This window comes from Crocodylus siamensis, chromosome 10 (assembly GCF_052110815.1).
Source record: "Crocodylus siamensis isolate JL-2025a chromosome 10, ASM5211081v1, whole genome shotgun sequence".
Taxonomy (NCBI): Eukaryota; Metazoa; Chordata; order Crocodylia; family Crocodylidae; genus Crocodylus; species Crocodylus siamensis.
The window spans coordinates 41,911,413-42,155,205 of NC_143404.1; the positions used below are offsets into that span (position 1 = coordinate 41,911,413).

Below are 243,793 nucleotides of genomic sequence, written 5' to 3' on the forward strand. Positions count from 1 at the left end.
CATATGTGGGATCATCTGCCAGGTCAAAATGATCCCAGACCACACTACCCCTTGCTTCTGGGGTGCAGATGTTGCCTTTTCCCCTTCCTCAGCAGGCAGAGGCACAGCAACAGGAGGAGTGGACTCCGCTGAGCCACTTGCCTCCACAACGTCTACCTCAACCTGCTCTGAAGTGCCTTCTGGGGAAGGAGGTCTGGCTCTAAGAGAAACTTCAGGGGTGTGGGCCACAAACTGAGATGATTCCACCTCCTTTCCCAGAGTTTCCTTCGCTATGGCACTCAGATCCAGCTCTTCCTCTGGCACTGGAAGACTCAGACTGGGAAGTGAAATGGGGGTGGAGAAGACTGTCATGCTAGTGCTGCTTGTTGTGGTGGGGGGGGGCAGTTATGGCTGGTGCTATTGTAGGGGATGCAGAGTCGGGTAGTGGCACTGCTCCCCTCTCCTTCTGCTAGTAGAACCAAAAGCTTCATGCCTGCTAGTTGTAGGAAAGAGGCTGTGTCTCAGTTTGGTGGGAAGGGTGACTTACAACTCTCCCTCTACCCCCTCTTCTGCTCCTCCCTGAAGGCTTGTCAGTTGCCTTTCCAGCATGCTTCATAGTGTATTTGGTGTGCTGGAAATCTGTGTGTTCTTCTGTAATGTAATATGTATTTATGTAAACTATGTAGATAACTGTATGTGTGTATTTATGTAATACATACATTTATATATTTTATTTATGTGTTCCTGTATAAATTGTGTATTATAATATGCAATATATGCTGTGCTTCCCTGCACAGTGAATGGAATGCACACTGAGAGAAAGCACAGATTTCTTTTCTGGGGGAAAAGAATCAAAATAGACTACAAAAACAAAAAGAGGAGTTTAGGGGAGGAATAAATTGGAGGAGGAGGAGGATGATCCCACTTGCTAGGAACAGACTAGCAAGTAGGAAGTGATAGCCTTTCTGATGCTGCTAAGGTGCTGGAAGACAGCTCAGTAAGCTGACCCCAAGGCACAGAGAAAACGGTGCTTTTTATGCTATTTTTTCCATCCCTCCCCAAGAGCACTGGGATTGGAAGGGACCTCAGGAAAGGATCACAGTCACTGGCCAGCTACACATGTTACTATCAGGGCAGTCCCTCCCTCTCCTTAGTCTTTGTTTAGCTGTAAGCAAGCCCACGTTCAAAACTTGAAACTTTTCAAATCTTTCAAAATGTTTTGAGTGCCATTTCATTCTGATTTCACTGTTTTGAGCTCAAAGCACATCCAAACAGGTTCAAAACAAAATAGTTTGTACTCTTAAGTTTCAAAACTTAGAGTAAAAGAGTATAGGCCTGAGAATGGAGCCTTGGGGGACACCACTGACCACTGTGTGACATGTTGATTCAGTTCCATCAACTACCGCTCTCTGGCTCTGACCTCAGAGTCAGTTCCCCAGCCATTGAACTGTGGAGTAGTTGAGGCCGCAGTTGCCCAATTTTTCCACAAGGACATTATGGGACACGATAGGCTTTTTTAAAGTCCAAGTATATGATATCAACCTCATCCCTTTTGTCCAGGTGATATATCACCTTAGAAATATTATTAAAAATGCATTATGAATAGTGTTGTTAGAACAGCACAGCTGGCAGCTCTCCCTGGTGGGGGCGGGGGGGAACTACCAAGAGCTCTTTGTATTAAGGTATCACTCTCTTTGTTTTGCAAATTTACTATCTCTTTGTTACACTAAATCATACTCCCTTTCATGCTCCCTTTACTTTCTCATGCAGATAAGAGAAATTGCAATTTTTAATGATCGTGTCCTTGGGAAAGAGTGGGTTTGAACTTTTGGTAACCTGGAGAGCTTTTCTAAGCATGCGTAATTAGCTAATGCATATAAGCCTATCTGCCCCACATACTTAAGTAGTTAATTATAATGCACATGGAACGTATGAAGTAACGTATTTACATATATGTTTGTATGAACCGGAAATGAGTTGTAAGAGTTCCTGCTTCTGCACACGTGCTCAGGAGAGAGAGGATAAAAGCCAGCTGAGAGTTGTCCTCAGCGGGCGGAGTGGTCCTTTGTTTCCACTCCAACCCTATTTGCAAATATACCTTTTGTGTTGCTAATAGAGTGTGTCTGAGAGTTCTTCGCCTCCCGAGAAACGAACCGCAGCATCTTTGCTTCAACATGGTCATAGAAGGAAATGAGATTGATCAGGCAAGGCCTACCCACAGCAAACCTGTGTTGGCTATCCCTCAGAATGTTGCCTTCTGTTAGACTGTCAGGAATGGTTTCTTTGATCATTTTTTCCAAAATCTTCCCGGGGATTAAGGTCAGACTGACTGGCCTGTAGTTTCCCGGGTTGTCTTTTCTCCCTTTGAGAGAGGTGAGAGACTGTAATCTTCATAACACACCTGAAGAAAGCCTGAAGAGTTCCTGTCACTGATCCAAGATCCTGTCTTGACATCAGACATGGGAGCCAGGAATCCCAGATAAGACTTTATGGACTGTAGGGGAAATTGGATCAGCTAGTGCGTAGCACCCATACACCGAAGGGTGTGCTCATATGCCGAAGAGCACTGATCTTGTCCCTTTTGCTGGGCTCGTTCTTAGCTGTGATCAATTAGGCAGAGAACGAGGGAGTGTCGGCAAGATGATTTATTTCTCTGCAGAGGGGTCACTCAGTGCCCAGTAGACAAAGAGCTCCCCCGAACTGAGTTCAGTAGCACCTTTTATACCATCAGGTCATACATATGCAAATATAGGCCATACATAGGTATATATGCGCGCATATCTTTGGAAATTTCTACTTGCCTTGGGTTTTTCCACTTGAGGTCACAAGGTCACTACAAAACAAGCTCCAACTTGTTCAAACTGGTGGTGACCAGCTTTGTGAATCTGCTAGCTGGCCATCCTGCAGACATGTCCTCATGCACATGGCTCCTCCACAAAACCCTCCTAACAAGTTTTCTCTTATATGGACTGATCAACCAGTGAAGTTGCATTCGCAACATTTAGGAGTAGTGAACATCTGCTTTGACTAGCTACAAATCTAAAGTTTTTAAACTGCTGCTTCTACTTTGATTTTAATTAGAATTGTATTTATTAGGGTCAATAAACTGGCTTTTAGTTTAGAATAAACACGTCTTAGTTTCCTTGCCTGGTATAAGACCCATTATAGTGTCATAGGGATGCGACAGGCAGCAAATGTGGATTTCTCATTTTACTGGAGAAAGCCATGGATTTTGCAGTTTTGCAATGAGCTCTATGTAGGCTGGTGGAGTTACAGCCTGCAAGGGGCTGGGAGGGAGTGGGAGAAGGGCAGTCAGGCAGGGGGCACCATGTGCATGTATATGCACAAGGCCACCAGGCAGCCTGGAGAGCAGCTCCCACAGATAAGTAAGGGAGGAATTGAGGCCCCCATAAGCAGAGAAGGAGAGAGCTGGGCTGGGGCTGGGGCTTTGGGCCCGGGGCTGCAATGTGCAGCCATGGGGCCCCAGTGGGGAGTGGGATGGGGCCGCAGGCAGCTCATCTGTGGGGGCTGGCTCCCCACTGCAGCATGCACTCCTGGGGTGCAGGAGGGGACCTGTGTCCCCCTGTTCTGTGCAGGGAGTGGGGGCAGGGGGGCTGTTCCCTGCCTCACTGCACACTCCCAGGGGGCCGGGGGACCTGTGCCCCGCAGATCTGTGTGTGGTGTGGGGGTGGGCTGCCCACTGTGGACTCGGGCCCCTGCCCTGCTGCCTTCCCCCAGGGCCTCTGCAGCCCGACATGTGTGACCCAGTACCGCAAAGAACAGTGCGGCTGCACAGGAAAGCTGGTTGCCACTGCCAGCTCCAAGCTGCCCTGGCATCCCTTATGCACGCAGCTGCAGCACAGGTGGTGGTACCGGGTCTTTTTTTTTTTTCCTCATTAGGGCTGGAAGGGACCTCGGGAGATCATCGAGTCCAGCCCCCTGCCCAAAGGGCAGGAAGTCAGCTGGGGTCATAGGATCCCAGCAAGATGAGCATCCAATTTACTCTTGAAGGTGTTCAATGTAGGTGTTTGAACCACCTCCGCTGGCAGACTGTTCCAGACCTTGGGGGCTCAGACAGTAAAGAAATTCTTCCTTATGTCCAGCCTGAAACGGTCTTGCAGGAGTTTGTGACCGTTCGACCTCGTCATCCCTTGGGGCGCTCTGGTGAACAGACGTTCCCCCAGATCCTGGTGGTCACCCCTGATAAACTTATAGGTGGCCATCAGATCACCCCTGAGCCTGCGCTTTTCCAGGCTAAAGAGTCCCATGGCTCTCAGCCTGTCATCGTAAGATCTGTTTTCCTGACCTCTGATCATGCGCGTGGCTCTCCTCTGGACTCTCTCAAGCTTCTCCACATCCTTTTTGAATTGTGGAGCCCAAAACTGGACGCAGTACTCCAGCTGCGGCCTCACCAAGGCCGAGTACAAGGGGTCGTGTGCAGGGGACTTGTCTCCAGGGGATCAAGGAGCTCACAGTAGCAAGCAGCTTTCCTACGTGGCCCCTCTGCTTTTTGCAATGCTGACTTGCACCTGCTGGGCTGCAGATGCCCTGGGAAAGGGCAGAAAGACAGGAGCCCAAGCCCACAGAGGGTACCCTGCTCCTGCCCTGCCCAGAGATATGAGGGGTATGGGTTTCCCTGCCCATGGTCAGGATTTCTCCCCCTGACCCAGGACAGCTGCAAGCAGACAGCATGGGGGGAGCTGGATTCTGCTCTGCTGCAGTAGCTGCTGCCTCCTGCCAAGTATCGACTCAGGTCCCTGTCCCTATAGCTCGGCAGCTGGGGGACCCCTCCAGCAGGGCTGGGGGAGCAGGAGCTGGGGGTGGGGGACAAAGGGCAGCAGCAGGTCTGGGGTGTTGTGGTGAGGAGTGAGGGGTACCAACAGGGCCAGGGGGGTGAGTCTTTAATTTTAATAATGGATTTGGGAGTTATCAGAGAATTTGTGATTTTCTGAAATTTTCTGTCCCTAGTAGAAAATGTAAGTCTTGAGCTTGATAGCATTCTAGTCTAAAATATAACTTTTATTCTCCAGCACAATAAAATTATAAACACAAGCTATAGCATATGCACAAAAAGCAAAACAACAATGAGATGTAGCATTAGATTAAGAAATCTCATAACAGTTGGACTCCATCCAAGTAAAGTTTCCTACCAAAAATACTGTCCAGCCTTCTGGACCTTTTCTAATACTGTTAGTAGTGGTTTTTGTTATGTTCAACCTGAAACATGGTTTCTTGGTTGTATTTCTTAATAGATTGAAATACAGTTTGTTGATCAGGGTGAGATAAAACTTGCTGTAAAAGTGGCAAATTCAATCCTAGTTGTATTGGGGTTATATCACGATATAGCCATGACTTAGCTTGGGTAGACTGCACAGTCCACCGAGGCACAAAATACATAAAATCACAACCACTAATCGATGAAACATTACAAAAACACTGATCATTAGGAAACATCATTAGATTCAGCATTTCTTGGTTAATTAAGACATATAGGTGATGAATACGTACACAAATACATCCCTTTTGAGTATATACAAGAACAGAAAGGTTTTCATGAACTAAATCAGGGCGGGCAATTATTTTAGGCAGAGGGAATAGTTTTGGCAGGCTGTTGAGGGTAGCATGGGTAGCGCCGCCCCTTGACAGGTGCCCTGCCCCCTAGTCACCATCTTGGGACCAGTGTCCCAATGTCTAGGGACCAATGTCCCAGGACCAGCACCAGTGGGGCCCAAAGCAGGGCACAAGCTGGCAGGGGTCCGTGGAGCCAGGCTGGGCTGCACTAGCAGGGAGATGGGGGAGGTGGCTCGGCTCCATAGAGTCCGTGCCAGCTGGGACCCTGCAGTCCTGCCACCTTGTGCTGGGCCCTGACCGCACTGGCCCCAGGACACTGTGCAGGCCCTATGCTCCTGCTGGCTTCTGCGCCCACTCACACCCAGTGCTCCCCAGCCCCACGGTACAGGTGGGGGGGCAGCACACAGCCCTGACCCCTGCTTGCTGGCAGGGATGAAGCTAGTGCTGAGCACAGGGAAAAGCAGCCCCTTGCCCACCCCATGGCTGGCACTCCCTGCTGAAGGTGCTCGCAGCCCATGCAGGTACAGGCAACCCCACATGGACTGCAAATGGCTACAGCATGGGGTGCTGGCCATGGGGTGAGCGAAGGGCCGCTTTTCCCCACACTCAGCACCAGGTTGTAACCTGGCCCCACTGCCAGCCTGGGCTCCGTGCCAGCTCTGGGCTTGCCCATCAGTGGCAGCAGCTGTGGCCGCCCTGCTTGCCACATCAGGCAGTGTTGGCTGCTGCTCACCACCCAGTACTTGTGTGCTGGGCAACCCACAGGCAGCAGTGGCAAACACTGCCTGGCACAGCAAGCAGGGGGGCCACAGCTGCTGTTGTCATGTGCAGCCCCAATGGGCAAGCCCAGAGCCAGCACGGGGCCCAGGCTGGCAGTGGGGCCAGGTTACAAGGTGGTGCTGAGTGCAGGAGGGGAAAAGCGGCCCTTTGCCTGCCCCGTGGCCAGTGCCCTGCACTGCAGCTGCTGCCTGTGCCTGCTCTGGACAGCCCTGAATGGGCTGCGAGTGGCTGCAGCAGAGAGCACCAGCCACGGGGTGGGAGAGGAGCCACTTTCCTCCGTGCCAGGTAGGAGCCAAGGGAAAAGCTGAACACAGGGGAAAAGTGGCCCCTCGCTCACTCCCTGGCCAGTGCTCCCTGCTGTAGCTGCTTGCAGCCCGTGGGGCTGTCTTGAGCAGGCACAGGCAGCCCTGTGTGGGCTGTGAGTGGCTGCAGCGTGGGGCACTGGCCATGGGGCAGGTGAGGGGCCACTTTTCCCCCCACACTCAGCTTTTCCCTGGACCACTTTTCTCCGGGTTCCTTCCCTGCCTGGGGTCCTCCCCTACCCTTCTCCCCCTTTCCCCTTACCTGAGGTTCCAGTGTGGGGCCAACATGTGTTCCCAGGCCAGAAGCCCCTGCTGGGGCTTCTGGCTGCAGGGGGCAGGGCTGGGTGGGCCCTGCTGTTGTGTAAATTTTTTAAGGATTCCATGGGCCGGATCTGGCCCGCAGGCTATATTTTGCCCACCCCTGGACTAAATCAAAGGTACGGTGTTGAACTTCATGTTGTTCATGCAGGCATTCATCTTATGCCTGAAGATTCTGGTCTTCACACATGTACCCCAGATTGTCATGAATTAGACATCTCTTGATATTAATGGTCCTCCATTTACTCTGTTGCTTAAATGCCCACTGATGATGGTCACAGGGGTACATCACAACACCTTTACTCACTCCAACATCCATGGATACCAGTGGATATATGGTGACACAAGAAGTGGCACTAACAGTAACATCATGAGCCATGATTCACTGTTTTGAGTCATTGTAGGTGAAAGAAACTAACTTCCACCACATGGAAAGGTCTTTTTCTCCTTGACTGGTGTTGTTCCAAATAATTTTTCTAAGCTGTATTGGCAAATGGCCCTGAAGGCGAGAGTGGATAAGTTGAGTGACTATGGTCTGGCTTAAAGCTTGAGCCTGGGTACAGGCCAAGGCTAGAGAAACATTATATTGAATTAATTTATCAATTGCTGCAACTATAATTTGGTGGTTGTCTTCTTCAATTTGTTGAGGTACTGGCAGGATATCTCCTACTAGCTGTTCCCCAATTCCCAGGCATGACAACTGGAAGGGGAGCAGTGAGAGAAAGTGAGAGAGACTCGGACTGGATGTGCGAGTCCCCCCTGCATGGAGGTGCAAGGTAGGAGCAAACTTTGCCAGAGCAGGTAGAGAGCCTGCACCAGAGGAAGACCTGTTTATATACTTACCCTCCTGGTTGCCTGAGATGTTGGGTAAAAAGACATCAACTCTGGTCATTAGACAAGGTGCTGAGACTAGCGGAAAATTACATATCAGCAAAAGCTGTGGGAGAACTGACAAAATGAGAGAAAAATGGAAGCACTACACCAATTCATAGAGCTGACCCCATTGATAGAGGTAAGAAAACGGAGGGAACGAGAGGGATAAACTGTGACATTCAAAGTTGGGAAACAGTGTGTTTCAGATGCTGTGAAAAGGGCCGTATGACACGGTTCTGCCCCCAGAAGAACAGCTATAAGCAGGGGCAGGAGTATCTGCATGATGAAAAGATATCCATCCAGTTTCAGACGTCACAGAGGTCCGTGAAAAAGGAATTAGCTTGTGATAGAAGTGAAGATAGGAGACGTAATCATTCTGGCCATGGTAGACACAGGGTATACACCCAAACAATGATTAAAGTGGATTTGATTCCTTGCCTGATGGGGACACCTGAATCAGCTGTCAGCATGGTGTGTATCCATGAGGTCTTGTATAACTACAAAAGGGGGAAGTTAAAATTAACCTTGATGGAGCACACTGAAGAAATCGCTGTAGGACTTGCAGAAACCTTGCCTTGTCCAATGTTGCTCAGGGTGGATTAAGTAGGGATTCCCTACTTAAGGGAAGTTGTGGAATGGGCCACAAATAATTTGTATGATAAAGATGAAATACCTCGATGAGGGGAAATTTTCTTTGGGGTGAAGAGAGAAGGAAAAGAGCAAGAAAGTATAAATGATGAGGAGCTAGATGTGATAAAATAATAGGTGAAGGTCAGTTTAGCAAACGGTAGCACAAGAGCAGTTGTCCCAAAACATTTTTAAGGATAATCTGGCCAAATTTGAGTTGGAAGTGGTGGACCCAGGGCTGATGAAAGTGAACCCAAGATCTGAGGTAAGAGAAGGCGTTTTATATCAGATCAAAATAGATAAAGACGGGGAGAAACTTAGCCACATTTTGGTACCTTGCTAATATTGACGTAAACTGTTAAAAGTAGCGCATACCCTCCCTATTGGAGTGCGTCTAGGGAGAGATAAAACCAAAGCTCATCTTAAGCAAAGAGTGTTTTGGCTAGGGATACATAAAATGGTGGAAAAGTATTGCCAGGAACGCCCTGTATGTCAGAAGTCTGGAGATGTCTGACCAAAGGTACCTTTAATACCCCTGCCCCTAGTAGCAAGGCCATTCGAGTGAATAGCATTAAATATAGCAGGGCCCTTTCCAAGGAGTAAGGCAGGATACCAGCTTGTGCTAGTAACAGTGGACTATGCAACTAGGTACCCTGAAGTGATTCCTTTAAGGTCAGTGACCACAACAAAGATTGAGGAGGAATTGGTAAAGTGGGTATCATGGATAGGCATTCCCCAAGGAATTTTAACTGATCGGGGAAAAATGTTATAATTAACGTAATGAAGGGGATTTGTAATACCTTACAGATCAAGCAGCTGAGAACAGCAGTTTATTATCCACAAATGGATGGGCTGGTGGAAGGCTTTAGTTGTACATTAAAAGCATGATGAGAACATGCATTCAAAGTGACCCTAGCAAATGGGAGGCCATAATACTGCCTCTGTTGCTTTTGATGTGGAAAGTGACCCAAATTTCTATGGCATGCACACCTTTTGAACTAGTGTATGGCCACAAGCTGGGGGGTTGTTGGATATTATTTGTGAGGGCTGGCTAGAACAAGAACTAAGAAGTAAGAGACAGCCCCCAGTAGTAACGGAATTCAGGGAAAGACTGGAAAAAGTGAGAAACATAGCCAAAGATAATTTGGGAAAGAGCCAGATGAAGCAGAAAAGAATCTATGATGAACACGTACATGAATGAGAGCTTAAAGAGGGAGATTGGGTATTGGTAATTTTGCCAGACAACAGCCATAAACTTCTAGCCAGATGGCAGGGGTCCTTTCAAATTACAAGAAAACTAGGGCTAGTGAATTATGAAGTGTTGAGAATTGAACCAGTAAAGAGGAGACAAAATTATCACATTAATTTGTTAAAGCGATGGCATCAGGAGGAAAGTTGGCTGATGCAAGCTGGGGTAATATCATACTTTCATAGTTTCATAGTTTGTAGGGTCGGAAGGGACCTGAGCAGATAATCTAGTCTGACCCCTGCCATGGCAGGAAAGAATACTGGGGTCAAACGACCCCAGCAAGGTGTTCATCCAGCCTCCTCTTAAACACCCCCAGGGTAGGAGCCAGCATCACTTCTCTTGGAAGTTGGTTCCAGACCCTAGCCGCCCTGACCGTGAAGTAGCTCCTCCTGATATCTAGCCTAAATCTAGCCTCTACCAGCTTGTGACCATTATTCCTGGTCACTCCTGGCAGTGCATGGGAGAACAGTGACTCCCCCAATGCCTGCTGATCCCCCCTGACTAGTTTGTAACAGGCCACTAGATCCCCTCTCAGCCTTCTCTTTTGGAGGCTGAACAGGTTCAGGTCCTGTAGCCTCTCCTCATAGGGCCTGCCCTGCTGCCCCTGATCATGCGAGTGGCCTTCCTCTGGACCCTCTCCATGTTGTCCACATCCGTCCTGAAGTGCGGCACCCAGAACTGGATGCAGTACTCCAGCTGCGCCCTGACCAGTGTCGCATAGAGGGGGAGGATCACCTCCTTGCACCTGCTTGAGATGCAGGTATGGTTGGCCTTCCTGACTGCTTCTCCACACTGCCGGCCCATGTTCATTTTGGCATGAATAATGACTCCAAGATCTTTTTCTGCCCCTGCACTGACGAGAAGGGAGTTCCCCAACCTATAGGTATGGTGCTGGTTCTTCCTCCCCAGGTGCATCACCTTGCACTTGTCAGTGTTGAAACCCATCCTGTTCTCATCTGCCCACCCCATAACCTGTCCAGATCTAGTTGCAGCCTCTCCCTCTCCTCTAGCATGCCCACTTCTCCCCACATCTTAGTGTCATCTGCAAATTTGAACAGGGTGTTTTTTACACCCCTGTCCAAGATGCTGATGAAGATGTTGAACAGTGCAGGCCCGAGGACCAAGCCCTGAGGAAACCCACTGCCCATATCCCTCCAGGTCAAATGAGACCCATCCACCACCACTCTATGGGTGTGGCCCTCCAGCCAACTAGTGACCCATTTGACTGTGTAGGTATTGACACCACAGTCTTCTAGTTTTTTAATAAGAATGGGGTGAGAGACAGTGTCGAAGGCCTTCCTAAAGTCCAGAAAGACTACGTCCACTGCTACCCCTGCATCTAAGGATTTTGTGACCTGGTCATAGAAGGCCACCTGGTTGGTCTGACAGGACCTGCCTCTAATAAACCCATGTTGGTTTCCCCTAATCATAATCTCCCCTGCTGGCTTCTTGCGGACATATGCCAGGATAATTCTCTCAAAAAGCTTACCTAGGATCGAGGTAAGACTGACTGGCCTATAATTTCCTGGGTCTCCTTCCTCCCTTTTTTGAAAATGGGAACCACATTGGCCCTTTTCCAGTCCTCTGGCACCACATCAGAACACCATGAGAGCTCGTAAAGCCGTGCCAGGGGTCCCGCAATGACCTTTGCTAATTCCCTCAGCACTCTGGGGTGGCAATCATAAAGACCTGCTGATTTAAATACGTCCAGTCCCTCCAGAAGTTCCCTGACTAGGTCATCACTGACCCTAGGCCTGGGTGCACCTCCCCTGGGTCCTACGGGAGTCCTTGTGGGGTGGGGGCAGTGACCTGGTTCCTGCTCAGAAAAATGGAGGCAAAGAAATTGTTAAATAGGTTAGCTTTGCTGTCTGGTTTGAGGACCAGATTTCCTAGCGTGTCCTGCAGAGGTCCCACGTTACCCAGTACACCTTCTTTTTACCCCCTATGTATTTAAAAAAGGACTTCTTGTTGTCCTTGATCCGGGTAGCTAGTCCCAGTTCCATCTCCACCTTGGCCTTCCTGACCACCCCCCTACAGCCCTGAGAAACCAAGGTATGTCCTCCCTGGTGATGGCTCCTCCCCTCCATTATGTGTACACCTCCTTTTTAGCTAGATGTTCCTGGATACTTTTGGTGAGCCATGGGGGCTTTTGGGCCCTCTTTCTCCCTTTTATCCATGTTGGGATTACCTTCCTTTGGGATTGGATAAAGCTTGATAAGGCTGTGTGTTGATTATAGAAAATTAAATGAGGTGGTGTCTTTTGATGCTTTCTCTATGCCCCAAATTGATGACATGGTTGAGAAAATAGGATATGCTAAATATATATCTGCCATTAATTTAATGAAGGGATATTGGCAAATTCCAGTGGTGGTGCAGGATAGAGAAAAGACCATGTTCAGGATGCCCTGGGGGCCTGTTCCAATTTAAAAGGATGCCTTTTGGCCCACATGGGGCTGCGGCCTCCTTCCAATGTCTTATGGATAAAATACTGACCCCACATCAAGGATATTCTTCTGCATACATTAGTTTCATAGTTTCTAGGGTCGGAAGGGACCTGAGTAGATCATCTAGTCCGACCCCCTGCCATGGTAGGAAAAAGTACTGGAGTCAAACAACCCCAGCAAGGTGTTCATCTAACCGCCTCTTAAAGACCCCCAGGGTAGGGGCCAGCACCACTTCTCTTGGAAGTTGGTTCCAGATCTTAGCCGCCCTGACTGTGAAGTAGCGCCTCCTGATATCTAGCCTAAATCTAGCCTCTACCAGCTTGTGACTGTTATTCCTGGTCACTCCTGGCAGTGCTTGGGGGAACAGGAACTTCCCCAGTGTCTGCTGATCCCCTCTGACTAGTTTGTAACAGGCCACTAGATCCCCCCTCAGCCTTCTCTTTTGGAGGCTGAACAGGTTCAGGTCCTGTAGCCTCTCCTCATAAGGCCTGCCCTGCTGCCTCCTGATCATACAAGTGGCCCTCCTCTGGACCCTCTCCATGCTGTCGACATCCCTCTTGAAGTGTGGCACCCAGAACTGGACGCAGTACTCCAGCTGCGACCTGACCAGTGTCTCATAGAGGGGGAGGATCACCTCCTTGGACCTGCTTGAGATGCATGAACATGAGCCTCCAATGCGATGCTGCAGCTAGTAAAGCGACCAAAATGCTGGCGTGCATCCATAGATGCTTCTCGAGCAAATCCCGGGACGTCATTCTCCCCTTGTACTCGGCCTTGGTGAGGCCGCAGCTGGAGTACTGCATCCAGTTTTGGGCTCCACAATTCAAAAAGGATGTGGAGAAGCTTGAGAGAGTCCAGAGGAGAGCCACGCACATGATCAGAGGTCAGGAAAACAGATCTTACGATGACAGGCTGAGAGCCATGGGACTCTTTAGCCTGGAAAAGCGCAGGCTCAGGGGTGATCTGATGGCCACCTATAAGTTTATCAGGGGTGACCACCAGGATCTGGGGGAACGTCTGTTCACCAGAGCGCCCCAAGGGACGACGAGGTCGAACGGTCACAAACTCCTGCAAGACCGTTTCAGGCTGGACATAAGGAAAAATTTCTTTACTGTCCGAGCCCCCAAGGTCTGGAACAGTCTGCCAGCGGAGGTGGTTCAAGCACCTACATTGAACACCTTCAAGAGTAAATTGGATGCTTATCTTGCTGGGATCCTATGACCCCAGCTGACTTCCTGCCTTTTGGGCAGGGGGCTGGACTCGATGATCTCCTGAGGTCCCTTCCAGCCCTAATGTCTATGAAGTCTATGAAATCTATGGATGCATGACAAGGTACGGTTGGCCTTCCTGACTGCTTCCCCACACTGCCGACCCATGTTCATCTTGGCATCAGTGATGACTCCAAGATCCTTTTCTGCCTCTGTACTGACAAGAAGGGAGTTCCCCAACCTGTAGGTATGGTGCCAGTTGTTCCTCCCCAGGTGCATCACTTTGCACTTGTCAGTGTTGAATCCCATCCTGTTCTCATCCACCCGCCCCGTAACTTGTCTAGGTCCGATTGTAGCCTATTGCTCCGTTCTAGAGTGCCCACATCCCCCACATCTTAGTGTCATCAGCAAATTTGAACAGGGTGTTTTTTATACCCCTGTCCAAGTCGCTGATGAAGATGTTGAACAGTGCGGGCCCAAGGACCAAGCCCTGAGGAAACCCACTGCCCATATCCCTCCAAGTCGAATGAGACCCATCTACCACCACTCTCTGGGTGTGGCCCTCCAGCCAGTTGGCAACCCAATTGACTGTGTGGGTGTCAGCACCACAGTCCCCCAGTTTCTTAATGAGAATGGGGTGAGAGACAGTGTCGAAGGCCTTCCGAAAGTCCAGGAAGACTATGTCCACTGCTACCCCTGCATCTAATGATTTGGTGATCTGATCATAGAAGGCCACCAGGTTGGTCTGACAGGACCTGCCACAGATGAACCCATGTTGGTTGCCCCTAATCATGAAATCCCCTGCTGGCCCCTCATGGATGTGTGCCAGCATAATTTTCTCAAACAGCTTGCCTAAGATCGAAGTAAGACTAACTGGCCTATAGTTTCCCGGATCCTCCTTCTTACCCTTTTTGAAGATGGGAACCACGTTGGCCCTTTTCCAGTCCTCTGGCACCACACCAGAGCACCACGAGTGCTCGTAAAGCCGTGCCAGGGGTCCTGCAATGACCTCAGCCAATTCCTTTAGTACTCTAGGGAGGAGATCGTCCGGACCGGCTGACTTGAATATGTCCAGTCCCTCCAGAAGCTCCCTAACTAGTTCCTCACTAACCCTTGGCCCAGGTGTGCTCCCCTTTGGGCCTGAGGGGGGCCCAGTGGGGGGGTGACTGTTCCGGTCCCTGCTTAGGAAGATGGAGGCAAAGAAATCGTTAAATATGTTGGCTTTATCATCTGGTGTGATGACCAAATTTCCTAACGTGTCCTGCAGGGGTCCCACATTACCCGGAACTGTCTTTTTACCCCCTATGTATTTAAAGAAGGACTTCTTATTGTCCTTAATCCAGGAAGCTAATCCCAGTTCCAGCTCTGCCTTGGCCTTCCTGACTGCCCCCCTACAGCCCCGAGCAACCAAAGTATAGTCATCCCTGGTGATGTCCCCTCTTTTCCACTGGGTGTACTCCTCCCTTTTAGCTAGGAGACATTCCCAGATGCTTTTGGTGAGCCATGGGGGCTTGTGTGCCCTCCTGCTCCCTTTGATCCTCGTTGGGATTACCTCTCTTTGGGCTTGGAGGATCGTCTCCTTCATTGATGATATAATTTTTTCAGAAGAATGGGACCAACATTGTGCACATTTGAGGGCTGTGTTGACTGCACTGAGGCAAGAAGGGCTTACAGTGAATCCAAGGAAACATGCATTAGGTAGAGAGGAAACTCAGTATTTAGGGTTCTGTTACCAGATTTGTCTGTCACCTTGGGGTGCGCTCATTTATTAGGGGTGCATTTCTGGGGTCTCTGTAATTCTATCAATGTGCTGCTTGTGTTACTTGTGTTTCTATATGGAGCTGTATCTCACCCTTCTGCAAGTCCTCACCCCCAATAGAGCTATTTTGCAGGACTCAGCCTTAATGGGGTGGGTTCCTCCAGCCACCAAATCAGTCAAACACACACACACACACACACACACACACACACACACACACACACACACAGCTTAACGTGACATGCCTGACCTGGCCAGGTTGATCAGCATGTACAGGATGACATCCTCATATGCCAGGAATCAGTTAATTAAAGTAACAATAACATGCAGTCAGACACAAGCATGCAGGTGAACAAAACACTTCTGAAACAGGCTGGGTGTCCAGCTGACATCCTCATGGGCCAGCATTTAGTTTATTAGGGCATGTTTGAGCCAAACTGGGTCAATCAGTCTATATAGGTTGATCCCTTTATGTGTTTCAAACTCAGCACATCCCAATCTTTTGCCCTAACTGTCCTAGTAGTGGTAGCCTCGTGATGAGCGGGCCCCACAGTATTTTTGGGCTTTACCTGGATCTTTGGCTTAGGTAAAAGAAGCAGTGCAGCAGAGCAAGTGGGGAAGGAGAAACACAAAAGGAAAAATACATTCAGTTACCACCGGTTTGACTATAAAAGTTATTTATTGCTAAGTACATGACTAGTAGTAATAGGCATACAAGGAAAAACAAACAAAAACAATTACAATATTACCCTGGTTCAACTGAATATTTGGGAAAACCTAGCTCAAGCTTAACCAATAAAATTCAGGGTTAGAAAGCTTTGCCTAGAGAGAAAAAGAGAAAGAGAAAGTGAGAGAGAGAGAATTGGGATCTCACCATTCCAAGGTACCCGAGTGTTTTGTTGACAGGCAAAGTTCCTAGCACAGTCACTAAAGGTTAAACAGGTGACGAAAAGAGACGATCCGTTTCTGCCAGCTCCTTGAGAACAATGTCACAGGGTGTCAGAGAGCTTTCTCCCCCTTAAAGCACCCACTGTTTGCTGCTTTACTGCTTGCTTATACCCTTAGTCCAGCCTCTTCAAAGCATTCTTTCAGTTGTGTAAATCAAGAGAGTCCCAAGCCGTAATTGACAGGGAAAAATTCTGTTATTTAAGCAGTTCTAATTTAAATGGATTACCTTTTTCAGTGACAAGAGCTTACCTGGTTTGGAAAGTCTCAAGAAACGAATTAACAACCAGGACAAACATAAGGTTTTAAGGAGTAAACAGACAATTAGGAGCCAGCTTAAAATTATTACAAATATAGAAGACAAGCTGGAAGGGATACCACATTATTTCTTCTCAGATGGCCTAGCTATACTTGCACTGTGAAGTCAGCATCAGTGTTTTGTATTTTGTGTGTTAGGAATAAGTCTCAGCTTAGCATGACTTTCAGATCTTACTGTAGTATTTTACTGGTGCCTTGATTTGGTCTGTTTTCTAAAACAGGAAATCCCAAGGGCATGTGGAACATACTTAAAGGGATTACTTGGAGTGTTCATAAACTTTGTGGGGAGGACTTCCACCAGTCATCCTAAGAAAAGTATGATGGCATTTGTGCTCAGGGCTCCAATGGGCTGGACATTTTGATGAACCCTTAACCATTGTTCAAATGTTACCCATACCCACTCTGACTCAGTCTCTTGCCTCAGCATTCCCTAACCCAGCAACCAAGTTTTAGTTAATCAAGTTTAAATAGACCTCCTATACTGGGACTGGGGAATGTATGGCTCAAGCTGCCTATTAACATTTTCTTCTGCTTAGTTCTGGTTAGGTGACGGGGGTGGGGGAAGAAAAAGTCCTTTGTAAGTCCAGCAACCTGAGTACCAGGGTTCCCTCAAGAACACAGAACTGACAGGTAACAGTTTTTAGTGGGTCAAGGGAAGATGACTGGTAGCACATAAAATCACAGCTATAAAAGAATACAAAGTACTTAGAACCCTAAGACAACTTCGGACCTTCCTAGGCTTTGCTGATTATTATAGATGCTTTATCAGAGGTTACTTGGAGCTAGTGGCTCCTTTAACCAATATGACCAAAGGAAAGAGAAGGTGCAGTGGACACAAAGGGCTCTGCAGGCTTTTGAGGCAGTCGAACAGGCCCTATGTGAGAAATGAGTGCTATATACCCCAGATTTCCAGGATACATTTTATTTGCAGATATATGTTTCAGGAACAGCATTAGGGGCCATACTGTTTCAGAAAGTGAGAGGGGAGGAGAGGCTAATAGACCATGCCGGCAAAAAATTGTCAGTTGCCAAGACTAGATATTCCACTATTGAGAGAGAATGCTTGGCAATACGCTGGGGGCAAAATTATTCTGATACTACGTGATAGGGAGGAAATTTATACTAGTGATGGATCATGCCCCTCTGAGATGGTTACAGATGGTCAAAACAGACAATGCGCAAATAATGCACTGGTCATTAGCACTGCAACTTTTTTATTTTGCAGTAGAGCACTGGCCCGGACAGAAAAATATGAAAGTGGATTTCTTGTCACTTTCAAAAGAATAAGAAGAGAAAAAGAATAAGAACCAGAATATTTTAGTTCAGCTAGGAGGGTCCAGGTGAACCAAAGAGGCAATGGCCTTTGGATTTTTGTTGTTGTTTATGAACTAAACATTGTTTATGGACTAAAGGAGGAGGTGCTATCAAAGCCCTGTTACTCAAAGAAATGGGGAATGAGACCCGAGCCGAGAGTGAAGGTGTGGCAGCTGTGGGATGAGGTAATTAGGCAACATTCCGCATCATGGGTCACCTCACCTGCAAAGAGTTAGGGATCTGATTCACGACAGGTGATGCAATGCGAGGATAAAAGTGGAGGTCAGCACAGTAACATCCCCTGGAAGGGGAGCCGTGACAGAAAGTGAGAGAGACTCATTGGAGGTGAGATTGCCCTCTGCATGGAGGCGCAGGGTAGGAGAAAACTTTGCCACAGCAGGTAGTGAGCTTGCAGCAGAGGAGGACCTGTTTATATACTTACCTGTCTGGTTGGCCAAGATGCTGCTGGATCAGTGGGCAAGACACAGTAACGCTGTGGAGAGAGAGAGAAAGAAGAGAAAACAGTTAACAGGTGAGTCTGGCCGATGAGTTTGTTCCATTTGTGGTAAATTTTCAAGTTTATATCATCAAAGGCATGGCAGATGAGAGCCAGAACAGGGCAGGAGCTTATCACTGGCACCTGTAACACCATAAATCCAGGAAATGCCTCCAACCTTCAGTGGCTTGCCAAAATAAATGGAGTAAAATTTGAAATACTAGCAGATATGTTCAAACCCCTTAAGTCTATATGAATTTCTTTGATGGATCATTGAGGGCCCAGAAGAACTTACTCATTATGGTCAAATTTGATTATATGGGGTCCAATTATATGTCATCCCATATCCTCTAACAACCTAGAGGCAGCTTCTGTCATATTCACCAGCAATGCAAAATTAATGTAGTTCCATTAAGAGATAACTGTATAAATCCCTTCTGGGACTGGAACATGTTGAAATATTCCCCAACAACAACAACAAAAGTGATCATAGGAGAATCGCAAGGACACTTATGGTCTTTAGCTAATATGTTCCACTGGGGTGGTCCTTCCAGGTACAGTATCATACTGTCCAGCTTCTGCTTGAACAATTTATTGTGGATAATGAAAATACCTTCTGTTTTCCTTGGTGTATGCAAAATTATATCTTTGTGTTGTTTTAACCAGTTTGCTCTACTAGCACCTGAAAACTTTTTCCCAACTATAACCTCAACAGGTTTATGCGATGACCATGCAAACCCTCTGTTGCAGAAGGCCACCTCTGTTTCTCCCCAAAAAATCTGCTCTGTGACAATTTGGTTAGGATGGGACCTGCAGAGGATACACACCTTTACCCTATCTCTTTAGGTAACCTGAGCTAGATACATTCCTGAGGGAGGGGGGAAACCTGCTCCCTCTGCCTATGTGACTGGTATCATATACCCGGGTGAGGGGCTTGGGCTCCCTGTGGAACTAGGAACTGCCAGTCTGCCCAGCAACTAGTGATGCATTTCAAATTGGTTGGCTGACAGCCAACAGGTGCTGGCCTCCATTGGACCAGGTAAATGAGGTCATAAGAGCTATACAAGTTAAGGACTGCCCAGGAGGGGGGGCAGCAGCAATGAGGAAGACTGAGAGAGACACAAGCTGTACCATCTGAAACTTGCTCTCTCACTCAAAACTCATGATCAAAGAACTGCCTGCCTCCAGAGGGAATCTCCACCTGCTTCTGGATGATACTTGTGAGTAAGCTACCTGAGATATAACTAGATATATAGATTGCAGTAACTCAGATGCATGATCAAAGGCTACCCAGCCATGCCAGTTTGCTCTGTGGGATTTCTCTGATATTGCTCTACCCCAGGGGAAGGCAATTATTTTCGGCAGAGGGCCGCTTACCCAGTTTTGGCAGGCTGTTGAGGGGTAGCCTGCCCCTTGACAGGAGCTCCACCCCTTGATAGGTGCCCCACCCCCAGTCACCATCTTGGGACCAATGTCCCAATGTCTTGGGACCAATGTCCCGGGGCCAGGACCAGTGGGGCCCAAAGTGGAGCACAGGCTGGCAGTGGGTCTGTGGAGCCGGGCTGGGCTGCACCAGCAAGGAGGGGGAAGCTGGCCTGGCTCCCTACAGCCCCTGCCAGCTGGGACTGTGCACTCCTGCCACCCTGCACTGGGCCCCATCGGCACTGGCCCTCGGACACTGGTGCAGGGCCCTGTGCCCCCACTGGCTCCTGGCTCACTCACACCAAGTGCTCCCCAGCCCTGTGGTACAGGCAGGGGTAGCACAGAGCCCTGACCCCCTGCTCGCCAGCAGGGAAGAAGCTGGTGCTGAGCACGGGGAAAAGTGGCCCTTTGCCTGCCCCATGGCCGGTGCTCCCCACTGCAGGTGCTGTCAGCCCACTTGGGGCTGTCTGGAGCAGGCACAGGCAGCCCCAGGCAGGCTGCAGGTGGCTGCAATGTGGAGTACTGGCAATGGGGTAGGCAAGGGGCCACTTTTCCCCACGCTCAGCCTGGCAGTGGGGCCAGATTACAAGGTGGTACTGAGCACAGTGAAGTGGGGAAAGCAGCTCCTCCCCACCCCATGCCCAGTGCCCTGCACTGCAGCCACTCGCAGCCTGCCTGGGGCTGCCTGTGCCTGCTCCAGACAGCCCCGTGTGGCCTGCGAGCACCTGCAGTGCAGGGTGCTGGCCTTGGAACTGGCAAGGGGCCACTTTTCTCTGTGCAGGGAAGGAGCCCAGGGAAAAGCTGAGGGCGGGGGGGATGCAGCCCCTCCCCTACCCCACAGCTGATGCCCCACTCTGCAGGTGCTCGCAGCCCACATGGGGCTGTCCAGAGTGGGCACAGGCAGCCCCATGTGGGCTGCAAGCAGCTGCAGCATGGGGCACCAGGCATGCACTTCCCCCCAGCGGTCCTTCCCTGCCTGGGGTCTGTCCCCCCCCACCCCACTTACTTGAGCATCCTGTGCCGGGGCAGCCATGTGCTCCCAGTCCGGAAACCGGGCTGGGGCTTCCAGCTGGAGGGTGGGGACAGGCACGCCCACTGTTGTGGGAGCCTGCTGGGCTTCCCCTGGGTGCTACTGCCCTTGGTTCCTGTCAATTTTCACAGGAACCAAGGGCAGAGAAATATTAATTTTCTACATTTTTTTAGGGGCCTCGCGGGCTGAATATGGCCTTGTGGGCTGGATGTGGCCTGCAGGCTATATTTTGCCCACCCCTGCTCTACCCTGTACCCTATTCTAACCCTACCCCTTGTACCCAATAAAGTTCTCCTTTGTACCTTGAGTGGGAGACTTACTGGGAGTGGGTCTAGATTATGCCTTGGGGTCCCCTTGGTCTGGCTGACTAAGGGAGACCACTACTTGTGCTTCTGACCAAAGGAATCATCCCAAGTTTCTGAAGTGAGTCAAAGGGCTACTAGGCCTGTGTTTCCCAGTGGATGCAGAACCAGAATCAAGCCCATCCCTGGGTGGTGGTAGTTCTACACCCAGGGTAGCAGATGTGCTTTAGGAAGGGGGTTGGCCAGATGTAAGGCATCTCCAGGAAGGCACTTGGAGCCTGGAAGGTGGTTGGGCACAGTGAGGTGGGTGGCTCAATGCAGGAGCACCCCCTACTGGCCCTCCACACCCTCCTACCATCATAACACCACATGGAGGAATAATTTCTAGGTTCTGGTCATAATAATCTTTAGGGCTGTGCAAAGCTTTAGGTGCTGATTCAATTCCGAGGAGATTTGGCCCTATTTGGTGGCCAAATCTCTGAATCCGAATCAAATCAGGGGTCTGAATTGATTCAAAGCTCTCTGAATCAATTTGTAAAAGATTCAGAAAGCTTTGATGATTTGGGCAGTCCCTGCCCACTGCAGAAGGGAGCTGGACCTGGACCTGGACCTGAAGCTGGCAAGTAAGGGGCAGGGGAGGTGGGGCCTGGAGGAGGGGGGAAGGAACCACGGGGGGATCCCTGCCAGACCCCATATCCTGCCTGCTCCCTCAGCTCCCCTGAGTGCCCCCTGCCCCCCACCTGCTGTCCCAGCCCCTGCCAATGGCTGCCCACCTGCCCCAGCTCCCGGCCCTTTAAAAAAAGCCTGGACTCACTGGGTGCTGCCTGGTGGGGGGGGGGGTGATTTCTGCTGCCCCCCAGTGCTCTGCACCACACGGGGTCTCTGCACAAGTCCCCCAAAGCCCTGAGGCTGCTGCAGGAACAGTGAATCTGGGGCTTTTCTCATTTTGTTTTTTCTTAAGGGGCCGGGGCTGGGCTGTGTGGGGCAGCCATGGAGGGGCTGGGGGAGAAAGCGGGGGATCAGGAGGCTCATGGAAGAGCCCCCCAAGCAGTGTGGGGCAGTGGAGGGCATCAGGGATTGTGCTCCTGCCCGGCAGCACCCGGTAAATTGGGGGGATTTCTTTTAAAGCACCTGGAGCTGGGGTGGGAGGGACAGCCATGAGGGTGCTGGGAGTCCTGGTAGGCGATGGGGCCTGGCAGGGTTCCCCCATGACCCCCTCCCCTGCCCCCTACTTACCAGCTCTGAGTCCGGCAGCGGGAATAACCCCCTGCTGGCAGAAACAGTGAGTCTGGGGTTTTTCTCAGGTTTTTTTCTTAATGGTCCGGAGCTGGAGCTGGTGTGGCAACCATGGGGGGGGGGGCTCATGCTGAGCACCCCATGCAGCATGGAGCAGTGGGGGGCAGCAGAAATCACACCCCCCGCCAGGCAGCACCCAGTGAATCTGGGCTTTTTTTAAAGGGCTGGGAGCTGGGGCAGGTGGGGCAGCCATTGGCAGGGGCTGAGACAGCAGGTGGGGGTCAGGGGGCACTCAGGGGGGCTGAGGGAGCAGGCAGGATATGGGGTCTGGCAGGGATCCCCCCATGGTTCCTTCCCTCCTCCTCCAGGCCCCACCTCCCCTGCCCCTTACTTGCCAGCTTCAGGTCCAGGTCCAGCTCCCTCCTGCAGCGGGCAGGGACTGCCCAAATCATCAAAGCTCTCCGAAGCTTTTCTGAAGATTCAGAGAGCTTCGAATCGATTCAGATGTTTTTACTGGTCCCCTGATTTGGTTGGATTTGGAGATTATGCCACCGAATCAGACCACATCTCCTCCAAATTGAATCACCATCCAAAACTTTGCACAGCCCTAAATACTAGCTGTTTCGCACAAGCCTAGTAATTTTCATGCTCCTCTTCTTCATTATTACCACTTATGGATGATGATAAGTTGGATAAAAACACACAGTTCTCATAGCATTCAAATATAACCTTGTTTACCCATTGTATCTAGAAGCCACATTCTGAATGGGTAGAATTACATTTAGAACTACAGTTAGAATACGTAGAATTACAGAGTTACTGTATCCCACTGAGAGGTTTCTACATGGGTTGAAGAGAACCATATGTTCATTGTAATTCCATTGTACTTTTCATTAATTCCTGTGACATTATTCCCTCCTCCCACATTAATGATAAAGAGGTGTTTACCTGTTTCAGCCTGGTACCATATCAGTGATGAGGTGAGAAAACCCTCTTCCAAGACCCCAATGGTAGGGGGAAGCAACTTACCTGCCTTGCCAGAGCCAGCAGCAATGACAGGCATGCAGCTGCTGCCGGAGCTCTGCCTTACCAGTTGCTGCTCCTTCTGGATTGGTCCTCCTCATAGCCTTTTGGTATTTCTGGCTCATTGCTGACACTGGAATAAGGAGAGGATGGACAGAGGAAGGAAGCACACTACCTAGAGTGTGGAGATGCTGGAGCCAAAACCCGAGGAGATGGGAAGAAGACTGATCCTTGCCTAGGAGCTCAGAGGAGCTCCGATAACCAGAGACATGACCACTGAGCTGGCAGTGGTGAAAGCTGCAGGAAGCCACACCACAAGGAAGTGATGTGTGTGGAAGAGCTGGTGACACATGAAAAATAAGGTTTTGTTTTAGTTTTAATTTACCTTAATTTTGAACTGTGAGACTCCTGTTAGATTGGTGTAACAGGGGCTCAGGCTGAAGCCCCATTACTAGGCAGACCTGGGGTATGCATAGCCAGAGGAGCCGGGACCACAGTGGTGGAGGGTTTATCACACCAGGGGAAGATAGGGGTAGTTAGGGATGCTGCCATGCTTAAAAGGTGGAATGAGAGAACCGGTATTTTGGCCTCAGGGCACCAGAGAAGAAGGAGCAGCCATGGGGAGCAGCAGAGCAACGCATGGAATCTCCAGGCAGATGAGTGAAGACTCTGCAGTGATGGGGTGAGACAGGGGATATTTACCCAGTGGGGTGTGGACAGCTTGGGTGACCAGCCAGACCCATGGGAGGCCAGGGAACTCCGTCCCAGGGAAGCTCTGGAGTCAAGTAACCCCAGTGGTGCAGATGGCAGCAAAGACCCGGCAATTGAGAAGAGTGTGGAAGACTCCACTCAGCAGGGTGGTGGCTTTGCCACTTCCTCATTAACTAGGCAATTAGGGTGGTGATAAGCAACTGTAACCAACTCACAGTAAAGATTCACACCTTGTTAACTGACTTCTGGGTGGTCTGTGATGCTTCAGCCCCTTCAGGGATTAACATCTAACTCTTTTTCTCACATCTCAAAAGTTGTGGCAGGACAGCCCTGAGGGGAAATAACAAGAGAAGCAAGCATACAGCTACAAAGTGGTACACTGGCCAGGAATTCAGTGCCACAGAGGAAGAACCAGAGAGCCGGGACTCCACGGACATTCAAACCCCAACCGACTGGCAGCTGGCACATAATATCACCCTACGACTTCTGCAGGGCCAGCAAACACAGCTGGAGGAGATAGTACAAATATGGACCCAAGAAGCTAAGGCACGGATCCAGCTGTTCTCCCAGCAACAGTATTTATGTGAGAAAATTGAAGCCCAACAGGTGTCCAAGGGGAGAGAGGGGAAAGGCACCCGATTCCCCAGAATGACCCCCCAGGATGATATAGAGATGTACCTGGAGGCCTTAGAGAGGATAGCCATGGCTGCTAAATGGGATCTGAGCACCTGGGTGGTACGAATAGGGCCTGTCCTCATTGGCCCCTCACAAGTAGTATACCAGGTGCTCACCCAAACTGAGGCTTGAGACTACGGGAAAGTAAAACAGGTGATACTATACCACCTTGAAATCTCTCCCGAGACCTACCGCCAACAGTTCTGGGCTTGAAAGAGGCTAGAAGGGCTACACCCATGTATGCTCACCCAGACTCTTAGGGACCTGGTGGAGCAGTGGCTCCAACTCAAGGCACGATCCATAAAAGAGGTGATGGACCTCATAGTATTAGAACAGTTCTTAGCTGACCTCAGGGGCAGCACCCAACGCTGGGTAAGACGGCACCAACCAAAAACCATGAAAGAAGCTTTGCATCTAGCTGAGGACTATGTCATGGCTGAGGCTGAAGGGGAGGGCACAAAGAAGGAGTGCCCTGGAGGGACTGGGGCAGGATCACACCCAGAAGGACCCAGCGAAGGAAAGAAAGGAGGGACAACCCGAGTCATGAGCCATGAATCCTGGGGCTGGGATGCCAGAGAAATAACATGTTACAGATGTGGAGAAAAGGGGTATGTATCCTGATTCTACCCACACAAACTCCAAGTTGAGATGGCAACAGACAGTACACACAAGAAAAGATGGACTGTAGCTTTGGTCAGCGCAACAAATGGTTAGGGTGTAATAAACACCCAGCCAGTATCCATGAACATTTTTCTGGTTCTGGAGCCTGATCTTGGAGGAGGGTGATGTCATGAAGACTTGGTGAAGACGATGGAGACTGGTCAGGTGGAATAGACAAAAACACAGGCGTAGCCTGAGGAGTGGAAATAGCTGCAGCTTTGGCAGCGGAATCTGCCAGAGCATTCCCATGTGTAACATCATCATAAAGTTTCTGGTGAGCTTGGCATTTAATAATAGCAACAGCAGAAGGTAATTGTATAACATTCAACGAGGCATTTACGTATGAATCATTACTAATCTTGGCACCTCCTGAAGTGAGGAAGCCTCTTTGTTTCCAAAGTTGACCATAATCGTGTACAATACCAAAAGCATAGTGAGAATCAGTATATATATTAACAGAGGCACCAGAGGCTAGGGTGCAAGCCCTGGTGAGGGCCACAAGCTTGGCAACTTGAGCTGAATACACATTAGGTAAGCGATGGCTTTCTATAACATCATATTGGGAACATACTGCGTATCCTGGAACAAGGGAACCTCTTTTGAGTTTCTTTGACACGATCCATCAACATAGAATACTAGATCGGGGTTCTGCAAGGGATTGTCCTTTAGATCAATGCAGGGCATTGTTAGGTGAGCAGAAACAAAAATGCAATCATAGGGTTCACCATCTGAAGGGGTAGGTAACGGGGAAACAGGGTTTAAAACAGGGCAGCTAGTTAGGGTGACATTTCCAGCAGAGAGAAGCAAGATTTCATACTTAGTTAATTTAGCATTTGAAAGGTGTTGGGTTTTTGTTTTTAGTAAAAAGGCTGCTACAGCATGTGGGACAGCAACAGTAAGGGGAGAACCTAATACAAGGGTGGAGGAAACTTCAACAGTGATGGTGGCTGCAGCTACAGCACGGAGACATGGAGGAAATCCGGCTGCAACAGGGTCAAGAGCAGAGCTATAATAAGCAACGGGATGGTGCTTGTTTCCATGTGTCTGAGTAAGTACTGCAAGTGCAAATCCGTCCTTTTCATGACTTCATGGTCAGGGTGGCTAGGATCTGGACCTACTTCCAAGGGAAGTGATGCAGGCTCCTACCCTGGGGGGTTTTAAGAGGAGGTTAGATGAACACCTTGCTGGGGTTGTTTGACCCTAGTACTCTTTCCTGCCATGGCAGGGGGTCAGACTAGATGATCTGCTCAGGTCCCTTCCGACCCTAGAAACTATGACAAAAGAGAATAAAAGGTTTAGTATAATTGGGAAGGCCTAAGGCAGGAGCTTGCGACAGAGCTTGTTTAATAGGACAAAAGTGGCTTTGATTTCTGAAGTCCAGGGTAAAGGCTCAGGGGTATTAACAAGAGTCAGTTTCGCAACAGCTTGACTATAGAGGCATAGCCGAGCATCCACTGACAGCAGTAGCCAGCCATACCTAGGAAGGTATGCATTTGGGACACAATAGCTGGTTTAGGGATTTTAAGAGTAGCTTCTATTCTGGAAGAGGAAAGCAGTTGTTCTCCAGCAGGAATATCATGACCTAAATAGCGGACATGAGGAAGACAAAGTTGTAGCTTTTCTTTAGATGCCTTACGACCTTTTAGGGCAAGAGAGGTGAGGAGAGTTAAAGAATCAGTTTTACAGGCTTCAAGGGAGGTAGATGCCAAGAGCAAATCATCAACATATTGCACAACCACAGAGTTTTCTTTAAATATTATGTCATCTAGATCTTTCTTCAGAATTTGAGCACAAAAGAGAAGGGGATTCAGTATAGCCCTGGGGCAATCACGTCCATGTATACCGAAGTCCTTGATAGGTAAATGCAAAGAGAAACTGGCTACCAGGGTGTCAACAACAGTAAAATAACAAGCATTAGGAGGAATATAGAAGAAGATAGTAGCTGGATTTGGTACAACAGGAAAAGCAGGTAAAACTGCAGAATTTACCACATGGAGGTCTTGTACAAAGCGATAGGTATTCTTTCCAGGTTTTTTTTACAGGAAGAATAGGCGTATTACAAGGGCTCTTAGTCAGGACAACGATACCTTGCTTTAAAAGGGCAGTTATAACAGGGTGTATCCCTTCTTCGCCTTCTGGACGTAAAAGGTATTGAGCAACTTTGGGTAAAGGCTTAGCTGGGTTTAATCTAATTTTTACAGGCTGGGCAGTATGGATTTGTCCTACTTCATTAGCATGTTGGGACCAGAGAAACAGAGGGACAGCTTTTATGATTTCTTCTTGCAACACAGAAAGATCAGGGAACTCAGGCTCAGGAGGTGAGCTAGCTAAAGCGGCAACTACTGCTATCTCATTATCACAGGGAACATCTAAATAAACACCATTAGGAGAGCAATAGATAGTACAGCCGAGTTTACAAAGCAAATCTCTGCCTAACAAATTAACAGGAGAACAAGGAATAAGGAGAAAGGCATGTTGATCAGAAACAGGACCAAGAGAAACATGAAATGGTTGGGAAACAGGATGAGGAACTATTTAATTTGAAATTCCTACAGCTTTTATAACAGCAGAGGAGAGGGGAGTTGTGGAAAATTCTTCAGCTCGAAGAGTAGAGTGGCTTGCACCGGTGTCTACTAAACATTTTGTAGAGATGCCATTTATCACACAGGAAATGAAGGAATCATCTTAAGTGGGAGAAGCAGGGCTGTGATGATGTTACTATTCCTCAGGCTGGCCTAACAGGACGTTCCCTGATTTGGGACAGAGAATTGAGTGAGAGGAGTTGGTGGCAGGTTAAATGTCATCCCTGGCTGGCCAGGCTGGTGAGGACATTGAGCCTTCCAGTGTCCTGGTTGGCCACAATAATGACAACTGTCATTATTTTGGGACTGAAATCCTTCTTGTCTCATCCCATGACCACATCCCCTGCCTCTGAACTGTCCTTGATGGAAACCTCAGCTTCTCCCCCTGCCTAAAGTCTGTAATTGTAATGACATTAGCTTAGTTTCCGTGGATTTCTTTTCCTTTTCCTGGCAGGTTGTACAATGATTCGCAATGGTGACTAGTTCTGCAAGTGGCTTAGTCTGCCAACTTACAGCAGTTGTGCACAACTGTTCCTGTACTTTAGAAAGAAGTCCGTGGACAAAAGTGGAAGCAACTGCTTCTGGAGCAGTTTCAGCTGCATTTTCAATACCAGAATGTCTTTCAAATACTAGTTTCAAGTGGTCTATATAGTCTGCTGGGGATTCTCCTTTATTTTGTTTACAGTTATGAATTTTGGCCCAGGCAGTTTTCCTGGGGCAAATTTTAAGCACAGCCTCAAGGAGGCATCTTCGGGCATCTGCTAAGTGATCTCCAATTCTGGAGTCTTGAATAGGTCAGGTAGCCTGTGCGATGAGGCGGTTGTGGACTTCAGAGGGCAGAAGAACACTTCTCATTAATTGGTTCAAATCTGCCCATGTTGGATCATAACAATGGATTACAGCTTCCAATTCATCTTGAGATTTCTGGGGTTCCTCCCTGATGTTGGGAAATTGTTTAACAAGGTTTAGGAGGTTTCCTGGGGTCCAAGGGGACAGGGACTGTGATTGTAGTTTCCCCATTTGGACCTTGCCCTGGAAGTTGGTGTAAAGGCATAAGGTGAGCCTTTTTAGATTTTAAAGAAGGGGCGGGACCATACTGGGTACCAGACCTTAAACAAGAGGAGGGGGTTGAGATTTCAAGAGGCAGACACCATGGCTCCAGTGGACATGGGCATGCCCTGAGGGCAGGTGACAGTTGTTGAGTGATAGTTTTTTGGTGAGGTGGGCTAATCCTGCCAGAAGAGCCTATCTGGTTACTTTGGACTTCTTCAGGTTCAGATTGTGCCTGGGACTGATATGGGGGTGGCACATTAAGAAAATCAGTTATATCTTCTGCAGATTCATTCTCAGTTATTTGTGGATAAAATTGTTTTGGAGCTGATGATACTATTGATGAGGGGCCCCCTTTCGGTGCACTTTTCTGTTTTAAGTCCTTTATCTGAGATTTCAGTTTCTCTTGGGAGTCCTTAAGACTCTGAACTTGAGATTCTTGATGTCTTTTGAAAGCTTCTTCATACCAATCAAAAAATGTGTCCCACTGAGTCTGTGGTATATTCCTATCTCTTAACTCAAGGTCTCTGAGGAGATGAACAATTTTACTTAAATCAAATATTACCTCCAGGAGAAACCACCAGCTAAAATCATCTCTGGTATACCAGTTCCATTTGTCTAGAAACTTACAACTTTTATGGCCATAGTAGGTGTACATGTACAATGTTGGAGTCCCTTTTGGCAGAACTGGTATGTCTTTAGACTCTCCGCTCCCCATATCTTTAAATTCAATTCACACAGGTCTTTCATACAGGAATGGCTTATTTAAGGTGTCCGGTCAGGTTGTGAGATTTGCTAGTGGCACAGAGATGCTGTGGCTAATGTCCAAAGACACACAATGCTGTTACTCATGGTTAGACACGGCTCATTTAGGAGGGTGGGGAAAGGGTAAACCTGTCCACTGGGTCATGAGGTTCCAGTTGGGCCCCCTTGCGTTCAAAACTGCCCTTCCGGACAGCCTTGGGGCGGCTGAACCCAACCTTAGTCTCAGACCTGGTCAGTGGCTCATATTTCTCAATTCATACTCTCAATTCACAAAAGGGAATTTCTGCATTGAGGCACAAGGTTCAAAAGCATTTCTTTAGTCTCAGCCTTGGTCAACGCTTATCATGGAAAACACTCACACTCTAAGAGTTTCCACCTTGCACCCTTGCTTTTAAAGAGCACACAGAACAAATCTGTTATCTTTGGGGCGGCTGCTCAAGGTTTCCACTCCTGGCTTCAGAAAGACCTCCTAGTTCTTTACAGAACTTAACTCAATTCACACGGGGAAATAATTTAATTGAGAACAGCAACAGAGAGTCTTTAACCTTAACTCTTTCTACTCACAGTTACTACTTACACAGTGGGTCTGACAGTTCTGGCAGAAAAAAAGTACGGATAGGGTGAGCCTCAAGCAGTGTATCAGGAAGACACAGAGACAGCCTCTCACTGAAAAGCCCCAACAGAGATTTCAAAAGGTCTCTTACCTTGGTTTGGTGCCAGGGCTTCAGTGAAGAGATGTCTGTGTCCCAACTGATCACTACGGGCATCTCTATCCGAGTTATGGCACCAAATTGTGGAAGAAATCAAACTTCGCATTGTGGTTGAATCAGAACTTGACAGAGCCAGCTTTTCTTTATTTAGGGCTATACTGTGATCAGAGGGAGGATTTCATACAGCAAGGGGAATCACCCACTTGTCTGTTTCAAAGGAATCCTCCTACTCTATAAGTTTACAAGCATATTTATACTTAAGACAGAGAAAGAGAGAAAAAAATATGACCTTCTAGAAACCAAAACAGACATGCAGGCAGTTTATTTAAATGAACATCTGTGCACAGGGTAATAAAGCATGCAGGATTCCTTATCTCAGGACATGTAACTGAAATAAGCAGTATCAGCACTTTTGGTCTTTGTCTGTTTTCCTAGTCAAGCAGGCCAGAAGCCTGACCAAATCTACTACTACAACAGGAGGTGGTCAGTTGACCATTTTGGGTTAGGAGTTAGTTGTTACAATAAAGGCTTAATGACGACAAAGAATCTTCCTGCTTCTTCCTAAGATCCAGAATAACACATAGGAGTGGTGAATCCTGCCACCAACAGGAAAATTAACAGGTAATTTGAACTGATGGATCTGATTCTAGCAGCAGCTGAATCCAGTGCAGAGCAGAGCTGGGTGCCTTTACCTGCAGCAGAGACCAGTACAGTGCTGAAGCTGTTTACAGAGACCATGCAGGCATTCAAAGTTGCACCGCCAGAACAGTTTGATTTCCCTGGAATGTGGCCTTGATGGATCAGGCATTTTAATTGCTTCAGAGAAGTGTTGGGCCTGGACAAACAGTTGGAAGCTTACTGAGTGAGTACTCTCATCTACTCTATGGGAGATCAGGCAGTTGAAATTCTGCTTTCACTGCTTCTTACAGAGGCAGAGAAAAAGCAACATGCTGCTGTAATAGAAGCATTAATTGGTCATTTTCTGGGCAAAAGAAATGTTTTATGAATTAACTAGATTCAACATCCTTAAACAGGAGCCTTCAGAACCTGTGGACACATTCATCACAACTTTGTATACAATAGCCAAATCCTGCCAATATGGGGAGTTTAAGGAGAAGCTAATTAGGGACTGCTTAGCTGTGGGGCTTCATGATGCAGAGCTCTCACAGAGATTACAGTTAGACCCTGATTTAACACTCCAGAAGGCTAACACACAGGCTTACCAATCAGAGCTAGTTAAACAGCAACAAAGAGAAATCAGGATTGATCCTCAATGCTGTCAGGCATTAGCTAATATGGATTCAATGCACACTAAAGAAACTACAAACAAATACAGGTAGAACTGACAGCCACAATGAACACAAGGAGTGGTAAAACCAGTTCCCACAGCAGCAAACAAGTGGGCATGGAGGCCAGTGCCCCAGGTATGGACAAACTCCAGGACATAGTCGTGCTCAGTGTCCTGCTACAGAAGAGATGCATCAGTGATGTGAAAAGAAAGGTCACTATGCTTTAGTTTGTTGCTCTACTACTGGAGTCTGTCAAGTCACAGAACAGGATGCAGAGGATTGCATAGTACTTTTAGATGAAGTTATGGAGTCTTCATCAGATCCAGGAGTCTGGATGACAGAAATTGAGTTCAATGGGCAGCCAATGGCATTAAAATAGATACAGGAGCAGCAGTTTCAGCTATCCCTGATTCTGACTATAGCCCATATAGGAGTGGGATTCTCCTTATCCCTACTAAACAGCTATGGGGACCAGGAGACACTACCCTCAAAGTACTAGGATCCTTTAATGCAAAGATGACACTGAAGTGGAGATGTATAGACCAGGAAGTCGATGTGATTGATAATCTTGCTGTGCCTTTACTTGCCTTACAGCTATACAGGCACTGCAACTTGTCCACCGATGAGATGAAATAGTGGACCAGAAATCCTTGGAGCAGTAATACAGAACCAAATTACCCATAGGTCTTTTCTGGTCTGGAAAAAATGTCAGGGGAACATCAGATACACCTAAAAGCTGATGCATTAACTACCCCAGGATGGGTACCTTTGCTACTAATGGACAAAGTTAAAGAAGAGCTAACATACATGAAGAAAATAGGAGAAATTAAAAAGCTTGAATAACCTACTCCCTCATGTTCTGGGATGACGGTTGTGTCAAAACCCAGTGGTAAGATTAGGATATGTGTTGCCCTCACACAGCTGAACAAGCCACTAGTTTAGTAACCAGGCTCCTGCTCTCCTCACTTTGCCCCTGCCAGGGCAATCCCATAGCTGGGTTCCACACTCCGTCTGCTGTGGTCCCAGAGCTCTCTCTTTCTCTGCTGGTGTGGGGCACACTTCTATGATGTCCATCCCAGCATGCCAGCCAATTTGCAGCTGGCACTAGCTTATGAACCAGGGCAGATGCGTGTCTGGATTTTTTCTGTTTGTACCAGAGCCGGCCCTGCAGGTAAGTACCAGACCCCAGGTGGCTTAGTGGTACCACACCTAGCCCCTGGTCACCAGCAGGGGTGCCTCTTGGGTCCTGACCACCCTGGCCTTGCTTGTCAGGGTACTCCACATTGCAACACATGGTTATCAGGTAAATCCATATTGATCCACCACTGCTGTGGCAGTTGCATTTGTCTGCGTGTCATAACAGAAAAGGGTGCAAACCCATGAGCCACTGGAGCTGCTTGGAATGCCAGCAAAATTATTGGTAATTTTTCATCCCAATCCTTTTCATCATATTTAACCATTTTTACCAACAATTCCTTTAATGTTCTTTTGGTTCTTTCTACTTGACCTGAGCTCTGAGAGTGCCCAGCAATGTGGAACCTCTGTTTAATACCTAATGTGGAGCATAGTCTTTTCATATCTTCTGCAACAAAATGAAATCCCTAATCCAAATCTCTCTCTTTAGGTACTCTCCACTGTGAAAACACAACATTGAACAACTGCTTTGCAGTTATGGTAGCAGTGTTATATCTAGTTGGGATGGCCTCAATCTATTTTGAAAAGGGATCTATTACAACTAAACAATATTTATTTCCATTTTTAGTAGTTGGTAGATGTCCTATGTAGTCTAGCTTTATCCTTAACCGAAGTCCATGAATTCTCTGATGTCTAAGTTATACCTTTCTTTTTTACTAGAATCATCATTGACCATGGCACAGGGCAAAGAAGAATCTACCCATTGTTTTACATCTTGCTGAACAGAGGGTCATCATCCATAGTCTTTTCCCACCTTATGTGTTCTTATGTACAAACTGTATTAACTCATTTCTGATTTCTTGTGGAACTGCCCACTGTCTAGCCTAGTAGCTTGGTCAATTCTCCAAATCATCCCTTCTAGTTGTGTCACATCGTTCCTGCCTAGAACATCTTTTAAGTCTCCATCATTTTCCTGCAATTACTTTAAAACACCTAGGCTCACCACATCTGATTTTCTTTGAGTTTGCCTAGTAAGCATTGCCACCTGCTGGCATTCTTTTCCCTTTTTAACTGCTTCTTTTGCCAGTGTAGATATCTGCCTGACTATTCCAGAATCCTCCTTTACTCTTTGTATTCTGATAGCCTTTAATGTGTTGGACTGCAGTCTTCCCTTGGAGATAATTACCAGTCTTCCCTACCTTTGTGGACAGTAGCACCTAAAACCTTGGTCACTGACTACCAGGCCTGGGACTAGAGGCAGTTTTGACAAGGGCCTGCAGATGTCCAAACTATGCTTGCTGTGTTACATGACTATAAGTGTTTTAAGTGTTTCTTTGGAGTGGGGCGTGGCCACACTGATGCTTTAATAGCCTCAAGCTTTTACAGAATCATAGAAAAGTAGGGCTGGAAGGGACCTTAGGAGGTCAGCTAATTCAACCCACTGCTAAAGGCAGAAACACCCTTGTCCAAACCATCTCATACAATTTCTTGTCTAACCTATTCCTAAAGCTACACAAACAACCTTGTTGTACAAATTCAAGGCATATGCCTTGATTCAATTTGCCCCCACCCAACGCCCCACCCATGGAGATGCAGCTATTGAGCGCCTTGTAGCCATCCAGCTCAGACTGGCTAGGGCAAGCTTCCATGCCACAACACTCCCAGAGACCCTCCCAAGCATCAGGGAGACCTGTAAATAAGAGAGTTGGGTCGATCCAGAGCCACCATACAGAATGTTTAGTGCAATTGCACATGCAGTGCAGTTTTCACAGTTCATTTGAAGAAATAAAGCTTGCACAGTTCATAGATTCATAGATTCATAGATGCTAGGGTCGGAAGGGACCTCAATAGATCATCGAGTCCGACCCCCTGCATAAGCAGGAAAGAGTGCTGGGCCTACATTACCCCAGCTAGATACACATCTAGCCTTCGCTTGAAGACCCCCAGGGTAGGGGAGAGCACCACCTCCCTTGGGAGCCCGTTCCAGACCTTGGCCACTCGAACTGTGAAGAAGTTCCTCCTAATATCCAATCGAAATCTGCTGTCTTCTAGCTTGTGGCCATTATTTCTTGTAACCCCCGGGGGGGCCTTGGTGAATAAATACTCACCAATTCCCTTCTGTGCCCCCCTGATGAACTTATAGGCAGCCACCAGGTCGCCTCTCAACCTTCTCTTGCGGAGGCTGAAAAGGTCCAGTTTCTCTAGTCTCTCCTCGTAGGGCTTGGCCTGCAGGCCCTTAACCATACGAGTGGCCCTTCTCTGGACCCTCTCCAGATTATCCGCATCCTTCGTGAAGTGCGGCGCCCAGAATTGCATGCAGTACTCCAGCTGCGGTCTGACCAGCGCCCGATAGAGGGGAAGTATCACCTCCTTGGACCTATTTGTCATGCATCTGCTGATGCACGATAAAGTGCCATTTGCTTTTCTGATGGTTTCGTCACACTGCCGACTCATGTTCATCTTGGAGTCCACTAGGACTCCAAGATCCCTTTCCACTTCCGTGCCACCCAGCAGGTCATTTCCTAGGCTGTAGGTGTGCTGGACATTTTTCCTCCCTAGATGCAGCACTTTGCATTTCTCCTTGTTGAACTGCATTCTGTTGTTTTCTGCCCACTTGTCTAACCTGTCCAGGTCTGCTTGCAGCTGCTCCCTGCCCTCCGGCGTGTCCACTTCACCCCATAGCTTAGTGTCATCTGCAAACTTGGACAGAGTACATTTCACTCCCTCATCCAAGTCGCTGATGAAGACATTAAAGAGTATCGGTCCAAGGACCGAGCCCTGCGGGACCCCACTGCCCACACCCCTCCAGGTCGAAACCGACCCATCCACCATGACTCTCTGGGTGCGACCCTCCAGCCAATTCTCCACCCACCGGACTGTGCAGTCATCCAAGTCACAGCCCCTTAACTTGTTCACCAGTATGGGGTGGGATACCGTATCAAAGGCCTTCCTGAAGTCCAAGTATACGACATCCACCCCTCCTCCTGCGTCGAGGCGTTTTGTAACCTGGTCATAAAAAGAGACTAGATTGGTCAGGCACGATCTGCCTGCCACGAACCCATGCTGGTTTCCCCTCAGCATAACTTGCCCTGCCTCTCACAAATGTGAGCCTTGATAATTTTTTCAAAGACTTTGCCAAGGATGGAGGTGAGACTAACTGGCCTATAGTTGCCCGGGTCCTCCTTCCTCCCCTTCTTGAAAATGGGAACCACATTGGCCCTTTTCCAGTCCTCCGGGACTTGACCCGTGCGCCACGAGCGTTCAAATATTCCCGCCAGTGGCTCTGCAATGATGTCGGCCAGTGCCTTCAGTACCCTCGGATGGAGCTCATCCGGGCCTGCCAACTTAAAGGCATCCATCCAGTTCTTCCAAGTGACCCTGCACCACCTCAGGGTCCACGCATGGAAGTCTAGTGCCTTGCTGCTGCCTCCCTACACTCCCAGTGAGAGACTTGTCATGCCTCTCGCTTAGGAACACTGAGGCGAAGAACTCGTTGAGGAGTTCAGCCTTGTCCCCTCTGTCCGTCACCAATTGTTTCTGCCCATTTAGCAGAGGTCCTATTCCTCCCTGGGCCTTCCTTTTACTCCCTATATATCTAAAAAACAATTTCTTATTGTCTTTTACTTGGGTTGCCATCCTCAGCTCCATGGTAGCTTTGGCCTGTCTAACTGCCTCCCTACAAGCACGAGCAGAAGAGGTATATTCCTCTTTGGTGATCTCTCCCTGTTTCCACTTTTTATGTGCTCCCCTTTTGGCCCTTAGTCTGCCCTGGATTTCTCTGGTCAGCCAGGAAAGCCTCCTGGCCCCTTTCCCTCTTTTACCTCTCACGGGGATCGTCTCGCTTTGTGCTCGAAGGATAGTTTCCTTAAGGCACAGCCACCCTTCTTGGGCTCCCATCATTTCAGAACTACTACTCTGTAGTGCGTCCTTCACTAATCGCCTGAGTTCACTGAAATCAGCTTTCCTAAAGTCCAGCACGTTCCCCTACTAGTTACCTTACCCACTCGACGCCTTATGTTGAATTGTATTTTTAGGTGATCACTGTCCCCCAGATGGCTACCGATCTGTAGGTCCCCTACTATGTCATCCCCCGTTGCCAATACCAGATCCAGTAAGGCATTCCCCCTAGTGGGACCATGTACCTCCTGCGTCAGGTGGAGGTCCTGTACACAGGTTAGAAACCTGCGTGAGCGGTGGGACTTTGCTGTCTGTGTCTCCCAACAGACGTCCGGGTAGTTTAGGTCCCCCATGACCACCGCCTCTTTAGCTTTTATGGTCTCCGAGAGTTGCCTCAGGAGCCCCAAATCTATTTCTTCCCCTTGATGTGGGGGTCTGTAGCAGACCCCTACCACCAAATCCTTTTCTCCTTGCCCCCCATTTAGCCTAACCCACAGTCCTTCTACTTCCTCATCCTTTGATTCTGTCTTGATGAGGGTTGATGTATATTGCTCCTTAACATAGAGCGCAACCCCTCCCCCCTTTTTCCCCACCCTGTCCTTTCTGTACAATCTATAGCCCTCAATATGTACCGCCCAGTCATGGGATGAATCCCACCAGGTTTCCGTCAGCCCCACTAAGTCATAGGCGTTTAGTGCAACCAGGAGCGCTAGTTCATCCTGTTTGTTCCCCATGCTCCTAGCATTAGTATATAGGCACTTGAGCTCTGCGACACAGTTACGTCATGTGCTTCCTATCCAGGCCTCAACTTGAATTGCTCACAACCCCAAGCTGCCCAGTGGTCTGTGCCTCAGTTTCCCCCATACTCCCAGTGCAGGCCCCTGGTTTCCCCATGGGTTTGCACAACAGGGAGTGTTAAGCCTAACAGTTAGCTTGAAAAATATTTTCTGAGCTGTCTTGCAAATGCATATGAAAGGTACAATGAAGGGTTCTCAATTACTCAGAGATCCTCTGCACCCCTTCCCACCCACTGGAACATTGTCTCATAAAGTAGTCAGCCAAGGCTTCCCTAAGCAAAAGCCTTGGAAGTGGTTCTGTATAAGACACTTGGCCAGGAGTCCTGGGCACCATCCCCTGCCAGAGGTCTATCCAGGAGGGCTGTGCAAAGCTTTGGACAGAGCTTCAGATCCGGAGAAGCTTCGGACACTTTAGGGTCCAAAGCAGCACATCCGGGTCAAAACGCTGACCTCTTTAGGTTTCCCAAAGTGGTTCGGATCCGCCTTGGAGATCCGGCCATAGGGTATAAGGGGGAAACAATAAAATATCTATAACTTTGTTGTTTTTTGGTTGATTTGGATGAAAATTTCAGGGATAGTATATTCTGCAGATAGGATAAAGCTTGACAAGTTTCAAGAATATAGGTGCAGGATTGGGGGGGGAACAGCACCCCAAATTCTTGAAAGCAAAACTCATGTTGTGTCTAGGTGTTACAACATAGCAGGGTGAAAACTGCAGGGGTGGTAGCTCTTACTGAGGGCACAAAGCCTGCCAAGTTTCAAGAAGATCAGTGCAGGGGTTTGGGGGGGAACTGCACCTCAAGCTGTGGACAAGCAAAACTGGTGCCATGGGTGATGTGGGACTATCTTGGGGCAGGGAGGGGAGACACTGCTGCAGACCTGGCTGCTGAGCTGTTGTGTTACCAGATACCAATCAATCAATCATGATTCACTCAGGGACCAGGCACTCAGGGACCAGCTCGATACACAGGACCTAGCTCCTACTTAACGACTTAACGAGCATCAATTAGCACCTACAAAACTAGGCTAAGGAGAGGAAAGAATCAATACAGACAATCAACTGCCCCAGGACAGACACAGTCTTGGCACCAGTTTTGCCTGTCAGCAGCTAGAGGTGCAGGGCCTCAGGACCCCCCTGCACCAATTTCCTCGACAGCTGGCAGACAGCACAGCAGCGGCCACCATCCCTGCAGTTGTCACCTCGTTGCGCCTTAACACACGCAGCATCACCCATGGCATGAGTTTTGTTTGTCCACAGCCTGAAGTGCAGTTCCCCTCAAGCCCCTGCACTGAACTTCTTAAAACTTGGAAGGCTTTGTGGCCTCAGTACGAGCTACCAGCCCTGCAGTTTTGACCCCCCGTGCTGTAACACACAGCTGTGACGTGAGTTTAGCTTTCAATAATATGGGGTACAGTTTCCCCCAAACCCCTGCACTGATCTTCTTGAAACTTGGCATGTTTCATGCTCTCAGCAGAGGCTACCATCCCTGCAAGTTTCATCCAGATCAGACAAAAAACAGCAAAGTTATAGATATTTTGTTGATTCTCCATTATACCCTATTGCCGGATCTCCGAGGTGGCTCCGAAGCTTCAGCTGGATCAAGGAGGAAACCAGGTCTGGAGCTGCAGGTCAGATCACGGCTTGAAGCGTCTGAATTCAAAGTTAGATTGGATTGCTGCCAACTCACACAGGCCTACTATCCAGAGATGGCTTAGTTTCCAGGAAGGCTTCCCCCTTCATATTGCACATATTGTGGAGGATTCAGGCAGCGTCCATAAAGCTGGGAATGTTCCTCAGCCTAAGTTCAAGACAGACCTCCCAGGGACCTCCAATATGCTTTTAAGCACCCAAAGGTGCACTCCACCACCATCCAACAGCTGCTCACCTGGTAACTGAAGAACTTCTTCCTGGGGTTCAGCCAGGGCATGTATGTCTTGTTGAGCTAGGGGAGAAGCAGGTAGGATGTGTCACTGATGATCAGTGGGGAAATGGTCAACTTTCACAAATCTATGGTGGCAGCATCAGGGGCAAACTCTCCCTGATCCATTATCTCTGAGAAATTGGAGCTCCTGAATATACAGGCATTGTGTACCCAGTTCAGCTACCTGACCTTGATGTTAGTGTAATGCCCCAGTGGCCACAGTTCCCTGAAGTATAACTGCAAAGAACTGCTTACAATTGAAGTAATCTGAGGCATGGTGAGGGAGGCACAGAATGGATATGTGGGTATCATCCATGGTCCCACACAGTCCAGGAAGCTTATCCACATGAACCCAGCAGTGACTTCCTGTAGATCCCCAAAGTGGATGAACCAAGGCTCCATATCCTGAAGTATTGTGTCACAACTTTTGTGCACAACCATCATTGCCGTTGTGTGCCCTGTGCCAAATTGGTTGGTGATGGAATAGAGGATGTCAGTGTGCATCAACTTTCAAATCACCAGGGCAATGCATCTCTCTGTGGGCTTTGGCATCCCATGTTGTGTCCTGGCACTGGAGCTAGGGGGCCAGCTCAGCACAAAGGTCCATGAATGTTCCACAGGGCATACTAAAGTTTTGCTGCCACTGCTTGTCATTCTAGATTCTCAGCATGAGCTGCTCCGAGCTCAACAGTAGTGCTTGGTAGCAGTGAGGTGGCATCTGATGCCAGGCCTTCAGCACCCTGGCTTATATGACCTCATGTTATGCCTCCTGCAAGTAGGTCAGCATGGCAGCATCACAGTCCTCCCAAGAGCTTGTGCTGCTGAAGCATGGAGTGCCTGTGGATTAGAAGGGTCAGGGCAAGGCTTGCTTGGTTCCACCACTTGTCGTCTGCAGGAAGCCCTGGAGGACAGGAGGAACATCTGTTCATCAGAGCGCCCCAAGGGATGACAAGGTTGAACAGTCACAAACTCCTCCATGACTGTTTCAGGCTGGACATCAGGAAGAACTTCTTTACTGTCCAAGCCCACAAGGTTTGGAATAGATTGCCGCTAGAGGTGGTTCAAGCACCTACTCTGAACACCTTCAAAAAACATCTGCGTGTTTATCTTGCTGGGATCCTATGATCCCTGCTGACTTCCTGCCCCTGGTCTTCTAAGGTCCCTTCCAGCTCCAATGTCTATGAAATCTATGAAATCTGATCCCATCTGGAATAAGCAGTCAAGGAGGGGTTGGAATTCATGTCCTTACCTCAGAGAGATGGTCAGCCAATAGGCATGTTCATCTGTGCTCATCTGTTTTCAGCCACTGGTAGAAACTTAGGAAAAAGTCACTCCAGTACAGCAGCCTGTGAGGCTTGTTCATCAGCCTTCTAGAGGCAGAGTGTGAGCTATGCATACAGAGTTAATAGTAAACATTATGATAGTTTACTAATAACAGTAAACATGCTTAGAAACACATTCTAACTTTAGTAGCTCATAATGTTCCATAGATTTAATACTTACTAAGCATCCCATATCAGAAGGCCTTTAGCTTACTAATGGGAAAATCATGAAAGAAGCAAGGGCTTTTTGGTAATCTCTTTTATTGTACCAATTGTGTAGTTGGGAGTGAAGATGGACAAGCCTTCTGGCATAAAGTTCTTCACTTGACCCTTGGGTCTTGCATATTTCCCGAATCACCACAGCTACTAATGTAGCTACACCACAACTACATTCCAACCCTACTAATGTGATACAAGATAGAATCAAAAATTGTAGGAGGAAATAGGTTGGTCAGGTATGACTTGCTCTTGATGAATCCACATTGGTTCTTCCTGATCATCTTGTTCATCTCCAGGTGCTTGGAAATGAATTCCTTGATGACATGCTCTACAATCTTTTCAAATATCAAAATCAACCTAACTGGTCTGTAATTCCTTGGATGTTCCTTCTTCCCGTTCTTAAGAACTGGTTCTATATTTGCACTTTTTCAGTCATCATCACCTGGCCTTCACAAGGTCTCAATGATAATAGACAATAGGTCTGCAAATACTTCAGCCAGTTTCCTCAGGATGCATCCCATTTGGCCCTGTCAACTGAAAACATCCAGCTTTTCTTCATAATCCCTAACCTATTTGTCCACTACTCTAGGTTGTTTATCTCTTCTAACATCCTTGCTGACTGTAATCCTGAAGACTGAAAGTAAAAAGGCATTAAATATTGCATCCTTCTCTATATCATTTATTACTAGATTGACCTACAACTTTTCTTGGTCTTCCTCCTACTTCAGATTGGTTTGTTTGTTTGTTTTTGGTTGAATGTTTACTGGGAAATATTCCAGCCTAGTTTGGTCTTTTCGCTTAATGTTAAACTACAATAAAAAATTATACAAAAAAAAAGTAATACATCTACAGAGCTGTGCAATATAGGCATCATAATATTAATTGTCACAATCACAGCTATCACAGTATTAAAGGTTAGGGACTGTTTACAAAAGCCGGATGCGTACAAGTCCCAGGGGTTCAATGCAATGCATCCAAGGGTGCTGAAGGAGCTGGTTGATGTGACTGCAGAGCTGCTGGCCATTATCTTTAAAAACTCATGGTGATTGGGGGAGGTCCTGGATGATTAGAAAAGGGCAAATATAGTGCCTATCTTTGAGAAAGGGAAGAAGGGGGATCCAGGGAATTACAAACCAGTCAGTCTCACCTCAGTCCCTGGAAAAATTATGGAGCAAGTCCTCAAGGAATCCATTTCTAAGCACTTGGAGGAGAAGAAAGCAATCAGGAACGGTCAACATGGATTCACCAAGGGCAAGTCATGCCTGACTAACTTGATTGCCTCCTATGACAAGATGACTGTTTCTGTGGATGTGGGGAAAGCAGTGGACATAATATACCTTGACTTTAGCAAGGCTTTTGATAACATCTCCCACAGCATTCTTGCAAGCAAGCTGAGGAAGTATGGGTTGGATGAATGGACTGTAAGGTGGATAGAAAGCTAGCTGGATCATCAAGCTCAATGGGTAATGATCAATGGCTTAATGTCTAGTTGGCAACCAGTATCAAATGGAGTACCTCAGGACAGGGGTTGATTTTGTTCAAAACTTAGGTTTAAGAATGCCATGTACTGCTACAGGTTTAGGACCATCTGACTAAGCAGCAGCTCTGCAGAAAAGGACCTGTGGGTTACAGTGGACAATAAGCTGGATATGAGTCAACAGTGTACCATTGTTGCCAAGAAGGCTAACTGTATACTGGACTGCATTAGTTCTGTAGATTGAGGAAAGTAATTATTACCCTCTGTTCTGCACCGGTGAGTCAGCAGGGCAGGCCCTACGAGGAGAGGCTAAGGGACCTGAACCTGTTCAGCCTCCACAAGAGAAAGCTGAGGGGTGATCTAGTGGCCATTTAGAAACTAGTCAAGGGGGACCAGCAGGCACTGGGGGAGTCCCTGTTCCCCTAAGCACTACCAGGAGTGACGAGAAATAACCATCACAAGTTGGCAGAGGGTAGACTCAGGCTAGACATCAGGAGGTGCTACTTCACTGTCAGGGTGGCTAGGGTCTGGAACCAACTTCCAAGACAAGTGGTGCTGACTCCTACCCTGAGGGTCTGTTAAGAGGAGGCTGGATGAACACCTTGCTGGGGTCATTTGACCCCAGCATTCTTTCCTGCCATGGCAGGGGTTGGACTTGATGATCTGCTCAGGTCCCTTCCGACCCTAGAAACTATGAAACTATGAAGAAACTGTGAATCTGACTATATATGACTTGCTTATAACCATGTAGGCACACTTTTCCAGACAGAAATGTAATATATTTCAAGCTAATGATGTTCCATGCAAAAGAAAAGTTTAAATAATAATGTGCACAATAATTGGAAACTGTTAAAGAAAAAATTGCTAGATGTATAAACAACACAATTCTGCAATCAAGAAAGAATTCATTTCTGGTTTAAAAGAACAATAACAAAATACAAGCTAAATAAAGGTGAAAGTAGCAAGGAAATGTTTATATAAAATAAAGATGGGGTAATTAATAGCAATTGCTATAAATGGATTAATTATAATGGAGACTATCTATTTGGAAAACTAAAAGTAATACCATATTTACTTGAATACAAGATGGTCCTGAATGTAAGATGACCACCCAATAATTAGACTCTACATATGGAAAATTTATAGATTTATTATAATTCTCCATGTGTGGAACTGAATTATTGGAGGATCATTTTCAATTCATACCCCTGTGCCCCCCAAATCACATTGCTGCTGGTGGGGGGGGGGAGAGAGATGCTGAGTGGGGTAGTAATGAGGCATGCAGTGGGGGACAGACAGTGGGGGAGGCAGTAGTGAGGGGCATGTGGGAGGTCAGCTGGGGGGCAACTGGGAATAAAGCAGTGGGGGCAAGTGGGGGGCAGACAGTGTGAAGGCAGTGGGGCGGGCAGTGAGAGAGGCAGGAAACTTGCCCCCTGCCCTCTGCCCTTCCCCATACACCCCCCAATATGCCTGCCCTGCTTCCACAGCTTAGATGCTCCAATTCCCCTTTCCCTTGTTCCTCTCTCCTCCCCTCTCCATGCTGCTTCTGCCACCCACAACCTCAGGTCCTTGCCCCTCTTCCTTCCACCTCCCCCACCAAATCTCTCCACCCAACTGTAGCTACCATTCATGGAGTCCTATATTATCTTCCATCTGTACAAAGCCATTTAAATAAATGATTTTTAGCATTCACTAATAAAGTTTTTTAAATCTGTCTTTATCCCATCAGTATAAATAATGGTGCAAATCTGCTATCATTTGATTAAGGCATTTCTGAGATACAGTGCCTTAAAAAAGACCTAAAAGTAATGTTTTCCAGTCCTTATAAACATTTTTCCACATACTAGGGCTACATCACTAATCTGTCACAAACTGGTATCAATTAATTGTGCTTGAACTCAGTGGGTGTGTCTACATGTCCATTATGGTTCCAGTGTCCCCAGCAGCCCTGATCTAGGTGTGGGTTGGCAGCAGGGTTTCTGCTGGGTTAGGGACAACCCACCCAGGGATCATGCCATCTTAGCATCTCTGGCAGCAGCCACCTGCCTCTCACCCCAGAGGTCCTTCCTTTGCAGCCATTCCTGGCCACTCTTAACTCCCCCGCTCTTACGGGGGTGGGCCATTCCTCCCTACCCAGGTGGTGGGGCTTCCAATTGCCTGCAGCAGGGGGCACTTCTCATTGCTCATTGTGGCTGTGCCCACCCCGCCTGCTTCCAGCTTGTCTGTGCAGCTGCATCTGTCTTGAAGAGGGATGGGGGGAAGGGGAGCTGTCCTGGGCCAGATGTGGCTTCTCCCCGCAGGAAAGGGCTGGGCCTTGTTATATACCTCTGCCCCTAGTTCTTGGCTTGTATGTTCACAGGGCCAGTGGCTTTTCATCCTCACTCTTCTGTGAGAAGTCCACATTGCAGTGCCATCATCTCAGGCATTACTCTACAGAAAAATCATAACCCTGTAGCCCTAAACTCCCTCATAATAACCAGGGGTTATCTAACTTGGCTTTTTTTAGCCACTTAAGTGGTGTGTGGTTTGCTATTACTGTAAACTTCTGTCCCATCAAATAATACCAGGAGTGACTAGAAATAACAGTCACAAGCTGGCAGAGGGTAGATTCAGACTAGACATCAGGAGGCGCTACTTCACTGTCAGGGCGGCTAGGATCTGGAACCAACTTCCAAGTGAAGTGGTGCTGGCTCCTACCCTGGAAGTCTGTAAGACAAGGCTGGACGAACACCTTGCTGGGCTCGTTTGACCCCAGTACTTTCTCCTGCCAAGGCAGGGGGTCGGACTTGATGATCTGCTCAGGTCCCTTCTGACCCTAGAAACTATGAATAATGGAAGCTATTATTTCAGGGACAAACATTCCTTTTCTATGGTGGCATACCCCTGTTCCTGGGGTGGCAGCTTTCTGCTAATATATGTCACCAGGTGTTCTCCATCATCCCCCAGATAGGAGACTACTGCTCCTAGGGCAGGGGTGGGCAAAATACGGCCCACGGGCCAGATATGGCCTGTGAGGCCATTCTATCCAGCCTGTGGGGCACCTAAGAATTTTAGAAAATTAATATTGATCTGTCTTTGATTCTTGTAAAAAATGACAGGAACCAGGGGCAGTAGCACCCAGGGGAAGCTCGGCAGGCTCCTGCAACAGCAGGGCCCACCCGGCCCTGCCCCTCCACCCAGAAGCCCCAGCAGGAGTTTCTGGCTTGGGACTGTGTGACTGCACCATGCCAGAACCTCAGGTAAGTGGAAAGAGAGGCAGAGGAGGAGCCCGGGCAGGGAAGGGATTGGGGGAAAAACTGAGCCCAGGGAAAAGTGACCCCTTGCCCGCCCCGTGTCTGGAGCTCCCTGCTACAGCCACTCACAGCCCATGTGAGGCTGATCTGCGCAGGCACAGGCAGCTGCAGGCGGGCTGTGAATAGCTGCAGCATGAGGCGCTGGCCATGGGGCAGGTGATGGGCTGCTTTTCCCGTGCTCAGCACCAGCTTGTAACCCGCCCCATTACCAGCCTGAGCCCCACACTGGGGCAGAGAAGCCCCGACAGGTGAGCCCAAAGCCAGCATGGGGCTCAGGCTGGCAGCGGGGGTGTTATAAGCTGATGCTGAGCACGGGGAAAAGCGGCCTCATGCCTGCCCTGTGGCCAGTGCCCTGTGGTGCAGCCACTCACAGCCCACATGTGGCTGCCTGTTCCTGCTCAGGACAGCTGCTGCTAGTGGCTGCATCAAGGAGTGCCGGCCATGGGGCGGGCAAGGTGCTGCTTTTCTCTGTGCTTAGCACCAGCTCCTTCCCTCCTTGCCTGTAAGCATGGGGTCGTAGTTGCGCGCTGCCCCCCACCTGTACTGCAGGCCTGGGTGCACTGGGAGCAAGTGGGCACAGGAGTGTGGGGCCCACACCAGTGTCCCAGGGCCAGTGTCAGCAGAGCCTAGAGCAGGGTGGAAGGGGTACAGGGTCCTGGTCAGCAGGGGCTCTATGGAGCCAGGCCAGATCCCTCTTCTCCCTGCTGGTACAGCCCAGCCTGGCTCCACAGATCCTTGCCAGCCTGTGCCCCACTTTGGGCCCCACCGGTGCTGGCCCTGGGACATTGGTCCCAAGACATTGGGACATTGGTCCCAAGATGGTGAACAGGGGCAGGGCACCTGTCAAGGGGCGGGGCTACCCATGCATCCCTCCACAGCTTGCCAAAACTTCAGGCCCTCTGCCTGAAATAATTGCCCACCCCTGCCTTAGGGCTACATCCAATACCTCTGTTTGTACCAGAAAGGGTTTTAAAAAGTCCAGGCTGTATGCACAAGCTGCATGCATAACACCTTCTTGACCTGCCAGAAGGCTCTATTGGCCCAGAGTTGTAATGACTCAAGTCAGTGACTCGATTTGAGTCAGACTCAAGTTGCAATTTTTGGTGACTCAACTTGAGTCACTGCCAACAAATAACTCAACTCGAGTCCCTGCAAGTAAAGACTCGACTTGAGTCATTGATCTAGGTTACCATACATCTAGGTTTTCCTTGACATGGGAGAACCCAAAAAGAGGACATCTCAGTCCAGGGGATTTTTAAAATATCAGCAAATGTCCAGGATTTTGCCCTGCCTCTGCTTTCCCACCTTCCCCATGAGTGGCAGCAGCAGGTGAGATGCTTGCTTTTACTACCTGGCTCAGACAATGGCTGTTCGCCCAGCCTGCCCCCAGCCCCTTCCCCTCCCTCCCAGATGTGGGGAGTGGGGCTTTTCCCACCTCTTTGTGCTAGCCTGAAGGGAGGTGGGCGGGGGGGGGACATGATGATAGGGCCCTGCTGTGACATAGATGAGGTTAGCAACCGCCCACTGGGGCACGGTTGTGATGACCACCTGGGCTTCTCTGCCTTCTCCTCTTCTGCTCAGGATTGTTGCCACGGTGGTGGGGAAGGAGGCAGCTGCTGCAGCTCTTGGCCTGAGCTGTGGCTCACACACTCAGCTAGGACCCTGTGTATGTTGGTACCCACATGCATGCCAGGCTGCAGAGGGGAAAGGAGGGTGATGCACTAGGAAACTTTGAGGCTTGTGCCCAGCACCGCAGGGCCCTGGGCAGGGCAGGGGACAGAGGCACTGGGGGAGCCCTGTGTGCCTGATCCAGCAGTTGCAGGAGTTTCTGGAGCCGCAACACTGTTGCATCCGTGCCTCAGCTGCGCAGGGGGCTGGAGCCACGCAGCAAGTGCTCAGGCTGGGGGAGGGGGCAGGGTTTCCCCAGGCCACAGGGGGTGCTGTGGTACGCTGGTGCCTGCGGGGCAGTGCAGCCATGGCACCTCAGCACCTGGGCACACTGAACAGGATGAGAAGGGCAGGGACACTTGCTGCTCCCTCCTCTGCTTTTCTTCCCTCCCCCCTTACTCCAGCCCTCTTGCCAGAGCCATTTTTATTTCCTTTTTGGAACTTGCCCAAGATTGGGCCCGTGTCATGCTGCTTCCCCCTGCAGTCTCCACCCCAAGCTGCCTTCCTTCTCCACCCTCCTGCCCAGGAGGCAGGGTTGGAGGGTGTTCACACCACTGATTCTCCGTCACGTGCAGCAGCAGCAGCAGCACCATGAGGTGCCTTGAGAGCCTTTCACAGTTGCCCTGAGGCTTTAGCTCTGTTGGGGGTGCAAACATGATTGACAAGATGCAGGGGATATCACTTCCCCATACAATCACATTCTCCTCCCCCACAACACAGGTATCCTCTTTTTTGGAATTGGAAATATGGCAACTACATTTGATCAAAAGATGTGAGTCAACTCAAGTCCTGACAAAAACTGTCCACTTAACTTGAGTCATTTATTATATTAATTTTTTTTCATTGCTTTCATTTGTTTCAATTTCATGCTTCAATAACAAATGCAGCCATGCTGCTGTTTTGTGGTCATTATGAGCATTGCTAATCAGGCATAGCCACACATTGCAACAAAATCGGAAGGTGGATGTGACAGGTGCGCCTCTTCGGGTCCATCTACTAGTGACCCCGCAAACTGATTATGGACCAACTGCCCACCTTCTCGTCTGCCACGCCTTGTTGTCACTTGCTTGATTGGAAGATATTAATCAAGCGGGAGGCTGCCCATTTTCTGTCTCGATGCCTGGGGCACTATCTGCGGCTCCTTTCCTCCCCTTACACCGCAGCCGAAGCCTCGCAGATGTACCTGATGTTATTTGGGTCTGTTCCACTCTCCATGCCACACGGACACTCTCTGGCTTGTCTCGCAGCCTGCACCCCCACCGGCACTCTCTGGCTTGTCTCGCAGCCTGCACCCCTACTGGCGCTCTCTGGCTTGTCTCGCACTGCCTGCTCCTGGGCTTCTTGCACTGCCCGCTCCGGGGCTTCTTGTAACGGCCCACTCTGGGGCTGAGATTGATACACCCCTGAGTGTTGTGTCCTCTCTGGCACCGGGGTCCCCACGCTACTGTGGAGCCCCTATGAAGCTTCCTCCAACCCCTAATAGCCTCACCCGGTCCTCCGGTATAACAACAAACACAAAACCCCCTGGGCTATAACGTAAAACTAACCCGTCCAGCCAAACAACACTCAAACCCTACTGGGGGAAATACTACAACCCCTCAGCAGTGCTCCGGGGATGCTCACAGTCAGAGTTGTCCCCTCTGTCTGCACTGGCTGAGCTCCTCCTTCCTTGGTTGCCAGAGGGGAACTGCCCTCCTGGCCTCCCGCCTGAGTTTATATGGGCCAGTCCCTGCCCCTTCCTGTCAGCTGGCTCCCCAGTGGTTGTCCTGGCAACCAGCACCTGTTACTCTGGCTGCCCAGGCAACTGGCAGCTGAACCTCCCCCATCTTGCCACTAGGGATCTCCCCGAGTTGTTTTTCTGCTCTCAGGCACAGGGCACCTGAGTGCTGACAGTAGAAAATTTGTACAGTGGGATTTTTTATGAGGATGCACAAGACTGTTACAGGGGGTCTGTGGTGGGCCAGTAGGGGGCGCTTCTGCGTTGAGCCGCCCACCTCCCTGCGCCCGACCACCTTCCAGGCTCCGAATGCCTCCCTAGGGGCGCCTTATGCTTGGCCGACCCCTCTCCCCAAGCACACTCACTAGTCTGGGGGTAACATCGCTGCCACCACCCCAAGAAAGGACTGTCTTGGCCCTGTGTCCTCGGGGAAACACAGGCCTAATAGTCCAACAGGTACTCGACCCAGTACAGGCACTTGGGGCACTTCCCCAAGTCAGGGGGCAAAAAGCAAAGTCTCCCTTAGTCCACAGACCTAAGGGGTCTCATAGGCATAATTTAGACCCACCCCTCAATAAGTCTCTCACACCAGTCAAAAAGGAGAACTTTATTGATTACAAGGGGTAGGGTAAACTAGGGTGTAGGATTGAGCAATATCTTAGAAATCCTAAAGAGCAAACAGTCTGGCTGAGGTAGCCTTTTGATTATGCATCTGTGTTACTGCCAGCTAAATATCTAATCAGATCTCAAGTAGCTTACTCACAAGCATCTTCCAGGGGTTGGTGAAATTCCCCTCTGTAAGCAGGTGGTTTCTAGCTCGTGAGTTTGGGGGAGAGAGACAACTTTAGATGGTAAAGCTCCTCTGTGTCCCCCACATGGCTGCTGCTTCACCTCATGGCTGAAGAGAGACCCCTCCTTCCCCCCTCAACTTATACAGCCCCTGTGACCTCATTCACCTGGTCCAGTGGAGGTCAGCCCCAGTTGGCTATCAGCCAACCAATTTGAAATACATCATCTGTCACCGGGCAGATTCCAGCTCACCAGGTAAATGCCCCTCACCCAGGTGGCTGATGCCAGTCCCGTAGGCAGAGGGAGCAGGTTTCTCCCCTCCCTCAGGAATACAGCCAGCTCAGGTTACCTAAAGAGACAGGCTGAGGTGTGAATCCTCTGTGCTGGCCCATCTAATCACATTGTCACAGGGCAGAGATTTTGGGGAGAAACCAAGGTGGCTTTCTGCCACAGGATCATCCCCAGGGCCAGTCACAATATCAACCTGCCCACCTATCTAAGCCAGTCCGCCCACCTGCCACACCTCTGTTGCAGTAAAATCAGTAGCTGTTTGTAAGGTGGGCATGTCCTGCCTTAATGCCAAAGGTGTTATACATGGCTGTGACCTTCCCTTTACCATATCCCATGCCTCACAGGTGGCATCCAAAGTACTCCCAACTCCCCTGGCCCAATTGCTGGGATGCAGTAGGCCACTGGCCCAAACTCTGTCTCAGGCATCTGGAGACTTACCTGAGCCACATGTCCCCACACTGGGGCCTCAACTCACACTCTGGGCACTATACCTCTCAACAGGCTTCTAGTACCTCACACTCTACCCCTCACTGGGGTCACTACTCTGCCTTCTTGCTGAGGCTACAGGGCCTTACACCCTTTAGACCTCAGGTGTTTGCTAACGTGCCTGGACCTCACTCTCAGCCTACAGCCCACTCAGGCCTCAGGTGTCTGTCGATGTGCCTGGACCCTGCCTCAAGCCCCCTCAATGGGCTTGGGTCCCTGTGCTTTTCTGTCAGGGTGCGCTCCCCTAAATTTTCCCTTCTACAGGGGCAGGGGCTGAGGCTTTCTGGTGCCCCTTACTTGCCCTTCACTAGGGAGGCACAGATGTGGCCTTTCCTGGAAGCTGCCCTACCACACCATCCAACCCCAGCAAGGTGTAGTTTTAGATCCTTCCCCAGGACCAATGCAAGCCTCCCTGCCATGGTTTTTCTTCACTGGGCTCCTATATGTTGTACCTGGGCTGCTCTCTCTCCTGGGTCCTCTATTAAAGCTTCCATCTGCTGGTTTCCTCTTATCTGGCCCACCTCTCTCTGACCCCTTTAACAGATGCCTCCCATCCAGAAGCTGCGCTTCAGCCTCCTTCATTACAGCCTGCCATCTCACTGATCCTGTCCTCCCTTTGGCAGTGATGACACCCACTGAAGGGACCATTAGCCTCTTTAGGCTCTGGCCCCACTTCCAGGCCAAATGGGGATGCCAGTTGGTGCTCCACAGCCCTGGCCTGCCCCTCACAGTGGGCTTAATTGCCCTTTGGCCTTACAGTCCTTGATCCCTTGCTTTGAGCAGCTGAGATTCTCTGGCATCAGTGCAGCAACAGCTGACCCTCTTATTCCACAGGGGTCCCCCTCTGGGCCCCACCATAAACAGCCATCTCTTACTGGGCTTGCTCAGAGCCCCAGAGATCTTGTATGAGGCAGCCCTTCATTCAACCAGGCTCACCTGAGCCCCTAGCCTCATCCCTGACAGTTCTAATCAGGGGCTTGCCTAGCCCCTGTGTAGGCCCACAAGCCCCTTCTTAGGCTGGGCCTTGCTCTCCTTAGGTCCAAAGCCTTCTCCCTGCGTCTTGGGACCCCACTGGCCCCTAGGAACCTCCTCCATCCCCATAGTTCCTACACTTAACCTCCAGATGTACCTGGGAGCAGCAGCTCTCAGGCTGGTGATGTTGCCTGCAGCAATTCCCAGCTTTGCCTCTCCAGGCCTGCTCTTACGTTGAGGCTCCACTACCCAGCTCCAATCAGGCAGCCTGTTAGTTGTCATATGACCGCCTGATTGGCTCTGCAGTCACCTGTAGGCTGCCTCACAGCCTGCTTAGGCCCTTAAAGTGATAGGCACCAAAGATGCACTGCCACAGACAGCAAGGGAAAAAAATCAAAGCAACTTTAATCAGAGAGCAGCATCATGGAAAACATTTCTAAAGGATGCCCTGCAGTAGTGGAGTTCACTTTTAAAAACTATGCTGTAGACAAAATGAGAAACAAGTAGTTTGCATCCTGCCAGCACTGTAAATCAACAATAAATCTGAGTATATCATCTCATTTCTCTCTACATTTGAAGACCAAGCACCCTGACCAGTAAGTCACTCTAATTTATGATAATTGTTGTGTAGCTAATGGTGATACTAACAATCTGTCAGGAATACCAGGATATCTGTAGTTTTTAAGGATCTTTAGTGTAACTGGAAGCTATTTTAACAGTTTAGGCCGTGAACGACTTGTGTCTCTGGTGGTTGGGTGGGCATGGCAGCAGTGGGAGTGTGGCTTTGGCAGGACCGTGGCAGCAGTAAGTGGGGGAGCTCCCTCAGATGCCACCAGTGCTATCAGTGGCAGGGAGCGGGTGGTGGCAAGGTGACTGCCCACAGCTGCTGCTGGTGGTGGTGACCAGCAGGGATCGCAGACATCCCCAGATGCTACCGTCAGTGTTGGTGGCAGAGTGGCAAGCACCGACTGCCCACAGGCGCTGCTGACAGTGTCAGTGGCACTTTTTTGTAGGGGGTGCACCACCATGCTCAGGGGGTGCATGTGCACCTGCGTGCACTCCCTACATGTTGCCCCGGTATAGGCTCCCTGCCTAACAAGAATAACAAACTTGTAATACCACCTTGTGTTGCAACTGGGAAATGATTTTATTTAAGCGTAAGCGTTATGCTCAAATTCTGAATTTGGTAAATCATGGAAAAAAATAATTAAAATTATGCATGCATTTAAATTATATATAGTATGTTAGATTTACTTTACAAAAATTATTGGAAGTAAATCACGTATAATTATACATGTATTTTACGGTGTCAAAGGGACACAGTGTTGACTTGTTCATGAAATATTTCCTCTTACTGTTTAATAGCACCTGCTTAAGTTACTGATATTATATGATTGGCATATTCAAAATAAAGTATAAGTGCCACTTGATTTTTTTTATGGGATGAATAGATTTAAAGGAATACTGCAAAGATATGTATGGCTTCAGAGTTGGTACTTGCGTTTTGTTAGCACAGAAATAAAGGTCATGAATGGATGTAGGCCTGTACTGCAAAATGGAAATGAATAGGGAAATTTAAACCAGCTAAAGCTTAATGCTTATTTTTTAAAACCTTTTTAAGAATATTGTAGTTAAATTTACTTAAGTTTATTTTCCCTACTAAATCCAATTCAGAGGATTTCTTTTTTTATAGATTTAGCCTTTTTAATAATAAAAAATGAAATTGGAAAAAATATCCTAAAATACAAAATGATAAAACATATTTCATAGGGCCTTACGAACTATACAAAATGTGCAAGTTTTGGTTACCTTTAACATATAATAATCTGGCATAACTGAAACTTTATCATTTGAATAATATCCTTCATTTGTTGGAACCTTAGGATGTTAGCTCAATAAACAAATAATTGAATTTCTTCTATTCTGCTTGCCTTTTTAGATTTCAGCATTACAACACAAGAGATGTCTCATTTGGAGCTGGACAGGCCACAATAGCCACCTTCCTGTGTTCATCCAGGCCAGGTGGAGGTAAATCTGATAGCTACTATTCATCATGAAGTGCACAGACCCAGGCCATTCATGAGCCAATGATGATGGACCTGATTGGGGGTGAGAACTTGCCATTAAGAATAGTGGAGTCGCAAGGATTTCTGAACTTTATGAAGACAGTTGATCCTCAGTACAAGCCTTCGTACAGGCAGACCATGAAAAAGAAGATCACCCACAACACAAACAACCTGAAGTAAGAAATAAATGAGAAACTTGCAAAATGTGAGGCTGTCAACACTCAAGTGGATTTATGGACAGATAGAACAATGTGCTCTTTCATTGGTGTAACAGCACATAACATGGAAGATTACGGTGAGGGAATTAAATTGGCAACACTCACTCTGGCTTGTGAACACTTTATGGGTAAGCACATGGGTGACAGGATTGCATCAGCATTTGACTGTCACAGGGAGAAACAGAGGGGCAGACCCTGAGGAGCCAGGGGGGAACCCTGGGAGCAGGAACTGGCTGGGGAAGATAAAAGGAGAAAGAAAGAAACAGAAAACTTCTTACCTATAGCGGGAGCTGCAGCGAAGCCAGAAATGGCAGTGGGACCTCAGCGGCTCGTTAGCCATGACCTTATACAGCTGCGGCCAGCAGATAAGGTGACTGGCAGGAACCAGCCAGGGGAAATAAAAGGAGCTGCTGGCATGGGAGCAAGGGGAGACCCACAGGAGCACCAGCCAGGAAGTCTCACATGGAGCCCCCACAAGGGGGAGAAGCATGGGAAACTGCCTCCCGCAGCACGGGAGGACACAGTGAAGCCCACCATGGGGAAGATTCCCTGGCAGCAAAGCAGGGTGTGAGGGAGCAGAGGCACCTCATCCAGACCGGGAACCAGGACCAGGGGACCGGGAAGACCTGGAGGAGCTTGAAGCCCAGGGTTACCACCAAAGAACCAGAAGAGTCAGAAGAAGCCAAAACGCCAGGTCAGGTGGGACCATGGAGGGCTTGGGAGGGCTCAAGGAGGTGCCCCAGGTGGTGGCTGAAGGGCACAAGCAGTGGGAAGGGTGGCAGAAGACGGGCTCCAACAGTATAGAGCCACCCCACCAAGAGACGTGGGGAAGACGTGCCGAGAGGGACCACCAAGGGTCCAGCAAACCCACAGGCTGGGCAAAGAGTGGAGAGGAGGATGCCGTAGCCAGTAGGCTAATCTGGACCCAGTTTAGGGCTTGCTAGGGGCCTTAGGGGCCTGGGCTTGTTGTTGTAGGGCAGGCTGTGAGAGCATTCGGTAAAGGGGGCAGAGGGCCTCCCTTAGTATCTTTGCATTTCTCTGTTGTTGGTTTTTTTTTTTTCTTTTTCCATTTCCCACTTTTGGAGGGGTTGCTGGGTAAGGAGCCTGAGTGTTGTTTAAACCCAAAGGGGGTTTGCAGTTACAGGAAAGGCTAGACGGCCATGAGGTGTGGTGGGTGGAGTTTGGGTTTGTCCCGGCTGACCTATAGCCTGCTTCTGAAAAGGGGCGTGGAGCCTCAACTGTTGGAAACTTGGCCGAAGGACATCAGGACTCATCAAGGCAGGGTGTAAGGGTGAGGTAGAAGGGAGGTGAAGCCTCACAGAAGATCATTGTCCCATACGCGAGAGACCCCAACAGTTGGACCCCCCACCACTGGGATAAGATACAAAGTCTTGGCAGACGAGATTGGGGGAGAGACTATCTGGGGAAGAGATACTTACTTGGCAGGACTACAGGGATGGACCGGCGGACAACCCCGAGCATCCGGGGCCGCGTGGTGCGTGACCGGATGTTCGAGATCAGATGGGTACATTGACAAAATACTTGAGGACTCAAGAACAAACTTGATTTTGTCATCATTGACAATGCTTCAAATACTAAGAAAGCATTCACAACAGCTTTTCCAGAGGCTGATAAGAACATTGTAGAACTGGCAGAAGATGAGGTTGAATCATCCACTGATCTTGATGATGATGACATTCTTTGGAAGCCACTAGATTATGTGGATCGGCATGAGTTTGACTCCATGTTCCTCAACACAGTATGGGTGTGTTGTTTGTCATATTTCGCCCATACTCTTTAGCTGTGTGTCAGTGATGGGTTCAAACAGTATAAAGGTAAGAAAAAATGTCTGGTTCTAAGTTAAAACTTTGAACTGGTAATTTCAGAGTAAATGTTGGCAGAAGCAAATGCAGTTTTGCAAAATTACAAACCATGAAAAACATCTTGCAAGCAGTTGGTTAGTGACAACAGCTTAACAAAAAGCAAAATAAAATATTAAATTTTTATCATGGTAATCTGTTTAGCTTTAAACAGTAGCTTATTTGTTGCATACCAAGAAGAATGTTGGTTTTAGAAAGAACATTTTTTTCATTTAAACCACTTCATACAGATCATCCAGTGCAATTGAAGAATTTTATTTAATTGTATTTATGACCGTCAAAGGTGTTCCCAAGCATAGGGGATTTTCAAAACTGTAAATAGATGTTAGTTTCTGCTTTAAATGGTAATAATTTGACTGAAACTAATGTAATTTGTTTCAAATTAGGTGTCAGACCTGCTATATCCATGATGTCCTGTATGACAACGCTTCTCCACTCCAATACCATCTTCCAAGAGGCATTTGAGAAGACCTTTGGGGCAGACAAATGTATTCCATCCCCCAGTGGCACCTGATGGAACTCTGTTTTATGCCAGAAGCAGGCTATGTAGAAATTGTTTTGTCAGTATGTGAATGGGCACAGGTGAAAGAACTTTGCTGAGATGCTAAAACAACAAACCTCACCCAAGGTGAGGAAGTACCAATGATAAGTTCAGTGATTCCCATGGTTCTTTACCTCAGTTCACATTTAGAGAGCTGTGTCAAAAGGGCTAAGTACCTGAAGCCACTCATTAGTGAGCTTAAATCATCTCTCCATAAGCATTTTTGGGGGATTTTCACAAGTGTCGGTATGACTGAGGAAGGAGTGCCTGAATTCAAAAACATCCATCCATTCGGGGCATAGGTGTATGCTGTGGCAACAATACTGGATCCTGCCTTCACTTTCCAGTGGCTTGCTGATGTAAATGTTGAGGAAGAAAAGAAAGAGGTCATTCATGTTAAGGTGAAAGGTAAGAATTTTGTATACTTTTTCCCTTTAAATAATAAAGAGGCATACCTCAGAGATATTGCAGGTTCAGTTCCAGACCACTGCAATAAAGCAAATATCACAATAAAGCGAGTCACACAAATTTTTTGGTTTCCCAGTGCATATAAAAGTTATGTTTACACTATACTGTAGTCTATTAAGTGTGCAGTAGCATTATGTCTAAAAAAAACAATGTACATACCTTAATTAAAAAATACTTTATTGCTAAAAATGCTAACCATCATCTGAGCCTTCAGCGAGTCGTAATCTTTTTGCTGGTGGAGGGTCACTTGAACACTTAGAGGCCATTGTAGGGTTATTAATTGGCCTAATTTCAATATTATTGTGTCTCAGGGAATAGGGAGGCCCGAGGAGAGGGAGAGAGACAGGGGAACGGCCGGTCGGTGGAGCAGTCAGAACACACACAACATTTATCAATTAAGTTTGCTGGCTTATATGGGCGCGGTTCATGGCGCCCCAAAACAATTACAATAGTAACATCAAAGATCACAGATCACCATAACAAATATAATAATACTGAAAAAGTTTGAAATATTGCGAGAATTACCAAAATGTGACACAGAGACACGAAGTGAGCAAATGCTGTTGGAAAAATGGAGCCGATGGAAAAATGGCGCCAATAGACTTGCTCGAAGCAGGGTTGTCGCAAACCTTCAATTTGTAAAAAACGCAATATCTGCGAAGCGCAATAAAGTGAAGCTCAATAAAACAAGGTATGCCTGTATAAGGGAACAATATTAACTTTGCAGGATAACTTAAATTGTAAGTTCTAGTGTATCAATTCCACTCACCTTTTAACATTCTTAGTTGATGTGGTAGAAATCTAGAAGAAATTTAATTTGAATGATAACATATTTGGAATAATTTAGCCTATAATTGTAATCCAATTGAAGATGTCAGCTTCTTGACTCACCAATCCAGATTTTTAATTCTCTGTTCCCTCACTGACACAATGCATGTATGCAGTGTAATATTGTACTGTCCAAAATATTATCACTATCATTAACTTAGCAACAACTTTATCAAAGGTAACTTAAATGATTTATTAACATAATAATACAATTCCAATATGATATAAAATAGGCATGTACCATTAAGCCTTTGTTTTAACTGAAAATGCATATTTTATCTTGTAAAAAGCCCAGTTTTTTATGTTTATTTTCATTTATGTAGAACTAGTGGTGATGGAGCCTGAGTCTGTGGCTGGGAATATGTTTGCTTCAAGCAAAAGTGAAGAACATGATGAGCCACTTTACAAGTACACAAAGCTCTTCTCCTACAAGAAATGATGTTCCAATGGTGCTCTCAAAAACAGCTGCCTCCCAGCTAGTAAGATTTTTGGAATTAGCAGAAGATACTGAAGATCCTTGCTTGAAGTTCTGGGCATCTAATAAAACAAAGCTGGGCATACTTTATGCCCTTGTAAAGAAGGTTCTAGCAGTCCCAGCATCCAGTGCACCAGTGGAGCATGTTTGCAGTTGGGGGGGACTGTTGATGAGGCCACATCACTTTCATCTTGGTGATAGATTACTGTTGGACTTGGTATTGCTTAAATGCAACTATCAACTTGTGACAGGGCAGGAGCTAGGGGTGCCGTGAACTCCCCTAGCACCCCCTACCTACCATGCCAAATAGGTTTCAATGCACTCTCTTTATCTTGCCCGCCACATCTTTGATGTTGATATAGTAAAAGGGAGGCTGCCTTTTTACCCTCCTTGGCACAGTGCCCTGAGATGTCTCCATTTGTGCCCTGCCTTCGCTGACACTGTGCACTATAGCCTCTGGGGCCATGCGTGGATCCTACACTCACCTGTTCCCCCATGGGTCCTCGGGCTTCTCTCTCTCTGTTGCCCATGCCCTTACGCCCACACTGGGGCCTGTCTCCGTGATTCCTGCCCGCACTGGGGCTTCTCACAATCAAGGCTCAGGTGGCCATGGCCATACCTGGCCCCCCAGACCCCCTTCTCGGGTCTTGCGCCCCACTGGGGCTTCTCACCTGCACCCACACTGGGGCTTTTCCCTCATGACACTGCCACACTGGGGCCGGGGTTGATACACCCCAAAATGCAGCGCCCTCTCCGGTGCCAGGAACCCCCACGCTACTGGAGGGCTCCTGTGAGGCCTCCTCCAACCCCTACAGCCTCACCTTGTCCTCCGGTAAACAGTAAACACAGCCAACCAACATAATAACACAAGCCAATCGGCTGTAACTCAAACATAAGCCTCCTGGCTAAAGCGTTCTCTCCAACAAGCGTTCTCTAATCTACACCATATCGCACCTGTAGCTAGTGACTCATACCTCCAGGCCTTTCTCCTTTTTTCCCTTTCAGGGTCAAGCTCTTTTCCTCAGCCTAACTGTGCTCCTTCAACCCAGCTGCTGGTCAGGAGAGGGAAGGAGAGAGAGAGAGCACCCACAGCCTCCTGTCTCTGTTTTATGGTGGTCAGCCCTGCCCCTTCCGGTCAGCTGACCCACCCGGTGTCAGCCCTTAGCTCCTCCTGGTTGCCCCTAGCAACCAGCAGCTGAGCCCATACTACTGTTTTTCAGTAGCAGGCACCTTAGTGCCATGCTACACAACCCCAGACATCAGTCTGATACTTTCATAGTATTGTACATATAGACTGTAACCTGCTGGTACAATTAAACTATGATTTTGCTTCAGTTACTGGGATTGTTATTCTTTGTAACTCCTATATGTTAATGCCCATAGCAATAAATCTATCTCAAGAAATACTACATAATTTAATTTCATGATGCTAATGTACTTTTCATTATGCTGAAAGTCAGTGGGGGATGTATGTTCATATTGTACATCTCGAATTTATATTTTATTTGAAAGTTTGTTATCATGTAAAATTCATCTGAATAAATAAAACCATGTTGATCTATCACAGCTAATTAGTCAAATAGACTCAGGCTAGATAAGTGACTTTACTCGCGCAAACTTAGTGACTTGACTTGACTTACCTCAAGCTTGGCATGTCAATGACTCAACTCAAACTCAAATCTTTACTCCCAAAGGACTCGACTAGAGTCCCAATTTTTGTGACTTGTTACAACCCTGTCTTGGCCTGCGCTGTTCACATGATCTTATTCAGAGCTGAGTCTTTGATTAGCTTGGACAGTGGGGCTGTTATTTCTAATGACCAGGGTACTAGGTGATGTAACAGGGCAGGCTCCATTATTATGAGGAGTCTGTCCGACCTACCTCAAACCCAGGACAGCTCTTGAGGCCCACTTCTGTGGTGGACTAGAGGTAGGCACAGCCATAATAAACAGCCCTGGCTGGAGGGGTCTAAGAGCAATCAGAAGTGGGCTGTGGGAGAAGTCTCTCAGGGGTGAGGGCCCAGCAGCCTCTACCAGGAATGCACATGGGTGGCATGGTCCCTGGACGGGTTTTGCTTATCCTGCTTTACTCACCCTGCAGAGGTTCTGGATCCAGCCTGTACCCAAGTTAGGGTGGCTGAGGCACCAGGACCCCAGCGTGGGGGCCAGACCACAGAGACCCCAGATGACAAGCACAGGATAAGTGCAACTCTGTTTTTTTTATTGTTGTTCTGTCTTTTCAGTTATGGGCCTGGGGAGAAGCCTCAGAATGGCTGCTCAGGAAGGCCAGGGTCCTGGTCAGTGGATCTTCAGCCAACCCACTGCAGCTAGGGCACGTGTACACATGCATTTAAGTGCAACTAAATTGACAGCACATTAAGTTAATGCACAGTGAGCAATTTTTGGCAGGTGTCTACACATGCCCCTGTGGCCACTTGGGGGAGCTCCAGCCTCTGGCCAGCACTTGGCAGCCATGTTGAAGGCAGACCCAGCTGCACCCATCTTGGAAACAGCCCCATCCCCTGATTCCTGGCCAGCCCCTTTCCTGCCCAGGAGCCAAATGCCCAATCAGTGACAGCACCTTGCCCACCCTGCCTTCCTGAGCCATGGCTGCTCCAGCCCCTTACCCTGCACATGCCCCTGCCCCTGCCCCTACCCCTGCCAGCAATGTGCCCCATGCTGCTGCTGGCCATGGCACTGGCCCTGCTAGCCCCAGCAGGGCCCCCCCTCACTTAGGTCCCAGGACAGCCTTACACCCACCAGAGGGGACCAGAGCATCAGCTGTAGGAGGCCCTGCCTGACTCCCTCCTCCTGTACTCCCTTCTCCAGCCCACCTGCCCTGCCACTCACACACCCTCTATCTCCTGCCCACTCCAGGCACCACTCTCAGGACTCACACGTTTGAAAAAAAAAAGGTATTATCCTCACAACACCCACCCCCATCCTTTCCCCCTCCCTCCCCCTTCAGAACCCCTTCCCCCTCAACCAACAGAACCCCTCCACCACCCTCCCCACCCACCAATAATAAAAAAATGACTTACAATTGGAAAACTATTTACCATTGGAAAACTGTTTACACTATTTCTGGTTTTTGAGCCCAGAGTGGGGAACTGTGGGGTGGGGCCTAGCAGGCAGAGCCTGGGTGTCAGGTGCCTAGCACCACAGCTTTGGCATATTCACCTGTGAGTCTGGGGGGTGTGGTGACCCCAGTGGGTGGCGGTCTTGTACAGAGCCAGGTCTTCAGGTGTGTGTTGTGCGGGAGAGCACTGGGGCTGGACCCAGGTGGGTTGTGGCAGGTCTGGGGTGGAGGCTGGGCCAGGGAGTCTAGCAGGCAGGAGACACCTGAGGACCTCTTCCCAGGCTCAAGTGGGGGCCTACTGCAGGGCAACAGGTGAGACCCAAGGGCCCTGCAGAGCCATGGGCAGGGTCAGAAAGTGGGGGACATGGACTGCCAGGCCCAGGAGGGTGTCCAGGGCCTGGCAGTTGGTGTCCCCCTACTTCTGGAGCAGCTTTAGGTGCTCCTACTCCAGGACCTCCATTCAGGTTCAGTGGTCCTGCACTGCCTTGTCTCCCCTACACCTGGGTGACATGCTCCTCTAGCCAAGCCTGCTACCATGGCTCTCACTCCTCCGCCACCACCACCAGGAGCTGGAGTGGAGGAACTGGTCCATGGTGCATTGCTGGCACAGCCAATGCATCCAGATGGCTCCAGCGGTGGGTGGTGGTGACCTGGAGTCCGCATTCCTGCTGGGACTGGTGTTCTCTCACCTGTATCCAGATGTTGGTCCTGCAGAAGCCTTTTTTAAGAATGCAACATTTCAGAGAGAAGATGCTCTGCACCAGGGGCCATGGTAAGCCATCCGGACAGGCCTGGGCCCAGGTGGCTGCTACGCAAGCCCCCCATCCCCACTTGCTTCCCTCTTCCTAGAGCAGGCCAGGCCAGGCTTCTGGCAGCACCTGCTGCTGTGGGTCCAGACCCCACTACTCCCTCTCTCCCTCTGCGGGCCAACCACTCTGCCATGCTGCCACCCAGCCCATGGCACCCGGGCTTGGGATGCACAGGGCTTTTGGACAACTGGAGAGAGGGGCTGGCTGTGCCCCTGCCCTCCCTGCTGGAGGTCTCTCTGGGAAGGTGTCTGAGTGCCAGCACCTCCCATGTTGTTGCGGTGCCCCAAGCATACCTCCACTGCGCATGCCCTGGACAGTGTGCAAAGACCTGTTTGTGTAGGTTGGGGGGTGCCCAAGTCACTATGCCCTGCTGCTGCTGATCTTCCTGGTGCCCTGGGCACACCTGTGCTCCTGGTTTGGGATCCTGAGCTACTGTTGCACAAAGGCGGTTCGTTTCTCTGGAGGCGACGCAGAGATCACAGACACACAGACATCAGTCGGCACAAAAGGATGTATTTGTTTGCAAACAAAGGTCAGAGAGTGGAGCTTTGAAGCTCAGATCACCTCTCTGGCAAACTAAATGCGTTTGCAAGAGGAATTTATCTTCTCTCTCCTGGGCACATGTGCAGACACAGGAATTCTTGCAGCTTACTTCCGTTTCATACAAACATACATGTAACTACATCATTACGTACATCGCATGTATAGTATAATTAGCTATTTGAGTATGCAGGGTGGAGAGGTAAATATGCAACAGCTCATTAAGCATGCTCAATGCTACAAGAGTTCAAAAGTTTATACCCCAAGGCCATGCAACTAAATTCTAGTCTCTGTAATCAGTAGGAGAAAGTTTGAGGAGGATGGGGGAGAGGAGCCTTGGACAGTATTTCTTTCTTATCAGGAGCAAGATGCTAGCTGTGCATTTCTAACACTACGATGGTGCAGGGGGCAAGCTCAGACTGCCCCAAAACCTCTGCTGTCACCTAGAGGACTATCTGTGTCAGTGTTACATATCCCTGTCCCCCGCTGCCGAGAACCTTGGCATCAACACCTTCCTCAAGGTGTGAGAGACCTGTGCCCACCCTGCTGTGGGGGCACAGAGTGCTCAATAAAGTTCTGAACTTTGTCCCGCCTCTCTGCATGCTGCGTAGGAAGGAACATGGGGGACTGTGAATAGGCCAGGCAGGAGCGGCTGCAGGGGCTTGGCCCAGAGGTAGGGACAGGTGGGGACTGGGATGGCCCTCACCTCAATACAGGAATTACAATGTGTCCAAGACTGCCAAGGCTGGCAGCTCAATGTGGGCCCCCTCCATTGCCATAGGCAACCAGCTGTGCCTGGTGTCTGTGGCCCACAGTGTGCAGTGGGCCATTGCCCAGCTAGGGCCCACCCCTCTCCCTGGAAGAGCTGGCACTGCTGTTGGCTGGCAGTGATGTTGCCAGATGCTCCTCATGGTGGGGTCTAGGGCTGCACTAAGGGTGAGGCAGCCACTCGCCAGAGCTCTCTGAGCTGCCAGTGGATGTTGCTGCAGGGGTGGAGGACAGGGTGGAGTACTGAGCAGGAGGGAACTTGCCCTCCTGCTAGCTAACACAAACCCAGACATAGTGTTCCTTCCCAGAGTAGGGAGGCTTCTTCTCTGACCCCTCACAATTAAGCAACAGCTGATCCGCAATTTCAGCGGCTTCATGGATGGTTTTGGGGCCCTGTCCTTGACTAGGGTTTTAATCTCCCTTGGACAGCAGTGGTAAAATTGGTCCAGTGCCACGAGATGGAGCAATTTATCAATATTGTCAGCTTTGGCTCCTCCTACCCATTTAAGGAGAGCATCCCACACCAAGGCCACATAATCAGCCATTGACTTCTCGGGTTGTGGGTGAGTATTCCGGAATTTTTTCCGGAAATAATCCGGTCCTAACTTGAACCTTGAAGACACAGCCTGTTTAAAGGTATCATAATCATCTGCTGCATCTGAGGGCAGGCTGTTCAGGACCACCGCCATGTCGCCATCTACCAGAGCGGCCACGTGCATCATGTACTCCTCCTCGGGCACCTTCAACCGTCGGGCTTGCCTTTCAAAGATTCTGAGAAATACGTCGGGATTGTCTCCGGGTCGGTAGCGAGAGAAGGCTGAGGAGTTCGGTTGGGGTGTCCCCCAGGTGCTTGCAGAGGGCCTGCATCTCCCCTGTTGGGCTACAGACAGAGTACCTCTAGTTCATGCTTGCACTTGGCCTCTGCCTCTTGGGCCTCACGCTGTGCTGTCTCCTCCGCCAGCTTCATCCTTTTCACCTCCAGCTCCATCTATGCCTTCTCACGCTCACGTTCACACTGGATCTCCAGCTTCATCTTTGCCTTCTCGCGCTGGACCTCCAACTCCATCTTTTTCAACTCTAGCTCATACTTGAGCTTGCTCTGTCACTCCCACTCCCGCTCTTCAGCTTCTAGCTGCATCTGGTACTTCCAGCGTTCCTCCGCAGGGGTTGATCTCCCTGAGGACTGCGGACTTGGTGTGAGGTGCTGTGATTCTGGGGAGGACTCAGGAGTTGGCGTGTGTGAAGGTGGCTCTGTGGCTGAGTTGTTGTCGCTCAGGAGTTTAATCAGTTCTTCCTTCTTTAGCCCTTTCTTCACATGAAGGCCTCTCTCTTTCGCCCATTCTTTTAGTTTGGGCATGGTCATTTGGACATACTCATCCACCATCCTGGCTATCTACACTATCCAGTCGACCTGGTGCCAAATTAGAAATTGTTTGCTCAAGGGATTTCAGTGACACTACTACACTTCCCAAATTATGCCTGTAAAATAGCAGGGTATTCAGATCCCACCTGTGCCACCACGTGTGGTGGGCCAGTAGGGGGCACTCCTGGATTGAGCCGCCTACTTCCCTGCGCCTGACCACCTTCCAGGCTCTGAATGCCTCCCTAGGGGTGCCTTACATCCGGCTGACCCCCTTCCTGGAGCACACTCGCTAGCCTGGGGGTAACGTAGCTGCCACCACCCCGAGAAGGGACTCACTCTCAGCCCTGTGTCCTTGGGGAAACACAGGCCTAAAGTCCTATGGTACAGGCACTTGGGGTACTTCCCTATGGAAGGAGTTGGGCAATGACTGACTAGCTGCTTTATTTTATTTTTTTAACATATAAGGTTTCAGTGCCCTCTTCCTTGGTCAGCTGATCAACCCACCTATTCTACTTGGCCTCTGGGCCTTCCCTCACTTATTCCCATGTGCTGCACTCACATGTCAGATGTGTAGAGGGAGCTCATCTTGGGCTAACTTCCACAAGGTCTTCCATTGCTCATGACTCTAAATGTCCTGTCCTTGTCTTTGAAAGTTTTCCTTGTTCCATAGGGGTAGCCATTTAGTGCATTTATCCACCATCATCCAGAAGTTGCTATAAATGTAAATGGGCTTTACAGGACCTGGACCATTTAACAATTCCCATTTCACTATGGCAAGCACTGTGCTGAGCTCAGCATACTGCATGCTTTTTCTAAGGCCTTGTACTTGCTTGCTGTCTCAAATCCTCGAGGTGACTCCTCTCCAGGCATGACCTCAGGCAGACCTGTCTGTAAACCAGACTTCAGCGTCAGCTGAGGCCTCCATCTCAGGTGAGAAAGGAGGTGCTTCTTTGATGAGGGACAGTTCACTGCAGCTTGTTTTGTCGGGATAAACATTAATTGTACTTTTTGTGACCGTTTTAACTAACGAAGGCCATCCCTTTGGAGTTACTCATTGGACCTGGCTCAAGATGTAATAAATCTACTTCTGGACTGTGGTGTCTTGGGCTCTTCCCCAAGGTGGCAGCTGGAGGTCTGACAGAGCCATTCCGAGAATAGGTATTGGAGTAGCAATAACTGTAGGTAATTCTCCCCTTAGTGCTTCTGTGGTTTCTAGGGCCACCACTACTGCACACAACATTTGTTCTAAGAGAGTATACCTTGCTTCTGCCCCTCTCCAGCCTCGGCTCTAAAATCTAAGGGGTTTTCCTTCTGCCTCTAAGGACTTCTTCTGCCACAGACTCTAATGTGGTCCCCCTTCTGAAACACCTATATGGAGCCAAAGCTTTTCTTCTGGACATCGTGCTGCTAAGGAGGCATGGACAGTTACTGCTTCTTTAAGGGTCCATAAGGCATATTCATGTTTAGGACCCCATTCCCATTTAGTCCCCTTATTACATAGGTTATTCAAGGGACAAGTTAATGCACTAAACTCAAGAACATGCATGTGCCAAAAACTGAGTGCTCCCAATTGGGCTTGCAGTTCTTTCACATCAGTGGGGTTGGGGTCTCTACTATACTCCTCAGCCCTTCAGTTGGTATTGTGGGCCCCTCATTCTGCCATTTGATTCCTAGAAATTCACACTAGGCCCCTACTTCTTGGATTTTCTACCCCTGGGGCAACACAGTGTAGGTATACTGCTACCCTATCCATATGAAAGCAAATACTGGCCAGCGACTCTCATGGATGGGAATAGCAAAAAACACGTCTTTGATATCAACAGATCTTATCCACGCAGGCCCATAACACTGGATGCTTTCTGTTAAGGCTGGTAGTGATGGGACAGCAGCCATCAAGGGGTCAGTATTAGCATTCAAAGCTCTAAAGTCAATAGTCAACCACCACCCTCCATTTGGCTTATGCAATGGCCACACTGGATTGTTATATGGAGAGTGGGTTTTGATAATAGTCCTGTCCTCCAACTGCTGGCTGATAATACATTGGATAGGTTTGGTGACCTCAGGGGGAGTTTGATACTGGGGCTGGTGTACTCCTTTCATGGGGGCTGGGTTAATGGGGTCAAGCTACATCGAGTTACAGCTATTATAGCTGTTTCTTCTGGTTCCTGGTGAGGCACTACACACCCAAACTGCCAATTCTCTCACTTAAGAGCAAACCACTGTCTTCTTAGTACATTAAGTCTTAATAAGCTTGGTCCCCCTTTAAGTATTACTGCTGCAGCTGTTACCTTAAAGTCATTAGATAGCACGACAGGTGCTCAGACTAGATGTCTTGGTTATCTAGTGCCTATGACGCCAATTACTTGATAAGGGGTTCCTTTCTCCCCCTTCCAATCCGCGGAATCTAAAATGCAAATCTGGGCACCCGTGTCTAATAGCATTATCAATTGACTTCTCACTTTTACCTAATTGCATCTGTACGGGTATCTGAATTAAGGGGCCAATATTAACTTTAGATACTGGTCTCTGGCCCGCTACCAACCTTACAATGGCCCCTTTCCTTGGAGACTTCCTAAGCCACACAATCTGGGAGGTAAAGGCTGGTGGCCCCGCATGTGCCTGGGATGAAATTGTGAAAATGACATGGCGGGTAGACAGAGTGAAAGTAGATGGTCAACTCCAAAATGTAGGACGCTGCATAGATCCTTTCCAGTACGTTATGCTAGCCTCTGTCTGCATGGCCATGTACAGGTCTATGTTTTTGGAACTGCAGACCATAGTGCTCCTCCCCCGGACAAGTATCAGAGACAGAAAAAAGGGTTTTCAATCCCATATATCCAGTGGCTAATGTACATGTTGGAGAAAGAAAATATTCAAATTCGACATGCCTTACAGGGTGGGGAATTTCAGGTAGGCCCCTATTTTTTAGATGGCTATGCCAACATTGATGGGGAACCTACGGCGTTTGAATTTAAGGGATGTTTTTTCCACGGTTGTGTCACTTGCTACAATGAGAAAGACCAGAACCCATTGTGTCCTGGGGAGCTAGAACGGGACTTACTGGCACTGTCAGAGAAACACGCGTGTCGCGTCAGCTGCTTGTTTATACACACGTGGCCGGAAGATGACGTCATCGGGAGCAGGCGGCCAGCGGGGATAAAAACGGCCACGGAAGAGAGGAAGGGGGCAGCAGAGGAACCGGGATCGGGTCCAGCAGGAAGAGGGGTGGAGAGCCCCGGAGCGGGGCAGGCAGCAGCTTTCCCAGGAAGAGGGGCAGAGAGCCCCAGAGCGGAGCAGGCGGCAGCTTCCCCAGAGAGAGGGGTGGAGAGCCCTGGAGCGGGGCAGGTGGCAGCTTCCCCAGGAAGAGGGGCGGAGAGCCCCAGGGAAGGGCAGCGACCCGCTCAGCCAGAGGAGAGAACAGCAACAACAGCCGGCTGCAGGGCGTCGGACGAGCGGAGGTGGGCAGTGAGGCTGGAGAAGGACCACGAGGAAAGATAAGCTGGAAGAACGGCTGACGAGGGACCTTCAGGATATGGACCTGAAGCCTGCGAGACCCACAGGTTGAGTGCCAGGGCAGTGGCGCAGGGACGCAACACTGCAAGAGGGGGCGAAGCCCTGGGAGAGCCCCGAGAGGATGTAGTCGGGCGGAGGTCACCGCCAACCGGCCATGTTTAGAAACCTATAGGGTGCACTAGGGAGATTGAGGGCCAGATATTGCCCAAGGGGACCCAGGGAGGTCCGAATAGGAGCCCCAGCTGGTAAGAGGCTGAGGAGCTGGGTTTTAAGTTGTTTATAGGTTTGTTTCCCAGTTAAAAGGGTATCCCAGCAGGAACAGCTGAGGTGTCACATTCATGAAGATAGGGTCGGGGATACTTTAGAGGGGCACAACCTGTGCTGCGACCCAGTGCCGGGTCAAACAGGACATAGGAAGGAGAGGACGGAGCAGACTGACCAGTGAGTAACCCGACGAGGGCAGGGCAGGCCAAGGGGAGCTACCAGCCCACCAACAAGAGATCTGACTCACGAAAGAGGGGAGAGCACTAGAGGTGGCATAAGGCCGGGGTACAGGGGTAGCGCAGCCCCGCAACGTGACCGCTGAGGGGTCCTGGGCCGCGGAGCACCCACGAACTGACCTTAACTGAACTTAATATCAAGTCGTGGCAGGTGAGAACTAAGGCGGGGACTGGGTAGTAAGAGATCTACTCCGATCCCGTAGCGATCCTGTGTGAGCAGCAGCATCCCCCCCTACCAAAGGTGAACCACCTACGGGTGAGGATCCTAGTCCGGCGGTCACACATTGGCTGGGACTATCTTTGGGTTTCTGAATTATCAGGCATTGCACATGTCCAATTATCTCAAGAGAGGGGTTTACCGTTAGGGCCATTTGGGAGCACGAGTGGAGGGTTCTGTTAGAAATGGATGGGAAGCTGGCAGATTTTTAAGCAGAACCCTGCTGCCTTCTCCACTGGTGCCTAGAGATGCTTTTTTTTGGGGAGAGAACTAATGCCATCTGTCTATATTACCAAACTAAACCCAGCGAACAAATACACTATTATGATTTTACCAGTCTTTAACCCTTCATAAACAAAACAAAAGAATACCCAACTGGATGCCCTGAAATCATTCATGACAATTTCCAACCCCTGTCAAGCTATTTTGGAATAGCCAGAGTAAAACTGTAACCACTGTGAAACCTTTTTTTTCCCTGTGCTACCCACTAGGGTGAACAGGAAACTTATGTTCACACTGTGCCGCCTCTGAGCGGCGACAAGACAGCAAAAGTGCGACCACACTGATTAAGACAGGGCCCTCCTGGGCATGTGGTGCACACCAGAATTGAATAAAGCTATCGCCAAGGGGTACAGAATTGTTCAAAACTATGAAGTTTGGCATTTTGCCAAGAGGTCTAGCACCCTTTTTTGACAGTACATAAAAATGCACCTCTGAGAGAAGCAGGAAACCTCGGGCTACCCTAACGGTGTACCAACCAAGAAAAACAAGAGAGATACGTGGTCAATTTCTTGCATAAAGAAGGCGTGACCTTACGCCCAGAGAATATCAAACCCGACCCCACAAAGCGCCAAATAGCAAAATTGTTTCTAAATTCTTTGTGGGGTAAATTCAGTCAGAGAACCAACTTGCCCAACACCAGCATTGTGAGAGACCCCAAAGAACTCTTTGGCTACCTCTTTTCTCCCGCCTATGAAATTTCATCTTGTGACTTCAATGATGATGAGGCAGCCTGTGTGTCTTGGAAGCATGCCAAAGACCGGTATATGCTCTTAGGTAACACAAACATCTTTATAGTCTGTTTCACCACTGCTGATGCACACTTAGAATTGTACAAGCTGTTAGACAGCTTGCAAGACCAGTGTCTGTACCATGATACAGATTCCATGATATTTGTGAGTCACAAGAAATCGTGATACAACAGCTTTCTATCATCAGGAACAAAAGCAAGAAATACCTGATCTACATAAAACGAGGTGATCTGGACAGAGGGAAATTAACCCTTTTTCTGTCAGCACAGACCCCACTAGAAGCCGAAACCCTCCTGGAAGCCCCCACAAACCCCAACAATGTTGTTCAGGAAGCATTGGATAACGTGCATGCCTGATACAGGAAAAATGCTAAAGTGTTGCTCACTAAGCTGGGCCAGCACAAGGATATTTCTTCTTGAGATGATCAAGGGGGGTTTGTCTACAAAGGGATGCTCGTCAAGGGTTCTAACATGATTGACTTGGTCTGGAGAACCCTTCAGACTCACGCCAGGACTACTAAATGTCTGCCTAAAGGCTAGGACATCTTTATGAAAGCCATGGCTGAGCTGAATGTACCATCTTCTGTTATGGGCAACACTGTGTATCATGATCATCTGGAACACCTGAAAGTATCTGCCTCAGACCAAGAAACACCAACAACACCGCCTAAGAAGTGAAAAACTGTTTCTAAAAGCCATTGGCTCTCTATGTAAAGTTTTATGCTTTGAATTAAACTATTTTATACTGCTATAAAGTTTTTGTCTACAGAGGATTTTTTGAATGAAAACACGCACACATGCATTTAAATAACAACAGCTTTATTTACACAGCATCAGTTGAGTGTTTTATTTAGACAAAGCATTCGTGAAAGTCATAGCAAGAAATACATGTCTGGGTATGTTGAAACATGCTTTTAGCAGGCTGGGGCACATGGAAATCTTTATATTTACTTTTTACAAAATGCATCACTGCCCTATCATTTTGTGCTAAATTATTGGAATAATACAACTTTAAAATCTGTTCAAATGATACCCCTTTGCTATAGTGGTGCGGGAAAAACACACAATGATATCTGCAGGCAACAGATTGGGGGTTTTGTAACTGTTTCGTCTGAAAAGCAGTGTTGGTTGCATTCTTGTTTAAAAAGAACATAATGCTTTGAGGAAAGAGAGAGCTGTTTGGAGGGTGACCGTATGAGTAAAAAAATTCCCCGCAGTTCCAGGTAAACAGCCAACCAGTGTTCTCCGGGTTGATTATGCGGGCGCGTGTTGACCACCAAACTCAGGGACCTTTCAGACAGTCTAGTCTTAGGAAGCCAGTCGCAGAGGAAAATGTCTAAGAAAGTTTCTTTGGCATAAGGGTCTGAGGATAAAATCCTGATGAGCTGTTCAATGTCCATCTTCACATGTAGTCAAACAGGACGTTTCTCCTCTGATTTATTTCTATGACGTTGTCAAAGTTTCTGTACATGATCATGTTAACAGTGGTGGGCAAAGCTGCGGCAAAGCGTATTTCTGCTCTCAGGTTCCTGGTTTTAATCAGCAAATAAAGATCAGCACACTCCTGGTCAGGAGACAAGTCAAAGGCAAATAAGGTGTACCCCACAGCAAACTCCTCATGGTTGATTATCAGGGCCCAGTCTTTCATATGTTTACCAGCTGTCTGTACCAGCTGCATATATTCTCTCATGCAGCTACCGTTCTCAAAATCTGGTTGTAGGGGCTTTGTCAGGGTTTGTTCTTCATCGACATAGAGGGTCACAAAATTAATATTGTAATGTTTAAAGTTAAAGGGGTTCTTAGCATAATTCCCGCTAAAGGCATCGTTATCCACGAACCCAATGACAATTAGTTTGGGCAACTGCCCCAGAAACAGATTCTCCTGGTCGCTGACTTGGCTGCTGGCAGGAATGCTAAACACTTCCATACTCACGCGGTCTACGGGGTATTTACTGTTGGCCGTAAGCAAGGCCTCCGCGTGGCCCAGTCAGATGCCCAGGGCTACCTTCACTTTTTTCACAAAAAGTGAGGCAGATGTGATTTTTAGTTTACATGGGCTAGCCACTGTGGTGCCCATCAAGCAGAAGGCAACTTTGCTGCATGTCAGTTTAATTTTCACATCTACACCATTCAGCAATGATTTTTCCTGAAAAAACAAATCACTATGGAGATGACCAAGCAGCTCTTTTTGCTCCAGTCTGTCAGGTTTGTCTGTCTCTGAAACCCGTGATTATCGCCATCCCGCATGACTGTTTCATGATGCCCAGATAGTTCTGTGAAAACTGTGGTTGTAGCTCTTTATAAACTCTAGTAACACATCAATGTAGCGAAAGGTATTGCAGGCTGCAAAATACCTCCACACCTTTGATTTTAATGTTCTGTTAAACCTCTTTACCACCACCACTTTCACTTCATTATTTGTCACAAAATGGTGAATATTATACTGTTTTAATAGTTTGCTTAAAGACTTATTTAAAAATTCTTTTCCCCAATCAGTCTGTAATTTTTGAGGTATATGGCCCTCTGTAAAAACGGTTTTAAAGGTCTGAGCTATTTCACCGCCTGACTTGTCTTTTAGAGCCACGGCCTAGGCATACTTTGATAATATATCTATCCCTGTTAAGATGAATTTAACTCCACGATTGTGCTTTGCTTGGAAAACTGCTGCATATCCACCAAATCTACCTGCCATAGCACATCAATATTTGAAACAACAGTCTTGTTTCTTTTAAAACATCTTGCTGGTTTGTGTAGGGTGTAAGCAACTTGATCTGAAAGTCAGGCGGCCACACCACTTCTGTTCAGAACTTTATTCTGCCTTTTGGTGGCTGCAAAAAGTGTGTGCACCCCACCAAAACTGCCAGCTTCACCAGGAGAATAATAAACTTCCTTTAACATAGCCTCTTGTGTAGACATGTCTAGTAACTGCTGCTCCCACACTCACCCCACTCTAACACCTGTGTGGTGCATTCCAACGCTTGAAGCCAAATTTAAACTATGGCACAAAGATACCATCTTCCAAATTCTCAGTAGGGCGGGTTGTTAGAGGGATCACACAACCCCCACTACCACCTTATAGGCCACACCTGTGCTCCAGGAGCTAGAGCAGTCTGGGACCTGATAGGTCATAACTGTACCACATGATCTAGGGCGGTTGTTGCAGCATGAGGTGTTGGGCTTTGGGGGTCTGCATGGGCTGTGCTTCTGATGTCATGGACCATGTGGTGGTAGTGTTACACAGCAGGTGACTGGGGGGTGGGGGTGGCATTGTTGATATCACACACCATGTGACTGGGGTGGGGGAGGAGTTGCTGATGTCCCAGGTGATGGGTTGGGGGCGGGGCTGGTGATGTCACACACCATGTGACTGGGGCCAGGGGAGGGGCTAGTGACATCACACACCGTACAAGGGGAAAGGGGCGGGACTTCCTGTCCCACCCACCTGTGTGAGTTCAATGCCGAATTATATAAGGACTGAATTAAGCACAGGCTCAGACCTGGATGTTCAATTTAAAACTTTTATTGTTTCACAAAGTCATGAACTAAAGGAGGTCTGTTGGTTCACGAGGTTCCCAAATCAAGCCCTTGCTCTCTAACCCGGAGGCTAGGTGCAGCTGCCTGATTCAGTAGTCTCAGAACTGGTCAACAGCTCATTTAAAAGGAGTCCCTCATCTTTTTTTAGACAAAATATACAAAACTGTCCCCATGGTGGAAGTGAGGCATCTAACATAACTTTACTATTAGTTATATATGATAACACTTATACATATGCATTTCTAATTCTTACTTCTATTGGTTATTTAGTTAACTTATCTATATTATAATATCAGGTGATACGCTTTGTATTATAATTTTTACGCTTATGTTAATTCTTAATGACTGTTACATTTTTTATGCTAATTTTCTATAACCTAAATACATTATTCATCTATATGTTTTGCTGGTTTTTGCAGGGTTAAAATGTCAAGGCTGACATAATATGCGGTTGTTTTTTCGTCATTGCAGTTTAGCCATGCAGTTTCCTATTCTTAACAATATAAGCGGCTTGCCTGCTATTTTTATCATTGCTCAAAGGTCAGAAGGTCAGCATTTTCATCTAAGGGTCAGAAAGTGATTACCAGAATGTCAGTCGCTGACTCCTCAACCTCCTTGAAGCATTCTGGGAGTTTTAGTGCATTGTTTCTAATGCTAGGCCTTGCTTAGCATAAGCACTCTCTCACACCACCTGTCACATTGGAATGAAAGGCAGTGAGCCTATATCAGGCTTGTCCAACATACAGCCCGCAGGCTGCCATGCAGCCCGCTAAGGCATTTTCTGTGGCCCATAGTGCTGTGATGGGAAACGAATCGTTCCCGCCTCTCGTCCCTCCTCCAGCCCCTCAGCAGCTTCCTAATGGCTGCTGAAGGGCTGGGGAAAGGACAAGGTTCCCACACGCACCACATCAGCTTGACATTGCCGATGCAGTGTGTGTGGGAAGAGGAGTGCAGACCCAGCCTCCCTCCTTCCATCCCCAGCACCATGTGGGGAAGCCACTGTTTCCTGGCCCGAGCGACTTGCCGCCCCCCGCCCGCAGGCAAGAGGCAGCCTGGCTTGGCTGTCTGGCCCCGGGTCGCTGGCAGAAGTGGAGCGGTGTGGGCAGGTTCCTCCTCCCGCCAGGCTGTTGGCATTGGCTGCGCCACGTGGGCAGCCCTGGGCTTGGGCAGAGCCTGCAATCACTGTGCCCTGAGGTGCTTCCTGGCCCCGGCTCCAGCTCCCTTCAGCGCGGCGCAGCGTGGCGATACAGACCCACGGAGGCAGCATGGTGGCTGGGCTCATCCTCTGCCTCTGCCACCTCTTGCCTGGCCAGGGTGCCACAGGTAGGGCCAGGCCGGGCTGGGCCAGGGTCGGGGTCAGGGTGGGAAGACGGTGCCTCTCCCAGGGCCGGGCCGGTGACTGTGGGCTCCCGGCACTTGTGTGTGTGTGGGGGGGGGGTCCCTGCCTTTCGCAGTCCCGACCTAGTGTCCCTCACTGCTCCTACCTCCAGACCCCAGTGCCCCAGTGTGTGGGTCATGGGGGGGGCTCCACGTAGCCCCTTGCAGGCTGGAACTCTGCCAGCCCACAAGAGAAAAGCCACAGTTACATGTTTTTCTCTTTTAAAGGAGAACCAACTTTTAAAGTTTGCTCGTGACACTTTCATATATTCTTGAGCTCCTCGTTGGTGTCAAAGGTCATGTGACATCACTTCCTGATGTGATACCACTTCCTGTGAGGTCTTTGAATATGGCTCGCTGGCCCACTGCGTGATAAAAAGTTCATGATCCGGCCCCACATTCAAAAAGTTTGGACACCCCTGGCCTATATACTACTATTGTTGAATTTTTTGGTGGAAATCAGTCAGAGACTGCAGGGTATCGACCCAAGTGATGAAGATGTCATCTGTGTATCTCAGGTGCAGGAAGGGTTTGATGGTACAGTTCTGGAAGAATTCTTCTAGGTGGGCCATAAAAAGGTTGGCATATTGTGGGGCCATTTTGGTGTCCATAGCTGTGGCAAGGTCTGGAGAAAGTGCTGGTTGTTGAAACTGAAGATGTTGTGTGTGAGGATGAAGTCTATGAGTTCAGTGATATCCTGAGGTCTGTACTCTGAGCTGTAATCATGTTCTTGTAGCTATGTGAGGTAGGTTCGGATGCCATCCTGGTGTGGGATGTTGGTGTATAACAGGGGTGGGCAATTATTTCAGGCCGAGGGCCACTTAATGAGTTTGGTGAGCTGTTGAAAGCCGCATGTGTAGACCCACTGCTTGATAGGTGCCTCACCTCCTAGCCGCCATCTTGGGACCAGAAGTCCCAACCCTAACCCCTGACTTTTGCCACTAGAAGTCCCTCCCCTGCCCTCCTGGAAATACTCCTGGGGGGGAGGGGGTGACATCTTAGAACCAGAAAAAAAACCAAATCATACACTAAAAGTCAAACACCTACTGTAAGATATTTTAATTTGATTACAAACATACTTTTGTTATGATTTGTGTTTGTGTAGTGTATGGAGGTGACTACATAATATCTCAAAAATAAATTCTTAGTCTTATATTGTGGGGGGGTTGGGTGTGTGTGTGTATGGTGGGGGTGTTTAGGGTGGGGTGTGGAGATGTGTGCATGTAGTGGGATGTGGGGGGAGTTTGTGAGGGGGTGGGGCTGTGTGTGGGGGGGCACAGGGTATGTTGGAGGGTTTGTGTGGTGTTTGTAGGGTGTGGGTGTGTGGCTCTGGAACACACTGTCCTTTCTTGCAGTCAAGGCAGGCAACGCTGGAGGGGGTGGTATGTATATGTGTTGGTGTGTGGTTTGTGGGGTATGAGAAAAGGGGAGAGGACTGTAGGGAGCCCCCCCCTCCCACTCCCCTCATGGCGTAGAAGCAGGCAGGGGTGCTGGTGGTTGGCTCTGGCCAGAGCTGCACATCACAGTGAGGAGTGCCTACGCTGGGCCATTTGTTTCCCCGGTGCTGCCCACACTGAGCACAGGAGGGAAGCCCCAGGTGCTGGAGCTGGTTGCTTCCTCTGCCCCAGGCTTTTGCAGTGCCTGGGGCTTCCCTCCTGTGCCCTGTGAGTGTGGGAAGAGCTGGGGAAACAAATGGCCTGGAGGGGGCTGTGCTTTTCACAGCCTGGCTGGAGCCAGGCACCAGCACCAAGCAGAGGGCCCTCCCGGCTGCTGCTGGCCCCAGTGCCTACCAGGACTGCACACCATGGGGAGGAGTGGGGAAGGGATCCCCATGCCCCTCCCCCCTCCCATCCACATCGACATCCACACCCACACCCTGCCCACCCGAGCTTCACGCTGCTCCCCCTCAGGGCTCTGCACTCCAGCTTCCCTACCTGCTGCCCTGTGGGAGCAGCTCTGCCCCATGTTAGTGGGGCCAGCTCTTCAGCCCATGAGCATGGGAGTGAGACATACTAGGATATGCTGGGGGCAGGTGCAGGAGCCTTGCTCCCACCCTCATGGGCAGAAGGGCTGGGTGGGGCACAATTCGTTGGGGGTCAGATGAAAGTGCCTGGCAGGCCGCATCTGGCCCGCAGGCCATTTTGCCCACTCCTGGTGTACAAACTAGTGACATCCATGCTGGCTAGGGGGGTATTGCTGGGAAGGTGGTCTATGTTTTTGAGTTTCTGCAGGAAGTCTGTTGTGTCTTGGATGAAACTTGGTTGTTCGTGGTGCGCTGGACCCACGTTTGCGGAGCAGCGGCAACGAGGACTCTCGGGGAGCGCATGTGGCTCAGCTGCGTCCTGGAAGCCCAGTTCAAACGGAGGAGCCCGGTCCCGCTACAGACGCCTTCGAAACGATACAAATGAGGCCGACGCTGGCCCGAGCCACCCGCTTCTCAGCGCAGATACTCGCACTGAGCCGGACCCTGGAGAGACCCCGGGCCCCACCTTCGCGGGGCGGAGCGGGAAGTGCCCAAGTCTCGCCCTGCCCCGGCCACCAGCCCGGGACAGGAGGGCAGGCGGGGCTGGTGGCGGGATCAGGTTTCACATCTTGCAGCGCCGCCCGGCCCAGGGGTGGGTGCAGCCCGCCCGGGACATGGCGCAGAGGTGAGTGCGGCGCGGCCGGGCGGTTCCGGGCCCTCGCGGCAGGGGGTGGGAGCTGCGCCCAGCGCCTCGCCTGAGCGGAGAGGAGTTGGAGCGCGGCTGCCTGGGGCCACGGCCGCGCGGGAAGCAGGGAGCCTCCCGCGGAGCGGCCTCGCCCCGGCCCGGCGCTGCGAGCCCGCTGGAGGACGGGAGCGGGTGGCGCTCTGGGCCCCGAGCTGCCCGCGGGGCCTTTGCCAGGCGGCCTCGTGTCTGCGGCATAGAGGGGAGGCTGCCTCCTGCCGCCCCGGCTCTTGGCTGCAGCGTGCCCAGGAGGTCCTGCCGTGTTGCACCAGCTGTCCTAGTGCAGTCCCTCACGCCTCTTGCTGCCCCCAGTGTCTGGTGCCCGGGGAAACTCGGTGAGCACCCTAGCAGGGTGTTGTGACCAGCAGTGAAACAGTTAAACCTGTAGCGCGTGTGCAGACAAGTCCCTTCCTCCAGGAGGGGTCCCAGCGCTCCTGCTTTCAGCTCAGGCTCTTGTGCTTTGGTGGGGGCCAGAAGGCCAAGCTGGACTCTCCTGTAGGTTCACCATTCCCAAGAGATCTCTTGCAGGGCTAGAGATCTAGAGGCAGTACTTGTTTTCCAGGCATCTCTGAAATGTCATGTCTTCAGAGTCCCAGATTAGCTGACCCTTCCAAAGTCCCTTCCACCCCCTATTGCTTGATTTCCATATACTGCTTCCAGCCCCTTGGATCCAAGCTGTTGGCAAATGGTGGTGGAGCAGAGCCCAGGTCTGGAGTAGTGGGCCCTGGGTAAGGGACCAGCCAGAGTAGAGGTGGAAGCCGGGAAGGCTGAACCTCAATAAGGGAATGAAGGCCTGATGTGGCTGGAGACTTGGGGACAAGTGTTCCACTTGACTGGTTGTTCAAAACATCTGCCAGACACGGGGCATGGTGTAGGGGTGGAAGGAGCCACACAATAAGCCCTTAAGGCAAATAAGGCTGAGAGCTGAACACTCAAGAACAGAGAATACCTTAGGTTTGCCAGTCTCTGAGGGCAGCCTTCCTTTCATGAAATTTCTGCCAAGATGTGGTAGATGAGAAGGCAAGTTGAGACCTTGAGAGACAGGGCAGGGAAAGAGCCTAGCAGAGATGAGGGAGCCTGTAGGGGGCATCACAATAGTCCTCAGCCACCTAACCTATTACAGGTAGGTACTAAGGATCATATATTTAAAATAAAGGTCAGTGTCCAGGATATTCAAAACAGCTTTCCAAAATGTATTGTGCTCCAAACAAACAAACATGGAGTGGGTTTAACAGATATTATGAGTATCCCCATTAGAAAGACTCCTTCCTGATTATTGTCTTAGTTCAGTTTATTGGCATGAAGTAATGGGGGGAAAACATGGCCTCTGTATGGGGAATAGTATGGAGGCTGGCAAAGGTACAGCTGTTCTGTGTAGTGGATGCTTTTCTATTGTTCTGTCAGAATTGCTGCTTTTAGAAATCAGTACGTTAGAATGCTTTGATGTGCATGTATGTGTGCATCTCCCTGGGACATGGTGTTATAGCTGGCTTCTCTTGGGTTTTTTACATGGGAGAAGTTGTGTTGGGATTTTGATTGGTATGAATCCTTTTCTCCGCTACTTGAGCAGACTCATGGGAGGAATTCTCTCAAGGCATGCTTCTTAACCTTTTTAGACTCAAAGCACCCCTCAGAAAATGCCAGCTCCTAGGTTTCACTTTTTTTTTTTTTTTTTTTTTTTTTTACTATGGAAGCAACAAAGCAATTGTATTGCAAAAAACTTGGCAAGATGACAACAGATCATGATATCTGTGACACTATGGATTTTATCTTGTGAATCATGTAGGTATTTGCACACCTAACAGTACTAATATTGAGCTCACAGCACCCAGAGTGCTCTGGAGCTTCTGTGAGATTTTAGTGCATCTTTCTTTTTCTTTGTTTGTCCCCCCTTACCCCCATGTACCTTCTTCTATAAGATGAGACATCTCTCCCTTGCAACAGTTTGCTTGTCATCAGGGAATATCAGAATGTTTTGAGATGAGCTCACACTGACAGAGAGAGAGAGCAGAAGTCCTCCAGAGCAAAAAGGTCTGTCTCATAAGGTCTCTCCATTATTCTGCTCTTTGCCAGTGGTTGCAGCTGATGATGATCCTTGTTTTTCACCCAATGCCACCATAAAAGATATTTAGTTCAAAAGATGTAAGGATGCAGGTCAGTGGCTGCTTTGGTGAAATTGGAAAAACTAATGGAGTAGCCAAGACTAAGATCTTCAGTTTCCCCCAGACTACTGCAAAGGGGCATAGAGATTTCCAAGCTATTTTTTTTTCAAACTAGTCTAGGGAGTCAGCATCTACAACCATGTATTCTTTAGCTTATTATCTATTGCAGGAGTGTCAAACTCATTTGGCCTTGTGGGCAGGAACCTGGCCATGGGGCTTCTCAGAGACTATATGACCCATTTCCAACCCAACTCTAATCCTCCCCTTGCTCCAAAAGTATTCACTTTGAGAGGGAGAGGGTGCCATCTTGACACCGGAAAAACTCCCACATTATTCGCGAAAATAATCAAGCATCTACTATAATGGGAGTCCCTGGCCTTGGCCTTGTGGGGCTGCACCTGAATTCCCCATCTTGCAGACAGGGAGGCTGGAAACAGCCTTAAGATGGCTGGGCACAAGTTCTGCTGGGAGGGGCTTCTTGTCTCCAGTACCCTTAGCCTGGGGCTGGGGTGGGTCAGGCAAGGCTGCGGGGCATGGCTTAGCAACCAGAGCTGTGACTCCTACATGGAGGCTCCAGCTTGCAGAGGGGTAGTGAGGGCCAGGGCATATGGAGGGTCCCCACGGGCTGGATTTTGCATGCCCCAGTCTTATATCTATAGCGTTTCCAAGAGCAAGTAATAATGTGTCCTGCCTTTTAGAGTCTTGCCTACATCAATAGAATTACTTCCATACTAATGTTAAAATAAAGTAAATACTACAGGGTTGTAGGTTGTAGCTGTGTTGGTCTAAGGACATAGGCAGACAAGGTTCTTTGGGTGAATCTGATATCTTTTATTAGACCAACTTAAGTAGTTGGAAAACAATTTAAGCAAGCCTTTGGGTTCAAGAACCCTTCAGCAGGCTGAGGAAGTTTCAGTGGTTGGTGTGTGCTCTTGGATGGAATGAAAAGTAAAGCAGCCAGAGGCTGGGCTGGTATGCATACAAGATAGGCAGTCAGTGAAGATGTAGATTGAGGAGTCAATGGGTGAGAGACAGGCTGGGTAGGGGAGAGAGAAGGGGGATGAATAGTGAAGAAGTACCTGGGGAGTCAGATGTCAGGCAAGCTATAATGTGTCATAAATCCCATGTCTATATTTAGTCATGATTTTTTGTGTCCAGGAGGTTGATGAAGTGGAGTTCATAGGCTCATCTCTGAGAAGTGTTTTGTAAGTTTCTTCTGAGGATTAGAATTGAGAGATTGGAGAGAGAGTGGTTTTCTTGTGAGAAATGTGCCCCCTCAGGTAGTCGGGTATTCCTGTCTTTGATAGATTTCCAGTGAGCATTCATTCTGGGAATGCAGTTGTTGTCTGGTCTCTCCTACGTATTTTCCATCAGGGCATTTGGTGCATTGGATGAGATGTATTACATTTCTGGAGGTGCAGCTGTAAGATCTGGGAATGCTGATGGCTCTGTTGTGGGGTGTAGTAATTGTGGGGGTGGTGGAGAAGTGTTGGCAGGTTTTGCATTTCTTGTCATGGCATGGTTTGGATCCATTTGATGTGTTCTGGGCCTGAGGAAGCTTATATCTGGTGATGAGGTTAGTGAGGTTCGGTACTTGTTTGAAGGCTAGGATGGGTGGCTCTGGGAAGACCTCTTTATGAATAGGGTCTCTTTCTAGTATGGATTGCAGTTGTTTGAGGATTTTCCATATGGGTTCGAGGGAGGGGTGATATGTCAGAACCAGCGGTGTGTGATTTGTGGGGGGTTTCGTCTGTACTGGAGCAGTTCTTCACGTGGTCTCCGTGTGACTCTTTCAAACATATGGCCTCTCTCTCTGGAGGAGTGTCCTTGTTGGGTGAAAGCCTTTCTGAGATTGGTGAGGTGGCAATCCCAGGTGTTATCTTCAGTGCAAATTCAGTGGTATCTGAGGGCTTGGCTGTATATCACAGCTTTCTTGGTTTGTTTAGGGCGATTGCTGGTTCTGTGCAGATATGTATGTTGTTCTGTGGGTTTCTTGTATAACATGTTCTGTATTTTATCATTCTGGATACTGATAGTGTCTAAAAAGGGGATGTTAGTGCTGGAGTATTCTAGAGAAAGTCAGATAGAGGGATGGTGATTGTTGAATTTCTGATGGAACTCAGAGATTGCAGGTTTTCAGTCCAAATGATGAAGATGTCATCGATTATATCTTAAGTATAGCAAGGGTTTGATGGTGCAGTTCTTGAGGAAGTCTTCTTCTAGGTGGCTCATATAAAAGTTGGCATACTGTGGGGCCATTTTGGTGCCCATAGCTGTTCCCATTGTTTGGAGGAAGTGTTGGTTATTAAAAGTGAAATTGTTGCATGTGAGGATGAAGTGTATAAGGTCAGTAATATCTTTGGGTCTGTTCTCTGAATTGCAACCTTGCTCTTGTAGATATGTAAGGCAGGCTTGGATGCCATCCTGATATAGGACATTGGTATATAGGCTGGTAACGTCCATGGAGGGTGTTGCTGGGAAGGTGGTCTATGTTTTTAAGTTTTCATAGAAAGTCTGTAGTGTCTTCGACAAAACTTGCTCTGTGGGTGAAGAGCGGTTTTAGGATTGATTTAACAAAACCTGATCTTTCTTCAGTTGGTCCCATGGTTGGGTATGATAGGTCTGCCAGGGTTCCCTTGTTTGTGGATTTTAGGGAGCATGTAAAAAGTCCTCAGGTTAGGTAGTGTGGGGGGTGGAAATCAAGGTCTGTAGTTTTTCCTTGTAGTCCTGATGGAAATGATTTGATGGTATTGTTGAGTTTCTTGGTGAAAAGGGGAATAGGATCTTCTTGTAGTTGTTTGTAGTAGGCAGTGTCAGAGAGTTGTCTGTTGGCTTCCTTCATGTAGTCTTCATGGTTTAGGATGACTATGGCTCCTCTTTTATCTGCTGGTTTTATTAGTATTTGGTGGTTAGATCTTAGAGATTCTATGGCCTTTCTGTCTGGTAGAGAGAGGTTGTTATGGTGGCGTGTGTTGTTGATTATTTCATTGTTCATTCTTTCCCTGAAGCCGTCAATGTAGCGGTCAAGGTTAGGGTTTCATCTGCTGTGAGGTGTCCAATCTGATGCTTTTGGGGGGTTGATCTTTTCCTGAATGTTGTCAGAGGATGAGTTGTTGTTGGGAGTGGATTCAGTTTGGTCGTGGAAATATTCCTTGACGCGGAGGTGTCGGAAAAGTTCTTCTAGTTCTCCACATTGAAGTATTTTATTAGGGTATTTTTCTGGACAGAACTTTAGGCCTTTAGAAAGGACAGATTTTTCAGTTTTGGTAAGGCTATATGTGGAGAGATTGATGATATTTGAGGGTTGATTGCTGCTTTCACTTTCAGGTCTGAGGTTGGAATGTTGTAAGGTGTTGATGTTGCTCCTCTGATGGTTGTTATGTGGCTGGGGAACTTGTTCTTGGAGTAATTTGTTCGGTTTCTTCTTTATAAGTAGGATGAATGTTGTAGAAAGAAATGTTGTAGTTTCTTTGTATCTTATACATATACTTGTATATTGTTAGGGGAGATGATTGGATTTCTGTCTTTTAACTTGTTGTAGGTGGTGATTTCCTTCCTGAGTTGGTCTCATTTGGAGTAGATTAGGTGAAGTAGATGATTTCTAATTTTCTCTGAAGTTCTTCTGCATAGCTGTGAAGCATATTTGGAGTTGTGTGTAGTAGTCAGAGGATTGTGGATGTTTAGTCCTCAGGGAATGAAGTTGTGTTTCTTGCATAGGCTTAGAAAATATATGTCGCTGTTGAGTTTGGTTTCTTTTTCATGTTGTACAGTATAAATACTATATTTACTCAAAGAGAAGCAGCCCTGATTATAAGATGACCCCCCAATTATCAGATTCCATGTATGGAAAATTTATAAATTTGTTACAATTTTCTAGTTATAGAATCTAATTATTGGAGGTTTGCCTTGAATTTGTCCCCTTCCTACTGGGAAAATAAATCTGGATGGTCATCTGCTGGGAGGAACAGTCAGCCAGGACGGACCGTTCCAGGAGGTTCCTAGCTGAGATACAGGACGTCCACTTAATCCAGGAGGTGCACGGCCCCACCAGAGGAAACGCCCTGTTGGACCTGGTCCTGGCCACAGGGGATGACCTGGTAAGGGGCCTCCAGGTTCTTGACCACCTGGGCGATAAAGATCATCGCTTGCTGGAATTCACTATCCAGCGCAGAGTGTCAAGGGCCTGCAGCAAGATGGTAGCCCTAGACTTTAGGAGGGCCAAGTTCAACAAGCTGAGGAGACTAGTGGGAGAGGCGCTGGGGTCCGTGAGGGCAGGGGAACTCAGTGTCCAGGACGAGTGGTCGTTCCTTAAGGAAACGATACTCAGGGCCTAAGGGGGGTCCATCCCAACAAGATGCAAGGGGGGCGAGAGTGCCTGAAAGCCCCCCTGGCTTACCAAGGACGTCCGGGAATGCCTGCTTGCCAAAAAGGTGGCGTACACCCGGTGGAAGGGGGGTGCTATCTCCAAAGAGGAGTATACCTCCTCTGCTCAGGCCTATAGGGGGGCTGTCAGGAAAGCTAAGGTGGACATAGAGCTAGGACTAGCGTCCAAGATCAAGGATAATAAAAAGTCCTTTTTCAAATACGTAGGGAGGATGAAGAAGGCACCGGGTAATGTGGGGCCCCTGCAAAGTACGCTGGGCAATCTGATGGTTGCACCAGAGGAGAAAGCGGAACTCTTTAACCAATTCTTCACCTCCGTTTTCTTGTCCAGGGACCGGGACTTCCCCGCTGTGATGCCAGATGGACTTGAGGGGAACGCCTCCAGACCTCAGGTTGGGGAGGACCGGGTTAGAGAGCTTCTGGAGGGGCTGGACGTGTTCAAGTCAGCGGGTCCAGATGCTCTCCACCTCAGGGTGTTGAAGGAGCTAGCTGGGGTTTTTGCAGGGCCCTTGGCACGGCTTTACGAGCGCTCATGGTGCTCCAGCCAGGTGCTGGATGACTGGTGTGGCGGAATGCCGGGCTAGTGGTTCCGGCACCGCTTAGGGGAGCCGCGGGCTTTGCGGAGCTGTGCGAGCGTGAGGCTTGTGGGGCGGGATTGGAGGTAGCTTTATAGCCGCCCTCGAGGTTCGCCGAGTTGGCACAAGTAGACGACTTAGAGTAAGTTGTTAGTTTTCTTATTCTATAGGATGTCCGTTGGTTCACGAGGTTCCAGAGCCAGCCCTTGCATTCCAACAGTGGAGCTAGTCCAAAGCTAGGTGCGGCTGCTGGCTCTTTAAGTCCCAGAACTGGTCAACGGCTCATTGATATGGGTTGTTAGTAGTAGAAGTTATTACAGAGTAGATATGGGATAAAACAAAAAGATTTTATTTACTCACCTGGCCTCACCCTCTTACGAATAAGAGGGGAGGCCGGTTGGAACGAAGCTGCAGTAAATACAAGTATAGCGAGCGTAGATATGCTGTCTAAGCTATGATGAGAGGCAGTCGAGGAGTGGAGTCTCCGATGTTTCTTCAGTTATAGTATGCTGGATACAAAGGGGGTCTTTTGGTTCACGGGGTTCCAGAGCCAGCCCTTGCGTTCCAACAGTGGAGCTAGTTCAAAGCTAGGTGCAGCTGCCGGCTCCGTAGTCCCAGAATTGGTCAACAGCTCATGAGTGGGATATACAAGGGGGTCTGTTGGTTCATGGGGTTCCAGAGCCAGCCCTTGCTCTCCAACAGTGGAACAAGTCCAAAGCTAGGTGCGGCTGCCAGCTCCGTAGTCCCAGAACTGGTCAACAGCTCATGAATGGAATATACAGTACAAAACTGTAACACGGTGAATCGTTGTCAGTTGTCGGATTTTCGAGGCCTTTGTCTTCGCTGGGGTACGCCCAGACGGAGAGGCTGAGAACCAGTCTATAGGGTGATCGGGCCTATAGAGTTTTCCGGTCATCGTCTCTGCTGTTTTCTGTTTCTTTGCCTCTTTATAGATGTTGGTTGGACTGCCTCTGTGACACTATGATATAAGCTGAGCATACAAGGATAGGATAGTTTCTTTTACATAGTAATTGCTAGGCAGACTTTCTACATAAGTTTCATTTCTGCAAAAATAACACTTCTAGATAAGAAATGAAATCTACAAAATGCGCATGTGTAGCTTAATGCCAACAGAGAAAAATACAAAACGCTCATTTAGCTTACTAGTTAAGACTTCAAGGTTACATAAATGTGAGAGTGCCGCGCGGCAGTTATACAGAAGAAAAAAAACCCAGTTACAACTGGAAGATGGCTAACGTGGTCCCCATCTTCAAAAAAGGGAAGAGAGAGGACCTGGGTAACTATAGGCCCGTCAGTCTTACCTCTATCCTTGGGAAACTCTTTGAGAAGATCCTCAAGGAGCACATCTGTGATGGGCTGGCTTCAGGGGTGATGCTCAAGGGCAACCATCACGGTTTCATTAGAGCCAGGTCATGTCAGACCAACCTGACTGCCTTTTATGATCAGGTCACAAAGGCAATGGATGCAGGTGTTGCTGTGGACGTAGTCTTTCTAGACTTCAGCAAGGCCTTTGACACCATCTCCCACCCCATCCTCATTAAAAAACTAGGCGACTGTGGCATTGATGTCTACACAGTCAGATGGATTGCAGACTGGCTGAAGGGTCGGACTCAGAGGGTGGTGATGGACGGGTCATATTTGACCTGGGGGGAAGTGGGCAGCGGAGTCCCCCAGGGCTTGGTCCTTGGGCCTGTGCTGCTCAATTTCTTCATCAGCGATTTGGATGATGGGGTGAATTGCAACCTGTTTAAATTCACTGATGATACCAAAATTTGGGATGAGGTGAGCAAGTTAGCAGGGAGGGAAAGACTGCAACAAGACCTGGATAGGTTACAGGAGTGGGCTGACATAAACAGGATGCGTTTCAATACTGACAAGTGCAGGGTGCTGCACTTAGGCAGTAGAAACCAGCAGCACACTTACAGAATGGCAAACTCCCTTCCTGAGAGCACGGAGGCGGGAAGGGATCTTGGAATTGTTACTGACTCCAAGATGAACATGGGCCAACAATGCGAGGTCATAGTTGGCAGGGCTGACCAGACCTTGTCGTGCATCCACAGGTGCATCTCAAGTAGAGCCAGGGAGGTGATCCTCCCCCTCTGTGTGACGCTGGTCAGGCCACAGCTGGAGTATTGCATCCAGTTCTGTGCGCCCCATTTCAGGAGGGATGTGGACAACATTGAGAGGGTCCAGAGGAGGGCCACCCGCATGATCTCGGGACTACAGGGCAGACCCTACAGTGAAAGACTGCGGGACCTAAACCTGTTCAGGCTTCACAAGAGAAGGCTGAGGGGGGACCTGGTGACTGTCTATAAACTCACTAGGGGGGACCAGAAGGGTTTAGGGGAAACACTGTTTCCCCTAGCTCCCCCTGGCATGACAAGGAACAATGGACACAAGTTATTAGAGAGTAGATTTAGATTCGACATCCGCAAGAACTACTTCACAGGTAGGGCGGCTAGGAGCTGGAACCAACTTCCTAGGGAAGTGGTGCTGGCTCCTACCCTGAGGATCTTTAAGAAGAGGCTTGATGACTACCTGGCTGGACTCATTTGAGTCCAGTCTTTTCTCCTGCCCAGGTGGGGGGTCGGACTTGAAGATCTACAAGGTCCGTTCCAGCCCTACTTCTATGATTCTATGATAAGTAGCCCTTTGCTTTCTGTTTCCCGCCAGCTTTTTCCCCTAGTAGACCCTTCCTCTTACAGTCATTCTCAGACCCTGCTCTCCTTGAGCACATGGAAATGAGGAACACCTTTTAAAATAATAGCCTCGAAATTAAATATGGCTGTAGCAATTTGGATATACTACACATGCATGGTACACACTTTTTTTTAAATTAACTTTTCTGTATTCCAGGCCAAATTAGCCAAATGAAATTCTAAATCTGAGAGTCAGTCCAGAACTGTAAGTGGCCATACTACTGGCAAACGTCCCTCACCGCGATCTGGGCTTCATATTTTTCCAAAACCTTTGGTGGGCATCCTGCTTGCACAGGCCCAAGCCCAGAAGCTTGGGGTTTGGATGCCCCCGAGTTTTGCTTGCCCTCAGCCATAAGGCCCCAGGGGCAAGCCAGGGAGGAGTCTCCTATTTCCATGAAGTGAGCTTAAATCCTAGACCTTTCCACACCAGCAGCTAAGTGGGCTATACATTACCTTGGCAGGTATTTGCTGTTTGCATTTCTAAGAACTTAAGAATTCTTAGTTCTGAAGACACATTCTACTTGAAAGCCAAGGAACTCAGCAACAACTACAAAAAGACTGATTTAGATTTACCAATTAAATATCAACTAACTAAATCCAAGGCACGGACCTATATGCTCCATGATAGAAAGAAACGGTATAATAAAAAGAATGTGAATCAAAAGAAGTTCTAACCAGTTCAGAATAGTCCTCAGTGGGATGGTTAAGGAGACACTATTTTTAAGACTTCCAAATGCAGGATATTTTGTTTCTGTGTTGATTTTGCAGAAAAATATTTATTAACAATCTGGGCTGACATGACACAAGGATGATAATAGACACAGGCTGTGTTTCTGCCACAATTTATATACTATATTTACTTGAATATAAGATGAGATATTTTTCCCCCAACTGGCATGGGGAAAAAGCTCCCTTATACCTGCATACAACAAATCTCACTAAATACCTGGTCTGTCATTAAATAGCTACCAAAAGCAGCATGTGCTCAGCAATAGAAACCAGCTCTAAAGTTGATTAAATGCAGCCAACACTGAGCGTGATTATAAAACACAGGGCCCATGTTGTACAAACATGCTAATAGGAACCTGCCACAAAGATAGATTAGTGCAGCCCATCAGAATAAGACATATGGTAATGCCCATTAAGTACTGTTCCCCTCACCGTTGACTCTTTTTCTAGCCATGGTAAGCCACGACTCTGCATAACATACACCCAGAATCTCACTCTTGGCCTTTCTCTCAGCCTGGTGCATATGATTAGTATGACCTCACCCTCCATGAGGTGAAGTCAGACCATGTTGCCCTGCACCTCATCTGCATGTACATTTTTGGAGCATCCCAGGACTCGTGACAAGAACCCCTGGTTTCAGTCATGACTAGGGGCTAATTAGGACATGGATCCTTTGTGTGGGGGTTGGAAATCTGGAGTACATACACATACTGAGCAGTGCTGAGCTGTGGGGTCAGCATGGCTTGAAATGCTGTTGACTGGTGAGGCCCAGCCCAATGAACTATGCAGTAAATCACAAGCCTTTTGTTTGAGACCAATACCATGCATAGTTTGCCAAGCCTGCTGAAACTCCCCAGCACTGAGGTCACTTAATATTGCTACCCTCAATGTCTGTGGCTGTAGGATGGGTCTCTGCAGGTGCCAGGTACTCTCCTTCCTTCAGGTGTGGGGGTACTCTGCGCTTTTCCTGTAGTGGACCCACGTGACTCTGGCTGCCGAAGCCAATTGGTGGCTGGAGTCAGCAGACACTGTGTACTTCAGCCACCTCATAGAGATGTCACATGGGGGGCCACCCTGTTTTCCCTGAGACTACAGCTGGAGATCCTTCAAGATGTTGAGGTGATGCTGGGCCGCCTGCTCCATTCTCGGGTCAAGGTACAGAGGCTGGTTCTAAACCCGCATCCTGTATGCGATCCTGTATGGAGATAGTCCAGTTTTGTCGGCAGGTGGTCACCTACTGTGGCACCCTCTGGTCCTCAGCAGGGACTTGAAATACAGCCTCTGAATTAGAGGTCCTCTCAGGCCACTCACTGGTGGCTATCTGGAATGCCTGCTACCCTGATGACACTACCGCCTTCACCTTCATGAAGGTGAAGGAAGAGCAGGCTGCCCAAGTCTATGCCTCCAGCATTAGGCTGGCCCCTTTCAGTGACCACCACCTTGTCTACACTTGGGTCATGCTGTGGCCTGAATGTCCAAGGCCAGCCTATTGGCACTTTAACATCAGCCTGTTAGAGGATATGGACTTTGTGGCAGCCTTTCAGGAGTTCTGGCTGGCCTGGAGTGAGCAGCAGCTGGCCTTTCCCTTGGCTCAGAGATGGTGGGACATGAGGAATGTGTGTGTCTGATCTATTGCCACAGCTACCCCTGGGGGCACACCTGGCAGATGGAGGCAGCCAGGATGCAGCTCAGGAGGGAGGTGCTGAAGCTGAACTAGAGCCTGGCCGCCCACCCAAATAACCTGTCCCTCTGCAGAGAGTGTCAGGAGACCAGCAAGGTTCCCTCTAAGCTGTGGGCGTGTGGCCACGCACCGTTAAAAATCTTGCCATGTAGTAACTTTTTAATGCTGCACACCTGCCCAGAGACGAGCTGGACTGCAACTTCCTAGAGAGGAGCTGGGCGCAGAGTGCGGCAGAGGCACCGGGGATGGCATGGGATACTTACCGAAGGTAAGCTCCTCACTCATGCAGGGCAGGTAGCAGCTCCTCCCTGGGGTGAGGCCAGGTGGGGACTGGGACTGGTGTCTGGCGTGGGTTCTACTGGCTCTGCCCCTGACTCCATGTGCCTCCTTGCCTTGCTTTGCCTCAGGGAGGAGCCGCTGCCTGCCCCTTGCGAGGAGTGAGGGGCTTACTTTCAGTAAGTGTCCCGTGCCAGACCCAGTGCCTCCCTTCCAGTCCTATCAGTTGATGGTGTCCGGCCCATGGCTGCCCCACAGCACTCCACTGCGCTGCTCTGGGCAGCAGTTAGCATGGAGAAGAGTACTGGGTGGGACCCACAGTGCTCCACATGTGTCCAGGTGATAGCAGGCAGGGTTCAGCCCCTTACTGTGGGACACTTACTGGCATACTGTGCCAGAAGGGGGAGGCGGGACTGAAGTGACAACACTCACGGACCGAAGCAGCATGCTCACAGACTGCTACACCTTAGAGGGAACACTGGAGACCAGTGGGAGGAGCCCTTGAGTTGTAGATGATTGCTGCACCTGTGGCCTGTTGGTCTGCTTGGGATCCAGCTCCTCTGGAAGCTAGAAGAAATAGGAGCTACAGTCTATGTCCTAGAGAAGAGGAGGGGAGCCCAGAAGTACACTGCTTGCCTCTTGACAGGCCATGGCACACCCCCCTCATGGTTCCATGCAAGGGCTTTCTATGGAGAGCTCTATTCGCTATATCTGACTGATGGTGGTAGCTGCTGGGTCCTGCGGGAGAGACAGATGCAGGCCAGCACGGGTAACTGGGATCAGCTGGAGGCTCCTCTTGCCCTGGCTGAGTTTTTTTGGACCCCTTCTGCCTGATACCCACCAATAAAGTGCTGGCCCTTGACAGGTAGACCACAGAGTTCTACTGTGCCTTCTGGGATGTCCTTAGCCCAGACCTTGCCATAGTGTGGGTTGAGTCTGAAGGGGACAGGAAGCTTCCCTTATCAAATAGGAGGGTTGTGCTAAACTTCTTGCCCAGGAAGGGTGATCCCTGTGACCTGAGGAGCTGGTGTCCTGTCTCCTTCTCTGCACGGACTACAAAGTGGTAGCAAATAGGGGTGCACTGATAAAGATTTTTTGGGCCAATACCGATAGCCAATTATTGACCAGCCATATTGGCCAATACCAATCTGATTGCCAATATGCAGTTTGGCAGCTTGGAAAGCAGCGTCTGGCTCAGGGATGGGCAGAATATGGCCCGCGGTCTCATTCAGCCTGCCAGGTCATTTTATGCAGCCTGTGGGGCCTCTAAAAAAATTTAGAAAATTAATATTTATCTGCCCTGGCACCTGTCAAAGGGGAAGCCATGGCAGGCTCATGCAATGGCAGGGCCCTCCTGGCCCTGCTCCCCCTAGCTGGAAGCCCCTGCCTAGGACTGTGTGGCTGTGCTGGCATGGGAAATTCAGGTAAGAAGTGGGGGCAGGGAGAGGCAGGAGGGGACTGCAGGGATCACCCTAGTCATCCAGGCTAGGCCAGCTCCTGCTGAGCCCTACGGTCTGGACATGACGTCGGGAGCTGGTGGGAAGGTGAGGGCCGGAGGAGTGGAAGCGAGTGGCATGCAGGAGCCAGCACTGGTGTGGCCCAGAACAGGCCATTAGGAGCGTGGGGTGTAGGCTGGCAGGGGTCTGTGGAGCCAGGCTGGGCTGCACCAGCAGGGGGAGAGGGGGAGCTGACCCAGCTCCATAGAGCCCCTGCTGGCTTCAGGGCATTGGCACAGGCTCTGCGCTCCTGTCCAGCTGCCTCTGGCTCCCGCATGCCCACTCACTCCCAGCCCCCCTGCCCCAGACCCGTGGTACAGGCAGGGAGCAGCATGCAGTCCCGATCCTGCGCTCCCTGTGCTCGCCTGTCTGGGCTGAGCAGTGGTGGCAGGGAAATGAGCTGCTGCTCAGCGCAGGAGAATAGTGCCCCCCCGTGGCCACCGCTTCCTGCTGTAGCTGTTCACATCACACAGGGCTGTCCTGCCTCTGTGCTGCGTCAGGCTCCATGCAGGCTCCAAGTGGCTGCAGCACAGGGCTCCAACTACAGGGAGGGGGAGTGGCCACTTTCCCCCACACTGAGCATCAGCTTGTTCTCTGCTGCTAGCCTGGCCCTGCGCCAGCTCCAGGATCGCCCACTGGGGCTAAGCCACAGCAGCAACAGTTGGGCAGAAGCTGCTGCTCAGCACAGAGGAAAGTGGCCCTCTCTCTTGCTGCTGCTGGGCAGTGTTTGCTGTGGCTGCCTGCCCAGAGCTTGTGCCGTGCTAAGCTGCTTCATTTGGGCAGCAAAGAGGCAGCGGTGAAGCTGCCACACCCCAGCTTAGTATGGTGCAGGCTCCGGATGGTCAGCCACAGCAAAGACTGCCTGGCAGTGGTGAGTGGGGGGCCCACTTTCCTCTGTGCTGAGCAGCAGTTTCTGGGGAACGAGCCGGTGTTCAGCACGGGGAGAAGTGGCTGCTCCCTTTCCCCGTGGCCAGTGCCCTTTGCTGCAGCTGCTTGAAGCCCACATGGGGCTGCCAGTGTCTGCTCTCAGTTGCCACTGCTGCCTCGCGGGGTGGTGGTGACATGGCATAGAGGCAGGACAGCCCCGTGCAGGCTGCGAGCAGCTGCAACAGGAACTGCCAGCCACGGGGGCAGTGGAGGGGCTGATTTTCTCCTGGACTAAGCACCAGCTTGTTTCCCACTGCTGCTGCTCAGTCCAGATGGGTGAGCGTGGGGTGTGCGGGTTTGTAGCTGCGCACTGGTCCCCACCTGTACCAGGAGGCTGGGGCGGGGGCACTGGGAGTGAGCAGGTATGTGGGAGGCAGCAGCAGCTGGGCAAGAGTGCAGGGCCCACACCGGTGCCCTGGGGCCAACACTGGCAGGGTCCAGAGCAAGGAGGAGGGAGCGTGGGGTCCTGACCAGCAGGTGCTCTATGGAGCCGAACCAGCTACCCCCTCCCTGCGCCTTGTGCTCCTACTGCCCCGTTCTGGACCCTGCTCCAGGACATTGGTGCAGACCCTGTGCTCCCGCTCACTTCTACTGCCCCCTGCCACTGCTTTCCCTACTTTCCTGTCTGCCCGCCCACCCGTCACTCTGTGGTACATGGCTGCCATACCCACATCCATACCCGCACATCGCTACAAACCCCCATATGCAATTACTTCTGTATATACAACACAAACGCACACAAAATCAGGACAAAAATGTTTTTTAAAATTAAATTAAAATACATTATTATGGGTGTTTGATTTTTAGTATGTCATTCCCCTCCCCCCCCAATGGCAAACCCTCTTCCCAAAGGAGTACTTTCAAGGGCGAGGGGAGGGACTTCCAGTGGCAAAGGTCAGAGGTTGGGGCGAGACTTCTGGTCCCAAGATGGTGACCAGGGGGCAGGGCACTTGTCAAGGGACAGGGCTACTCATGCGGTCTCGACAGGTTGCCAAAACTTGGTAAGCAGCCCTCTGCCCGAAATAATTGCCCGCCCTTGGTTTAACTGGTAAGAGTGTGGGGGGGAAATGTCCCCTGGATCTGTGCATGGGCTGGGATGGTGCCAGGCTCTTCCCAATGCAGGGGGGAGGGGGGCTGGACTCAGGTGTGGTGAGGTGGGTGGCAGCTCTGGGAGGGGGCTACGGGGGGCCTACAGCTCCTTAATATTTGCTGTAGCCTGCCCATAGCCTCACTCCCAGCACCACCACTGCCCTGCCCTGCCCAGGTGCAGCCACTAGGAAGAGTCCAGCACAACCTCTGGCTCCAGCCCGCAGTGGCAGCCTGCCTTCACCTTGTGGCTCCCCTGGGGATCTGTGCAGTGGCTGGACCTGCACTCCCCAGATGAGCCGCCAACTCTGTCTGCGGCCAGCCCCACCCTGGCTGTGCAAAGTCTGTCCTTGGTCCATGCCCTCCCTCACTGTGGGGACCTTGATTTGCCTCCATCACACCTCTTCTCTCCCCAAAGCCCCTTCCCCTCCATAGACTTACCAGCTGGATGCTGCTCTCCAAATTGCCGGGTTGCACTCCTGGCCGCACGTGTGCTGCAGCTGCGCCCATGCACATGGCATTCATTGCATTGGCCACATCAGCCAAAAAAAGCTGATTGCCAATAACGTAAATTTTCCTTTTATTGGTGCTGATACGATATGGACCGATGCAACTCTAGTATCAAAGGCTATCTCGCTATGCCTGAAGTCAATGCTGGTGGATATCATCCACCCTGGCCAGATGTACGTAGTGCTGGGTAGAACCATCTTCAACTACCTGTATCTGGTCCAGGACCTCCTGGAGCTCTTGTGCTGGGAGGACCTGTCATTTGCCTTCCTGTCCCTTGACCAGGAGAAGGCATTTAGCAGGGTGGATCATGGATACCTCACAGGTATACTGAGGGCATTCAGCTTTGGTCCCCACTTTGTGCAGTTTCCCTGTGTGCTGTACATCTCCACAGAGTGCATAGTCAAGCTCAACTGTACACTGACGGAGCCCATCTTGTTCAGGTGGGGAGTGCAATCAAGGCTGCCTGCTGTCAGGCCACCTCTATGCTATTGCTCTCGAGGCCTTCCTGTGCCCCTTGTGCAAGTGGATAGTGGAACTGGTGCTCTGATATACTGAAAGGACCAGCCTTACGGTCAGCTATGCTGATGATGTGCTCCTCACCATTCAGGACTGGCGACCTGATACAGGTAGAGGCCTGCCAGTTCATCTACTCACTGGCTTTCTCTGCCTGGGTCAGCTGGGTCAAGAGCTCTGGCCTGATGGGTGGCAAGTGGGCTTGCTCTCACCTGTGCTCCAGGGCATCTGATGGTGCACAAGCTTGCTGCTCTACCTGGGGGGATCCAGCAGCATGCCACCTTACATTTTCTCTGAGGTTCCTCACCATCTGCTGCGGTCCTTCTCTTGGGGCTGCTGCCGATTCTCCGAGATCCCTCAGTTGTTCCCCTCCTGCAGCAGTTAGACTGCTCACCAAGCCTCTCCATAGAGCTCTTATACACACTCGAACTTCCCTTTTGGCTGCTGGCCCCTATTGCCACCCAGCCCAGGGTTTTTACAGTCCTGGCCTGCCCCCTTCCAGTCACCTGACTAGCTGGCCAGGCTCAGCTTTTAACCTCCGCCTTACTAGCATGCTGCGCCTGGAAAGTTCTGGTCTTAAAGGGGCTGACCTGCCTTCTGGTAACAGGGCTAGGGTTCCCTGTTACCAGTCCCTACTTTGGCAGGCCCCATGGCACTCCCCACCTTACTGTGTTAGCAGTCTGGGGAATACCAAGCCAGTCCTCTTCTGAACCGCCCTCTGCTGCCAGCTGTGTATACTCGTGGTCTGTACCCTCCACAATCCCATCCCTGTGTCCTGTCTGGACACCAAGTGGCAGAACTCACTTGGCAAGGACGAGGGTCCCCGGTGGACAAGTCTGTATTCTACCTTGATTCTGCGAGCCACCAGAGACCTCAGAGTGTGGCTCCTTTGTGGAGCTGTCACTATAAATGTATATCTGGTGTGTTTCATGGATGCCTCTGACACCTGCCCCTTCTGTGAGCAGAGGGTGACCCTGCTGCATGCCTGTCTGGAGTGTATCAGGCTGCAGCCCCTTCACTGCTTACTTCAGAACCTCTTGCTGAGGTCCTGGCTGCACTGTTCCCTTCACCTGTTTGTTTATGACCTCCCCATCTGCAGCCTCACCAGGTCTTGGGACCTTTTAGTCCACTTCCTTCTGGCCTTGGCTAAGCTAGCAATATAGCTCACCAGAAAGGAGGCTGTGGCCAAGAGGACCCCTGGGGACTGCAAGGCTGCTTTCCTGTCCCTGCTCTGATCCCTTCTCTGGGCAGAGTTTCACTGGGCAATGTCCCATGGCTTCTTGGACTCTTTTGAAGACCGGCAGGCGCTGTCCAGTGTGTTCTGCTCAGTGTGCCTCCCATGGTGCATTTGTTTTAAACATTTGACCTCCACTCCCTTCCCTGTTTTGTTATCATTTGTCCCAAGGAATTAGTTGCCACTTCCCTAGTAGCCTCTCTTTCTGTGCTGAGCTTATAGTTTCACTTGGTGGGCCTTTTGCCCACGAACTCTGGATGTGGCAAATAGACCTGTGTCGAACTGGGTATGACCAGGGTTTTTTTCCCTCCACTGTCCCTTTCTCATTCATAGCCTCCAACATTTAAGGTCTAGGACAGAGGTCGGCAGTGTTTTTGGGCACAGTGCCATTATCCCCTCAGCCTCGACTTGTAAGGTGTTGGTGTGACAGAGGCAGATGGCGGGGAAGCCACGAGGGACCTGATCCTTGTTGTGGCAGTGCACCCCTGGCCCCTTCCCTGCAGTTCGCCCTGCAGTGCGCATACATCTACTTCCAGCAACAAGCCAGACTGGGGCTCTGTGGATGGACCCTGGTGCAGCTGTTTGCTGTGAGCAGCCCAGGCTCCATGGCCAGTGGCAGGGGCCTGCTCAGAGCCCAGGCCATCTGTGGCATGCCAAGCAAAATGGTTTTATGTGTTATGCTTTGGCACACATGCAGGGGGTTGTTGACCCCTGGTCCAAGAAGTTCTAATTCAGAGGAATTAATGCCCCCTTTCTCCAGGAATTTATCCAAACTCTTTCTGAACCTAGCTAAATTGTCAGCTTCCACAACATCTGGTGGCAATGAGATCCATATCTTAATTACACACTGTGTAGAAAAAGAACTTACTTTTGTTAGCTTTAAACTTACTAGCTCCTAGTTTCATTGTGACCCCCTTAGTTCCTGTCTTGCAAGAGATAGTGGGTGAGTATACATGATGCTGTTGCTATAGCAACGCACTGTGGTGACCTAGCATCAGTGGTCACAAACTGTGATGGGACAGCTCTGTTGCTGTAACGACACAATTTCTCATTATAGCTCATTGCTATGGTGACGTAGCAACTAAAGATAACTGTGTGTGGTTAATAATGCAATTAAGTGAGGATGGGCATTGAATGTGCCTGGCTACTGAGAGAATAGTAGTTGGGAGTGGCCTGATCTAGATCTTCTGAGAGTGGTTGGATTGGCCTGATTAATGGGGCATTGAGCACAAATGGCTGAAATAGGATTCACTTGCTGATTATAATGATGCTATTAAAAATGAACATTCATAGTTCCATAACTTAATTTTACCTTTTTGTGAGTGTAATTCCCCCCCGCAACATCTCTGGGTCAGATCCTTATCAAAATCTTAATTTATCTCCTGGTTGCAGAATAATTCACTACATGTTTTTAGTTGATTTTTAGAGTAGAGAAAATTGAAACCTACTACAAATTAGTAGCCTGTCCCAAAACTGTTGATTGATTCCACTCATTTGAATTTCACCGTGGCTTTGAAATACAAATGTGTTTTGGTTCTGAAAATGTCTGAAGGCTCATGTAGACACACTGATTTTTAGTCTGAGTGGCTTTTATTTTGGTTTACACTGAGATTCAATTAGTTACAGTAGGGTAAATCTCTGCACACTTCCAAACCTACATTGGTTTAAAACAGGGGCAGGCAATTATTTTAGACCAAGGGCTGCTTACTGAGTTTTGACAAGCCATTGAGGGCTGCATGACAGGTAGCCAGGGGCAGATATATATTACTTTTCTAAATTTTTTTAGTGGGCCACATTTTGCCCACCCCTGGTTTAAAATTACACTTTCAGTTAAATGGATGTACTTCTGTATGTAGATAAGTGCATTTTGTAGTTGTGTAGCTGTTAGAATTGAATACCTTGGATGCAAGGAAACAAAGGAAAAATTACAGGGCCTCTTCCACTCTAGTTTTCTTTCCAAGGTGTGCTTTTTTGTCTTCCCTTCATGGCTTTCTTACTAGATGATGCCTTTGAGAAGAATCATAGAATTTTAGGGTTAGAAGGGACTGTGAGGGTCATATTGGCCACCCCCTTGCATGAATGCTGTTCCTAAATCATCCCTGACTGATGCTTACCCAGTGTCCTCTTGCAAATCTCTAGCACAGGCACAAGTCCTAGGCAATCTTCTTTCCATTCCGCACATGAGGATGCTGTTTTACTAGACAGTAGAACTAGCAGAGCTGATATATTTATACATTGCTTTTTGCACATGGAACCCATCTGGGGACACTGCCTCAGAGAAGAAACTGCACTGGATGAATGTTTAAAGGGATGCTTTTTGCTCAGCAGTGCAGTATTAATTGTTAATTGCTGTTTTGTAATTTCATATATTTAAAAGAACACTTCAGATTTGGGGGTAGGATGCACAATGCTTTTATCTCAAGAACTTGCTGGAGATTTCACTGTCAGATGGGGCCTCAGAAGGTTAGCAGCCTGACTGGGATCCTTTGGCTTGTTGTTCTGAAGTAAGAGGAGCTAGGGGAGGGAAAGATGTATGTGGTTTTTCCTATGCCGTGCAGTTTCTATATTTCTGTAACCATCCTAACCAGAGTTGGTTTGAGATATGAATAAAGGCTTCTACAGTATGAGAGTGGGGATGGACATTTCTTGGGTGGTTGCTATTTTAGTTGCAGTTAAATCAAGAGAATCCTTCTAAGAACAACAGCACTAAGAAAATGATAATGGCTGCAGTTAAAAAAAACTGAGAAATCCCTGTGTTGGGATTCTGCCGTTAAATGTGATTTGGATGTGGATGGATTAAATTATTCTTTTTTTTGCCTCAGCTTGTGAAGCTGTTTCTCTTCAGCTGACTGGAGGGAGTACTTGTTTTGGCTAAGTAAACTTCATATAATCCCCAGGATGTTTGGTGTAAGTACAGTTCAACATGGAGTTAGGGCAGTCCTTGTGTCTCCAGTTAAGTTTGCTGACTTATATGACCATGTAAAAATGAAGTTACCTTCACTTCCCAGCCCTACCCCACTCTGAAGCTTTCTGAACAGGGGCAGATTTAGGTCTATTGGGGTCCTGGGCAAACACAAAATTAGAGGCCCCCTCCCTCCATTGGAGCTGGGCTGCAGGGGGGTAGGGGCCCCTTCCCCTCCTAGTGCTGGCAGGGGAGGCTGGGTGGACCCTGCCAAGCTGGAGGGGCATATGCCCGCCTCTTCTACCTGCTCCCTACCTCCCTTCCCCTGCCACAGCTGAACATACATGCATGCATACACTCACACACACACACATGCAGATGGGTGCGTGCAAACAGATGGGCATGCATATTGCAGGCATGCGCTCTATTCTCACTGCACACGTGCACATGCACACAGATGGGCATGCACTCTAATCTCAATCTCTGCACATGGACACGGACACATGTGTGCGCACACATGGACACATGGGCATGCACACATACTGGTGTGTACCCTATTCTCACTAGGCACATGAATGCACAGACACACATGCGCACACAGGCTAATGTGCATACGCACAGAGGCAGATGCACATGTGCACACAGGCAGACATATAGAGACAAAGAGAGACACAGACACATGTACCCAGACGCATGCTTTCCCCTTACAGGACCTTCCCCCTCCTCCACTTAATTACTCTGAGGCAGTCCCCCCACCTCCCAGCCATCGGGGGCTCTGTCTAGCTCCCCGCCCCCACCCCTATTAGAGTTACCTGTAGGGAGCTGCTGCCTGGCTGTGTCCCGTGCGGCCATACAGATGCATGGGGCTGGGCTGGGAGCACCGCTCTGCCAAGGGGTGGTGGTGCTGGAAGCAGGGGAGGGGGGGCACTAGGGTGAATTCTGGGGGGCTGTAGCCCCCTAAGACTCCCCACAGTGTTCTCACCTGCCTGCCTGCAAAGGCATGGTGTGGCATTCCTGGCCTGACCCTCCCCCTGCCCCCCCCCCAGGTGTGGTGCTCCTGGCCTAGTCCTGCCCCCCCTCCCACCCCATTGGTGGAGGGGCCCTGCTTTCGGCTCACAGGGAAGCAAGTGCAAAAGCCAGTTTTAAACTTGGCACCATTTTTGAGAGACAAAAGCAGTGCCAAGTTAAGAACCATGGCTTTCACTTCCCAGCTGATTAGGATCCCAGTGCTCAGCTGGCCCCATGCATTATTCTGCTTATGTTTCTGAATTAGGCCTGGTTAATTTTTAACATGCAGGATGTTTCCTACATAAGTTACAGTGACAATCAGTGACTAAGTTACTCTACACTCATGATTTTGAATTTAATTTTAGCAGCCACATCCATTTCATCGTCATTTTCCTTCATGAATTGGACTCTTGACGGGAGTTGAAAATTCTGAATACCTCTAGGTATCTTTTTTTTTTTTTTTATCATTGAAACATTCAGGGTACCAAATCAGAACTTTGAAGCCCGACTTAGTCAGTTGCTCTCTGGGAAGATTCTACTGTATCTTCTTTTTAAGTGTTTCAGGGATTCAGGTGGTAGCCATATTGTTGGCCTAATAAAAAATATCAACTTTGCCACGAGTTCTGATTCCTTTTAAGTGTTTCTGCACTCAAGCCTGGAAAATTCATAATAGTTTCCCCCTTGTAAATTACTTTCTTGGATTTTTTTTGTCACTTGTTTTAGCATTTCTTTTTTTAGTTGATATTTGAAACATTTACAATGCCTCATGACAGAAATTATATTTATTGCACAATTAATAATTAATACATTATAGTTTCATAGTTTCATAGTTTGTAGGGTTGGAAGGGACCTGAGCAGATCATCTAGTCCAACCCCCTGCCATGGCAGGAAAGAGTACTGGGGTCAAATGACCCCAGCTAGATGTTCATCTAACCTCCTCTTAAACACCCCCAGGGTAGGAGCCTGCACAACTTCTCTTGGAAGCTAGTTCCAGACCCTAGCCGCCCTGACTGTGAAGTAGCGCCTTCTGATATCTAACCTAAACCTACCCTCTGCCAGCTTGTGACCATTATTCCTGGTCACTCCTGGCAGTGCTCGGGGAAACAGTGACTTCCCCAATGCCTGCTGATCCCCCCTGACTAGTTTATAACAGGCCACAAGATCCCCCTCAGCCTTCTCTTTTGGAGGCTGAACAGGTTCAGGTCCCGCAGCCTGTCCTCATAGGGCCTGCCCTATTGTCCCATGATCATACGAGTGGCCCTCCTCTGGACCCTCTCGATGCCATTGACATCCCTCTTGAAGTGCGGCGCCCAGAACTGGATGCAGTACTCCAGCTGCGGCCTGACCAATGCTGCATAGAGGGGAAGGATCACCTCCTTGGACCTGCTCGAGATGCATCTGTGGATGCATGCCAAGGTGCAGTTGGCCTTCCTTACTGTCTCTCCACACTGCCGACCCATGTTCATCTTGGTGTCAATGATCACTCCCAGATCCCTTTCCGCCTCCATGCTGACAAGAGGGGAGTTCCCCAACCTGTAGGTATGGTGCTGGTTGTTCCTCCCCAGGTGCATCACCTTGCACTTGTCTGTGTTGAAACCCATCCTATTCTCGTCCGCCCACCCTTGTAACCTGTCTAGGTCAGATTGTAGCCTGTTGCATCCTTCCACTGTTCCCACTTCCCCCCACATCTTAGTGTCATCAGCAAATTTGAACAGGGTGCTTTTTACCCCCTTGTCCAAATCGCTGATGAAGATGTTGAACAGTGTGGGCCCGAGGACCGAGCCCTGCAGAACCCCACTGCCCACGTCCTTCCAGGTTGAGAAGGACCCATCTACTACCACCCTCTGGGTGCGGCCCTCCAGCCAGTTGGTGACCCATTTGACTGTGTGGGTGTCTATACCACAGCCCTCCAGTTTCTTAATGAGAACAGGGTGAGAGACAGTGTCAAAAGCCTTCCGGAAGTCTAGGAAGACTATATCCACTACTACCCCTGCATCTAATGATCTGGTGATCTGATCGTAAAAGGCCACCAGGTTGGTCTGACAGGACCTGCCACTGATGAACCCATGTTGGTTGCCCCTAAGCATGCAGTCTCCTGCTGGCCCCTTCTGGATGTGTGCCAGCATAATTTTTTCGAACAGCTTGCCTAGGATCGAGGTGAGACTAACCGGCCTATAGTTTCCCGGGTCTTCCTTCCTGCCTTTTTTGAAGATGGGGACCACGTTGGCCCTCTTCCAGTCCTCCAGTACCTCACCAGAGCACCACGAGTGCTCGTAAAGTTGTGCCAGGGGACTTGCAATGACCTCGGCCAGTTCCTTTAGAACTCTAGGGTGGAGATCATCCGGGCCGGCTGACTTGAATACATCCAACCCCTCCAGAAGCTCCCTAACTAAATCCTCGCTAACCCGTGGCCCAGGTGTGCCTTCCCCAGGGCCTGAGGGGGGCCCAGCAGGGAGGTGGCTGTTTTGGTCCCTATTTAGGAAGACGGAGGCAAAGAAATCGTTAAACATGTTAGCTTTGCCATCTGGTGTGACGACCACGTTACCCATGTCATCCTGCAAGGGCTCCACATTACCCGGGGCCTTCTTTTTACCGCCTACGTATTTAAAAAAAGACTTCTTATTGTCCTTAATCTGGGAAGCCAGTCCCAGTTCCATCTCTGCCTTGGCCTTCCTAACTACCCCCCTACATCCCCGAGCAACTACAGAATAGTCCTCCCTGGTGATGACCCCTTCTTTCCACTGGGTATAAGCCTCCTTTTTAGCAAGGAGACCTTCCCAGATTCTTTTGGTGAGCCATAGAGGCTTGTGTGCTCTCCTGCTCCCTTTGATCCTCGTTGGGATTACCTTCCTTTGGGCTTGGAGGATCGTCTCCTTAAGGAGAGACCACTCTCCTTGGACACCTGGCTCCCCACCCCTCCGTGACCTCAGCGCTTCTCCAACTATCCTCCTTAGCTCGTTGAAGTCTGCCCTCCTAAAATCTAGGGCCGCTGCCTTACTGCATGCCTTTGCCACCTTGCGCTGGATGGTGAATTCCAGCAGGTGATGATCGCTGTCGCCCAGGTGGTCGAGCACTCGCAGCCCCCTCACCAGGTTGTCACCCGTGGCCAGCACTAGGTCCAACAAGGCATCCCCCCCTGGTGGGGCTGTGCACCTCCTGGGTTAGATGGAGGTCCTGCACTCTGGCCAAGAACCTGCGTGAGCGTTCAGACCTGGCTGACTGCTCTTCCCAGCAATTAATCCCACAATAAATTTAACATAATACATGTGCACACAATTTAAGGTGTGATAAAATGGCAGACTGTCCTCAGAGGTTTTCTACAATTAATGCATGTCCACTTTTAATGTGGGACATCTTTGTGACTGGTTTGTTTTCCACCTCAATTTGAACATATATTGTGTCCCAGACCTGGGGCTGCGTCCTGCTCAATCCTGGGGCTCAACTGATTGTTGGGATCAGGCAGGGGGTAGCCCCTGGAGGACACAGCCACCCACTGCCTGATTCCCAGGATCTAGGAGGGGCATCCTTGGGTCCCAGGTCAGTCACCTGATTCAAGCACCAGATCATTGGGATCGGATAAGGGACAGCCTTAAGTCATGGACATGGGACTTGGGGCTGCCTTATGTCTGATCTCACAGATCAGTTGGGTGGGTGACAGTCTCTGGGTCTAGGGTGCAGCCTGGCCCTGGTGCCAAGTTTCCCACACACCAGTAGTTGTGTGACTTCAGTCTGAGGAATTTTATTCCCAGTCCCAAAAACTGGGCATCCTGCCATGCATAATCTATTTTTCCCCCCCCCGACTTAGCTGCAGGGTACTGCTCTCAATGCTGGCCAGCTGCATTCCTGTACATCAGCTGTCTGATCAGGATTTGCCGATATGCCTGGTGAATAATTGGCTATTGGTGTTGGCCAAGAAAGTCTTTATCAGTGCACCCCTAGTATGTAGTAATGGATTGTTGAACACAATAGACATACATTATAATGTAAGTAGAATAAATGAGGCTTAGGTCCCAGAATGAGGATATGGAATAAGCCATGAAACATTTGTCATTATGCAATAATTGACAGATTATAATTGTTTAATTCAAAGCCTGCTTTAAGGGCATTTCATCACTGTTTGAATCAAATCTGTTGTCAGTCTTTTACAGATTGGGCTATGACAGGGGTGGGCAAAATACAGCCCATGGGCTGGATCTAGCCCACCAAAGGATTCTTTTCAGCCCACGTTGGGTCCCTTGGCCCTGCCCAGTTCAGGGCATGATGTGTGTGGCTGGGTATATGGTGGCCGGGTGTGTAGTGGGGTGGGGGTGGGGGTGGGGTGGCAGCCAGACTTGGCTTCCTGGTAGCCTCTGCGGCAGCAGCTCACTCTGCTGGGCTACCACTGCCAGTGTCTCCGCCACCACTGTTGGACCTAGCCCTGCTGCCCAGGCACCCCAGCCCGTCTGCCCCGTACCCACTTCTGGGGGTGCCCCACAGAGCGGGCAAGTGGGGTTGCATGGAGGCTGCCCCTGGAGTTCTGTGGGCTGGGCGTGCTTGGCCAGGCAGATGGTATAGCGCTGCAGGTGAGCAGAGGCGTCTGGGGCTATGACAGGGACTGTGGCTAGGATTGCAGAGTGATGACAGTGCGGGGCAGTGCAGGGATATGTGGGGAGAAGATTTTAGCTCAGTCCTGGGCCTGGCTCTGCATTATCACCACCTCATGATCCTGGCTCCACCTGCCCGTCCAGCCCACTCCAGAAATTGCTCCCCGCCTGTCCACAGCCCCATCCCATTCACCCAGCTGAGTGCATCATGCTCTCACAAATCCTGGGCCAGTCTCTGTGGAGACCCCACCTATTTGCTCTGTCTAGCACCACATGTGGTCAGTGCAGAGTGGATGGGGTGGTTAGGATCAATTGCTTCCCCCTCCCCTCCCTGCTGCGCCAGGCCTGGTCAACATGGTCTCCTTCTCCTCCCACCCCTGCCCACAACAGCTCACCAAAACTCCTTAAGTGGCCCAAATAATTGTCTACTTCTGAATTATGGGGATTTTAGGAGAGATCCTTGCTCAGACTTCCTATGGGGTTATTAGTTTTTAGAAGTGCCAAGCATCTGCAACACCTATTGATTTCAGTTGCATTTAAAACCTGTACTGCAGGGGTGGGCAATTATTTCTGGTGGAGGGCCACTTACTGAGTTTTGGCAAGCTGTTGAGAGTTGCATGGGTAGCCCCGCCCCTTGACAGGTGTCCTGCCCCCTGGCCCTTATCTTGTGACTGGAAGTCCTAACCCCTAACCCTTGGTCTTTGCCACCAGAAGTCCCTCCCCTTGCCCTCGGAAGTACTCCTTTCAGTAAGGGGTTTTGCCATCTTGGAACCAGAAAAATACCAAATTATATTTTAAAAATCAAATATCTAGAACATTCATTAATTTGATTTAAAAAAAAATGTCATCCTGATTTACATGCGTTTGTGTAGTGTACATAGAGGTGATTGCACAATAACTTAAAATGAAGTCTTACTCTTGTATATTGTGGGGGGGTGGTTATAGGTTTATGGGGGCTGTGGGTGTGTGGGTATATGGGGTGTGTATGTAGGGGTTTTGTGGGGGATAGGGGTGGGGGATGTGGGTATGGGGTGAGGGAGCATGTGGGTGTGTATGGATATGTGGGGTGTCAGTGGGTATGGCATTTGTGGGGGGCTGTGTGTGGGGGAGGGTGGCTGGGGTATATGACGGGATGTGGTGAGTTCTGCGTGTATGGCAGTGCAAGGGGGGTGTGGGTGCATGTGTATGGTGGGGTGTGCATGTAGGACTCACCCTATGAATACCCCCCTCCCTCCCTCCCTCTCTGCGCACACACACACACTCCCCTCCTGCTCCTTGCCCTGGGGTACTAGTGTGGGCCCCATGCTCCCACGATCTGGTGATGCAGCTGGGAGCTACGTGGTGCTGGAGTGGCCAGCAGTGGGCAGGATAGCAGTGAAATTGCAGCTACTGGGGCAGGGTGTGGCAGTGAGTAGACACGTGGGAGCTCAGCTGGGTAGGATCACGGGCCCAGAGTGGGGTGGCAGGAACATAGGACCTCTGGACCCCCTTCAGCACAGCTGGTGCAAGACCCTGCACTCCTGCTGCCTCACTCTGGGCCCCACTGGTGCTGACCCTGGGACACTGGTGTGGGCCCTGAGCTTTCGACCAGCTATCACTGCATTTCTGCTCACCTGCTCACTGACACTCCCCGCCGCTTGTATCTGCTATTTCCCTTATTTCTTCCCGCTGCTGGCTGCTCCAGCACCATGTGGTTCCCAGCTGCATGGCTGTGACTGCAGGACTAAGCAGGAGCTGGCGCAGCCCTGAGGACTGGGGCGATCGCCGGTGGTCCTCCCCTGCCTCCCCTCTCCATTCTTATCTGAATCTCCCTCTCCAGTGAAGAGAGGTGGAAACAGCCCCAGGGTCTTAGGCCAGAAGCCCCTGCTAGGCATTCTATCTGGCCTGCAGGGCCCCTAAAAAAATTAGAAACTTAATATTGATCTGTCCTTGGTTTCTGTCAAAAATGGCTTGGAGGCAAAAAGGTAGCTGACTGCTGAAATAATGTATCTGGGTTTTCAGAAAGTTTTTGAGGATGTTCCACACCAAAGGCTTTAAAAGAAATCATGCTGGGTTTTTTTATTCCAATAAGTACAATTGTGGATCAGTAACTTGCTAAAGGACAATAAACAAAGAGTAGGTATAAATGGTCAATTGTTACAATAGAGGGAGGCCAGCATTGGGATTCTCCTAGTAGGGCTGTGCGAAACACCATTGTTTCATTTTGACATCCATTTCACCATTTTGAAGGGACAGTGTTTCATTTTGTTTCAAAGCACTGTCCCACTTTGTTTCGTTGAAACTGTTTCTCTATTTTGATGCATTTTGACATCTTGCCCATAGGCTATAATGGGGAATCATGAAAATGCCTAAAACTTTGTCATTTCTTGCCTGATTTGGATGAAAATTGCGGGAATTGTAGGCCCTTCTGAGGGCGTGAAGTTTTGAGGAGATAGGTACAGAGGTTTCTGGGAAACTGCACCTCAGACTCTTCAAAACACAACTCCTGGCCCTTGCCAGCAGTGGCAGCCTCTTCTCATCCAGCATGCAGACCTGGGGGCCCGCACCTCTGGGAGGGCTATACTGGACTCCTCCCAGGGGTGCAGGCCCCTGGATCTATGTGCCGAATGAAAGGAGGCTCAAGCTGCCACTGCTGCCTGGGATCGGCTCTGGGCGCAGCCCACACCCAGCACCAGAGAAGTTTGCTACTGCCACCTGGGACTCCTCTCAACTGGTGCGCAGATCTGGGAGGGCTTCCGAGCTGTGCTGGACTCCTCCCAGGGGTGCGGGTCCCTGGATGAGATGAAGCTTAGGCTGCTGCTACCCCAGTAGCAGTCTTCTCCAGTGCTGGGCGCAGCCCGTGCCCAGCTCCGGTTCCAGGTGGAAGAGGCAGCCTTCTCTCATCTGGGGTGCAGATTGGAGCGCTTGCACCACCGGGAAGGCTGCCGGGCTGTGCTGGGCTCCCATGGGTGCGAGTCTCTGGATCTGCACTCCGGATAAATAGAGGCTGCCTCTGCCGCCTGGGACCAGCACTGAAGCCAAGTAAGCCCAGGTTTGAAACTTGAAACGTTTCAAAACTTTCAAAACATTTTGAGTCCTCTTCTTTTGTTTCAAAACCTTTTGTTTCATTTCGATTTCGCTGTTTCAAGCTTGAAACGCATCAAAACAGCTTTGAAACGAAAGACTTGGTGAAATTTCGCACAGACCATTTCCCTAAGGGTCTATGCTTGGGCCTGTGCTGTTTATGTTGTTCGTAAAGGATTTGGAAAGGAGAGTAAATATATTATGAGGTGGCCAGTTTTGAAGATGACTCCAGTTTTTCAGGGTAGTAAAAAAATAGAGTTGATCATGAGGAATTGCAGAAGAATTTCTTAAAATTGAGTTAACAGGCAACAAAATGGCACATGGAGTTCAGTGTTCATAAGTGTAAGGTGATTCTCATGGAAAAAAGTAACCTGAAAGGCACTTACATAATGATGGGCTCTACATTTGTCTTTACTGTTTAAGAAAGAGATCTTGGAATTGTTTTGGGTAGATCTCTGACAACACCAAGCTCAGTGTTAGGACTTATTAGACTTGAATGTTGGAAGCTGTGAAGGAAGAGGCATAGGGGACAGATCAATGTGGATAGGTTCTGCATATGTACTCTCCCTTATTATGCACTCTTTGCCACTGTGAGAAACAGGGCTGTTCCATGTTGCAAGCAGTGGCCCATGGTGGCAAAGGGTCTGACCCCCAAATTAGGGTATTCCACTGCGCTCATCCGCCCACTGTCCTCTAATGAACTGACACAATGAAGCTTGCACACCACACTGATATTTTTCATTTGCATTTCTGTTCTCTGGTTTCTGCACAGCGGTTGCTGAATTGAGACTGCTGCCAAGTGGACATGAGGTCCCTTTTCCTGTAGGTCTGTAAAAGTGTTTAGAGACGTTATATATTTTAGACGTTGCAGCATGTGGCCTTTCAGACATCGATCTACAGCAAAAGCACAAAGTGTTCAGACAGACACTGTGCATGAGCAGAGTGGTGACACTGTACTTGAAACTGTTGTAGCTGAGATGGTCCAGGAATTATGCAAGAAGCAAGAGGTTCTTTTTGTCACAATCTTTTATTGGTTCAACTGTAAGTTGGGAGAGATGGTAGGTAAGCTTTCAGGCACAAAGTGTCCTACTTCAGCCCAAAAACCTTGAGCTTGTTAACAAGATTACAAAACATCCATTGGCAACTTGTTCCATTGCCCTACTGTTCTGACAGCAAGAAATGATCTTTGAGATTTAAATTTAAGTCTGTTTTGGTGCATTTTAAACTTATTGTCTCTCATCCCACCCTCTGTAGCAAGGAAGAATATTTGTTCTCCCTTGTGGGGGTAAAGTTATACAATATAAATAATTGTAGTGTTTTTCAACCAGGGTACTGTGCAGAGGTATAACAAAGCAGCTGGCACTGCATGGAGGCAGTGGCAATTTCTGGCTGCTGCCATGTTGCTGGTGTGGCTGTGGCAGCAGCTGTTATTTTTATTTCCCCCCCAACACACACATTGTCAGTGCTAGAGGCTGCTCTCTTGGACACTCCCACCTCAGTTAAGCTACTGGTACTGCATTACTCTAGGTCATTTAAGGGTGCCACACAGTATTAATTCTGCTAGATGTGCAAATGCCTACATGAAATTAATGAGAGAAATCCATTTTTTTCAAATAGGAATATATAGTGTCAAAAACATTCTGCCCTATTGTGGTCTTTCTTAGTTCTTTGTAGAGGTGCACCGATACATTGGTCCATGTCATATTGGCGCCAATGAAAGAAAAATTAATGTTATTGGCAATTGGCTTTTTTTGGCTGATGTGACTGATAATGTTGCCGATAACTGCTGCTGGCAGGAATACAGTGCGGCAGCTTGGAGAGCAGTGTCCTGTCAGTAAATCTGTTAGAGAGGAAGTGGTTGTGGGGGAGGGAAGGGACAGTGGGAGGTGTGGGAGTTCTGTTGAATTTTGGTCTGGCTGTATGCCACCCATAGCCCCCTCTCCCAGCACTATGATCCCAGCAAGATGGGTGTCAAGACTTTTTTTTAAGATCACCAGGGTGGATGACTACCACTCCTTTGGGGAGCCTGTTTCAAACCCTTGGCACTTGGCTTGTAAAGAAGTTTTTCCTTATGTCTACCTTGAAGCAATCTTCAATCAGCTTGTGTGTAAGAGGCTGGCTACTCAGGGCCAGGAAACCCTTGGTCTGCTCACTTGTTTGAGGGCAGTCTGCCCAAAATCTCACCCACCACAACTTGTTGAAATATAAACTGCTGTTAAATGTGGGAGACTACATGTTTTAACACCCAATGTTCAGGGCAATAACACGACTCCAACATTCCCTTATTGTGTCATATGCCTCACAGGTGACATCCAAATTACTACAGTGCCTCACACCATGACTGGTGCTCCAGCGTCTCACTGGGACTCTCACTCCCCACTGGAGCATACAGTCATTGTGCTCTCACACTGGCACATCTTAACATCACTACAAATATGGCCTGTGGCTCAACTAATACCTCAGGTGTCCGTAGACTTACAGGGCTTGGTTGCCCCCCTCTCTGGGGTTGCACCCTTAAGTCAGTTTCTCATGGGGGTTGGCTCATGTGCTGCACTTCAGACTGCTTTCGTGCCCCCTACTCAGAACACCTCCGGTGCAGCACTTCAGGCCCTCATAATCAGGGCCTACTTTACATAAACAATGCACAGTGCTTTGGGTCGACCTTGTGTACCCTATTTTATGTGGACCGTTTTCTATTTTAATAGCTACCCCCCCCCCCCACACACACTACCCCTGGGACAGAAGTGAGATCAGGTACCTGTAGATATGCCTGGTCCCCACTTATGGGGCTCAGGTGTCTGGAGAAGTGCCTGGTCCCTACTTTCTATCAGGGTCTAGTACCCCATGGGGCTCAGGTTTCTGGGGGACTGTCCTGCCATTCAGTGGCAACATGTAGGGGGTCCACGTGCATCCCCTGAGAGTACTGGTGCACCCCCTGATAGACTCTTCTCAGTGCCTGGTGGGGATAAGACAAGGAGTAATAGTCTTAAATTACAACATAGGAAATTTAGGTTGGATGTTAGGGAGACTGATCTCTCTATAAGCATTGAAATAGGTTATCCAGAGAGGTGATGAAATCTCCATCCCTGGAAGCTTTAAGAGCAGGTTAGACACTTGTCTGGAATGGTTTAGACAGGAATAAGCAAGCTTTGAGGAATGGGTTAGACTAGGTGACCTCTTGATGTCCTTTCTGGACCTATTTTTCTATGATTTCTAAGATTCTATACAGTGAAGGGACATCTAGTGGCTAAAATACATAACAGCAATTACATATTGCACACCGCACTTTCAGCTCTATTCTGGATAAGGAGGGGTGAGAGATAGCAGAAGAACCTATTCCCTTTTCACTGTGATGTAATTGGAGCTCATTGTGGATTTCTCTTTTCATCAGCCATTGAGTCTCCAGGAATCTAGGCTTTTTCTCTTGCTCACATGCCTCCACACCCACAGCAGTAGAGTTTTGGACAGGGGAGGAGCTGGTTAGACATTGACGTTGGTCAAAAGATGTAGACTGCACATGGGTGGGAGCAGTCTCCTTGGTTCAGCCAAGCTACAAGGGTATGAAGGCCAACATTTTCAAGAATAGGAACTGAACATTAGACCCCTGAGGAATCTTTTTTTTTCCAAGTGTTGAGCTCCCATTTTCTCCATCCATCTCACGATGAAAATCAAGGTAGGTTCCTTTACATTCAAAATAAAAATGTCTGTGCCTTTTTTGTTGCTTTTTATAGCTTAGAGGAGGTTTGAAAGGGGTGATTAACATTTTTCCCTTTTTTGTTTTATTGGAAATCAAAGCCCTATCAATGAAAGAGTGAACTTTGCTTTCTGTTCTGGACTGGAACACAAGTGCAGGTTTCCCTTGCTTTATGCTGTACATGTATTCCTGGAAAACGGCACATAACTCGAATTTGCGTAAAGGGAACCCACCTTACAATATAACAAATAGGGGTATGTTCCAAGACCTCAGCTGTACTTTCCCCCAGATCCATTTCTACCACTTTTACAAGACGATTTTGGTACTCACCAACAGCAGACAGTACGCACAAGCACAGGGCACTATCATAATGGGGATGATAACTACAGAAACACGTGTTGCAGACGGCTAGCGAGGAGCACAAATCCACACAGGAGTCTCTATTTTGGTGTATGTCGCTCCCGTAATGCACCGCACAAATCAGCTGATTGTGGGCTTCCACCAGCCTAATAGCATAAAAGTGAATTTACCTTGCACGTAACTAATTTTTGGTATAAGAAGGATCATTGCATAAAAGCGAATTCACACATACAGAACCCACATAAAGCAAGGGAAACCTGTATGTGTGAATCTAGTTAACACTGCATTCAAATAAAAACTGAATATTGGGGAGCAGGTGGGGAATATTTTAACATACTCTTAATTTAACATAAATGAAAGAAGGTGTTTTCTAAACATATAACAGCTTCCTCGCTAGACCCTGCCTAGTTCTGCTTCAAGCAGGGCTGTTCTTCCTGCATTTTCAGTTGAATGCTAAGTAGAAAAGAAAACCTTAAAGAATCAGTTTTTTGGTTTCCTCTATACAAAAAGTATAGCCATGGCAAAACTAGCAAAACATACTATGTCGCATATTGTTAATGACTGCCTGCTGACTAAGTTCAGTGGCGGACTACGGGAACTGCATGTGGCCACTGAGAATGTTATCGCGTTGCTTGGCAATTATGCACACATTGTCTATATAGAAAAATGCCAGTTTAGTTATGTACAACTTGTTTTTAGCTCATCCTAAATATTGCTTACTAAATTACTAAAAAAACAAATGAGTGACATTTTGATCCAGAACACTGATGTTTGTTCCTGTCAGGGTCTTGGCACTGAAAAAAGGTAGATAGCGGCCTACCTGACAGTTTAGGTCCTTGGGTTATCTTGCACCCTTAGCACGATCTCACAATACTGACTGCCCTTTTTTTGGCTGTTGCAGCTCAGATTGGGTGGAGATCATTGAGCCTCGATCTCGTGAACGAATGTACGTCAACTTGACAACAGGAGAGTGTGGCTGGGAGCCCCCTCCTAATCTGAAAGTTCGTCAGTCAGATCAGAAACAGTGGTGGGAACTCTTTGACCAAAACAGCAACCGCTTCTACTACTACAATGCCATCACCCAGCAGACAGTGTGGCACCGGCCCCAAGACTGTGACATTGTGCCACTGGCTCAGCTCCAAGCCATGAAACAGAATTCTCAGTCTGACTCCAGAGAACATCAGCATAGAGTCACCTTGAATAGTGATGGCAGAAACACCGCCATCCAAATGTCCTTGCTGCAAGAAATGGAGAGGGTTAAGGATAACAGTACAGAGAAGAGACCGGACTCTGGAAGGTAGGAAGGACCTGGGCTTCTCCAAGGTATAATTAACATACAACTTTTTCTGTAGTACTGGTATTAACCACACTGCATGAAATATTCAGCTTAAGAACAAAATGGGCACATTGACACGATATGTTTACTGCAGAGCTGCCTACTTAGCTCCACAGTAAACATTTCTGCATCTACATGTACACCCTTATTAGGGCACATGAAACTAATAAACTCCAGAGCAGGCTAGTACTTGTAAGTCAAAGTACTAGCCTGCTTCAGAGTTTTTTCATGCACAGCAATGCACATGTAGACCCAGCCTGCTGTCCAGGGCATGAAAGTGCTTCAATGCAGGGGCTGCCTGCCAGCTAGCCCCACACTGAAGGTACCCTCATGCCTCAGCCAGCTTCTCCACAGCACATTGAGCCCAGTCAAAGCAGGCCTGGGCTGCTGCCAGCCAGAGTGGCTCCAGTTGGGTTCAGTGTGCTACGCACAAATCAACTCTGGACGCATGTTCAAACAGTGCACCCTGGAGCAAAAAACTGCAGAGCAATGAGCACTGGAATTTATTCATGCATATTAATTGCACGTGTAGATGTGCCCAGTGTCTAAGAAACTGTGCTGGTTGGAGAAGATACCTTTCTTGGGGGTTATTGCTACAGGCCAGTGGTGCCAGATCAGTCTGTGGGCCTGATCCAGCTGCATGCAGAGGGCCTGGATGGGGCCCGATCCAGCCATACAAGGCTTGGAAATTTTGGCATCAGGGGAGCAGTGGCAGTGTTAATTGCCACTGCTGCCAGGTATTGGGACCTGTGAGGAGCCCTGCAGGCTGAATGTGGCCTTTGGGCTGGGGGTAGAGGCTGCTAAGGTACCACAGGTTTGAATGTAAAAAAAGCTCAGTCCAGTCCCCTGAAGGCTAATAATCTGCACCTTCCTGTTTTTTCTGTCTGCTAGTGAAGCTAGTTATTAGTCACCTTACGTAAGAGATGTAGTTGTGGATGGGACCTTCATTATGTGAGGTATGGTATAAACCAAAACCAAAACTGTGTGCAGTGCTGTTGTCAGTATAAAACCCTGTGATTTGGCCAAAGGGCAAAACTGGCAAAACTTCTCCTTGCTGCCTGGAAAACTTGCCGCTCAAAGTGGATAGGTGGGTTATATGGAACTGAGGCTACCGGGAATAGCTGAGCTGTCAACCAGTGTTTTAGGCTGTAGCCCTCAATGGGCAGGGTGCAGATAGAGATTGTTTGCTAAGGTGCAGAGTCTCTCCTCCTTGAGCCAAGTCTTCCTTTCTTGTCATCCTGTTACTGTAGGCCCTAGCCCTCTTCTATTCTCTAGCTGGGCTGCTCTGAAATCTGTCTAACTACAGATGGAGCAGGGACAGTGTGCAAGATAGTGGGTGACAGGGATCACAGCCACAGTCACTTGTGCACAGCAGTTAAACAAAGGAACAATAACTGGATGTGAGTTTGTTTGACTAAAAGGCACTATTTTAATTCAGCGAAATAATTTTGACAAGAGTATTTCTTGTTGACAATTTGCCAGCTGTTGTCCTGCTTTCATAGAGAGCAGGGAAAGCACAGCAAAACTAATCCTCTGGTCCTTGCTAGTCAAACTGTTTTTTACTTGATGAGCTCAAACATTTTGCATATGTAAATACAATAAGCCTCATAGCCCCTATAAGAGAAGTTCAGAACATGATTCAAGAAAACCTCATCTTAACCTGCATTGTTGCTGTGCAGAGTGCTCAGGTGCCATGGTGATAAATGGAGTGTAAATGCCCCAAAATTGTTTACAGGATGAAAAACTGAGGCAGAGGGGAATAGACTTGATACAGGCATCCTGACTCCCAGTCCAGTGCCTATTATCAGAAGACCATCCTTACGCTTTTGCCATGTCTGGACAGAGGCATTGTGAGCCATTTTGGAACTGTTTGCTCTTTGGGGCAGGATTCTCTTTGCATCTGAAGGGTTGTACTGTCTAGCAGTATTTGCAGGGAACATTCGTCTATAAGTCTTCTCTGTTCTACCTTCTGCTTGACTTAAGCCTAACATGACTAATTACCTCTCTGTGCAATATAACTGAGTAAATCCTCCTGGCAAGTGAGTTCTCTGTAATGAGTGTATATTCTGATAGTCTTGCAGTTCATTTCCCAGGAAGGGAGGTAGAAGGGGTGGAAATGTGCCAGCAAACAGCTTGTGGCATAGTATAGGGGTCAAACTATGGCTTACAGGCAGGATCCAGCCCAAAGAGCTGGGGGGCTTTGTCAGTGTTTCTGCAGCTGGGGCCTTTGTGTGTGCTGCAGGTGGATGGTATGGAGAAATTGTAACAGTGGCAGCCAGGTTAGAAGCACCAGCCCACCTTGAACCTGAGCTGGGTTATTTTGACCTGCCACTTGAAGCAGTTGCCAACAACTAAGTCGTTCCTATAGCCACATTTCTTGGGTCAAAAAATATAATACAGGCAGTCTTTGGACTTACGACACAAAACCTGAAAACCGCGTCTTAAGTTGAAACATTGTAACGTGGAACCAATTTTCTCATAAGAACCCATGTTATAAATGGGGGATTGGTTCCTGAACTAAGGCCCGATACACTATTTTCACGAAAAACACCCCAGAATTTTGTACTCAATCAATTATAGATGAGTAATATAGCTACATTAATGTATTTATATTGTAAATATCAATCATGTTGATTTGGAACAACTTCTTTGAGGTGACTTTGCTCGACTTTTTGAAAGGTTCTAGGTTGGACTTTTTGAAGGGTTCTTGGCTGAAGTCTTCTCAGGAGTCTTGTCTGCAGGTTTTTCTGGAGTCTTGTCTGCTTTCTTAAAGAAAATGTCCAAGGAAGTTTGGACAGATGTTCTCCAGGGAGATGAATGACACAGTGAACTTGTTCACTGGCATGGTGTCGCATCAGATCAAGCATTGTAAAGTCAAAACTGTCGTCATAAAGTTGAAACGGTGTCAATTTATAAACATTGTAAATGTGAAACGTTGTAACTCGAAATGTTGTAAGTCGAGGACTGCCTTATATCCTACTGGAACCAGGGTAGAAACAAGTAATTCCTACCAGTGGAGTTTCCACAGCATAGCTTAGGTCAGGGATGGGCAAAATACAGCCTGTGGGCTGGATCTGGCTTGCTGGTCACTTTCATCCAGCCCAGAGCACCCCCCACCGAATTGCACCCTGGTCAGCCCTTCCGTGCACAAGGGTGGAAGCAAGGCAGCCATGAGGACACCCCTGCAACATACCATATTGGTCCTTACTCCCATCCTTGTGGGCAGAAGGGCTCTGCCCAGCCAGCAGCTTCTGGGCAGGGCTCCTGCTGCAGCCAGAACCTGCTCACTCGGGCAGCAGGTAGGGAAGCAGCAGGGCTAGTGGTGGGGAGTGGAGTTGCAGCTTGGGGGAAACTGGAGCACAGCCTGCACCCAGAGGGGCAGCGGGAGTGCAAAGTTCAGCTGCTCAGGGTATGGGTGTGGGTGGGAGGGTGTGTGCAAGAACCCATAACACCCCCCCCATTGTGTGCACTCCCAGCTGCTGGCAGCAGCAGCAGGAGGGGAGGTCAAGATGCTTATGCCTGGTGCAGGCACAGCAAGCACTGTGCAGGGGGAGGGAGCAGAGCCTGCCTTTTCGCCAGGGCTCGGTCCCATGTGCCAGCAGCCCCAACACTTGCATCAGGGGACGCACCACACTGGCTCCATGCTGCCCAGGTCCCCCCACTCTGCTAGGAGTGGAGGGAGCCCCGCCCCCTGCTTCCCTGCAGAGTCCAGCATGGGGCTTCCCCGCTGCAAGTAGGGGAGGTAGAGCCCCAGTGATAGAATTGACCAAAACATGGGGAAGAAAGCCAGGAGGTCAGTCTTACATACTGTTGTTTACTCTCCAAATAGTTGTTAGTGAAGGAAGAATGGGCTGCTGCTTTCCCCTCTTCTTTTCCTACTTGCTGCTGCTGCTGTATTGTGTGTGGCTCTATCTGCACTTTCCCCCTCATCTCATTGCATATTGGTGACATAAGAAACTGCTTTCCTATTTGATGGTCTCCTAGAGGCCTTTGGGACAGTGATAAGAAAGACATGTCCCTTAGCTGCAGGCATGAAATGGTATCTAATTGGGAAGGTTGGGACTGTGTCTCCTTTTGGAGAAAAGGACTATTGACATAATCCCTGAGACGAGCTAGTGGGAAAACAAAACATTTTTTGGGATAGAAATTTTGAAGTAATCTCATTCTCCATTTGGAAGAACCCAAATGGAATTTTTTTGACCTTCTATCCATTTCACTTGACAAGAGCTTTTCAGATAGGCAGCTAGGGAGCCATCTTCTTAGTTTTTTCAATGGAAAATCAGAACCTTCCCCAGAAAATTTTGTTTATTGTGAAATGGACTTTTTTTGCTTGGAAAACCATTCCAGCAGAAGTGTTATAACCAGCTGTATTCCTATGTGTTAGCAGGGCTTAGAATTGCTCAGGCTGGAAGTTACTTATAGGGTGCACAAAGCGAACGAAAAAGAGTCCAAGCCTTTCAGCCTGGTCCCTGAGATCTGCACTCTTTCAGGACAACTTGGCCTACATCCATAATAATATTGTCAGCCTTCTCCATTAGCCGTCCTCAGCTTCTCTGAGCTTTAGCCTGCTCCTAGAGCTAATTCTCATCCTGCTAGAAGACAGCATAATATAGAACAGGGCTATCCAGCTAGTGACCCACAAGGCTGCATGTGGCCTTCCAGGGCTTACCATGTGGCCTACAGGCTCCTACCCAGCTGCCCCACAATATAGACACAGGTCATGCTGGCAGCATCACTTCTGTTCATTTGCGCTAAAGCACCACTCAACCTGCATGGAGTTGGGAGTGAATTTTCCTCCCCCAACTCCTGAAGATAGTGGTCAGTTTGGACTTCCAGTTCCCTGAGGGTGGCTCCACCTATTCAAGTGCATCTTTTACTGCTTCCCACAGACCCCTCCAGAACTGGTAATGCTGGACCATCTCATTCTATTGGGTTTTTGCTGTGTAAAGGTGAAAAAGGGGTGCACAGGAGGCAGCAATACCCTGACTTGGCAAAGGTTCCTTAATGCAGTTTCTGCCATCCTAGCCAAGTGAGAGTTATCAGCAGTAGTGCTGAATTCCTGAAGGAACACTTCCCAGTCCTTGAGGATAAGGCTGTTATGCTCCATCAGCAGGGAGGCCCAATTCAGGCCTTCCCCCATAAGGTAACATATGATGAGACTCGCTTTCCCCTGATCCCTGGAGTTGGGCTTGGAATAAAAGGCAGCATTGGACAAGAAACCCCTTGAAGTGCTGCTGGTCCCCATTATACCTCTTGGGTAGTGGGGAGAAGAGCATGGGACTCTGAGGGACAGGCCTGGAACTCGGCAATCTCTTCATGCAGCCATTGTGCCTCTTTACACCAGTGCTAGTTCTTCTCCTGGTGGTACACCACCTGGAACTGGAAGTTCTTGGTCAGCAGCTGCTGCAGCTGGGTTTCCAGGATTTGGTAGGTGGAGACAGGCTGGTTCAGCCAGTTCTACCCCGTCTGCAGGTCTCCCTGAGTTGTGGCATCTAAGGTGGATGGGTTCAAAGGCACTGGCAAGGGACTGAGCTCCATGTTGGAGCTTCATCACTAAATTGGTGGTTCAGGCCAACTGCCACATAGGGTAATGAGTGGGCCAGGTCTGGGGCCACTCAGGGATTGAGATACTGACTAGGGTCAGGAGAAGTGAGTAGAATCCAGGGACAAGCTAAGTTGGGAAGCCAGGAGGTCAACCTGAGAATAGGGTCTAAGGCACCTGTACCCAGCCTTAGGGTCATGACCCCATTTGGGGTAGCAATGATACTCAACAATGTCTACCAGTTATGATGAAAATCATAGAAAAAAGCAGGAAATTCCAGGTTCTCTTTGCAAGCTGGCAGAGTACCAGTCTGCGTGGGGCTGCTTGGGGCTGGAGAGAGTGGGAGGAGGGTGTGGAAGAAATCAAACTTTGCTTTGTGGTTGAATCAGAACTGACAGAGCCAGCTTTTCTTTATTTAGGGCTATAATGTGATTACAGGGAGGATTTCATACAGCAAGGGGAATCACGCACTTGTCTGTTTCAAAGGAATCCTCCTTTTTAAGTTTTCAAGCATTTTTATACTTAAGACAGATAAAGAGAGAAAAAAAATATGACCTTGGAGAAACTAAAACAAGTTTACTTAATTGGACATCTGTGCACAGGGTAATAAAACATGCAGGATTTCTTATCTTAAAACATATAACTGAAATAAGCAGTATCAGCACTTCTGGTCTCTATCTGTTTTTCTAGTTAAGTAGACCAGAAGCTGACTAAATTTACTCCTACATTCCTTAATTTTTTTTTCTTCAACAAGTTTGATATTTAGCCTTTCAACTTCAATTTTTTTTTCTCTTTACTTTCTGCTATTTCAACATACAAATTATATACTTTGTTTCTGGTAGATGGGCTATTCTTCATTTGCTTGGCAGCACAGCTTAAGCAACATTGAATTAACATAAACACTAGGCATACTTCAATAAAAACAACAAACAATATCAACAAAGTATGAATGACAGTAGAGCCTAAGGAACTGAAAATAGAGCTAAACCAAGAACTCAAATTCCAACTATCTGACTCATGCAATTTAACTGTTTCTTTTCGAATATGTTTACTTAAATCCTGGATTTCTTCTAAATTATTGGGAATATAAGTACAACATTCTTTACCTATCAAAGCACAGACTCCTCCTTTGCTGGCTAGTATATAATCTAACGCAAGTTGGTTTTGCAATGTCATTTGCCTTATTTCCTTCATTTCTGTATTTATTTTATCAAAACTATCAGCAGTAGCATTAGCAATCTTTTCCAGAGATGCTGCAACTTTCTTTATCTCGGACATAGCTAAGCCTGCGCCATAGCTGGGAAACATTATACCCCAAAATCTTTGATTTTCTGTAATTCTGCGAACATTGCGAATTCTTTCTTTAGGTAAGTGAGATCTAATAGTAAAGACAGGATGCGCTGCGGAGACATAGCACATTCCTCTCCAACCAGAGGGAAGATTTTTATAGACCTTATCCCCACACACAAAATAGTGACCAGCTAATGCAGTATATCCACCTGTATTACAGCGTGGGGACATCATCCATTGTGAATAATAGCCTGATCTGGTCCTGCAGGGAGCAAACCAGGAAAGCCAAGGCTGCAACTGAACTCCAACTAGCTTCAGGCATCAAGGACAACAAAAAGTCCTTTTCCAGATATGTGGGGAGCCGGAGGAAAAGCAAGGGCAATGTTGGACCCCTGCTAAACCTGATGGGGCAACTGACAACCGGCGCCCAGGAAAAAGCCAACCTATTAAATAGGTACTTTGCGTCAGTCTTTCATCAGTCACACGGGATGCCCATGCCTGCTATGGGACAGGGAAATCTGGGTGAGGGGGATCCCCTACCCTCCATCAATGCTGACCTCGTGAAGGAACACCTTGAGAAGCTGGATACCTTCAAGTCAGCTGGCCCTGACAACCTGCACCCCAGGGTACTCAAGGAGCTGGCGAGCGTCATAGCCCAGCCTCTGGCACGGATCTTTGAAAACTCCTGGTGCTCTGGTGTAGTGCCCGAAGACTGGAAGAAGGCCAATGTGGTGCCGATCTTCAAAAAAGGGAGGACAGTGGATCCGGCTAACTCAAGGCCCATTAGCCTGACTTCTATCCTGGGGAAGATCTTAGAAAAGTTTATTAAGGAGGCCATCCTTCATGGACTGGCCCAGGCTAACATTCTAAGGGACAGCCAGCATGGGTTTGTTGCGGGTAGGTCTTGTTTGACCAATCTCATTTCCTTCTATGACCAGGTGACCTATCACGTGGACAAGGGAGAAGAGATTGATGTCATATATCTTGACTTCAAAAAAGCTTTTGATCTGGTATCCCACGATCACCTCTTGGCCAAACTGCCCAGTTGTGGCTTTGGCTCCACCACGATCCGCTGGCTGGGAAATTGGCTTCATGGTCGGACCCAGAGGGTTGTGATTGATGGCAGTCACTCATCGTGGTGCCCTGTGACCAGTGGGGTCCCTCAAGGCTCTGTCCTGGGACCCATACTGTTCAACATCTTCATTAACGATGTGGACATTGGAGTCAGGAGTGGACTGGCCAAGTTCGCCGATGACACCAAACTTTGGGGCAAAGCATCCACACCAGAAGATAGGCGAGTGATCCAGGCTGACCTGGACAAGCTCAGCAAATGGGCAGAGGAGAACCTGATGGTGTTTAACACCAAAAAATGCAAGGTTCTCCACCTTGGGAGGAAAAACCTGCAGCACCCTTATAGGCTCGGCAGTGCTACGTTGGTTAGCACTACAGAAGAAAGAGACTTGGGGGTCATCATTGACCACAAGATGAACATGAGCCTCCAGTGCGATGCTGCAGCTAGGAAAGCGACCAAAATGCTGGTGTGCATCCATAGATGCTTCTCGAGCAAATCCCGGGACGTCATTCTCCCCTTGTACTCGACCTTAGTGAGGCCGCAGCTGGAGTACTGCGTCCAGATTTGGGCTCCACAATTCAAAAAGGATGTGAAGAAGCTTGAGAGAGTCCAGAGGAGAGCCACGCGCGTGATCAGAGGTCAGGAAAACAGATCTTACGATGACAGGCTGAGAGCCATGGGACTCTTTAGCCTGGAAAAGCGCAGGCTCAGGGGTGATCTGATGGCCACCTACAAGTTTATCAGGGGTGACCACCAGGATCTGGGGGAACATCTGTTCACCAGAGCGCCCCATGGGATGACGAGGTCGAACGGTCACAAACTCCTGCAAGACCGTTTGAGGCTGGACATACGGAAGAATTTCTTTACTGTCCGAGCCCCCAAGGTCTGGAACAGTCTGCCAGCGGAGGTGGTTCAAGCACCTACATTGAACACCTTCAAGAGTAAATTGGATGCTTATCTTGCTGGGATCCTATGACCCCAGCTGACTTCCTGCCCTTTGGGCAGGGGGCTGGACTCGATGATCTCCCGAGGTCCGTTCCAGCCCTAATGTCTATGAAATCTATGAAAATTGACCTGCAGGGGTATAGTTATATATCCAGGAACCATTAGAAAACCAAGCACCATTTATCTTAAATTCTACCTTGCACTTACTGACTCCTACTGCAACACGAGATCCATTACAGGTCCAGCAGAACTTTCCAGGGGTGGCATATGCTAATCGTACATAGACCGGTTGCAACTTACATTCTGCCAAATTTCGTTTCCATGAAAATCTGAATAGTAAGGGGCTAACATCTGAGTTGCATTCATGGGTACCGGTAGCATGGGTATTCCTCCGGTAGAATAGATAGGGACATGACTACATATCCAACAACGAGAGACATTTAAATTTATCCCAATTTGATTAACTAAAGACAAGAACACATTTTTGTGAAATGATCTTCTTTGTCAGTGCAGAAGTGTAGTTTGGTTTACAGAGTTTTTTTTAACTGATGAGTCAAGTTCATATAAGATGGCCCAGAAAGAAATACTGAGAACTACCCAAATCACGACTAACCAACTTCACCTCAGGAACCAGGAACTAGGTGGAGGCCTTTTTCCTGTCCCAAAGGGCATAGTGGTGTCATTGGGGCACATCCTCTTCACTTTGTAGTGGCAAATCCTCTTCGCCAGTAGGCTCCTGGCTCACTACTGGTCTTGAGCTCTCCTGCTGGCAGGCACTAGGCTCACTACCAGTCTGTGGAGGTTGATTACAAGACTGATATGGAGGAGACTCTGGGTCTAACGGGGCTGATGTTTTCTTCCTGTGTGAAGCATGGATCCATGTCTGGAGTCTTTGACACTTTATTGCAGTGTTGGTGGTCAGGAGTACCTGGAATGGGCTTTTCCAGCAAGGTTCCAGTGATGACTTTTGCTGATGGACTTTTATATGGACCCAATCTCCAGGCAGGATAGAATGGCATGGCTCATCTGGTTCTTGGGGGAGAGCTGCAGCCTGAAAATTGACCTGCAGGGGAGTAGTTAGATATCCAGCAACCATTAGAAAACCAAGCACCATTTATCTTAAATTCTACCTTGCACTTACTGTGAATGAAAATGCTTAACACGCTTCATTAGTGCCGTACAATAGTCCAGAATAGTATCATCAAGTGAATGTATATCGCAAAAGTGGGAGGCAACAGGTGGCGAGGCAGGGAGCCTCATGGGTCTTCCCAGTAGAGTTTCATGTGGGCTAAGCCCAGTCTTTCAGTTGGCAGTAGAGCTCATACTCATAAGGGCTATGGGAAGTGCATCTGGCCATTTTAGGTGAGTCTCAGCACAAATTTTGGCCAGTTTATTTTTCAGAATGCCATTTTAGTGTTCCACTTGGCCTGAGGCCTGTGGATGGTATGGGCAATGAAAGTTCTGTTGGATCTGCAGGACTGCAGATTTCTTTCATTATCTGTCCAGTAAAATGAGTTCCTCTATCAGAGTTTAGGGATAAAGGAATACCAAATCTTGGAATAAAGTCTCTGAGCAACTTTTTGCTTACAGTGATGGTGTCAGCTTTTGCACATGGGTAGGTTTCTACCCATCCAGAAAACATGCATACAATAACAAGAACATATTCATAAGAACAACATTTCTGCATTTGAATAAAATCTAATTGTAAATTTACAAACGGCCCCCACGATGGGGGATGTGCTGCCTTCTTTGTTTTTACAGGCTTTCCCACATTATGGGCTTGGCAAATAGGACAGGTGTGGCAGTACTGTTGAGCGACAGATGGAAAAGTTGAAGCAAACCAACCAAGCGTAACAGCTTCTGTCATCCCCCCTTTGCTCACATGTGCCATGCCATGGTATATGCGAGCAAGATGAGGAAGAAGGACCACTGGGGCCACCAGGCAGCCATCTGGGGAGTGCCACAAATGGTCAGGGTGTAACAAACACCCAGCCAGTCTCTATGTACGTTTCTCTGGTTCTGGAGCCTGATCTTGGAGGAGGGCAATATTGTGAAGACTTGCTAATGGAGACTGGTCAGTTGGAATAGACAAAAACACAGGCGTAGCCTGAGGAGCGGAAATAGCCACAGCTTTGGCAGCAGAATCTGCCAGAGCATTCCCGTGTGTAACATCATCATAAGGTTTCTGGTGAGCTTGGCATTTAATAACTGCAACAGCAGAAGGTAATTGTAAAGCATTCAACAAGGCATTTACGTATGGACCATTACTAATCTTGGCACCTCCTGAAGTGAGGAAGCCCCTTTGTTTCCAAAGTTGACCATAATCGTGTACAATACCAAAAACATAGTGAGAATCAGTATAAATATTAACAGAGGCACCAGAGGTTACGGTGCAAGCCCTGGTGAGGGCCACAAGCTTGGGAAACTTGAGCTGAATACACATTAGGTAAGCGATGGCTTTCTATAACATCATATTGGGAACATACTGCGTATCCTGCAACAAGGGAACCTTTTGAGTTTCTTTGACACGATCCAGCAACATAAAATACTAGATCTGGGTTTTGCAAGGGGTTGTCCTTTAGATCAGTGTGCGGCATTGTTAGGTGAGCAGTAACAAAAATGCAATCATGGAGTTCACCATCTGAAGGGATAGGTAACAGGGAAGCACGGTTTAAAACAGGGCACCTAGTTAGGGTGACATTTCCGGCAGAGAGAAGCAAGATTTCATACTTAGTTAATTTAGCATTTGAAAGGTGTTGGGTTTTTGTTTTTAGTAAAAAGGCTGCTACAGCATGTGGGACAGCAACAGTAAGGGGAGAACCTAATACAAGGGTGGAGGAAACTTCAACAGTGATGGTGGCTGCAGCTACAGCACGGAGACATGGAGGAAATCCGGCTGCAACAGGGTCAAGAGCAGAGCTGTAATAAGCAATGGGACAGTGCTTGTTTCCGTGTGTCTGAGTAAGTACTGCAAGTGCAAATCCGTCTTTTTCATGACAGAAAAGAATAAAAGGTTTAGTATAATCAGGAAGGCCTAAGGCAGGAGCTTGCAACACAGCTTGTTTAATAGAGGCAAAAGTGGCTTCAATTTCTGAAGTCCAGGGTAAAGGCTCAGGGGTATTAACAAGAGTCAGATTTTGCAACGGCTTGACTATAGAGGCGTAGCGGAGTATCCACTGACGGCAGTAGCCAGCCATGGCAAGGAAGGTACACATTTGGGACACAGTAGTTGGTCTAGGGATTTTAAGAATAGCTTCTATTCTGGAAGAGGAAGGCAGTCGTTCTCCAGCAGAAATATCATGACCTAAATAGCAGACACAAGGAAGACAAAGTTGTAGCTTTTCTTTAGATGCCTTATGACCTTTTAGGGCAAGAGAGGTGAGGATAGTTAAAGAATCAGTTTTACAGGCTTCAAGGGAGGTAGATGCCAAGAGCAAATCATCAACATATTGCACAACCACAGAATTTTCTTTAACTATTATGTCACCTAGATCTTTCTTCAGAATTTGAGAAAAAAGAGGAAGGGATTCAGTATAGCCCTGGTGCAATCGTGTCCAGGTATACTGAAGTCCTTGATAGGTAAATGCAAAGAGAAAGTGGCTATCAGGGTGTAGGAATAGAGAAAAATGAGAATAGAGAAAAATAGAGAACACAAGTTAACAACAGTGAAATAACAGGCACTAGGAGGAATACAAGACAAGACAGTAGCTGGATTTGGTACAACAGGAAAAGTAGGTAAAACTGCAGAATTTACCGCACAAAGGTCTTGTTGTACAAAGCAATAGGTATTCTTTCCAGGTTTTTTACAGGAAGAATAGGTATATTACAAGGGCTCTTAGTCAGGACAATGATACCTTGCTTTAAAAGTGCAGTTATAACAGGGCGTATCCGTTCTTCGCCTTCTGGACGTAAAGGGTATTGAGCAACTTTGGGTAAAGGCTTAGCTGGGTTTAATCTAATTTTTACAGGCTGGGCAGTATGGATTTGTCTTACTTCATAAGCATGCTGGGGCCAGAGAAACGGAGGGACAGTTTTTAGGATTTCTTCTTGCAACACAGAAAGGTCAGGGAACTCAGGCTCAGGAGGTGAGCTAGCTAAAGCGGCAAGTACTGCTATCTCATTATCACAGGGGACATCTAAATAAACACCATTAGGAGAGCAATAGATAATACAGCCGAATTTACAAAGCAAATCTTTGCCCAATAAATTAACAGGGGAACAAGAACTAAGGAGAAAGGCATGTTGATCAGAAACAGGACCTAGAGAAACATGTAATGGCTGGGAAACAGGATGAGGAACTATTTAATTTGAAATTCCTACAGCATTTACAACAGCAGAGGAGAGGGGAGTTGTGGAAAATTCTTCAGCTCGAAGAGTAGAGTGGCTTGCACCGGTGTCTACTAAACATTTTGTAGAGATGCCATTTATCACACAGGAAATGAAGGAATCATCTTGATTAGGTGGGGAAGCGGGGCTGTGATGATGTTACTATTCCTCAGGCTGGCCTAACAGGAGGGTCCCTGATTTGGGACAGAGAATTGAGTGAGAGGAGGTGGTGGCGGGTTAAACTGCATCCCCGGTTAGCTATGCCGGTGAGGACCTTGAGCTTTCCAGTGTCCTGGTTGGCCACAATAATGACAACTGTCATTATTTTGGGACTGAAATCCTCCTTGTCCCATCCCACGACTATGTCCCCTGACTCTGAACTGTCCTTGAGTAGGCCAAGTAGCTTGTGTGATGAGGCGGTTGTGGACCTCAGAGGGCAGAACACTTCTCATTAATTGGTTCAAATCTGCCCATGTTTGATCATAACAATGGATTACAGCTTCCAATTCATCTTGAGATTTCTGGGGTTCCTCCCTGATGTTGGGAAATTGTTTGACAAGGTTTAGGAGGTTTCCTGGGTTCTAGGGGACAGGGACTGTGATTGTAGTTTCCCCATTTGGACCTTGCCCTGGTAGTTGGCGTAAAGGCATAAGCTGAGCCTTTTTAGATTTTAAAGAATGGGCTGGACCATACTGGGTACCAGACCTTAAACAAGGAGGGGGTTGAGATTTCAAGAGGCAGACGCCATGGCTCTGGTGGATGTGGGCATGCCCCGGGAGCAGGTGACAGTTGTTGAGTGATAGTTTTTTGGTGAGGTTGGCTAATCCTGCTGGAAGAGTCTATTTGGTTACTTTGGACTTCTTCAGGTTCAGATTGTGCCTGGGACTGATATGGGGGTGGCACATTAAGAAAATCAGTTATATCTTCTGCAGATTCATTCTCAGTTATTTGTGGATAAAGTTGTTTTGGTGCTGATGTTACTGTTGGTGGGGGGAGCCCCTTTTGGTGCACTTTTCTGTTTTAATTCCTTTACCTGAGATTTCAGTTTCTCCTGGAAGTCCTTAAGACTCTGAACTTGAGATTCTTGATGTCTTTTGAAAGCTTCTTCATACCAATCAAAACATGTTGTCCCACTGAGTCTGTGGTATGTTACTACCTCTTAACTCAATGACTCTGAGGAGATGAACAATTTTACTTAAATCAAATGTTCCCTTCAGGGGAAACTGCTGGCTAAAATCATCTCTGGTATATCAATTCCATTTGTCTAGAAACTTACAACTTTTATGGCTATAGTGGGTGTACATGTACAATGGTGGAGTCCCTTTTGGTGGAACCAGTATGTCTTTAGACTTTCTGTGCCCCATATCTTTAAACTCAGTTCACACAGGTCTTTCAAACAGGAATGGCTTATTTAAGGTGTCCGGTCAGGTTGTGAGATTTGCTAGTGGCACAGAGATGCTGTGGCTAATGTCCAAAGGCAAGACTCCACTGCAATAACAGCACACAATGCAGTTGCGGTTAAACACGGCTGATTATGAGAGTGAGGAAAGGGTAAACCTGTCCACTGGGTCACAAGGTTCCAGTTGGGTCCCCCCTTGCATTCAAAACTGCCCTTCCGGACAGCCGGAACCCAACCTTAGTCTCAGACCTGGTCAGTGGCTCATATTCTCAATTCATACTCTCAATTCATAAAAGGGAATTTCTGCATTGAGGCACAAGGTTCAAAAGCATTTCTTTAGTCTCAGCCTTGGTCAACGCTTATCATGGAAAACACTCACACTCTAAGAGTTTCCACCTTGCACCCTTGCTTTTAAAGAACACACAGAACAAATCTGTTATCTTTGGGGCGGCTGCACAAGATTTCCACTCCTGGCCTCAGAGAGACCTCCTAGTTCTTTACAGAACTTAACTCAATTCACACGGAGAAATAATTTCATTAAGAACAGCAACAGAGAGTCTTTAACCTTAACTCTTTCTACTCACAGTTACTACTTACACAGTGGGTCTGACAGTTCTGGCAGAAAAAAGTTCGGATAGGGTGAGCCTCAAGCAGTGCATCAGGAAGACACAGAGACAGCCTCTCACTGAAAAGCCCCAATAGAGATTTCAAAAGGTCTCTTACCTTGGTGTGGTGCCAGGGCTTCAGTGAAGAGATGTCTGTGTCCCAACTGATCACTACGGGCATCTCTATCCGAGTTATGGCACCAAATTGTGGAAGAAATCAAACTTTGCATTGTGGTTGAATCAGAATTGACAGAGCCAGCTTTTCTTTATTTAGGGCTATACTGTGATCAGAGGGAGGATTTCATTCAGCAAGGGGAATCACGCACTTGTTTGTTTCAAAGGAATCCTACTCCTTTTTAAGTTTTCAAGCATTTTTATACTTAAGACCGATAAAGAGAGAAAAAAAATACGACCTTGAAGAAACTAAAACAAGTTTACTTAATTGGACATCTGTGCACAGGGTAATAAAACATGCAGGATTTCTTATCTTGAAACATATAACTGAAATAAGCAGTTTCAGCATTTCTGGTCTCTATCTGTTTTTCTAGTTAAGTAGACCAGAAGCCGACTAAATTTACTCCTACAAGGGTGATAAGGCAGGGGGTGCCACGTGCACGTGTGTATTCACACATGCATGTGGCAGCCAGGAAGCATGGTGAGCAGCTCCTGAAGCTCCCTTCAGGTAAGTCTGTGGGGGGGGGGGGTTGAGGCCCCCATGGTGAGGGAGGGAGGGACAGAGTATGGTGGGAATGTGGGGTCCAGTGGGGGAACAGGAAAGAGCCCTGGGTGACTCATCCAGGGGTTGTTGGGGGGCCTGGCTCCCCGTCTCTGGGTGCACTCCCCAGAAAGGAGGTATGGGGGGAATGTGTTCTCCAGATTTGTGTGTGGGGCAGGGACAGATATGGGCTGCCCGCTGCAAGCTTGGGGCTCCTTGCCCTGCTGCCCTTCTGCCTGCTGGACCTTGGAGGCCCCCAGGGGAAGGGGGACAGGTGAGGGAGCCCTGAGCCTGCAGTGGGCAGCCTTCATCCTCTCCCCTCATGGGCTTTATGCTCTGGCCATGCCACCCACCGGGGAAGAGGGTGTTGATCTTGTATTCATCATTTTGGGGTTGCAAAAAATGTCCAATACTTAAATGGGATCATACTGAGGAAAAGGTTGGGAAGTATTGGTCTAGGGACAAAGCATGTCAGGAAGCTGGGAGATCAGGCAGAAAGTGAGTCACATCACAAGCTGGAGAGAACAGTAAAGCAGTCTGGAATTATGATGAACCTGCTGCCCAGACACTCTCTGTTCCTGTGCTGGGGTTTATATGGGAGAAGTGGAGGATCAGCTGACCCCAGTCAATCACTCGGGTGACAGAATGAGCAGACTATTAGGCCCTGCTGGAGGCTTCAACCTATTCTGGATCAGTCTGGACAACCAGCTGTAGGCTGAGATGAGCGCACACCCTCGGGGGAGGCATGGGGGGTATGTGCTCCCCGGATTTGTGCACGGGGTGGAGGAGGGCTGCCTGCTGCAGGCTGGGGCTCTGCGCTCTGCTCCCTTTGCCCCAGGAGCTGCATGAAGCATGTTGTGCCTCCTACCACTGGGCAGCCAGGGGATACATGGCCATCATGTGGCTCCCAAGGCAAAGGCAGTACAGCCAGCTTGTGGCTCCATCCCAGTCACTCCAGTCCCTGCTCCACTCCCTCCCTCACCATGGGGGGGCCTCGATCTGCCCTGCCACCTTGCCCCTTCACTTCCCTCTCCATAGACTTACATGCTGGGTATTGCTTTACACCGGGGTGGGCAATTATTTTGGGCAGAGGGCCACTTATCCTGTTGGGGCAAGCTGTCAAGAACCACATGGGTAGCCCTGCTCCTTGACAGGTGCCCTGCCCCCTGGTCACCACCTTGGGACCAATGTCCCAATGTCTTGGGACCAATATCTCAGGGCCAGCATTGGTGGGGCCCAGAGTGGGGTGCAGGCTGGCTGGGATCTGTGGAGCCGGGCTGGGCTGCACCAGCAGGGAGAGGGAGGAGCTGGCCTGGTCCCATAGAGCCCCTGCCGGCCAGGACCCTGTACTTCTTTCGCCTTGCTCTGGGCCCCGCCGGCACTGAGCCTGGGACACTGGTGTGGGCCCTGTGCTCCCGCTCACTCCCAGTGCCTCCCAGCCCTGTGGTAGAGGCGCGGGGCAGCATTCAGCCCTGACCCCACGTTCACTGGCAGGTAACAAGCTGGTGCTGAGTGCAGGGGAAAAACAGCTCCATAGCCCTCTCTCCCTGCTGCAGCCACTTGCAGCCCATGTGGGGCTGTCCTGAGCAGGCACAGGCAGCCCCACGTGGGCTGCAAGTGGCTGCAGCGCGGGGTGCTGGCCATGGGGCGGGCGAGGGTCAGCTTTTCTCCCTCCTCTCAGCATCAGCTTGTAACCTGGCCCCGCTGCCAGCCTGGGCCCCGTGTGGGCTCCAGGCTTGCTCATCGAGGCTGTTCCACAGTGGCAGCAGCTGCAGCCCCCCCCACTTACCATACCAGGCAGTGTTTGCCACCACCGCCTCTGGGCTGCCCAGCATGCAAGCTCTGGACAGGCAGCAGTGGGGGTGGGTTACAATCTGGTGCTGAGCTCTGGAAAAGTGGCCCCTTGCCCACCCGTGGCCAGCGCTGCACGCTGCAGCCGCTTGCAGCCCACGTGGGGCTGCCTGTGCCTTCTGAGGACAGCCCCACTCAGGCTATGAGTGGCTGCAGCACGAAACACGGGGTGGGCGAGGGGCCGCTTTTCCCTGGACTCCTCCCCACCTGGGTTTCCTCCCCCCCACCCCGAGTTTCTGGCGCAATGCACTCAAATGGTCCTAGGCCAGAAGCCCCTGCTGGGGTTTCCGGCTGCGGGGGCAGGGCCAGGTGGGCCCTGCTGTTGCAGGAGCCTACCAGGATTCCCCTGGGTCCTACTGGCCCTGGTTCCTGTCATTTTTGATAGGAACCAAGGACAGATGAATATTAATTTTCTAAATCTTTAAGGGGCCCCTCGGGCCAGATAGAATGGCCTCACAGGCCACCACTGCTCTACACACTGCCAGGTTGCATTCCTGTAGGGTTACTATATTTCCAGTTTCAAAAAAGAGTACGGGGGGGAGGGGGTGCGTAATATTATAGTGATATGCCCAGACCCTGCCCCTGCCCCTGCCCCTGATTCCTAAGCCACAGCCTCATCAATTCTTCTGCTGCTACTCACTCCTGAACCACAGTACTCTGTATCCTGCCAGAGCATGCAGGGGTTCACCCTCCCCAGTCTCCAGACTCCCCTGCGGGGACTGCACCTCAAAGCCCTCCACAGACACCCGCAGTCCCCACACCTTCACAAATTGCCCACACGCACCCCCCCAACCATACAAAGTACCTGCAGAATTTTGAGTTTTTAGCTGCGCAATTAAAATTGCAGTTAGTTGTGACTAATCTTTTTAATCATGCAGCTAATCGCGATCAAATTTTTTAATTGTTTGACAGCCCTAATGCAAGTAAGTATGCAAGTAAGCCTTCTTCTTATTTACATAGTTTCATAGTGCTTAGGGTCAGAAGGGACCTAAACAGATCATCAGATCCAACCCCCTACCCCAGACAGGAATGAGTGCTGGGGTCATAATGCCCCGGCCAAATATCTGTCCAGCCTGCTCTTGAAGACCCCCAAGGTAGGAGAGAGCACCACCTCCCTTGGGAGATCATTCCAGAGCCTGGTAGCCCTAACTGTAATGTAATGTCTTCTGATGTCCAGCCTGAACCTTCTCTCTAACAATTTATGGCCATTATTCCTAGTAACCCCCAGTGGTGCCTGGGGGAACAGAGCCTTACCTAATTTTCTCTGGTCCCCCCCCTTCTGAGTTTGTAAACAACCACCAGATCCCCTCTCAGCCTTCTCTTGTGGCGGCTGAATAGATTCCGGCCTTTCAGCTTCTCTTCGTAGGGTCTGATCTGCTGCCCCTTAACCATGCGAGTGGCCCTACTCTGGACCCTCTCAATGTTAGCCACATCCCTCTTGAAGTGTGGTGCCCAGAACTGGACGTATTACTCCAACTGCAACCTGACCAATGTTGTTTAGAGGGGAAAGATCACCTCCATGGACATGCCTTTGATGCATATGTAGATGAACGACAAGGTGCTCACATTGGCAGCTCATGTTCATCCTGGAGTCAACAATGACTCCAAGATCCCTTTCTGCCACTGTTTTGACAAGAGGGGTGTTCCCTAGCCTATAGGTGTGTTGCTGGTTCCTTCTCTCTAGATGCAGTACCCTGCATGTGTCTGCCTTTAATTCCATTGTATTCTCATCAGCCCATCTCTGTAATTTGTCTAGATCTAGCTGGATTCTGTCTCTCCCCTCCAGCATGCCTACCTCACCCCACATCTTGGTGTCATCAGCAAATTTGGACATTGTGCTTTCCACACCCACATCCTGATAATGACGTTGAACAGTACACACCCCAGGACCAAGCCCTGGGGGACTCTACTGCCCACATCCCTCCAGGTTGAAAACGATCCATCCACCGCCACTCTCTGGGTGTGACTATCTAGCCAATTTACCACCCATCTGATTGTGTAGGCATCAATTCCTCAGTCACCTAGTTTTTTAAGAGAAGGTGGTGGCAAACAGTGTCAAAGGCCTTTGTTTATATTGCTCCCTGTAAGTTGCCAGTAAGTGAGAACTGAGTCATCGAAGTTGAGGCATTTCTTTATTTCTAAGCAAGCAGTTGTAAGAAAGTGCTGACAGCAAACCCAAAGTCAGTTAAGACTCCCTGAGAGTGATTTGGGTTTTGCATATGCTGCACCAATTACATGCCTGAAAAATTATCATACATTTGAACCCTTTTACTATTACTGTTCGTACATTGTACAAGGGTTGAAATTATCATACAAATGACAGTGATCCATGTGCTGAGTCATGCTTCTGAGGATGGGTCTTCTGGGGCGCCAGGTCCCTGTTGGGAGAGGAATGACTGGTATGCTGAAGGTGTGGGGAGGGTAGGAAACTCCAGGCACTCATTACCTGAGCCCAGGTCCATTTTAGATTATGTGTGGCGCGGGCAGATGGCCAGCAAATGCATGCAGCTTGGAAGGATAACCAGTGAGTCTGTGCCATAGCTTGGTTTGCTATACTGGTCGGTGAGGGCTATATGTCTTTGACCATGGAGTCTTTGTTGCTCTTCTGAGTGAGAAGGGCCACCATGTCCAACACATTTTCCCTACATGACCATGTCATTTACTGTGAAGATGTACAACAGTTCCTCATAGTTGGTACTTATGACCCTGCATGCATCTGACATACAATTGCTGTCCTGTGTCTTCGCAAACTTCTGCTTCAGTACCTGGTTCTTAGACCAGCACTGGGTCCAGTCATGGTCATGTTCCTGAGCTGCTATTTCTTTCACAGTCCATTCATAGACAACTTTGTGGGAGTGCCCACTGGTTCTTGATCTCATCCCAGATGGTGATGAGATCCACTGCCTCCTTGTTCTAACTAGTGCCATGCTTTTTCATGATGTTAGGGACCATAGTGAAGGGAGGAAGAATGGGTGTGTTGGGGTTTGGAAATCCCAAGTTGCCATGTTGTGTGATGGATGTGTCCAATGGCTTCCCTGACAGATGATGGTTATATGGAGGGAAATTCTTGGTGCTTGGTGTTGTTTGCAGTTGCTTCAATGGATTCAGACTCCAATGCTGATCTCAGGTGGGTGGCAAACACAAAATGGCTAGCAAGTTGCTATGCAGGACAATTAATAGATGGGTGTGGCCATCTGAGGCTTGTCACCTCTGGGGAGTAGAGTTCTGTAATCAGGGCCAGAGTGGCTACACAGAGTTCAAGGGCGTGGGATTGGGGCCCAGGTGGTACATTGTGGGATGATTGGAGGACTGACTGGCCTACTTGTCTCACGACGATATTGTGGGACAACAATTTAGATGTCCTTCACAATAATGCAGGGTAAACTGTTACCACCTCTTATCCCATTAATCTTTTTGGGGCTTTGTCTTGTGACAAACAACAAGGGTGTCTGAATTATTAACGCTTTTCCCTGGGAGAAAATGGGCAATGTCTGTTCACACCCTGATTAACAGAGAACCTGAGGCATTCTGTTACTTTAAAGGAGAAAGAGCCCAGGAAGACTGCAAGGGAGAAGCTGCAGGAGAACTGGCCTAGGGAAGTAGGAATTATGAGGACAGTAGGACTGTAAGATGAAGTCCTACAGGGGAGACAAGGCACTGCTACAGGTAGACTGCCATGGAGACCAGTTAGTGAGCCTAATTAGGGGGAACCTGTGGAGTCACCTTCCTGGAAAGTGGGAGGGCCTGGGAGGGACAGAAGCCAGGGCACCCAGTCTGGCTATGGAGGCTGAAGAGGGAAGAACTCTGCAGTGAGAAGCCTGTTCCTGAGAGGCAGACTGTGCCTTTTTAGCAATGCCTGGAAACAGGAAGTGAAGGGCTGAGAGCTAGCAACGGACTAAGGCCCGTGGCTGGGTAGGAGTTTTGATATATAGCCAGGTGGCTAGGGTTTTAGTTATAGCCAGAGTGCTCATGTTTTTCATAGATTCATAGATGTTAGGGTCAGAAGGGACCTCGGTAGGTCACTGAGTCTGACCCCCTGCCCCAGGCAGGAAAAAGCACTGGGGTCAGATGATCCCAGCTAGGTGCTTGTCCAGTCTCCTCTTGAAGTCCCCCAACGTAAGGGGAGAGCACCGCCTCCCTTAGAAGTCCATTGCAGATTCTGGCAACCCTTACTGTGAAGTTCTTTCTAATGTCCAACCTAAATCTGCTCTTGTCAATTTGTGGCCATTGTTCCTAGTTACTCCAGGGGGTTCCCTAGTAAATAGAGCATCTCCTATTCCCTACTGCTCTCTCCTGATGAATGTATAGGCAGCCACAAGTCTGCAGGCTTCTGACCATATGAGTGGCCCTCCCCTGAACCCTCTCAAGATTCTCTGCACCCCTTTTGAAGTGCGGTGCCCAAAACTGGACACAATACTCAACTGCGGCCTGACCAGTGCCACATAGAGGGGAAGCATCACCTCCCTGGACCTGTTCATCATGCATCTGCTAATCCATGATAAAGTGCGGTTAGTCTTGTTGATCACTTCATCACGTTGACGAATCATGTTCATCTTGGAGTCAACTATGACTCCAAGATCCCTTTCCAGTGCAGTGCTGCTGTCATCCCCCAGCCTGTAAGTGTGTTGGTGATTCTTTTTGCCCAGGTGCAGCACTGTGCACTTGTCTTTGTTGAACTGCATCCTATTTCATTCTGCCCATTTTTCCAACCTATCTTGATCTGCCTGGATCCGTTCCCTACCCTCTGCTGTGTTATCTATGTCCCATAATTTGGTATCATCTGCGAACTTGGACAGGGTGCTCTCCACACCCTCGTCCGAGTCACTGATGAAGACTTTGAATAGCATCGGTCCAAGGACCAAGCCTTGTGGGATTCCACTGCCCACATCTTTCCAGGTCAATATTGACCCGTCCACCACCACTGTCCGGGTGCGATCCCTAAGCCAATTTGCCACCCACCTGACCATGTAATCATCTACATCACAGCCTGTCAGTTTATTTACGAGAACAGAATAAGATACTATATCAAAATCCTTCATAAAGTCTAGGTAGATGAAATCTACCTCAACTCCTGCACCTAAGCATTTTGTGACCTGGTCATTAAAAGGTTAGTCAGGCAGGATCTACCTGCTGTGAATCTGTGCTGATTTCCTTTCCGCATTATTTCCCCTGCTGGGCTCCCTTTAATGTGCTCGTTAATGATTTTTTTTCCAGAGTTTTCCCAAGGATAGAAGTGAGACTAAGTGGCCTATAGTTTCCCAGTTCCTCCCTCCTCCCCTTCTTGAAAATAGGGACCACATTAGCCCTTTTCCAGCCCTCTGGAACCTGACCGGAGCACCATGAGTGCTTGAACAGCCATGCCAGTGGCTCTGCTATGACTCTGGTCCAGTTCCTTCAGCACCCTTGGCTGAAGTTCATCTGGGCCCTCTGATTTGAAAACATCCAGCCCCTCCAAGTGCCCTTTCACTAAGTCTGTGCTAACAGTTTGTGGGCTGGTGCCCCTCCTGTGTCTATCTATGATCCAACTGGGAGATTTGTCTTGGTCTGTGTGTAGGAATACAGATGCAAAGAAATCATTGAAGAGCTTAGCCTTGTCCCCCCTCTTTGTCACCAATTGCCCTAGTTTGTCTAGTAGAGGTCCTGTGCAATCCTGCTTCTTCCTTTTGCTCCCTATATACCTGAAGAAGGACTTTTTGTTGTCCTTAATTTTTGTCACCAGCCTAAGTTGTAATCCTGCTTTGGCCTTCCTAACGGATTCCCTGCAAGTGTGAGCCAGGGAGGTATACTCCTCCTTGGTAGCTAACCCCTGTTTCCACAGCCTGTATACCTCTTTCTTTGTCCTTAGGCTTTCCTGGACTTCCCTGTTCAGCCAAGAGGGCTTCTTAGTCCCTTTGTCCCCTTTTATGCACAATGGGATTGTCTCCTCCTGTGCCTGTAGGATTTTTCCCTTGAGGAACGGCCACCCTTCCTGGACCCCCATTCACCAATGCTTTTGAGCTTTAAAGCCTCACTAACTTATCTTCTGAGCACACTGAAGTTAGCCTTTCTGAAGTCTAGCACTTCAGCCCTGCTGGTTAGTTTACCCACCCTACTCTGGATAGTGAATTCAGTCAATTGATGGTCACTATCCCCTAGGTTACCTTGTACCTGCAGATTCTCCACCAGGTCATCTCCTGTAGCTAATGCCAAGTCCAGCAAGGCATTTCCCTTAGTGGGATCATACACCTCCTGTGTTAGGTGGAGGTCTTGTGTGCAGGTTAAAAACCTGCGTGAGCAGCTAGTTTTGACTGACCGTTTCTCCCAGCAGATGTCAGGGTAGTTTAGGTCACCCATGACAACCATATCTCTTGACTGTATGGCCTCTGAGGAGAACTGTCTGGAGAATTCCAGGTCTAGCTCATCCTCCTGGTGTGGCAATCTATAATAGACCCCCACTACCAAGTCCCTTTCCCCCCAACCCACTTATATTGTGACCCACAGTACCTCAGTTTGGCCCTCCTCTGATCCTATCTTGATTATAGAGGATGTATATTGTTCCTTAACAGAGAGAGCAACACCCCGCCTTTTCCCCACTCTATCCCATCTGTACAACCTGTAACCCTCAATGCCTACTGCCCAATCATGAGTAGGGTCCCACCAGGTTTCAGTTAGTCCAACCAGATCGAAGTTGTTACTTGCAAGCAGGAGTGCAAATTCCTCCTGCTTGTTCCCCATGCTCCTAGCATTAGTGTAGAGACATTTAAGCCCCCCGATGGGTGCCCTTGGTACCCCGCTATCTTGATATCTATCGGGCCCCTTAGTACTTACCTTAGGGCTGATTCAGTGCATTGTCTACGGTTCACTCCTAGGTTCTTCTTATCCTCTGCTTTCCCATCCCCTGACAAACCTAGTTTAAAGCCCTTTGGAGGAGATCAGCCAGCCTGTAAGAGAACAGTCTTTTACCTTTAGAAGAGATAGGAAGACCATCTTGATCCCAGGATGCCTTTCTTATGGAAGTGCAGATCGTGGTTGTAGTTTTGGTTGCAGTTTACAACCAGTGGTTTGGGTTTTGGGTTCCTAGGGGTTGGCAGAGGTTCCAACAGAGCCTGAGAGCATGGGAATAACCAGGGGCTAGGGCAGAGGTGGGCAAAATACACCATGTGCCCCAGATCTGGCCCACCAACTGTGATCAGATCCAGCTTATGATCGGGTGGCCACCAACTTATTGTATCTGGCCTGTGGCTGTCCCTGCAGCACTCCACATGGGGCTGAGCCCCACCCACTCCCACTTGGGGCAGACCACACACAATGATGGCCCTGGTCCCAGCTCCCACCAGTGCATACAACTTTCCTGTGGGGCTGCAACCACCCAGGTATGGCTTGGCTCCTCCCACCTCCAGGAGCTCCTCCCCTTGCCCCTGTTGTGCCACTCCAGGCACCAGGTAGTGCAGGGAAGTGACAGTGACTGTGGGGATGCATGATGGGCACCATACACCCAGCCACATGGTGGGGAAAGCTGAAGCTGAGTGGCTCCTGCCCCAGCATGTGGGGCTCCATTTCCAACTCCTGGCCACTCTCACCCACTCTGCCCACCTGGCATGATGAGCAGCCACCTACAGGTAGCCAATAGCTGGAGCCCCCTCCCCTCCCCTGGTTGGCCTCCAAGACCTAGCACATCAGCAGCCCCCCATGCACATATTGACACACAATATGCAGGAGTATATCTTTATTTTGAGCTATTATGCAATAGCCTCTATATTACACTACTCAAAAAAACAAATCAGGACAAAAATATAATTTTTGAAATAAGATTAAACCATGTTATAGTACATACTTGATTTTTAGTATATGATTTTTTTTTATATTTAATTTGTTAAAATGATATCTTCTGAAAGAATTTATGCATGTGGCCCTAAATAGCTCACAAAAACTTAAGTGGAGTAATTGCCCGCCTCTGCTTTAGGAGATGGTCTGACCAAGACAGAGGTGTCTTAATAATATTCATGAATGATCTGACTCCCTGTTTCCAGCCAGGTGCAAAACACTGAGTCCACTCCAGCACTGAGAAGCCAGACTCAGCATGAATGTTGAAGTTCCCTGTGATAATAAGTCTAAGATAATAAGTAGTGTCCTCAGTACTACTTCTGAGGTCAACTAGCTCAGCTGGGGAATCTGCTGTGCTGTAAGATGGTCACTATATTAACAGAAATACCACTCTGCTCCCAGTCCCAAACAGAGGGTAGATGCATTCCACAGTGGCCAAGTTAAGCACCTTCTGTAAGCCAGATTTTCTTTAAAGACTACTACCATTCTAGCCACTGACTCTAGGCTGATGCGGCAGTACATATCCAGCTGGTACCATCTGGGCAGACACTGGCCCAAATGCTTCATGTAGCCAGGTATCAGTGATGCATGCAGAGTCAATTGCCTCATCCTAAATAAGGTCAATGACTGATGCACCCCTTTTATTAACCACTGACCTTGCATTAAACAGCAACAGCAGCAGGTCAGAAACTCCACTGGCCATAAGCCTTATGACCTTCAGAGACAGAAGGGGATTTTTCTAGGTCCAAAAAAGAGAACACCTGGGTGGGGGAGGGGGAATATGATGGGGGGGCAGTGACATGCTGGTGTCCTGCCTCTGCCCATTCTTTTGCCCCTCACTGACAGACCACAGCCCCTCACCCCCCACAGCCCTGCTGCTGCCCTTCACTCTTGACCCACTGACCCCCAGCCCTGCCAGTGCTTCTCATTCCCAAAAAGCAGTATCCTGCCCCCACTCCCTGCTGGTACCCCTCACTCCTGGCATGCAGCCCCCTGGTGCTGCCAGTGCCCCACACACCCAACCCACAGCCCCCTACCCCCACTGCCCCTCACTCCCAACCCACAGCCCCCTGCCACCCCTCACTTCCAACCTACAGCCCCTACGCCCTCCCCCTCCAGCCCTGGCAGTGCCATTCACTCCCAATCTGCAACTTTCTACACCCCTGACCCTGCTAGTGCTGCTCATTCTGGCCCACAGACCCTGCCCCCTGCTGCTGCCCCTCATTCCTGACCCTCTGTGCCCTGCTCCCTGCTGCCTCCACTCGCCCTCCCCCTGTTCCCACCAGTGGAGCAAAGCAAAATCGCAAACTCAGCTTCTGATCATGCAGGCGCTACACTAGGTATTCTGTGGCCGTATTGAAAACACACCAGAAGAGGAAATCCCGGACATTCAGCTTATATTTCAAAAAACCCTCCCAGATGCAGCACAGGAGGTCAAAAAAAGAGGACACGTCTGGGAAAAACCAGACGTATGGTAACCTTAGCTAGGAATACTTCTGCCCACGCAGTATGTGAACACCAGGAATCCAGGCTGTCCATTTGCCACAGAAAAATGTGGCAAAACATGAATTCTCTCCTTTAAAGGAAAAAAACCTGGGAAACTGCAGGTTTCCCCTTGCAGGGTGGCAGAGTTCCAGCCTGCAAGGGGCTGCTTGGGGTTGTGGGAACTGGGACCCAGGGGACAGGGGGCACCATGTGCATACGTGCAGGCACATGTGCATGCGTCAGCCAGGCAGCGTGGTAGATAGTATCTCCTGCAACTCCTTCCAATTAAGTCTGGGGTGGGGGGGAGCAGGGGGATACATGTCCCCCCTGATTTTTGCACCCGCAGTAGGGCACAGGGCTGCAGCCTGGCTGGACTCCATGGCCTAGCAGACAGGACCTAGCGCAGGAGGGAGCACTGCGCTGCCATGGCCACTAAGGTGAGGCTCTACTTGCCTGCCTGGCAGCAGCCAAGGGCACAACTCCATGCTGCCATTGTGCCTCACCTTAGTGGCCATGGTGGCATGGCACTCCCTCCTGCTCTGGATCCTGCCTGCTGGGCTGCAGAGGCAGCTCCTACCTGGAGCTGATTCAACCAGGCTGCAGCCCCGCATCCCAGTGTGGGCACAGAAATCAAGGTGGGGGATGTGACCCCATCCCCCCAGCCTTCCCTATTGCATTGCCTGTGCCCCCCACCCTCCCCATGTGTTGCCTATGCCCACACCCCTGCTTCTCCACACACCCACCCCTTTCCTCACATACTGAGGGGCTGGGGGCCGTGAGTTAGGAGTGAGGGACACCAGCAGGGCTGCAGGGGTGGGGGACTGTGGGTCAGGAGTGCAGGGCACTGGCAGGGCTAAGGGGCTGTGGGTCTGGAGTGAGGGGCGCCAGCAGGGACAGCAAACTGTGGGTTAGGACTGAGGGGCACCGGCAGGGCCAGGAAGCTGCAGGTCAGGAGTAAGTGGCACCAGCAGAGATGAGGGGCTAAGGGTTGGAAGTGAGGGGCAATGGCAGGGGCAGGGCACCAACATATCGGGGATGCAGAAAGCAGTGTTGGGGGGACAGCCACAGCTGTACTTGCATCCTGGTGATTGAAGGGGATCAGGGGGATCTCTGATTTTCTCTGATAAAAAAATGAAATGCAAACACCAAAATATACAGGTATTTAGAATTTTATATAATGATTGAGGCAGTGGTAGGCTTCCAATTTGCTTTAAAATTGTAAATATATCAATAAAATATTGTATTCAACTGGTACCCGAAGCGCCACTATTATATATGGTGGTTGTTGGTGATGCAGTAATTCCCCCTCCAGCTGAGAGTATGACATTAACTGGTTTTTCAAAAAGGAAAAAAGGAAATAGGTGCAGATGGAGTGAGTAGGGTGGCATTCAGTCTGTCTGCACCTGGAGCTTGGGGAACCCAAGCAGTGGGAGGTTCACCTTGAGGAACACCAGCTGCTCCACCAAACCAGGTTCCAAGCAGGTGCGGTGGGGTGTCACTACATCCCCAACGATGCTGAACACCCTCTCACTCGGAACACTGGTTGGTGGACAGGTGCTTGAGGGCAACCATGGCCAGATCCAGCCACATCTGACTGCAGCTTGCCCAGTAGGCCAAGGGGTCGCACAGCAGTGCCTCCATATCCTTGGCAAGATAGGCAGCCATCAAGGTGTGAGTGCTACCTTCCTGAGGATGGGGTCTGGTGGCTCTGGACCCCACTATAGAATCCGTGCCCTTGGCCCACATTGGCAGTGCCTGTGGTGGAGGAGGAGACTGGCTGGCATGCTAGCATGGGACAGTGGATCCCCCTGTTCCACATTCCTTGTGTACACTGTTCTGCCTCCCAGACTTTCTTTACCAGCCCCTCCAATCCACTGGTTCAAGGTTTGGCTGTTGCATACGGTGCCCTTCACCCTCGGGTCACACATGGTGGCCAGCACATGGACTATACCAGACCTCAAGGGATCAGGTCATTTCTTGATGCTCTTCTTCAGCTGCCTCACCGGTGCCTGCATGTCTAGTGACAGTGGCTTGCCCCAGCCAGGAACAGTGATCCCCTGGAAGCTCTCCATTTGATTCTGAAGTTCCCTCACTATGGGGATCACCTCTCTTAAGGAGGGCATTGGCAGTGCTGAGGGTCTTGGTGGCCTTGAGGAAGGGCTTGAGGACCACTAAGATCTGGGAGATGGTATCCCACTCAGTTCTGTTCAGGGGGCCGCTGATTCTGATCTCCCCAAGCAAGGCCATCTCATGCATGCCTCATACAGGGAGGGCAGCACCATCCTACTGAAGGTGGTGCATATGGGCACTTGATACGATGGGGCCATGAGCGCCATGAGTCGCCTGAATCCTGGCTGCTCAACTAGGGAGAATGGCTGGCCATTGACAGCAAGCATCACCCCAGTGCTCTGGGTGATCTTGCGTGCCCTTGCAATGTGCCCCACTTTCTGTCCACCTTTTCCCCACTGTTCCATGGTGGCCTGCCTCTGCTTTAGGGGGAAGGGGGCTTTGCAGCAAGAGGGTGACTTCCCTTTGGGCATGCTCCTACCAGTGTCAGACTGAGGAGGAGCAAGGGCAAGGGGGTGGTGCCTGTGGAGATGCATCAACATCCCTGTGGTGCTCATGTGTCTTGTTTCCTTGCCCTGGCTGGTTTTGGCTCAGCAGTGCAGGCAGATAATGTATGTGGAATCATCTGCCAACTCAAAATGCTCCCAGACCACGCTACTCGCTCGCTTCTGGGGTGTGGGTGCATGTGTAGATGCTGCTGCACTTTCCCCCCCTCCTCAGCAGGCAGAGGAACAGCAAGAGGAGGAGCAGATTCAGCTGAGCCACTTGCCTCCAGCTCTGCATCAACCTCCTCCAAAGTGCCTTCTAGGGAAGGAGACCTGCTTCTAGGGGAAACTTGAGGGGTGTTGAGCCCAAACTCAGCTGATTCCCCCCGTCTCCTAAAATTTCCTTTGCTAGAGCACTAAGATCCAGATCCTGTGCCAGCTCTTCCTCTGGCACTGGAAGGCTCAGCATGGGAAGTGAAATGTGGGTGGGAGTAGGCTGCTATGCTGGTGCTGCTGCTGCTGCTACTTGTGGTTGTCATCGTGGTAGTGAGGATTATGGCTGGTACTCGTGGAGGGGATGCAGTCTCGGGCACAGGCAGTGGCACTGGCACTACCTCATCCCTTTTAGCTGGAGGAAAGAGGCTGTGTCTTAGTTTGGTCCGGGGGACGGAACTTACAACTCTCCCTCTACCCCCTTTTCCGCCCCTCCCTGAAGGCTGGCCACTGTGGCCACCTGCCTTTCTACCACACTTCGTGGTGTGTTTCATATCTTCCTTTTCTACAAATATATAAATGTATTCACGTTCCTATATAAATTAAAACTGACAAGGTGCATCATAAGCATGACAAGTCATGCATCTATAGATACATCACTCCTTGTCTTCTCTGGGATCTCCACAGCCTTGTCTGTCACCGCACCTCACTGGCACCTGGGCTCTCCGCAGCCCTGTCTCTGTGCCCTTGTGCCACACCCTTCCCTGGCGCCGGGGTCTGTGCACCTCCAGAGTTCCACACCCTCTCTGGCACCAGGGTCTGTGCACCCCAAATGTCGCACCCTCTCTGGCGCCTGGGTCCCCACACTGGAGTGGGCCCCCAATGAGGCCTCCTCCTTCCCCAAGTAGCCTCATCTAAACCACCGGTGGTTATGAAACAACAAACAAAACATAAGTCCCTGGGCTATAACATAATACACAAGACCAGGGTGTGTTCTGCCCCTTCAAAAGCATCTAACTTCATCCCTGGCACTAAGTGTCTAGGAGGCAAGGGTACCTGCAGAGCTCATAGAGCCCCATTAGCCCTAGGTACAGCATATCAGGTAATTGCTGCATCACTGGGTACTTCCTCCCTGGAGGCTTCTTCCCCTCTAGCTGCTAGTAGGGAACTGCCCTCCTTAAATCCAGCCTGGGGGTTTATATGGGCCCAGGGCCTTGCCCCTTCTGGTCAGCTGACCATATGCAGGTGAAGGCTAATTTGTCCTCTGGCTTGTTGCCCTCGTAACCTGCACCTGAGCTTCTGTCTCTCTTTTTAGGCTCTCTCCCCAGGCAGTTTCTGCTCTTCTAGGAGCAGGGCACCTTAGTGCTGTGCGACAGGGACCACATTGGCCCGTTTCCAATCCTCTGGTACCTGGCCAGTGCCCCATGAGTGCTCAAAGAGCCGTTCCAGGGGCCCCACTATGACCCCTGCCAAATCCCTTAACACCCTTGGGTGAAGAGCATCTGGACTTACTGATTTAAACACGTCCAGCCCTTCCGAAAGTTCCCTAACTAGGTTATCCCTGAGTCCGTCCGCAATTCTAGTGGGGGAGATGTCCCAGTCCCTGGTCAGGAATATGGAGGCAAAGAATTCGTTAAAGAGGTCAGCTTTTTTGTTTGCTGCAATCACCAGATTGCCAAGCCTGTCCTGCAGGGGCCCCACATTACCCGGTGCCCTCTTACCTCCTATGTATTTGAAAAAGGACTATTTATTATTCTTAATTTTGGTCGCTAGCCCTAGCTCCGTCTGTGCCTTGGCCTTCCTAACAGCCTCCCTGCAGTCCTGAGCAATGGAGGTGTAATCCTCCTTGGTGATAGCCCCTTGCTTCCACTGTTTGTACACCTCCTTTTTTGCCCTCAAGCATCCCTGGATGCCTTTGCCAAGCAATGGGGGTTTATTAGCACTCTGCTCCCATTGGTGAGCATTGGGACTGACTCCCTTTGAGCTCGGAGGATCATCTCCTTGAGGAACAACCACCCATCTTGGACTCCCATCTCATTGAAGCTCCGAGACCCCAATGCCTCTCCTACTCACCTTCTTAGCTTACAGAAGTCAGTCCTCCTGAAGTCAAGGACCTTTGCCTTGTTGCTTGCTTTCACCACCCTGCACTGGATAGTAAATTCCAGCAGGCGATGACCACTCGCCCAGGTAGTTGAGTACCTGCAGACTCCTCACCACATCATCGCCTGTGGCAAGGACCAAGTCCAGCAAGGCATTTCCCCTGGTGGGACTATGCACCTCATGGGTTAGATGGAGGTTCTGTATCCCGGTTTGGAACCTACATGAGCGGTTGGACCTGGCTGACTGCTCCTCCCAGCAGATGCCTGGGTAGTTTAGGTCACCTATGACAGCCACGTCCCTTGACTTTACAGCCTCTGTGAGCTGACCTGAGAATTCCACGTCTAGCTTATCCCCCCTGGTGAGGCAGTCTGTAATAGACGCCCCCTATCAAGTCCCTTTCCCCACGTCCCCCTTGCATTCTTACCCAGAGCGCCTCATTTTGCCCCTCCTCTGAGCCCATCCTGATCATTGAGGACGTGTATTGCTCTTTGATGTATAGCACTACAGCCCCCACTCTTTCCCCTGCTCTGTCTTGCCTGTACAGCCTGTATCCCTAGATGACCACTGCCCAGTTGTGGGTAGAATCCCACTAGGTTTCCATGAGCCCCACTAGGTCTGGGTTTTTGCTAGGTAGCAGAAGGGTGAGTTCCTCCTGCTTATTTCCCATGCTTTGACCATTTGTGTAGAGGCATTTGAGGCTTCCTGTAGGTGCCTGTGCCGCTCCATTGTTCTTAAGCCTCCCCTGGCCCCTGTCACTTACCTGGGTACTACCTGTGCACATCACCTGACTTGATGGTGAAGTGTCATGTTCCTCTGCATCCCCGTCCCCCAGTAAACCTAGTTTAAAGCTCATTGTACGAGATTAACCAACCTGGAAGAAAAAAAAGCTTACCTTTTGGGAAGAGGTGAAGCCTGTCCCACCCAAGCATGTCCTCTGTGCAGAAACGCGGGTCCGAAGCCGCCAGTTGATCTCACCGACACGTCTTGTGGCACTGTCCATATCTGCTTACTGGAAGGATCACATCATTCATTCCCATGTGGATGAGGACCATGGGATAATGATCAGAGGGTCGGATGAGGTCCGGGATTGTCTCCGTGACGTCCTGAATCTGAGCTCCAGGCAGGCAACAAACCTCATGTGTTATGGGATCAGAGCAACAGATGGGCCCCTCTGTTCCTCTCAGGATGGAATCGCCAATGATGAGGATGCAGCATCTCTTCCTCTTGGTATTCCGGTAGCTCTTGGCTTGTTCTGTGCTTGGAGTGGCATCGGTTCCCTTGGAGACATCCTATCCTACCTCCTCCTCCGTGGCTGCCAGGGTCTTGTACCTGTTCCCCAGCTGTACCTGGGGAGGTGACACTGAGGTAGCATGGTGGTGGACTGGTCATTTTTGACCTGGAGGGATGTGGGCAGTGGAGTTCCCCAGGGCTTGGTCCTGGGGTGTGTACTGTTCAACATCTTTATCAGCGATCTGGATGTGGGTGTGGAAAGTACGCTGTCCAAATTCGCTGATGACACCAAGATGTGGGGCAAGGTCAGCATGCTGAAGGGGAGGGACAGAATCCAGCTAGACCTAGACAGGTTACAGAAGTGGGTGGATGAGAATAGGATGGAATTCAACACAGACAAGTGCAAGGTACTGCATCTAGGGAGAAGGAACCAGCAACACACCTATAGGCTGGGGAACACCCCCTTGTCAAAACAGTGGCAGAAAGGGATCTTGGAGACATTGTTGACTCCAGGATGAACATGAGCCATCAATGCAAGGAAGCGGTCAGTAAGGCTAACCACACCTTGTCGTGCATCTATAGATGTATCACAAACAGGTTCAGAGAGGTGATCCTTCCCCTCTATGCGGCACTGGTCAGGCCACAGTTGGAGTCTTGCATCCAGTTCTGGGCACCATGCTCCAAGAGGGATGTGGCTAGCATTGAGAAGGTCCAGAGGAGGACCACTTGCATGGTCAAAGGGCATCAGGGCAGGCCCTACGAAAAGAGGCTAAAGGGCCTGAACCTATTCAGCCTCTACAAGAGAAGGCTGAGAGGGGATCTGGTGGTCGTTTGCAAACTCAGAAGGGGAGACCAGAGGGCATTAGATGAGGCTCTGTTCCCTTGGGCACCGCCGGGGGTTGCTAGGAATAATGGCCACAGATTGTTAGAGAGAAGGTTCAGGCTGGACATCAGGAGGCAATACTTTACAGTTAGGGCTACCAGGCTCTGGAATGGGCTCCCAAGTGAAGTGGTACTCTCTCCTACCTTGGGGGTCTTCAAGAGGAGGCTGGACAGATATTTGGCTGGGGTGATAGAATCCTGGCACCCATTCCTGACCTGGGGCAGGAGGTCGGACCTGATGATCTGTTTAGGTCCCTTTCAACCCTAAGTACTATGATACTATGAAAAAATGTACATGTGTGGTGCAATGAAGAAATGCGTAACAGCAAATACAAATATGGCTTTGTCCTTATATACATTTGAGACTGTAGGTGCAAGAGCATAGATGTGTGGTGCAATGAAGAAATGTATAAAAGCATATATAAATATGGCTTTGTCCTTATATAAATTCAAGACAGTAGGTGCAAGAGTGTATGTGTGTGGTACAATGAAGAAATGTATAACAGCAAATAGAAATACAGGTTTGCCTTGATTTATGGTGTACATGCGTTCCTGGAGAATGGCGCATAAATTGAATTAGCATAAAGCAAACCCACTTTACAATGTAGCAAATAGGGATAGGTTCCCATGGTGGTGAGTGAGGGAGGGAGGGAGGAGGCTGGGACTAGAGAAGGGGCTGGGGGATGGGTGCCGCTTTTGGGGCTGCACAAAGTAGTAAAGCAGAGAGAACAGAGTGACACTCACCCGAGCCTTGTCTGCAGTGGCCCCGGGAGCTCACAGTGCCACCTGCCTGCAGCCTCTGGGCTGCACCATGTTCCCCTGGTCCCCCCGTGCGTGGGCTCCTCTTGTTCCCACTCACCTCTGCTCCTGGGCTGTGCCATGCCCTGGTGCAGGCAGCTGGTGTTGGCTGCTCCTGGAACCACTCCATTGTGGGTTGGAGTGAGTGCGGACAAGTGGAGCCGCAGGTGGGAAGGGCCAGGAGGAGCATGGTGCAGACCAGTGGCTGCAGGCAGCTGGCACTGGCCACTCCTGGGGCCACTGCAGCCAGGGCTGGTGTGAATGGGGCCACGCTCCTTTCCCCTCCCCCCACAGACTTACCTGCTTGGGCAGGGTGAGGGGGCTGATCACATAAGAGCTTATTTACCTTGCATATAACAAATTATGGGAGGTGTCTGTGCTGTGGGGTGGAGCAGCAGGGGCGGGGGGGCGCACATGACTGGAGACTGAGAGGAGGCAGCATGGGCCAGTGGGTGGAGGTGCTCCGTTCCTGTCCACCCCCGTCATTCTTGGGCAATTGGCTAGTGTATGTGTGTGTGTGTATATATATATATATATATACACACACACACACAAAATTAGTGGTGTTTCATTTAAATTATGGAAAAACATAATTTTGGGTTTTTTAATCAGTGAAATATGGATTTTTACTAGAGAATTTTTGCTTTTTAAACAGAGAAAACCAGGATCCCTGGTGATCACCGTATGATGGGTCCATATACATATTCAAGTGATCAAGCGTTTGTTTTCCTGGTAGAAAAATTTACAAAGAGATGCCTGAACAGACATTTGAATGCTGGACTCCTGAAGAGCAGAGAGCTTGCACAACTGATGTTCACAGGGCAGCAGTTCACAGGGCAGTCCTGATTTCTTCCTGCAGTACAATGTGGAGGTTGTGAAGGGAGTGTGGTTTATTCCCTGCACAACTGGAGTGGTAGAGCCCAGCCCAAGCAACATACTGCCTTTTAGGGCAGTGTTTCTCAACCCATTGGTCGTGACCCAAAAGTGAGTCACAAGAATATATGAAATGTCAGAAACAAACTTTAAAAATGGATTCTCTTTTAAAAGAAAAATATGGGAAACTGTGGCTTTTCCCTTGTCAAGAGTTCCAGCCTGCAAGGGGCTGCTTGGGGCCCCCCGTGCTCCCCAAGTACTCCCCCCTGCTACACATAACCACCTCCTGGATCATCAAATTGCCCCCCTCCCCCACTCCACGGAGTTGGCAGCAATGGAGTGGTCCTTGCCCCCCCACCCCCGGCCCTGCTCCCTGGAGGTGGTGGTAGCACAGGGTGCTGGCGAGGGGAATGGCCACACACTGAGGGCCTGAGGCCTGGGGGCAGTGGTTCAGGAGTGAGGGGCTGAGTGTGGACTGGCCATCAATGTTTAAAAATGGGTGCTGGTACAAAAAAGGTGAAAAACCACTGTCTGAGGGGATGAGGGTGAGAAGGAGAAAAGCAGGGATGCTGAAAGAGTGTTGTAGCTTCTTTTAGAAAGGACCTTTCCCAGGAACTATTTAACCTTGGCTTTTTCTGGGTTACTTTTCTTCCAGGGAAGCCACTTTTGCCTTAGGAGAAAAATCCTGAACATCGGTTTAATCATAGTTCCTACTGGGAGAGCAACAAGTCTCCCAGGAGAAACTGAATGTCTGTACTTGGCCAGGGTAATATGAAGCCTCTTTTTTTCATGTTGCAGGGCTCACAGTCCCTTTTAGCTTTTGGCCCAACATGCACTACTTATAGTATACAGTGCAATTCTAAATGGCCAGAAGAATGGGATTCTTTTGTCCAAAGCCTGGCTGATAGTTTATCCAGGCCATAGAAACATCTAAAACTGGTTTTATTTGATACCTAAACTGCTCTCTAAGCTTCAGGAAAAATGCTGTGAACGACATAAACCTCTCTACGTGGCCTTCTTTGACTTCACAAAAGTCTTCAGCCATCAACCGAGAAGCACTGTGGAGGATCCTTCTCAAATACAGATACCCACTGAAATTCATCACCAATCTTTGCTTGCGCCATAACAGTGTGCGAGCAGTGGTTCTCAGTAACAGATCTATCACATATCCTTTAAGGTTAAGATGGGATTTATACACGGCTGTGTCATCGCTCCGCTCTTCTCGATATTCTTTACTGCAGTGCTACATCTGACCAGCAACAAGCTTCCAGTCAGAGTGGAGTTAAATTACTAAACGAATGGTAAGCTGTATTATCTCAGCCGACACTGAGCCAAAACCAAGACTGCCCTGACCTCAGTCATTGAACTTTAAGATACTGATGCTGCTGTAGCATGTGCTCACTTGGAAGCAGACCTTCAGCAATCATTGACTTCTTTACCAAGGCATGTAAGAAAATGGGACTGATACTTAACATTCAGAAGACTAAGGTTTTCTGTGAGGAGAATAAGAGCAAGCAAGGGTTAAAGAAGACCTTACTATGTTGGTGGGGGGATGAACACCATGGAGAGATGCAGCCTGCCCTCTTTTCAAGAAACAGCTGGCCTGCCATGTAGGCAGGCTTGTCAGTTAAAAGGGAATCAAAATAGTGATTCAGGGAGGGAGAGAGCGAGCCAGGGACAGCACTTTATGGAGCCAGTGGTTGAGGAGGAGGAGTGGAGAGACTGGCACAGAGACCCAAGGGAAGCAACATAGAAAGCTCCCCATGGACCCAAGAATTTGGTGAGAGTGTTCTGGAGAGAGTGACTGGAGTCAGAAAAAGAACGAATTTACTCCCTCAAATCTGTTGTTAGGAGACGAACAGGAGGGACACCTGGAACTGCTGAGTGAACTGCAAGAAGCAGTCACTCCAGACTGGGAAACAAGATAAGGATTAACCTTTGCCTGCACTGCTAGTCTCAGCCCTGTGCACTTTATATGGGCACAAGCACTTGGTTAGATAGTAAGACAATGTGCACTTTAGCTAGGGCTTAGAGATAAGGGAGGCAACAAGGGGAGACATTGTGACAAAGTGCAGCAGGCACTTCAGTTGGAAGAATCTGACAAGACTAGGACGGGCAGAAATCATATAGTAACCAGGCTTCGAAGCTGGAGTCAAGATTGGGACAGCTCTGACGAGTAACTTACCTAACAAGATATTTAACATCAAGGTGGTGTGTGAGGGGAAGGAGACCCAGAGTCTCACTCTGAGAAGAGATTCACCTAATTCAAAAGCCAGAGAGTGGAAGGTGGGCCATGACAGGACTGGACACCTCCCAAGTCCTTAAGATCAATATTGACCACATGGCAGGCAACCTCATCAAGATTGCAGCCTGCCACTTCTGGGATAAGGAGGCACAGTAGCTATTTTTAGAGCAACAACAAAGTAGAAATGCCAGCAAGGCAGGTAGGGAGTGTCTGAGCCAACATTCTCTATCAGCAAGCTCTTAATGAGCAGTCCCCAGCTCTGGTAATTCAGATTTACAGTGAGCCTGGAAAACTGAGTATTTCCCGTATCTCAGAAGCCATCTATCGCAGAAGACCGACAAAGACATCTGACATCACCTTAAAATTTAAATGCAGCCATTAGACACCTGAGGAAATGGGTATTTAAAGAACACATCAGATCCAAAATCAAGCTCATGCTTTATCAAAGCAGTCATGATCCTCACCTTACTGTATGGACCTGAGATGTGGACAAAGTACAGGAGACACCTGAAGTTGCTGGAGAAGTACCATCAAGAATTCCTGCAGAAGATCATTTGAATCCAGTGGGAAGACAAATGCACCAACATTAGCATCTTCTTGCAAGCAAACACCATGAGCATTGAGGTGAGGATCATCCAAGATCAACTTCACTGTGCCAACTATGTCATCCAGATGTCCAACTCCAGACTCCTGAAAACTTTTATTCTTCCACCTCAGTCAAGGCATATGTTCAAAAAGGGGGTGGAGAAAGCACTTCAGGGACATCCTCAAGGCCAGCTTGAAAAAATTTAACATTGAAATCAACTTGTGGGAGACTGTTGCCCAGGACTGCCCCAAATGAAGAAAGGGTCTGATGCAAGAGTTTCAGTACTTTGACACCTTATGATGACAACAGGAGATGGGAAAGCAGTAGAAACTGTGTTGCAGATCAAATCAAGAATCTGGAGCCACCTACCCCACACAGAAGCACGTGTCCAAGTTGCAACAGGGTCTGTCGATCTTTGCTCAGCCTTGTCAGTCATCTTCAGACTCATGATAAAGCAACTGTGGAAGACAGTCATCCTAGACTTCAACGGATTGCTGATGAAGTTGCTCTGCCCTGCCTCACAGCCCCAGTCTGCTGCTTTTCAAATTTGATAGATATAGCATCTTTACTGTATGCTGTATGTGGTTGCCAGGTCTCTGTCTGCTTTTCTTCTTGATTACATCCCTGTTTTCACTCTGTTCTTCCACTGTTTTTCTTGGTGGGCTGCCTGCTGCTCCCCATGTCATGGTTGAGGGATGAAGGTTCCATCTTTGTGTGAGATGGAAATAGATAAATACATTACTGCAAATACATTTTTTCATAATGTAACAGTCTGATATTTTCTCAACTTAGCATGCAAGTTTGTGTTTCAAGATTATTAACATTTGAAATATGTGTGCTTCTCTACGTGTGATTATCCCACAAGTTTTCAAACCAGAGAGATTTCTCTGTTAGAATACATTATTGCTTCTTTCTTTTGTTATACCACACCTGTCTCAAGTTCAGACCTTGAATGCCAGAGTCTTGTTTCTTACTAAGCACATCTAACCATAGTCTTATTTGTTTCTTACTAAGCACATCTAACCATGCATTTGCTGTAGCACCAGCTTACTCGCAAGTAAATTACTTGTTAGTAAGCAGTGCCAGGCAGGCATCTACATATGCAGGAAAGTGGGAGCAGATTTGCTAGCAGTGGCAGCAAATCTGCTCCTGTATTCTGGGGCCCTGCATTGGGCCCCAGCCACCATCAGGGGGAGCGCCAGGCTCTGGCTACAGCTGCAAGCAGCCAGCAGGCCTCTTCAAAAGCCAGCCCTACGCGCTGCTCTTTGGCCAGCCACTTCCCTGGCCAGGAGCAGTGTGCACAGTGGAGGGACAGCACATGGTAGCACTCTCCTCACCGCCTCTGCCTCCCCATGCCATAGCTGCTCCTGCCCCTGGCAGTAATGACCAGTGCCCCGTGCTCCTGCTGGCCACCACGCTGACCCTGCTGGGCCACTGCACTGACTGCCGGCTGGCCCATAGCCGTCTCGCCCCTCCTAGCTCCCCCCATGTGCTGCGACCTTCTGCCTGTCTGCTGTGCACTGTCCCAGGGCTACCGCTGCACATCTGTTGCCTTGACCCCATCCACCTGGTTTGACCCTGGCAGGGACACTGACAGGCTCCAGGATGCCACCACCAGGGCTGCCATTGCCTTCCTGGACCTCCAGCCCTGCCACCTCTGGACCTGCTGTGCCACACAAGACTGGTGATGGTGGCACATTGTTCAACACATCTGGGATGACAAGCACTGGCTGGAGGCTTCCAGGATGCCAGGCCACCTTCTGGGATCTGGAGCAGCTCCACCCACAGCTGGAGTGGCAGAACACCGCCATACAGCTGCTGCGCTCCATGGACACCTGGCTGTCCTTCACTTTCCTCAAGCTGGCCATGTCCGCCAGTCTGCAGTATGTCAGCTACCTGTTCGGGGAGGGCAAGGCCACCGTCAGGGAGGCCATCCTGGAGGTGTGCAGGGCCCTCCAGGTCATGCTGGGGCACACCACGCTCTGTGTGCATGACCCGTTAGAGGTGGTGGTGGGGTTCTGTGCCCTGGGATTCCTCCAGTGCATTGGGGCCCTGGACAGGACCTACATCCCCATCACCTGCCCGCTCCACAGAGACTGCCCCTATTACAGCCGGACAGGCTTTCAGTCTGTGATGCTCCAGGCCATCATGAACCAAGGTGCCTTTACACATGAGTGCCAGCTGGGTGGGCGGTGCCCATGACACCCACGTCTTCTAAAACTCCAGCCTGCTGGGCCTGGTGGAGAGTGGGTGCATTGTGCCAGGGGTACCAAACCTGCAGTTCAGCACTGTGGTGGGACTGTCCTGCCTCACTGGGGACCCTGCCTACCCGCTTCTGGTGTGGATAATGCAGCCTTACTCCAGCCACCTGGACCCCCACTAGGCCCACTTTAACTGCTGTGTGGGCTGGACCCATGTGCTGGTAGAGTGTACCTTCAGCCATCCCGATGGATGCTAGCGCACCCTTACTGCCTGCCTTGAGTTTGCTGAGAACGACCTCCCTTGGGTCATTGTCATAGCCTGTGCACTACATAACATAGATTTCATAGACATTAGGGCTGCAAGGGACCTCGGAAGATCATCGAGTCCAGCCCCCAGCTCCAGGGGCAGGAAGTCAAGTGGGGTCATAGGATCCCAGCAAAATAAACATCCAAATTTCTCTTCAAGGAGTTCAAAGTAGATGCTTGAACCACCTGCGGTGGCAGGCTATTCCAGACTTTGGGGGCTTGCATGGTAAAGAAATTCTTCCTTATGTCCAGCCTAAAATGGTCTTGCAGGAGTTTATAACCATTCAACCTTGTCATCCCTTGGGGCACTCTAGTGAACAAATGTTCCCCCAGATCCTGGTGAACACCCCTGGTAAACTTATAGGTGGCTATGAGATCGCCCCTGAGCCTGCATTTTTCCAGGCTGAAGTGTCCCATAGCTCTCAGCCTGTTGTCATAAGGTCTCTTTTCCTGACCTCTGATCATGTGTGTGGCTCTTCTCCGGACTCTGTGAGGTCTGGGGGGAGCTCTTGCACAAGGCCTTGGTGGAAGAGGTGCAGTGCGTGGAGGATGCCTGCAGCAGAAACATCACCCACTGCAGCAGTGGTGGCCCCCAACCAGACCCCAGGAGAGCTGCACACCTGCCAGCAGGGGCCTGGGCACCAGGTGCAGGAGGCTCTGGCTAATCATCTCCTACAGCACTCCCCGTTGTAGCCTGTCTGCACTGCTGCCCACATATCTCCCATGCCCCGCTCCTGATTATGCCTTTGGGATGCAGCATATATACAGTGTCATGAGAATTCTATGAGCCGCATTGACTTGTCCTTTGGGCAACTTCATTGACTTCACTACGTGTGCCCAGGGGATGTATACAGCCCTGAATATTGTCAGGTGGAAGTAGCTGTACGTTTTTGAGTACGCAGAGTTTATATAGCTGATGCTGTTCAATTGCAGTTTGATGTCTGGTCAGAACCTGAAGCTAGTGCACCCATTTCTGACTAGTTTATTAGATCTGAATTACATTTGTTCGTTTCTTTTCCTACATAACTTTCTTTTGTTTCTTTCTCCAGAGAAAATACTGCTCACCAGCAGCCTTTGCCAGGCACTGAACCAACCACATTGGTCAAAGTCAACAGTTCAAAACAGGTGCAAGCTTCATCAAATAATTCATTTCAAACCCAGAACACTCCAGAAACCAGAAGTCAGAAATGTCTATTTACAAAACCAGTCACACATGCCCAGACTCAATTCATAGCCCAGAACCCAGGAGCTGTGAAACCAACATCGTCAGCAGAAAGGAAATGGTCTATGCAGATTAAAAAGACTGAGAATGGTGGATTTTGTTTCGTACTAACAAATGAACCTACTTCTCAGTCTCCTCCAGTAGGTCGAACAGGGACACCAGAGCTTTCGTCTCCCAAGTTTTCCTCTCCAGCACCAATATATGATGAGCCATCACTAGATTCCACAATTTATGATGAGCCTCCTGTAGATATGGACACTGAGAATGTGAATGAGGATGGAACGTCTTCACAAATGTCACCAAGCAGTAACTTAAAAAAACATCTCCAACCAGTAAAATTATTGCAGCAGCAGGCTTTAAATAAACAGGTGAAAAATTCTTCTACCTCAGAATATAGCCCTGCTGGGAGAGAATACATTAAGTATATGGTCAATATTGACCAGTCTTCCAAGCATTTTCACCCTCTTTGTGGGGAAGCTGATGGCTCTACTAAACTGCAGTTCTGTCAGCTTACTTCAGAAGACAGCTTCAAACAGTCTTGGAGGATTTTGGAAGCAAATGTTCTCAGGAATATTGAGGCCCACCAGAGTTGGCAGAACAACCTTCAAACTCAAGAGTATCTAACTGTCATAAGTCAACAAGATTCTGGCTACTCTACAGGGCCTTCTCCACGTTTGAGAAAGAGGAAAGAAAAGAATCACCTTGCAGAGCAGAGAAGACCTTGTTCTCTGGGCAGTACCCGTGAACTCAGTGTTTTGAATGATAAGTTGACTGCAGAGATGCGTGCTGTGGTGGGCAGATCTGCAGCCTGCAGAAGAAGCAAAGCAAGTCTAGATGCAGAAGTGTTGGAGAACACCCTCTCAGCAGAAAGTAGTCAAGTTAGGTTTCAGTCAGACCAGTTAAAAAAATCGGTCATCCGGAACTCAAGAGACAATATAACATCAAACAACAGGTCTTTAGGTAGACAGGGCATGGAGAGTAAGGGAAGCTTCCCTAATGATCCACCCATGCAGCAGGGCACAGTGAGACAGAAGAGGACTTATGAAAAAATGTACTTCCTAGAAAAGAATGTGACCAGCCAGACAAGTTTGTTTTCATCAAATACTGCAGGAACCTCCTCTCAGGTATTTACTGATCACTGCGGATCCTGGTTTTCCAAATTTATCAAATTCTCTGATGAAACCCCGAAAATCTGTGAATAAAATTAAAGGCCTGCCAGAGCCCCCCCGGCCCAGCTCGTGCCCCTCACTTCTCTCACAACAGCCCCTCCTCAGCCCTACTGGTGCTCCTCACTCTCCCCCACAGCCCTGCTTCTGCCTCTTGCCCCCCACCCACAGCCCCTGCCCCCCCAGCCCTGCCAGAGGGGGCCCCCAGCTGCTAGGACTATGAGGCTAGGGACCCAGGTCCACAGCTCCCTGCCCCCAACAGAAGGCAGTGGCTGCTGCAGCAGAAGGAGCACAGAGCTAGCTCCCCCACTGCTGCCTGCCTGTTATGGGCTCGGGTGGGGGCAGGACTGGGTCCCAGCAGCAGCATGCACTCCCGGGGAGAAGAGGGGTACCTGTGCACCTCAGATCTGTGCAGGGGGCGGGGGCAGGATGGGTGTGCTCTGTGTGTAGTTTCCCCAAAGGGCTGATAGCGTGCTACTCTGGGTCCACATGCTGCCAGCCAGACAGTCACTCCTGCAGGATGCTGGAGGGAGCTGAGGTAGCAGGGAGGTGATGGGGAAAGCTGCACATGGAGTACCCTTCTGGCCAGTGGCGCATCAGCCTGAGCAGGCTCTGTGCCTCCATGTGCAGCTTCCCTGAAAGGACAATACTGCTCTACTCCAGGTCCATGCACTGCTGGACAGGTAGGCACTCCATCTGGAGCTTTCTCGAACATCTCGCCACTCCCTCAGCCCCTAACCAGCTTCCTGCAAGAGTGTCTGCTCACCTGGCGGCATGTGAACCCAGAGTGACGCAGTATTGGCCCTTAAGGGAAGCCGCACATGGAGGCACGAAGCCCGCTTGGGTTGACAGTGTGCCGCTCATGGTCCACATACCACCGGGTGGGCAGACATTTCATGTCTTTCCCTAACACTTCCTTGCTTCCTCATCCCCCAGTCAGCTTCCCACAGCCAGCTTTTCCCCCAGTCAAGTTCTCCCCCAGCCCGCTGGTGCCCCCTGCACCCTTTACCTGCAACCGCCCAGCCCCCTGGAAGCCCACTTACCTCACAGGCTCCAGGAAGAAAAGTGAGTCTGAGCCAAAACTTAGGTAACTAAGAGCCTGAGGCCCCCACCCTTTCCCCCTCTAGACAGGGTTGGGAGTTTGCCACCTGTTACCAGATTTGCCTATCACTGTGGGGTGTGCTCATTTACTAGGGGTATATTTCTGGGGTCTCTGTAATTCTATCAGTGTGCTGCTTTTGTGTTACTTGTGTTTCTTTATGGAGCTGTATCTCTTCCTTCTACAAGTCCTCACCCCCAGTGGAGCTATGTTGCAAGACTCAGTTTCAGTGGGATGGGTTCCTCCAACCACCAAATCAGTTAAACACATATACGCACATATACACACAGATTAACAAGGCATGCCTGAGCCAGGCTGAGTTATTCAGCATTGACAGGCTAACACCCTCATATGCCTTGGACTCAGTTCATCAGGGCAACAATAAAATGCAGTCAGACACAAGCACATGGGTTGACAGAGCACATCTGAGTCAGGTTGCATTATTCAGCATTGACAGGCTGACACTCATTTGCCTTGAAGTCAGTTCATCCCTTATTTCAGTAGGACAATAATAAATTTAGTTAGATACACATACACACACGCTAACAGAGTATGTCTGAGCGGGCTGGGTCCAATCACTTGCAGCTAATACCCTCATGTGCCCAAAATTCAGCACATCCCAATCTTGTCACAGTGGTCCTAGTATGGCAAATTGGGGGTCCCTGACTAGCCACAGGGCTAGTTTCCCCACCTCTCTCTCCTACCTTGCCTTGTTAATTAAGTTGTTAAGGCAGGAGGCTGCCCATTTACACCCCAATATGGTGGGGGTGGCTATCTACAGCTCCGTTCCACCCCTTCACTGTGGTCCAAGCCTCACAGATGGCATCTCAGGCAGTTGGCTGAACCATCCCCATCACCCATTAGCTGTGGCCCCCAATCATGGGACCTTCGGCTTCTGTAAGCCCTGATCCTGTCTCAGGCCAGTCAAGGCCCCAAGCTTCTTTGCTTTTCATGGGCTTCCCTCGCAGTGGGCCCCTGGCCCTTTAAACCCTTCCGGTCCTGGCCCCAGCATTGACCAGTTGAGTGCTTTGGATGGGTTTTCACCACCTGCATGCACTTAGAGGTCAGGGTCCCCGATTCCCAGCTCAGGTGCTCCTGGAAGCATGCCTGGCCCTGCAGGGTCACTCCCCCAGCAGGCTCAGGTGCCTCCAGAAGCTTACCTACTCTACCCTGCTCTGATGGAATATGGCCCACCCAAAGGTGAGGGCTGGGGTTAAGGTGCTCCTACTCACCTTTCACTGGGGTGGTAAATAGCCTGCCATTTCCTGGGGCTCCTGCGCCACTGAGAGCCCCACCAGGCCACCTACTCCTGGCAGGGCCAGGACCAGGAGCCTCCAAACCATCCCCTACAGCTCCTGCTCTTACCTCCAGGAAGTTACTTCCAGCCTAGCAACCATGCAGTATTACTGCCTGCCCTACCAACAGCAAACTGCCCTGCATATATAGGCAGCAATGGATCTAAAATGGCTGCCACAATTAAGCACAGCAAGTGCTTGGCTCAGCCATTGAAGTGGCAGGCACCAGCAGTGCCTCGCCACACCTGGTAACTTCCTTTATGAGCAGACCCCACCATAGTTTTGGGCATTACAGGGATCTTTGGCTTAGGTAAAAGAAGTGTTGCTGCAGAGCAAATGGGGAAGTCCAGGGGAAGGAAGAATAAATGAGGTTCAGAGAGAGAATATAGCAACCAGCTTAACCATAACAGTTATTTATTGCCAGGTATATGAGCTTATGATGATACCAGTAGTAATAGCCATACGATACCTTATGATATGATAGCTTATGATGATACTAGTAGTAATAGCCATACAAGAGAGACAAATAGTTACAATATTATATAGTTTCAGTTAGGTATTTGGGGAAGTCTAGCTCAAGTTTGATCAGAAAAAGTCAAGGTTTAGAAAGCTGTGCCTGGAGTAAGAAAGCAAAAGTCAGGTTCCTGGAGTCAGAGAGAGAGAAAGAGTTGGAATCTCACCACTCAGTGAAGCTTGAACCAGTTGATGTTCCCAGGTATTTGTTGGAGCTTGCAGACAGGCAGAGTCCTCAGCACGACCAGTGAAGGGATTCCAGGCAGAAAAGGAGTGGAACTGGTGCAGCTTTTCGATCCAAGCTTGGGTTGGGGTTTTTGTAGAGAACTAACAGTGTCTCAAGGGAGAACAGTAGGCTTGTTTCTGGGTGAACAGCTGTATCCAGCTCATATGCTGGATAATAGGAACTGATCACTTCTGGCTATGGGTGGCATTACTATGAGGAAGCTTACAATACACACAGGCAGATTCAGTGTTTTGGGTACCAATAAAGGAGTCATTACTAGAATTGGTCTGATAAATGCTGAGCTGGGTAGGTGCAGACATGGGTTGATTAACATTTGGAGCAGAGATCCCTCATCATGCAGTGCTTTCCTGTTTCTCTGGTCCCAGAATTCAGTGCAGTCCTTGCTTTGGAATCTCTGTTCTCCATTCTGAATGCTAACAAAGGTGCTTTCCTGTCCCATCTCCCATGTAAATAAGTTGCCATCCAGTTCCATCTCTGATGTAAATGAGACCAGGGTGTTGCTTCACTTCTATCACCCTGGTCTGGAGGGGTTTAGGTGCATCTCCCACTGCATCTTAATTTTGTTTTGTAAGTCCTTTCGGGGGGGGGGGAGGAGGGCTGAGTCCTTTATGCCAGGATTCCCCAAGAACACAGCTGACAGGTAACACGCCCTTTTTGCAATCAGGTTTTGCAGGCTAGAATTATGCCAGCCTGCAGAGCTCTTTGCAAAAGTGAGAAATCCAGAGGTTTCTCTGCTAAAAGGTAAAATCTGTTTTTTTTCTCTGATAAAACAGGGAAACCCGTGGTTTTCTGTTTTTCCTTGGGGAAACTGAAAACCCAGATCCCTGCTGATCACTGTGTCTGTTAAATCGCTTGCTCTTAGTATAAGAGGTAAGGGTTTCTGTGTTATCTTTTATTATGCCAACTGTATAGCTGGGAAAGAAGTTTGATTAGCTTTTGGGAACAAAGTGTCCTTCTTTAGGGTGCCATTTCAATGAAGTAAAGGGCTTGGAGGATGGATTAGAGAGGATCCAGGGTGGAATTGTAGAACAACCCTAGGGAGATAGACTGGTAGCCAATGTTAAGTGTTAACAAAACAAAAGTAAGAAAGCAGAAGAAATGATCATGACTAAGGATGGTGAAAGGAGATAAGGTAGAGTGAGTGACTGGTAGTATCCTAATTTAATTGCCCATGCATAAAAGCTATGGCCTCTGAGAGACATGAAACCCTCCCTCACCAGTGCTTTACTGGAAGAGGAAGCATGTTAGTTTGACTTAGCTCCGCAGTGTCTGTGTAGATTGGGCACTTTAGTGGAGCTTTTTGGTACTTTATCTAATAGCTGAACAGTTTGAGCAGAATAAGTGGCATCCTGCAGGTAACTGCAGAGGCAGTCAGGCAGTTACAAGACACCCAGCTGGCCATCTGATTGGGTCTGAGCTGTAGGGCCACGGCATAAGAGCAGGCCCTTGCAGGCAAAGCTGGGAGTTGTTGTTGGGATGCTGCTGTGATAACATCTCCAGCTTAAGATCTACTGGTCCCAGGTGCACCCAGAGGTCTAGGGAGAAACTGTGGGGGTGGAAGAGGCTCCTTGGGGCCCAGTGAGATCCCAAGCCCCAGAGAGAAGGTGTTGGGCCCAAAGAGAACAGGGTCCAGCCTGGGAAGGGTCTTATTATTTGCAGGTCTATGCAGGGGCTAGGCAAGCCCCTGATTTAGGACAGGCAGGGGTGAGGCCTGGGGCTCAGGTGAGCCCAGTTGAGAGCAGAGCTGTGTTGTTAAGATCTCTAGGGCTCTATGCAAGCCCAGTGTAAGAAGGCTGTATATGGTGGGGCCCAGAAGGGGACCCCTGTTGTCTAAGGAGGGTTGGCTATTGTGTGGCTGAGACAAATGAACCCCGACTGGTCAATGCAAGAGGGCCAGGGTTGGAAGGCCGAAGTAAGCCCAGTGTAAGGAGTAGGCCTGGGCCATGATGAGCTGAGCTATCTGGCATCCCAGCTGGCCTGGAGGCAGGGCCAAAACCTGAGGCTGAAGGTCCCCTCAATGTGGGGGCATCTCTGTCAAGGGGAAGAAAGACTCAGTGAGACAGTAGGCTGAAATGAAAGAGGCTGAAACTCAGCCTGTGGATGGGAGGCATCCAGTGTGGGGTTTTGAGAGTTGGGCCAGTGGGAGGCAGCCAGCAGTAGGAGGCTGCAATGAGCAGCCCAAGAACAATATATAGCCCAGATGGGAAAAGACCAAGGCAAGCAGGCCTGCATTGGTCCTGGGTATAACTGGAAACTGCACTCTGCTGGGGAAGGATGGCTTGGTGGGACTGTCTGTGGCAGGGCAGCTCCCCAGAAATGCCAGGCCAGTTGCCTTCCCAGTGGAAGGCGGGTAGGGGCGCCTTATAACCCCAGCCCATACATCCTGGTGGGTAACCCTGTAGTAGGAACAGGCTTGGGGGTATGGGCATGACTATCAGAGGCCTGAGGCCCATGCACTGTAAGGCCTAGTGTTGTTGGGAGAGGCTCAAGAAGGTGGACCTGTATAAGAAGGAATGGGCTAGCTACTCAGAACCCTGACCCAAGGTACCCTCACCTGGTCAATACTGGGGCCAGGACCAGAAGGGTCAAAAGGGCCAGAGTGCCCACCATGAGGGATGCCTAGAGCCAGTGGTCCTGGGGTCCCGACTGGCCTAGAGGTGGGGCTATGGCCTGTGTGGCCAAAGGTCCCAGAGAGGGGGCCACTACTGAGAGGGGGAAGGGTTCAAGGAGCTTGACAGCCCAGAATGAGGGTGGAGTAGACACCTGATTAGGAGGGATCTAGTTGGGGTCCAGACTCGAATGTTATGAGGCCCAGTGTGGGGCCAAAGCTGTTAAGAACTTAGGATGCCATCTGCAAGGCCTGGGACATAAGGGAAGGTTGGAGTTTTGTGTAATGACCTTGGCATCAGGGCAGACAAAGGGCAGCCTCCTACCTAAAACTATCTATTTATTTATATGATAATAAGGCATGGCAGGTGAGTTAGGTGATGGGACTGCCCAGGACAGGTGGGCGGGTCAACACTGTGACAGGCCCCGGGATAGCCCCATCTCACTGATTCAGTCAGCTATTAGATAAAAGTGCCAAAAAGCTGTGCTGACGTGTCCAATCTATACAGACTTTGGGGGAACTGGGTCCAACTAACGTAATGCCTCTTCTGAGCATACACTGCACTTGGTGTGGGGGTGCACTGAGCTTTAAGTAAAGGGCCATTTGTTTGTTTTTTTTAATTCTGTAAGCAGTCTTTGTGTTTTAGGATAGCTGAAGTTTGGACAAAGGCAGTAATGTGTTCGTTGCAGTTCTGTTCTAGGCCTTGAAGTCAGGGTGGAGGGCAAGGTAACATTCTTTATGGCCCCTCTGCCTAAACAAGCCTCATTGTCCCTGCAGAAAAAGTGAGAACATGTGTCTTGATTTGTTATCACATTATAACCTGTTATTACAGATTGGGGAATAATTGGCTTGACTTCAGTATTGCAGAGAAGGACTTGAAAAGTACAGTGGACCATAAGCTGAATATGAGCCAACAGTGTGCTCTTTTTGCCAAAGAAGCCCAAACATACTGGGTTGTATTAACAAGAGTGTCACTTGCAAATTAAGATTCTTCCTCTTTATTCAGCATTGATGCCTCACCTGAAGTACCATGTCCAGTTTTGGGCCCCATACTTCAAGAAATACATGGACAGATTGTAAAGAGTCCAGTGGAAAGCAACAAAAAATGAGGGGCCTGATTAGCAAGGTTTATGAGCAAAGGCTAAAAGAATACCTGAAGGGTGATTATAAAGAGGGTGGAAATGGGCTATGTTCTGTGTCTGTAGGGGACATGAATAAGAGCAATGGCCTCGAACTTCAACAGAAGAAATTTTAGTTGGAGATTAGGAAAGAACTTTCTGACTATAAGGGTAGTGAAGCACTGGAACAAGCTACCTAGAGAAGCTATGGAATCTCCGTCCTTGGAATTTTTCAAGAGCAGGTTAGACAGTTACTTCTCTGGGATGGTTTAGTCTAGATGAATCCCACCTTGAACAGTGGGGCTGGACTAGATGACCTCATGAGGTCCCTTCCAGTTCTATTTTCCTATGATCTTTCCCTAGAACAACCCATAGTCTTGTCCTAGATTGTACTTTGTATTTTACATTACCAAGCTTGTTGCAGAAAGTCAAATGTCAGATTTGGTACCCAAATAGCTGTGTGCAGGTCCTGGCTATGACATCTATGTCTTTGGCCAATAATTTCACAAAAGAGGCTACCCTGCCAAGAAAGAACATGGAGCGCCTTAGAAACATACATTCCTGAAATACATATATCTAGAAGGAATCTAGGACAGTCTGACCTGGGCTGCTATTTAGGAGTGTGCAAAGCTTTGGTCATGATTCGATTTGGAGAAGATTCAGCTCGATTCAGAGGCTGAATCACTGAATCCAAATCGAATCAAGGGAAAAAAACGCTCCGAATCGAGTTGGAGCCTCTGAATCGATTTGGAGATTCAGAAGACAGTCTTGCAGGGGAACAGATACTGAGAAGGGGGTGGGCAGGGAGGGAAAGACTGGTATCTGTAGCTGGCCAGTGACTGTGAGCTTTCTTCAAGTCCCCCTCCAATCACAGTGCTCTGGGGGAGGGACATAGAAATGACATATAAGCCTCTGTCTGAAGCCTTTCTGTCCATTTTGTGAGCTGTTTCTGCCTGAGCTTGGCTTCCTAGTCAGTCTCTTGCTAGTCTATCTTCTTGGAAAGGATTGGATGCAGCTTACTAATACCATTGCCTAGAATCCCTCTATTTATCCCTATCCAATCCATTTCTTTCAACTTATTCTTCTCCCCAAAACCTCTTAATTTGTTTTTGTTATTTCCCCCCCCCACACTTCTTAAAAAGAAAGCTGTGTTTTCCCTGGCAGTGTGATCCATCACTGTGCAGGAAAGCACACACATTACACACACTCGCACATATAATAAACAGAGAGAAGAAGAGATATTAGTTACACACAAATACAGTAAATCAGAGAAGAGATATTATAGTTGCGCGCACACATTTTTCAGCACAGCAAAGATTAATATGAAGCGTGCTGGAAAGGCAGGTGCCAGGTCTTCTGGCAGGAGAGGGAGAGGGGCTAGAGGGAATAGGGGAAGAGCTGCAAGTCCCCTGTCCCCCACTAATCATAGACACATCCTCTTTCCTGGCAATGATGAGTCTTTTGCTGCCAGTGGGACCAAAGAGGTGGGAGGAGTACATGTCCCTGCACCTGTACCACCTCCCCTAACACCAGAAATAGCTACCAGCTTGACAGTCTCGTCCACCCCAATTTCATCTCCCAGCATGAGCCTCCCAGTGCCAGAGGAGGAACTGGATCTGGAAGCAGGGCACCTGAGCACCCTAGCAAAAGAAATTCTGGGGAATGAGGGGGAATCTAAGTTTCTGCTTTACACCCCCCAAAGTTCCCCTAGAGCAGGCTTGTCCAACATACAGCCCGCGGGCCACCATGCGGCCCTCCAAGCTGTTTTCTGAGGCCTGAGGTGCTGCAATGGGAAATGAAACTAAACATTGTACTTTTGTTTAGGGGTGGGGTGACATATACTGCTTCCTGTGAGGTCTTTGAATATGGCTCGCTGGCCCACTGGGTGATCAAATGTTCATGATCTGGCCCTACATTCAAAAAGACTGGACACCCCTGCCCTAGAGCCAGGTGTTCTCTGGAAGGCATCTCATAGTTTCATAGTAGCTAGGGTCAGAAGGGACCTGATCAGATCATCTAGCCTGACCCCCTGCCACAGGCAGGAATGAACACTGGGTTCACAAGACCCCAGGCAGGTGATCATCTAACCTCTTTTGGAATTTACCCAAGGTAGGGGTGAGGACCACTTCCCTGGGAAGTTGATTCCAGATTCTGGCCACCCTAACTATAAAATATTGCCTTCTGATCTCTAACCTAAACCTATTCTCCATCAGCTTATTACCATTGTTCCTTGTCACCCCAGGTGGTGCTGGGGAGAATAGGGCTCTTCCTATTTACTGATGATCTCCCCTGATGAGTTTGTAGGGAGCCACCAGGTCCCCCCTCAGCCTCCTCTTGCTGAGGCTGAATAGGTTCAGGTCCTTCAGTCTCTCCTTACAGGGCCTGTCCTGCTACCCTCTCACCTCTGAACTCTCTCCAGGCTGGCCACATCTTTATTTTAAAGTGCGGCGCCCAGTACTGGACACAGTACTCCAATTGCGGCCTTACCAATGTTGCATAGATGGAGAGTATCACCTCTCTGGACTGGCTTGAGATGCATCTTTGGATGCATGACAAGGTATGGCTGGCCTTGGTGGCTGCAGTCTGGCCTTGGCGGCTTATGTTCATCATGCTCAAGATCCCTTTCCACCTCTGTGCTTTCAAGAGGGGAATTCCCCAGCTTCTTTGTATGCTGTGGATTCCTTCTCCCAAGGTGCAGCACCCTGCATTTGTGTACGTTGAACCCCATCCTATTCTTGTCTGCCCACTTTTGTAGTTCTGTCTAAATCTAGTGGCAGCCTCTCTCTCCCTTCATGTGTATCCACCTCGCCCCACATCTTAGTGTCATCAGCAAACTTGGACAGCGTGCTTTCCACCCCCTTGTCCAAGTCGCTGATGAAGATGTTAAACAGTGAGGGCCCAAGGACTCAGCCCTGGGGGACCCCACTGCTCACTTCTCATCAGGTTGAGTACGACCTGTCCACCACTACTTTCTGGGTGCGCCCCATTAGCCAATTTTTTAGCCATCCAACTGTGATGGCATCAATGCCAGAGTCACCTAATTTATTGATGAGAATGGGGTGAGAGACAGTGTCAAAGGTCTTCTTAAAAGTCTAGAAAGACTACATCCATGGCAACACCATCACCCAAGGATTTAGTTACTTGGTAGTAAAAGGCAATCAGGTTGGTCGGGCAGGACTTGCCTTTGATAAACCCATTCTGAGCATGATCTCCCCTGCTGGCCCCCCACAGATGTGCTCCTTGATGATTCTCTCCAAGATCTTCCCGAGCACCGAGGTGAGGTTTACGGGCCTATAGGTACTTGAGTCCTCCTTCCTCTCTTTCTTAAAAATTGGGAACACATTAGCTAGTTTCCAATCCTTCAGTACCTGGCCAGATGACCATGAATGCTCATACAGCTGGGCCAAGGGCTCCACAATGAACCCTGCCAACTCCCTCAACACCCTTGGGTGGAGGGCATCTGGACCTGCAGATTTAAAAGTGTCCAGCCCTTCCAGAAGATCCTTAACTACATCTGCGCTGACCCAAGGCCTGACAGAGCTATCCCCGATTGTCCCTAGAATCTCAGGGATAGTTCCATCTCTGCCTTGGCCTTCCTAATAGCCATCCTACACTCCTGGGCAGAGGAGGAGTACTCCTCCTTGGTGATAGCTCCTCCCTTCCACTGGTTGTATGCCCCCCTTTTAGTCCTCAGGCATTCCTGAATGCCTTTGCTGAGCCAAGGGGGTTTCTGAGCACTGAGTCTCTCAAGGACTGTTACCCTTTGGGCCTGGAGGATTGTCCTCTTAAGGTACGACTATCCCTCATGGACTCCCATCTCCTCTACCTTCTGGGCCCTCAGTGCCTCCCCCACTAATCTCTGAAGCTCATTGAAGTTGGCCCTTCAGAAGTCAAGGGCTTTAGTCTTCCTGTAAGCCCTTGACACCCTGCGCTGGATAGTGAATTCGTGCAGGTGATGATCACTATTGCCCAGGTGGTCAAGGACCTGCAGTCCCCTCACCAGGTCATTCCCAGTGGCCAGAACCAGGTCCAGCAAGGCATTACCCCTAGTGGGGCTGTGCACCTCCTGGATAAGGTGAAGGTCCTGTAATATAGCCGGGAACCTACACGAGTGGTCAGACCCAACTGTCTGCTCCTCCCAGCCAATTTCTGGGTGGTTTAGGTCACCCATGACAATAACATCCCTTGACCTAACCACCTCCATAAGCTGACTGGAGAAGTCCCGGTCCAACTCTTCCCCCGGTTGGGTGGTCTGTAGTAGATACCCACCATACGGTCCCTTTTGCCACGCCTCCCTTGTAGTTTGACTCTCAGTGTCTCCTCCCAACCCTCCTCTAACCCAAAGCTAATCCTTGATGTTGGGAGGTGCTTTGACATAGAGTGCAACCCCCCCTCTTCCTCTCTGTCCTGTCCCTTCTATATAGGGTGTATCCCTGAATGTCCATTGCCCAGTCGTGAGTGGGGTCCTACCAGGTTTCTATGAGCCCTATCTGGATTCTTACTCTCAATCAGGAGACACAGTTCCTCCCACTTGTTCCTCATACTACAATCTTCAGCGTAGACGCACTTGAGGACTCCTGAGGGTGCACACGCCTCCCCACCACTCACAGGACTGTTGTGGCCCCCTACTCCCAGGACATTGTTGCTTACCTGGGCATCCCTTTCTCTTGTCACCCTGCATGCTGGTGAAGCATCCTCTCTACGAGCGGTCCCTTCCCCAAGCAAAACTAGTTTAAAGCCCGCCATACAAGATTAGCCAACCTGGAAGAAAAAATACGTCTGCCCTAATGGGAGAGATGAAACCCATCCCTCCCCAGCATGCCCTCCATACAAAAACATGGGTCATTGTCAAAAAACCCGAAGCCCGCCTCGTGGCACCAGATCTGAAGCCACTGGTTAACCACATCAGTGCAGGCCTCATGACACCTACCCCATCCACTTACCAGGAGAATGGAGGAAAATACCCTTGAGCTCCCATCTTCTTGAGTTGGTGTCCCAAGGCCTTGTACTCCTCCATGATGTTGTCCGACTTGACCTTGGATGTATTATTTGTTCCACATGGACTACAACTGGTGGGTAGTAGTCAGAGGGCTTGATGATTTTTGGGATGGTCTCTGATGTCGCAAATCCTCACTCTGGGCATGCAGCAGACCTGCCATGACCAGGACACAGAGTGACAGATTGGACCATTGGTTCCCCTTAGGATGGAGTCCTTGATGGAGGATGGAGGTTCCCCTTAGGATGGAGTCGCAGCCTTGGCTTTCCTGGTTCGCTCCCTGCAGGTCCAGACCAATGCAGAGTATTCCTCCTTGGAGGTGGATCCAGTCCTCCATCCTTTGGAGGTCTTTCTTTTTAGCTGCAGGAGATCCGCTAGTTCCCTGGAGAGCCAAGGGGGTTGCTGTCCTTTTGCTGCCTTTCCTCCAATATGGGATAGACTTTGCTTATGCATCCAGGATCACTCCCTTGAGGAGCAACCACTTATCCTGAACTCCCCTCCTGTTTGGGTCATGGTCCCGTAGGGCCTCTCTGAAAAGCCTGCTGAGCTTGTCAAAGTCAGCTTTCTTGAAGTCGAGGACTCCTGTATTGCCAATTGACTTGCCAGCTTTACAGCTTATGGCGAAGGTGATTATCTTGCGGTCACTGTCACCCAGTTTCCCTTCAATCATTAGGTTGCTGGTTAGGTCATCCCCCATTGCCATTACCAGGTCGAGCAGCGCTTTATCTCTTGTCGGCCCATAGACTTCTTGAGTCAGATAGAGCTCATCCACGCACATGAGAAATGTTTGTGTTCCTGAAGGTGAACCTCCCACTGCTGGGGTTCCCCAGGCTTCACCTGCAGACAGAGTGAGTGCCACCCTCCTAACTCCATCTGCACGTATTTCCTTTCCTTTCCTTTTTTTAAAATCATTTAATGCTCTGCTGTCAGAGCTGGAGAGGGTACTCGCTTCATCACCAGCCAGTAGAGGAAGAACATCTCCCTGCTGAGCTCCCATGCCAGGACAAACTTGGAGATATGGGCTGGGGCTTTGGGGAAGGAGGAGACCCCAGGTCCTGGGCGTGACCTAAAATTGCACTCTGCCTGGGCTGGAAGGCTGGTGGGACTGCCAGTGCATGGCAGCCCCCAAGAGAGGCCAGGACTGAAAACTTCCTTGGTAAAAGGTGGGTAGGAGTTTCCTTATAACCTCCAGCCACCACATGCATTCACAGTCCTGGCTAGGGAAAACTCAGACCTGTAAGATCTTTGAGACACCTGAGGCTTGCTGGTTGTAGTGAAGTTGTGAGGCTCCAGATGAGCTTAGCTATCTGGGAGGGCATCTGCAAAGCATGGACCACAGTGTTAGGGGAGGTATGGAGCTGCGGAACGGATGCATGTCACCCCTAGACATCAGGGGCCTAAATGGACAGCCTCCCACCTGGGAAACATCTGAATCAGTTTTCTATCAAGGTGTGGCAGTTAAAAGAGGGGCGGGCAGTTGGTTGAGAAACAGGTGGGCAGGCTGAGATCTCACCTGCACTGGGAAGGCCCCCTGCTCTTCCTGGATGGAATGAATAGTGAATAAGCCAGAGGCTGGCATGCAGTGCAGGCAAGAAAGCCAGTTAGTGAAAATGTAAATTGAGGTGTCAGGGGGTGAGGGACAGGCTGGGAGGGTGGGGGAAGGGACATGTAGCAGGTGAAAGTGGAGAGGTACCTGGGGAGTCAGATGCCTGGTAGGTTATAGTGTGTCATAAATCCAATGTCGATATTGAGTCTGTGAGTTTCTGTATCTAGGAGGTTGACGAAGTGAAGTTCATAGGCTCGTCTATGAAAAGTGGTTTGTAAATTCCCTTTTGAGGATTAGGCCTGAGAGATTGGAGACAGAGTGGCTTTTTGTGAGAAATGTGACCCCACAGGTAGTGTGTATTCTTGTCTGTAATGGATTGAATTAGTATGTTGGCAGGTTTTGCATTTCTTGTCATGGCATGGTCTGTATCCATTTGGTGTGTTTTGGGCTGTAGGAGGTTTGCTTCTGGTGATGAGATTAGTGAGGTTCAGTGCTTGTTGGAATTTACAAACCACTTTTCACAGATGAGTATGACTTTTACCTCATCAACCTCCTAGAGACAGAAACTCATAAATTCAACCTAGACATTGGATTTATGAACACTATAACCTACCTGACATCTGACTCCCCAGCTACCTCTCCACTTTCACCTGTTACATCCCCCTTCTGCTCTCCCCGGCCCCAGCCTATCCCTCCCCCACCAACACCTCAATTTACATTTTTACTAACTTCTTGCCTGCATTGCATGCCAGCCTCTGGCTTCTTTACTATTCATTCCATCCAGGAAGAGCGCACACACCCTCCAATTAGATGCTTCCTCAGCCTGACAAAGGGTTTTTAAACCTGAAAGTTTGCTAAGATATATTTCTCTAACTATTCAGTTGGTCTAATAAAAGATATCAGAGATACCCTAGACTGGTCTGTGCTGGGGCCAGGACCCGAAGCAGGGTCAGTGGACTAGGGGCTTACCGAAAGGAATGGCCAGAGCAAGAGGCTTGGGATTCCAACTGTCCTGAAGACGGGGCCAGGGCTTAAGGGGGAGCCAAAGGTCCCAGAGAAGGAACCACAACTGGAGGAGGTGAAGGATGCAACCTGCAAGGTATGGGCCGCAATGTAAGGGGAGGTACGGAGCTGTGGAGCGGATGTTGTTGGCACTGGATTTAGACCCACCCCTTATATCTTTGTTCCGGGCATCTTCCTGCTTGGAAAACATCTGAATCAGTTTTCCATCAAGGCATGGCAGGAAAAGAGGGGCAGGCAGCTAGTTCACAAACAGGTGGGCAGGCGGAGGTCTAACTGGCACTGAGACGGTCCCCTGTTACAGGTTACCATCCCTGCTGGTTTCATCCCTCTGTGCCTTAACACATGCACAGTCACACGTGTCACAAGTTTTGCTTTCAGAAGCTTGAGGTGCAGTTTCCCAGAAACCCCTGCACCCATCTCCTTGAAACCTGGCAGGCTTCCTGGTCTTAGAAGGGGCTACCATGCCTGCTGTTTTCATCTCAGTGTGCCTTAACACACACACGCAGTCGCAGATATCATGAGTTTTGCTTTGAACATTTTGAGGTGCAGTTTCCCAGAAATTCCTGCACCTATCTCCTTGAAACCTGGCAGGCTTCCTGGTCTTAGAAGGGGCTACCATGCCTGCTGTTTTCATCTCAGTGTGCCTTAACACACACACGCAGTCGCAGATATCATGAGTTTTGCTTTGAACATTTTGAGGTGCAGTTTCCCAGAAATTCCTGCACCTATCTCCTTAAACCTTGGCAGGCCTCATGCCTGCGGAAGGGGCTACCATCCCTGATGTTTATATCCAAATCTGCCAAAAAATGACAAAGTTATTGGCATTTCAGTGATTCCCCATTATAGTCTATGGTCGAATCACTGAATCTGTCTGAATCAGCGCTGAATCTTCCAAAGCCGATTAGGTTGAATCAATTCAGTACAGTGATTCAAATTTCTGAATCAGCCGAATCGGAATCAAATACTTCCCTATTCGCATAGGTCTACTGCTATTATCCCACACGTGGTGCTAATCTTGAACCAGATTCTTGTGCGCGCGCGTGCGTGTGTGTGTCCAAATTTTGTTTAAACTGTCCTAGGGATAGTGGAACGATTTACAGAAGCCAGTCAAAGGCAGAAGGTCTTGGTGGCCTGTGTAACTATGTTCACCAGGTGACAAGCATGTATTAGTTTTGAGGCCATGTACAGTCAAGGAGTCTCAGGATGACTAGGGAAACTGGCTGGATGTTGTGATATATGGGAGCTGAGCTATGGGAGACAAAGGTCCAGGAGTATGAAGGATTGCATAGGTTGCGTGGGATAAGGCATAGACACTATGGTAAGAATATCAGGGCCATGCTGGCAGAGGGAAGAAAACAGCAGAGATAATCCTGGAAACTGTTGTGCTAGTAGAGGATCCTGAGTAAAATTTATCATGTGAAGTTTGAATCGGGTAGCACAAGAGTTCTCAGGATAAAAGCTCTCAAAAGCTGAACTTGCTTTTAACATTAAGGGCCAGATTCTAATCAACCCCATAATTACTTAAACAGGATTTAGGCAGAATGTAGGGGTGTTAGTTGTAGGGGTGTTGGTTTAAAGTAGGGCTGTGCAAAATTGTATCTGGTGTTTTGTTTTGAAGCTGTTTCGATAAGATTCAGGCTTGAAACAGTGAAATCAAAATGAAGCAAAAGTATTCGAAACAGCTTTGAAACAAAATAAGGGAACGTGAAAAGTTTTTAAGGTTTTGAAACGTTTTGCATTTCGAAGCCAGGCTTACTGGCTTCAGTGCTGGCTCCAGCTGGCAACACCTGGCTCCTGTCATCCAGCAGGCAGAGTGGGGGCTTGCCTGCACCCCCAGGAGGGTTGCGGGGACTGTGCCAGCATCCTCCCAGGGTTGCAGGCCCCTGATCTGCCAATGACAGACTGGTGCTGGGTGCAGCCTGCACGCAGTACCGGAAAGATCAGTGCTGCCGCTGGCCCCAGGTGGTGGCAGCTGGCCCCAGGTGGTGGCAGCTGGCTCCGGTAAGCCAGCAGACAGATGAGGACATGCACCCTGCGAGGACTCTGGCACAGACCCCGCAGCCCTCCTGGGGGTGCCAGCGGGCCCCTGATCTGCCTGCTGGCTGACAGGAGCCAGGTACTGCTGCCTGTGGCCAGTGGAGCTGGGGCAGATCTGCTGGTGTGGGGACCTGCCTCCCCAATCCTGGGGCAGGGGAAGGTCCCTGCATGAGCTCATCTGCCCCAGACCCCACACCTGCCTGGAACTGGCTCCAGTACAGGGCCAGGGCAGGGGCAGATCAGTTTGTGTGGGGACCCTGCTGATCTGCCCCAGCCCTGTACCAGAGCCAGCTCCAGGCGGGTGCATGTCAGCTGGTGCGGGGACCCTCTCCTGCCCCAGGATCAGGGCAGTGGGTGCCCGCACTAGCTGATCTACCCCAGCCCCATACTGGAGCCAGCTCCAGGCAGGTGCACATCAGCTGGTTCAGAGACCCTCCCCCACCCCAGGATGGTGACAGCAAGTCCCACATGAGCTGATCTGCCCCAGCCCCGTACTGGAACCAGCTCCAGGTGGGTGCAGGGCCCATGGCAGATCAACTGATGCGGGGACTCTCCCTCACCCCGGTTTCAGGGCAGCAGGTCCCCCTCACCAGCTTATCTGCCCTGGCTCTGCTGGCCCCAGGTGACAGCACCCGGCTCCTTAAGACTTATTCTTATACACATCATATTCTAGTCAAATGCTTGCTGTATTAGGCTAGTGATTCTCAGCCTGGGCAATACACATGCTCTGCTTCCATCCCCCATTTTTTAAGTGATGACAGACCTTGATGTGCAACTGTTTGAGGCTGAGAGTGTACATTATTTATTTTTGTATTTATTTGGTTTATACACCATGCTTTTCAAAAGGTCCAGGGAAGCTTTCAATAAAAATAAGATAAATTATAAAATGGTTAAAATATTGAAATAAAATAGTAATAGTTCCCCAAACAATATCACAGAACTGAACCCCACCTGCTAAAAGTCTACTTTAAATAAGAACATAAAATGCTTCCAGAAGATATCCAGGCTCAGGCTCTGATGAGCCTTAAGGAGGAAACAATTCCAGAGCTGAGGAGGAACTACCAAGAATGACCTCTCTCATGTTCTTGCCAAATGAACTTGGCAGACAAATGCTACTTGCAGGAGGTTGCTCTTGGCTGGTGTTAGGGGCCATTCTGAGAAGAGGTGGTCCCTTAGGTTTGCAGGGTTCAGGGCCACATGCAGCTCAATAGAAAATGGTGGTCATGGTGTTAGAGTTTAGTAGCAAGAGCACTTATTAGCATGGGGTGGGAAACTTGATTCTAGGCCCACCTTATCTTGAATGGATTCAAACCCACACCTGTTTCTCAGAAGAGTGTTCTAACTATCAGGCTATAAGTACTCTACTCCTCTGAGCAGTCAAAAGTGCGAGACGCCTGGGGCCAAAAAGAGAGCAAGCAAGAAGGACCCTGACTTCATAATATAGTGGTTGCAATAGTCTCCTGGGGTTTGGGCATTCTGGGTTATGTTCCTTGGTGTCAGGTCTATTTATGTCTTTGACAGTCACTGGATGAATGATTAGGGAATCTTGAGAGTCTGTCAGTGTTTGGAAGCGTAAGCATCTACAATGCTGTTAATCAGAATTACTTTCCTGAGGTAAAATGCCAAATTTTAAGAGGTGAAATGCCAGAATGAAGGTGCCTTGGAGTGAATTAGAACTTGGTCCTAAGTGTTTATAATGATTTTTTTGGTATAGATCTGGAAAAATAGGGGCAGGATCTAACTATAGGACTGGAGTTTCAACAAAGGGAAGCTGTAAAAGGAAGTGACCTGGGAGCTGTCCTGGGTTTGCACCTAAAGTCTTGGGCCAACTTTGGAAATAAATTCCATGTCCTATACCTGCAAGGGGACAGGGAAAGAGGATAGCTTTGTCCTTAAACCTGCTTTACGAGCTGAATGCCAGCCCTGCTGCTGTGTCTGCTAGATTCTGTGCAGGAGAGTAGATTCCAACAATTCCCTGTACACAAGACCTTTTTTTTTTTGTCACTATACAGCTGCTGGTGGTCTGATGGCTGACTCCTTCACTGAGGTAAGGGAGTCAGCTGAGATGTTTTTGAATATAACTTATCTGTTCTCCATTGCAGCCTGAAACAATAGAGTCAAACTCCAAGCAAGAGAACAGCTGGCAGCCTGACAGCTGTATGGGATACCAGTTTCCCTGCAGTGCATTACGGGAGCCCATCTCTCAAAGTAGCATGGTAGACTGGGCTTCTAAAAACCTCAATGTGCACACTCAAGGAATCTTCCGCCGCAGGATCTCCGTTTCCAACATGCTTTCCTGGAGTGGGGGCTCGATCAAAAAGCCAATGCTGATTACAAGCAACCGCACCATCAAAAAGGAAGCATGTGAGATGTTTAAGTTGGTGCAGAGCTACATGGGAGACCGCCAGACACGCATGGACCACAATCATGTGGCTTTAGTCACAATTACCAAATGCTGGAGCATACAGAGCTTACGGGATGAGTTGTACATACAGCTAATCAGGCAGACTACAGACAATACATGTTACCAAAGTCTGGCATGGGGCTGGGAACTCATGGCCATTAGTCTAGCCTTTTTCTCACCATCACCCAAATTCCAGTCTTACCTGAAAGGTTATATTTATTGCCACCTCGACAGTGATCGATACAGTAAGTGTCTCATACATGTTACAACATCCCCAACAGTATTTGGATTGTGCCATTTTCAGGGGCAACTGACAGGGCTAATTAGTAAAACACATCACAAGAAGTGAAAGGAAAATGAGTATTTCTCTAGTTTTTATTGCAGAGGTGGCTGTATGCTATAGAGGTGAACCCTGCCAACATGCAGCATAGCTCCTCTTTATCCTCCCAGGGCACATCTACACATGCAGTTAATGCACCTGAATAAATTCTGTTGCAGTTCGCGCTGGAATTTATTGCTCCCGGATGCAGTGTTTACACACGTGTGTGGGATTGCAGCATGTTGAACTGGGGCAATGCAGCTGGTAGTGGGCCGGGATGGGGGAGGGGTCAGCCTACCAGCCTGGAGCTGCTCCACCCTGGCTCCATGCGCTGCAGAGGGGCTGGCTAGAGCATGAGAATACTACAGTGTGGGGCTACCTGGCAGGAACCCCTCCACTGTAGTACCTTTGTTCCCTAGCCAGCCCCGGTCATCATTATATGTGCATTGTGGCAGAGCAAATAACTCCACTGTAGAATAGTACTTATGTAGGGCAATACTAAACTATAGCAGGGTTAACTAGTTTACTCTAGTCTAATAGCTCTGCAAGTGTACATGGTGACAGTTTATTGTGGAGCTAATTATGCAGCTGCAGTAAGCATCTTATATAGATGTTCACCCAGTAATTCTGACTTGGGTCTGACAAAAAAAATGGTCAGGGGAGGATTATCCTGATCCTAGATAAAGGCAAATGATTTCATAGATTTCATAGACATTAGGGCTGGAAGGGACCTCGGGAGATCATCGAGTCCAGCCCCCTGCCCAAAGGGCAGGAAGTCAGCTGGGGTCATAGGATCCCAGCAAGATAAGCATCCAATTTACTCTTGAAGGTGTTCAGTGTAGGTGCTTGAACCACCTCCGCTGGCAGACTGTTCCAGACCTTGGGGGCTCGGACAGTAAAGAAATTCTTCCTTATGTCCAGCCTGAAACGGTCTTGCAGGAGTTTGTGACCGTTCGACCTCGTCATCCCTTGGGGCGCTCTGGTGAACAAACGTTCCCCCAGATCCTGGTGGTCACCCCTGATAAACTTATAGGTGGCCATCAGATCACCCCTGAGCCTACGCTTTTCCAGGCTAAAGAGTCCCATGGCTCTCAGCCTGTCATCGTAAGATCTGTTTTCCTGACCTCTGATCACGCGCGTGGCTCTCCTCTGGACTCTCTCAAGCTTCTTCACATCCTTTTTGAATTGTGGAGCCCAAAACAGGACGCAGTACTCCAGCTGCGGCCTCACCAAGGCCGAGTACAAGGGGAGAATGACGTCCCGGGATTTGCTCGAGAAGCATCTATGGATGCACGCCAGCGTTTTGGTCGCTTTATTAGCCGCAGCATCGCATTGCAGGCTCATGTTCATCTTGTGGTCAATGATGACCCCCAAGTCTCTTTCTTCTGTAGTGCTAACCAACGTAGCACTGCCGAGCCTATAAGGATGCTGCAGGTTTTTCCTCCCAAGGTGGAGAACCTTGCATTTTTTGGTGTTAAACACCATCAGGTTCTCCTCTGCCCATTTGCTGAGCTTGTCCAGGTCAGCCTGGATCACTCGCCTATCTTCTGGTGTGGATGCTTTGCCCCAAAGTTTGGTGTCATTGGTGAACTTGGCCAGTCCACTCCTGACTCCAATGTCCACATCATTAATGAAGATGTTGAACAGTATGGGTCTAAGGACAGAGCCTTGAGGGACCTCACTGGTCATAGGGCACCATGATGAGTGACTGCCATCAATTACAACCCTCTGGGTCCAACCACGGAGCCATTTTCCCAGCCAGCGGATCGTGGTGGAGCCAAGGCCACAACTGGCCAGTTTGGCCAAGAGCTGATCGTGGGATACCAGATCAAAAGCTTTTTTGAAGTCAAGATATATGACATCAATCTCTTCTCCCTTGTTCAGGTGATAGGTCACCTTGTCATAGAAGGAAATGAGATTGGTCAAACAAGACCTACCCGCAACAAACCCGTGCTGGCTGTCCCTTAGAATGTTAGCCTGGGCCAGTCCATGAAGGATGGCCTCCTTAATAAACTTTTCTAAGATCTTCCCCAGGATAGAAGTCAGGCTAATGGGCCTGTAGTTAGCCGGATCCACTCTCCTCCCTTGCTTGAAGATCGGCACCACATTGGCCTCCTTCCAGTCTTCGGGCACTTCACCAGAGCGCCAGGAGTTTTCAAAGATCTGTGCCAGGGGCTGGGCTATGACGCTCGCCAGCTCCTTGAGTACCCTGGGGTGCAGATTGTCAGGGCCGACTGACTTGAAGGTATGATGACAAACTCCTGTCAAGTGTAAGAGTACAAGAAGTCAGACCAATGGTCCATCTAGCCTAGTGTCCTCTCTGACAGGGACAAATGGGAGATGCTTTAATGTGAGAGTATATGAACAAGGCATGTCTAGACTAGTCCACACCATGTCATAGCTTCCCTGGCATCAACCATCATTGGGTCATGGATTTCAGAAGATACATCCCTGACTGTTTGTGGCAAAGTGGGGCTCCCCACTTGCCTATGGGCACACCACCCACCTGACTCGCCTGCCATGCCTGTTGGTAATGAATCTGATGTTAATTAAGTGGGAGGCTGCCTGTTTCTGCCCCGATGCCAGGGGGCGCTATCTGAGGCTCCATACTTCGGCTACACTTCAGCCCATGCCTCGCAGATGGCATCTAGATGTTACAGTGCTCCCAGCTTACAGCCCGACCAAGCTTAGGCCGTGCCATCAGGCCTCAGCCACACATACATTCATACCGCATGCCTCTCACTAGGGCCTCTCGCACTCCACCCTCTCTCACAAGGTCTCTTTCATACATCAATGACTCATCCTGCCTTGCTCCCTCTTGGAGCGGGCCCCTTAGGCCATAGACTTAGCTAGTCCATCCCTTCGGTGGCAGATGTACCGTCTTTTGGGCCTCTCCCACGACCCTCACCCAGGTAGTGACCAGCCAGTTACCCGACCGGGTCTAAGCTTGCTCTAGCCCCTTCCGGGGGCAAGTCTATATACAATAACCTACTGGGCACTCAGCCCTCTGGTTTTCCTTCCCGCACACTGGGGCTCTTCATATCTGCCCCATTCTAGGGCCACCCCTCACTAGGGTGTTCTTACCCCCTTACTCGGGGCTCTGCACTGCACCCCTCACTCAGGGCTACTCACCTCTGCCCCCTTCACTTGGGGCTCCACACCACCCCCTCACCTGGGGCCATGGGGCTTCACTCCCCGGTGTGCTCAGGTGGCCGTAGCCATGCCTAGCTCAACAGTTCTTCCTCAGGGTCTCTTGGGGTCTTGCACACCACATGGCTCAGGTGGCCTCAGTCGTGCTGGGCCCCCCAACTACCTCCAATGGTACACAAACACATCTGAAGGTGAGGGCTAGGGTTAAGGCGCCCCTACCCACCTTCCACCAGGGTGATAACTGCCCTGGAATTTCCTAGGGGCTCCCGCGTTACTGAGAGCCCCACCAGGCCACCCATTCCCGGCAGGGTGCAGTTTTAGGTCATACCCAGGACCAGGAGCCTTCAATCCATCCTCTACAGCTCCTCCCTTAGCTCCAGGATGTTATGGATCCTTGCAGCCAGACGATATTACTGTCTGCCCTGCCAGCAGGAAACTGATCTGTTTATAAGGGCGGTGAGAGATCTAAAATGGCTGCCGCAATCAAGCGCCTGCTGGCTGCTTGGCTTCTGTCTTAAAGTGGCAGGCACCCACAAATATTTCCCAAACTGCTCCTCCAAAGCAGGCTCCCCTCAGAGCCTGTGAGAGTCCTCAAGTGGCAAGCACCCACAAAGGTGCTCCGCCACACACCTCCCCCCTTAGAATGAGATCTGAGGGGCTTCACTTGGCTGCCTTCCCTGCTGGGCTCGGCCCCAACCTACTGCAGCCCTTGCCACATGGCGAGCAGCCGAAAGGTGCTCCACCACCCTGTTCTATTTAATAGTACCAGTGGACCTGACTGTGGTGAATTTGTCTAATTCTTTTTGAAGCCTAATTATATTATCAGCTTCTATAACCTCCTTTGGTAATGAATTCCACAAGTTAACTACCCACTGCATAAAAAAAAATTCTCTTAATATTAAACCTGTCCTCTGCTAATTTCAGTCATGCCACATTGTTTTAATATCCTGGGACTTGGTGAATAGCCGTTTCCTTTCACTTAATCCACACTTTTCATGATTTTACAGACCTTTCTATCCTTAGCCTTCTCCTTTCCAGACTGAAGAATTGTAGCCTTTTTAATTTCTCCTGGTATGGCAGCTGCTCCATACCTCTGATAGTCTTGGTTGCCCTTCTCTGCACCTTTTCTAATGCTACTACATTCTTTCTAAGATGCAGAGACCACAACTGCACATAGTATTCAAGATGTTGATGCACTATGGATTTGTATAGTGGCATAATGATATTTTCCATTTTGTTTTCAGTTTCCTTCTTGATGATGCCTAACATTTTATTAACTTTTTGACCACCATTACACACTGAGCTAATGCTTTTAGAGAACTAGTCAAGGTCTCCAAAGTCTCTTCTGATTTGTAACAGCTAGTTTAGAATCCAGGATTGTGTACGCATAATTGAGGTTATATTTCCCCATATACATTACCTTACACTTGTTGACACTGAAATTTGTCTGCCATTTTTTGACCACTCTTGATGAGATCCAAACCTTGATCTCCAACCTCCATTTCCTCTGGCGTAGTTTGAGGCCATTGCTCATGGTGCTGTCCCTTACAGCCACAAAGAAAAGGCTATCTTCATCCTTTTTATAATTGGCCTTCACGTATTTGAAGACTATTATCAAATCCTCACTGTCTTCTCTTCTCTTGACTAAATATCCCCAGCTCTTTCGGCCTCTCCTCAGTAGTTTTGCTTCTCACCATTTTTGTCACTTTGGCAACAGAAGCATGTAGTGAACCAGTAAGCAAGATGAGCTTTTAGAAGGTAGTTTGACATTCAGGAGCCCCCTTTCCATTATTCTTGTTCAAAGAATTCCAATGACATTTTAAGCCTTCCAGCCCAGGGCCCATGTGGAATTAGCTGGGATATTGATTATCATTCTTCCTGTCTCTGGTGATGTGTCCTAGCTCAAAGCATCCTCCTTCCCACCACACTCCTTCAGTAACATTGAAACAAGCTGTTTAGCCAATGTCTTTAGACAGTTTCAGGAGTTGGGGGTCATCTTATTTTTCTGTGTTAATAAGCTGTCTGATTTCAATGCCTCTTCCTGCTATGGAAAGTGTGGAGGACAGGTAGCAGTCTCCTTTGTCACTCAGTTAATGATACTTTGGATTTTCAGTTGTGCAGCGCATCAAGAAACTCTTGGATCTCAAAAACAAGAAGAACTCAAAATCCAGGAAAAAGAGGAAGCAAAACACAGATGATGAAGGTAACAAGAAGCAGAGTGGGAGAGGAGCTAAGAGGGAAGGATTTGTGGACTTCAAGTAGTCTGGGTTATTTAATGCCTCTGAAAATCACGCCACTTATTTAATGACCTTAAATGTGGGTTCAAGACCTAATTGTAGGCACCCAGGTTTGAATATTTTAGCCTTAACATGCCAAAGAAATATACCTGGATATAGTGGTATACTTGTGTCCTGGGCAAATATGGGGTAAATATGCACATGTATAGCCGATATGTTGTTACATGTTGCTACATGAAGTTGGCTGTATGTGTGTGACAGTGGGGAGGGTCCATACACTAGATGTTGTGTTCAGCAAGCAAAATATGTGATACCTCTCACCTTTCAGTGGGAAGCACCTGAGGAACTGGAAGTGATCCAGGACCTCAAGTGCTGAACCTGGGAATGCAGCCCAGCTCCACCACACATTTCTAGCTTTTCTATAATACAACGTAGGGTGAGAACTAAAAGGCATAAATAACTCATAATTTTGATAACAAATCTCATAACCCAACTTCTAGCTTGGTTACCTGATCTGTGGTCTGTGGGTCAGTCATACCTGCAGTACCTCAGGACCTCCCCAGTTTTCCTCTGTGCTGTGCACTGTGGTTGGGGGAACGGTATGCTTCAGTCCCTTAAAGGAATGGAGGAAGGATGTAAACTAGGAATAAAGGAGTGGCATCAGAAGTGGCTTCAAAACATTCTAATTGTCTAAACAACGTAAGTAATCTAATTATGTAGAAGAAAAGAGAAGTGGGAAAATAATTATTACCTGTGGAAAGCATAGACATTAGCATGGATAGCAGATATATTGTAATGAGTCATAAAGGCAAGAATATTTGGCAGGAGGAAGGAGTTATCTCTTTTATTGGACCACAACTGCATGGTTGGGAGAGATTTTAGACAAGCTTTTGAACAGATCTGAAAAAGAAGCAGATGTAACCGGAGCTAAATAATGAATGGTAGCCTGTGAAAAATCCCATAGGTAAATAAAACCCCAGCATGATAAAGGAATGGAGAAGGTCAGCAAACAAAACAAAGAGACATTATCAGGATAAACTGAAAGACGAGAGCAATGCAGTAAGGATAACCTGCAACTAGAAAAGCAGGTCTATTCAATAGGAAAGAGGGTCCTGGAGGGCAGAGCAATTAGCAGGTAGACTATAATGAGTCAAAAAGTCATTGTCTGTGTTTAATCTCTGGGTTTTGGTGTCCAGTAGAGTTATGAATTTTTGTTCTCCAGCCTGTCTTTTGTAGGTGTTTTATAAATATTCCTTGAGTACATGGATTATAAGGTCAGAAAGAGAAAGATTGTTCTGTGAAAAATGTTCTTCTACTGGTGATTGTATGTTTCCCCCATTGTGAAAATATGGTAGTATCTTGTCAGGTTGTTTGCCTGGGCAGAAGTTTAGGCCTTTGCAGAGTTCAGGTATTTCAGAGTGAGAGGTTAATTATGTTATTAATGTAATTAATGTTCTGGGTGGTACTCTGAATATTGTTATTCTCCATAAATGTCCAGGCCTCTGTGAATCTTGATAAATTCTGTGGCAATCAATTCCACAGTCAAACGATGACAATACAAACAGGAAACTAAAATGTTACATATGTGCAATATAGCTTAATTAATATTACCATTTACATTCTCAGCTAGCAGTGCATTAAGTAGTTTTAATTTAATTTCACAATGTATTTTCCCAGTCTATCTAATTCTTTCAAATTTATGCTAAACAATTTGGTTTGCCTACTAAGAAAGCACGATATGGGAGAGGGTGCCTCTGTGGGGCTTTTTTCTGCATCTGTAAGGCTGTCTCACTCTCTACTATGCTTTGGCCTTGGTTGCCTTCTATTTAGTTCATGACCCAAAGGGTTTCAGGTGCTTTGGAGAAGCAAAAAATCTGAGAACACAACCAGGTTACCTTAATTATTTGATGAGTTGAAAGGTTGCTGTGGAAAACCAAATGGACTGCCTGAAGAAGGGGGTTTGTACCCAAAAGCTTGCAAAGAAGAATGTTTCCAACTATTTTAGTTGGTGTAATAAAAGATATCAGATGTATTCAAAGAACGTTGTCTGCCTATGTCCTTGGACCAACTTGGCTACAACCAACACCCCTGATTAAAACTCAGTATTTGAACTCTGCAGCAAGTTTTGGACATGGCAGAACCAGATGGGACAGATCTATTCATAATTTTAAATGAGGGTCTGACACAAAAAATGGAACAAAAAGCCAATGGTTTTGGAACATTTTTTTCCAGTAATCAGTGTTGATCAGGTATAAATCTTTTTCTTTGGTGTGCTGAAGTAGTTGTATGCAGACAGACTTTCCTGTTACCTTACTCTCCAAGCAAGCTAAGCCTAGCACAGATAAAGCAACCATTCTCTGTGAGGCCCTCAGATTTTTGTTAAAAATCTTAAATATCTAAGTTCTTTTGGACAGTAAGAGTCCATACAAGTCTGAGGTGTAAGGCTTTGTCTAGTCAGGTCTTAAAAAACTCCAAGGATGGAGATTCCACCTTTTCTGTGGATAACCTGTTCCAGTGCTCTACTATCCCAGTGAAAAAATTCTTCCTGATATCTAACCTAAACTTCCATTACTGAAGACTTGAGACTGTTGTTACTTGTTCTGTTATCTGCCATCACAGAAAACAGTCTAGCCTGATCCTCTTTGGAACCACCCTTCAGGAAGTTGAAGGTTGCTGTTAATCCCTCCCTCAGTCTTTTCTTCTCAAGACTAAATAAGTCCAGTTCCCTCAGTCTCTCCTCAGAAGTCATGTGTCCAAGCTCCCTAACCATTTTCATTGCCCTTCACTGCACTGTCTCCAATTTGTCCACATCCTTTCTGTAATAGGGGACCCAAAACTGGACAGTACTTTAAATGAGGCCTCGCTAGTGCTGAATAGAAGGGAAGAACCACTTCCCTTGATCTGCTGGCAGCGTTCCTACTAATGTAGCCCAATATGGCATTAGCCTTTTTCACTACAAGGGCACCCTGTTGGCTCATATTCCACTTATAGTCCACTGTAACCCCCAGGTTCTTTTCTGTAGAGTGCCTGCCCAACCAGTCAGCCCCAGCCTGTAATGGTACATGGGACTGTTCCATCCTAAGTGCAGGACTTTGCACATATCCTTATTGAACCTCATGAGATTTTTTTTTTGGTTCAGTCCTCCAATTTGTCAAAGTCTCTCTGAATCCTAGCCCTACCCTCCAGTATATCCACTGTTCCCTCACAGCTTCGCGTTATCTGTGAACTTTCTGAGGGTGCACTCCATCCCATCTTCCAGGTAATTGATGAAGATATTGAACAAAACCAGCCCCAGGACTGACTCCTGGTGCACTCCACTTGACACTGGCTGCCAACTAGACATTGAGCTATTGACTATTACCCTCTGAGCCCAGTGACCCAGCCTGTTTTCTGTCCACCTTGCAGTCCATTCATCCAACCCATACTTCCTTAGCTTGCTTCCAAGAATATTGTGGGAGACTGTTTCAAAATAGAGAGGCTTAGGAAGCGGCGCAAGATGCATGGGTGAAAGCCCATCGCGTGGCTGCATCCCAAAGTCCTGCCAGTGACCCCCGACTGCCGTGGATCCCTCCACCGACCCCCAGCAGCAGCCAGAGGTAAGCGGGGCTGTGGTGGGAGGGACCTGTGGTGGGAGAAGGCTAGCCCAGCTCAGCTGCAGGGAGGCGGCTGATTAGGAACTAGGGAAGGTCTTGCCCTGCTGCCACACGAAGGCTCCTGCTCCGCTGGAGCTCAGCAACAGGTAAAAACCTCTTGCAGCCCCAGCATAGCCTGCCAAGTTGCCAGCTTGCGCAGGCAACATGAGCTCTACTGTAGCTACCGCCCCACTCTCCCCAAGACAAAATGCAAAGTGTTTATTGTGGGAGAGCATCCTGAGGGGGACTGAGGGGGTAATCTGCCACCCTGATCCCTTAGCCCAGGAAGTCTGCTGCTTCCCAGGAGCCCACAACCGAGACATTGTGGAGAAGATCCCTAAACTCCTCCAACCCACTGACCACTATCCCATGCTCCTTATCCATGTGGGCACCAATGACATGGCTCGGAGCACTCCCAGCCAAGTCATGAGGTGCTACAGGGATTTGGGAGCGGGGCTAAATGATCTTGGGGTGCAGATGGTGTTTTCTTCGATCCTCCCAGTCTTGGGCTACAGGCTGAGTAGGGAGAGGAGGATAGAGGTAGTGAACCAAAGACTGTGGCACTAGTGTCATCAGGAAGGCTTTGGTTTCCATGACCACAGTCTGCTATTTGGTGAGAGAGGCAGCGAGCTGCTGGGAAGGGATGGCCTCCACCTCTCTCCGCTGGGGAAGAGGCTCTTCTCAGCCAGACTGGCTGACCTGCTCCACAAGGCTTTAAACTAAGCCTGCTGGGGGATGGGGGAACGACTGCCACTGCTGGCCCGCTAAGCAACCTTTGCAAAGTAGGCGGGTCTAGGCACTTAAGGGAGCCCACCCCTGCCCCAGCCCTGAATCAATCCGTGGGCAAGGCAAAGGCCACCAAGGGGACACTTACCTGCCTGTACATGAATGCCAGGAGCTTGGGGAATAAGCAGAAGGAACTTGTCCTCCTGCTTAACACAAATAATTATGATGACATAGGGATAACGGAGACCTGGTGGGACTCCACCCATGACTGGACCACAGGTATAGATGGCTATACCCTGTACAGGAGGGATTGTGTAGATAAAAGGGGCAGGGATGTAGCTCTCTATGTTAAGAAAAGCTACGCGTCCCTGCAAGCTGATGTTGGCAATCAGGGTGGATGACTGGAGACCCTCTGGGTTAAAATCTGTGGGGAACACGACACAGGGGACACAACGGTGGGAGTCTACTACAGACCTCCCACCCAAAGTCCTGAGCTTGACCAGGAGTTTGCCTGGGAATTGGCTGAGGCCGTATGCTCCAGGACCATGGTTGTCATGGGTGACTTCAATTACCTGGACATCTTGTGGGAGGATCACTCAGCAAAATCCGAGCGGTCGCAAAGCTTTCTCTCTTGCGTGATGACCTCTATCTGACTCAAGAAGTCTATTGGACAACAAGAGGTAAAGCGCTGCTTGACCTGGTACTGGCAACTGGGGACAACCTAATCAGCGACCTAACAATTGATGGGAAACTGGATGACAGTGACCACAAACTGATCACCTTCACCATCGACCATAAAGCTGGCAAGTCAGACAGCAATACAGAAGTCCTTGATTTCAGGAATGCTGACTTTGACAAGCTCAGGAGGCTTGTCAGTGAAGCCCTAGGGGATCACATCCCTAAGAGGAGGGGAGTTCAGGAAGAGTGGTTGCTCCTCAAGAGAGCAATCCTCGATGCACAAGCTCAGGTTATTTCGTCTTGGAGGAAAGGCAGCAAAAAGGCACAGCAGCCCCTTTGGGTCTCCAGGGAACTAACAGACCTCCTGTGGCTAAAGAAAAAGGACGACAAAGGATGGAGGATGGGATCCACCTTCAAAGAGGAATATTCTGCACTGGTCTGGTCCTGCAGGGAGTGAACCAGGAAAGCCAAGGCTGCGACGGAATGCCAATTTGCTACAAGTATCAAGGACAATAAAAAGTCCTTTTTCAGATATGTGGGGAGCCGGAGAAAAAGCAAGGGCAACATTGGACCCCTGCTGAACCAGATGGGACAACTGACCACCGACACCCAGGAAAAAGCCAACTTATTCAGTGGGTACATTGTGTCAGTCTTTCATCAGTCCCACAGGACGCCCAGGCCCAATACGGGACAGGGCGGCCCAGTTGAGGGAGATTCCATGCCCTCCATCAATGCTGAACTCATAAAGGATCACCTTGAGAGGCTGGACACCTTCAAGTCAGCCAGCCCTGACAATTTACACCCCAGGGTACTCAAGGAGCTGGCTAGCATCATAGCCCCGCCCCTGGCACGGATCTTTGAGAACTCCTGGCGCTCTGGTGAAGTGTCCAAAGACTGGAAGAAGGCCAATGTTGTGCCTGTCTTCAAGAAAGGGACAAAAGTGGATCTGGCAAACTACAGGCCCATCTACCTGACCTCTATCCTGGACAAGGTCTTGGAAAAGATTATCAAAGAGGCCATCATTAACACACAAGCTGATGGCAATATCCTGAGGGATACCCAGCATGGATTTGTTGCACGTAGGTCTTGCTTAACCTATCTCATTTCCTTCTACGACCAGGTGACCTATCAGCTGGACACAGGCAAGGAGATTGATGTCATATATCTTGACTTCAAAAAAGCCTTCAATCTGGTATCCCATGATCACCTCTTGGCAAAACTGGCAAACTGTGGCCTTGGGTCAACCACAATCCACTGGCTGGGGAATTGGCTCCATGGTTGGACCGAGAGCGTGGTGGTTGACGGAAGTCAATTGTCATGGTGCCCTGTGACCAGCGGCTCTGTCCTTGGACCTGTATTGTTTAACATCTTCATTAATGATGTGGACATTGGAGTCAGAAGCGGACTAGCCAAGTTTGCCAATGATACCAAACTGTGGGGTAAAGCATTCTCCCCTGAGGACAGGAGGGCAATCCAGGTTGACTTTGACAGGCTCAGAAAATGGGCGGATGAGAATGTAATGGTGTTGAACACCAAAAAATGCAAGGTTCCCCACCTTGAGAGGACAAACCTGCAGCACCCTTACAGGCTCGGCAGTGCTACGCTGGCTAGCACTATGAATGAAAAGGACTTGGGGGTCATGATTGGTCACAAGATGAACATGAGCCTTCAGTGTGATGGTGAGGATAGTAAAGTGAGCAAAACTCTGGCTTGCATCCATAGATGTTTCTCAGGTAGATCCTGGGACGTCATTCTCCCATTGTACTCGACTTGGTGAGGCCGCAGCTGGAGTACTGCGTCCAGTTTTGGGCTCCACATTTTTAAAAAGATGTGGGGAAGCTCGAGAGAGCCCAGAGAAGAGCCATCCACATGATCAGACGTCAGGAAAACAGACCTTTTGACAACAGGTTGAGAGCTATGGGGCTCTTTAGCCTGGAAAAATGCAGGCTCAGGGGCGATCTGATGGCCACCTATAAGTTTATCAGGGTGTTCACCAGGATCTGGGGAAACGATTGTTCACCAGAGCGCCCCAAGTGATGACAAGTTCGAATAGTTATAAACTCCAGCAAGACCATTTCAGGCTGGACATAAGGAAGAATTTCTTTATTGTCCGAGCCCCCAAGGTCTGGAACAGTCTGCCAGCGGAGGTTGTTCAAGCACCCACATTGAACTCCTTCAAGAGAAATGTGGATGCTTATCTTGCTGGGATCCTATGACCCCAGCTTACTTCCTGCCCCTTGGGACTGGACTCAATGATCTTCCGAGGTCCCTTCCAGCCCTAATGTCTATGAAATCTATGAAAAGCCTTGCTAAAATCAAGGTATATCAGGTCCATTGCTCTCCCCACATCCCAGTTATCCCATCATAAAAGGTAATCAGGTTGGTCAGGCATGGCTATGAGGATCTTTGAGTTCAGTCCCCTTTCGTTCCTAACAGTCATGTTACGTCCTTTTATAAACTGAGCTTCAAAGGAACTAGTTTTTTTCCCTCCCTGTGTTTTTGGAAGCCTGCTCCAAAATTTCATAGCCAGTTGTTTCCTGTTTGTTCTGGTACCAAGATTGCCTTTTAGCTTAACAGCTCCCTTCCTGGTGCCTTTCCTCCAGTGTATGTATAAAGAGCAGTCATATGTCTTCTTAGCTTTCATTTTTCTAAGCTAAAGCCAAGCTATTTTAATCTCTTATATGATAGGCTCTCTGTTTCTTTGATCATCCTTTTCTGTAGCTGTTCCAGTTAGAAAATGGGTGTCCACAACTGAACACAGTGTTCCAGATAAAGTCCCACCCTGCCTGTATGTTGGTGCTCTGCTGTCTCCATATCTTCTGCCTGTGACACAGGCATATCTGACTGCACTAGCTATGGATTTAGAAACACCTTCCAAAAGGTTGTGTGCACTGTTTCAAAGAGTTAGGTTCAGCTTAGTCTGTGCAGGACAATATCTGTGAAGGGGCCATGATTTCAGATATTTGCACACTCCTATAAATGTGCACATAATTATTCAGATAAGCTTGTTTGCATTCAAAATGGAGTTAAACCAGGTGAACAAAGGCATGACAATGCGTAACAGTGACACTTAGAGCCTCGAGAAGATGTAAGGGGCAGGCAGAGTCATGACTATGAGCCAGATCACAAAGCATTTATAAACTCCAAGGATCAGGCTTGTACTGATAGTGCCTTTACACTGGGATGGGCACTCCTGCCTTAGGGGCCAGGAGGATACAGCATTCTACCCTCTGCACTATAGGATGGCAGGTAAATTACTCAATGCATTATAGCAGCTGTAGGCCATCTTTTCTTAGTGTTCCAAGAACATTTGTGCAGAACTTGAGGTCTCACTAGTTTTGGGAGTTGAGCACCGACCTGACTGCCTTTCTCAGCAAAGTAGATGGAGTTTTGCATGTGAGAAGTTTTGCAAATGAAAAGTGCTCAAACTTTTCAGAGTTCTTGGAAAATTAATTTTGTTGTCAATATTTGTCCTCTTGGAAGTGTATGCAGGAGCTGTGGGACTGACCTGCATATGTTTCTCTCCCCATAGGTTTGCCCATTAGTACATATGCCAGATATTGCTATCGGAAACTGCAGAAGGTGGCAGTCACTGGAGGCAAGAAGGTGAGCCATTCGCTGTACATCAGATGTTGCCTTTCTCTAGCATCTTCTGTGTAAAAGCATTTGACAGATTCTGATGAGTCAATAACTCATCCCCACAGCCCCTTGGAGATTCTCCCCCTTTATGGAAAGAAGGTTGAGCTGTGTAGAGGTGAGGAGATTTTCTCAAGGTCACACAGCTGAAGCAATAGACACTTTTGCCTTTGCTCTGGATGGCTCGCACATCTCATGTGGAGCTGGCAGGAGAGTTGGATTTCCTAAGAAATCCCTAGTCTCATTTTTTAAATTCCTGGATTAGGGAGGGCTGAGAAACTAGCGACAGTTCCAGCTTTTTTGATGTTATAGCCAGAACAGTCCCAATAGCCGCACTATCATGCAACCTCATGCTTTGTTTCACTGGCTAGAACAGAATGCCAGATTGACCTCTAGCAGCACCACATCCCAAAGAATTGGATATCGGAGGATTGGGTTCTTGCCTCATTTCTCTAAATCCCTGTGGGACTTTTGTACTTAAGTACTCCATGGAGAATAAAGGGCAGTAGCTAAAATATTGCAGGCAAACAAAAGCCAGGCCTTGACAACTCCCCATCTATTGGCAGGACAGGAAACTTACCTGATTTTCTGTTAGGTTTTTCATACAAGTCTAGCCCAGGCTCTGCCTGTGACATTCTAGGAATCAGCAAGGGGCCTTTCCAGACTGTTCTCCTGCCCTTACTGGAAGCTTCTTTTTTGTGTTCTATATTATTGGCTCTGCTTTAGTATAGACCACCACATGCTGTTGATAATTGTATCATTGACATCAGCTACTTTCATTTCTCACTTGCCACATGAGATTAAAAGTCAGCTTCTAGGGCAAGGGCAGGCAAAATATGGGCCACAGGTCAGATTCAGCCTGCCAGTCCATTCTGTCTGGCCCAAGGGGCCCCTACAAATATTAGAAAATTAATATCTTCCCCTGGCTGCATGTCAAAGATGACAGGAGCCAGGGGCAGCAGGACCCAGAGGGAGCCTCCAGCAGAAGTAGGTAGACACAGCAAGTCCAGCCCAGCCCAGCCCAGCTTCCCCACCCCCAGGCCCAGCCAGAAGCCTCTGCCTAGCTGAGGCTTCTGGTGGCTTCTGGCCTAGGACTATTCCTGCCTCCCTGTCCCAGAGGGAAGTTCAGATAAGAAGCGGGGGCAGGGAGGCAGGGGAGGACTATGGGTGATCACACCAGTCCTCAGGGCCGGCTGGGCTGGCTTCTGCAGTCCCAGCACTGCAGCTGGGAACCGCATGATGAAGGAGCTGCTGACCAGCCGGCGGATGGGGACTGAAGTGGGGAAATGGCTGTGGCAGGCAAGGGAAGGGACAGTGAACAGGTGCATGCAACACAGCAATAGCCAGGGAGGGGCATAGTGGTGCACCAAGGCCAGCACCGGCGGGGCCGAGAGCAAGGCAGCAGGAGCATGGGGCCCAGGCTGGCATAGGTCTATGGAACTGGGCTGTGCTGCACCAGGAGGGAGAAAGGGGAACCAACCTGGCTCCATAGACCCCTGCCAGTATGGGCCCTGTGCTCCTGCCACCCTGCTCTGGGCCCCACTGGTGCTGACCCTGATGCACTGGCTCAGGCCCTGCACTCCTGCCTGGCTGTTCCTGCACTCTGTGTGCCTGCTCCCTGCCCCTTCCCCCCACCTGCTGCAGCCGTTTCCCCAATTCCCCTGCCTGCCGGCTGGCTGGCATCTCCAACACCATGCAGTTCCCAGCTGCAGCGCTGGGACTGCAGGAGCAGCTGGGACATGATGCCAGAGCAGTGAGCAATAGGGCAGGGGGATGGGGAAACAGCAGAAGGGCAGCAGTGGCAGACAAGGGGAAATGGCAGTGAGTGGGAGCATGGGGCCATGACAGTGTCCCAAGGCCAGGAGCCGCAGAAGCATGGCACCCGGGCCTGGAGGAGTGCTGGCAGGGGCTCTGCCTGCCGCAGGGGGCACAAGCTGTGGGCAAACCCCAAACTACAGTCCTTCCCAGCCACCCTCCCCCCATGCACAGCACCCCACAAAACCCACTCATACCCACACCCCCCATGCCTATCCACCCCCTCACAAATCCCACACACACCCCCACACACTCTCCCACACCCTACACACCCACAAACCTATACCCATCCACCCACCCACAATCTAGAAGAGTTAGACTTCATTTTAAGCTATGATGCTGTCACCTCTATATACACTACAAATACTCATGTAAATCAGGACAGACATATGTTTTGAAATGAAATTAATGAATGTTGTAGTACATGTTTGATTTTTAGAATATAATTTGTTATTTTTCTGGTTCTAAGATGGCAAATCCCCTTGGTGAAAGGAGTGCTTCCTGGGGGCCAGGGGAGGGACTTTTGGTAGCAAAGGTCAGGGGTTAGGGGTGGAACTTCCAGCATTCCAAGATGGCAACCAGGGGGGTGGAGCACCTATCAAGGGGCAGGACTTCCCATGCTACCCTTGATGGTATGCCAAAAATCTGTAAGTGACTCTCCACCCAAAATAATTGCCTGCCCCTGATTTAAAAGGTTCATTTTCTTATTATTTGTTGTCAAAAATATTTGGGGGGAAAATAGCCAGTATAACATATGCATGTGCTCTGCTGGCCCAGCAGCAGCTTATTGATGAAGTGTACCCAGAGCTGGGCTCATACCTGCCACTCCTGCACCAGGACAACAGAGCCACATCAGAGGCCCAGGGAAAATTGGAATATTTACTAAATGGTGCAGCAGGGATCACAAGCCTGTTACTGTGAGGACTGTCCATCTCAGGAGGGTCAGATTAAAGAGCTGCTCAACAGGTCAGATTAGAGAACTGCTTATCCCAGGAAGGGTTATCTGCAGATCAAGGGCTGAAATTGAAACCACACAGCTGTGACCGCCCACAGCTGTCCTGAATACCCAAAGAGAGTACAAGATAAAAGGGAGAGAGAAGAATGACAAAGCCCTCAGCGAGGGATTGGGGATGATGGAGCTTCCAGATGCCGGAGACCCAAGGAGACTGTGAAAAAAAAGGAGCCGAAAGATCCCAAGGTCGGAGACCATCATCAGGAAGGTAAACAAGGCATTGAAGGTACTTACCGGACCAGGAGATTGGCCAGCAATCAGGCAAGGCAGTAGCAGCAGCGGACTCTGCGGGAGCAGTAGCCAGCAGGGAGGGAGGAAATTCCAGGTCCCAACACACAGTGGAAGCTGCAGGGCAGGTGTGGAGATTTGAGTCAGTGTCTCAGCCGACTCAGCAAGAGCTGTGCCGCCAATACGGGGACGGAGCAGATTCCAGCAGGCTTCATCAGGTGCAGTGTGGCTGGCATGGAGATCCAGGGCAGTGTCCCAGCTGGTTTAGCAGGGACAACGCTACCTGGGGGACAAGCCATAAACCCTGATGATCCAACAGAAGCTGCACAGCCAGCAGGAGGAGTGGAAATGGGCTCCCAGAGAGACCTGAAGATGCTGCAGCAGGAGTGGTAGCTCCAGGGTGGTAACGAGGAGCCAGACCTGGAAGAAAGGGATAAGAAGTTCCTGTAGACAAGAAGCCCCTGGAGAAAAATGGGAGAAGACATCCCCGTGGGGTGGAGATATTCAGGGACCTGTAAGAGTCGAGGGAAAAGCAGTGAGGCATTGTGGCAGGTACAATTTTTTCACTTCATATTTTCTGGACTGGCAAGACTATCACTTCTGGTTGTTTTGCACCCAGTAAAATGATTTAATGTTTTTAAAGAGTAACTCAAGTCTTATTTACTTCAAACTTCCCATCAAAGCTGTGGCAAATGAGTCAGACCAGGAGAGTCCCTAGCATAGACACTGAACCCAGTAACAAATGTAAAGGTCAAAATGTGGTAACAGAACCAGAGAGTGAAAATAAATGACAGTCTCTGGAACTCTTCCACTTGCAGAAAGCAACATTCTTGCTCTATGGCCTCCTGTCATACTCCCACATCTGATCTTTGCATATGAAATTTCCATAATAGGATTCTGTTGCAGCAAGGCTTTCAATTCAGAGGATAACCTATGCTTCCCTGAGGGCTGCTAATGCTCCATATATCAATGTATAACTAATCTCCCATGGGTCCAATATCAAAATGCAATTTCACTGATGTTTTTTCTGTCTTCAGGGCCTCCAAAAACCAACAATAGAGGAGATAACACATGCCAGAAATACTATTGTGACACCTTCACTCTTTGGCAGCAGTCTGGAAGAAAACATGTTACGGCAGAAGGAGATATATCCAGGTAACAAGCTGCCCTGGGTACAAACACAGCTATCTCAGCAAGTCCTGGCACTGGGTGGAGAACAGACTGAAGGAATATTCAGGTGAGTTTTATGGACTCAGTACAACTCTGGCTCTGTCCATGTTAAAGACTGACCCAATAACCTGACAGTATCCAGAGTTAACCACTCCACATAGTACTCTGAATCAACATAAGGTGCATAGTGTCATGCTCGAATGGCACTTTACCCAAAGTGCTATGAGTTAGAGAACTCCCCTGCTCCCTCCCTCTGACCCAACAGACATTCACCTGCTGGGTCAGAGGGGCTTGAGTCTGCCTGCACCAGCCCTCGAGGCTGCTGAACTACCCCTCTCCCCAGCACCACCTCCCCGCAACTACAGCAGTGAAAAAGCTGAGCTGGTAGCTAGATGCTGTCCCTGTCAAGAGGCTCAGGCAGGGTGTGGGGGAGAGGTGGACTCCTTTTCTCTACCCCCAGCTTGAGCCACTAGACAGTGGCAGCACATAGCTGCCAGCTCGGTTTTGCTGCGGCCAGAGCTGGTAGGGGGGTGGAATGGAGCCCCCTTACCTTGTTGGCACCCCTAGCTATCCTGGCTGGAGTATTATGGGAAACAAGCCTGGGCCCACAGGTGCCAAGACTCTGTTCTAACACCCTCCCCTTTTTCCCTCAGCTCTGACCACAGCAAAGCCCAGCCCACAACTGCATGCTGCCACTATCAAGTGGTCTGGGAGTGAGGTGACGGAAGGGAGTCTAGCCAGCAGCTTTGTACTGCCCTCTCCTACTCTCCCTCATTCCCCTCCTCAAAGCCCTGGGAATGGAGCTGGGCTAATGGAGCTGGCAGGAGCACCAGCTGAGCCCCACAAAGATGGAAAAAATTAACCTTCAGGGGAACTTGAACACACTGTGCACTATAGTGTCTTCATCTAATAGCTGATTTATTGAGGGTTAATTTTTTGTGTGATTAGCCATTTTAAATGAGTATGTGTTATGTCACAACTGTAGATTGCTCTCAGGGGCCAGATTATGCAAGAAAATGTAACTTGTGGAAGCGGCCATAAAATCACTTCTCCTTAAGTGGTTCTAGAATACACCTCATTGGGTGTGCCTGTATGTCACCCTACACCACCATATGATGCACTACAGTAATATAGCAATCATGTGAGTCTACACATAACCGGCAGCTACTTCACAATAGCAGCATGATCTCCCATTTTAGCATGCCGCTACAACAAAGTAGCGACAAAATCTAACTGGGTGTCACACACACAACGTAATATGGGTGGTCACTGCACCCTGCTTTAGTACTTCCAAAAGGAGTACTAAAAGAAGTACTAAACCAGGCCACAGTCATAATGTATGTCACCACAGGGCAGGGGAGGGAAAAATATGGCCCGTGGGCTGGATTCAGCCAGATTCAGCCTGCCAAGCCATTCTATTCAGCCACAGGGCCCCTAAAAAGATTAGGAAATTAATATTTATCTGCCCCTGGCTGCCTGTCAAAGATGAGAGGACCCAGGGGCAGCAGGACCCAGGGGGAGCCTCCAGCAGAACTAGGCAAACACAGCAAGTCTGGCCCAGCCCCCCTCAGCCCCAGCCCCAGCCAGAAGCATCTGCCTAGCTGGGGCTTCTGGAGGCTTCTAGCCTGGGACTCCTCCCACGGAGGCAGGGGAGGACTGTGGGCAATCACACCAGTCCTCAGAGCCAGCCAGGCTGGCTCCTACAGTTCCAGCACAAACTGGGAACCGCATGGTGCTGGAGCTGCCGATCAGCTGGTGGGCAGGGACTGGAGCGGGGAAATGGTTGCAGCAGGCATGGGAAGGGGCAGTGAACGGGCATATTCAGCGCGGCAATAGCTGGGCAGAGGCACCAGGGCCAGCACCGGTGGGGCCCAGAACGAGGCAGCAGGAGTGTGGGGCCCAGGCTGGCAGGGGTCTATGGAGCTGGGCTGTGCTGCATCAGGAGGGAGAGAGGGGAGCCAGCCTGGCCCCGGTGCGCTGGCTCAGGCCCTGCACTCCCACCCAGCTGTTGCTTCGCTCTGCACGCCCACTTATAGTTTCATAGTTTGTAGGTTTGGAAGGGACCTGAGTAGATCATCTAGTCCGACCCCTGCCATGGCAGGAAATAATACTGGGGTCAAACGACTCCAGCAAGATGTTCATCCAACCTCCTCTTAAAAACCCCCAGGGTAGGAGCCAGCACCACTTCTCTTGGAAGTTGGTTCCAGATCCTAGCCACCCTGACTGTGAAGTAGCGCTTCCTGATATCTAGCCTAAACCTGCCCTCTCCCAGCTTGTGACCGTTATTCCTGGTCACTCCTGGCAGTGCACGGGGGAAGAGTGACTCCCCCAATGCCTGCTGATCCCCCTGACTAGTTTATAACAGGCCACAAGATCCCCGCTCATCCTTCTCTTCTGGAGGCTGAACAGGTTCAGGTCCCGTACCCTCTCCTCATAGGGCCTGCCCTGCTGTCCCCTGATCATGCGAGTGGCCCTCGTCTGGACCCTCTCCATGCTGTCGACATCCCTCTTGAAGTGCGGCGCCCAGAACTGGACGCAATACTCCAGCTGCGGCCTGACCAGTGCTGCATAGAGGGGGAGGATCACCTCTTTGGACCTGCTCGAGATGCATCTGTGGATGCATGACAAGGTACGGTTGGCCTTCCTGACTGCCTCCCCACACTGCCGGCCCATGTTCATCTTGGAGTCAATGATGACTCCAAGATCCTTTTCCGCCTCCGTGCTGAGAAGAGGGGAGTTCCCCAACCTGTAGGTATGGTGCCGGTTGTTCCTCCCCAGGTGCATCACCTTGCACTTGTCTGTATTGAATCCCATCCTATTCACATCCGCCCACCCTTGTAACCTGTCTAGGTCTGATTGTAGCCTGATGCTTCCTTCTAGTGTGCCCACATCCCCCCACATCTTCGTGTCATCAGCAAATTTGAACAGGATGCTTTTTACCCCCTCATTCAAATCACTGATGAAGATGTTGAACAGTGCGGGCCCGAGGATCGAGCTCTGTGGAACCCCGCTGCCCACGTCCTTCCAGGTTGAGAAGGACCCATCCACTACCACCCTCTGGGTGCGGCCCTCCAGCCAGTTAGTGACCCAGTTGACTGTGTGGGCATCGACACCACAGTCCCCCAGTTTCTTAATGAGAACGGGGTGAGAGACCGTGTCGAGTGCCTTCCGGAAGTCCAGGAAGACTGTGTCCACTGCTACCCCTGCATCTAATGATCTGGTAATCTGATTGTAGAAGCACTTGCTGCCTCCTCCCACTGCCTGCTGCAGCCATTTCCCCAATTACCCCAGCCACCAGCCGGCTGACAGCTCTAGCACCATGCAGTTCCCAGCTGCAGCTCTAGGACTGCAGGAGCAGCTGGGACATGGTGCCAGAGCAGCGAACAGTAGAGCGGGGGGATGGGGAAGCAGCAGAAAGGCAGCAATAGCAGATGAGGGGAAGTGGCAGCAAGCAAGAGCATAGGGCCGCGCCAGTGCCCCAAGAACAGGAGCATAGCACCCGGGCCTGGAGGAGATTCTGCCTACTGCAGGGTGGGGCAGGCTGTGGACAAACCCTCCCTGCACCCAAGCCACAACCCTCCCCAGCCATCCTCCCCCCACACACAGCACCCCACAAACCCACATCCACCCTCCCCCCCAGAAATCCCACACACACAACCACACCCCCTCCCACACCCACAAACCTATACCCACCCACCCACAATATACAAGAATTAGACTTCATTTTAAGCTATGCTACCATCATCTCTGTCTTTACTACACACACTTATGTAAATCAGGATAAACATTTTTTTAAATAAAATTAATGAATGTTGATTTTTACAATAGAACATTTGATTTTTACAATATAATTTGGTATTTTTCTGGTTCCGAGATGGCAAGCCCCCTTGCTGAGAGGAGTACTTCCAGGGGGCAAGGGGAGGGATTTCTGGTGGCAAAAGTCAGAGTTTAGGGGTGGAACTTCATAGATTTCATAGATTTCATAGACATTAGGGCTGGAAGGGACTTTGGAAGATCATCAAGTCCAGCCCCCCGCCCAAAGGGCATGAAGTGGTTAACTCCTCGCTCCCTGGGAGGAGGCCGCTGCCTGGAGCCAGGCCGGGTCAAGCCCCCGCCCAGACCCCTACTTGGCCCAGCCCCCCAGGGAGCCATGTGACTGGAGCCGCACGAACAGGCTGCGTAAACAGGCGTTTGAGTTAGCGTGGAGTTCGCGCAGGAGAGGGCGTGGGAGGGCACGAGACCCTGCCTGTGACCCCCCCAGAGTAGTCAACCCCAGCCGTAGCCAGCCTACCAGAGGCATGACACGGATGGGCATGCGCCACACCCCGAGGGTCCCCTCGGGCTCTGCAGCCCCCCATCGGGCACCTCAGAGACGGCCACCCAGACGGAGCCCATGGTTCCGGGCTCCACGCAGACGGAGCCCCTGGCTCTTGGCTGCAGGGGCTGCCTGTCCCTTTTTCAGGCTCTGGGGCTCGGGAGCATGGCCACCTTCCCTTGCGGGGTCTGCTCCCTATTGGGGTCTCTGGTGCGCCAGCTGGAGGAGCTCCAGGCCACAGTCCAGAGACTGCGTGCCATCAGGGACTGCGAGCAGGAGATAGACTCTACTGCCAGGCCCTTCTCCCCCGGGAACCACAGGGTAGAGCACCCTCTTTCTCCAGGATTAAGGAGGACTCTGGGACCTCCTGCTCTGCCCAGTCAGGGGCATGGACCAAGGTGGTCAAGGGCCCTAAGGCCCGCCGCACCAAGGCTCCTCCCTCGCTGGAGCTTAGCAACAGGTTCGCACCTCTTGCAGCCCCGGCAGAGCCTGCTCAGTTGCCAGCTCCCACAGGCAACCCAGGCTCAACCACAGCTACTGCCCCCGCTCTCCCCAAGACAAAGTGAAAGGTGTTTGTTGTGGGAGACTCCATCCTGCGGGGGACTGAGGGGGCAATCTGCCGCCCCGACCCCTTAGCCTGGGAAGTCTGCTGCTTCCCGGGGGCCTGCATCTGAGACATTGCGGAGAGGATCCCACAGCTCCTTCGGCCCACAGACCACTATCCCATGCTCCTTATTCACATGGGCACCAATGACAACTGCTCGGAGCACCCCCAGCCAGGTCATGAGGCGGTACAGGGATTTGGGAGCGGGGCTTAGAGGTCTGGGAGCTCAGGTGGTGTTTTCTTCGATCCTCCCAGTCTCGGGCTATGGGCTGAGGAGGGAGAGGAGGATCCACGCAGTGAACCAAAGACTGCTGCCCCGACCTCTTAGCCTGGGAAGATTGCTGCTTTCCAGGGGCCTGCATCCCAGACATTGTGGAGAGGATCCCTACGCTTCTCCAGCCCACAGACCACTATCCCATGCTCCTTATTCATGTGGGCACCAATAACACAGCTCAGAGCACTCCCAGCCAGGTCATGAAGTGCTACAGGGATTTGGGAGCAGGGCTAAAGGGTCTGGGGGACCAGGTGGTGTTCTTTTTGATCCTCTCAGTCTCGGGCTGAGGAGGGAGAGAAGGATCAAGGTAGTGAACCAAAGACTGTGGCACTGGTGTCATAGCGAACGCTTTGGCTTCCATGACCACAGTCCGCTCTTTGGCGAGAGAGGCAGCGAGCTGCTGGGAAGAGATGGCCTCCACCTCTCACCCCTGGGGAGGAGGCTCTTCTCAGCCAGGCTGGCTGACCTGCTCCACCGGGCTTTCAACTAAGCCCGCTGGTGGATGGGGGGACTACTGCCACTGCTGGCCTGGAGAGCGACCCTTGCAAAGCCAGCAGACCAAGGCACTTAAGGGAGCCCACCACTGCCCCAGGCCTGAATCAATCTGTGGGCAAGGCAAGAGCCCCCAAGGGGACACTTGCCTGCCTGTACACTAATGCCAGGAGCCTGGGCAACAAGCAGGAGGAGCTCGTCCTCCTGCTCAGTGCAAAGAATTATGACGTCATTGGGATAACGGAGACCTGGTGGGACTCCACCCATGACTGGACCACGGGTATAGAGGGCTATACTCTGTATAGGAGGGATCGTGTTGACAAAAGGGGCGGGGGTGTAGCTCTCTATGTGAAGGAAAGCTACATGTCCCTGCAAGCTGATGTTGGCAACCGGCATGGACAGCTAGAGACCCTCTGGGTAAAAATTCATGGGGAATACGGCACAGGAGACACAACGGTGGGAATCTACTACAGACCTCCCACACAAAGTCCTGAGCTTGACCAGGAGTTTGCCCGGGAACTGACTGAGGCCGCTTGCTCCAGGACCTTGGTTGTCATGGGTGACTTCAATTACCCGGACATCTCATGGGAAGATCACTCAGCAAAATCCGAGCAGTTGCAAAGCTCTCTCTTGTGCGTGGATGACCTCTACATGACTCAAGAAGTCTATAGGCCAACGAGAGGCAAAGAGCTGCTCGACCTGGTACTGGCTATGGGGGACGAGCTAATCGGTGACCTAGTGATCGATGGGAAGCTGGGTGACAGCAACCACGAACTGATCACATTCACCATCTGCCGTAAAGCTGGCAAGTCAGTCAGCAACACAGAAGTCCTTGACTTCAGAAAAGCCGACTTTGACAAGCTCAAGAGGCTTGTCAGTCAGGCCCTCAGGGACCATGACCCCAGGGAGATGGGAGTTCAAGAAGAGTGGTTGCTTCTCAAGGAAGTGATCCTCAAGGAAGTGATCCTCAATGCACAAGCTAAATCTATTCCAACACGGAGGAAAGGCAGCAAGAAGGCACAGCAGCCCTCCTGGCTCTCCAGGGACCTAGTGGACTTCTTGTGGCTAAAAAGGAAAGCCTACAAAGGATGGAGGACGGGATTCACCTCCAAGGAGGATTATTCTGCGCTGGTCCGGTCCTGCAGGGAGCAAACCAGGAAAGCCAAGGCTGCAACTGAACTCCAACTAGCTTCAAGCATCAAGGACAACAAAAAGTCCTTTTTCAGATATATGGGGAGCCGGAGGAAAAGCAAGGGCAATGTTGGACCCCTGCTAAACCAGATGGGGCAACTGACAACTGACACCCAGGAAAAAGCCAACCTATTAAATAGGTACTTTGCGTCAGTCTTTCATCAGCCCCATGGGACGCCCATGCCTGCTATGGGACAGGGAAATCTGGGTGAGGGGGATCCCCTACCCTCCATAAATGCTGACTTTGTGAAGGAACATCTTGAGAAGCTGGATACCTTCAAGTCAGCCAGCCCTGACAATCTGCACCCCAGGGTACTCAAGGAGCTGGCGAGCGTCATAGCCCAGCCCCTGGCATGGATCTTTGAAAACTCTTGGCGCTCTGGTGAAGTGCCCGAAGACTGGAAGAAGGCCAGTGTGGTGCTAATCTTCAAGAAAGGGAGGAGAGTGGATCCGGCTAACTACAGGCCCATTAGCCTGACTTCTATCCTGGGGAAGATCTTAGAAAAGTTTATTAAGGAGGCCATCCTTGAGGGACTGGCCCAGGCTAACATTCTAAGGGATAGCCAGCACGGGTTTGTTGCGGGTAGGTCTTGTTTGACCAATCTCATTTCCTTCTATGACCAGGTGACCTATCACCTGGACGAGGGAGAAGAGATGTCATATATTTTGACTTCAAAAAAGCTTTTGATCTGGTATCCCATGATCAGCTCTTGGCCAAACTGGCCAGTTGTGGCCTTGGCTCTACCACGATCTGCTGGCTGGGAATTTGGCTCCGTGGTCGGACCTAGAGGGTTGTTATTGATAGCAGTCACTCATCGTGGTGCCCTGTGACCAGTGGGGGTCCCTCAAGGCTCTGTCCTTGGACCCATCCTGTTCAACATCTTTATTAATGATGTGGACATTGGAGTCAGGAGTGGACTGGCCAAGTTCACCGATGACACCAAACTTTGGGGCAAAGCATCCACGCCAGAAGATAGGCGGGTGATCCAGGCTGACCTGGACAAGCTCAGCAAATGGGCAGAGGAGAACCTGATGGTGTTTAACACCGAAAAATGCAAGGTTCCCCACCTGGGAAGAAAAACCTGTAGCATCCTTATAGGCTCGGCAGTGCTACACTAGCATTATGGAAGAAAAGGACTTGGGGGTCATCATTGACCACAAGATGAACATGAGCCTGCAATGCGATGCTGCGGCTAGTAAAGTGACCGAAACGCTGGCTTGCATCCATAGATGCTTCTCGAGCAAATCCTGGGACGTCGTTCTCCCCTTGTACTCGGCCTTGGTGAGGCCACACCTGGAGTACTGCATCCAGTTTTGGGCTCCACAATTCAAAAAGGATGTGGAGAAGCTTGAGAGAGTCCAGAGGAGAGCCACGCACATGATCAGAGGTCAGGAAAACAGATCTTACGATGATAGGCTGAGAGACATGGGACTCTTTAGCCTGGAAAAGTGTAGGCTCAGGGGTGATCTGATGGCCACCTATAAGTTTATCGGGGTGACCACCGGGATCTAGGGGAACGTTTGTTCACCAGAGCGCCCCAGGGGATGACGAGGTCAAACGGTCACAAACTCCTGCAAGACCGTTTCAGGCTGGACATAAGGAAGAATTTCTTTACTGTCCGAGCCCCCAAGGTCTGGAACAGTCTGCCAGCGGAGGTGGTTCAAGCACCTACATTGAACACCTTCAGGAGTAAATTGGATGCTTATCTTGCTGGGATTCTATAACCCCAACTGACTTCCTGCCCTTTGGGCAGGGGGCTGGACTCGATGATCTCCCAAGGTCCCTTCCAGCCCTGATGTCTATGAAATCTATGAAGTAAGCTGGGGTCATAGGATCCCAGCAATATAAGCATCCAATATACTCTTGAAGGTGTTCAGGGTAGGTGCTTGAACCACCACCAATGGCAGGCTGTTCTAGACCTTGGGGGCTCGGACAGGAAAGAAATTCTTCCTTATGTCCAGCCTGAAATGGTCTTGCAGTAGTTTATGACCGTTCAACCTCATGATCCCTTGGGGCGATCTGGGGAAGAAACGTTCCCCCAGATCCTGATAGGATTTTCCTGAGTGATCCTCCCACGAGATGTCCGGGTAGTTGAAGTCACCCATGACAACCATGGTACTGGAGCATGAGGCCTCAGCCAATTCTCGGGTGAACTCCTGGTCAAGCTCAGGACTTTGGGTGGGAGGTCTGTAGTAGACTTCCCACCGTTGTGTCCCCTGTGCCATGTTCCCCATGGATTTTAATCCAGAGGGTCTCCAGTCATCCACCCTGATTGCCAACATCAGCTTGCAGGGACGCATAGCTTTTCTTAACATAGAGAGCTACACCCCCACCCCTTTTATCTACACAATCCCTCCTGTACAGGATATAGCCATCTATACCTGTGGTCCAGTCATGGGTGGAGTCCCACCAGGTCTCCATTTTCCCTACGACATCATAATTATTTGCATTAAGCAGGAGGATGAGCTCCTACTTATTCCCCAAGCTCCTGGCATTTGTGTCCAGGCAGGCAAGTGTCCCCTTGGGGGCTCTTGCTTTGCCCACAGATTGATTCAGGGCTGGGGCAGGGGTGGGCTCCCTTAAGTGCCTTGACCTGCTGGCTTTGCAGTGGTTGCTCAGCAGGCCAGCAGTGGTAGTAGTTCCCCTGTCCCCAATGGGTTTAGTTTAAAGCCTTGTGGAGCAGGTCAGCCAATCTGGTTGAGAAGAGCTTCCTTTCCAGGGGTGAGAGGTGGAGGCCTTCTCTTCCCAGCAGCTCGCTGCCTCTCTCACGAAAGAGCGGGCTTTGATTGTGGAAGCCAAAGCGTTCGCTATGACACCAGTGCCACAGTCTTTGGTTCACTACCTTGATCCTTCTCTCCCTCCTCAGCCCATACCCCGAGACTGAGAGGATCAAAAAGAACACCACCTGGTCCCCCAGACCCTTTAGCCCTGCTCCCAAATCCCTGTAGCACTTCATGACCTGGCTGGGAGTGCTCTGAGCTGTGGTATTGGTGCTCACATGAATAAGGAGCATGGGATAGTGGTCTATGGGCTGGAGGAGCTTAGGGATCCTCTCCACAATGTCTAGGATGCAGGCCCCTGGAAAGCAGCAATCTTCCCAGGCTAAGAGGTCGGGGCAGCAGATTACCCCCTCAGTCCCCCTGAGGATGGAGTCTCCGACAACAAACACCTTACATTTTGTCTTGGGGAGTGCGGGGACAGTAGCTGCAGTTGAGCCTGTGTTGCCTGCAGGAGCTGGCAACTCAGCAGGCTGTGCTGGAGTACCAAGAGGTGTGTACCTGTTGCTAAGTTCCGGCGGGGCAGAGGCCTTGGTGTAGTGGGCCTTAGGGCCCTTGACCACCTTGGTCCATGCCCCTGACTGGACAGGATGAGAGGTCCTGAAGACCTCCTTTGTTCTGGAGGGAGACCGTTGTTTACGTTCCGGCTCCCGGGGGAAAAGGGCCTGGCAGTAGGAATCTAGCTCCTGCTCGCAGTCCCTGATGCCACACAGTCTCTGGACTGTGGCCTGGAGCTCCTCCAGCTGGCGCACCAGAGACCCAAAAGGGAGCAGACCCCACAAGGGGAGGTGGCCATGTATGCAAACTTTCAGAATTCCAAGATGGCAACCGGGGGGGGGGCGGAGCACCTATCAAGTGGCAAGGCTACCCATGCAGCCCTTGATGTCTTGCCAAAACCCTGTAAGCGGGCCTCCACCCAAAATAATTGCCCTCCCCTGCCTTAGGGCGATGTGTAGATGTGCCCATTGTGAACCACATTGATTACCTTGTACCAGGGCATGTTTCCTAGACCATATGAAATTGAGTGACATTTATCAATGAGCCAGCAGAACCCACTGACTGTATTTCCATCTAGATCAGTAACTGCTGCCTAGGCAAGTGTTTCAAGCAAATCTAGCAAGCCTGGAAAGGGATGCTTAAGAAGGTGCCCCTCAAGGGACCAGTAGTCCATTGATGTATATAAATTGAGGGATTTTTTTTTTCTGACACACTAAATTATTTGAATTGATTATGATAGCAGGTGAATTTTGACATCTCCTCGCATAGTGTGAACTTTCAGTGAACCAGATTTTTGTGCTTGGTAAAAGCTGGGGGTGTGGTAAATCCTTTTCCTTGCAGAAGAAAGGAAGGAAGGAAGTTAGCAGCATAAAAACACTGGACTTCAAAAAGCCACAATCCCCTGGGAGGCATATCTAAGGGAAAAAGCAATCCAGAAGAGTTGTTTTTTCCTTAATAAGACAATATTATGGGTGCAAGTCTATGCTCTCCTGATATGTAGGAAGGATAGGAAGTGTTATAAGAGATCTGCTTGGCTACATGATCTCGTCAATGTGAAACCTAAAAGGAATCTTACAGAAAGTGGAAACTTGGCCATATGATGAAGGATAAATATAAAAGTATGGGGATAAAATCAGGTAAGCCAAAGTAGAAATTAAGATAAAGCTAGCAAAACACATAAAAAACAGGAAACAAAATCATTCTATAAATATGGTAAGCTAGAAGGAAGGAAAAAAGTTTTTTCTATAAATAGACAAACTGCTTTTTTCAGTTTAAAAAGGACCCGCCAATGGCAAGGCCGCAGTTCATCCCGGCTCCAGTGTGAGATGCATGGGCAGAAGCCCTTTGCACCCCCATTGAGCCCAGGGACCCCCATTAGGACCCCGACCCAGACCCCCAGCACAGCCAGAGGTAGGTGAGACCCACGGTGACAGAGGGTCCTAGACCTAATCAACTGCGGGACAGCTGAGGGGAGCCAAGGCGGGGTCATGCCTCTCCCCCAGCTCTTACTTCTCCCAGCCCCAAGGAAGCCATGTGACTAGAGCCTCATGAACAGGATGTGCAAATAGGTGCACTTCTAGGCCCGGCATGCAAGTTAGCATGGGAGTTCACACAGGAGGGCGAGTGGGAGAGCCCGAGGCCCTGCCAGTGAGCCCTAGGGAAGGTAGTCACAATAGTAGCCAGACAACGCGGATGGCAGTAGCCAGGCTACCACCAGTACAATGCAGATGGCTGCACGTCACACCTCAAGGATCCCCTCAGAGTCTGAGACCTCCCCCTCTGGCACTTCTCAGGTCTCCACCCAGATGGAACCCATGGTTCCGGGCTCCACGCAGACAGAGCCTCTGGCTCTCAGCTGTGGGGGCTGCCTGGCACAATTCCAAGCACATGGGACTGGGAGCATGGCCACCTCCCTTTGTAAGGTCTGCACCACTTTGGAGTCTCTGAGGTGCCAGATAGAGGAACTCCAGACTTCAGTCCAGAGACTGTGTGCCATCAGGGATGGCGAGCAGGAGATAGACTTCTACTGCCAGGCCCTTCATCCCATGATGGCCGAGGGTAGACCAAGGTCACCCTCCAGGACAAGGGAGGACTTAAGGATCTCCCACACTGTCCAGCCAGGGGCTTGGACCAAGGTGGTCAACAGCCCTAAGGCCCACTGCACCAGGGTACCCTCCCCTCTGTAGCTCTAAAACAGCTTTGAACCTCTTGCAACCCCAGTAGAGCCTGCAGAGCTGCAAGCTCCTGCAAGCAAGGGAGGATCACTCATAGCTACCCATCCCTACTCTTCCTAAGACAAAACACGGAGTGGTCGTTGTGGGAGACTCCCTCCTGAGTCTTGTAGAGCTGGAATAAGCACTCAGGTGCCGGTTGCTAGGGCAGCTGGAGGGAGCCAGTGACCCACACCTGCTAGTGGTCAGCTGACCGGAAGGGGCAGGGCCTGGCTCCCATTTAAACCCCAGGACTGAGTCCAGACAGGCAGTTCCCTGCTGGCAGCCAGAGGGGAAGGAGCTCTGCCAGACTGAGCTAAGAGGAGAGGCTGGACTGCAGGTATGGCCCGAGATTAGGGAAAGATAGAGTAGCCCCCGTGTGTCAGGAAGAATGATGTTGTAGCCAATTGGCAGAGATTTATGTTATAGCGTAGGGGCTTGAGTTTTCTGTTTGCTGTTTATTACCGGTGGTTTGGGAGAGGCTATTAGGGGTTGGAGGAGGCCTCATGGGGTTCCCACGCTACCATGGATCCCCTGGCGCCAGAGAGGGCACAGCATTCGGGGGTGCACTGACCCCAGCCCCAGAGAAGGGACATGAAGACTTAGAGGCCAGGTAAGGCCGAGGCTGCCTGAGCCAAACGAGGGTTTGAGACCTTGAGCAGGAGAGTTGGGACCAGGCATAGCTATGGCCACCTGAGCCCCAAGGCCGTGGAAAGCAAGAAGCCTCAGAGCAAAAGGGGCAGCGAGAAGCCCCAGAGCAGAGGGGGCAGTGAGAAGCCCAGAGAGGGGGCAGTGAGAAGCCCAGAGAGGGGGCAGCGAGGCGCCCCAGAGAGGGGGCGCAAACCTCCGGCGCCAGCGAGGCACAATCTTAAAAGCCGGGGAGCTCTGGTGGGCCTGTGGTGCAGCGTTATTTTCAGGGTCGGGGTCATCCCCTGGCTTGGGGCTTGCAGCCCTCCAGTGGTGGGGTTGGCGCCCAGGCCCTCTTGACCAGTCTCCAGATTGGAGCAGGAAAAGGGGCCAGGGCCCCAAGACAGTGGAAGAGGCTAGAGCCTCAAAGTCAAACCCTGTTTAGTGAGTTTAGACGGGGAGGCCTAGCTAGAGAAAAATCAGGGGTCAGTCCCACATAAGGGAACGGCCCCAACATATCCAATACAATAGGCAGCCTCCCGCTCACAAGAACATCATCCTAAGTTCCATCAAGACGTGGCAGGGGAGTATAGGGCAAGACATAAGAATCCCAAAGAAGGATCCAAGGGTGCCCACGCAAGGCATGGAGTACTAGGAAAATGGCGCTGGGAGGGGTGACCTGTTACAGGGGACAGTCTGCTGCCCTGAACCCTTAGCCCAGGAGGTCTGCTGCCTCCCGGGGGCCCACATCCAGGACATAGCAGAAAAGATCCCAAACTTATCCAGCCCTCTGACCATTACCCTATACTTCTTATCCATGTGGGCATGAATGATATGGCTCAGAGCAATCCCAGCCGGGTCATGAGTGGCTACAGGGCTCTGGAATCAGGGCTTATGGGGTTGGGGGCGCAGGTAGTGTTTTTCTCGATCCTCCTGGTTGTGGGTCGTGGGCTGAGGAGGGAGGGGTGGATCGAGGTAGTCAACCAAAGACTGGTGTCATCGTGAAGGCTTTGGCTTCCATGAACACGGTCCACTCTTTGGTGAGAAAGGCACTGGTTTGCTGAGAAGAGACGGCTTCCACCTCACTTCACTGGGAAGGAAGCTCTTCTCAGCCAGAATGGCTGACTTATTCAACTGGACTTTAAACTAAGCCTGCTGGGGGATGGGTGGACAACTGCCAATGCAAGCCCACCAGGCAACTACTGCAAAATCAGCAGGTTAGGGCACCCAAGGGAATCCATTCCTACCCCAGCCCTGGAATGATGTCCGCCTGGGAGTGCAAGGAGCCTAGGGCTTCCAATGGGACACTCACATGTCTGTACACCAATGCCAGGAGCTTGGGGAACAAACAGGAGGAACTGGTCCTCCTGCTAAACAAGAATGACTATGATCTCATAGGGATAACAGAGACCCGGTGGGACTCCACTTATGACTGGGCCATAGGCATAGGTGGCTATACCCTATACAGGAAAGGATAAAAAGGGTGGGTGTGTAGCTCTCTATGTCAAGGAAAGCTACACATCCCTGCAAGTTGACATTGGCACCCAGGGAGGACAACTGGAGTCCCTCTGGATTAAAATACATGGGGAACATGGCACAGAGACCACAATGGTAGGAGTCTACTATGGACCTCCTAACCAGGAACGAGAGCTGGACCAGGAATTTGCCAAGGAACTGGCTGAGGCTGCATGCTGTCAGTGCATGGTTGTCATGGGAGACTTCAACTACCCAGACATCTCATAGGAACAGCACTTGGCCAAATCTGAAGGGTCACAAAGCTTCCTCACATGCGTGGACAAGCTCTACCTGACTCAAGAAGTCTCTGGACCAAGAGGTAAAGCGTTGCTGGACCTGGTACTGGCCAAAGCGGATGATCTAATCAGCAACCTAAGAATCAAAGGAATACTGGGAGACAATGACCACGAGCTGATCACTTTTACTATCCATCACAAAGCTGGCAAGTCAGTGAGCAATGCAGAAGTCCTTGACTTTAGGAAAACTGACTTTGATAAGCTCAGGAGGCTTGTTGTCAAGGCCCTAAGGGTCCATGACTCATCAGGAAGAGGAGTCCAAGAGGAGTGGTTGCTTCTTAAGGAGCGATCCTGACAGCACAAGGGATATCCGTCCCTTCTTGGAGGAAAGGTAGCAAAAGGGCACAGCAACCCTCTTGGCTCAGCATGGAACTTGGTTCAGCACGGAACTCCTATGCCTAAAAGGAGAGGCTTATAAAGGATGGAAGACTGGAATCACCACAAAGGAGGAGTACACAGCACTGGTCAGTGCCTGCAGGGAGCAAACCAGGAAAGCCAAGGCTGCAACTGAACTCCATCTGGCTCCACATATCAAGGACAATAAAAAGTCCTTTTTCAGGTATGTGGGGAGTCGGAAGACAAGCAAGGGTAACATTGGACCCCTGTTAAACCAAATGGGACAACTGATAACTGACGCTCAGGAAAAAGCCAACCTGCTTAATGGGTGCTTCGCGTTGGTTTTTCATCAGCCCAAAAGGACCACCCTGCCTAGCATGATGTGGGATGTGGTGAATTTATACCCAGCATCGGTGTAGACCTTGTAAGGGAACATCTTGACAGGTTGGACACCTTCAAGTCAGCTGGTCCTGATAAATTACACCCCAGAGTACTTAAGGAGCTGGCAGGTGTCATAGCTCAACCATTGGCAAAAATATTCAAAAACAGGTGGCACTCAGGTGAAGTACCTGAAGATTGGAAGAAGGCCGATGCGGTGCCCATCTTTAAGAAAAGGATGAAAGTAGATCCAGGGAACTACAGGCCAATCAGCTTGACCCCAATCCCCTGTAAGATTCTGGAAAAAATTATCAAAGAGATCATTCTTGACCAGCTGGCTGATGGCAACATCCTGAGGGACAGCCAGCATGGATTTGTTGTGGGTAGGTCTTGCCTGACCAATCTCATCTCCTTCTATGACCAGGTGACACATTACCTGGACAAGGGAGAAGAGATTGACATCATATATCTGGACTTTAAAAAAGCCTTTTATCTGGTGTCCCATGATCTCCTCATGGAAAAATAGGCCACTTGTGTCCTTGGCTACACCACAGTCCAATGGCTGGGGATTTGGCTCTGAGGTCAGATCCAAAGAGTAGTAATCGACGGAAGTGAATCATTATGGTGCTCCGTGACCAGTGGTGTCCCCCAGTGGTGTCCTAGGACCAGTTCTCTTTAACGTCTTTATCAGTGATGTAGACACTGGTGTCAGAAGAGGGACCTGTGGAACTGTAGACCAACCATTCTAACTTTAAAACACAGAAAGATTCTGAAATACAGCATCAAGCATAGATAATTTGTAAGTGTCTAGCTGATAACATGTTAATAACAAACACCTAACATCAATTTGTCAAGTACAAATCCTGCCTAATTAGTTTGATATCCTTCTGTGACAAGGCTTGTAGGTAGGGTGGAGCAGTGGATGTGATATACCTCAGCTTTGAGACTTTTGACACTTTTTCTGATTATATCCATATAAGTAAGATATAGAAATATGGTCTAGATGAAACTACTTTCAAGTTGACATATAAGACAAAAAGCTGTTTTTATTCCTGTTTTCATAATGCTACTACAGGTAACAGTGGGGACAATAATATGCATAAGGGGGCATCTACACACACTAGTCCAAACTTTAGGGTGTTATACATGTGCTCCGTGAGTGGGGCATAGGGCGGGGACACTTTTAATTAGAGCAGGTCTTAGAGAAACTCTTCTTAAAAAGTGCCCAGAGCGTCTCATGTATCAGCATCCCTGTGCTTAAAAATGGCAATGGGAGTGCCCTTGCTGCCATTTCTAAGCATGCTGATACATGAGATGCTGGAGGCTACTGGAGCGTAGTAGTTACCACACTACAGCAGATTTGATTAATTGGCTCCAAAGAAGAATGGCTTGAAATCCCCTGGGTCAAGAGAGAACAGGACAGCGAGAGAGACCTAATTGTAGGTGTATATGCACCCGCCTGGCCTCGTGTAGGCGCTCCCTTGCCACCTTGGAACATGCACCCTTTGTCGGCTGTGGGGTTTGTTCCTGTGGCCTTGATGCTGGGTCGCATTCACCCCGCGGGAGACCCCAATACTCTCCTGTCATGACATGTTTTTTCCCTTCAGTGGTGGGGCTCCTTGTGGCTCTTTGCAGGTGAGGCGCTACTCCTAGCAGGTACTCTTGGGGCTTCTCATCCCCTACACCCTAACCATGCACTATCCTTTAGGACGGCCAGATGATGGACTGCCGGCTCACCCTCCAATGTCATCGTCTATCCTCTCTTCTCCTGCTCAGCTCCCACCAGTCTTCCCTTGCATAGGATATTATGGAACATTAGGCCATCCCTAACAATATGCTGGGTCTTCCCTGCTACACTGTCTCGGCTCTTCTTGATCCATGAAAGTCTCTTGTGGTCTCTCTCCCTGTCTTGGGGCCCCTAGGTAACAAAACAAATTAAATCAAAGAAAACAAATGGGGAACAGGGCATCTGTGACTTCTATGTCCCTCGATGCCATCCTTCCTGGTCCAGCTACACTTCTGGGCCAATGTTGTGTCCTTTAACTGGTCCTGGACCACTCTGATGGGTTCTCACTCGATCTCTCTTTTGGCTGCTAGTGCAGCCTGAGTTGAGTCGGGGAGCAGTCCTGCTGCCAGTCTCCAGCAGTGCTCCCCCAACCATTTCCCTGCTGCCAACGTTTATTTCAGCTGGGCAGCATTTTTCAATGATGTCATCCACCTGCATTCATCCACCTGCATTGCTCACAGCCGGCAATAAAAGCAGCTGACGAACCACACGGGCGTTCCATACTGGTGTGGTTCCTCTGGCTCCTTTTTTCCTAAAAAAGGTACGCTTGCCTTGTCTTCAGGGCTTTTCTCTTTCTTGTCGAGGCAGGTCACCCATCCCTTGGGTCCTGCTGCAGGAGGGGTCTTTGGACCCTCTGCCTGTGTCCCCCTGGAACAGTATACTACAGACTACCAAACCAGGATGAGGAACTCAATCTAGAGTTCGCCCAACAACTGACAGGGGCCATGTGTGCATGAGACATGGTCATCATGGGCGACTTTATCCAGACATTTCTTGGGAGGAACACTTGGCCAAGCTGCATTGGTCGCATTCCTTCCTGACCTGCATCAAAGACTTTTTTCTGACTCAGGAGGTGCACAGGCCAATCAGAGGTAATACTTTTCTAGACTTGGTCCTGGCCAAAGTAGACAACCTGGTGAATGACTTAAACATAGAGGGCAGCCTGGGTGATAGCAACCATGAAACCATTATGTTTACTGTCCATTGCAAGGCAGACGAATTAGATAGCAGGTTTGAAGTTTTGGACTTAAACATGAAAACTTCAAGAAGCTCAGGTCACTAGTAGGGAAAGTACTGTGGGGCCAGGGACCAAAAGCAAAAGGAGTACATGAAAAGTCATTCCTTAAGGACACAATCCTTGAAGCACAAAAGAACTCCATTCCCACGTGGAGGAAAGGTACTAGAAGGGCTGGAAGCCCTCTTGGTTAAACAGAGAAATCACGGTTCTCTTAAGAAAGAAGAAAGACGTAGAGACAATGGAAGCTTGGGACAGGCCCCCAGTGGGACCATACAACTATGGCCCGCACTTGTAGGGATCAGATTAGAAAAGCTAAGGCAGTGACTGAACTAAAATTAGCAACAGGAATCAAGGACAACAAGAAGTCCTTCTTTAAGTATGTAGGAAGAGGAGGAAAATGAACGGGAGTGTGGGGCCACTGCTCAACAACTCAGGACAGCTGGTTACTGACACTCAGGAGAAAACTGAACTCCTGAATGACTACTTTGTTTCGCTCTTTCACTGGGCCAAGGGGGAGATCTCACTAGATAGGGTACTGAATGAGCAGGGTAGGAATGACCACCTTCCTACTATTGTTGTAGAACTAGTGTGTGATCAGTTAAAAAAATTAGACGCATATAGTCAGCAGGACCAGATGAACTTCGTCCAAGAGTGCTGAAGGAGCTGGCCAAAGTCATCATAGAACCCCTGGCAAAGCTCTTCCAAAACTTGGCACTATGGAGAGGTCTCTGAGGACTGAAAGAGGGCCAATGTTGTGACCATCTTCAAGAAGGGGAGAAAGGAGGACCCAGGTAACTATAGGCCAATTAGCCTAACTTCTATCACAGTGAAAATCCTGGAAAAATTCATTAAGGAGTCTTATGTGTGATAGGCTTGCAGAAAGTACGATTCTGAATGACAGCCAGCATGGCTTCATCATGGGCAAGTCGTGTCTTACCAACCTCATATCCTTTTATGATCAGGTAACTCGCAACCTGGATAAGAGAGAGGAGGTTGACATTGTATATCTTGACTTCCAAAAAGCTTTTCATCTGGTATCCCATGATCTCACAAGGAAATTGGAGGATTGTGGGCTTAACTGTGAGACAGTAAGGTGGGTAGGAAGCTGGCTGCCGGGTAGGACCCAGAGAGTTCTAATGAACAGATCTGTGTCATCTTGGCAAGAAGTGACCAGTGATGTCCTGCAGGGGTCAATGCTTGGTCCAGTGCTATTCAAATACATCAGTGATTTAGAAGTGGTGGTGAAGAGCTCACTGGACAAGAGCTCACTGGACAAGGCCAGAGGCCTTCTTTAAAAGGCATCCCTGTATAGTGCTCCCTGGCCACTTGTGTTTCAGGCCAGAGCAGTTTGCAGTGTGCTGGCACAGCCCTCTATGACTTTGTCTCCAGAGCCTCTGCCCACCATGAGATGGCTGCTCGAACCCCCAGGCCCTGGGAGCAACAGCCCACACCCTAGGCTTCTGCTTACTTGCTCACTGTGCTTCGCTGCCATGGTGACTGCCGTCTGGCCCAGGTTAGTCTTGGCCCTGGCTGCCCACCACATCTGACGTGCTCTGCCCCTGCGCTGATGCTGCTCAGCCCCTGGGCTGCCACCTGGACCCTGACAGGGACATCAACAATGCATATGTGGGCACCACCACCAGTCCTGTTCACGAGCTGCTGGGGCTCTAGCCCCACCACCTATGGGGCTGCCCAGGCAGCCAGGATTGGTAACTGTACATCACCCAGCACACCTGGGACAATGAGCAGTAGCTGGAGTCATTTTGGATGTCGTGGGCCACCTTCAAGAGATCCTCAGCCAGCTCTGCACATACCTGGAGCAGCAGGCCACCACCATGCAGCTGCCTCATGGAAATCCGGCTGGCCATTGCCTTATTCAAGTTGGCCACACCTGCCAGCCTGCACTACATCAGCCACCTCTTAGGGTGGGCAAGGCAGCCACTGGGGAGGCAGTCCTGGAGGTCTGTGATACCTTCCAGGATGTGCTGGGGCCCACCATACTCCAGGTGCATAACCCCCTGGAGGTGGTGGGGGGGGGGGGTTCTATGCCCTGGGCTTCCCCCAGTGCGTCAGGGCCATGGATGGGCCCCACATCCTCATCACCTGTAGTGACCACCCCTACTACAGCCAGCAGGTAGCTGTTGTACTGCAGGCCATCGTTGACCACCAAAGTGCCTTCATCAACACGAGCACCAGCTGGACTGGCAGTGCTCACAGTGTCTGTGTCTTCTGGAACCCTGCCCCAGCTAAGCCCCGCTAGTCCCCACTTCCCCCGACTATGGTTCCTACAAGGCCTTGACCTTTATGTAGCAGTGGGGTGCCAGCCAGTCATGCCCACGCTCCCGCATGCGGGCCACCAAGCCCTCATAGATGTCGGTGCTGGAGTGCCCGCCCCAGATGAACTAGCTCTAGACCTCAGCCTTTGCCCAACAAGGTCTGCAGTCTCATCCTGGGAACAGTTAAGCCCCTGAGAGGTGATGTGTGGCATAGAGGATGATGTCAGAATGGCTCTGTTGACAGCCCTTGGGCTGCAGGCAAGAGTCTGGGTGCTGCCGGGCCTGGGTAGGTGGCTACAGCACGCAGCACTAGGGCACAGTGTGGGACAGGCAGGCAGGCAATGGGGCTGGTCTGGGGGCTAGCACTGGGGTTTGGACAGGCTGCTGCAGCTGGCTTGGGGTCACTGCTGCAGCTGGCTCAGGACCACTGCTGCGAGACCCAGTGGCCACAGGCAGGCAGCAAGTGGCACAGGCCACAGGGTCAATGCAGAGTTTTAAAGACCAGGCTGGGGCAGGAAACGGGCTGCCTCACCCCAGGGCTGGAGAAGTTCCAAGTCCTGTGGCCCTGGGGCTAGCCCGATGGTGGCCCCCTGTTGGTGGGGCTAACTGGGAGCAAATTTGCTCCTGGTCAGCATCTACACATGTGCTACTGCACTGTAACTATGACACGGTTAATTTGCCACTTGCAAATGCAGGTAGCAAATTAACTGTGCAGTGAACTAATAAACTGCTCGGTAACTCCCTGCATGTGTAGGTGGTGCTGCTTTACTGCTCAGTCTACTGCGTGGTAAAGCATCTTACGAAGACATGCCCAGTAACTGTCTGTTTGCATGCTCTAATCCCTGGTAAATGAAAGCTAAGCTGTGGTAGCTTAACTCACAATGAAAGACATGTAAGTAAGAGTACACACATAAGCAGTAACCATGGAGCAGCTGACACATAGTAAATTTGTTCATCTTTTATGATAAATAGTTTATATGTCTATGCCCTAAATACCCTTTCTGTTTCTAGCAGTGACCTTAGCACAGTGGCTCTAACTGTGGGCTTGATGCCTTTGTTCACTTATGGTAGTGAACACTTTGAAAGATGTTGCTGTTAATTACCATGTGTGAAATCTCCCCAGCAGCTTGTACATAAGAAAATTGCAGAGCCATGTTAAATAATCTACAAATATTACAGGTAGTTACAAGTAGAAAAAATCACTAAAATGAAGGTAACTTCCTTCCTGGTGGTAAATAGGACGTGAAAAATTCAACTCCCATGTAAATGTAGCCTTGTACAGACATTCAGTTTCTCCTGAGAGATTCACTGCTCTCCCTGGAGCAATCACAAGTGTACAGATGTTCAGGCTTTCTCAGCCAGGATAAAAATGACCACTCCAGGAGGAAAATAACCTGGGAACAACCAGGGTTAAATCACTCTCATGAGAGTTTTTTCTGTGCAAGTGACTGAAATTAGGAGATGTGTGAAGAGATTAAAAGGTAAATTATCTTTTTCTGATCTGAGGAAGTTTCAGATATGTGGTTGAACCACTGTTTAAGATAACCAGTTGAAAGCCTGACCTGTCTGACAACATCTTTTATAGTTTCTGGTTTCCTGTGAGAGCTGCATTCCCTAGTACTTCTTATCCCCAGATTTAACCTGTTGCTGAGAAGTACATTGTCAGGAAAATAGTATCTCCTGCTAAGAGAGAGGTAGAGCTTATGGAGCTGGGACAGGCATTCCTACAGAGATCATCTGGCACTGCCTTTGATAATAAACAGCATGATCTTCAGGAGTAATGCTTTTGTACTGGCCACTAACATGCTAACTCTTCTTTGCAAGACTCTGTAATAGGGTGTTTTATCCCCTTAAGAAGGGGCAGACATCCCTGTTAAGGGCATTCAGGGGTGGGCCTTTTGATAATGTTGGGAGATTAAAATCACTAGAGGCAGAGAGAGAAGACTGAAGGGCCAATTTGAAAAGAGGAAGCAAGCAGTGACTGCAGCTGTCTACTACAAGGGGAGGCTAGGAAGTTGTGCTTGGAGCCAGAGCCAGCACCAGTGCATCCTCCTTGAGTGCCTGGGACTGGGCGGAAGGGCTCATGTTGTGTGTATATTCTTTGACTAATTTATTATCTAGGGACTATTTTGCTTATGAGAACTGGCTGAGGACGTCATGAGGTAGCACAACTGCTAGGAAACCTGCATGCAGACTCCCGCTAGTAACACTTAGCCATTGTGACTGAGGCCTGCTGTAAGGTAGGTTGCTCTATAGTGTGTTTGGATTCTTAAGTGTTTTTGCTATCTTTCTGGGTTTGTTTTCAGAGTACCTGGTGACATTGATGAAGTCAATGCATTGAAACTGCAAGTGGATCAGTGGAGCATTCCCAGCAATTGTAGGGACCCTAGTATACCAGGTATGAGGACTCCATATCCATGTGTGTATGGGCCAGATCAGATTAAAATGTAGAGAAAGGGTAGTGTGGATAGTACAAGAGAAATGCAGTTGTGTAAGAATGAATGAACAACACTGTTCTCAGCTTAGTTTAGCAGAGCTCTCCTTGCAAACAGCATTTTATACTGTATTCATAGACCACCAGCAGTAATGCTTGTAAAAGCCAAATCCAATTTCTGGTTCCAGCCATCCCATCTTGGAGTTAATCAGTTTCAATAGGGTGAGAAGATAGGAGCACTGAGCTGTTGGAGATGAATCAGTCAGTGGTACACTTTCCTCTGAAGAAGAACAGAACACCATCGTTCAGATAAAACACAAAGTTAAAATGTACTTGTGGTCAACAGTATTGTCTATTCCAAACATTCAAGAACTGTAAATCAGACCCCAAGAATCATGTGATTGACGTAAACACAATAAATGTCAGATTCTTTTTCTCTGGTTTCTGAGCCTTATGGGTCTGACTCAGGTCACAGTTTACAAGCTTTTTACTGCAAGCAGGAGGCCCCAAAACTTTTTTTTATGTGAAAACTGAGATTGTCATGCAGCCTTCTGACTGCAGAAGCTGAGGCTTCAGGAAGAAAATGTAATATTACAAGAGTGGTGTTAAAGCATGCGACCTGACAACAGTGGGGCACTAATGATTCCATTTTACTCTTAAAAAGTGCCCTGAGCAAATTTTCCTTATGAGTGAATCCACACTATCGTAGCATTTCTCATGCCTTTTCCTTTTTCCCTAGCCTCCCTGCTGAAGCTGTGGTATCGGGAGCTGGAGGAACCCCTGATACCACAGCGGTTCTACGAAGAGTGCATCAGCAGCTACGAGAACCCTGATGCTGCTGTGACAGTGGTACAGTTTTTGCCAGATCTCAACAAATTCGTCCTGTGTTACCTCATACACTTCCTGCAGGTAAGCAGGCTTAATGACCCTGCCCCATGTACAGAGATTGAAGCCTGGAGGTATGAAGAAAGCCCTTCGGGTTATAGCTGAGTCACTCAGACATTTGTGTACTAGAGCCTCTGGTCTGCATTCTGGGCTGACAGGCTCCTGACTTAGTCTTTTTGCCCCTTATTGGAGTTGCAGGCTGTGTTAATTTTCAGTCTGCCTTAAGAATGAACAGGGCTGTAGATCTACCATGTTAAGTCCTCTGACCACTGCTGTGGTACCCATCCAAGAACAGACAATCTGCCCTTTCTGAGCATGGAGATATTGGGGATACAATATCAGAAGGGTATTGTCTCTGCAGCTCCCCCCAGTTTTTATGGGGTCCAGGGAGTGAGGTGTGGGCCCAAGACTTAATAGCCTCACACTTTTGCCATTGTTCTGACTGACTGTCCTTCTACCACAGATTTTTGCTCAGCCATGTAATGTGGGCAAAACAAAGATGGATGTCAATAATTTGGCCATGGTGATGGCCCCCAACTGCCTGCGCTGCCAGTCTGACGATCCCCGGGTCATCTTTGAAAACACCCGTAAGGAGATGTCCTTCCTGCGCATGTTGATTGTGCACTTGGACACTAGTTTCATTGAAGGGATGGTGTGAGCGACTGGGACTATGTTCCATGCTATCAGAGACAGCAGGAGGGTAAGGGAGCACCACTTGGGAGATTCTACACATTATCCAAGCCTTTATTCATAGATTCACAGATTGTAGAGTCAGAAGGGACCCCAAAGGATCATCATGTCTGACCCCCTGCCCCAGGCAGGAAAAGGACCGAGGTCAAATAACCCCAGTCAGGTGCCTATCTAGCCTCCTCTTGAGGACCTCCAAGTTAGGTGATAGTACCACCTTTCTTGGCAGCCCATTCCAGATTCTTGCCACCTTTACTGTGAAAAATGTCTTCCTAATGTCTAACCTGAATCTACTCTCCACTAGTTTGTACACATTATTCCTAGTTACTCCTAGGGGTGCCTTGGTAAATGGCACATCTCCAACTCTGTTGTCCTCCCTTGATAAACTTATAGGCTGCTACAGGGTCTCCCCTCAGACGTCTCTTGTGAAGGCTGAAGAGATCCAGATCTCTCAGCCTCCCCTCATAGGGTTTTGTACAGAGGCCACTAATCATATGAGTGGCCCTCCTTTGGACCCTCTCCAGATTCTCCACATCCCTCTTCAAGTGTGACACCCAGAACTGGACACAGTACTCCAGCTGCAGCCTGACTAGTTCCCTTCACTTAGATTTCCATCATCATTGTTGCTGTTGTTGCAGTACTTGCTTCAGAGTAATCCTTCTTCCAGGGCCTTATAGGGCTGGCATCAGCATCAACCAGGAGATGATTTTATGGGGACAAGGACCAGAGAGTCTTGAGGCAAGGAAAAGCTCAGGGCTCTTCTAGTGCTGCATCACAAGCACTGAGAGCAAGCTTGGTGTCTGTGCCAGACTTGCTCAGCTGCCCTTGTATGGATTCACTGACTGACTAATGGGGTTTCCAGTCCTCACTGGAATAAGAGAAAAGCTTGTTTGGGGTGCAGGGATATCTCAGCCACTACAGGGATACCTGGCCTATGGCATAGGTATGCCCCATCCTGCTTGGCATATGGAAGCACTCCACCATTCTGATCATCTGGAACCTAGTTTACAATTAACATGCAGTGAAATGATGCAGAGGGACTTCCCGATGAGAGAAGCCCTCTGTGGAGATCACTGAACAGGGTGGGCAGTGGCATCCCATTATCATCCACCTACAGTGCTTGGAAGCCAGGCAATTGTATGTTCTGGTAGTATGTGCTGCTGCAGTGGCCCAGGTAGGAATGAATTGGCCATGCTTCCTGTATTAGGGTGACTCTCCCTTTGCAACTGGGCATTAGCCCCATGCAATCAGCATCAGGGTTACAAGACCATGTGGAGGTTGCAGACAGGCAGCTGATTCAGAGTATAGGACTGATGCATGCACTGATTCTGAGTAGCAACAGAGCAGCTTGGGGGTCTTGATTAGCCACAAGACGGACATGAGCCACCAATGCGATGCCATGGCCAGCAGAGCAAATCAAACTCTGGAATGCATCCACCGCTGCATCTCAAACAAACCTAGGGACATCCTCCTCCTGCTTTACTCAGCCTTAGTGAGGCTGCAGCTGGACTACTGCATCCGGTATTGGGCCCCCCACCTTAGGAGAGGCGTGGATAAGCTTGAGAGAGTCAAAAGGAGAGCACCCATATGATCAAAGGCCAAGAGAGAAGCCTTACAAGGAGGGGCTGAGGGACATGGGACTCTTCAGCCTGGAGAAGAGTAGGCTCAGGGGTGACTTGATGGCAGCCTAAGAGCAGTTGCATCAAGATCTGGGAGAAAAGTTGTTCACTAGGCTCCCCCAAGGGATAACAAGGTCTAACGGCCACAAACTCCTGGAAGGCCGATTTAGACTGGACATAAGGGAAAACTTATTTACTGTCCAAATGCCCAGAGTCTCCCCAGAGGTGATGCAAGCACCTACTCTGGACTCTTTCAAAAAGCATTTGGGTGTTTATCTTGCTGTAATCATTTGTCCCCAGCAGACTTCCTGCCCATGGCAGGGGGCTGGACTTCATGATCCTGTGAAGTTCCTTCCATCTCTAATGTCTGTGAAATCTATGAAATCTATGCCTGAAGACAAATGGTATGTGATGGGCTGGGGACTGGCTTTGTCGTGTCTATTCATTTCTCTTGCATCTTCTGCCGTATAAACAGATGACACTCCTACATCATCCTATCTCTTTTCTGACCAAGTTCCAAAGGTAGCTAGAAAGGTATCTTGCACTGACACTCCTGACCTTGGATCAGAGAGTTACAGAAGTGGCTGAGTGCCAGCTTTGGATTGGACCAAGCATTACTTCTTTGGCCTGGTAAACCCCAGGCTTGGTCTTGAGAGGAGATGAGAGAAGTGGATACTTGATTGGTAACAAGAGATGACTAGGTCAGCATTTGCTCTTGTGCTTGGAGGTGTGGGAGGAAAGTACTCCATTGGGAAGAGGGCATTCTGCTGTTTTTGCCTACTTGTAAAATGCTGAGGTGGGAGCCAATCCCAGATTTCTCCCCACTTAGTTTCTACCACAGGTGAGAGCAGCTTGTTCTGCAATCCTGTTTAAAAATAATTTTAAAAAAGGCAAGCAGCATGTGGCTTTTGTGTTTCAGAGCCCTTCTGGAGGTCTCCTGAATGCAGTGGCTGAGGTTATGCACCCATTTACACCAATGGGTGTAAATGCTCCAGGCTTTCCTTGGGCCAGTGAGAATATGGTGAACTGCAGCAAAGGGGGTGTGTGTATAAAGCTGCTCAGTGGGAACATGGGGTTTTCACCAGTGAATCAGGATATCCTAGGAAGCAGGATTCTATTCATATGGGTTCCTTGGCCAGACTTTGGTCTGTGGTCTGTAGAACTAGGGGTTTCCTTCCTTGTAACATGACTTGGAGCAGGTACAAGATACCTGCTGCTCATGGTCGAATTGATTGTCAGTCACTCAGAGAGGAGCAGGGGTTTGCTTCCCAACATCACCCCACTGCAGTGCTCAAAACCACTCACCTCCTTTGGCCTTCCCAAGATGAGGTAGACTTTTTCTCTGGAAGTGAAACAGGCTCTTCCCCCTTGGAGCTTATGATGAACACAGGGTTTCTGGCTGTGCAGCTATTTGTTGATATTGGAATTCATAAACAGCCCCAAGGTGTAACCTGTTGCCTCCAAATCTAATGGAAAGGCCTTTTACTGTCTGTCCCAGGAGCCCCTTTGACTGGACTGCACATGCTTTCCCCTGGGTTGCAAACTGCAGCCAGATACAATGAGCAATTATTCAAATTCTGTCTTGCACTTAGGTGTAGAAGTTGGATAGATGGATCAATAAGATGATCAATAGATATTTGCTGCTGTTACAGAGGAATGCTTTTTGCCAGGACTCTAAAATAGGCTAAGAAATAACACTGGGTATTATTTTATTTTTTGCCAACAAAATTTTCAATGTGAATAAGTAAAGCAGCTTCTGCTCTGTTGTTATAAGAATAAATAAAACCTCAGTGGTTAACTCTAAAAACTTTCTGCTTATTTTTTAAACTTACTTTGTCTGGAGCTGTCCATGCACTGAAGATATGCAGAAACATATTTTTACCCAAATGTTTTTTAGGCAATTGTAGGATGCTTTGAATTCTTTTACCATCCTAGCTGCAGTAAGACAACTGGAAACTATCTTTGTTTTGGAGCTATACGCTCTGTTGAATTGTGTCTATTTTAAACTTATCCTTCCATAAATTTCACTATTTTTGAAAACCACCTTTAAAACTGAAATGGTAGTTCAAGCACACCACTAAAATGACAGGCCATCTCCTTAAAAAAAAGGCTTAAAACCCCTCAACCTTATGAGCTATTGGAGGATCTAGGAACTACATTTTATCAGTTGTATTTACATTGTTGCTTCTCTTCCAGTATCTCCAGGACCCTGTAGGTTGGCTTCCTGTTGGAAGAAAAATAATTGGGTATATAGTCTGGGTATATTTAAAACATTTTTTTTTATTTACAAATACATACATGGGTCCTGGAATAGAGATGTTCAAACAACACACACAGTGGTTTCTTCCTGTAGGAATCTTGACCCCATACCTAGTTCCAAGTAGCATCTTTGTCTTAAGGATAGTTTCCAAACAGAGAGTGAAGCAGAAACAAATTTTTCTTCTGCTCTCACAGCTCCCTCTACTTGGAGCTTTGCATCACAATATCACTGTGCAGCACATCTTCCCAAAACAGAACATTAGTTAGCATGCTAAGAAAAAGAACTTTGAAGCCCGCACATGTAATAACACTACCTTTTGACATGGCCAGAACATGTCCTGCCTCTAGGAGCATCTAAGATTCCTCAAATCAAAAGGAAAACATACAGACAATGGAAGCAGAGGCGTGACAACACAGCTGGGTGCCCAGGGAAGCTGCAACACTTCTGGCTACCTCTTGTGTCATGACTACAGTAGCAGTGGGGTTTTTTTTACTCCACACCAAGTCAGCACCTGGAGTGGCTGTCCTGGGCGCCTCTTCCTAGTTATGGTACTGAATGGAAGGATGGGCAGGTTATCAAAAAAGCATACCAGGAAAGATAAAATCAGGGAGGCAAAAATAAAAAATGAGCTTCACCTGGTAAGGAAAGTTAAAGACAAGAAGAGGTTCTATAAGAATGTCCATGAAAGAAAGACAGAGCTGTGGGTCCACTGTTAAATAGCCAGGCTGAGTTCTTAACAGATGATGCAAAGAAAGCAGAGCTGCTCAGTAGCTACTTTGCCTGTCTTTGCACAAAAAAAAGTTGCAACCAGACAGCTAATGAGAATTATTTGGCAAGAAAGGAGACAAGCTGAGGGATGAAGTAACAAAAACAGTGGGAGAGCTCTGGGTCTAAGTGCACTGAAATCAGCAGGGCTTGATGAACCTCATGCCAGGGTACCAAAAGAGCTGACAGAGAACATCTTGGAGCCCTTGCCAATAATATTGACAAAGTCATGGAAGGTAAGGTGAGGTACCAGAGGACTGGAAAGGGGCCAATGCCCCTCTGAAAAAGACTAAAAGGAGGACCCAGGAAATTATAGATCAGTTACTTTGACTTCAATACCTAGGAAGTTACTGGAGCATAGCTCTATTCATGATCTCCCGGGGGGGAGGGGGCTGATGCTTCTGCTGGAAATAAAACCCAGAGGTCCCTGGTTAGAGGATCTTGCTCTTCCATTCAGGGTCATACCAATCACCACATTTGGGAACAGGAAAGAAATTTATCCCACAGTCAGATCAGCATGGACTGCAGAGATTTTGCCTTTCCCTGTAGCAGGGGGCATGACCTTTCCTCTTGAATGTCTTAAGCATATTTTAACAACTTGCAGCTTTAGGTATGGCAGGTTAGGGTGTTTTTGGTGTTTGGAGCCAGCAGGGTTATTGTGTAGTTTTAGGAATAGTTTAGACAAGCACCTGTATGGGATGGTTTGGATAGGGATGGTCCTGCCTTGAACTGGGGTTGAATGAAATGAAATCTTGAGTTCCTTTCAAGTTCTTATAAAATTGGGATAATCATGCTGCTGATTTACCCCAGGGCCTGATTGTCTGACCAGTTATCCACATCCAAGACCACAGAAGCATCTGAAGCTCCCAAAATGTTGATGTCTGAACTGCTTCTCTTTGTAAGCCCTAGAATTTTCTCAGTTCCAGGACTGCTGTTTTAGTGACCCAATAGATGAGTCTTTCTCATGGTTACATTCTGAGTTACAGGTTGTAGGCTGCTGATAACTGGCTTTTGCTGGCAACACTCCTACTTAACTGGCTCTCTCCCATTCCTTGCCTAGTTCCCTTTACAACAGACTATAGCAGGCCTTGATGTTAGATGCATATAAAATGAAGTAGGATGCTGGGAGTCCAAGAAAACCATACGGGGCTTGAGCCCAACATCATAGTTCTCTGTGGAAGATGGAAGGTCTCAGAACTGTTAGGTAGCTGTGCTGAAGCCAGGGCTTCACTACATGTGGCTGTTCTCACTGGACAAATGACTAGCTAGGTTCCTGCAAACAGACTCTCTGCTGTGGGCACAGGCCCTTCTCAAGATATCAAGGGGACCCTTAGCCCAGGGGTAGGCAAAACACAGACCACGAGCTGGGTCTGGCATGCAGAGGGGCTTTGTCTGACCTGTGGTGGGTCCCTCAGTCCTGCCTAGCCCAGGCACTGTTCAGCCATGGTGTGTCCTCCTGCCACCTGGGCACACAGTGGGGCTGGGGCGGCTCTGCAGATGGACTGCCTTTCTAGGCAGATCAGGCAGTGGCAGCTTCTTCCATCTGCCGCCACCACTGGCCCCAGCTCTGAGGTAGTACTGGTGGGGACCCACGCCACAGCCCCGAACTGGCACGCCCCGCACTTGCTCCAGACTCATTTGTTCATGTTAAACAGCGACCCTCCTCCTCACTGCTGCCTGGCACTCCCTGTTACAGCTGCCCAGAGCCCACACACCCAGGCTGCCCTGTGGCTCCGTTGCCATCACTGGCGCCATCACTGCTGCAACACAGAGCATACTCAGGGCAACTTCATATGGGCTCTGGGCAGTTGTAGGAGGGAGTGCGGGGCAGGAGGGAGGGGCTGCTTTTCCCATGCACTGAGCAACAATTTCTGCCTGCCTGGAATGCTGCTGCCACTGTTTAGCATGAGCAGGCAAGTCCAGAGCAGGCAGGGGGCGCACTGGGTTGGGGCTGTGGCACAGGTTCCTGTTGATCCACTCCTGCCAGGGTAAGTCTGGAGAGGACGCGGGGTGGGCTGGGGCTGCACGCTGCTGGCGGGGGCTGTTGTGGGGCGGTAGTGCATGCTGACCGGCTCAGAGGAACACGTAGGGGGTCCCATACACACCTCACCATACCCACAACCCTCTCCCCCGCAAACCCAACAACCACACCCTCCCCCACACACAGTCACACACCCCACAAAATACTGCACCCACCCACACCCTCCCCCACATCCCCCGCACACACACATGTGCCTGTTGGGGGAACCCTGCACACTGCTACGCACACCCCCCCCAGCACATCCCCCCCCACACACACACCTATCCCCACAAATGTCCCATACCCACCTACGCACATCCACACATGCCCCCACCCCCCACATACATGCACAAACCCACACCCCTCCACACCCCGCAATATATAGGAGTAAGAGTTAATCGTTAGCTATTATGCAATCTCCTCTATATACACAACACAAATCAGGACAAAAATATATTTTTTAATAAAATTAAAATGTGTTATTATGGATGTTTGATTTTTAGTATATAATTTATTTTTTTTCCAGTTCCAGAATGGCAAACCCCCTTCCCAAATAGAGTACTTCCAGGGGTATGGGGAGGGACTTCCAGTGGCAAAGGTCAGGTCAGGGGTTAGGGGGTGGGACTTCTGGTCCCAAGATGGCGACACGGGGGTGGAGCACCTCTTAAGGGAGAGGGCTACCCTTGCAGCCTTCAACAGCCTATCAAAACTCAATAAGCAGCTCTTTAGCCAAAATAATTGCCCACCCCTGCTCAAGACAGCAAGGGGACCCTTTGGCTCTGGCACATACAGTAGCATGGCCCCTTCCTGGTAGCAACTTATTTTGTTTTCTGTTTGCCTCCTGCCTGCACAAATTGCTCCTTCACCCAGTTTGCCTCCTTTTGTTCTCTTGTAACAGGTTAGGTGCCTGAGGGCTGTTGTGATGCCTCCTGTAGGCCCTCTCATCCCTGCTAGGTTCTCTCTCTGCACTTTCTCACAAGGTCTCACCTTGCTTTCTTGCCTGCCATATCTTGATGGAAACTAATGAAAGGGAGGCCTGCTTCAGAGACTGGCAAGCCTAAGATGTTCTTTTATCCTGTGGTCAACTCTCTTGACCTTGCTTGCCTAAAGGGTTTATTGCATGGCTCTGTCTGGCCCTATACCACACCTCATGCCTCACAGGTGTTGCTGCACTGTCACTGTCCCATTGGAGCTTCAGCCTTCTTGGCCTCCACCCCTTTTCACTAGCTGGGCCTTCTAGCCCAGGTCCACTATATTGAACCTGGCTTCTAGGCACCAGCTCTAGTCTTGTGCCTTCGGGCACTGGGCCCCTGGACCCAGCCTACCAGGTCCCCTAGCCCCTCAGACTTCCTGGTCCCCCACTCTGCCCCTCCTTGGGCTCTCAGATCCCCCTGATCCCACAGTCTGTCCTACTCTGGGCTCTGTGGCCTCATGCTCTGTCCTGCTGTGCCTTGAGCCTGCCCTTGGCTGGGTTCAAGGTGATCACATACTCCTAAGGCATGAATGGGGCCTCCAACAACCACCCCTCACAGTCCCAGCCCAAACCACCAGTTTATAGTTTCATAGTTTCTAGGGTTGGAAGGGACCTGAGCCGATCATCTAGTCTGACCCCCTGCCATGGCAGGAAAGAATACTGGGGTCAAATGACCCCAGCAAGATGTTCATCTAACCTCCTCTTAAACACCCGCAGGGTAGGAGCCTGCACCACTTCTCTTGGAAGTTGGTTCCAGACCCTAGCCGCCCTGACTGTGAAGTAGCGCCTCCTGATATCTAACCTAAACCTACCCTCTGCCAGCTTGTGACCGTTATTCCTGGTCACTCCTTGCGGTGCTCGGGGAAACAGTGACTCCCCCAGTGCCTGCTGATCCCCCCTGACTAGCTTATAACAGGCCACAAGATCCCCCCTCAGCCTTCTCTTTTGGAGGCTGAACAGGTTCAGGTCCCGCAGCCTGTCCTCATAGGGCCTGCCCTGTTGTCCCCTGATCATATGAGTGGCCCTCCTCTGGACCCTCTCCATGCTGTCGACTTCCCTCTTGAAGTGCTGCGCCCAGAACTGGACGCAATACTCCAGCTGTGGCCTGACCAGTGCCGCAAAGAGGGGGAGGATCACCTCCTTGGACCTGCTCGAGATGCATCTGTGGATGCATGCCAGGGTGCAGTCGGCCTTCCTAACTGCCTCCCCACACTGCCGGCCCATGTTCATCTTGGAGTCAATGATGACCCCCAGATCCCTTTCCGCCTCCATGCTGACAAGAGGGGAGTTCCCCAACCTGTAGGTATGGTGCCGGTTGTTCCTCCCCAGGTGAATCACCTTGCACTTGTCTGTGTTGAAACCCATCCTATTCTCATCCGCCCACCCTTGTAACCTGTCTAGGTCTGATTGTAGCCTATTGCATCCTTCCAATGTGCCCACATCCCCCCCACATCTTAGTGATAAGGACTGATTGACAATCTATGATTCCTTTGAGGGAGGAATATACCCATGAAGTTGAACTGAACACAGAGGGCATTGCTGACCATGTAGTACACAGGACCAAACAAGTTTGAGTCAGTGAGCACAGAAAATAAAGGAACTGTATGCATTCACACAAAGGTTATAAACACCAATCTGACAGAGTATGGGTGGTGGAGCCTTGTGGAAGAAGCCTCACTGAACTTATGTTTCTGTATGGACAAGTTCGACTGCTGACCTTCCCATTCTTGTTTATTGTTCTTCAACACCAAAGTGTGGCAGGTAAGTGAAAAGCAGGATAGGGACCTGAGTAGACAGGAGCCTATCAGATGCACCCACTGACAGTGTTCCTGCCAGGGTCCAGACAGCAGCCCAGGGGCTGGTCAGAGCCAGCCTGGGATCAGAGTGCCACAGACAGAGCAATGAGCCTGGCCATGTGGCACAGGGAGGCAGACAGGTCAAGACTGACCTGTGCTAGGCAGTGGTCACTGTGGCAGTGAAGTGCAGCAGCAAACAAGACCATGGTGCATGTCATCACTGTAGGGCCTGAGGGGTGGAGCAGCCATAGCATGCTGCTCACAGGCTCCGCAGTGTCATAGAGGGCTGTGCCAGCAGGCTGCAAGCTGCTCTGGTCCAGAAAAACAGGTGGCCAGGAAACACTGCATGGGGTTGCCTTTTAAAGAGTGTCCCTGGCTTCCATGGCCAGATCCTCCAACTCCCCTGGATGCTGCAGGGGGCAGAGCAGGGCAGGAGTAGGCCTGGAGCAAACTACAATCATAAGAAGCAAATCTGCTCCCAAATGGCTGCTTGTGTAGATGCCTGCCCAGGGCTGGTTTACTGTGCAGTATATTACTGTACAGTAAACCCAAGTAGCATTAATTGCACATGTAGATGCACCCACTGAGAAGGTAATTGCCTGCAGCTAGGCTTTTACAGCAGGGCTGTTTTATAACAGCTTGTAAGGCTCACTTAAAAGCCAGCCCAACCAATTACAATCCCCTAGCCTGTTAGCTACTCCCTGATAGAGGAAGAGTGCACTGACAAGTGCTGTTCTTGAGAAATCAGGAAATCCAGCAACAAGTCACTATAATAGCTACGACATTGACCCCCACAGGGCTACTTTTTATAAATAAAGGCTTGACCTTACCTTTCACACTGACAGAAATAAAATAGAGTGAAGTAAAAAGTATGGAGTCCATGGAGCCAATCTACTTATTCAGTGTAAGGGGGCCCCAACCCCCATTACTAGTAGAAGGGCTGTGGCAGGGACAACCTGACTGGCCCCTGCCTCTCCTCTCTGGGACTTTCTTGTCTCTTTCCCCACCCCCTCCCTCACCCATGGCCCCTCTCCAGTGGCTATGGTGCCACCCCCCGCCCCAGCACAGAGCTTACCTGATCAATGGGGAGCCACTTTGCCAGGCAACAGCTGACCAGGAGGTCAGGGACCAGAGACACTGGGGGGAATAAGAGGGAAGGGGAGAAGAGCAGCAGGGTATCCAAAGAGAGGAAAGTCAGAGTTGCTGTGGCTGTCCCTGGAAGGAGGACTTGAGGAGTCTCTGGGTGAACCCCTATGGGAGAAAGGCGAGCCAAAGGAACAGTCACACCATGACAACTGAGCAAACTGTGAGATAAGTTCTTCTTTTTTTTTTACATTTCTTTTGGGCTCTGAACAAGCCCCAGTGGCAGCCCAGGCAGGGCTTCTGGCACCAGCCTGAGGTTTAAGTTCTAACAGAATGGGGAGCATTCAGGAGCAGGGAGTCTGAGGTCAGAGAGACTTTGCTGCTACACTACCAGGGCAGTTTGGGTTCCCATATCATGGACCCGGAGTGGTGCCCTGGGCAGCTAGAGCAAAAGTGGCTGGGAACAGAGGTGCCTGGCCAGACACACATCTGAGAATGTGCCAATCTTGCAGGCACACCCCAGAGTAGCCAACTTTCAGATAGCAGCTCATATAGACAACAACTATGGAGAGGAAGGACAAGTGGAATAATGTCAAATGCAACACTACAATTCTGAAGAAGAGCAGAGGAAGCAAAAGCATATCCGAGAGCAGGATGATGAGGCCTGAATTATGCCCTCCCTGCTTACAGAACTTAATTTGCCTAAGCTGGCATTTAGGGGATTCTTTTGACCTAAAGTGAGCTTTCCCACACCACCTAGTAGTTATCTCCCTCTGAGCACATCACTTACAGTCCTGCTGACCTTAGAGCTGTGTCGATTGCCTCTGATATCTGCCTGGTCTCTGACAGACCATATTTGTAATGTACAAGCACATACTTTATTTCCTGTTATATCAGTAGCATGTCTTGCATCAACTCAGCAGGGTGTGTTCGGACACCTAGATAGCAATAATCCCTGGAAGCAGAGCCAATGCCTCTGTGGTTTATTTCAGCCAAGAATAATAAGGTGGCTAAGATTTTCAGGAGAGGCTGCCACACTGTGGTCAACCTAAGTCACTTAAATTTGCACATGCATAGGTTTGAAATTATACTATGAATGCTAATACTACATGTTAAATCCTAACCTAAATGTTAAAACACAGTGGAAAATAGTATATGACTATTTCAATTTCTACCCCCACCCCGAGTACTGAAACTAGATCACACTTCATTCTGAATTTGAATATTTTTCTATCATTTTAGAACCAATTATATCTAGAAACATCAATTTTTACAAATAAAACTGTGGAGTTTTGGACAGACTTTATCATGGAAGGCATTTTGAAATAACAACAGTTGTGGTGCCCTGTGACAAATTGGGTCCCCCGAGGCTCTGTCCTTGGACCTATTTTGTTCAACATCTTCATTAATGATGTAGACATTGGTATCAGAAGTAGACTGGCCAAGCTTGCCGATGTTATCAAACTTTGGGGTAAAGCATCCACACCTGAGAACAGGAAGGCGATCCAGGCTGACCTTGACAGGCCCAGGAAATGGGCGGATGAGACCCTGATGGTGTTTAACACTGAAAAAATGCAAGGTTCTCCACCCTGGGAGGAAAAAACTGCAGCATGCTTACAGGCCTGGCAGTGCTACACTGGCTAGCACTATGGATGAAAGGTACTTGGGGGTCATGATAGATCACAAAATGAACATGAGCCTTCAATGTGACGTGGCTGCTAGTAAAGTGAGCAAACTGCTGGTTTGCATCCATAGATGCTTCTCAAGTAAATCCCAAGACATCATTCTCCCCTCGTACTTGGCCTTGGTGAGGCCACAGCTGGAGTACTGTGTCCAGTTTTGGGCTCCACAATTCAAAAAGGATGTGGAGAAACTTGAGCGAGTCCAGAAAACAGCCACATGCATGATTAGAGGTCAGGAAAACAGACCTTACGATGAGAGGCTGAGAGCTATGGGACTCTTCAGCCTGGAAAAGCACAGGCTCGGGTGATCTCATGGCCACCTATAAGTTTATCAGGGGTGTTCACCAGAATCTGGGGGAACGTATGTTCACTAGAGCGCCCCAAGGGATAACAAGGTTGAACAGTTATAAACTGCAAGACCGCTTCAGGCTGGACATAAGGAAGAACTTCTTTTCTGTCCAAGCCCCCAAGGTCTGGAATAGCCTGCCGTTGGAGGTGGTTCAGGCACCTACTTTGAATGCCTTCAAGAGAAATCTGGATGTTCCTATGACCCCAGCTGACTTCCTGCCCCTGGGGTAGGGGGCTGGACTTGATGATCTTATGAGGTCCCTTCCAGCCCTAATATCTATGAAATCTATGAAATCTAACTAAGTCCTTTATTTGAACTCCTTTGCAGTTAGACGAAGTCTTTTTAATGACTCCAGAAAGCCTATTCACCAATACACCCATACAGCTGACACCAGAAGGAAGCATATGCTTCTGCAAAGAACAGAGACCAGATGATGCTGAAGAGTTCAGAAGACAATGAGGCATTTGTGATGGCCAGAACTATAGGGATTAATAAGCAATAAATATGTGCTTCTTAGAGGCATTTGGTATTTTGCCTAAACAGGTAATATTAGTTAATATAAAGTTTGTAAGTTTGTAAACCGCAAATGTAGCTTGTCTGTCATAAGTTTAACCAAAATGATAAAACTAACTGTTCGTGGAACTGACTGGGCCCCATAGGCAAAGCTGTAGCTGCAAGACTAGCTGATCTAACGGTTTCTGCTCAGGGTTCAACTTTAATGATAAAAAACTGGATCCAACTGCCTGGCACACCCAGCACATTCCAGGAAAGCACATCCCAAGAAAGCATATTCAAAGAAAACCTAAAAGGGGATTGGGGCTTAGGCGGAGCAATGCCCATTTCAAACCTAAAGGTGCTGCATTATAATTTGCTTATTGGATAAACCGGAGTCTAGGTAGTAACCTTTTATGATAATTTTTAATACCTTTCAATCCCATAGGGTAACAGCTATAGGGCAAGATCATGAGTTGCTCTAAAGCCAACAGATTAGCATAAGACTAGGTATAAAAAGAACGTGTGTCAGGTGACCAGCAGGAAAGGGGAAACAGAACCATCATTTCTGTTCCACGCCCAGACCCCAGACTCCCGGTGTGAGTGAGGATTGGATCCTGATCAAGGGATCTTCCCTGGTAATCCCTCTGACAGTGTTGATTGGGGACGTCTGACTTCGTTGGAATCACTTGATGTGTACCTGGCATCAAGGAACTATCGATAAGTATCTAACCCATGTCTGCTATCTGTTGTTTTGAACAGCCCATTGGCTAATACCTTCGCAGTGCCCAGTTGGCCAGCGACAGAATTGGTGTATCTATCTGTTGTTATTATCTGTTGTTATTATTTACTATTAGCTCTTTAATACTGCATTATCTGCTTATTGCATTTATCTTTCTGTTACCTGTTGTGTGTGTGTACACTATAATAAATTTGCCTTTACTTCACTCCCAACTTTGCCTCGTCGATCTGAAACTGAACCAAACAGCCCAGTTGGCCTGTGATAAAATTGATAAGCTCACAGTGCCCAGCTGGCCTGTGACAGGCATTGAATCATCAGGTCCTGTTTCAAGTCAAGGACGTAAAATCTTCATGAAGTCTCTTGTGTGCGTTTCCTTTTATGGCATAATGAAAAACTGCTTGAGGAGGAGACTTTTTGATAACTGCTGGGGTTTCACACATGATCAAGGTGGTCAGGAAGCATATGATTGTGTTACTTGGTTAGATAAAGACATAAATCAAACAATCTAGGAACTTTGCCAGGAAATATGTCTTGATAGTATTTTCAATGCTGTTATAGCCATTGGGTTTGCCAGGAACATTCTCAGAATTACTAAGAAATATTTAAGTCAGGTTAGAGAGATTCTAAATGCTATGTATTCTGCAGAAGATCCTAATGCTGCCCTTCATGATTTGATCACTGAGGAAGATAAAACTCTCATACCCCATACTGAATGCTTAATTAGTACTAGAGATTATAAAAACCTGCTCAAGAGAAGGGTTTAGCAAAAACAGTTTAAAATGGGGGGAGGTTATATCTTTTGCTGATCTTGGTGGGAGGCTGGGGGTGTGGGGTCATAAAGCACATCAACAGTTTTCTACATGTAAAGTAGATTAGCATTTGCTTTAATGTCTTGGATTGCTAATCACATGCATATAGGGTTTTTTGTAAAGATAAAACCAATGAGACTTAGTGGTCACTAGAAATGATAAAAAAAACCCTTCTTAGGAAAAGGGGTAACAAAATAAACTAGTAAATATTGTAAAAGTTTTTGATGGAAATAATGACTGAATTTAAAAATATATATTCTCTCAGATTTTGTATGGTATGGTGTGTTGGGAAAACATGCCACCTACCTCTGAAAAAAAATATGTAAAAAGACAAGGATTCACGGCCCCAAAACAGGTGATCTGGGCCCCATGAATAAGAAACTCAGGACTAGTTGCTTACACAATTTAGAGAAAGAGGAGAGTCTTTCTCCTTTTTTGAAAGATCATGATTATTGTGAAAAAAGAGGGTCATGACCTTATGCCCAAAGCATATCAAACCCAACCCTGCAAAGAGTCAAATAGCAAAATTGTTTCTAAATTCTTTGTGGGGTAAATCTGGTCAGAGAACCAACTTGCCCAACACCAGCATTGTGAGAGACCCCAAAGAACTCTTTGGCTACCTCTTTTCTCCCGCCTATGAAATTTCATCTTGTGACTTCATTAATGATGAGGCAGCTTGTGTGTCTTGGAAGCATGCCAAAGAGGGTTATATGCTCTTGGGTAACACAAACATCTTTATAGTCTGTTTCACCATTGCTTATGCACACTTAGAATTGTATGAGCTGTTAGACAGCTTGCAAGACCGGTGTCTGTACCATGATACAGATTCCATGATATTTGTGAGTCACAAGGGATCGTGATACAACAGCTTTCTATTGTCAGGAACAAAAGCAAGTGGACAATGGAAACTAAAGCCTTGAGAAAAGTGCAGAAAGTCTTTTATGACAAAAGGGTCCTCACAGAAAACTTTAACAGTCTCCCCTATGGTTTTTAAAGATGGATATGCGATGGAAGCACCCCTTTTCTATAATTTAGGCAGGCCCTAACAAATGTGGTAAAAGTTACCTTATAAAAAACCTTCTGGATTATGCTGATAGCTTGTTGTCTGTTATGCCTGAGACTATCATGTAGTGTTATAGCTCCTGGCAGCCTTTGTATAAAGAACTAAGGTGAGCACACTAGTAGGGAGGGAAGACTGCAGCAAGACCAGGATAGGTTACAGGGGTGGGCTAACAAAAACAGGATGTTTCAATACTGACAAGTCCAGGGTGCTGCACTTGGGCACTAGTAACCAGCAGCACACTTATAAGATGGGAAACTCCCTTCTTGAGAGCACGGAGGCAGAAAGGGATCTTGGAGTCATTATTGATGAAACCATTTCAGAAATTGCTCTGAACATCCCTTTGACACATCAAATTTGCCTGCTGAAAAAGAGATGCGGGATCATAAGAAACCTAAGTAACAAAAGCCTGCCTCTTAAAAAAAAAAGAAACAGCTGGTGAAACAGTCTGGGGGATTTATCAGCCCTCCATTAAGTTCTGCTCTCCCTCTCATTATGGGGCTTTTGACTAGGCAGTGATGGAGCATGCAGAAGAAATGTACCTGGTGACCAAACATGAGCTGGAACAATTAAGGACCCCACGCACTGCCTCAGGAAAATATCAGAACTCAGGCAACCTACTTATTGGATGCTGAAATGAGGGATATCCTCCAAAGACAGGGTTTAGCAGAATATGATAAGACTAAACTGTATGCCGCCGTGCTTCCGAAATTCCTGACCTACGTAAAGCAGGTTCTGGACAGAGGGAAATTAACCCTGTTTCTGCCAGAACAGACCACCCCCTCTAAAACCCCCATGAACCCCGACCACTGAGGATGTATGCTTTGAGGAAAGAGAGAGCTGTTTGGAGGGTGACCGTATGAGTAAAAAAATTCCCCACGGTTCCAATCTTCCAGGTAAACAGCCAACCAGTGTTCTCCGGGTTGATTATGCGGGTGCGTGTTGACCACCAAACTCAGGGACCTTTGAGACAGTTGAGTCTTAGGAAGCCAGTTGCAGGAGAAAACATCTAGGAAAGTTTCTTTGGCATAAGGGTCTAAGTATAAAACCCTAGAGAGCTGTTCGGTGTCCATCTTTACATGTAGTCAAACAGGACCCTTCTCCTCTAATTTTTTTCTATGATGTTGTCAAAGACCCCATACACGATCAAAGTGTATTTCTGCTCTCAAGTTCCTGGTTTTATTCAGCAAATAATGATCAGCACACTCCTGGTCAGGAGATTTCATAGATTTCATAGACATTAGGGCTGGAAGGGACCTCGGGAGATCATCGAGTCCAGCCCCCTGCCCAAAGGGCAGGAAGTCAGCTGGGGTCATAGGATCCCAGCAAGATAAGCATCCAATTTACTCTTGAAGGTGTTCAGTGTAGGTGCTTGAACCACCTCCGCTGGCAGGCTGTTCCAGACCTTGGGGGCTCGGACAGTAAAGAAATTCTTCCTTTTGTCCAGCCTGAAATGGTCTTGCAGGACTTTGTGACCGTTCGACCTCGTCATCCCTTGTGGCGCTCTGGTGGACAGACGTTCCCCCAGATCCTGGTGGTCACCCCTGATAAACTTATAGGTGGCCATCAGATCACCCCTGAGCCTGCGCTTTTCAAGGCTAAAGAGTCCCATGTCTCTCAGCCTATCATCATAAGATCTGTTTTCCTGACCTCTGATAATGCGCATGGCTCTCCTCTGGACTCTCTCAAGCTTCTCCACATCCTTTTTGAATTGTGGAGCCCAAAACAGGACGCAGTACTCCAGCTGCGGCCTCACCAAGGCCGAGTACAAGGGGAGAATGACGTCCCGGGATTTGCTCGAGAAGCATCTATGGATGCAAGCCAGCGTTTTGGTCGCTTTATTAGCCACAGCATCGCATTGCAGGCTCATGTTCATCTTGTGGTCAATGATGACCCCCAAGTCTCTTTCTTCTGTAGTGCTATCCAACGTAGCACTGCCGAGCCTATAAGGAAGCTGCAGGTTTTTCCCCCCAAGGTGGAGAACCTTGCATTTTTCGGTGTTAAACACCATCAGGTTCTCCTCTGCCCATTTGCTGAGCTTGTCCAGGTCAGCCTGGATCACCCGCCTATCTTCTGGCATGGATGCTTTGCCCCAAAGTTTGGTGTCATCGGCGAACTTGGCCAGTCCACTCCTGACTCCAATGTCCGCATCATTAATGAAGATGTTGAACAGTATGGGTCCAAGGACAGAGCCCTGAGGGACCCCACTGGTCACAGGGCACCACGATGAGTGACTGCCATCAATCACAACCCTCTGGGTCCGACCACGGAGCCAGTTTCCCAGCCAGCGGATCGTGGTGGAGCCAAGGCCACAACTGGCCAGTTTGGCCAAGAGCTGATCATGGGATACCAGATCAAAAGCTTTTTTGAAGTCAAGATATATGACATCAATCTCTTCTCCGTCGTCCAGGTGATAGGTCACCTGGTCATAGAAGGAAATGAGATTGGTCAAACAAGACCTACCCGCAACAAACCCATGCTGGCTGTCCCTTAGAATGTTAGCCTGGGCCAGTCCATGAAGGATGGCCTCCTTAATAAACTTTCTAGGATCTTCCCCAGGATAGAAGTCAGGCTAATGGGCCTGTAGTTAGCCGGATCCACTCTCCTCCCTTTCTTGAAGATCGGCACCACATTGGCCTTCTTCCAGTCTTCGGGCACTACACCAGAGCGCCAGGAGTTTTCAAAGGTCCGTGCCGGGGGCTGGGCTATGACGCTCACCATGTGACTGATGAAAGACTGACGCAAAGTACCTATTTAATAGGTTGGCTTTTTCCTGGGTGTCAGTTGTCAGTTGCCCCATCTGGTTTAGCAGGGGTCCAACATTGCCCTTGCTTTTCCTCCGGCTCCCCACATATCTGAAAAAGGACTTTTTGTTGTCCTTGATGCTTGAAGCTAGTTGGAGTTCAGTTGCAGCCTTGGCTTTCCTGGTTTGCTCCCTGCAGGACCGGAACAGTGCAGAATAATCCTCCTTGGAGGTGAATCCCATCCTCCATCCTTTGTAGGCTTTCCTTTTTAGCTGCAGGAGGTCCGCTAGGTCCCTGGAGAGCCAGGAGGGCTGCTGTGCCTTCTTGCTGCCTTTCCTCCGTGTTGGAATAGATTTAGCTTGTGCATTGAGGATCGCTGTCTTGAGGAGCAACCACTCTTCTTTAACTCCCTTCTCCCTGGGGTCATGGTCCCTGAGGGCCTGACCGACAAGCCTCTTGAGCTTGTCAAAGTCGGCTTTTCTGAAGTCAAGGACTTCTGTGTTGCTGACTGACTTGCCAGCTTTACGGCGGATGGTGAAGGTGATCAGCTCGTGGTCGCTGTCACCCAACTTCCCATCGATCACTAGGTCGCTGATTAAGTCGTTCCCCGTAGCCAGTACCAGGTCGAGCAGCGCTTTGCCTCTCGTTGGCCCATAGACTACTGATAGGTCAAAGGCAAACAAGGTGTACCCCAGAGCAAACTCCTCATGGTTGATTAACAGGGCCCAGTCTTTCATATGTTTACCAGCTGTCTGTACCAGCTTCATGTATTCTCTCACGCAGTTACCATTCTCAAAATCTGGTTGTAGGGGCTTTGTTGGAGTTTGTTCTCCATCGAAGTAGAGGGTCACAAAATTAATATTGTAATGTTTAAAGTTAAAGGGGTTCTTAGCATAATTCCCGCTAAAGGCATCATAAACCTTGAACCCGAGGACAATGAGTTTGGGCAACTGCCCCAGAAACAGATTCTCCTGGTCGGTGACTCGGCTTCTGGCAGGAATACTAAACACTTTCATACTGATGCGGTCTACCGGGTATTTACCATAAGCAAGGCCTCCGTGTGGCCCAGTCAGACACCCGGGGCTACCTTCACTTTTTTCACAAAAAGTGAGGCAGATGTAATTTTTAGTTTACATTGGCAAGCCACTGTGGCGCCCATCAAGCAGAAAGCATCTTTGCTGTGTGTCAGTTTAATTTTCATGTCCACGCCATTCAGCAACAGTTTTTCTTGAAAAAACAAATCACTATGGAGATGACCAAGCAGCTCTATCTTTTTGCTCTGATCTGTCAGGTTTGCCTGTCTCCGAAACCTGTGATTATCGCCATCCTGCACAACTATTTCATGATGTCTGGGGTATCTTTGTGAAACAGGCCGGCAGAATTGGGTGGCAAGGGTGTTATCACTGTAGTTGAGAACCAATTCTGTGAAGGCTCAGTAAGGGTAACAGTTGTTGCTCTGGCTTATGAGACGATCTCCCAGAGTGACATCCAGCTGACTGAAGACAGAGGCCAGCAGATAATTCACCAGACTCAGTGCTGCTCTGGCATCAAGATCAGTTCCATCACCTTTTACAATCTTGCAGCAAAGGTACAGCAGCGTGTTGTTCAAATCCATGTAATCTTTGCCATTCCCGGCTATGAAAAAGTCAAGGGGGCTGGACTCAGTAATAGCCGAGGGTGGGTGGGATCTCAACATACAGGCTTTTCTCAATGCAGGTCTTCATAGGGGCTATTTGAAACACATCCAGTTTGGATTTGGCGCATTCTTCAGACCACAGTGAACAGAGGCCACTGAGGTTAAAATATATTTTGGTTTCCTCCAGGAAAGTGCCCCTTCTTTCTCCCAGGCTGCTTCTTGGTTTCTCATGTATGGCTACCAGGACAGCTCAGGAGACATGACCCATCAGGTCTTTGGCTATGTTTTGCACCACATTTTTAGCATGGGGCTTAATAATCTCCAGACCCCGTCTCAAAAGTGGAATGTCTTTTCTAAAGAGACTGCAAAATATGCCCCCCACACCAGCCCTGAATATCATAGGCACCCCCTGATATCCAGGAAGACCATACCCAGCCTGGGCTTTATAATAATTTCTGTACAAATTAGGGCCCCCATAGTTTTTTACCATCACCATCATGCTTTTACTTATTTTAACATTTCAAAGTCTTCCGGGGCATAGGTAAAGCTTAATGATCACCTTACCAAAGTAAAATGAGATGTGTTTGTTCTGATTTGTCTTTATTTCAATGCTGATTGTGTTGATGTGGTGCTGACTAATGGGGACATAATGTGGCTTGCCATATGTAATGGTGACAAACTTGTTGCTCCCACGGACAGTGACGCAGAGAAGTAAAGGAACTGAAAAGTCCCTGACAAGCTGATGTTCCACAATGTCCATGTGGACAGCCAGCGAACTGAACCCATCTGTGATATCAGGTGGGAATGGTGTTTTTTTTAACAGAGGACCTGAGTAGGATTCCCAAAATAAAAGCTATACATCACGTTTATAAAAAGCATAAGAGTTATCTTTGGCTTTAAGTCTCACTGTACCCATCACTTGATCATAGTACATAACTAATCTGGGTGGAGTAGGGTAGATGGTAATTGTATCATTTGTAAGATCCAGTAACTCTGTGGTAGTTGTAAAATACCCCTGAGGCAGGAGGTACTCCCATTTTTTAGTCCCAGAAATGATTTTAAAAGGGATTCCAGCTGTGCGGGTATTATATTTCTGCTAACCCTATCTCCCAGTTCCCAAGCAGATCCAGAGGTTTAACCAGCTGGTGTTCTGCAGAAAAATCCTGGCGGAAGCGTTGCTGCACAGAGTGATGTAAAAGCCACCATCGCACATCTTGGCCTTCTGACTGAGGTACCCCTATATGTAACAAACTTGGAAGGCTTCCACCCAGCTGTTAAATTTAGCCAGCCACCCCAACCATTTCACCAACAACTGCTTCTTTCTTCCCTTTCCTTTCATTGCTAGAACTTTTTCAACCTTGTAAACTCTGTCCTGTTTGGAGTTCACTTTTTGTAGTTCATCAGGATAAAAAGAAGCCTCGACAAGTTTGTCTTCATAATCTTTTAGGCGGTATGCAGGCACCTACATGCATCTAAGGACTTCATCCACTATGAAAATCTCATTGGTGGATGTTTGTTCATAACCTTTTTCAAACCTCCCTTTGATCCTAGGTACCTTCACGTGGTCTCCTTTTCTAAACACGGGTGCTGCTGGTTTTATTTATTTATTAAAACAACACAGTTTTCCATGCCCGTGGAGAGTTTGAGAAATTCACATCAATAGGCCTGGTGCAGATAGTTCTGTGAAAACTGTGGTTGTAGCTCTTTATAAACTCTAGTAACACATCAATGTAGTGAAAGGTGTTGCATATCCACCAAATCTGCCTGCCATTCCGCATCAATATCTGAAACAACAGTCTTGTTTCTTTTAAAACGTCTTCTTGCAGGTTTGTGTAGGGTGTAAGCAACCTGATCTGAAAGCCAGGGTCTTGTTTTGGTAGACTTGGCATCCATCTCACACTCCTCCATGTCTGCCCCCTCCTTGCCTTAGCACAGTCTCAGAAAAACTGATGGGGTCGCTCTGGGGGCTAGAGCAGTCTGGGACCTGATAGATCATAACTGTACCATGTAGTTTAGGGAGGCTTTTGCAGCAAGAGGGGGTGGGCTTTGGGGGTCTGCATGGGCTGTCCTTCTGATGTCATGGAAGGCTATGTGACTGTGGATGGGGGCAGAGTTGCTGATGTCACACGCCACGTGACTGGGGGTGGGGGCGGAGTTGCTGATGTCACACACCATGTGACTGGGGTCAGGGCAGGGCTAGTGATGACACACCATATAAGGGGAAGGGGTGGGGCTAAGGGGCAGGACTTTCTGTCCCACCCACCTGTCACATTTACAATTAAGGGCAGTGAGCCTATATACAGGCATACCTCATTTTATTGCGCTTCGCTTTATTGCACTTCGCAGATATTGTGTTTTTTACAAATTGAAGGTTTGTGGCAACCCTGCGTCGAGCAAGTCTATCGGTGCCATTTACCCATCGGCGCCTTTTTTCAACAGAATTTGCTCACTTCACAATTAAGGTATGTACATTGGTTTTTTAGACATAATGCTATTGCACACTTAATAGACTACAGTGTAGTGTAAACATAACTTTTATATGCACTGGGAAACCAAAAAATTCGTGTGACTTGCTTTATTGCGATATTTGCTTTATTGCGGTGGTCTGGAACCGAACCCACAATATCTCCGAGGTATGCCTGTACTACTAGCACTGGGCTAGGAGACAGCTGTCTCCTGGCCCAAGAGGGCTGCCTGCTGCTGAGGCAGGAACAATGCACCCCTGCCCCAGCAGCAGAGAGCTCTTGGCTCTGGCTCCCTGATCAGGGGCAGTGGATTTGGAAAGAGCTGCAGGGGAGGGGCATGTCCCAACCCCCTGTCCCAATTCACTGGTAGAGCAGCTAGCAGCCACCTCGCTTCTAGCTGCCCCGCCAGTGGATCAGGGCAGGGGGCTGGGACCTCCCCACCCCTGCAGCTCTTTCCAAGCCCCATGCCTCAGTCACCTGATTGGGGTACAGGGCTGGGACCTGTCTCTGACCAGGACAGTTCCTAGCCCCCACCCTTCATGCCAGGTAGAGGCTGGGAGGCTTGTTCCCTCCCTGCCCAGCTCTGCGCTCACAGAGCTTGTGGTAGGGGAACAGTTTGGGCGGCTTGTGGATAGAGAGAGAGCAGTGGATGTGATGCACCTTAAGTTTTGTAAGGCTTTTAACACCATTTTCCATCATAGCCTTATAAGTGAGCTAAGAAAATATGGTTGTGATTAAACAACTGCAATAAACTTTGATTAATTTGCCTATGCAATACTTTGCAGCTGCTGCTTCCCTCACTAGTCCCATCTAAATGGCATTGCATTCGCCAATTCTGGCTCTCCACCAGCTCTCTCTTATGGGATATGTTGCTACTTTGATCTAATTTGCCATTATTTCAAACCCCAACAGTGACTCCCCCTCCCCATTATCATAACTGATATTTGATCACTACTGGATACTTCAACATTATTTGTTTTTCCTTTGGAGTGGTAAATTAACCAAAGTTTATGGTATAAGGTTGCTGTATGAGTGGTCAGTAATCATGTCCAAAAACTTGTCATGGGTGGGTCAAAGTCACACATCTTCAGGAGGCCTCAAGTGCCTCTACACAAATGCTCATAGTATGGGGAACAAGCAGGAGGAACTTACCCTCCTGCAAGCTGACACCAACCCAGACATAGTAGGGCTCACAGAAATATGGTGGGACCCAATGCATGACTGGGCAGTGAATATCAAGGGCTATAGGCTGTATAGAGGAATAGGACAGGGAGGAAAGGTGGGGGTGTAGTGCTCTACGTCAAGGAAGAATACACATCCTCAATGAGTGGCACGGGGTTAGAGGAGGGGCACACCAAAGTGATCTGGGTTAGAATACAAGGCAGTTGAGGGGAAAGAGACTTAACGGTGGGAGTCTACTACAGACCACCCAACCTAGGGGAAGAGCTAGACCGGGAATTCTTAAGTCTTAGGTAGTTAGGTCAAAGGACGTGGTCATCGTGGATGACGTGAACTTTCCAGACGTCTGCTGGGATGAGCAGTCAGCCAGGTCTGACTGCTCATGTAGGTTCCTACCTGAGATACAGACCTCCATCTAACCCAGGAGGTGCACAGCCCCATTAGGGGAGACTCCTTGTGGGACCTAGTGCTGGTAAAGGGCAACAACCTGGTGAGGGGGCTGCGGGTGCTCGACCACCTGGGCGACAGTGATCATCACCTGCTGGAATTCACCATCCAGTGCAGGGTGGCAAAGGCCTGCAGCAAGGCAGCAGCCCCAGATTTCAGGAGGGTGGACTTCAATAAGCTAAGGAGAATAGTCGGGGAGGCACTGAGGTCCTGGAGGGGAGGGGAGTCGGGGGTCCCAAAAGAGTGGTTGTTCCTTAAGGAGACGATCTTCCAAGACAAAAGGGAGGTAATCCCAATGCAGATTAAAGGGGGCAAGAGGACGCAAAAGCCCCTATGGCTCACCAAAATCAACCGGGAACGTATCCTGGCTAAAAGAGAGGCGTATACCCAATGGAAGGGTGGGGTCATCACCAGGGAGGACTATAAAGTGATTGCTCGGGGCTGCAGGGGGGCGGCCAGGAAGGCCAAGGCGGAGATGGAACTGGGACCAGCTACCCAGATCAAGGACAACAAGAAGTCCTTTTTTAAATACATAGGGGGTAAAAAGAGGGTACCAGGTAACGTGCGGCCTCTGCAAGACAGGCTAGGAAATCGGGTCGTCACACCAGATGACAAAGCTAACCTATTTAACAATTTCTTTGCCTCCATTTTCCTGAGCAGGGACTGGGTCACCCCCCTCACTGGGACCTCCGTAGGCCCCAGGGGACGCACACCCAGACCTACGGTCAGTGAGAATCTAGTCAGGGAACTTCTGGAGGGACTAGATGTATTTAAATCAGCTGCTCCTGATGATCTCCACCCCAGAGTACTGAGGGAGTTAGCAGAGGTTATTGTGGGACCCCTAGCATGGCTTTACAAGCACTCATGGTGCTCTGATGTGATGCCAGAGGACTGGAAAAGGGCCAATGTGGTTCTCATTGTCAAAAGAGGGAGGAAGGAGGACCCAGGAAACTATAGACCAGTTAGTCTTACCTTGATCCTGGGGAAGCTTTTTGAGAGAATTATCATAGCACATGTCCATGAGGGGCCAGCAGGGGAGATTATGCTTAGGGGCAACCAACACAGGTTCATTAGAGGCAGGTCCTGTCAGATCAACCTGGTGGCCTTCTATGACCAGGTCACAAAATCCTTAGATGCAGGGGTAGGAGTGGACGTAGTCTTTCTGGACTTTAGGAAGGTCTTCAACACTGTCTCTCACCCCATTCTCATTAAAAACTAGGGGACTGTGGCGTTGACACCTACACAATCAAATGGGTCACTAACTGGCTGGAAGGCCGCACCCAGGGAGTGGTGGTGGATGGGTCATTTTCGACCTGGAGGGATGTGGGCAGTGGGGTTCCGCAGGGCTCAGTCCTCGGGCCTGCACTGTTCATCATCTTCATCAGCGACTTGGACGAGGGGGTAAA

General features: G+C 49.2%; 1 protein-coding gene and 1 pseudogene across 3 annotated transcripts; one reads left to right on the top strand and one right to left on the bottom strand.

The window, feature by feature from the left end:
* Nucleotides 1-77,347: 77,347 nt before the first annotated feature.
* On the top strand, nt 77,348-232,252 carry LOC149856507 (rho GTPase-activating protein 39-like). Of its 3 annotated transcripts, none has more exons than XR_016444405.1 (11): nt 77,348-77,475; nt 112,336-112,731; nt 154,839-156,135; nt 174,762-175,308; nt 180,646-180,735; nt 189,338-189,411; nt 193,534-193,733; nt 216,567-216,658; nt 217,434-217,603; nt 218,043-230,441; nt 231,141-232,252. XR_016444405.1 is itself a non-coding variant. In XM_090064353.1 (11 exons), exons 1-10 carry the CDS (start codon nt 77,465-77,467, stop codon nt 218,235-218,237), a joined length of 3,072 nt encoding a protein of 1,023 aa, XP_089920479.1. In that variant the 5' UTR covers nt 77,348-77,464; the 3' UTR covers nt 218,238-218,279; nt 231,141-232,252. The 3 variants fall into 3 exon arrangements, 2 of the variants coding, with proteins under 2 accessions (XP_089920479.1, XP_089920478.1); XM_090064353.1 differs by having other exon boundaries at nt 218,043-218,279; XM_090064352.1 differs by having other exon boundaries at nt 218,043-232,252.
* On the bottom strand, nt 80,782-82,157 carry LOC149856508 (uncharacterized; annotated as a pseudogene).
* Nucleotides 232,253-243,793: the final 11,541 nt, after the last annotated feature.

Excerpts from the sequence above, each read along its gene's own strand:
- LOC149856507 (XM_090064352.1), top strand. Across the intron at positions 156,136-174,761 it reads CTGCAGGAACCTCCTCTCAG|CCTGAAACAATAGAGTCAAA; the intron begins GTATTTACTGAT and ends TCTCCATTGCAG. Across the intron at positions 189,412-193,533 it reads CAGTCACTGGAGGCAAGAAG|GGCCTCCAAAAACCAACAAT; the intron begins GTGAGCCATTCG and ends TTCTGTCTTCAG.